This window comes from Budorcas taxicolor, chromosome 2, assembly GCF_023091745.1.
Source record: "Budorcas taxicolor isolate Tak-1 chromosome 2, Takin1.1, whole genome shotgun sequence".
NCBI classification, from domain to species: domain Eukaryota; kingdom Metazoa; phylum Chordata; class Mammalia; order Artiodactyla; family Bovidae; genus Budorcas; species Budorcas taxicolor.
The window spans coordinates 9,837,794-10,099,156 of record NC_068911.1 but is presented as its reverse complement, the minus strand read 5'-3'; the positions used below and the strand labels follow the sequence as shown (position 1 = coordinate 10,099,156).

At 53.7% G+C, this 261,363-nt stretch overlaps 2 protein-coding genes across 3 annotated transcripts; both read right to left on the bottom strand.

Moving 5' to 3' along the window:
• Positions 1 to 33,105: 33,105 nt before the first annotated feature.
• GTF2IRD1 (GTF2I repeat domain containing 1) lies at positions 33,106 to 149,320 on the bottom strand. 2 transcript variants are annotated; one of them, XM_052658718.1, is made up of 27 exons: positions 149,228 to 149,320; positions 109,427 to 109,555; positions 104,762 to 104,903; positions 102,197 to 102,352; positions 99,640 to 99,823; positions 98,606 to 98,916; positions 97,495 to 97,584; positions 94,958 to 95,041; positions 89,591 to 89,774; positions 84,270 to 84,295; positions 83,277 to 83,385; positions 82,424 to 82,461; positions 81,766 to 81,846; positions 80,892 to 80,981; positions 77,127 to 77,174; positions 75,931 to 75,996; positions 74,727 to 74,910; positions 71,226 to 71,275; positions 70,956 to 71,012; positions 69,162 to 69,245; positions 67,490 to 67,673; positions 66,730 to 66,758; positions 43,150 to 43,227; positions 40,612 to 40,804; positions 37,406 to 37,443; positions 34,322 to 34,461; positions 33,106 to 33,251 (listed from the first exon to the last, which is right to left on the bottom strand). In XM_052658718.1, the coding sequence occupies exons 2-27, from the start codon at positions 109,547 to 109,549 to the stop codon at positions 33,183 to 33,185; spliced, it is 2,838 nt and encodes a 945-aa protein (XP_052514678.1). In that variant the 5' UTR covers positions 109,550 to 109,555; positions 149,228 to 149,320; the 3' UTR covers positions 33,106 to 33,182. The 2 variants fall into 2 exon arrangements, with proteins under 2 accessions (XP_052514678.1, XP_052514687.1); XM_052658727.1 differs by lacking the exon at positions 70,956 to 71,012.
• A 33,100-nt stretch (positions 149,321 to 182,420) lies between these two features.
• CLIP2 (CAP-Gly domain containing linker protein 2) lies at positions 182,421 to 235,777 on the bottom strand. The gene is made up of 16 exons (XM_052663698.1): positions 235,654 to 235,777; positions 217,633 to 218,183; positions 213,872 to 213,996; positions 212,190 to 212,403; positions 210,955 to 211,152; positions 209,721 to 209,824; positions 207,460 to 207,520; positions 202,215 to 202,319; positions 199,421 to 200,356; positions 196,784 to 196,841; positions 194,023 to 194,106; positions 192,750 to 192,906; positions 191,086 to 191,245; positions 189,170 to 189,361; positions 188,595 to 188,657; positions 182,421 to 184,333 (listed from the first exon to the last, which is right to left on the bottom strand). Exons 1-16 carry the CDS (start codon positions 235,775 to 235,777, stop codon positions 184,322 to 184,324), a joined length of 3,144 nt encoding a protein of 1,047 aa, XP_052519658.1. The 3' UTR covers positions 182,421 to 184,321.
• Between the last annotated feature and the right edge of the window lie 25,586 nt (positions 235,778 to 261,363).

Sequence of the window (261,363 nt, the reverse complement as noted above, 5' to 3'; positions counted from 1 at the left end):
CTTGGGTGTTCTTTATGGTATCAGTTCAGTTTAGTCGCTCAGTCGAATCTGACTCTTTGCAACCCCACGGACTGAGCATACCAGGCTTCGCTGTCCATCACCAACTCCCGGAGCTTGCTGAAACTCATGTCCATCGAGTCAGTGATGCCACCCAACCATCTAGTACTTTTAGAGAGAATGGGATGAAAAATATATATCTTGATTAAAATAACAGTTTGAGCTTTTAGATCTGGGTTTAGTTAGGAATTGCATGCCTTGTCCAGATCACATGGGTAGGGCCAAAATGACATCTTTAGCTTTTGCCTGGGTATCTGCCCTCTAACAGATAAATCCTTTGTTATTATAAGGATGCTTTTTTAAGGACTGTTTATAAAACACTATTTGTGAACAGCTTTTTGTTTGGACCGTTTGAATATTACAACTGTGGAAACAGTATCTTTGACAGAACTCTTCCAAAGGTGGAAAAATAAATAAACCCGTTATAATTTATTCATAATAATTAATAATGTAGATGTGACCAAATAGACCTAGCTCTTGCTATGCCTTTTTGTGCAAACATCTGGCCTGTGCTGTGAATCTAATATTCATGTAACACCAATTGAAATAAAGTTTTATGTGTTGGTTTGGTGGCTAGGTGGTAAAGAATCTGCCTGCAACACAAGAGACCTGGGTTTGATCCCTGGGTTGAGAAGATATCCTGGAGAAGGGAACAGCAACCTACTCCAGTATTCTGGCCTGGAGAATTCCATGGAGAGAGGAACTTGGCAGGTTACAGTCCATGGGGTTGCACAGAGTCGGACACAACTAAATGCCTTTCCCTTTCACTTACTTAGCTGGATTTAGATGAATGTTGGGTTTCCCTGGTGGCTCAGATGGTAAAGAATCTGTCTACAAAGCAGAAGACTTAAGTTCCAGAAGACCCCCTGGAGGAGGATCCAGAATTCTTCCCTGGAGAATCCTATGGACAGAGGAGCCTGCCAGACTACACTCTATGGGGTCACACAGAGTTGTTCACGACTGAAGCGACTTAGCATGCATGCATGCAGATGAGTGTTATCTTCTATTTAGTTATTATGTGACTTTTGCTGTAATTGTTGTGCAACTTCTTTTTTAAAACATAAAATCACTATATTTTCCCTGCCCCCCTCAAGGATTTGGGGGAATCAGGCAATATGTAAATGAAAATACTTTATAAAATCTTAGTTAAGTGTTCTATAAACACTAAGTGGTATAATTTAGCATTCAAAGCAGTATTTTTAAATATCTTAAGAACAAAATGTCCATGTTTCTTTTGTAACTACTTAAGGATTTTTTTAATGCTTTTTATTTTAAGATTTAGGGAAATATATTGACAGATACTTACACTTATCATTAGATATGATGAACATGAATTTGAGCAACATCTGAGAGATAGCAAAGGACAGGGAAGCCTGGCATGCTGCAGTCCACGGGGTTACAAAGGGTTAGACACAACTGAGTGACTGAACAACAACACTTATTCAATTCAGTGAACCTGTAATCATATCTGACGGATCAGGAGATGCAACTAATGAAATAACCGGTATAAGCAGCACTTCCTATTAGAATATGATCTCTGCCAGGAAGATTGTACTCAGAAACCTGTGAGTAAAAAATCCAATCAAATAAGTTATTTCTAAATAAAATGTATAATTGATAGCCTTGCAACGTATTATTTGTAAAATCAGTGTTGGATTCAATACTGAGAAAAAAATAGCCCCATTCTTTCCTTTTTCTATTTTTGTTTCAAATATCAGCTTCACGTCTGGGTGCTTGATGCTTATCTTTGCATTTACCAGGCCTCTTTTTCTGGTGAATCAAAGCAATCTTTTTAACCCCCTCCTGAACCTGTGTTTATTATAATTAGGGCAAATACAATGGGTAAGTTTTTGTCTAAGAATAACGGGAGTTCTGAGGAAGGAAATGGCAACCTACTCCAGTATTCTTGCCTGGAAAATCCTATGGACAAAGCAGACTAGTGGGCTTCAGTCCATGGGGTCGCGAGAGTCAGACACGACTTAGCGACTAAACCGCCACCAAAGGGAGTTCTTCCCTGATGGACTAGTAGCTAAGACTCCCAACTCAGGGGCCCCAAATTCAATCCTTGGTCAGGGGACTAAGATCCCACAAACCACAGCTGAGAGTTTCCATGCCATGACTAAAGATCCCAGATGGAGCTACTAAGACTGAAGAGCCCATGTGCTGCAATAAGATCCCACACAGCCAAATAAATAAAATAAAAATAAAAAATATTAAAAGAAATTAAGAATCAAAGGAAATTTATTAGCGGGGAAAGAAGCAGCCAAAAATGATACTGTTCAAATATGAAGTTAGCCCATCATCAGTGGGTCAAGTACTGTTTTAAGCTGTTTCCCCAGCAATGGAATGGCACACCAACCATTGTCTCTCTTTCCCCAGAATCTAAGGAGAGAGGTTAGCCAGGCTTTGGGTTGTACCTGGGGTTTTTGACTTCCATTTTTTCCAGCAGACTGTGCAGTTCAATCCCAAATGAACTCGGACCGATCCCAAAGTGAGCAACAGCAAAGAGGCTGAGCACTGATTAAATTCTGGAAAGACTGAGACAAGGTTTCTGTCCTTCGGAAATGTATAATAAGGGGAAATACTTACTGAGTGTCCCCTCCATGTCACATGCTGTGCTCAGCACTTGAGATTACCTCACTACACTGACAACTACCCCCTGGGGTAGGTGCTTAGAACTTCCTCATATGCTAAAAAAGGCTCAGAAAGGTTAAATTACTTGGTTAATGATATACAGATGGCAAAATCCAGATTCTAAGCTAAATCAGCATGTCTCCAAGTCTGGATTCTTCACTATTGATGTCTTTGCAGGCTAGAGTCATCTCAGCTGGGCTGATGTGATAAATGAATCAAATACAAGGTACACTCAGATAAACACAATGAGACAGTACGAGATGGCTGGTGATAAAGCGAGCACCTTTATTTCATTTTTGGCTGCTCCTATAGGCCATGTGGGAGCTTAGTTCCCTGACCGGGGATTGAACCCTGGGCCACTGCAGTGGAAGCTCAGAGTCTTAACCACTGGACTGGCAGGGAAGCCCTGAAAGCAGGCAACTTTAAATGGAAGAGGTAGCGTTTGCAATGATATTAAAAGCTGAGTGGAGAGGGAAATGGCAACCCACTCCAGTATTCTTACCTGGGAAAGTCCATGCACAGAGGAGCCTGACGGGCTGCAGTCCATGGAGTTATATGACTGAGGACGCATGCATGAGGGTGGAGGGAGACAGGTTGGTAGCAATAAACTGGTAGAACTGAAAAAAAAAAAAAAAAATGACTACTTTCCTGGCAGTCCAGTGGCTCCACCCTGCCAATGCAGGGAGTAGGGGGTTCGATCTCTGGTCAGGGAACTAAGATCCCACATGAAGCAACTAAGAGTTCCCGTGCTGCAACTAAAGATTCTGCATGCCACAACAAAGACCTGGTACAGCCAGATAAATAAATACTTAAAAAAAAAACAATAATTAAAATAAACACATATATCTCAAAAAAAGAATTTAAAAAAATAATAACAATTTTTTTTAATTGAGAAGAAACTCTCTTAGATTTCTGTGAAATAAAATCCATGCTTTACGGCAAAACAAGAAAAATGTAAACAGAAAAACTCTTCTCTCCCTTCCTCCTTCTCTGACCTCCTCTCTCTGCCCCCGGGCATCTGCTGGATCTGCATTTTGCATCAACCACACCTCCCGCATCCCCAACATGCTCAACCACAAAAAGCAACCTTCTCTCAGCATCAACAAGACAACTCCTTAAAAGATATCGTTCCTGAGGGATGGGTGGGAGTTTGGCTTAGTAGCTGCAAACTATTACATCAATACATAGGATGGCTAAACACCAAGGTCCTACTGTATAGCACAGGGAACTATATTCAATATCCTGTGATAAACCAGAATGGAAAAGAACATGAAAAAGGATGTACCTAAATGTATAATGAAATCACTCTGCTGTACAGCAGCAATTAACACAACATTACAAATCAACTATGCTTTAATAAAATCAGTTTTAAAAATCACACATCATTTGATGTACATTAATGAAATGTGCCAGAAAACTTACTTAACTGTGCCTTGACTTCTAACAGGCAGACAGATCTCAGAGTTTTCTGAGATGCTCTTCCTGGGTTATAATCCTCAAATTTGGTTCAAATAAGTTTTCCATTTCTTTCTTGGATTGACTGCTTCAGTTTTCATTGACACTTCCCGTACCTCTAATCAGAGGCATCCTGGGGGGTGGGGCAGGCAGGGAAACCTATAGTGGTATATTTGTTGTTGTTATTCAGCTGCTAAGACATGTCCAGCTCTTTTGCGACCCCATGGACTGTAGCCTGCCAGGTTCCTCTGTCCATGGGATTTCCCAGGCAAGAACACCTGAGAGGGTTGCCATTTCCTCCTCCAGGGGATCTTCCTGACCCAGGGATCAAACCTACATCTCCCGTGTCTCCTGCATTCCAGGCAGATTCTTTACCCTCTGAGCCATCAAGGAAGCCCACATGGAATACCATTCATCCTTTAAAAAGGAGAGTCTGCAGCATGCAACAACATGGATGAAACTTGAGGACATTATGCTAAGTGAAATAAGCCAGTCACAGAAAGACAAATTCAGCTCTTTCACTAATGTGAGATATCTAAAATAGTGAGACTCGTAGACTCAAAGAGTAGAATGGTGGTTGTCAGGGGCTGAGGAAAAGGAGAAATGGGCAGATATTAATCAGCAGGGATAAAGTTCATTAAGCAAGGTGAACAGGTTCTAGAATTCTGCTGTAAATTACTGTACCTGTAGTCAACTAGAATATACACTTAAAACTTTAACAGCACAGCTCTCACATCACATATTCTTACCACAATAAAAAATTTAAATGATTTTTTAAATGTAAAAGAAAAATATCCATGCACCTAAAATTTTGATCCATATTGTGTCTTATTGTGTTTACTCCCCAGACAGCACCACTATACATACGCAGTGTGAAAATGCCCATTTCCACCACATCTGCCCACACTCAGTGAAAAGTAAAGATTTTTTAGCGGTTCTAATGTGCACATTGTGAACGAAGTTGGGCATCTTTTCATATTTTTACTATCCATTTGCAATTATGTTTTTGCAAACTAATCATTTGCATTTCACAATTAGGTCCTTTGGTCTCTTTTTTCCCCCTTTATTTCTTGCATGAGTGCTGTTTATTTATTTTTAATTGAGGTACGGTTGATTTACAACCTTGGTTAGTTTCAGGTATACAGCAAAGTGGTTCAAATATAGACATTATATATATATAAATAAAATGTCTATTATTTTTCAAATTCTTTTCCCTTATAGGTTTTACAAAATATAGAGTTCCCTGTGCCATAGGGAATTGTTCCCTGTCCTTGTTAATTATCTATTTTATACACAATATTGTATATATATTCAGTACAAACTCCTAATTTATCCCTCCCCTTCCTTAACTGCTTTTCTAAATGAAAGCAAATTTTGTGTTTAAGAGGTTACAAATATTTCCTCAGTTTGTTTTTGTGACCTTTTTTGTGTGTGTTGCTGTTGTACTGAGAAGTTTCATTTTTACGTGGTCCGAGTTATCCATTTTTCCCCCATGTCTTTGGTGTTAACCAACGGTAAGAAAATTCTCGCCCACACCAAGAGAGAAGAGAGAGAAAGAGGGGTGAGGGGAGGGAGAGAGCTGCCGTATACACAAACACCCACATATTCTCCCCACAGCAAGATTTCTGTATTTCTATCTATCATCTTCATCCTCCTTTGCTTGGCCTGCCTGGGGCTTTCCAGTTCACCGCCCCATTTAAAGCTCTTCCTCTGGGTCCCCGCGGGTCCAGGTGGGGCGCGCGGACCGTCCTCGCCTGGGACCGCCTCCTGGGCTCCGAGACCCCGAAGGCTTCTGCACTTCCCTCGCAGCCCCGGGCCATCGTTTTCCAGGCGCGGCCGAGGAGACCTGCTGTTCCCCTCCGCTAGCACCACCGGCTGACCGGCTTCACCGGCGGCCCGCAGCGCGCTGATTCCGAGCATCGGTGCCAATCCCGGAAGCACGTGGCTGAAGGAACTGTTTCCTAGGGTACTCCAGTCCTGAATGCGGAGGCGGAAGAAAGGGCAGAAGGTACCGCTAAACCGTGCCGCAATCTCTCCGGCCGCTGCCAATCCGCGGGGAAATCCCCAGCCTGGCAGGGATTTCCCTTTCCGTACAGTTTGCAGGCAGAACATAAATAGCTTAGAACAAAAGCGCCTTTGGTCCATCACACGTTTCTGCTTCTCATTATAAACTGTGACTAGGTGAATACGTATTCTGGCTTTTCTAGTTCAGTCTGCGCGAGCTTGTTTAGCGTGGGTTCGCCTCCTTAATCCTCATCCGAATCCTGTTCAGACAAACAGCATCATTACCTAAACAGTGAGAAAGATTTCCCTTTGACATGTCCTTTCAGTCTTTATAAGTAGCTGAAGAGTAAGTTTCAGTTCAATATGGATTTCAGTTTTGTTTTATTGTAGTAAAATAGATATGTATAACATAAAATCTACCATTGAAATCATTTTAAGTGTACAATTCAGTGGTATTACATGCATTCCTCATGTTGTGTAACCATCACCCTATTTCCAGAACTTTTGTCATCATCCCAAAAAGCTCCTAGTAAACTCTATTCTGTCTCTTTGACTTTGCTTATTGTATTTTTCTATATATTTATTTTTACTTATTTATTTGGTGGCACTGGGTCTTAGTTGCAGCTTGTGGGATCGAGTTCCCCATCCAGGGATCAAACCCTGGCTCCCTGCATTGGGAACACAGTATCATAGCCACTGGGCCACCAGAGAAGTCATTGGACTTGCCTACTTTGGATACCTCTTCAGAGTGGAATCATACAACACTTGTCCTTCTGTGACTGGCTTCAATCAACGTATTTTTAAGATTACATGTTATATGCATCAGAAATCCATCCTTTTTATGGCTGAATAATATTCCATTGTATGTATATACTGTGTTTGCTGTATCTATTCATTGGCTAGATCGTTGCCATCTATTGTAATGCTCAAAATTCTCCAAGCCAGGCTTCAACAATACGTGAACCGTGAACTTCCTGATGTTCAAGCTGGATTTAGAAAAGGCAGAAGAACCAGAGATCAAATTGCCAACATCCTTTGGATCATCAAAAAAGCAAGAGAGTTCCAGAAAAACATCTATTTCTGCTTTATTGACTATGCCAAAGCCTTAGACTGTGTGGATCACAATAAACTGTGGAAAATTCTGAAAGAGATGGAAATACCAGACCACCTGAACTGCTTCCTGAGAAACCTATATGCAGGTCAGGAAGCAACAGTTAGAACTGGGCATGGAACAACAGACTGGTTCCAAATAGGAAAAGGAGTACGTCAAGGCTGTATATTGTCACTCTGCTTATTTAACTTCTATGCAGAGTACATCATGAGAAACGCTGGGCTGGAAGAGGTACAAGCTGGAATCAAGATTGCCAGAGAAATATCAATAACCTCAGATATGCAGATGACACCACCCTTATGGCAGAATGTGAAGAGGAACTAAAGAGCCTCTTGATGAAAGTGAAAGAGGAGAGTGAAAAAGTTGGCTTAAAGCTCAACATTCAGCAAACTAAGATCATGGTGTCTGGTCCCATCACTTCATGGCAAATAGATGGGGAAACTGTGGACACAGTGTCAGACTTTATTTTGGGGGCTCCAAAATCACTGCAGATGGTGACTGCAGCCATGAAATTAAAAGACGCTTCCTCCTTGGAATAAAAGTTATGACCAACCTAGATAGCATATTGAAAAGCAGAGACATTACTTTGCCAACAAAGGTCCATCTAGTCAAGGCTATGGTCTTTCCAGTAGTCATGTATGGATGTGAGGGGTGGACTATAAAGAAAGCTGAATGCTGAAGAATTGATGCTTTTGAACTGTGGTGTTGGAGAAGACTCTTGAGAGTCCCTTGGACTGCAAGGAGAGCCAACCAATCCATCCTAAAGGAGATCAGTCCTGAGTGTTCATTGGAAGGACTGATGTTGAAGCTGTAACTCCAATACTTTGGCCACCTGATGCAAAGAGCTAACTCATTTGAAAAGACCCTGATGCTGGGAAAGATTGAAGGTGGAAGGAGAAGGGGACGACAGAGGATGAGATGGTTGAATGGCAAGCTCCAGAAGTTGGTAATGGACAGGGAGGACTGGTGTGATGCAGTCCATGGGGCCGCAAAGAGTCAGACATGACTGAGCGACTGAACTGAACTGAACTGAACTGATTGGCTATGGGCTGCAGTCCATGGGGTTACATGACTGCGCATGCGTGCATGAGGGTGGAGGGAGATGGGTTGGTAGTAATAAACTGGTAGAACTAAAAGAACAATAATAATGCTGCTGTGGACATTCATGTGCAAGTATCTGTTTGAGTCCTTTTTTTCTTTTTTTTTTAGATATAGACCTACAAGAGGAATTGTCCAGTCATATAGTAATTCTGTTTAACTTTATGAGGAATCATCAAACTGTTTTCCACAGGGACTGCCCCATTTTACATTCCCACTTAACAATAATTGGAGGGTTCCAATTTTTCCACATCCACGCTACCACTTGCAATTTTCTTTTTTAATTAGTGTGTGTGTCTGTGTTTGCCAGCTTTTAATACTAGTTATACTAGTGGGTGTGGGGGCTTCTCAGGTGGCACAGTGGTAAAGAATCTGCCAAGCAGGAGACATGGGTTCAATCTCTGAGCTGGGCAGATCCCCTGGAGGAGGAAATGGCAACCCTCTCCAGTATTCCTGCCTAGGAAATCCCATGGACAGAGGAGCCTGGCAGGGTACAGTCCATGGGATCACAAACAGTTGGACACGACTTAGCAACTAAACAATAACAAACAAATACCCTAAGTCACCACCACCACCAGTGATTATGAAGTGGTATCTCGTTGTGCTTGTTTAGATTTGTATTTCCCTAATGATGAATGAAGTTGTGCATCTTTTTAAGTGCTTATTGGCCATTTTTTAATCACTGGAGAAATTGAGTCCTTGCTCGATTTTTTTTTATTATTATTTATTTACTTTTAGCTACACTGGGTCTTCACTGCTGCTTGGGGCTTTCTCTGGTTGTGGTGAATGGGGGCTATTCTTCATTGCAGTACCCAGGCTTCTCATTGTATGGCTTCTCTTGTTGCAGAGCACGGGCTCAAGACTCTTGGGCCTCAGCAGCTGCGGCACATGGGCTCAGCCATGGTGTAGGGCTTGGTTGCTCCATGGCCTGTGGGATCTTCCCGGACCAGGGATCAAAGCGATGTCTCCTGCACTGGCAGGCGGATTCTTATCCACCATACCACCAGGGCAGTCCAGGCCATTTTTCAATGAGGCTGTCTGTTTTGTCCTTGAGGTGTGGTAGTAGTTCTTTATATATTCTGGATATCAGTCTCTCATCAGATTTATTTATGCAAATATTTTCTCCCATTCTGTGTGTTGCCTCTTCACTCTTTTTTTAAAAAAAGTTTTTATTGGGATATAGTTGATTTACAATGTTGTGTTAGTTTCAAGTGCACAGCAAAGTGAATCAGTTATACATATATGTACTCCTTTTTAGATTCTTTTCTCATACAGGTCATTACACTGTATTGAGCAGAGTTCCTTGTGCTGTACAGCAAGTTTTTAATAGTTACCTATTTTATATTGGTTTGGTCAAAAGTTCGTTCAAGTTCCATAACATCTTACTGGAAAACCAAAACGAACTTTTTGGCCAGCACAATATATAGTAGTGTGTATATTCCACTCCCAACATCCCAACTTATTCCTTTGCCCTCTTCAGTGATGAAATAACATGTACTTTGATGCACAAAATTTTAATTTTGATGAAGTCTAATTCACCTACTTATTTATTTGCCAGTGCTTTTGGTATCATATTTAAGAAACCATTGCTAAATCTCAGGCCACGAAGATATTCCCCTGTTTTCTTGGAACAGTTTCATAGTTTTAGCTCTTACATTTAGGTCTGATCCATTGTGAGTTAATTTTTGTATGTGGTTCAGGGTAAAGGTCTAATTTCATTCTTATGCATATGGATATTTAGTTTCCAGTTTCCCAGCACCATTCATTTTTCAAAAAGACTGCCTTTTCCCTATGGAATAGCCTTGGGTTTATTTCTGGGCTTTCTCTTCTATTCTGTTCCATTGGTCTAAATGTCTGTCCTGCCATTGTCACTGCTTTGATTACTGTGGCTTTGTAATAAGTTCTGAAACTCAGAAGTGTGCACCCTTCAACTTTTCTTTGTTGACCAGTTTCTGATTTCCAGAGAAAAGCCGAAACCAGAAATAAATAAAAATCATAAAAAATTAGTGAATGGAGTCATGACGTGCACATACTGCTTTGTATTCTTTTTCTCTCTCAATATTGTGAGATTCATCCACGTTGTTCTAAGCAGCAATTCTTTGTTTCATCATAGCTTGATGATAGGTGTTTTTTGCTGTTTGTTTTGCTTTTCTGGCCATGCCTCATGGCACTTGGGATCTTAGTTCCCTGACCTGGGATCAAACTGGTGCCCCCTGCAGTGGGAGCTCGGAGTCTTAGTCCAGATAGGTTTAATTCTTATAAAAACATAAAGCAAAATATTGGTACTAATTTCTAAATTGCATTGTTTTGGGTGGGACCATGTATTAAGAGTAAAACAGCACAGTTTTTTCTGTTTCACCAATGAATTGGAAAGCAAGAGAAAACAAGTAACACTCAGCCCCAAATTAAAGGTTAACTTTGTTTTCAAGTAAAGTGAAATGATCTCTGAGCTATTTCCTGACATATTGCAGACAGACATAGGAAATGAAAGATATTTTTTTTTCTTTAGAACTCAGACTAAGAAAGTCCACTTTCTCAAAATCAAGTTTCAGCAAATGAAATGGACAAAAACTTCTTCATAATAAATATCTGCACATTTACTATATTTCATTGTTGTCCAAAGCCCCAGAAAAGCCCTTAAATGTATGAACTGATAGGAAAAGTTATGTTTGGCCCTTTACATGTGTGATGGCCACATATTCCAAATTCAGATTCTAGCAAAAATGCAAACAGTGCCGGCATAAACCTAGTTAATAAACCAACCAGATTTTTTTCTAATACAATACAAAACACAGCTGTGACTATAAGCCTACTAAAGAACTGCAAATCCATTAGTCCAAGCTATCCCTCAGATCCATAGCTGGCTGCATTTGAGAGGGGGTGTGCGAAGGTCCTCTGGTTTAGGTTCCTCCAGGGTGGGGGTTGGGAGAGCCCGGAAGAAATGGGGCACAGCTGTATCTATAGGTGCATGCTGGCGCAGAAAGCAAAAGGGGGAAAGGTAGCTTGTATTCATTCACTCACTCAGTGTTTCCATCCAGTATACATTTCCACTCTTCATGAACTTTTCTCCTCTATGACCTTCATTTTTTAAAAATGCCTATTTATTTATTTTTGGCTGCATCAGGTCTTAATTGTGGTGTACAGGATCTTTGATCTTTCACTGTGGCGTGTGGGCTTAGTTGACCTGAGGCATGTGGGATCTAAGTTCCCTGACTAGGAATTGAACTGGTGTCCCCTGTGTTGGAAGGCAGATTGTTAACCACTGGACCACCAGGTAAGTCCCTCTATGAACTTCACTTATTGTCCCACCCTCTGGGCTTCCCTGGTGTCTCAAAATCCACCTGTGATTCAGGAGACCTGGGTTCAATCCCTGGGTTGGTAAGATTCTCTGGGGAAGGGCATGGCAACCCACTCCAGTATTCTTGCCTGAGAAATTCCCATGAACAGTGGAACCTGGTGGGCAATAGTCCATATGGTCACACAGAGTCGGACATGACTGAGCGACTAAGCACAGCTGGGTTTAGGATGACAATGCCTGAGCACACAGTAGGCCTTTGGTGTTTGTTGACTGACTGAATGAAGGTAAAGATCAGGCTCTGAAACCTTAGACTTAACTCCACCACACCTTGCCTCTGAGATATTCAGCATCCTTGCCTAAACTCTCTGAGCTACATGTCCTTATCTGCATGTTGGGGAGAATGCCATCTATTTCTTAGGGAGACTGTGAGAACTTATTTAGGTCTGCCATACTGCCTATATCTTTGCAACCCCATGGACTCTTGCCCACCAGACTCCTCTGTCCATGGAAGTTTCCAGGCAAGCATACTGGAGTGGGTTGCCATTTCCTACTCCAGGGAAATTTTCTAACCCAGGGATCGAAACCGAGTCTCTTGTGTCTCCTGCAGTGACGGGCAGACTCTTTACCATTGTGCCACCTGGGAAGTCCTCCATATTGACTATTGAATGCTTTGGAGGATGCAGGGAGAAATACGGCCTTGTCCTCAGGGAGTCTACAGACTGGTGGGAGCACAGAGTCATAAAGAGGTCATCACACAGTATGACTAACTCACTGTCAGGAGGCCCAGAAGAGGAAGGGAAGGGAAGGGACTCTTGAGTTAGGCTTTGAAGGATGCATGGAAGTTTCTAGCAAAGAAGATGAAGGGTGGAGGATATTAAAGGCAATGTGAAAGTGTTAGTTGCTCGGTTGTGTCCAAATCTTTGCAACCCCGTGGACTGTAGGGGTTCTCTGTCCCCAGGCTTCCTCTCTAGGCAAGAATACTGGAGTGGGTTGCCATGTCCTTCTCCAGGGGATCTCCCCGACCCAGGGATTGAACCCAGGTTTCCCAAATTGCAGGCGGATTCTTTACCACTGAGCCACCTGGGAAGGCAAAGAGAAGAGCGTGTCAAAGGTACTGAAGTGTCAAGATGCACAGCTCACAGAAGGGGTTGCAAACAGTCAGTGCCAGCTGGGACTCGGGGCCAGGAACAGACCAGGCTGCAGAGGGACTCACATCTGATGACAATGGGCCTTCTGTGCCGCCTAAGAAGTGTGTGCTGGACATGCTAGTCAGGATGCCTGTCATTCCAGCTGCTATTTCCAGGCGAAATTGTGCCACCCACTCAGGGAAACCGGACTAAGCCGCTTTAAACAAACAACAAAACCTTCATTCAAGTATTTTATTTACATGGAATAAAATGATTCCTTTTTGTGTGTTTAGTTAAAGGAGTTTTGACAAATGTGTTTACCCTTGTAATCCCCTGCCACCATCAACATAAAGCACGTTTCTATCACCCTAAAATAATCCCCTCCCGCCCCCCTGCATGCATTGATCCTCTCCCCTGAACTCCAGGCCCGGCCTTACCTGATCTGCTTTCTGCCACTAGTGTGCCTCTTCCAGAATTTCATAGAAATTTATATTTATTTTTATTGCAACAGTGGGATCTATTTCCCTGACCAGGGCTCGAACCCGGGGCCCCTTGCATTGGAAGCATGGAGTCTTAGCCACTGGATCAGTAGGGAAGTCCCCGCTACGTAGTTTTTGTGTCAGACTTATTCCCTTCACTCAGTCGAATGTTTTGGAGATGAATTCACGCTATTGTAGGTATTAGTAATCCGTTCCTCTTTACCGCTGGATACTAATCCTTTGTACAAATGTACCACTCACTGTTCATCCATGATGAACCTTTGGATGGTCTCTAGTTTGGGGTTATTATGGACAAAGCTGGATGTTCCTGTGTAAGCCTTTGTGTGGACATATTTTCACTTCTCTTGGATTAATAGCTGGAGGTAGAACTGTTGGGTGTTGAGGAAAATGTGTGTTTTACTTTTAAGAAGCTGCAGAACTGTGAGAGAAGAGGAAGGAAGTGGTGGGGGAGAGGGGCAGAGAGATGAGAGAGAAGAGAGGGACTTTCCTCGTGGCCCAGAGGTTAAGACTCTGCAGGGCACGTGGGTTCGATCCCTGGTTGGGGAACAAAAAGAAAGAGAGAGAGGGAGAAAGAGTGAGCTTCCCTCAGGCCAGTGGGGGAATTAAGTTAGAATGCGATCGTTTGAGGGAGGGAGGCATCTGCAGGGTGGCCCCACAGCACTCATTCACCTACGCTCATCTGTGTCCCGGCCACACCATCGTGGCTGCCGCAGCATCCCAAGGAAGCCAGGCCCCCTCCCAATCCATAAAAACACACGGAATAGTACATGGAACCCTAGGCGCCCCCATGGAAGAGCCCCGGGCAGGTGCAGCCAGGAATCCCTGGAAGCCGGAGGCTGAGTGCAGATTGGGGGCGGAGCCAGTCTAGAGCCCCAGGATCAAGGCCTCAGAAAGCAGGCAAGGTGGGACATGGCGGGAGGTGGGCTGCCTGGAGAGGTGGCGCCCACTCGGCCTTGGCGAGGCCCTGGGCTTGAGGCTGGAGGCTGGGAGGCCCGAGGAGGGGCCTTTCCCATGAACTCACTTGGCAGGCCCGGGGGAGCCGCCTGTTCGGGCCCACTGGAGCGCTGGCAGCCAGCACAGGCGGCCAGTTCCTACAAGCCCTCTGGAAGAACTATCCAGATGGATTCACAGCGGAAAAGGGAGAGGGGAAGAGGAAGAGCACAGAGCCCTCAGTGAAGGCCCCTTCCCACCCACAGGCCTGACATCCCTCCTGTGGGTGCGGGAGGAGCCACAGGCCAGGACCCCCGGACCGGGCCCCTGGCAGCACGGGACACCCAGTCGGACGGCCTCTGTGGGGCCTAATCTGGCCCCGTCACCAACAGAGCAGCCAGCCATGGCTTCCACCCCTGAGCAAACTAGCCAGAACCTTTCCTAAAGGAAGAACACAGTGGCTTTCAGCGTGAAGACAGTAAGAAGTGTTCCCCATGGGGCTTCCTGTTGCCATCCGCAGGGCACCTGCTCTCCCATCTCTCCTGGATCTAGTGTACCTTGATCCTGGGCCAAGTTGGCCTGGGAGATGCAAATCACATTGGGAGGCCTAGGAAGCCAGCCTCAAAGCCAAACCTGCAGAACCAGATGGAGCCCTCTGCGCAATTCCCAGGCCAGAGCTCTGAGCCCCAAGGCCTCTTTGCACAGCTGGCCCTGGGTGTGATCTCGGAGGTGGCTGCTGTTGCCTCTGGCAACTGGTTGCATGTCAGCTTTCAGCTCCAGGTTGTGTCCCAAGAACCTTCTCTGCAGGTCCGTTCTTGTGTGACTTGAAAGACCTTGACCCTTCTCAGCGCCCACAAGCACACCTTTATTTTCTGCTCACTCAGATGAAACACCTGGGGCAGCAGGTTTGCACAACAGCCCTTCGATGGCCCCCACAGACGGACTCTGTCCCAAGCTCAGGGCTGTGGGAAGCGTGTGGTCTGCAGTCTGTGTGTATGTGTGTAAACCTATTTTACATATTTACAAAGTTCAAGTTTTCTGATTGTCTGCCCTCTGGCTGTGAACTGGATGGGACACAATTACAGTTCAAAACATTTGCCTGAAAAAAAAACTAAAAACAAAACCAAACAAACATTTGCTTGCACAAAAAAGACAAATACTGTATGATTCCACTTGTATGCAGTACTTAGAGTAGTGGCATTCACAGAGACAGAACATAGAATGATGGTTGCCAGGGACTGAGAGATGGGGGGAGAAAGAGGGGTTGTTGGATGGGTTTTCAGTTTTGCAAGATGGAAAGAGTTCCGGAACTGGATTGCACAACACCATCAATATACTTAGCACTACTGAACTGTACACTTAAAAATGGTTATGAGGGCATGTCTGATGTTATGTTCACTTGACCACAACTGAAACAGTTTGCGGGGGGTAAGGAAGAGAAGGATTGGGAGTTTGGGATTAGCAGCTACAAGCTATTATATATGGGATGGATAAACCACAAGGTCCTATTGTATATGGCACAGGGAACTGTATTCAACATCCTGTAATAAAGCATAATAGAAAAGAATATGAAAAAATATATTTACATATAACTGAATCACTTTGCTGTACAGAAGAAATTAATTCAACATTGGAAACCAACAATAAAAAATTTTTTTAATTTACTTTCTCTGCAGAAGATCATGACTGTTTTATGGCTTTGTAAGACTCACAGAGGATGACTTTATGTGTGGGGATAGTTGTCAAAAATAAGCACTTTGTAGGCACAGAGTATGAAGAAGTTAGGATGCTGGGGGGAGAGGGAGTAAAACTGGTGAAGGGGATTAAGAGTTATGAGCCTCCAGTTATAAAGTGAATCAGCCACAGGGATGTAAAATAGCATAAGGGATATAGTCGATAATATTGTAATAACCTTGTTATTACAAAGGGGCAGACTTTGTCTGCAGACTAAGTCTGTTACTAGATGTATTGTGGTGATCACTTTATGCTGTATGCAAATGCTGAATTACTGGGAAGTCCACCTGAAACAAGGGCTTCCCAGTGGCTCACCTGCCAAAGCAAGAGACATGCGAGATGCAGGTTCGATTGCTGGGTTAGGAAGACCCCCTGGAAAACGAAATGGCAACCCACTCTAGTATTCTTGCCTGGAGAATTCCCATGGACAGAGGAGCCTGGCGGGCTACAGTCCATGTGGTCTCAAAGAGTTGGACTGAGCAACTGAGGATATACGCACATCTAAAGCATAAAAGAGAGCATCGGCTTAAAGTAAAAAATGAAAGAAGAAGTAGTGAGGCTGGGCCAAGGATGCGGTTAGGACGACATAACAAAGGTGCTACAGACACGCAGTGTGGCTGCACCCCAGTGGATGTGTGGCCTGTAATAGAGAAATACCTGGACCCCAGCAGCCTCAGTTCTGCTTTTGGCCAGAAGTTGCTGCTTTTCCTTGGTTTCCAAGGCTGCAAGACACTGTTGATTCTGAAGAGGGGATGTTCAATGCACATTTATTGTCTACCAGGACATTTCAGGACCACAGTTTACAAGAAGGCCTTGTTTCATTTGCTGTTAGTCCTGGGAAGTTATATGAAGCTTTTTGTTTTATTACAGAATAGTGTTTTTTTTTTTTTTTTAAATTTAGGACTTATTTTGAAAAATAATGAGTTCGATTCAAATGTATGCAGATACCTTCCAGAGAAAGGTAATATAGCAGATTAATCTTGATCAGATAGTGTGGAAAACATTTCTGGAGTTTTTTTGTTTTTTTTTTTTTTGGTCATGCTGAGCAGCATGTAGAATCTTAGTTCCCTGACTATGTGTGGAACCTGGACGCCCTGCATTGGAAGTGTAGAGTCTTAACCATTCACTGGACTGCCAGGGAATTTCCTGGAATATTTATATTTGATGACTCTCTATTAATTAATGCCTCTGACTTAAAACTAACCAAAAACTGCTAATATTTTCACTAGAGGGACTTACTAAACCTGGTCACAATAAAAGAAGTACTTAAAATTAGTTAAAATCTCTGAATCTAAGCATCATTTTGAAGAAGAGATGAGGAATAGAGGAAGGTGTTGAAATCATGTATCGTGGTAGTCATCTAGTGCCTTTGGTTATTTGGACATTAATTTCAGAATTGTCCCTATAATTATATTAAATTAAAGACCTCTCAAATTACAGGCCACAGATATGCACTTTCAATGTTGAATAATTCTATAAAAGTGCTAGTTAAAATGCTGCTCTAAACTAGAATGAAAGGATATCCATTTAACTCAGTGAGGTCAGGCCAGCTTTAGCCCCCAAGGGATCTGTTAGGTTGAATCTGAAGCAGCTGTTTAAGAGATTCATTTAAGCGAAAGCTTTGGTTTCTTGGCTGGCAGTGTCCTCAGCAGGGAAACCATGTGACCACCCGGGGTAAGGCCAAGTCCCTTCAAGGACATTCAGAGGTTTATGAAGTGGCTGCTTCAAGTCCACACCCCACCCCAGAAGGACTGTGTCCATTGCCCCGGGCTGGGGTGAGGGCTCCCAGTGACTCTGATGCGCAGCCAGGGAGGAAAACCAGCCAAGAATTGATTGACAGGAGGGTGATGACTTTGGTTTTACTTCCATTGTCTGTCCTGGATGGGAGTCCCACAGATTAAAAAAAGCCAGTGGGTAAAAATATTTTAGTGACCTGGTAAATGGCTGCTCTAAGTCCAGCAAACGCGTATAGCACATGAAGCATTTAAAGTGTTTTCAAGGATGTTCTCTGCTTTGGAGGCTTCCCTGGTGACCCTGCAGCAAAGAATCTGTTTGCAATGCAGGCGACCCGGGTTTGGTCCCTGGGTCAGGCAGATCCCGTGGAGAAGGAAATGGCAACCCACTCCAGCAGTCTTGCCTGGGAGGATCTCATGGACAGAGGAGCTTAGCGGGCTACAGTCCATGGGGTCGCAAAGAGTCCGACACCACTTAGCGACAAAAAAACAACAACAACAACTCCGCTTTGCTCTCTACAATCCTGTGAATAGATATCGTTGTCATTATGTTTGTGGTTGAATAAAGCTGGTTTAGAGAGATCAGGTGAGGGGCCCAGCTGGCAAGGGGCGGAGCCAGGGCTCAGACTGGCTTAATCCATCTGTCCCTTTGTTCTGAGACTGAAACAATTCTCTTCTGTAAGGGCCCATCCATTCTACCTTTTGTTCTCTGCTGCAATTCAGCCAGCTTGGTTCTTTTCTTATTCTTTCTCTTACGTGTAAATTGAGATCAGTGTAATTGCCGAGAAACTAGGAATTAAGAGGGCAGCCATCCTGAGAGTGAAAAGTAAGGGACACAGTTGGTCGGTCTTGAAGCATGAAACACTTCCAGATGCCAAAATCACTTACCGCCTGCTTCACTTTGTTTGGCAAGGCTAAAATTAAATACTGCTTTCCAGTAGCTGCGGTGGGAATTGAATTTTTGCATCTTTTGTTAGACACTTTGGAAATGACCTTGAGAGAGAAGAGAACCTCAATTCATGGTCCTTGGGAAAAAATACCGTCAAGAGAAGAGCGGTGACACTTGAAAACAGTTTCCATTTTTTAAATCAAAGGACTCGTAAATCACAGATTTTATTTCAAGACAGGCAAGATTCAAACGCAGGAAAGAGAGCACTTCATTGGTAAAAATGTTTTTAAAAATTTCAAGCAAGATTATTTTCTGCAACTACTTGAAGAACTGCTGCCACCTCATGGAAAATTTTGATAAACTTCCAGTTCAGTGGAGAATACACATCTGCTGTCTTCCAGGACCTTCTAGTCACCGCTACTGGGACCGAAACCTCTGGAAATCTTTGATCTGCAAACTGAAACTTTTATTTATTTTTTGTTATTTTTATTTCTTATTATTTTTAAAGAGTTTTTTGATGTGGACCATTTTTAAAGTCTTTGTTGAATTTGTTAAAATATTGTTTCTGTTTTATGTTTTGATCTTTTTTGGCCATGAGGTGTCTGTGGAGGGACCCCACCCCCTCACCCCCCACCCCAACAGGGATAGACCTTTAACCCCTGCATTAGAAGGCATAGTCCTAACCCCTGGATCTCCAAGACTGTTCCTGAAGCTTTTATATCCTTGGAGGTCACTTCAAAAATGGTTAGCATGTCATAGAATCAATGGGATTAGCTATTAAGTAACAACACTTATTTTCAAAACATTTTAAATGAAAAAAGTTTTAAAATTTAAATAGTTACTTTTAAAATAAAGAAACATGATTTAATTGCAATTGAAATGAGCAGAGAGGACCTAATGATGAACTGCGTTCCGTTAAGCCCTTCATCTTTAATATTTTAAGAACACTTCTGGAACAAAGAGACCAATGCTAGCTAAACAGCGTCAACCCCTTCACACCTGCCTGGTCTCGTCCACGCATGAAACAACCTTCCCACCACTGGGTTCAGGTGAATTCTTTTTCCAAAGCTCCACTAAGAGTATGGCTGCTTCCTGGAAATATCCTTCAGCCCATCCAGGCAGAGTGGGTCATGTTTCCTCTTTGTTTCTGCAGGAAACTCTGCCCACTCTTAGGGTCATATTTATTCTTACTGTATTTACTGTTCTGGTGCCTTATTACTATTCCTTTTACTGTAATAGTTTTGTAGAGAGAATGAATAGTGTGAGAGCTGGGAGTTCCCACTCTTGAGTTCAAATGCTGGCTTTGCCTATTACTAGTTTATAGCCTTGAGCAAGTTTTCTCTGACGCATAGGGGAGATAATAATAGTCTTACCTCAAAGGGTTATTATAAGCTTTCAATGAGCTAGTATCTATTGGGTGCTTAGAGCAGGGCCTGGCACAGAGGCAACCCTCTGGAAGTGAGACCTCTCATTGCTACTGTCCGCATTTTTTTAAAATTTATTTTTTAATCAGAGGGAAATCACTTTACAATGTTTGTGTTGGTTTCTGCCATACAACAACACCGATCAGCCATAATCGTACATATATCCCCTTCCTCTTGAACCTCCCTCCCCTCCCCTCATCTCCCCCATCTAGGTCATCACAGAGCACCAGGCTGGGTCCCTGTGTTCTCTAGCAACTTCTCACCCTTCATCTCCCCCATCTAGGTCATCACAGAGCACCAGGCTGGGCTCCCTGTGTTATATAGCAACTTCTTACCAGTGTCCACATTTGTTTTTTGAATTCTGGCTGCACCATGCAGCATGTGGGATCTTAGTTCCCTGACAAGGGATCAAACCCAGGCCCCTGCATTGGAAGCACAGCATCTTAACCGCTGGGCCGCCAGGGATGACCGGACTGTCCACATTCTCATACCCTATGTGCAGGTCTGTCTCTCCCTACGACGAGCCTTTTTCATCTGATTCCTCCATTTAGAACAAAGTGGGTCAACCAGTTGTGTTTAGTGAATGCAGGCATACACAAACCGAGGTGCTTAAAAGCTCATTTTCCACGCGAATACTGTCCCAGTAGTGATCTCTGACAGTGTGTGTGTGCTGGCACCAGAGCCCTCTCGCCCCTGCCCTGGCATGTTCCAGCTCCACACTCCAAGTCCAGTTCTAACGTGTACACGTTACACCAGGCTCCAGGCCGCCCTGGGCACCAAAGTAGACAACAGAAAACATGTAGCCCAGAACCGAACCTGTTACTATGATGGTAACGCATCTGGGCCAGAAGCCCAGCATGGGAACCGAGGTTTCCTTTCCAGATCCTGAGCTACAGACACCCCTGGCTGCCCCAGGGGTCCATTTTCCCCTCTTAGTTTTTTTTTCTTTCTTTTTTAAAAAAATGTTATATATGAATCACTGGTAGCTCAAGACAGTGAAGAAACTGCCTGCAATGCAAGAGTCCCGAGTTTGATCCCTGAGTCAAGGAAGATCCCCTGGAGAAGGGAAGGGCTACCCACTCCAGTACCCTTGCCTGGAAAGTTCCATGGAGCTTGTCGGGCTACAGTCCATAGGGTCGCAAAGAGTCATACACGACTGAGCAACTAACACATTGTTTCACTTTATAAGTGCAATGAAATAGTATATATACATAAATACAAATATATATATTTAATATATAAATATAAATGTTTGGATGTCTATCATTCAGTCTTTATTCAAATTCAATAAAAAAAGATCTTTATTGAGTTTGTTACCATATTGTTTCTGTTTTACGTTTTGGATTTTTGACCACGAGGCATATGGGATCCTAGCTCCCCAACTGTGGATCAAACCCACATCCCCTGCATTGGAAGGTGACGTATTAACCACTGGACCACCAGGGAAGTCCCTCTTAGTTATTGTGTTAACCTCCACGGGCTGCCAGGATAAAGTACCATAAACTAAAAATAAAAACATCAGAAATGTATTGTCTCATAGTTCTGGAGATTAGAAGTCCAAGATCAAGGGACCAGCAGGGGTGGTTCCTTCTAAGGGTGGGAGGGAGCGCCTCCTTCAGGTCTCTCTTCCTTGGCTTCCAGTGGTTTATCAGTGGTCTTTGGAATTCCTTTGCCTTCACGTGGCATTTTCCCTGTGTCTCTTCACACCGTCTTCCCTAGTGCTTGTCAGTTTCTGTGTCCAAATTCCCCCCTTTATTTGTGCATTTAGGGTCTTCATTGCTGCGAGGGGGCTTTCTCTAGTTGTGGTGAGCAGGGGCTACTCTTCATTGCCCTGCATGAGCGTCTCCTTGCAGTGGCTTCTCTTGTTGCAGAGCACAGGCTCTAGGCTCAAGAGTTTCAGTAGCTGCGTCCCGAGGGCTGTAGAGCGCAGGCTCAGTGGTTGTGGCACACAGGCTTAATTGCCCTGAGGGGAAGCTGGGCCAAGGGAAGCTGGGGCCAGGGGATGCAAAGCAGGAGCCTTGACCTGTAACCTAGCAGGGCTGGTGGAATGTAGCGTCGGCCCCGGGCTCCCAAGTGATCCTGGCTTTCAGGAGCAGGGCTCAGTTACCTCGCCTGCTCTGGGGGTGGGGTGGGGCTTGACTTGCAGCTGGATCCCACCATACCTGCAGCTGAGCAGGGCTGCGGCACACAGGATCCACGTGTCCAGACCAAATCACAGACAAAATCATGCCACTGATCTATGGCTTTCCAGTGAGTCTTCAATTTCTGGAGCCTTCACACTCCCCACTCTGTGCCACCGAGGGGTGGGGGTGTGGGCCACAGGGGTTCTGTCCTGGCCCCGCCTCCCCCAGTGCTTCCTCCTGGCTCCAATTTCCTCTCTGTGGCAGCCAGGGGCTTCCTGTCCTCTCTGGCTGTCTGAACAACTTCCTCATCTTGCAGCAGGTGTCTGGATTGCTTCTGAGAAACGCAGACAGGCTGGGAGCAAGCAGAGAGCCTCTGGGATTGTTCAAAGGTGCTCCCTGGAAGGAACAACAGCTCAGCTTGATGGGGGCTTGCTAGGCTCAGCCATGGGTAACGGGGGAGCTGAACTGAGCCTGTCTGCTCTGCTTCTTCCTCCATCTCCCCCAACTCAAAGACCACCTTCTCTTTGCAGATTAACAGAGTCTGGCTGCCAAGGTAAGGTTGCCAGAAAAATACAGGAATTTGAATTTCAGATCAACAACAAATAATTATTTTTAGTATAAGTTCTATCTCAAATGTTGTACAAGACTAAAGAATGATTGGGTGTTGATCTGAAAGTCACATTTAACAGAGCATCACAAATTTTCATTTGCTAAATCTTAGGTTGAGATGCTTCTGGCTTTCAGTGTTCAAATCAGATTTCTCAGAAAGAGAACAAAAGAAGAGAAAAAAAAAAAACCATCTGGTGGAGAGAGTAGTGTCTGACAACAGCTGCCCCTGCTCAGGGTCTGAGGGTGGAGAGACCTCTTCCCGGTGGGGGGCACCCCCGAGATATGGAGAGAGGCCCAGACTGGGAGTGGGCACCCAGGATCAATCGTGACTCAGCCACCAACTTCCTGTGGGTCACCCTGGGCAGGGGGTGGCCCTGCCTGGCTCCCAACATGCTGTCTGTGGCCTCAAGCATCCACTTATTCATCCCACTGGTCCCAAGAAACCTTTCCGTGTGTCAGACTCAGGCTTGGGAGAGGAGCATGCCTCCTGGACCTTTGAGCAGCTGGCCAGCAGTTGGTATGTGTAAGATGGAGAAACAAAAAAGGATCCTGGGACTTCCGTGGTGGTCCAGGGGTTAAGACTTTGCGCTTCCAATGGAGGGAGTGAGAGTTCGATCCCTTTTTGGGAGACTAAGATCCCACATGCTGTAAAGTGTGGCCAAAAAACTAATTTTTTTTAAATGAAAAAGGATCCCCATGATCCAAGGAGATAGAATGTCCTCTTCCCTCCTCCAGACAGAGAGTTATTCAGCTCCCACTGGGCCCTGAACCATTCTTTTACTGGTGCCCGTGGCCTCTCAGTGATCTACAGGGGCTGCATCTTGGTGGCATCACCTACAGTGGCATTTAGAGTGCTTAGCACTGGCACTGCCATCACCAGCAAAAAGTCCTCTCGACAGGTACTTTTTCTTTACAATGAGGGAGTTTCAAGATGCTCTGGAGGGACTTGCAGGATTGGGCTGGATCAACACAAGCTTGAGTCTCCCAGACACCCACCTATAAGTGTCTATGGGCTTCTGATCACCTGGGTTTGGGCCAGGGAATCTTTGATGGCAAGCTGAGGATGGTATGGTCAATATTACATGCTTTTCCCAGCATGGATGGATGGTAGGAAAAATGGTCTTGTGTGTGTCTGTCGCTCAGTCATGCCTGACTCTTTGAGATCCCATGGACTGTAACCCACCAGGCTCCTCTGTCCATGGGATTCTTCAGGCAAGAATACTGGAGTTGGTTGTCATTTCCTCCTCTAGGGGATCTTCTCAACCCAGGGATTGAACCAGCGTCTCTTATGTCTCCTGCATTGGCAGGCGGGTTCTTTACCACTAGTGCCACCTGGGAAGCCCAGATGATGAGGTACAGAGAGCCAGATCCAGAAGGGTCCAGAGCACAGGGACTTCTGTCCCGGTGGAGTTTGAGGTGTGCTAACCTCCTGGCATGTGGAGGCATTCTGGCTCATCCACTTGGAAGCTCTCTGAACCTGTACCGTAGGGATTTTTGTGATGACTCCATTATGTAAGCAAGACTGATGAAATCATTGGCTACTGGTGAATAGTCAAATCCAGTCTAAGGTTTGTTCACCTGTCAACCAGCCCCCTTCCTTAGGGGCGGTCCAAAAGTCACCTCATTAACATAACATAAGATATGTTTCAAGGGCTTGTTATGAACTACAAAAGACATTTTGTTGTTTCATCAGGAAATCCCAAGGATTTTAGGAGCTGATACTGGGAAAACAGATTAAAGCCAAAATATATATTTCTTCTCATATAGCAATATCACACTGGTTGCATGATAATTTTATATTTAACTTTTTGAGAAACCCACAGAACCTTCACCATTTCACATTCCCACCAGCAATGAAGGAAGATTCCAATTTCTCCACATCCTCATCAACCCTTGCTATTTTCTGTTTTATTTTTTATAATAGCCTTCTTTGGCTCACAGGTCAAGAATCTACTTGAAATGCAGGAGACCCGGGTTTGATCCCTAGCTTGGGAAGATCCCCTAGAGAAGGGAATGGCAACCCACTCTGATATTCTTGCCTGGAAAATTCCATGGACAGAGAAGCCTGGAGGGCTACAGTCCATGGGGTTGAAAAGAGTCAAACAGGAGTGAGTGAGGCACACAGCTAGAAGGTGGTACCTCATTGTGGTTTTGACTTGCATTTCCCTAATGATTAATGATGTTGAGTAGCTTTTGATGACTTGATGGGCCATTTGCATATCTTCTTTGGAGAAATAGCCACCCAAGTCTTCTGCCCATTTTTCAGCTGGGTCGTATGTGTTTTCTGTTGAGTTGTTGGAGTTCTTTAGATTCTCCACACAGCAACCAGAGTGAGTTTTTAAAAAGCATCAATGGGATGGTATTGCTCCCCTGACGAAATAAAACTCTTTGGCAGTAGCCAGGCGACTGTGGATGAAGTCTTGCCCCCCCAGCCCCATCTCACGCTCTCTCCCCTTCACCCGTTGCTCACCCCACAGAAAGCAGCCCGCATCCTCCCCACTCCCCTCCCCAGGGCCCCACGCCCTGCTCCCTCTCTCTTGAGGCATTTGCCTGCCTTCTGCTCTTGCTTGGCTGACTCCTACTGACCTTTAAGGGCTCAGTGTCATCCTTGTCTCTTCCCTGGCCAACTTCAGCCTTGGTTCCTTATATCTTGTTCATTTTCTTCACAGCTCTGGTCTTGTAGTTACATGTTGGCTGTTTTTTTTTTTTTTTTTTTTAATCAGAGGTGAGATGGTTAGATGACATCACCGTCTCAATGGACATGAATTTGTGCAAACTCTGGGAGGGAGTGGAGGACAGAGGAACCTGGCATGCTGCAGTCCATGGGGTTGGAAAGAGTCAGACATGACTTAATAACTGAACAACAATTTATTTATTTATTTGGCTCTGCCAGGCCTTAGTTGTGGCACATAGGATCTTTCAGTTGCTGAGCAGGGCAAGCTCTTGGAGAAGGAAAGAGTGTTAGAGACCTCCCTCCCCCTCAAAATGAGGCTTTAACAACCTATCAAATGGGAGAAACTATTTGCAAATCATACAGTTGATAAGGGGTTAATGTGGTGCTAGTGGTAAAGAATCCTCCACCTGCCAGTGCAAGAGACATAAGAGATTCCGATTTGATCCCAGGGTTGGGAAGATCCCCTGGAGGAGGAAGTGGCAACCCACTCCAGGATTCTTCTCTGGAAAATTCCATGGACAGAGGAGCCTGGCAGGCTATACTCTATAAGGCTGTAAAGAATCAGACACAACTGAGCGACTTAACACCTACAACACACATCCAAGACGTATAAAGAACTCAAAAGTTAATAGCAAAAGTAAACGATCTGATTAAAAAATGGGCAGAGGGGGAATTCCTGGTGGTCCAGAGGTTAGAACTCCATGCTGAGGGTCTAGGTTCAGTCTCTGGTTGGGAAATTAAAATCCTATAAGCCAAGAGGGTGCGGGCCAAAAAAAAAAAAAAAGAGGACAGAGGAAGTAAGACAGAGAAAGACAAACATCATATGATATCACTTAAATATAGAATCAAATAAAAATGATACCAATGAACTTCTTTTCTAAAATGGAAACAGAGTCACAGATCTCAAAATCTTTAGAAAATTGGCATTAACATACATACACTACTGGGGACTTGCCTGGCAGTCCAGTGGTCAAGACTTTGCCTTCTAATGCAGGGGGCATAAGTTCAATCCGGACTCCTCATTCTCACTGTGGGGCTTCCCTGGTGGCTCAGATAGTAAAGAATCTGCCTGCAATGCGGAAGACCCAGGTTCAATCCCTGGGTTGGGAAGACCCTGGAGAAGGAAATGGCAGGCTACAATCCATGGGGTCGCCAAGAGTCAGACATGACTGTGCAACTCTCACTTCACTTCACTCTCACTGTGGAGGGCTTGGGTTCAAGCCCTGGTCAGGGAACTGACTCGACAAGCTGTGTAGTATTGCCAAAACACTCCCCAAAAGCAAAACACATATACACAGTACTATATAGAAAACAGATAACTAGCAAGGACCTACTGGATAGCACAGGGAACTCTACTCAATATTCTGTAATAACCTATATGAGAAAATATATAAATATATACACACACACAATGGATTATCAACCACAAAAAAAGAATGAAATCCTAATATTTTCTACAACATGGATGGACTTAGATGGTATTGTTCTTGTTGACAAGTCGTGTCTGACTCTTTGCGACCCTATGGACTGCAGCACTCCAGACTCTTCTGTCCTTCACTGTCTCCTGCAGTTTGCTCAAGTTCGTGTCCATTGAGTCGGTGATGCTATCTAACCATCTCATTCTCCGCTGCTGGACACAGAGTCGGACACGTCTAAAGGGATTGAGCACACATGCACATTTAGGAGATGTTAGGAGCTACTGTTTCAGGCCATGTGTTCAATAAGCTCTTTTTTCTTCCCCCAGGGGACAATAGCACATTGTGCGGTGTCTTCTGAGAGCACCTGCTGGGCCGGGACTGCCTGGGGAGGCTGCACCGGAAGAGGACCTTCCTGCTGGACCGCAGAGCGGGGCAGACCCTTGTCAAGCAAAGCAAAGGGGGCGGGCCAGCCAAGCTGAAAGCTGGGGCAGAGGCGTGGAGGTATGTGAGCCTCTAGAATGTTCTGAGAACAGCGAGGACATGGTTTGGCTGGAGCCCAAGGCACACTGGGAGATACAGAAGGAGCTGTGGGGGGCTGGGCCCCAGATGCCAGAGCCAGGCCGGAGGATTTCCTCCCGGGGCAGCGCGGGCGGGAGTGTTCAGAGCTGTGGTTGAGGAAGGTTCCTCTCTGCGGCACTTTTTCAGATGCCAATCCCAACATCTGTGAGCCAAGGACTCGCTATAATTGGGGATTGTGATAACACGTCTAATTAACAGTTTTAAAAATATGTGTATGAGCCCGCGTGTGAATGTGTAGACGTGTGAGTGTATGTGTTGTGTTTTCTCTAGTCCTTCCAGCTGTGGCCTCCTGTTCATGTCCCTTTCCTGTGGACTGAGAAGAGTGTCTTAGCAACTTTTCTGGGCAAGCCTTGAACTGGCTGGTACCCACTTTTCCCCCCCGGCTCTTTTTAAATGTACCTCTGTTCTTCATCAGACAAGGAGGAAATCAGAAGAGAACCCTCCCAGTTGGAGGCTGCCCACTGCTTTTCTGTCCGGAGTTGGGGAGGGTCAGCTCCATGTAGGACCCACCCTGGGGCAGTGCTTGGTGGCCTGAATTCTCTGAGTCAGCCAGGCTTAGTTTTGAATCCTGGCTCAGTGCTCAATTTTTCCTAGTTGTGTAACCCCAGATAATAGCCCTTGATCTTCTGTGAACCTCAAATTCTTCATCTGGAAGAGGAAGAAGGAATATTTACTTTGCAGGGCTGTGAGGATTAACATTGCACACAAAAGGTCTTACCTAATGGCTCTGACATTGTAGACGGTTAGCACAGAGTGGTTATTTTATTATTATCTGCAAGAGTGTAAGCCAGGTGGAATGTTTTTGGTACCTCTTGTAGCACCGAGTGTTTATCCTGGCTCCCATTTCCTGCATCTTAAGTGGGTGTTTCAGGGACACGGATGTTGAAACAGTGGGCTTCTGGAGTCCAAACACTTGACTAGAATTCAAGCAAGCAGGCTTTCATGGTGGAAAAATGGGCAGAGGCACCTGTCATGGTTCCCCAGAGATGGACTTGGGGGAGGGTGGTGGGGGCACGCTTATTGGATTCACTAGGAAGGAGGATTTAGAGTTACAGGAGAGGAATTTCCTTGCGGTCCAGTGGTTAGGGCTCCATGCTGAGGGCGCAGGTTCGATCCCTGGTGGGGGAACTGAGATCCTGCAAGCAGTGAGGTGCAGCAAAAAAAAAGTTAAGGGAAGAATCACAATACATGTTTTTTGTTTGTTTTCTTTTCTTTCTTTTTTTTTTTTTTTAAAGGAGATGAAATGTAAAACTTATGAAGTAGAGCGTATCTGATTTAGACTAGGTGGTCTGGAGAGGCCCCCAAGGAGGGGACATTTCAGTGATAGGTAAAACGGGAAGGCGCAGTTACGTGAGTTGGGAAGGAAGAGAGAGGTTGCTTTGTGATAGAAAGACGGTGCTGGGGAGACGGCCAGGGAGACAAGATCAAGGGGGCACAGAGGACAAATCAGCCAAAGAGAGTCTTGGGGATGCTGGGGTCTGCTTTAATCCACATCTCAACTACCACCTATCTTTCCACTCCTGCATCCTCCAATCTCGATCACCCAGAAACACCAGCAAGAACCCGCCCCTTCCTGAGACCATCAGCCTCTAGCCTTGCTCCTTCCCTGTCTTCATGCTTCAGTTTCCTCATTGAAAAATCCTGAAGACCATTTCCCCCAAAGAGCACCGACCTCTTATGGAGCCACTAACACAAGGCTTCAAAGAGGTGCTACAGTCCATCTTTTCTTTCTTCTTTGCCGGGGCCAGGTGGGAGGGAGGAGACCTTCTACCTTGGAGGTCAGTAGACAACCCTCAATAAAACTTGGACTTTTTTTTTTTTTTTAATGTATTTTGGCTGCTCAGTAATTGCAGCAGGCAGGCTCTTAGTTCCCTGACCAGGGATCAAACCCAGGCCCCCTGCATTGGGAACCTGAAGTCTTATTCACTGGACCACCAGGGAAGTCCCCTGGCTCCTTATTTAAAGAAGTATCTGGAAGGGCTGTTTCGAAGCCCCTGCCAGCAGAGCTCACCTTCCTCTTTTCAGTAGAAGCGGGGCAGCCGGCCAGGTGAGGGAAGCTCCCTGCAGGGGAGCAGGTGTATGGAACTGCTGCCCTTCCCCCCTCCAGCCTCACCCTCGCTTTGTCCCTGCTCCGATGATGATTGCTTTATTACTGTTTTCAGTCTGATATAATTCTGGCATTTTCCATAATCTTGATCTTTTCATTGATACCAGATTTCTATACAAAGTTTTGTATATAACATGATTATGTACCCACCAGAATACATTCCCCAGCAATTAGAACGTTTAAGATGCAGCTCCTAATGTTGCTTCTGCACATTCCTCATTTATTACTTTTGAAAGTGTTTTGTGATTTTTTTTTTTTTTGGTGCATGTGTTTACACATTCAATAACAATTCTCATTTAGAGTTGCAAAACACGAAGCCAATTTTGAACCCAGACAGATGGCAGCCAAATGAAGTTTAATTAAAGAATGAGTGCTTTGAATCAAATCACTTTAAAAAAGTACAGTACACTGAGATTCTGGGGAGGTTGCATAAACAGCATCTGGGCTCTCTTGCGGAAAGCAGGGCCTGCTGGCAGATCTGGGGGGCGGGGGAAAGGCTGGGTGGGCACATTCTGGACTAAGCAAGCAGGCCGGGTAGCGGGTGGAGGGGAGGCGGCCAGAGGCCCCTAAGCACATCCTCGGTACTCAGCCCGGACACATCTCCTAAAGCCCTGAGCCCCCGGGACGGGAAGGAAAACGGATATAGGCGACCTCTTTGTTCAAAAGCTTTGACTTGGGAAGGGGGATCCCCTTTATTTCTGCAGTGAAGCCTGGCACCAAGGCACGAAGTTTCGCTGCACCAATCCGCCTATTTGCAAGCGTCCGAAGGATGACAAAGGCGGAGAGTCCGGCCTTTCGGGATTTCAGCGGCCTTCCCCTGGGCTCCCCGCCTCTCCGCGCAGCCGCCGGCTGCACCGTCTGGAGCACGCAAAGCCCCGCCCGCTCCGGGCAGGAGCCACTTCCGGCTCTGGCCGCAGATCTGAGCGCGGGGGCGGGGCGGCCTGGACCGGTCTAGACAACCGGGCGGCGCCAGCCCGGCGGCTGGGGCGCCAGGTGGGCCCGAGCCACGGGCAGGCCGGGCTACAGGGACGCAGGCCAGTGGCCAGGCTGGAGGCGCGCTCACTGCCCGGTGGCTGCTGTGGAGAAGAAAAGGGCACAGATCGGTGGGGTGGGAGGCAGAGGAGGGGGACAGAGGGAGGGCCGGGCACTGAATGGTGCAGGGGAGGGAACGCAGTGGGGGCTTTTTAATGCAGGGAGAGACAGGATTAGATGGAGGAAGGCTGAGTGCCAGGAGAGAGGGTCTGACGGCAAGGTGGCAGTTACCATGCGGTCCGGTCCTTGATCTCCTAGGCAGTTGATGCCTTGAGGGCAGTGGGTGGTCAATGGTAGGGGGTCGCCCCTCCCCTGATCCTGGAGATTAAAGGCGGACTGGGCTTAAAGCCAGGGAACTGAAGATGGAGTGGAGGGCCCGGCAGGTCCTGGGGCCACTGGAATGTGGCAGAGAGAGGAAAAGTCTGGGTGGGGGCATGCCAAGCTTGTGGTTCCGGCTTCTTGTGTCTTTCCAGGAGGAAGAGTCTGGAAGGCTGGGACAGGACCTTGCCTCTCGGCTCTGGGCACTGGGCTGACCCAGAGGGCTGGCGGGAGCTCCTGGCCTGTTTGGATTGTGTACTTAGCTGACTCAGGACTCAGTTCCTCCACATCGCAGGCTTCCTGCTGGACCCTGGCTGGACGCCGCAGTCCACCCTGACCCCTCCACGCCCCAGCACTGGCGTCTAACTGACCTCCAAGTCCTGTTGGCTGACCTCCTTGTTATTCTTCACCTGGCCCAAACCCCCACCAGCTCTGGCTAGAACAACAGCAAGAGCCTCCCACGTGGACTCCGGCTTCTCTCTCCTCTGCGGGGGAAGGCATGCCCTTCCAAAATGTGCAGACCTGGTCTTGGTTCTCCCCTGGTACTCCGGGCTGTAGCTCTCCCTAGCGTCCCTCCTCACCTCTGCCCAGCCCTCAAGGTCTTCCACCAGGACCCAGGGGGAAAAGGATACAACGTAGCTGCAGAGCAGCAGGCTGGGCCAGCAGGGCCCACACTGCATTTCTGCCCGGGTTCACCCCTCATCATAGTACCACATGCAGGGCACAACCTGTGGACCACCCCTGCCCACCTTTCCATCTCACTTCCAGCCGCTCTCCTCCCTTCCCCTGCTCCAGCGACTCCTCCTCGTTCAAGAAGGCCCAGGTTTTCAGTCCAGTCTCCCTGCTTTTACACATGTGGCTCTTCCCCACGACAGTGTCCAGCCCCAGCCCTCCCTATTTGTCCTGCCAACTCCTAAGACCCTGATGCTGGAAAAATTGAAGGCAGGAGGAGAAGGGGACGACCGAGGTCGTGGTGGTTGGATGGTATCACTGACTCAATGGACGTGAGTCTGAGCAAGCTCTGGGAGATAGTGAAGGATGGGGAAGCCTGGTGGGCTGCAGTCCGTGGGGTCACAGAGTTGGACATGACTGAGCAACTGAACAACAGCGTGCTTCAAGGACCGTTTCTTGAGTCTGTGCTAGGTAAAGGTGCCCTGCCATGTGCTTCCAGGGCGTCCTGTCCTTCCCCGGCTTCCCCATCAGGACTGAAAGAGTGGCCAGTATGGCAAGCCTGAATGACTGCCAGACCCTCTGGACTTGTTTTCTGAAGTTCAGTCTCATCACTTCCTTCACCTTTCCACCTGTCACCAAACTGGTCTTTCTGACCAGTAGCTGTGACCCACCGTTTGCTTAAATACCCTGAGCTCTAGCAAAAACCTGGGGCTTCCCAGGTGGTTCAGCTGTAAAGAATCTGCCTGCAAATGCAGGAGACATGGGTTCGATCCTTAAGTTGGAGGGTTCCCTTGGGAGAGGAAATGGCAACCCACTCCAGTATTCTTGCTTGTAAGATTCCATAGACAGAGGAGCCTGATGGGCTACAGCCCATGGGGTTGAAAAGAGTCAGACACGACTGAGCGACTGAGCTTGTGCACACAGTAGCCAAAACCCGCCTCAGGGACTTCCCGAGCAGTCTGTGGTTGAGACTCGATGCTTTCAAAGCAAGGGGTGCAGGTTCAATCCCTGGTCTGGGAACTAAGATCCCACGTGCCGCACAGCGTGGCCAAAAAATAAAAAAAACCCAAAAGCCATGTCACCTCTCCCGGCCCAACCCAAAGGCCCCGTCTCCAAGATGTCTTCTGTCTAGCTATGGAGATTCCATGTCTCCTTATCATATCTGACCTTGACTGCACCTGTTATTGGGGCCAGGACAAGATGACCCTCCACCACACTGCACGCTCCATGAGGCCAGGGGCTCGGCCCTGCACTTCACCTTCTTCTGGTACTGCGTCCTGAGGTCATGTGACCCCAGCAGCAGCAAAATGAATGAAGCCTGTGCCCAGGGCCCTGTGGTCAGGGCCGTGGCCTCTGTTCTTGGCAAAGACGGAAGGCCTGGGCAGGCCAGCTGAGCCAAACTTCCTGACCTCATTCCAGGGACGGCAGCTGCAGCCACAAATTCCAAAAGAGAACAAGTAACAGTTAGGAACAGAAGCAATGCTTTTTTTTTTCTTTTTTCTTTTTACTTATTTAAAAAGGCCTTGGCGGCAGGAATATAGTGTAAAAATCATTGGAAAAACTAAAAGGCATCGATACATATCCGAATATACACTTTGTACATAAATTACATTTCCTTTAGTCTTTCTGAGTGAGGTCCTGATTCAGCACTGAGGTCTAGTAATTCAGAGGTCCCGGGAGTTGCACGTTCAGGCCGGCATAGTCCACCATGTACATTGGCCATTGCTAGAGAGAGGGGGGACAGACAGCCTGGGTTAGGACTCCAGGTGGCTCCGAGAGCCCCCCAGGACGACTTCTGAAGGACTTCCTCGGATGCTATTTATTTTGAGGTTGTGGGAGGCCCAGAGAGGGGGGTGTGACCTAAGATCTCACGGTTCACCAGTGACCGTGGGGCCAGGGCTGGAGCTTTCTGACCTGTTCCCACCTGTGTCCCAGGGACCAACTGTGTGGGCAAACGTGGGGAAGAAATTGGGGATCGCTCAGAACAGGTGGCCTGAGCCCCATAAACTTAGCCCCCTCCAGGCCTCAGGCTCCAGAGCAAGCCTTCCTGTCTCTCTGCGTGGCGGGAGGGTTGAAGGACCCTCTGTGAGCACACTGGCAGGGACAGAGGCAAAGCGTGAACTGGTGTGCATTTTGGGAAGGGGTCCGAGCATAAACAAACCCTAAAGTCATTTTCAATTGGCTTCCAATTATTCTCCCCATTTGGACTTGGGATTCCAAAGCTGATATTTTGAAATCAGAAAGAACCCTTGGATTGTGCCTTTAATGAAGCTTTCCCCTCGAGAGGAGCCACGTGACAGAGCAGGTGGTGCTCTGGAGGTGGGGCGTCCATCCACCACTGACCAGCGTGAGGCTGCAGAGTTAATGGGCTTCTGTCCCCGGTTTTCCTCATCTACGTATTGTGGGTAACACCCATGCCTCGCAGCCTTGTGGCTCAGAGCATGTGATGTGAGCACAGAGATTACTCTAGCATCCGACTGCCCTGGGAACCCGGGAATCTGCTCAAGGTCCTATCGAGCGGGAGGAGGTGTCAAGTCCCTTCCCACTCTGAGGCCTCAGCTTGCCCATCTGCATAGTGGGCCTGTGAATTCCTTCCCTGGGGTGCCTGTGAGTGTCTGATGAGAGGAGAGGTGGACTAGCTCACGGGTGGGACAGGCAGTTGAGTCTGCAGACCCTGCTCAGCACCCGGCGTCTCCCCGCACCCTGGACCCACGCCCCAGCGTAGACGACCCTGCCCGAGTGCCGGCTGAAAGCCAGAGGGAAGAGCAGGCAGGTCCTGTTCTGCGCAACTTTACCACGAGTGAGATCTGGTTGGTGGATGCTACCGACTCCGGGTTAGAGGAGGAGGAAGAGGAAGACGAGGAGGAGGAGGAGGAGACGGAGTTTCCTTCGGAGACCCGCTTCCTCTTGCGCTTGGGAATGCTGCTGTCTTTGGCTGGTGGGAGAAAGGGTTGCTGATGCTGGGTGCCAGGGCCACTGTGTCTCACCTTCCTGACTCCTCCTTGGAGAAGGCCTTATTGGCAGGTTTGAAGTCCCCTTCTCAGCACTCAAGGCTCCTGATCCCCCAGCGGCTGAGGCCCATCTCCGCAGCCACCTTCCCTGAGCAGCCCCCATGCCCGACTTGCCCACTCTCCTCCTCCCGCCCACTGTCTGCTTTGCTGACACTATGGCCTCCTCCTCCAGGGAGGCTTCCGCAGCAGGCTCAGCTCAGGCCCAGGGTTTCCTTATACCCTTCTTGGACCAGGTAGAGTCCAAGGTCCCAGGCTCCCCAGAACTCCCAGACTCAGAGCCATACAGCCTTGGGTCTCAGGGAGTCACTTAATGGCCTTGTACCTTCAGTTTTGTCACAGGTAAAATGTGAGTGGGATTCTGCAGGTTTGCTGGGAGCATCTCATGAGATAATGTACCTGGTCCCCAGTAAATACTCAACAACTGAGAACTGCTATCAGTATGGTTGCTACTGTTACCGCCGACGTGTGATGGCCCAGATCTGACAATGCTGTGGCAAACGACAGGTCACAGGCCCTGGTGGACAGGCAGCGTCCCAGTGGAGAGAAAGCCTAGTTTAGAGCCAGAAGCCCGAAGTTCAAACTCCATAGCTGCCACTTACTAGCTGTGTGACCCTGGGAAAATGATGAACCTCTCTGAGCCAAAAGGGGGAAACTGTATGATATGAGACTCAAAGGAGACTAAGAGTTTGAAGGAACCCAGTACTAAGCCCAGCGCAGAGCAGGACCAGCAGGGGTTGTGCTGTTACTGAATCCAATTCATGTGATTATGAAAGATATAGCAAAAAGATTTGCAGTTATGTGTGGGGGACTTCCCTGATGGGCCAGGGGTTAAGAATCCGCCTGACAATGCAGGGGACACGGGTTCGATCCCTGGTCCGAGGAGATTCCACATGCTGAGGGGCAATGAAGCCCGTGTGTCTGCACACTCCAGAGCCTGTGCTCCTCAACAAGAGAAGCCACCGTGATGAGGAGCCCTCGCACGGCAACCAAGAGGAGCCCCTGCTGGCCACAACTAGGGAAAGCCCGCCCAGAGCAATGAAGGCCTAGTGCAGCCAAAAATTTAAAAAATTAAGATTTGCAGCTGTGTATTGGAAACTTCCCTGCTGGTCCAGTGCCAGGACTCCACGCTTTCACTGCAGGAGCTACAAGTTCCACCCCTGGTCAGGGAACTAAGATCTCCCTGCACGGTGTGGCTCCTCCCCAAATATTTGCGGCTGTGTGCTGCGTAAGTGGAGATTTGGGCTTGACTGAGTGGATACAGCTTACTGACACAGCCCACGGAAAGGTCTTAATGACACGGATGAGGGCATGCTGGGCCTGGGTGGGCAACTGTCTAGCTGGTGAAGCAAAGCCAGAGGCTGGGGTCTGGATGCAGTATGAGTGGAGATCCCGGGAAATAGAAGACTGTGGAGGCAGAAGGAACCCAGGCTGTGAGCCAGGGAGGAGGGATTTTTGCAGGAGGCTCCACGTGCAGACAACTCAGAGGTGCTCACCCCGGGCTGTGGCCACCGTGGGGGTCACTGTAAGACCCTAAAGATGGCCATGGTGGGGGGCAGTGGATATGTCTCTGATAAAGTGAAAGTGTTAGTTGCTCAGTCGTGTCTGATTCTTTGCAATCCCATGGACTGCAGTCCACCAGGCTCCTCCATCCATGGGGATTCTCCAGGCAAGAATACTGGAGTGGGTAGCCATTCCCTTCTCCAGGGGATCTTCCAGGCCCAGGGATCAAACCCAGGTCTCCTGCATTGGCGGGCGGAATTTTTTTTACCGTCTGAGCCACCAGGGAAGCCCGTTAAGTCTCTGATAATTTGTCCAAAACTCTCCTCCTGGAGGCCTCCATGGGGCCTTCTGCATGTTTGCCTCTGACTTGGGAGCAGCTCCCAAACCTAGTCACCTCCCTATCCCATACCATGCCCTTGGCATCAGCACATGCTAGGAGGCTGTGGCATTCCAGGGGAACTCTGACCATTTGGAGTTAGGACCTTAAGTCTCAGGCTGGGGTGGGGTAGCTTCGTTGAATCCTGTCACTGTCCCCACTGAACAGCCACGCTGGGGCCTCCAGTCCACGGTGGCCTGTGGTTCCGATGGATGGTCAGCACACCAGGCTCGAGGAGGCCACCAGCTCACTGTGTGGCCTTGCTAAGTCCCTTCTCCTCCCTGGGCCTCAGTTTCCCAGCTGTACCATGAGAGGTGGGACTAGATCAGCGCTATTGTTTTTTGGCCGTGGCATGTGGCCTGTGAGATCTTAGTTGCCCAACCAGGGATTGAACCTGGACCCTCAGTAGTGAGAGTCCAAAGTCCTAACCACTGGACTGCTGGGGAATTCCCTGTAAATCAGTGTTCTTAATCAGAGGTGCACCTTCCAATCCCTGGGCTCCAGCCTCTCGAGTCCTGTGACACACCTGCTTGATCAGAATCCCAGAGCTTCCCAGGTTCCAGGACCCCGAAAGGTTCTAGAAGACTAGGGTCTAGTGCAGGTGTTGCCCTGAAAATGCAGGCAGAGTCCAGGGGCCCAGCCAGTCTTGGGCAGCGCCCACCTGCCTCACCCCTGCAGGGCATAGGTCAGCCCCTCTCCCCACCCCAGGTGGCGTCCCCATCCTACCTGATGCCTCCTCCTGCTTGGCTCCTGCCTGCCACTCCTTCTCTCTAGCTGATCTGCCAGGCTCAGCTCTCCATGGCAGGGCCTCTCTGAAGGGCACCTGCAGGCTTCCTGGGACCTTCTGGGGATACTGGCCTTGCAGAAGGTCTCAGGGTTCCTGGGGAAGTTCCAGGCAGGACAACTACACTTTCCTCTATCATGTGCCCCATGGCCCAGCTGTGTCTGGTCCCCGAGAAGCAGAAGGGTGGCCTCTTTAGCCTCTGACTCACCTGGCACCTTGGCGTCACTGCAGATTTCCGCAAAAGGTCTGAAAAAGAGAGAAATGAGGTGGCAGTCAGAACACCAGGTTGCCCCTCCCCCTCCTCACCTGCTCCCTGAATGTGGGCAACATTGTGAGATGAAGAGGCTACCACCAATGCTGGAACGTTAGCCAGGAAAGACCCAGATGAAAGCGGTCAGCGTCCCCGCCCAGAGCAGGTGGGGTGATGGCAAGGCTGGCACTGTCAGTGCCGAGCCACATAGGTCACCCCTCTGACTGGTTTCCTCTAGAAAATGAGGGTGTCGTCTGACCAAGTGATCTGAAGTGTGTGCCTACATTTATGTAAATGGATATATGAGATAGTACTATGTTTTAAATATATCCTTTTTTCAAAAAGAAGGAACCTGGATTCTTTTTTTTTTCTTTTAATGTTTATTTTTATTTAGTGAGTTTTGGCTGTGCTGGGTCTTCGTTGCTCTCTCTAGTTGCGGCAAGTGGGGGCTACTCTCTAGCTACAGTTCCAGGGCTTCTCACTGTGGTGGCTTCTCTTGTTTCAAAGCATAGGCTCTAGGGCACGCGGGCTTCAGTACTCGTGGCGCCCAGGCTCTAGAGCACAAGCTTAGCAGTTGTGGCACACGGGCTTAGTTGCCACACGGCGTGTGGGATCTTCCTGGATCGGGGACTGAACTCTTGTCTCCTGCATTAGCAGGCGGTTTCTTTACCACTGAGTTATCAGGGAAGCCTTACTATGTCTATAACTTTTTATTTTAATGATTATTTTACCTACAGCGTTATTAGAAGAACCTCCCAAAATTAGCTGTAACCTAATTTACATATATATGAAACTCCAGTACTTTGGCCACCTCATGCGAAGAGTTGACTCATTGGAAAAGACTCTGATGCTGGGAGGGACTGGGAGCAGGAGGAAAAGGGGACGACAGAGGATGAGATGGCTGGATGGCATCACCGACTCGATGGATGTGAGTTTGAGTGAACTCCGGGAGATGGTGATGGACAGGGAGGCCTGGTGTGCTGCAGTTCATGGGGTCATAAAGAGTCGGACACGACTGAGCGACTGAACTGAACTGATATATGGGAAACATGGAAGGAAAACCCCAGAATGTCTTCTCTCTGGGAGGTACACCTACTGGGGGTGGGTGGGCATTTTCTCCTATTTTCCAGAAGTTACTTCAGGGGCTGAACATACATGGGAAGGGAGGGAAACCTCTACTTTTGAGGCTCTGCTGAATAATATGGGGCTTCACTTGTGGCTCAGCTGGTAAAGAATCCGCCTGCAACGCAGGAGACCTGGGTTCCATCCCTGGGTTGGGAAGATCCCCCAGAGAAGGGGAAGGCTACCCACTCCAGTATTCTGGTCTGGAGAATTCCATGGACTATATAGTCCATGGGGTCACAAAGAGTCAGACATGACTGAGTGACTTTCACTTTCACTGAATAATATGATTTCTCCCCACAGATCAATAGATATTTTACTGTATCTTTATCACGAGTCCAAACAATCCTCTGGCATATTGCTATTTCTGTAGCTGGACAACTCAGATCAGTTGAATGATACAATTTTTTTGACACAATTATTTTACTTTATATTATTTTATTAAAAAAAAAGTTTTGGCTGCCCCCTCCCCCCCCAAAAAAAGTTGTATTTTTTAAATAAAAAAGCCACAATACGTGTGGCTTGTGGAATCTTAGCTCCCTGACCAGGGATCAAACCCAGGCCACTGCAGGGAAAACGCTGAATCCTAATCACTGAACCGCCAGAAAGGTTGAGACTCTGCGCTTCCACTGCAGGCAGTGTGGGTTAGATTCCTGGTCAGGGAACTAGATCCCATATGCTGAAACTAAGCACAAGGACTTCAGCTACTGAGCCCGGGAGCTGCAATGAAGACCCAGCATAGCCAAAATAAATGAATGAGTGAATAAATAAATAAAAATTTAAAATAAAAAAACCCTCAAAAACAGGGAGTGTAAAATTGGAAAGAAAATATGGGAATAGAAGAGAAAGTCAAAGAAATGCACCACCAGTGTTAACTCTAAATAGGTGGGTTATGGGGCATCTTCCTTCCTTCTACCTTTTTATATTTTCCAAGTTTGCTGTGTGTATTGTTTTTAAATCTGAAAAATAATCAAATAAACTACTGTATTTAAAAAAGTATATAGGGATATACAATAAAATACAGACAGTGGCTATTTCTAGGGTTGGGGGTACTGAATTACTGTTATTTTCTAAACACAGTAAAACAGGTAAAAATGAGTGGCATAGTAAAAAAAAAAATCAAATTTAATTAAAATTGAAAAAATAAATACCTATGAATGCTGAGGCCATGTGTTTCAATTGAAAGGGGTTAGAATCAGGACATCTGGCACTATAGCCTAAGTGCTTGTGTCCCCGAAGAATTCAAATGTGGAAAAATACCTAATTCCCAGTGTGATGATATTTGTTGGTGGCGCCTTTGAGAAGTGATTAGATATGGAGGGTAGAGCCCTCATGAACAGGATTAGTGCCTTTATATAAGAGGTCTCAGATTGCTCCCTCATCCCTTCCACCCTGTGAGGACAAAGTGAGAAGATGCTCACTCATGAACCAGGAAGAGCCTCGCCAGGGACCAAATCTGCTGACACGTTGATCTTGCCCTTCTCAGCCTCCATAATAGTGAGAAATAAAGTTCTGTTGTTTAAGCCACCTGGTCCGTGGTACGCTGTTACAGCAGCCTGCACAGACTAAGATGTCTGGGTCCGGAGCCCAGCTGACCCACTGTGACTTACACTGTCCTTTTCTCACTCTAGATATCTGTTTCCTCATCTTTTAAGAGGAGACTGCTGGGACTTCCCTGGCAGTCCAGTGGTTAGGACGTGGCCTTCCAGTGCAACAGGTGCGGGTTCAAGCCCTTGTCAAGGGAGTTAAGATCCCAAACACCTCGAGGCCAAAAAACCAAAAAATAAAACAGAAGCGATATTGTAACAAATTCAATAAAGAGTTTAAAAATAGTCCACATCAAAAAAAGAAAAGATGAAAGACAGCTAGGCTGCCTACCTGATTCTGTGCAAGTGAGAGTTTCCTCTCTCTCCTTTTCTCGCTGTTTCTGTTTTGGACTCCTGGCTGGGCCAGCTCTGAGGGTTCCCCTCCCAGATCCAGACAGCACCCTCCCTCCCCCGCGCCCCCCCATACCCCCTGCAGCAGGTGCCGGGGGCACTCACTGGAGCTGGTTGATGATGACCATGCGGACGTGCTCGCGGGCCTTCAGGATCTTCTCCAGCCGGTGGATGTCGTATGTGTTGGGGTTCCGGAAAGGGATGTCGTCAGGCAGGCCCGTGACCTCAACGGCGTCTGGGCTGTCCCGGATCAGTTTGTAAGGGACCAGCACGGGCCGGTTCAGGCCCAGAGCCTCACCTAGAGTGCACAGGGGGTCAGGGTGAGGGAAGATTCCCTGGTCTAAGGCGAGCTCTCTGGGGAAGGGCTGGGACCCAGCATGGCCCACTCGGTAGCCACTGTACCCCAGAGAGTTTGTAAGTCAACACACACACCACTGGTTTGTTTGTTTGAACCCAATTAGCAAAACTAAAAATCCAGGGGTGGGGGATGAGGAGGGAAGGATTGGGAGTTTGGGATTAGCAGGTACAAGCTATTATATATATATAGATAGATAGATAGATAGAATGGATAAACACCAAGGTCCTACTGTATAGCACAGGAAAATGTATTTAATATCCTGTGATAAACCAGAATGGAAAAGAATATGAAAAAGAATATATATATATTTATAAAACTGAGTCACCTCGCTGTACAGCAGAAATTAACACAGCATTGTAAATCAACTATACTTCAATAAGTTAAAAAAAAAATCCAAGGAACTCCCTGGAGGTCCAGTGGTTAGGACTGCTTGCTTCCACTGCAGGGGGCATGGGTTTGATCCCTGCTTGGGGAACTAAGATCCTGCAAGGCCAAAAAAATATATATATAGATATAAAATCTACTCCTGTTGTGTTAGAAAAAATAAAAGACCTTACTTAGGTATTTACGGACAAAATGACGGGATGTCTTAGGTTTGTTTTAAAGGACTAAAGCTATCAAACCATACCTATGGAATTCTGTCCATGGGATTCTCTATGGACAATACTGGAATTCTCTATGGAGAATTCTCTAAGCAAGAATACTGGAGTGGATTGCCATGCCCTCCACCAGAGGATCTTCCCAACCTAGGGACTGAACCTAAGTCTCCTGCGTGGACAGGTGGGTTCTTTACCACTAGTACCAACCCAGGAAGCCCAGTGAACTGGGCTTAGATATAAGATTGGCTAAATGTCGATAAACACAGAAGCCAGGTCTGTGGATTACACGGTGGGTCACTGAGTCATTCTCTCTGCTTTGAAAGCTGATTTCAAAATAAAAAGTGAAAAAGCCACAGCAAACCACACAGCAGAGTCGCTTCTTGTTACTCTCAAAACGAAACCCCAAGTCCTGGCCTGCCCGCCTCTCTGCACTCATCGAGAACCTCTCCCCCGCCGCACCTTCCCACTCCTGGCCCACCAGCCTTCTCACCGCTCCACAGTCACTGAGCTGTTCCCTATGCCTGGCAAGCGTCCCTCTGTTTGTCCCCCGTGACATGCAAGTTCCTGCTCAAAGGTCCCTTCTTCCAAGGAGCTTTCTTGTTCACTGATCCAGCCATGGCTCTGCCCCCATTACCCCTGCCTCCTCATCACGCTTCCAAACTTTCCTGCTTTCCTTCGTCACTCTCTGAAATTCTTAAAAAAAAAAAATCGTCTTCTAACTTTCAACTACAATACAAAGTAGATAATACTGCTAAATTCATCACAAACAAAACATATACAGAGCTGCCCAAGAGGCAAGAGGTGCAAGCAACAGGTGTCTTTCAGTGGATGAGTGGACAGACAAAATCTAATACAGATGCTGCTGCTGCTGCTGCTGCTAAGTCGCTTCAGTCGTGTCCGACTCTGTGCGACCCCACAGAGGGCACATACTAGGGAATCTTATTCAGCCTTTAAGAGGAAGAAAATTCTGACACAAGCTGCAACATGGATGAACCATAAACACTGTATCTTTTCACTTATGTGAGGTCTGAGAGTACTCAAATTCATAGAAACAGAAAGGAGGAGGGGAAAATGGTGAGCTGTTATTTAATGGGTGTGAGTTTCAGTTTTGCAAAATAAAAAAGTGGTGGAAAAAAAAAAGTATACTGAGCACCTAGTGTTGCCTGACACTCAGTAATCTAGAAACTGCTCCGCTGGTGGTGGTTGTATTATCAACTGTGCCATCCTGGGTTCTTCCCTGGCACCTGGATGCCTTCTGCAGGGGACTTGGCACTTTGCATCTATTCCATGGCCAGTTCCCTCCCCACATTGAGCCCTGCTGATGGCGGGATCAGACTCCTTCCTCTAGATTCTCAGGGCTGAGAGTGTGCCGGGCAGACAAGCGTCTGCGTGAAGAGGCGCTTGGCTGTGGCCCACGGCCTCTGCCACACAGCCCAGCCCTAGAGGCGCTTGAGGCTGACCGCTGTCCCAGCTGTGTGTACGGCTAACTGTTTCCTCTCCCCGGCCGCCTTCTTGGTTGGGGGGGAGAATGAGGAGTCAGCTCCCATCAGTCACAATGCAACTATGTCCCCAGGGAGCAGGCAGGCCAGCTGGGGACAACTGGAGGCCAGGCTGGCTGCAGAGGCAGGGGGACCCCAAGGAAGGCTGCCCCACAGCCCTGCCCTCTATCCCTCGCTAGGCACTGACCGTATTTCTCGTTGAAGAGCTCCTTCACCTGCTCCCGGAGGATCACCTTCTCTCCGAGCCTGTTGGCATCATCTTCATCTACGAGAGGAAGGCAAGGGGGCGTGAGGGTCCCCATGGGCTCGGCCCCGGGACCTGACCTGCTCCTTCTCCCACGTGGCGGTCCAGACCCGTGCTGGCTGGCACAGGCTCTCCAGGGCCCGCCCACTCCCCTGCAGCCTGTTGCTGGCCTCAGCCATCTGTCCGCACGTCCATTCACCCATCTGTCCATACATCCATCCACCCATCCCGCATTCTCTGAACAGCTTCCCCAGCGCAGGCCCCGCATCAGGCATGCAGCACCCCGAGGAGAAGGAGGCCAGGAACCTCCTCCCAGGGACTCACAGCCTAGCAAGGTTGACAGCCAGGCTGCATGCCCCCCCAGAAGTGTGATCGGGGACACCCCCGAGGAGATGGGAGAGGGGGCATGTTCAAGGAGGGGGTCTCTTGGAAGGCAGGATGGAGTGCGTGTGGGGAAAGATACCCCAGGTGTAGGATCAGCCCCCTGCACGGGCATCGAAAGGTGAAAGGTCAGTGTGCTGGCTGTGGCTGAAGCACAGGGTGGGGCCAGCGGAAGGGGATGGGGTGGGTTGGGGGGCGGGGAGGTGGGTGGGCTTGTGCCAGCATGACTGAGCTGGGCTTACAGGAAGTCATCACCTGGCTGCCTCGCAGACCCAGAGCCCAAAGCTTGCGACCAGGCAGGTTTGGGGGTTGTAGAGCTGCACACGTTTCCTGGTCAGTGTCCGGGGGGGCCCTTGGTGGGGCACCTTCTGCCCGGACCCTGTGCTCCCCTCCCTCAGCCCTCTCCTTGGCCTGGAAGAGCAGCTGGGGTCAGTGGAGCCCCCAGAGACAGGCCTGGGCTGGGCCAGAGAGAAGCGGGGCATGGACGGTGTAGAGAAGGTCCTGGCAGAGTGGCCGTGGGCATGTGTCCCAGGAGCGGGCGTTCCAGGAAGGGCCCCAGGGCACCCTGGCACAGTTCACCACATGGGCTGGGCCTCAGGGGGTGGGGGCGGGGAGCTGGAAGCCGGCAGGGAGCCAGGGCCTGGGAGGTGAGGGGCAGAGCAGACAGAATGGGTCGGCGAAGAAAAACAACTCCTGTTCTAATCTGGAAAAAACTCACAGAACTCAGTTCCATTTGGGAGGCCCAGGGCTCTGTGCCACTCAGACTGTCTGCTGCCCCCGCCTGCACTTCACACCCCGGGCACGAGGCCCAGCCTTTCCCCGGCTCCACCACCAGGGAGGAGCCTCGCCTGCCCAGCCCTGCAGGGCATACAGCTTCCCACACCGCCTGACACCCCTCCTCCCCTCCTCCGTCACCCGCTGCCCTCCCAGTCCTCCTCCCCGCAACCCACTCCGCCCTGTCTGGTCCAGTTCATGCCCACGCTCCTGATTCTAGCATCCAGATACCCGAATCTCAGAGTTCCGGGATCTCTCTCTCTTCAAGCACGACCAACCAGCCACCCGGGTGCCAGGAGGCACCGCCAGCATCAGACATCCCAGATAACATCTTCCTCCTGCGTCCCCATCTCGGGGAGTGATGGCTGCACCTGGCCACAGAGACCCCGAACTCGGCACCCGGGAGCCCTCCCACCTTCCCACACACCCCATCAGAGACCTTCCCCATGGTTTTCAGGATCCCAGAGGTCGCAGCATCAACCTGACCTTCGTCCATGTCAGCAGACAATTAGGACAGAGTCCTGGGTCCCGGGGCCACCTCGAGACTGCATGGAGGTGGAAGACAGTCTCTATCTAGCTACTCCCCCTGCCACCAGGGACGGCTCCGGGACTCTGCATGGAGCCAGGGAAAGATCAACCTGGATCCACCCAACGTGTACCAGACACTCCGCTGGCAGCTTTCCCAGACACGGTCATGGCCGTTGCTCACCACAGTCGAGGCCACAAAGGTTCAGAGAGGTTAAGTAACCTGCCCAAGGTCACACAGCCGCACAGGGCCAGGAATACCCTATTTGACCCAGAGGTCTTTTGCTCTACCAGGCACACTGGGTTTCCTGAATTTTCAGTTTCCCATCTCTAGAAAGCAGGGTTGATCTTTAAGGCGTTTCCTCTAAATCTCTCGTTCTATCAGCTCATAGTTCCACGCTTCTGTCTCCTCTCAAGCCCAGGGCAGGGATGGGACCCAGTCGGTATATGACAAAGCCTTCTGGATTAAAAGGAAGTAGACAGCGGACTTCCCTGGTGGTCCAGTGGTTAAGAATCCGCCTGCCAGTGGAGGGGACATAGGTTCGATCCCTGGTCGGGGAAGATCCCACATGCTGCAGGGCAGCCAAGCTGGTGCGCCACCACTACTGAAGCCGGAAAGAAGCCACCACAATGAGAAGCCTGGCACTGCAGCTAGGTCGTCCCCGCTCGCTGCAACTAGAGAAAGCCTGTGTGCAGCTACTAAGGCTCAGCGCAGCCATAAATAACAAACTAACAAAAGGAAGTCGACAGCACCTCAAAGACAAGCCCGCAAGCTCAGGTTCTCGTGGTTGCTGGATGTGACTGTCACCTGGGCACGTGGGTGTGTCTGGGAGCGTGGGGCTCACTCACCCACCCCGCCTTCCCCTGCAGACCCCTGCTGCTCCGCTGCCAGTGGGTGGAGAGAGACACAGGGCGGCCCTGAGCATCACACTACCCGCGCCTTGGGGGAGAGGCAACACCAGGCTCCGGGAGGGCAAAGAACTTGGAGTCGAAAACCTAGGCTTGTGTTGGTTCAGTCACAGGTGGGTCGTGTCACCTCTCAGAATTTCTGCTCACTGTCCTGAAACAATATTTGTCTTGGACAAGTATTTCACAAGCACGGTCCCATGGGGATGCAGTGCTGACCTTGCGTCAGAGTACAGAAAACAGTCCGAGATGAGGCAGCGACAGTGAGGAACATGGGGTGACCCTTCAGGCTTGAGAACTGTCAGTGAGAGCCTGGTGGAAGCACGGGGGGCGAGGGGGACCCCCCCACCCAGCCGGGGATCATGGAGGGCTTCTCGGAGGGGGTGACAGCTGTGCCCCCCAAGGCTCTGTGGGACTCAGCCCAATTGGCGCACGTCGGGGCTCCAGACACTCCATGAATGCTCAACAGATGTCTTGCGAGTGTGTGTGTGCGCGTGTGCTCAGTTGTGTCCGACCCTTTGCGACCCCACGGATTGTAGCCTGCCAGGCTCCTTTGTCCTTCATTATCTCCCAGTTCACTCAAACTCATGTCTGTCCATTGAGTTGGTGATGCCATCCAACCATCTCATCCTCTGTCGCCCCTTCTCCTCCTGCCCTCAATCCTTCCCAGCATCAAGGTCTTTTCCAGTGAGTCAGTTCTTCGCATCAGGTGGCCAAAGTATTGGAGCTTCAGCATCAGTCTTTCCAATGAATATTCAGCGTTGATTTCCTTTAGGATGGACTGGTTTGATCTCCTTGCAGGGACTCTCCAAGTCCCTGGTTTGATTTCCTCCAAGGGACTCTGTGTACTTGGAGGAAAAAGGAGGGAAGCCCTCGTGGGATGAGGGCTAAGGAGGGACCCAATATTTGGGAGGCTGAACTTGAACCACAGGTGCCCTCACTTTACCTCCAGCCTTGCAGGGGGAGGGATGAACACACTCGGGTCCGGGCTCAGAGATGCCTAGGACAGAGCTGGTCTGCTGTGACGTGAATTGTGGTCACTGTCCCCAGCTGGCCTCAAGTCCTGGCGAGCCCCGGACATGGGGGAGGAACGCCACGCTCCCTGCTAGCCTGCATGGCTCAGCCCAATGGGCCTCTTGGCAGGCTATGGGTCGGTCACCTCCTTCCTGACACTGCCAGGTTCCTGCCACCACCATCATACGCCCACTGCCTGGAGAGGCGGCAGCCAGCCCGGTGGTCACCAGGGACCTCCCCAAGGACAGCTGTGGGCAGGGCGGGGTGGCCCTGGCAACCATCACCACTGAGTCTGGTCTGCTAATGAGCAAAACGAGGATCAGAGAACATGAGAGAGAGAGTGTGTGTGTGTGTTGGGGGGCATGGTGGTGGTGAGGCACAATTCCTGGGGCCCGTGGGGTCTCGGCCAGAAACCCCATGGTCTTTCGTAGACTGAGGTACAGCCTTGTTGCCGGAATTTAAGACCAATTAAGACCACACTCTCTGAAGTTTGGCTGCCCGGTCTCAAGTCTCGGCTGTTATCAGCTCACGATCTTGGGTCACCACTGCATTTCCTTGTTTGGAAAGTTGCAACAACGACCACACGGAGCTGAGGACGTCCTGCCCGTGCCTGCCGTGGTCTCGGGCTAGTTGTCATTACTCTTCTTCCCCAGGGGGACTTGACAGAGTGTCTGTAAACCTAGGCTGGCTGTAAGGACCCCGATGGTTGCAAACGTTTCAGAATGTTCTCCATTTGGAAACATCACAGGGCTCCATGCGGAGGCTGTGTAGCCTCCAGGTACCTGCTTGAATGCCTATGGACAGTGGGGAGTAAGGGCATCCCCAGGGCCAGTGACAGCAGATTCCAAGGCAATCTTGACTGTACCCCCTAATGCTGTGTGGTGTTTGGAAAAGCACTCAACCTCTCTGAGTCAGTTCTGACATCCCTCCAATGGGAATCCTGACCTGTCAGGGAGGGATTTAATGATACGACATAAAAAAAAAAAGTAAGGTCTTATACCATCAATGTCCAGTCATCACTGACATGATTACCAGACCACTGCCTCAGTTATCTCACGTACTCTCAGGAAATGAAATCTTACCTAGGAAACTCTTCCAGAAAATGGAAGTTTAATTTCTTTTAACTCTCTGGGTTTGCTTGACTCATTTAGGGGAGGACGTTTTCTAAAACTCATCAAGCGGGCTTCCTCGGTGACTCAGTGGTAAAGAATCCGCCTGCCAATGCAGGAGATCTGATTTCGATCCCTGATCCAGGAAGATCCCACGTACTTTGGGGCAACTAAGCCCGTGTGCCACAACTACTGAGCCTGCACCCTGGGGCCCGGAAGCTGCAACAACTGAGCCCGCGTGCCCTAGAGCCCGTGCTCACGACAAGAGAGGCCACCATAACGAGAAGGCCGTGCGCCACAACGAGAGAGCGGCCCCCTCTCGCCACAATAGAGACAGCAACGAAGACCCAGTACAGCCAGCAATGAATAAAAATAAACATTAACAAAAACCCCACACCAAGTACCCCTTTCTAATTAAGCACACAGTTTGGGGGTAGGGAGAGGTCACCCTCATGACCGGAACCCCAGTGCCATCCAGAAAGTGCTGCTGAACTTGCCCAGGCTGCAGTGACCTGTCCCCCACTGCCCTGGGCTGGCATTTCTCCTGCCCAGTTTTGCTTTTTCCAGTTTTCTGGTTTCTCTCTCTATGGTCTGCCCCAGGAGCTCTCATCTTGTCCTTTCTAATCGGCTGTCTGTTAGCCCAAGGATTAACTGAATTTTGCCTGAGGGAAAGCAAGCAACCAAGCTTATTAAATCACAGCCATGCTGGGTACATAGTTTTAAGCCAGGCAGCTCAGGGTGACGCCTGGGGTGGCCCCACAACACTCTCCAGGGGCAAAGTACAAGAGCCCGGAGCAGCCTGGCCTTTCTGCGCCTAGTCTGAGGTGCCCAGCTCAGGTTGATGACTGTGTGCTGGGAATCACATTCCAAAATGACAGAGAGGCAGCCAGCAGCGAGAGAGCGGACAGGCCAATCTCTGGGGGAAAAAATATAATAACTATTTCTCCTCTCTTCTCTCAAAGCAGCCTCTCCTCTCTGCCGGGCTTGGACTGGGCGATCCAGCCATAAACTAGACCCGTGGACTTCCCTGGTGGTCCAGCGCCTGCCAATGGCAGGTGACCCAGGTTCAATCCCTGCTCCAGGAAGATCTAACATGTGACGGGGCAACTAAGCCCATGTGCCCTAAATCCTGAAACAAGAGAAACGACTGCAATGAGAAGCCCGCACACGGCAACTAGAGAAAGCCCATGTGCAGCAACAAAGACCCAAGGCAGTCAAAAATAGATAAATTCACTAAATAATAGCAATTGTTTTTAATTGTTATTTTTGATTGTCACCTGGCTTCCCAGGTGGCACTAGTGGTAAAGAGTCCACCTGCTGATACAGGAGACGCAAGAGATGCGGGTTTGATCCCTGGGTCGGGAAGATCCCCTGGAGAAGGAAATGGCAACCCACTCCAGTATTCTTGCCTGGAGAATCCCATGAACAGAGGAGCCTGATGGGCTACAGTTCATGGGGTTGCAAAGAGCACACACACACACAGAATGATAATAATAATTTAAAGTAAAGGTAGACCCAAGTGTCTACTTGGCCTGGCTCTCAAGAGGCCAGAAGATGGATATCCATAGGCACCCCACCTTGGTGGAATAGCTGCCTTGCGCAGGGAGCAGGGGTCACTCAGATAGGGGACAAGCCACATCCTTCCCTGGGCCCCTGTGACTCGTAGGATACTGCACTTTCCTGGCACCAGGCCTTCGCCAGGATGAAAGGACACACTCAGTTCACCTTAACCCTTTCCAGCATCTGTATGTAGGGGCAGCAGGAGTTCCGTCATCTGTTTTGCAGATGGACTAACTGAGGCTCAGAGAGGGGACAGCCGTCCTTCAGTGGGGTGGAAGCCCTCGCCCTCGCCCGTGATCTCATGTACCCAAGAGAATCTTTCGTACGTGTGCCAAGGGAAACATGCTCAGGTGGGCTAAAGAGCACTCTCAGTAGCAGCAAGTAACAGCAAGGCCCAGACAGCCTAAGACAGGAAAATGAATGAACTGATCGTGGTATAGTCAGTGCAGCGGAATATTACTGAGCCCTGAAAAAAACAGCTATGGCGACACATTTTAATGCTATGTTATGTCTTGTAATGTGACAGAAGCAAGTTCCAAACTTTCTATAATAGGATACCTTGGGGACTTCCCTGGTGGTCCAGAGGTTAAGAATCTGCCTTCCAGTGCAGGGGACACAGGTTTGATCCCTGGTCAGGGAACTAAGATCCCACATGTGACAAGACCCCATATGCCGCTGAGCAACTAAGCTGGCAATGAGGAGTGCAAAAGCCACAACTAAGACCCTACGCAGCCAAAAACAGATAGATATATAAATTTAAAACGAATTCTAAAAAAAAAGTTAAAAAAAAGCAAAATGAAACAATTTTGGTTTAAGCAAGTATTTTATGCAATAGACATTAAAAAAAGAAACTCGTGAGCAGTGATTAAATCACAGGGGATGACACCATCAAAGACATTTCTGGGAATCTGAATACAAACTGTATACTAGATGAGAGGGAGTTAGCAAGTTTCATAAGTGTGACAATGGTATTATGGGTCTGCAAAAAAGAAGAGCATTGTTCTGGAGAGATGTATGTTGAAATATTTAGGCGTGAAGAGTCAAGACGTGCCTGCAAGTTACTTTGATGGAGAAAGAGGCAGAGACAGAAACCAATGGGGATGGGGTCTGTGGGTGGGAGAGAGACAAGGAGGGAGGGAGGGAAGGAATTTGGCAAAATGTTAAGAATTAATGTGCTGTGTTTAGTCGCTCAGTCGTGTCCGACTCTTTGCAACCTCATGGACTGCAGCCTGCCAGGCTCCTCTGTCCATGGGATTCTCCAGGCAAGAATACTGGAGTAGATTGTCATGCCCTCCTCCAGGGGATCTTCCTGACCCAGGGATCGAACCCAGGTCTCCTGCACTGCAGGTGGATTCTATACCGTCTGAACCACCAGCTCCCAATGACTCCAGGAAATTCCCTGGCAGTCTAGTAGTTAGGACTCCACTCTTTCACTGCAGAAGGCCCAGGTTCAACCCCTGGTTTGGGGAACTAAGGTCCTGTAAGACCAGAGTCTTGGCCAAAAAAAAAAAAAATTAGTGAATTTAGCAAAAGAATATACTGACAGGCATTATACTATTCTATTCTTTTTTGCCTGTAGTTTTGCAATTTTGCAAGAAATAAAAACCCCCAAGAGAATGAGACACATAAAATTCAGAATATTTGTTCCCGGGAGAGAGGCAGACAAAATGAAGGACAGCATGTGGGTGGGTATGTTACTGGCACTGTTCTGATTCTTAAATGGGTTGTGGGTTCACAGGTGTTCACTGCAGTATTTATTAACAAGCGCCCAAACAAGTATGTATGCATAGGAACGAAAGAATAAGAATAAATGAATACTCAATGCAGTGTGGTATCCCGCATTGGAGTCTGGAATGTGAAGAGGATATCAATGGAAAAACTGAAGACATCTAGCCTGTAGTTTAGTCCATTGCAGGCACCATCTGACGTTGAATTTTGACAAGTGGACCATGGTTCTACAAGATGTTAGCATCCTACAGGGGTCAGACCGTATTTGGGAATTCTGTACTATCTTTGCAAGTATTTGTAAATTAAAAATTATTTCAAAATAAAAAGTTACAGCCATCAATCAATTGATTGCTTGTTACATGCAGGGATGGATGGCAGGGTGAGTCATGTGCTGGGGACTATGATGGAGCTGATCAGTACATGGGGTTCCCTGGGTCGGGGGAGGGAAGAAGGCATGCCTTCTTTCCCAGGGTTCTCTAGGACTGGGCTCTGAGCCTCCATCAATCCATCTCCCTTCCCCGGGATGGAGGTGGGTGGTGGGTGGACCACAACCTGCCTGGGCAGGTGATCCAGGTTCCTCTTGGAGCCCAGCTTATCTGGCCTCCAGCTGACCCACTGCAACAAGAGCCTGAAACGATGGCCAATGGAGGGCTGTTTGGCCGGGGCCTCCCCTTCTGGGGCTCCTCCAGGCCCTCCCCTCTGCCAAACACTAGGATGCAAGCTCTCCATCGGCTAACGACACATGCCTGGCAGAGACAGAACCTGGCGATTTACAGTGATGCTCTTTACTCCTCACAACAAGCCTGACCTCTAGGTGTTATGATCCCCATTTTACAGATAAGGAACCTGAGGCTCAGAGGAGTCAAGGTGCCTGGCCACAGTCGCCAAGGCCACATGGTTTGTGACGGGTGGCACTAAGGCTCAAACCCAGGTCTCTCTGACCCCTGGGTGCCATTTTCCCACCTGAGAACAGCCCAGTAGCTCGGCAGAGGGCTTCCTCCCAAATTCTCTTGCTGCTGCTGCTGCTGCTAAGTAGCGTCAGTCGTGCCCAACTCTGTGCGACCCCATAGACGGCAGCCCACCAGGCTCCTCTGTCCCTGGGATTCTCCAGGCAAGAACCCTGGAGTGGGTTGCCATTTCCTTCTCCAATGCATGAAAGTGAAAAGTGAAAGTGAAGTCTCTCAGTTGTGTCCGACTCTTAGCGACCCCGTGGACTGCAGCCTACCAGGCTCCTCCGTCTATGGGATTTTCCAGGCAAGAGTACTGGAGTGGGGTGTCATTGCCTTCTCCAAATTCTCTTGCAGCTCCATTTAATTGTAAATTAAAAATTCGCTTGCAGCTTGAACCTGCAAGCCAGGCTGGGCAGAGTAAACATCAGGTTTTCTTGGGGGAGGGGGGGTCTATCCCGGATGGACGGTCCTGGGAGCGGACATACTCATGGCCCTTCCCAAGGGAAGTTACCTCCTTCCCTCTCCCCTCCCTTCCCTCCTCCGCGGTCCTAAGGCCAACAAGGCCTAGGCTGAACTGTGAACTGTGACCACAGCTGACCAGGTGCAGAAGGCCGCCCACTAAGTGTGACTGGCAGGGCATCAGCGCCCAACTTGGGCAAGGTGGGCAGAGGCAGTCAGCTGACCACACAGGCTGGGGCTCCGCTGTGCCAGGGGCCAGGAAGAAAGGAAGTATTCTGAGGCCACGACCCTTACCCTACAACAGCGATGAACTCTGCAGCCAGGGGCCTGAGAACAGATGTTCCCTGTGGGCCGAGCGTGTGGTCTGTCTGCACGTGTTCACAGTTACAGCCCCAGCACCCACAGCAACACCCGACGCATCACAAGCACTCGGCAGATAACTGTCCGAGAAATTAAACTCCCACGTGCCAGGCACTCTTCTTAGACCTCGGCAGGCATTCATTCACTTACTCCTTCCGACAACACTAGGAAGTCGGTCCTAGGAGTATCTCCCTGCTGCAGATGGGGGGACCAAGGCACAGAGAGAAAGCCACCTGCCCGGGTGACACCGGGAATGAGCAGGAGAGTCACGATTCATCCCAGGTCACTGACCAGCTGGCAGTACAGCCTCTCCGCCGAGGCTGCGAGGGCAGGCAGAGGGTCTGAAATCGTACTGAAGGCTCCTCATGACTCAGTTTCTGCACGTGCGGAGGAACCAGATCTTCCTTCTACCCCGTCCAGCTCTCTCTACACCCATAACCCCGAACCCATGTTTCCACCTGCCTCCCGAACACCTTTGTTCTGTACGTCCCCCACCAGTCTCTGCCCAGGCCTCCCTCAAACCTGTCCCTCCTTCATCTCATGGGTCCCCGACCCCACCCGCTCACACGGTTACTCAGGAGGGAAACCTCAGCTGAATAGTGGCCCCCAAAGCTGTCCATCCCCTAATCCCTGGAGCCTGTTTCTTCACATGGCAGAAGGGACTATGCTGCTATGCCTAAGGATCTTGAGACGGGGAGATGATGCAGGATTATTCAAGTGGGCCCCAAATGTAATCACAAGAGTCCCTGGAAGAAGGAGGCAAGGTCAAAAGCAGGAGAGGGGACACCAGAGGTTGGATGGATATGCTCTGAAGATGGAGGAGGGGCCACAAGCCAAGGAAGGTAGGCAGCTTCCAGAAGATGGAAGAGACACGGAAACAGGTTCCCCCGAAGAGCCCTTCGAAGGAGCCCGCCCTGTGCACACCTGGACTACTCCTGTAAGGAAATGAACCTGTGCTGCTTTCAGCCGCTGAGTTCCTGCAGCCACAGGAAACTCCACCCCTCTGCACCCCTTTGCCTCCAGCTACATTCTTTTCAGGTTGTCCCAGGTGGTAAAGAACCCATCTTCCAATACAGGAGACATAAGAGATGTGGGTTCGATCCCTGGGTTGGGAAGATCTCCTGGAGGAAGAAATGGCAACCTGTTCTTGCCTGGAGAATCCCTTGGACAGAGGAGCCTGGCAGGCTACAGTCTATTGGGTTGCAAAGAGTCAGACACAACTGAAATGACTTAGCACACGTGCACGCATGGTTTTTCAAGTAATCATGTACGGATGTGAGAGATGGACCATAAAGAAGGCTGAGGGCCAAAGAATCGATGCTTTCACACTGCGGTGTTGGAGAAGACTCTTGAGAATCCCTTGGACAGCAAGGAGATCAAACCAGTCAATCCTAAAGGAGATCAGTCCTGAATATTCATTGGAAAGACTGATGCTGAAGCGGAAGCTCCAATACTTTGGCCACCTGATGTGAAGAGCTGATTCACTGGAAAAGATCCTGATGTTGGGAAAGACCGAAGGCGAAAGGAGAGGGGGTCGGCGGAGGATGAGATGGTTAGGTAGTGTCACTGACTCAATGGACATGAGTTTGAGCAAACTCCGGAAGATACTGGAGGATGAAGGAGCCTGGCAGGCTACAGTCCATGAGGTTGGGAAGAATCAAACACGACTTAGTGACCAAACAACAAAACCCAGGTACATCCTGTCACCTTTGATGCAGCAAGAACTTCTCGGCTGGCCTCCCTGATTCCACCCTCCGCTCTGCAAGCCACTCAGATTTATCTAAACAGTCTCTCTGACCATGTTCTTCTGTTGCTTTAAACTCGCTGAGGGCCTCTGTTGTTTGTGGGGCAAATCCTCCTCCTTCCCCTGGTGAACAAGACCCTCTGCTGGAGTTTTCACCCAGCCTTGCACTCCCCGGGTCCCCACTTGAGAGGTCATGGGGAACCTGCTGTTTCATGAAACAGACAACGGAAACCCGGGGCTCCTCTACTTTGTGGGGCGGAGAGGAAGCCTCTTCCCGCTCACCTTGTGGGGCATCTATAATCCGAAGCTATGAGGACTGGGGCCTGTTGAGAAGCCATCATCGCTCAGGGCCTGACCTCTGATGTCCTTGCAAGATGCTCAGCTACGTCTCTGGGCCGTGGGAGCCTCAGGGTCACAAGGGGAGAAGGGCCTCCCCCTAGGGAGAAGGGGGTTCTTCCACTCACCCCCAGGACACTACCCCCTCTTGGCTCCTCCCGGTTTTTTCCTGACCTACAAAGACTGAAGGTACCAGGGTCCTGACCCGCTGACTCCACTCATTCCTGATGATCTCATTCTGTTTGGGCTTTATTTATGTATTTTTATTTTTTGGCCTCACTAAGCGGCATGTGGGATCTTCGTTCCCAGACGATGGATGTGCCCCCCTGAATTGGAAGTGCAGAGTCTTAACCACTGGACCACGAGGGAAGTCCCCATTTGGGCTTCAAATATTACCAGCAATGCACTTGTGATTCTCCAAATGACACTTCAAGTCTGGAGCCCCCTGCTTGTACGTCAAACTGCTCTTGGAGATGTGTGCGCATGCTTAGTCATGTCCGACTCTTTGCGACTCCAAGAACTGCAGCCCGCCAGGTCTTCTGTCCTTGGGATTCTCCAGGCAAGATCACTGGAGGGGGTTGCCATTTCCTCCTCCAGGGGATCTTCCTGACCCCAGGATCAAACCTGCATCTCCTGTGTCTCCTGCACTGGCAGGCAGGTTCCTTGCCGCTGAGGCACCTGGGAAGCCCCCAGGCTTAATAAGCCACAAACATGCCTGAGACCTCTCCCACTCCCCACCCCAGCACCTCTTCCTGCATCTTCCGAATCTCAGCTACCTACTGGCACCTCCATCCTTGCAGAAGCTCATTCCAAATCCCTGAGGTCAAGCTCGACTCCCCCCACCAGCAAGCAAACTGTTGGTTTTAGCTCTGGTTTTAACTCTGCCCAGAGTCAAAAACTCACCAGGGCTGCAGCCACCCCGGGGCCTCGCTTGCGTTGCTATGACCACCTCCTTACATCACCCTCCCTCCCCCGCTGCCTCCCTGTGTGTCCTCACCCAGCAGCCTGAAGGGTCCTGTTAGATCCTAAACTGGATTCTGTCTCTCCTCTGTTCCGAAGCCTGCACTGGCTCCCAGCTCCCTTGGAATAAGGGTCAGCATCTTGATCCAGCCCCCACAATCGGCCTTCTCCCCCATTTCCACCCCACCTCCCACCCTGGCAGGGGACCTCAGGGTCTCCGCAGTCTGTACTTGGCCTGCAAGGTTCTTCCCTGCGCACCCCTGGCTCACTACTGCCCTCTTCAGGCCTTTGCTCACGGGCTTTCCCTGGCCACCCCCATATCAACCCACTGCGCCTCCCTAAAAATAAACACAACCTCTCCCATCTGCTTCTCAGCCCTCAACATCCGGTACCCTTGATCCTTCGCACATCGTCTCTTCTCTGCAACCACACCAGAATGTAAATCCCAGGAGGCAGCGTGAAGAAAGTGAAGGCATCAGTCACTCAGTTGTGTCCGACTCTTTGCAGCCCCATGGACTGCAGCCCTCCAGGCTCCTCTGTCCAACGGATTCTCCAGGCAAGAATACTGGAGTGGGCTGCCATTCCCTTCTCTAGGGGATCTTCCCTACCCAGGGATCAAGCCCTGGTCTCCTGCATTGCAGGCAGATTCTTTACCGTCTGAGCCACCAGGCAAGCCTGGTCCAGCAGACACTTCGGGACTGTTCACGGACTAAGTAACTGGCCCTTTTTTCCCAAACTTGAAGGGGTCCCTTCTGCAGGCTGTGTTGTCCTGTCCCCAAGCCTGCAGAGGGACTGCAGAGGGCTAGGGCTGTGTCCCCATTCCCACCTCCCACCACCACGAGGTCTCTTTTGCCACCAGACCCTGGAGGTGGCTCAGACGGCAAAGAATCTGCCTGCAATATAGGAGACCTGGGTTCGATCCCTGGTTCAAGATCTTCTGGAAGAGGAAATGGCAACACACTCCAGTGTTCTTGCGTGGAGAATCCATGGACAGAGGAGCCTGGTGGGCTATAGTCCATGGAATCGCAATGAGTCGGACACGACTGAGGGACTAACACTTTTACTTTCTTTCTTGGAGGTTGGCAAGAGCCAGTCCACCCAGGAAATCACGTGTGCCACAGGCCTCCACTTTCTGTGGCTCAAAGATGCATTTATCAGCCAGAGAGCTTCGGTTGTGCACGAGGTGCCTGGTGACCCCAGAGCTGATCCCATTCCAGCCCAAATAAAGGCATTGATTATTCCCGTCGGCTTGGGTGGTCCCAGCTGGGGAACTAGTTTCTGTGAGGTTTTCTGGAATGCTGCACAAGAGTTTGAAGCCCCTCACTGTTCCCTTCTGGGGCCCGAGCCCCCTGCCTAACAACTGCTGGGGACCTTAGGGTAGCCCTCCCCTCACCTGGCAGAGCTTGGGGAGGACAGGGCTGGGACCACCACCGAGCACCCCAGGGGCAGGGTAGGGGGCAGCCTGCGACCCCCGCTGGGCCCCCACAGGCCAGGAAAGGGTGGGGCCTCCTGACACCACATTGTTCCACGGCCCACGGGGCCGCCTCGCCTGGAAGAAAGGAGGCAGCCAGCCAATTCTGGGCCTGGCAGCCAGTCATCTGCCCACAAAGGCCTCCGGGCCCCACCCAGCAGATGCCAGCTCCTCCCGGGATGGCAGAAGGGAGATCATTACTGGAGCCTAATTAACAAAGAAAAGCAGAGATAATTAAGTGGAGAAACATGTGGCTGGCTCTGGAATTGTGGTATCTTTAGAAACTTGAGAAAGGACGATCTTATTTTGAGCTCTCAAGAGCCTGACGGAGTTGGAAGGGTGGAGAGGGGGTGGGGTAGGGAAGAGAGAAAGGGTGTGTGTGTGTGTGTGTGTGACAAGGCTGGAGGGTGGACCACAGAGGCTGTCCCTGCTCCATGTGACCTCAAGGCCAAGAGATAGCAAGGTTACTTTCCCAGGTTAAAGACAGTACGTTAATTCATCCAAGGTCCCAGACAGGAAATCCAAGGTCACCTAGCTCCTGAGTGGGGCCAGCAGGGGACTTTCCCCTGTTCCTATTCAGTCCCTTCCCCAGTGCCCTCTGCTGAGGTCAGTGTCAGGCCCTTTTCGGGAAAGCCCACCCCTCCCAGCACCCAATGAGTGGCAGGAGAGCTAGAAGAGGCCCCAATGGGGACAATGACAAGAGGTGCCACGTGGGGCTGGGGCCATTCCTTCCTCATGGGAAGTGAAAGTAGTCGCTTGGTCGTGTCTCACTCTTTGCAACCCCCTAGACTGCGGCCCGCCAGGCTCCTCCCTCCATGGGATTCTCCGGGCAAGAATACTGGAGTGGGCTGCCATGCCCTCCTCCAGGGGATCTTCCCCGTGGAGGGATGGGACCTGCATCTCCTGCATTGGCAGGCAGATTCTTTCCCGTCTGAGCCACCAGGGACCCGCTCCGCAAAAGGGATCACAGCCCTCCCCTTGGCAGACCCTTCACCCAGAGCAGAGCTTCTCAAACTGGGCCTCAGGCAACACTGGGGTGGGAAGTAGGTCAAATGGGATGCCAGCAAGTCATATTTTCTCAGCAGAATATAATCTGACAGAGTTCCTTAAATGAAAAGCCAAGTGGAGGGTTTATGGAGCGGGGCCCTTCCGAGGTAAAGCTGGGGCCCAGCAGAGCGTGGACCCTGGCCTGTGGGGATGCTCGGGATCTGGCCGTGGAGATGTCAGCGGAAGGGCTTGCCAAGGCCGGGTCTGCAGGGTCCAGTCCACGCTGCAAAGCCAGGCCTTCCAGGCCCTCCACGCTCCGGCCTAGCTGGCCTCTTGGCCTTGCCTGCCCGCCCAAACACGACAGGCCATTTGTCACTCTTCTTCTTGCCTTGCTGGGGCACCCAGGACAGCCCTGGTTTGGCTGGGGATTTGTCCCACTCTCCAAGTAGGGAAAGGACCCAGAGGTCCAGGGGTGGTGCAGGTCAAGGGCAAAATCGGGCTTGCTAGCCTTACAGAGGAAGTCGGCAGCTCTGCTCTGTCTATGGGGTCCCTAGCCCCTTTTCTCGGGTGGTGAGGGAGTAGGGGGGTGCCTGGCTGCTCACCACTGAGTTCCCTCAAGCCGGCAGGGAGAATGAGCTGCTGGAGACCAAAGAACCCAACCAAAAGAAGAGGAAGCTGGCTGAGGCCTAGGGGAACTGTGTGTTTGGCCAGAAGACAGCCAGGGCAGCCAGCTGTGAGCAGGACAGCAGGGGTGGCAGTGGCTGGGGCGGCCCCTGGGTCTGCACCCTCCCTGGTTCTAAAGGGCTGGGGCTCTGGGCAGATAGGCATGGCATGCACAAGCCAGAGGTGGCTGCAATGGGTAAAGCCTTCCCCCGTCTCCTGCAGCGACCCGAGGTGAGTGGCCGCTTGGATGCCTCCAATGGCAGGGAATTCACTACCTAACAAGACTTTTTTTGTGTTTTTTTTTTTTAACTGCTGTGCTTTAAGATCGGTTCTAGAATATTCACTTCCTTGATCCCTCTGGGGTTGCCTAGGCCTCCGCTGTCATCTGAGATCTGCAAAGAGCTGCCTGACTCAGCTCTTCTGACCTGCAAATCCCTCCACCTCCTTCCCTCAGGCTCCACCTCCTCTGTGCCTTCACAGGCTCCTCACCCTCAAGGTTTCGTGGAGGGCAGTGAGCTCCCGGGCTCTGCCCTGGGACCTCTCTGCCTGCTCCACGCTATCCAGAGTTTGCGGTTCCAGCTGCCACCTTCACCCAGGCTGGGCCCAGCCCCAGTGCCACCCTGCAGGCTCTGGGCACCACTTGGATCCTGCCAACTGCACAGGTGCTCCTGGGTTTCTCATAGCCCTACAGATCCTGCCCTGAAGATGGACACTACCATCACCCTTCTGGAACCTTCTGCCCTCTCTCCCTCCTCACTCCCCACTGCCACCTCTAGATCCTAATTCCACCCACCCCTGGGTCCTGCAGCCCACGCTGCCCCAGTTTTGCCTTCTCCCATCTACCTTGGTGGGTAGAAGAGTGGTTACCATGGTAATGATAAGACAAGACAAATCCAACCCTATCATTTCCTTGACAGAAAAAGCTTCCAGTGCTATGGGAGAAAGCTTGAGTCACCAGCGTTTACGTCAAGGCCGGGTATGATTCCGGCCTCACCCTGGTGCTGCCGTCTACCCCCGCTGCCCAATGCCACTGACCCAGTCTCCAGAATGGAATGGCCCTGAGCACGATTGCAGCCCTGTGTTAACCACCTGACTGCTTCCTTCAGCCTCAGTGTGGTCAGCAGCAAAATGGGAATGAAGAGAGTACCGACGTTGCAGGCTTGCTGTGAAGACACCACAAGCCTCGGGTCAAAGGCCCAGGGCCAGGCATGCTGTGGGGGCTCAGCGAGGCACTGAACTTCCCCGGGGCTCGGGAAACCCAGGCTGCGGCCGTCCTGCTTCCTGGGGATCAACCTGCTGGCAGACACGCCTTCCGAGCCCCTGACCCTCCCTGTCCTGACGACCTCTCCTCCCTCCAGCCACATCTAAACCTCTTGGTCATCAACAGTGGTGGCCTCTCCACAGTGTCCAGGTCATACATTCTTCTGGGACTGGTCCTTCCCGTCTTCCCAGTCCTTCCCCTAAGACCCTGACTCCAATAATCCTTCCGCCCACACCCCTCCGCCCCAAGACACAGTCTTCTGTCCCTATCACCTTTCCCCTGTCCCTCTCTGGGCAGAGGGCTCTGTCTGGCACGTGGTCTCAGCATCCCCCAAACCCCTCCTGTTCTCAGAGGGATGCCCCTCCTCTGGCCAACCTCCCCATCCGCCCTGCCACTAGGTCACTCATTCCTCTAAAAATCACCCCATCACTATTCAATCTCCAAATCCCTCTGCTAAATCCCACTTCACCCTGCAGCTCCTACCCCATTTCTCCCTTGACCCTGCTGAGTTCCACGTCTTTTCTCTCGTTCTCCCCCAGAGCTCACGACTCCAATCAGGTCCCCTGCCCTCCTTGACACTGCTCTTGACCGCGCCGCCCCTGGACCCCTGGGCTGCTCCATCCCACGGCCCATCTCAGGTGTGCACCTGGCCTTGCAGCAGCTCTGGGTCCGGGTGATCTGTTTCCTTCTCCAACGGTTTGTCACTCACACCCTCTGGGCGGGTTCACTTATCTCTCCTCTGCTCTCAAAGGGCCCCAGGGTTCATCCTCAGAGCCCTCGTGACTGCCCATGCCCAATACCACTATGATCCAGCTTCAGGACTGATATACACGTGTCTCCAGTGGGACTCTCTGCAGCTGAATGCTCTGCCCCTGAGTCACACACTCCCCCCAAAAGGGACTCTCTCTTGCTTACAGATCCAACTGCCTTCCCAACCTATCCACTTGGGTGTCAAATCTGCCCACCACGCAGATCCTACCTCCCCTCCTCCTCCAAAGTCTTGACACCATCTTTGATCTTTCTTTCCCACACCCCTCATCCACACTCAGAAATCCTGCTGGGGGACTTCCCTGGTGGTCCAATAATTAAGACTTCGCACTTCCAGGTTCAATCCCTGGTCTAATCCCTGGAACTAAGATCCTGCATACAGTGAGGCTTGGCCAAAAAAAAAAAAAGCAATCCTGTTGACCCTATTTTCAAAATATGTCCAGGGCCCCAGGGCCTTTGCACTGATGGACTCTTCTCCCTGGATGTCTTGACATAGATTTCTACGCGGCTTATACCCTCTCTTCATTCAGGCCTTTCCTCCTGGTAGCCTCTAAAACTGTGCTCTTGAAAGAAAGGCCTATTTTTGCATCTGTCTCCATAGTACTCACCACTACTGAATATATTATTTGTCCTTAGTTATCTGCCTCCCTGACTGGAATATAAGCACCATGATGGCAGAGTTGTTTTTTCCTATTTTGTATTCCCAGATATCACTTGGCATAGAGAAGGCAGACATTCAATAATGTTTTGTTGTTGTGCAAACAAGTGAGCTCAGAGGACTGTGAGCCTAAAGGGCTAGACAGGACTAATGTTATAGATGCTGATAACCAGAAGGGGGCAGCAAAGACCTGCCTAGTGTGGATGGGGGGGGTGGTGCAGTGGGAAGAGCCTGGGAGCGGGCTGTGTGACCTCCCGTGAGCTCCTTAACCTCTCTGAGCCTGTTTCCTCCTGTAGGTTTGGTTATGGGGACAGGGAGGAGGTCAAATGTGTTGGTATGGGAAGGCTTGGTAGCCGGCAGACCATCGGATGAGCGGATGTTAGGTGTCCACGGTGTGAGGAGTTGCCCCATTGTCCACTCTTGGGGGACAGGGCTGTCATTTAACTACAATGCACCTCGATGACAGAGCATTATAAACTGATTTAAAGAGACAGGAAAATACTTACGTTTTAAGCATATGTTTTTGTAAGTTTATAGAAAGCACAAGATATACAATTAATAAGCTTGGGGGGAAATCTGGAAGAAATGTATCATCATAAAAGTGAACAGCCATTTATGGATGTCCCTGGTGGTCCAGTGGTTAAGAATCCGCCTGTCAATGCAGGGGACACGGGTTCTATTCCTGGTCCGGGAAGATTCTACATGCTGCAGGCAACTGAGTCCACGCACCACAAGGTGATTGAGCCCGAGGTGTGGACCCTCGAGCCACAACTACTGAAGCCCGTTCACCTAAAGCCTGTGCTCCACAAGAGAAGCCACCACATCTCAATGAAGAGCAGCCTCTGCTCGCCACAAATAGAGAAAGCCCACACACAGCAAATAAAGATCCAGCACAGCAAAATAAAAGAAGAGAGAGAGAGAACCTCCTCCAGGAAGCCTTCCTGATCCCCTGGAATAACAAAATTGCCTGCCAACCCCACTGGCCGAGCCCTTCCCATCGCAGCTGGTCCAGACCTGGCAGCTTTACAAATATTTCTCTGAATCATCAGCAGGGGGAAACCATCCTCCACGGCTGACCCACCGCTGCCCACCACTCAGCTACCCAGATCACCTGGGGAAGCAGGTATGACCAGCTCCATCTCACTGAAGAGGAAGTAGAGGCTTGGAGATGAGAAATAAGGATCCCAGGGTCACATGGTTAGTAAGAGGGGTCAGGGCTTTCAGCCTGGGTCTGTCTGTGTGCCAGCCTGTGCTCTCCCACGGTCCCCACACCGCCTCGGCCCCCAACCCCAAAACACATTATCTGCCACCCCTCCACGTGCCCAGGGCTCCTGCCTCCGGTACAGCCCCCGTTCCTCCAGGCTCTGGCGCCTGCTGCCGTTCCGCCTTCCCTCGAGACGCGATCTCCTGCTCCCATTCCCCTGGGAACCCCAGGAGCTGGCCCGTATCAGGCTTCCATGACTGTCAGACAGTCTGGGAACAGCTCTTTCTGGGGCAGGAGCGGCACCCAGTGACCTCTGGTGAACCCTTGGAGGCCCCTGGGAGCCTGGACGCCTTCCCAGCCCAGCGTGACAAGTGGCATGAGTAAGCGCAGAGCTGGCCAGCTCTGGCCCCTCCAGGCTGACACCTGGCCCAGGGAGTCAATGCCTGGAAAGGCACTGGCAGTTCCCTCTCTGAGGCCTGGGGCCAGCGCCACATTCCCATCTCCTCTTCCAGGCAGTCTGCCATCCTCTCCTGTACCATGTGGGCAGAGAAAGCATTTCCCAGGGGCTTCCCTGGTGGCTTAGACGGTAAAGAATCTGTCTGCAATGCAGAAGACCCGAGTTTGATCCTGGGTTGAGAAGATACCCTTGGAGAAGGAAATGACAACCCACTCCAGTATTCTCGCCTGGAAAATTCCACGGACAGAGGAGCCTGGCGGGCTACAGTCTATGGCATTGCAAAGAGTTGGACACAACAGAGTGACTAACACTTTCATTTTCTCTACACACGCAGGGGCTGTGGGGAAGGCTGATGGGCAGGTGGGCAGACTGGCACAGAGAAATGGGGGTCAGGTGGCTGCCACGGGATAAAGGCTGGGATTCAAGAAGCTGCTCAAACAGGAAGATGTGCCATCAAAACCCCCTTGCAGGAGGACGAGCCGTGTGTCAGTGGAACAGGTCACCCCCAGAAGGAGGCGAAGGCTGCTGGCTGCCTCTCTGCCCCCAGCGTTTCTCCCCAAAGCCCGACTTGCCACTATTTGGTGGCTGCTCTGAATGACGTGCCACCTGCCTGGCATCAGATGGAGCAGGGAGCCAGGTGTGGGGTCAATGCTTCCTCCCCTAATGGGTTTGGCATCCCCGGAAAGTCACCGAAGTTCCCTCGGCCTATTTCTTCATCCATAAAAAACGGACAGAAGGATTTTCCTGGTGGTACAGTGGATAAAAATCTGCCTGCCAATGCGGCGGACACGGGTTCGATCCCTGGTTGGGGAAAATTCCACACGCCCCGGAGCAACCAAGCCCGCGTGCTACAACTCCCGGGCCTGCACGCCGCAACTACTGAAGCCCACGAGCCCTAGAGGCTGTGCTCCACAAGAGAAGCCACCGCAGTGAGAAGCCTGCGCACCACAGAGGCCCTGTTCGCTGCAACTAGAGAAAGCCCGTGCGCAGCAGTGAAGACCCAGCGCAAAAAAAAAAAAAAGGCGGGGGGCAGGCAAGGGACAGAAAAAGGTAACTGGGCCAAGCGCTGAACTTGTAGTCCAGCACACATCAGGGGTCAGAAATGACGTTTTCTTGCTTCATTTTCAAACTCATTAAAACACATGAATGCTCCTGGAGCTGCTGTATTTTCAGGCCTCTACAGAGCCTGGGTAGGAAGCCCTGGGCAGCACAGGGCGTGCAGCGGGGAGGCCGATGGACTGGCTCGCCGTGTTTCTCCAGCAGAGGGAGGCCTGCCCACTCCCACAGCCGCCGCTCGCAGGAGCAGGACGGACACTGCCCAGCACGGACACCTACTGGGCAGAAACGGAAGTCGGGGCGGGCAGCGGCTTGAAGCTGACTCAGTGGTACAAGTGCTGACAGGGTTGCGGGCCCCTGCTTCGGGGCAGGCGAGTGGACCACAGGCCACCAGCCACGGCCCTGGAGCCAGGCAGGTCCACAGCCAGCCGGGCGGCCTGTCACAGGGCAGGGATGGGCCTGGGAATGTGATGAGAAGGGGATCCACAGGCCTGTGATGTCCTCACGAGCACCTGGGCCCTCCTTTCCGTGTTCTGTCCTGCAGACCCCGGCAGCCACAGGCCCCACCTCCCCATGGGGGCGACCGGCTGCAGATCACAGGCCCAGAGGCCAGCCGGGCCACCTGCTGGCCGTGTGATGCAGGCACTTCGCTGAGATACGAGTCTCAGTTTCCCCCTAAAAGATGGGCTTTCGTGCCAAACTCCCAGATGGAAGGAGTAAACGAGATGCCCCCTGTGTGTGTCCACTGCTGTAACCACGGTACCCAGAACACTGCCTGGCAATGGCAGGAAAGACCTCCAGAAACACGTGTAAAATGGACCCAGGTGAAGCGGTCTGCACTTGGTCTGATGCCCAGAAATGTCTTGGCAAGGTTTCCTCCAGGGCCACTGTCTCTACCTTACTGACATCATCTGATGGCACCTCTGAGAGTTCTAGAAAAACACCTTGGGCGTGGGCCTTGGACCCCTCCTACTCACCCATCCGACCACCTGCTTCTCCTTCCCTCTCCTCCTGGCTCTCCAGTCCGGCTCTCCTGAGGCCCCATCAAAGCCTTCCTCTCCCGAAACCCTCTCCGAGCACTCCTCCCTCTGCTTCTCCTCCTGGGAGTCCCTGCAGCCAATGGCAGCTGCCACATCACTATACGCCTTGGTGAGTCTGACCCCTCCATGTCACCCCCTCCCAGAAGCCCACCAAGCCAGGCCGGGGTGCAGGGAACAGGCCCAGGCGGGAGGGTCAGGGTGCACAGAGACGGGTGGTGAGTGACGTGGCCGGAGCCATAACATCAAATTCCGGTTGTTGTTTAGTCACCAAGTTGTGTCTGACTCTTTTGTGATGCCATGGACTGTAACCCACCAGGTTCCTCTGTCTGCGGAATTCTCCAGGCAAGAATACTGGAGTGGGTAGCCAGTCCCTTTTCCAGGGGATCTTCCTGGCCCAGGAATCGAACCCACATCTCCCACATTGCAGGCAGGTTCTTTACCACTGAGCCAACAGAGAAGCCGTCAGATTCCTGTACTGCAGGCTCTTTATGTTCCCAGCACAGCCTCCCCAAGGGCCTGGGGCTGCCAGTGGCTCTGTGTAGGAGAGGAGAGGCAGCAAGGCTCTGGGCTCAGCACAGGCAGCCACCTCCTTGGAGGCCTGGGCCATCCCTAGGGGCTGATTGGGGGGTGTGTGGGGACAACCTCTGCTTATTCAGGGTTTGGGAGGGCCAGGACATAGCCTGGGGGAGGATGGATGGGAGTGGATACATTTTACAAAGTGGGTAAACGCTTACCCACATCTCACCACCAAGCTCACAGGTTCCCACGCAGACACCCCTCTCTCTGAAGTTAGGAACCCACCTGCCATCAACCTTATCTGCTCAGCAAGGCCCCTCATGGGGGAAGTTGGGGGTCACTGACCCAGCCGGGCCCTTCCCTCCTGAATCCTGGCTGGGTGAAGCTTAAAAGTCACCTGTGTCCCACCACCATCCCCTTTTGCGTCGCAGGAACCGGGTCCCGGTTCTAACTTGACCTTCCTTCCTGCTTCCCCCACCCTGGGGCCAGTTCCCAGGGCAGACATGGCGGGACTCCTGCTCCAGGACCCCAGAAGCTGCGCCCCACAGTGAGCTTCACTCTGGCCTCTGCCCCTAGCACTGTGGCCCGTCCCTGCCCCCTACACCAAGTGGCCCTCCCATAGCCAGCGCCTCTTACCAGGCTTCGGGATGAGTCCTTGGAAAGGCCTGGAAAAGAAATAGAGACAGGAGTGTCAGGGGAGAGCCTGGGAGCTTGCAAGGAATGTGCGGGGCCTGCCCTGGGCCAGCTAAACCAGTATCTGCAATTTTGGGCGGGGAGTGGGCTGCATGGTGTGGCCTGTGGGATCTTAGTTCCCTGACCTGGGATCAAACCCGGGAGCCTGGCAGTGAGAACACCAAGTGCTAATTCCCGGACGGCCAGGGAATTCCCCAGAAACTGCATTTAACAGGATGTCTGGGGCCCTGTGCGCACGGGCCCCTGGGACACTGGGATGGTCAGCAGGGCCGCTGTGCGCCAGGTGAGCAGGGTCTCCCGCTGGCGCCGCCCTGCTGGCTCTGCAGTGCCATGCACATCTCTTGTCTCGGTCTCCTCCCCTCTGACATGGGCCAAAGGTCTCTCTCCCGGAGGAACAGGAGTGCAGCGAGCAGCCACCGAGGCAGGGAGACGGGGCCCATGAAGGCTGCCCCTGCTATGGTGTATGGGGGGGCGGGGGACCTAGTCTCATTTCTTTGGGGCTCTCTGCCACCCAGCTGGCCTGCAGGGCCCCCTCCTCTAACCTCCAGGATCCAGGCATTGCTGGGAAAGGATCCAGGTGGTGCTGGGAAAGCCGCCTTGTCCCACTGGAAGGGCAGGCTCACCCGAGGGCCAGGCCAAGGGTCCGTGACACGAGGCCCCGCCTGGCCCTTGCCTCCTCTCTCTTCCCCCATCTCCTGAGTACCTGGTGACAGTGAACTTGATCTTGTCAGCCACTGCAAGGATCCTCTCCAGGTTCTGGGAGCCAAAGGTGCAGGGCTTTCGGAACGGGATCCCCGGGGGCAGCCCCTCGATGATGACCGAGCCAGGGTTACTCTTGATCCGCTTGTAGGGCACCTGGACTGGGTACTTGATACCCAAGGCCTCCCCTGCGGAGGAGAGGGACGGAGGTGTTGTCGGGAGCCACAGGCAGGGCTGGTGTATTGTCAGCAGCCAGGGGTGCTCCGCATATACGAGTGTGATACACCCCTGCACACGGGGGCATGGGGGGTATCGTGCAGCGCTACAGACAGGCACCATCAGTAGGGGACCAGGAAGTGGGGGGCCTAGGGGGCTGGGGGAGTGGGTCTGTGCCCGAGCCGGGCTGAGGAGCAGGCAGGGGATGTGTCTACGGTTGCTGGAGAGAAGACCGCTCCTAATGTGTCAGCCTCACAGCTCGAGAATCTGAAAGCCATCTTGCAGATGGTACGTTGTGGGCACACCTGGTCCTTCCCTACAATGCCTGACCCTCCTCCCGCAGTGAGGTTCCGCCTCACCCTGGCTCTGGACCGGCCTGGCCCGAGAGGGCAGACCGCATGTAGAAGCAGGGAAGCCAGCCAGGGTGTGGCTCAGACCTCAGGGCCCTCTTTCTGTATCTGGGGCTCAGCCTCACTCCCGCTGCCCACCTTCTGCAGAGGGCAGGGGCATGTCCATCCAAGGGCCTGTACTTTGTCCTACAGCCTGGGGGCTGTCCTGAGCCCACTACTGACCCACGCTGAGCTGCTGTCTGCCGTCAGGCTGACATGAACATCCATGGCTCCCTGGCTAGGCAGGGTGCACCATGGAAGCATCCTCCTGGACCAAGCATTGGACACCCCTCAGTGTCCCAGGTAGACCGCTTATGAAGACAAGCCTGCAGAATCTCCCACGTCTTGGACAAGGAGAAACAGCTGAACTTTTTCTGGGCAATAAACTAATTTTTATCTTGTGGACACTGGGAATGGTATCCAGTTCCAATTCAGTCACTCAGTCATGTCTGACTCTTTGCGACTCCATGAACCGTAGCACGCCAGGCCTCCCTGTCCATCACCAACTCCCAGAGTCTACCCAGATCCATGTCCATTGAGTCAGTGATGCCATTCCCTGTCGTCCCCTTCTCCTCCTGCTCTCAATCTTTCCCAGCATCAGGGTCTTTTCAAACGAGTCAGCTCTTTGCATCAGAATGGTATAACTGGTCTCATTTCCCTTTTTGCTCTGGCTCCTAGGAAACTCAGAGCTCCACATTCATTAAGGATAGAACTGCTGAGTCTTCATGTCACCCCTGGTTTGCGCCACTGCTTCAGCTTGTCTGTTCGGTGTTACTGAGGCACAATTCACATCTCATAACGTTTACCATCTTGAATAATCCAGTGGCTTTATTATTAGCAGTAATAGCAGTAGCAGTGATTTTTGGCCACATCCGTGGCACGGGCGGTCTTAGTTCCCTGACCAGGGATTGAACCTGCGGCCCCTGCATTGGAAGTGTGGCGTCTTAACCACTGGATCGCCAGGGAAGTCCCAGTGCTCAAGAAATGTTTGCATGCGGGTTGAGCGGTCTTCCCAGAGGAGACCAAGGCCCCACCTCTCTTCCTTTCTGGCTGGGGCACCCTGGGGCTCACCATATTTCTTATTGAACAGATCCTGAACTTGCTCCCTCAGCGTGTTGGCAATGTCGATCCGCGAGAGTCTGGCGTCATAATTTTCTGCCAAGTGAAAAACAATTACGGATTTGGGCTGTTAAATGAAAAGGCACTTGATGACTTTCACAGAATATGATTTTCTAATTATGGGGAACTCCTTCTTGGGCAATTATCAGCTCCTTGGAGGGGCCCCTCGGAGAACTCCAGCACTAACGTTTTGACGGGGACGTGTGTTTGCTCCTGAAGGATGCACGCTGTTGCGACAACAGCAATGAGTAGGAAATTAATTGTTGACATTTGAAAACCACACCAATGAGCCAGACCTGGAGGGGCAAGACCCCACGAAGGGGAGCATCCCTGCATTGCGATGAGTGGAATGGGGCCTCGGTTAGGGCCAGCAGGGAGACAGGAGGCTAAGCAGGGACCTGAGGTCACTGACCATGACTCCGTGGAGCCAGGGAGCCAGCCTGGCAGTTCCACGGTCACTCGCTCACTCACCCGGAGGGTATTTGCTAAGAAGCCCATGTGTCCACCTGCCACGAGGCCCCCGGATGTTGGGGAGTTTAGAGCCTGACACTGCCTTGTGGGCAAAGAGAGGTGGGGGGAGGCTGGAGGGAGGGGATGGGTCTCTGGGTAGTTGGACCCCAGTTTGCTAAAAGGGCTGCGTATGAACAGCCATGGGGTGAGGTGAGAGACTCGACTCTCCCATCATAGAAAGTTCTGGCCTGGGGAGGAGAGAGAGGCTTGGTGGTAAGCAGGTGCCGCTCTGGGATTTGGGGCCCAGGTCCCCAGGCTCCTCCACCCCCAGGGGCTGGCCCTTCTTGTCTCTGGTCTGGCTGACCCCACTTTCTCCTTAGGGTCACAAGGCCCCTCTGGGGAACACCCACCCTGGGGGACTTCTAGCCACTCTCCAGAGCTGCTCTGATGTGCACGTGCAAAGCCGCTCTCAGTCACAGCAGCCCCCACTGATGCTACACACACACACGCACACACACACACACATACACACACGCATGATCAGTCATGGTCAACTCTTTGAGACCCTGTGGACTGTACATAGCCCACCAGGCTCCTCTGTGCATGGGACTTCCCAGGCAAGAAAACTGGCGTGGGTTGCCATTTCCTCCTCCAGGGGATCTTCCTGACCTGAGAGCGAACCTGCGTTCACTGCATTGACAGGTGGAGTCCTTACCGCTGAGCCACCTGGGCAGCTCACTGATTTGATCTCAACCCAAAGGCAGAGTAGTCCTACCAGACCCCACCGCTGGGAGGGATGGGACGGAGCCTCCCTGGCCCTCTGTTTCTTACCCAGGGTCCCCTCTTCAGCCCTGAGCTCAGGCTTTGCCCCATCCTCCACCCCTCTCCCTCCACACTCATGTCCTTCCACCCCTCCTCGGCCAGGCCACAATCCTCCCTTTCAGGAGAATCCTCCTTGTCCTCGGCAACTCCTCTCCTCTGATTTCAAAGCACGAAGGGCATGGCCAGCTGCCTAACACGAAGCGAGCAGGTCAGCTGCCTCCCTAGACTGACAGCGAGCGGCTCCTTCACCCCGCACCCCACCGTCCCCTGAATCCCTAGACGCCTGGCGGAGATTCTCCCTAGAGCTGATACACTACAGCCCTGCCTGGCTGCCCTCCCACCTGGCTCAGACCACCCCCCTCGGGGGGCCCTGAGGTTGGTAGCCAGCCCCTCCCACCCCCAGCCTGGCCCTCCAAGGCCAGGTCAAGGTCATGGCACTGGGACAGGGGACCCCATCCTGAGCTGCAACCTTACCTTGAAAGCCCTGTCTCTTCAGGCTCTCGTCCACAAGAGGGTCCCCGGAATCCCTCTCTGGGGGCGTTGGGGGAGGGGAGAGAAGCCAGGGTGAGCGGGTAGCTCCTGGGACCCGGGACAGAGGTGGCATCTGGTGGGGACAAACTTGGTGGGGAGGGTGGTGGGGGAATGCCAGGGGAGACGGAACCAGGAAGGAGGAAGCAGGAGGAGGGGTGGTGGCAGACGCCTGGGCCCCTTCCCAAGCCCAGCCCGTGACCCTGGGCAGGGTACCTTGGCTGTCCGAGAGGGGCTCTTTGACTCCTTCTGTGAGCAGCTCAGGCCTGCAAAACACAAGAGGGGCTATCACTAAGGTCCCTCGAGGCCTCCCCAGCTCTGCCCTCTGGGCCTCAGTCTGCACATCTGTACAATGGGCCCTCTTGATTCTGGACAGTCCAGGTCTGGGGTCCCTGTGCCCAGGCAGGGTCCTGCCGACAGATCTGGGGATGTGAGATCCAGCAGCTGTGCTGGGCTCTGAGGATCCAGCCAGGAGCGAGATCTTAGTTCCCCAACCAGGAATTGAACCCGTGCGCCCTGCATTGGAAGTTCAGAGTCTTAACCAGGGGACACCAGAGAAGTCCCAGGTTTTAGTATATTCACCGAAGTTGTTTATGCAGCCATGCTTGCATGCAGGCTGAGTTTCTTCAGTCGTGTCCGACTGTGACCCCACGGACTGTAGCCCACCAGGCTCCTCTGTCCATGGTTTTTTCCAGGCAAGAATATTGGAGTGGATTGCCATCTCCTTCTCCAGGGGATCTCCCCGACCCAGGGACTGAACCCACATCTCTCACACCTCCTTCATTGGCAGGGGGTTTCTTTACCACAAGCACCAACGGGGAAGCTAATTTCAGAACATTTACATCTCCATCCAAAATGTACCCTTTTTAAAAGTAAGATCACTAAGAAGCGGCTATTTTTTTTTACTAATATTCGCAATAGTATTCTTCGCTAATTTTTTAAAAGGAGGAATACCAAAATAAAATAAATATATTCAAGTGCTCAATCTCTCTCTTCCAATTATCTGCTACAATCACCCCAACTAGTCCTTAATCCTAACATCCCACAGGTTCCACTGGACAAAGTTAATCACTCTTTTCTAATTGAATATTTTTTTCACTTGGCATTCAGGAAACTGGGATTACTTAAATTCATTTAAAAATCTGGTGTGTGTGTATATATATATATATATATATATATATATATATATATATATATATATTTATTTTAAGAAATGAACTCCTGATACTGGCAACCACATGGATGAGTCTCAAAAGCTGAGTGAAAGAAGGCAGACCCAGTGAGATGCACAGTGCATGATGCCATTTATATGACATTCTGGAAAAGGCAAAATGACAGAAAACTGATCAGTGGTTGCCAGGAGCTGTGGTAGCCGGCAAAGGGGCACAAGGGAAGCTTCTGTATCTTTTTAAACATTTTTATTTGATTTTTAAATCTTTTGCTTATGCCACAGAGCATGTGGGATCTTAGTTTCCCAACCAGGGCTCGAACCTGCGCCCTCTGTGTTGGCAGCACGGAGTCTTAACCACTGGACCACTGGGGAAGTCCTGCTTTGTATTTTGAGGGTAGACATGTGACTGTATGAGCTTGCCAAAAATCAAAGAGCTGTACATTGAAAAAGGGTAAAATTAAACTTCAATAAATCTGATACTAAAAAAAAAAACAAACCCCCCAAAACTCCAAACCACCTTAACTGTGACAAGCCCTTTGCTAAGCTTTGACCTTCAGGGCCACCCTATAAACGGTACAGTGTGTCCCACCTGACACCTGAACAACGTGCCCAAGGTCAAGGGGAGGAACAGGAAGAGCCAGACTCAGACCCAGGAGTGTGGGAGCCACCCAAGTGCTTCCGGTTCTCAGTTTGAGGGGATGGATGAGGCAAGTGGCCCCCACGTGTTATGTTCCTCCTGGATCCTGACAGCTTCCCACATTCTGTCTGCCCCCTGACCTCTCCCTTGTGTCTGAGCCCCGTAATCCACCTGCCATCCCTCTCTGCAAGGTTCCCCCACACTGCAAACATAACAGAAGTCAGATCCAACTCTTACATTTTTTTTTTTAATGTTTTGGCCATGCCGTGTGGCATGTGGAATCTTAGCTCCCAGACCAGTGATCAAACCAGTGCCCCCTGCATCAGAAGTGTGGAGTCTCAACCACTGGACTGCAGTTCCCTGCAGTCCCTCAGCTCTTGACTTTTACCTCCAACCTCATCATCGGCATCTTGGACAATGGTATCACCAACATCCTAGCTGCTCAGTCCCCCACCTTCAGTCATTCAGCCCCTCTTCCTCTCACACCCGCATCATATACACTGGCAAATTCTACCAGCTCCACCTTCAAAACATTGCCTGAATCTGATGACTTTTCACCATTGCACCTTTACTGAGTCCAAGATGCCACTGTGTCTTCAGGGCCAGGTACAGCCTCCTTACTGGTCCCACCCTTCTCAAAACCGTCCAATGAGTTCTCATTACATTTGAAATAAAATCCAAACCCTTTACGCCAGCCCAAGACCCTGTATAATCCAGCTCTTTCTACCTCTTGTGCCTCGCCACTCACACTTTTCTCTCGCTCAATCTGCACCAGTCACACCGGCACCTTGCTAGACTTGAAACGCACAAGCATGTCCCTGCCTCAGGCCTTTGCACCTGTCATTCCCACTGCTTCCGTGCTCTTCCACCAGATATCTGCAAGGCTTGCTTCATTAGGTCTCTGCTCTGATGTCCCCTCCACTGACTGGTTCTTCCTGCCCCTCTCTGTCCCTTTAACCTGCATTACAGCATTTATCTCTACCTGATATTATATTGGGATTTTATTTGATGAGGTCAGCCAACTCAACAGCAGGACTCAGTGGCATTCACTGATGAATCACTGCTGGCACATGGTGGGCACTCAAGGTGTATTTGTAGAAGGAAAGAACCACATATCCACTATCTGTACCTGGAGTACCACCCTCCCTGCTTAACCTGGTGCAAGCCAGGCTCCACAAGAGAGCTTCTTGCCCTGCACCCCAATGCCAGCCTGCCACTCTAGGCATGAAGGACACCCTGAGTCTCCCAATTTGGGGGCCATCTACTACCCTGGGCAGAGAAAAGCTTTAAATATCCCCTCTTTCTTGTTACTTTCAACCAAACCAGACCTAAGTTTACAAGACACCCCAGTAACACAGAGAAGGGCAAAACAGGTCACCCCCAGGCCCTCCCTCCTCTTTTAAAAATTCAATAGCTGCCTTCATCTCCTCCAGAGGGACTTTATATCTCAGTTGGGCACACAGGCTGGATACAATGGGGCTCTCTGGGTCCTCGCTGATGAAAACTAGATGCTTGAGGAAAGAGAAGAGACCTGAAATGCCAACGCCTGATTTTCCAATCCAGGAAAAATGGGGCATTGTCAATTCAGATGCCTCCAACCCCCAGAGGATGCTCAGAATGGTCCAGGAGAGCAAGCTAGTAGGCATATCCCTGTCTTACATCCAGGCAAGCTGGGGACTGCTCTCCTGGGGACTGAGAGGGCATCAATCTGGTTGCTTTAGGTCCTTCAGGCCTCAGCTGGGGCTGGGCAAACTTGTACCTGCACAGTTGAGGCCAAACTTCATGTAGCGCCCTATCATCAAAAAAAAAAACCACCTTCCCGAATCTAAAGAGGAAAATAGCTACTTGGCACTTCTCCTTGGTGCTGGGCAAGCCTGAAGCGGCTTCTGTGGACCCTGCCGGGCCTTACCTCTTGATGACAAACTGGATGCTGTTGCTGGCTTCCAGGATCTTCCGGAGCTTGGCGATCCCAAAGCAGTTGGGCCTGCGGAGGGAGATGCCTTCAGGCAGCCCCACCACAAACAGCTCCTCTGGGTACATCAGGAACTTGGAGTAGGGCACCTTGACAGGCTCCGAGATGCCAATGGCCTTGGCTGCAGAGATACGGCTGCTGTAGGGCCATCCAGATCTACGGGGCCACGAGCCTCGATTCCCACCTCCCATGTCTGCATGGGGGGGCTGGAGCCCTTTTGAAACTTAGCTCTCAGCTGAACCTTCCTGACCCTCCTGAGAGGTTAAGTACCATCAGCCTCAGTCTTTTGGGTAAGCATCCCAGAGCCCAGAGGGGATGTGACTTGTCTCAGGTCCCAGGGTCCCTCAGGTCCCGGGGATGGGAATCCAAGTCAGTGGGACCCTCAATCTTACATTCAATCTATGCCCTCATGCCCTGGCAGTGCAGGAGACTGGTATCAGCTCCACCCAAGTCCACTTGCCAGAAAGGCCCTCTGGAAGGTCCCCCTACCACCATAAATAACCCTGCCCCACTGTGTGGTCCAACACTACACCTCAGGAACTGGAGAGATCTGAGGCCCAGGCCAGGCACTACCACTCACTAGTCGTGGGGCCTCAGACAAGCCATGGCACTTCCCCAAGCCTCGATTTTCCACATCTGTAAAACGGGCATTAAGACACAGGGATTTTGTGAGACAGGATGGGAGAAGGTGTGTGAAGCACCTTGCCAGCGCCTGGCCAACCACAGGGGCTGAATGAAGAGCAGGCTTCTCCCCTGCCTTTCTAGCAGGAAAGATCTTGTCATGCATGCATCCTCCTGAGGACCCTGAATGAGGGTGTCTGTGCGGGACAGAGGGGCAGTTACAGCTGACACAGCAGCCTCTCCAAGCTGAGGCTAAGGCAGACCGTGAGTGTGAGTGTGTTGATGGAGGAGACAGCGGTGCTGTGTTTCAGAGGGTGGGGTTCTCCAGCAGTGCCTCAGTCTTCCCAGGCGGGATGTCTGGAGCTGAGGAGGGGGCTGGGCAGCAGCCCCTGCAGTACTGCAGCCCCCGCAGCTCCTCCCTGTTCAGGGAGCAGCTGGGATGAGGGGGTCAGTCCCTCTGATAACAGGGCAGCTGGAGGGAGACCCAGATACCCCCAACCCTGCCTGGCTCCTCGCTCACCGTATCGCGTGTTGAAAAGCAGCTCCACCTGCTTCCGCAGAGGCCGGATCACGTCGCCGTGGCTGTCTGGAAGGCAAAGGGCAGTTTGCTGAGCCTCCCCAGCGGCAGCAGGACCCTGCTTCTCAGCTCGTGTCCCAGCTCTGCTGGCACCAAGGATGCCCTATGCTGAGACCTTGGAAAGGGGAAGGGTGGTGATGGCAGGTAACCTATTTCCTCAGAAGTGGCCTCTCTGCAGACAGGTCCACAATTCCTGGGCTCAAATATCTGCTTGTGAAATCGGGTCTGGGGCATAACCAGGCCTGAGTGGAAGGTTCTGAGGCCTAAGGATGACCATGGGACTTTCTATGCGAATGCCACTCTAGACCAGCACGGTGACTTATGTATGTACGTACGTATGCTCAGTCATGTCCGACTCTTTGTACCCCCTGGGCCGTAGCCCACCAGGTTCCTCTGTCCATGGGATGTTTCAGGCAAGAATACTGAAGTGGGTTACCATTTCCTCTCCAGGGAACCTTCCTGACCCAGGGATTGAACCTGCATCTCCTGCATCGGCAGGTGGATTCTTGACCACTGCACCACCTGGGAAGTCGTCAAGCACAGTGACTTGACCAGTGTGTGTACACTAGGCCTGCAAATTGAGTGTTCTGCCACCAGGTGGCAGTAGATCTCTTAAAATTTTATAGTCACACTCCCCACGTTTCGGATTGGGAAAGACACTCCTCTCCTCTGACACCCAGTCATTCCATCTCAGGGGCAGACACAGCCCCATCCTCACCTTGACCTCCCTGCCTGTCCTACTCCCACTCTTTGCAAGCTGGGAATGAGCCATGTTCCTGAGACTGAACATGTCTATTGGACCCAAAGCCAATTTTGTGCTTTCAGGCCTCAGTTCGACTTGTTCAGGAAGACTAGGCTCAGACAGACCTCTGCCTTAAAAGCTTTCTGGAAAGAAGTAGGGTGTATATAGAACAAAATAAAGTCTTACCGTTTCTCTTACCAGGAACAGCTGCTCCTACCTCTGACCATGTACTTCCTAGTTCTAGAAAACAGGTCTATAAACCTCCCAATTCAAGTGCCTATAGGACACCCACCCCCAAACCTGGTGTCTGGAAGAGACAAAAGGGAGCTGTCGGATGGGGAGGGGAGGAGGCCTGGGTAGGGAGGGAGAGAGAAGTGGGAAGCGGACAGTGCCTCACCCTCCACTGGCCTCTCCTCGGGCCGAGGGTCCTCTCCGGGGCCTTTGTCTGAAAGAGAAGAGGGAGCCGTGCAGCCACATTCATCATCTCTGCACCTCTGAAGTGAGGTCAGACAGGCAGGGAGTGCAGGCCGAGTCCGGAGCATGGCACGGTGACCCCCAGACGGGATCAGGGACCCCAGTTATGTACAAGCACCCACCCTCGCCTCCATGTGAGCTTTCGAGACCGGACACCTTTGGGACGCGTGGCCTGGAGACCAGCCCACGCCACCCCATCCTTCCTTCCACTGCCTCCAGGTTCTGCTCCAGGAACAGAGGAAACGCAGCAATAAGACAACACCTGTCCTCCTGGCACGACGCCAGGCGCAACACGTGATGTCAGACAGCAGTGACGCCATAAAGAAAAACAGAGGCACAGGGCTTCCCTGGGGGTCCAGTGGTTAAGACTTTGCCTTCCAATGCAGGGGTTGTGGGTTCGATCCCTGATCAGGGAGCCCACACGGCTCATGGCCAAAAATCCAAAATATAAAACAGTAGCAATATTATAACAAGTTCAGTAAAGGTTTTAAAATGGTCTGTATAAAAAAAAAAATCTTAAAAATGGAGACGGATAAGGGGATGGGGATGTGAAGCTATCTAAGGTCATAAGGTTCTGGGGCCTCTGACAAGGTGACTTGACCCTGGCAAGGACTCAACCTTGTCCCCAGATGTGGGTCCAACAGGCAGCAAAGACACGGCACAGGGAACAATATGGGAGGTTAGGGCTTAGCCTGTAAGGGGGAGGGGGGAGATTGCCCTTGGGGAGCCGAGGAGAGGAATACGTGGGTCGGATCCAAGTGTCCAGGAAGGAGGGACATAGGCAGGGAGAGGGGAGCTGTGTGTGTGGGAAGGGTGGCTGCAAACTCAGGAGATGACAGATTTTGGCAGGAAGATGAGATACAAGTGCAGACAGGAGTGGGGTGCCGGGGTGGGACCCCCATCAGCAGCGACTCTTTCGTGCCAGCACTGGAGGAAGGCACTGGGGTCTGCAACACTTGAAACAGCCAGAAGGGAACTGCGGCTTAGGAAGCCTTCCCTGTGTTGCCACGTGGCCAACCCTCGGAGGGCCCTTTCCAGCCCACAAGGCTGGGCCAAGGAGGAGGGGTGGAGCAGGTGGATCCTGGGTCTGCTCTTGGCCAGCTGGTGGAGAGGATGCTCGATGAGGAGGGATGCAGGGACTCTCATGACAGGGAGAGCTCCCATGATGTGGTCAATGCCCCACTCTCTTGATGCGGGAAAAAGGGAGCCTGCTTTTCGGATCCAGACGAGCTGGAGCCTTGGGGCTCAACCCCGAAGGTTCTGGAAGGTTTCATCTCTGCTCAGCCCCTGATTTTAAAAGGGCCAGAGCTTTAGGACTAAACTTTTGTCAGGGAAACAGGTACATTGTGGGCAGTGGATGCTGGGCCCACCTGACTCCGCCTAGACAGGCAGTTCCGAGGGCTGACATCAATTCCTGGAAACAGTGATGGAGGGTGACCAGGCGGATCATCAGCCCAGCCCCCAGCTCGACACACACAGCTCCCTGCTTCCTGCCTTCCCCTTGTCCCCTCCCCTGCTTCTGTGCCCAGCCTTACTCAGGTGCTGATCCCAAGGGCAGCCCCTAAAAAACACCCCACACGCTAGGCTCCATCTCAAAGACTGGTCCTCAGTGGACGCAACCCACAACACACATCCTGGGGCTGTGACTTTCTCCTGTGCGTTTCAGCGCAGTGTTCCAGTCTGTCAAGGCCATGGGGAACATCATTCTTGGATGGATGGACCATTCCTCCCCCAGGATCTGCAATTTGCATAGTCTTGCTGCCTAAAGTCTCACTGATACACGTTCAAGGAAGGACCGAGCCCTCCAGGACACTGGGGGAAATCTTCCCCACGTGGACGCTGGGATCCCCCTGGAGCCCCGTTTTCTTGCTTGAAATTCCAATAACTTTTTTTTTGCAGTGCTGAGTAGCATGTGGGATCTCGGGGTCAAACCCCGTGCCCCGTGCACTGGGAGTGGGGAGTCTCAACTACTGAACTGCCGGGGAAGTCCTCAACTACCTTTCACTGACACTGAAAACACTGCTTAAAACTGTGTTTAGAGTCAAAACCCTTTTGTTTATAAAAGTCATAAGGAGCTTCTCCAGCCAGCCCAGGGTCAGTTGGAAATGTTGATGGCATAACGAGTCGACCCACTCCTGTGGCTGGCCCCACAGGGGGCCCTTTCTGAGGGCTCCCAGTCGCCCATGTAGACATCTGCCCTGGAACTGTGCCTGGGACGAAGGCACAGTCCACCTGTCTTCGCTTTGGGCAAAGCGTCATCTCCAAGTCTGCTGTCAGCCCATCTTTGTCCGCCATGACTTCTCACATCCTACAGACAGTGCATCGCGGGTATTACCTGAAGACCCATTCACCCACAGCAGACCTGGGGACCCGCGATGCCTCCTTACTGCTCTGGACTCCCAGGAGTCTGGACTCTTCCCTGTTTCCATCCCGTTCTTCCTGAGAGGGAAGATGGAAGCAGACGAGCAGCAGAGACGCCCTGCCTTTGTTCTGCCACCACCCATCTGGGCCTGTAGGAAACTTCTTATTTGTTTTTCTAGTCATTTGTTTATTTTTGGTAGGGGAAAATTAAAAAGTGCAGTAAGGCATACAGAGCACGGTAACCAACTCTCATGGAGCCACCAGCCGGAATGAAGATATGTGAGCATTTTGTCATATTTGCACATGATTTTTAAAAATATTAATAAAACATTTGCGATACTATTTTTACATTTCAAATTTGGAAAACTGCTGTATTGTCCGTATCTTTCTGCACTTGCATCTCACACTGAACACGATGAGCTTTTTGTCTGCGCTGTTCATTGAAATATGCCTACTATACTTTTGCATGGTGTCCTTAAGTAACATCCCCCTCCACCCCATCCCCCCATCAAGCCCACACTAGACATCACACGCAAGGGTAACATAACAAACTCCAGCCCTCTTCCTAAAGTTTCCTGCCCTGGCCCTATAGCCCTTATTACAGAGTTTTCCAAACTCAAATCATGGAAGGACTAATATAATTTTCCACCCGATCTGCAAACCTTGTATAATTTACTATTTGTCTTTCTAATGACTTACTTTTCAAAAATGTTAACTATGCATCATTCTTTTTTTTTAATTTAAAAAATTTTGGTTATACCGCTTGGCACGTGGGATCTTAGTTCCCTGACCAGGGATTGAGCCCGCAGCCTATGCAATCGGAAGTGTGCAGTTTTAACCACTGCACCACTGAGGAAGTTCAAATTCCTATTTCTTATTACCTGTGATAACATCTGTTGATAATGGCTGGAGCTGAGCGTGTGAGATTCATTAAACTATTCTCAACTTTTTGTGGTTTTGACCATTTTCAAAAAAACAAAACATGGAGAACTCCACCGTCCCCCTGCTAATCTCCACCTGCCCAGTCATTCCTCTTGTCTAACTCATCACAAGTGTCTGTCTTTCTCTCCAGCCCTCTAGCATCTATTCTCAGCTCCCACGGTCAGAGTGGGTGAGTGTGCGTGCTCAGTCATGTCTGGCTTTTCACGACCCCATGGCCTGCAGCCCGACAGTTTCCTCTATGCATGGACTTCTCCAGGCAAGGGAGTGGGTTGCCATTTCCTTCTCCAGGGGATCTTCCTGACCCAGGGATCGAATCTGGGTCTGCCGCACTGCAGGCAGATTCTTTACTGTCTGAGCCACCAGGGGAGCCCAGTCCATCTCTTACCAGTCAGCATCTCCATCCCGTAACCAGAATCTTCCGAGGGCAGATGTCCAGGCATCGAGTCTGTCAGTTCCTCAGAGGCTGGGGAAGGGTCTGGAGGCAGAACTCCACATGTTGACAGCACCTTCTGTCTGTCCCACCCTGCCATGGTCCCCAGGGACCCCCAGCCCTGCACACCCATAGAGCAGGAAGCCTCCCCTTGGACTCTGGGAGGGTAGCTGTGCCAGGGGTCAGCGGGGGCCTGAGGGGCCTGGAGCCCTGGGTTTACCCGATACTGCACCTCCAGAGGCCAAGGACATGCCCCACTTCACAGATGTGGAAACAGGCTCAGAGAGACCCAGGTCTGGAGTCAAACTCAAACCTTCTTATTTCAGTGACCTTCTCTTTTTTCTTTTTTTAAAAATTCTTTCCATTCTATTTACTTTTTGGCTGTGTGGCATATAGGACCTTAGTTTCCTGACCAGGGATTGGGCCTGTGCCCCCTGCACTGGCAGTGTGGCGTTGTAACCACGGGGCCCCAGGGAAGACCCTCTGATGACCTGTGCTTCTCTCCACTCTGCCTCGCAAATCCCAGGGAATCCAGGCCAGAGAGGTGATGGCTGTGGGGACCTTAAGGAAGGTCGGAGCAGAGACCTGACTCCCAGCCCAGAGGGCAGGGATGGCTGCAGAAAGCACCCAGGACGCTGTACTCTTTCACGGTCAGACCAGACCGAGAAACAGCGGCCTGGAGACACCTTCCTGGCCGGGGCAGGTGCTCGGGAGACAGAGTGGGTCAGCCCGGGAGGGGACACGTTGGTTGCGGCGGTTCCAGGGCCCCCGTTTTGAGAGCTGCTCCGTCTCTGAACGTTCAGGTGTGGGCAGCAGGATCAGCCCTTACCTGGGACGGTGACCTGGATGATATCCGGATCCTCTGGCTCAATTTTGATGGGTCTCAGCCCACCCAGCTCCCCGGAGGTTCCTGCGAAACGAGGAGGAGATGAGGGATCCAGTCAGGTGGGGGCATGAACTTGGCCCGGTAAGGTAGGTCACTCCTGAACACTCCCCTGTCTGGGACTTGTTAGTAGCCCCAGAGAAAGTCAAGTCAGCTTTGGTGTCTGATCTACAGACAGAGGCAACGTATAGACCTGGCCACTGAGTCCGGAGCCGCCAAGGATGAGGAGGCCGTGGGAGAACCCTACACAAAGCCACCACATCCCGCGTGCCCCTCCCCGGCCCCCAGCCTGCTCTGCAGCTGAGAAGGGGGGACGGTGGTGAGCAGAGAAAATTCCTTAGTCCCCCGGCAAAGACTGATGGCAGGAGGAGAAGGGGACGACAGGGGATGAGACGGCTGGATGGCATCACCAACTCGATGGACATGAGTCAGTAAACTCCAGGAGTTGGTGTCAGGGAGGCCTGGCGTGCTGCAGTCCAGGCAGGTGCAGAGTCAGACACCACTAAGCGACTGAACTGAACCGAACCGGGCTCACGGTCTGAGCCCGCTTCCTGCCCAAGGCACCCACTGCCCTAGACACACGCAGTGGGTTCCAGCTCCTCACCTGGCCCGCAGTCTTCGGAGAGACCACTCTTGTCTGACCTGTGGGAAGAAGTCGAGAAACGACATGGCATCAGCCCCTGTTCTCGCCCTTCAAGCAGTCAAGGGGCCTTGGCGGCTGCCAATCCAAAACACACCCCTTACTGCACCGGCTCCCACCCCAGCAAGACTCCCAGAGCCCCGTCGCCCAGGACAAGAGTCTCCCGGCTGCCCTGGCCAAGGCCCTGCTCCCTCTCCTGGGGTGACCTTCCAGGTGCCCACCTTGCCCACCAGCTGGCAGCTCTGAGGCCTGGGTCTGGCCAGCCTAGGAGCCCCACAGCTTAGCATGGGGCGGGGGTGTGATCAGGGCTTGCTGGGCGGGACTGAGAGCTGTAGGGACCAGCAGCCTAGAGGGGGTTGGGGGCCCTGGGGAAGGGGAAAGTGAAGCTGGGGAGGGCCCTGGGTTGGATGATTCGGTTCATTCACAGAGCACCGTCAGGGCGGAACCGGACCGGACGGGCGGACTCCGGGACAGATGGCCCATCCCTGGTGCCCAGGAGCCCAGGGCCTCCGTGGGGACATTGGTGAAGGGTGACCAGGCCATGAGTGGAGTGCAGGGCCCTGTGGCCACGCAGGGCAGACGCCGGTCTAGTCTGGGTGGCAGGGAAGGTTTCTTAGATCCCGAGGGGTGACAAGAGTCCTCTGAGTGGAAGAAAATCGGCGGAGTCTCTGTGCTCCTTCTGGGTCCCTGTAGAGTCTCCCGGGCCCGCACACGGTGTCTGTGTGGGACGGCCCCGTGCGGGGTGTCCAGGTGGAGGGAGCCGGCCTGTCTCTGCTCCTCCCCGCAGAGCTGGGGTGGGGACGGCGGATGGCCTTACCGGGCGGTCCCAGCCAGATCCAGGACGGCAGCACGGGCCACCTCCGTAGAGGCGTCCTCTGGCGGGCTGGCCGGCTCCAGCTTTGTGGGGTCTTTGGTAAACTTGTTCCCTGGTGGGGAGAGCCAGGGAGGGGTAGGGCAGTCAGGGAGGAGGCTCACCAGCCTTCTCGGCCTGGGGGGCGCCTGGGGGCAGTTGCTGGGGGGCGCCTCTCACGTGTGGCCTGGCCTCCGCCCCTCCCTGTGGTCTCTGTATCCAGCCGAGCTGGGAAGGGGTCCAGGGAGAGAGACCCCTCCTGGGACGAGGAGCAAGGATGGCAAGGATCTCAGAGGACTGGGCAGGAAGAAGAAGCTGGAAATGACCGCCCTGACTGCACATGTGCTACTGGGGCTCAGGGAGCCCTTGGGAAAGGGGCCAAGTCTCCCCAAGGATGTACCACGGGACCAACCCTCTACATTCAGTTATTCCAGGAACCCAGAACACCAACCCAGAGGATGGACCTCTTACCATTTCACGGATGTGGAAACTGAGGCCCATATGACCTTGCCCAAGGTCACAAAGCTGGGGGGAGGTAGGGACCCTGATACACTGCACCCCAAAATGCAAGCTCCCTTTGCTGTGCCCAGCAGAGCCCACCTCTTCTTCGTGAGAGGCAAGAAGAGGCCCACCTCTTCTGGATGCAAAGACCCTGGAGCTCACTAGCTGGACTTCAGGGAAAAGAACGGAACCCACTTAGGAGACCATTGAAAACTAAAGTTTAAAATGCTAACAGCTGAGCAGAGGACCTCCCACACATTTGCATTTGACAACATCTGGGGCTGGGTGTCCTCATAGTCTGTCTGCACCTGGGAGCTGGGGGCCCCCATGTCTGCCCCAGAATGCAGAAGCCACCACCAGGCTCCGTTCCCACCCCAGGGTCCAGTGTGATGGCAGCTCAGGCACTGAGGGGCATCAACTTGGCGGCTTTAGAACGAACTGGACGGTCCCCACACATACCTGTGAAAATTCGCTCGTCGAACATCCTGGGGAGAGAGGAAAGACGGGCATGAGAGGGGAGCCGGGCTCAGGTCCCTTCCGTGACGGTCACTCTAGTCCCACATGCAGGCTGCAGCTGCAGACCTGGGCACCGGGCTGGCCACATATGGGGGCAGGAGAGGGCACGGTCCAGAAGAGCCAGATACCCGCCAACAGCCAGACACCCCAAACCATTTCTCCACAGTCAGGGGAGGCATTGACTGGCCAGGCCCTGGGGGGTCCCGGAGGGTCCAACCTATTCATCACGACACCCGGGGGTGTGGGGGAGCTTCCTACAGACCCCAGTTCTCCTTGGCCACAGTTGGAGATAACTCACACTTCTTTCCCACCAGCACTCTGCAGCTTTTACCCACCAACACCTGGGTCTCAGTGACAGGAGACCCCGATCCCCCAGCACAGGCCAGGCTACTCCCAGATTGTAGCCTCGTAGGGTGACGCATGGGACTTCTCAGGGGTGTCTCAGAAGCCTAAGGGACCCAAGCAGGGAGGGGGCCGGAAAAGACTTCCTGGAGTTAAGGATGAGGAGCTCAGGTGAGAGGCCTGAGAGGTGGGCCAGAGAGACACGGGGGAGGGCTGGCAGTTCCACCAGAGGTGTCCCGTGGGAGGTGACCAGCCTGCAGCACTGTGCCCCGGCAGGTGACCTCTACCCATGGGCAAAGGGAGCCTCCAGGAGGGCATGGCACCCTTGGATCACTCCATCAGCACACAGAGAGTGGACTGCAGTGGGGATGGCTGATGGCCCAGGGGCCACGCAGGGACTCCTGAGTCATTCTGATAAGACACCTGGAATTCTTATTCCAGGAAACAAGGATGGAATAAAGGTCAGCAAGGCTAGCCGCCTGCCTCCAGGGATGCTGTTCTCTCTGCTTTGCTCCCAGCCCCCACCAGGTGGCCCCCAGCAGGCTGAGGAGCTTCACGCAGCTGGTCGGGGGACAGGGGTGCGGCTGCAGTACAGCCTGGGTGCCCAGGGGCGGCTGGAAAAGGGGCCAGGGCCTGGGTACTAAGCTCAGGCTGCAGAGGTGACTTGGGAAAAATGAAGGGATGTGTGTGTGTGTTAGTGGCTCACTCGTGTCTGACACTTTGCAGCCCCATGGACTGTATAGCCCGCCAGGCTCCTCCGTCCATGTGATTCTCCAGGCAAGAACATTGGAGTAGGTTGCCATGCCCCTCTACAGCGGAATCTTCCCAACCCAGTGGTTGAACCCAGGTCTCCCGCATTGCAGGTGGATTCTTTACCTTCTGAGCCACCAGGGAAGCCCCCAAAAGGAAGGGATGTCTGAGTCGAAATACAACGGGACCCGATAGTGCCCAAGGCAGACCCAGAGGGAAATTCAAACAGAGGCAAAAAGGTTGGTGACACAAGGCAGAGCCTGGGTGACCAGGGCAGTGAGCCTCGAAGCAAGATAGATGCCTTCTCTTATTCTGAGAGGCCTCTGGCTCCTCCGATGCCCCGGAGGCTCATACTTGTCGGGGTCCCCCGAGGCTGAGCAGCAGCTGCAGGGAGGAATTCTGGGGACACCTCCCTTCTTCTCTGAACCGCTTCCTCAGCCCCGCCCAGCAATGGGAGGCCGCCAGCGTTAATGGCAGTTTTATGATCTACGGTCACATTTACTTATCAGGGAGCACAGAGGAGGGGGCTCGAGACCTCGGCCTGCAGTTCCTGGTAGAACTGGAGGCAGCGGGCAGATGACAGGGAGAAGGTCTGACGTGGGAAGCCCCTAGGCCCCTTACTCACGTCTGTTTAGTCTCCAATCAGTGTTATGAGTCTTGAACAATCATCGGCCCCATTTTACAGATGAGGCAAGTGAGGCACGGAGCAGTTCAGTAACTTGCCCAAGGACACACAGCTGGGAAATGGTAGGGCCATTCAAACCTAGGTTGTCGGCACTGATATGCTCAAGTACTCTTCTATGTGGAGGGAGATGAGGTCAGGGGAAAGGCCTTGTGTTTGCTGAGCAGCTACTACAGGCCAGGTATGTTACGTCCACCTCCTCATTTTAGGATGAGAAAAACCTGAAAGGTGGGGCATCATATTTAAAAAAAAATATTTATTTGGCTGGGCCAGAACTTAGTTGCGGCATGTGGGATCTTTAGTCCTGCATGCAAATTCTTACCTGTGGCATGCGGGATCTAGTTCCCTGACCAGGGTTCCCTTGCGTTGGGAACGCAGTGTCTTAGCCACTGGACTATGTCATTGGGGGGTGCGGGCACCATTATCTCTGTTTTTACAAATGAAGACACTGAGGCTTAGAAGAGAAGTGCTATTCAAGGTTATCATACAGAGTGCGATTTCAAGCCCAGTCTGCCTGAGTCCAAGCCTCCTCCTCCGGGAAGTCCCACAGGCTTGCTGCTCTGATGTCACCGAGTCTGCACCTGAAAACATGTTGTTTTGATTCTCCCAGGACTCATCACAGGAGTGACCATCACTCCTGGGGGCAGGTGAGGACTGTGCCTATTGTTTCATGAGGTCCTCAGTAGAGCTCAGTGAAGGGCTCAGCCTTCAGGAGGCGCCTGGCAAATACTAGTGAAGGGTTAAACGAACTACAGTTTGGATAGAGGGAGATGAAGGTGAGTCACAGCAAGGACACAAATACCATGGTCAGGCATGTAAAGGGTCACTGCAATGTCCTTGCTGCTTTCTGCACCCCCTCTCTCGCTACCAGGAGTCAACTGAAGGCAAAGGACCCAGGCAGCAGCAAGAGAGATTTAAGCTAGACAACAGTAGGCACTTCCTGAAGGGTGCTTGATTTCAATTCACCTCCAGAGTGATTTATCAAGTGGGATCCCCGCCCCGGGGAAGGGGTTCAGAGGGCACAAGAGGCGGCTCAGAGGTGGTCCCACTGCCACCGTGTGATGGCAGGCTCGTGGGGGCACTGATGGGGGGAAGAAGCCACCTGCTGCCGGAGGGGTAAATTCTTTCTGAGTGAGGACAGGGGACGGCTTCCAGGCAGGAAAGGGAGCCTTGAAAGACAAGACAGGTGGGAAGGAGGGTGGGGAGCAGTGCCAGGGAGAGGGAAGGGTGGAGACAGGTGAGGCAGCAGTAGCTCAGAGAACCAGGGGAGAAGGTGGAGAGAAAGCGAGGTGTGTATGGAGGTGGCTGACAGATGACGGCCTGGCACCCTGGAAGCAGCCACATGGTGAAGGGTTCTGAGAGGGGGTCCCCCACTGTTAGAGCTGGCTTTCAGATTCACCACCCCCAGTGGTGGCGAGATGCCTGCCCAGCTCTGGGCCATGCTCAGCCTCCTCTGCTGGTGACCCCTCCTCCTCCCGACCCCAGCCTCTAACATGGGATCCCAGGGTCCAATGTGGGCCCTCTTCTCTTCTCACCTCTATTTCTCTCCTCTGCCCTGTGATCCCTTCCTGGACCACACTGCCAACTCTCAAGATTTCTTATAGCTTTTTTTTTTTGGCCATGCTGTGCGGCATGAGGGATCTTAGTTCCCTGATCAGGGATTGAATCCAAGCCCCCTGCACCAGGAGCGTGAAGTCTTAACCACTGGACCTCCAGGGAAGCCTGCAACTCTCAGACTTCTATCTCCAACTCAGACCTGAGCTTCCGACCTCTCAGTGGGGCCTCTGCAAATTTCATCTCCTGAGCATCTCCAGGATGAACTCAAGCAGCCATGTGAGGGTGATCCTTCTTTCCTGCCCCCTACCTCATTTCCACGGTCCACCCACCAGCACACGCCATGGGCATCACCGCTCAGATTCGATCCCCAATCCAGCCACTTCTCTCCCTCCGCGCATCATGCCAACCAGGCCTGAGGCCACAGCCACCAACTCACACCAGTCTCCCCCAGCAGCCAGGCTGGCATCCAGCAACCCTACAGAGGTCCTTCCCAAAGCTCCAGAACAATTCCACGCTCTCAAAGATAATCCCCACCCTCTGGAACCCCGGGCATCTGGGCTGCTCACTGAGGTCAATTCTTTTGCCCAGATACTGCTCAGCTGGGTGCGGGCGGCTCTTCTCAGCCTCCAGGTCTGGCTTAACCGATGGGACCTTCAGAGGCCCCCTGACCACCTTCAACAGGTATTCAGCCCCCCTCCACCACCATTTTTCCTTTCTCCCAAGACCCTGTTTATTTCCTTCGCTCTAAGAAATCAGATGGCACGAGTCCAAATTTGGACAAGCACTTCCATCCATCCATCCATCCATCCATCCATCTGTTCCACAGATAGGTATTGGCATCTCACACATACCAGGAACTGCTGTGGGTGCTGGGCATTCGGCAACGAGCCACAGCCCCAGCTTACAGTCTAGCGCATCAAACATGCAAGCAGGCACGTGAGTCCACGCACACGGTGGGAGCACGTCCCCAGAGAGCTCCTGGAACAGATGCCTGGGAGGGGGCCGATGCAATCAGTGCCGCTGGAGGCAGGGGGCTGGACAGAATGGCCTCTGGCCCCCTCCCTTTCATCTCTAACTATTTAGGAGGAAGCATTCCAGGAAGTCTGGCCTTGCCTGGAGACGCAGGTCGGCAGTGAGTTGAGGCAGTGAGTTGAGCCGGATGTAAGGGCAAGGCCCCCTGCGGGAGTTGGGAGACAAGGTGGGGATTGGGGGTGGAGGGGTGAGAGGCAGGTCTAGGCCTTGGAGGCAGGGGCTGCCATTCTGGAGCCCGTCGGGCCTGCCCTCTCCCACCCACCTGCACCAGGGAAACTGATCACCTGGAAGAGCAGGAAAGGCAGACAAACTTCCAGCAGGCAGGGCCACCCAACGGGAGGCCAGAAGGTGAGAGGCTGGCCCACCCCACCCGAGCTCAGGGGGGCTCCTCTCTGAAGGCAGTTAAGGGCAAAGGCCTCCGCTCTCCTTCACTGTTGCTGTTTAGATACACAGTCGTGTCCACCTCTTCTGTGACCCCACAGACTGTAGCCTGCCAGGCTCCTCTGTCCATGGGATTTCCCAGGCAAGAATACTGGAGTGGGTTGCCCTTTTCTCCTCCAGGGGATCTTCCTGACCCAGGGATGGAACCTGCGTCTCCTGCATTGGCAGTTGGATTCTTCACCACCGCACCACCGTGAAACCCTCGGGTCTTCTTTAGGGGCAGCAAAACACCTCTAAGAACTTAGCAAGGGCCCACTTGGGCCAAGCACTGTGCCTCCATTTTTCCATTTCATCTCAGAAGAGGCCAGAAGGAGGAGGCCACACAACTGTCAGGGAATCCCTTCATTCACCCCAACCCCTTGTCACTGCCCCAGGGCCCCGCCTCATGCCTGTTGTTCCCCCCTGCCCCAGTCTTCCACCCTGGTACCCGAGCCCAGGCTCCGCTGCTCCCCGCCCCTACCTCTTAATGACAAAGTGGATGCTGTGTCGCTCCTCCAGGATCCGCTTCAGCTTGGGGACTCCATAGGTGCAGGGGCGCTTGAAGGGGATCTTGTCTGGGATGCCCACGATCTCCACGGCCTCTGGGTCGCAGGCGATCTTCCTATAGGGGACGGGGACCATGTGGTCCAGGCCCAGGGCTTCCGCTGGAAGGGCAACGGCAAGGCTGAACGCAGGACGGAGGCTGCAGGACATGCGGGGCCCCAGGGCCTGGTCTTCACCACCTCCCACCTCCCAGGTACCAACCACTCTGGCCACACAGCAGCCAGAGGCGATCCTCCTGAAATATGTCACTCTGCCCTTTAAAAAATGCCCATAGTCTCCCATCTCACTCAGCAACAGCCAAAGTCCCACAAAGCCCTCTGTGACCAGAACCTCAGACCTTATCTCCGTCCTTTCACCACTCTCTGCTTGCTCGCCCTAGTCTCCCCTGCTTTCTTTTTTTTTGTCATGTGAGATCTTAGTTCCCCGATCAGGAATTGGAGGGTGAAGTCTTAATCACTGGACCGCCAGGGAAGTCCCTCTCCAGCCTCCCTGTTGCTTCCGTAACATGCCAGGCACACACTCACCCCAGGGCCTTTGCATGTGCGCTTCGGTCTACTCAGACACTCTTCTCCCAGATCACAATAGCCTTCCTTCCCTCCCTCTCTCCATTCAAGCATCCTCTCAGCTGTCACCTTACCAGCCTAAAGCAGCCCCCTCCATACCTCCCTAGCCCACCCTGCTTTTTCATCCCACATTTATCATAACCTGACGTTACAAACATATTTATCTGTGCGTTGGTTCACAGTCTGGGACGGAACTAGGGCAGGACACACAGTAGCTGCTCCCTGTGTATCTGGGAGTCAATGAGCGGCTTCAGGAAGCTTCCAGGCTCATACTGGGCTCTTGGCAAGATGCTTCCGGTCAGACAGGTATGCCCTTTCCTCCAGGGAGGGGCCCAGTAGGCTGCTCACTCGTCAGTGACATAGATGAGACGCCGCTGGAAGCTGACAGCTTTGCCAACAGCAGTGTACATGGAATCTGAGCTTGGGAAGCGCTTCCTTGTTTTTTTCTTCCAGACCATTCGGTGTGGTCCTACCATTTCAGTCGCTCTTACACCCCAGCTTCTCCTTTCTGCTCTTTTTTAGTATTTTAAAAATTTAATTAACTAATTCGTCTGCATCGGGTCTTAGTTGTGGCACGCAGGATCTTTCCTTGTGATGCGTGGGCTCAGTAGTTGAGACGTACGGGCTTAGCTGCACCATGGCACATGGGATCTTAGTTCCCCAACCAGGGATCGAACCCATGTTCCCTGAATTGCAAGGTGGATTCTTAACCACTGGGCCATCAGGGAAGTCCCTTAGCCCCTCCTTTCCATTTATTCTCTCACCCAGTGGTTTTGAATGCCTAGTATGTGCTTGATGGTGCTATCATGGGGCCCCAAAGCCTGGAGACAAAGCTGGGCCGGGTGTCCACTTCACTCGTGCCTTGCCCAAGGGCGTCTCCAGCCTGTCCCAAGGCCCCGCCAGCTCCCCTCTGCCCCTCAAGCCACTCTCCATCCTGGCCTGGCTTCTTGGGTCACGCCAGGCTTCATCTGCATCCAGACAAGTGCCAGCCCAGACCTGGACCGTCTTTCCTGCTGTCAGCCACGCCGGGACCCAGGCAGGGCAGAGTCTCCATCCAGGACGCTCCCTGGGGCGCCGCCAAGACTGTTTCTCTGTTGACGCAGCCCAGGTCTGTGTGGGCGGCTTTGGCAGCCAGATCCCACTGTGAAGATCACACTTGGCTCGCTGTCTAATTAAACCCTCGAAATCTCAGCAGTTGTCAAACCATTTCTTCGCCCCCCCCCAACTGGTTCCCGAGCATCACCAGCCATCCCCCCAGCCTCAGCACTTGAGTGATGGGTTCTTGGGTTTTTCGAGTCCATGTGAATCCAACTCCACTTGGGTTCATCTGACTTACTGGGCCTGTCCTGCCACCAGCCCGGACAGAGATCTGGTTTGCAGAAGCCCCAGCTGCTGACTGCTCGGAAGGGGAGGTTGGAGCCCCCATGTACAATCCTTGGGCCCTTGTGTCATTTCACCCTCTCCTCAGTGGTAGAGACGTTGAGGCTTCCTGAAGGCTGGGGTCCCCTCATTCCTTTTCTGTTGTTTTCTGTTTGAAGCCCCAGCCCCATCACCGCCCACTTCACCTGGAGTTGGGAGCTGAAACGGCCGGGGTGGGGACCAGGAACAAGATCTGCAAGTCCTGGGTCTGAGGGATGCTTCAGGTGTCCAGCCAACGTCCCCACCTACCCAGAGGGTCTCCCAACACTCACAGAGGGGGCAGCTTCTCCCCTGGGGAGCCGAAGGGACAGCTCAGAGGGAGCCCTGGCCTGAAAAGGAACAAAGACTGAACCACTTCAACCCCAACACTCCTCCTTGGATTTGGCCACGGTGGTGGGCCCAGGTGCTGGCCTCGGGGACAGGTGCAACATTCTGGAAACATCCAGCACACACAACAGGCTAAAGACTGGCACCTGCCGTGCCTGCGTGGTGAGGGCAGAACCCACCAACTGCAGATGGAGCCAGCCTTCACCAGCTACCCTCTCCCTGCTCCCCCATCCGGTTCACACCTGCCTGGGGAGGAAGGGGAGAAACTCAGGTGCTGACAGCCCTCTGCAGTACCCGTCCTCGCTCAAACCCACCCCAACCCACCAGCCCATCAAGCCCACGTGACTTAAGTCTCCCCACCCCCAGGGTGGATCAAAGAACACCTCCTCCAGGAAGCCACCCCTGACTCCCCAAGCCTGGCTCTGAGTGATCTTCCCTTTCTAAAGCCCCCCACCCCTGCACCCTACTACACACCAGCACGTACTACCGTATACCACCGTGTACCACTGCAGACACATTGTTAGGCACCTGCTGAAGCACCTTGAGACCAGAGCTGCTCTGAGTGCCTGGCACAAGGTCAGGGGCTCAAAACGCATGACTGAGAAGTAAGCCAACAGATCAATGAGTGAGACAAAAATGAAGGGAAGAAAGGGGGCTTCCCTGAAGGTTCAGTGGTGAAGAATCCACCTGCAATGCAGGAGACATGGGCTCAATCTCTGATATGGGAAGATCCCACACGCCTCGGGGCAACTAAGCCCATGCCCCACAGCTACTGGGTCTGTGCCCTGGAGCCTGTGCTCGCAACAAGAGAAGCCCGCACACCACACCTAGAGAGCAGCCTCCAAGCCTCGCAACTAGAGCAAAGCCTGTGCAGCAGCAAAGACCCCGCACAGACAAACTAAATGAATGAAATTAACTTTTTTAAAAAAAGGGAAGAAGCAAGTGCAGTATGTGATACAGTAAGGACACATGTGATCTTCGACTCTGGTGTATGTGTGCATGCGTGTGTGTGTGCGCGCGCGCACGTATACTTAGTCACTTCAGTTGTGTCCGACTCTCTGAGACCACTGTAGCCCACCAGGCTTCTCTGTGATAATACTGGAGTGGGCTCCCATTTCTCCTCCAGGGGATCTCCCCGAACCCAGGGATCAAACCCGTATCTCCTGCACCTCCTGCACTGGCAGGTGGATGCCTTGCCAGTGAGCCACCTGGGAATCCTTCTGGCAAACTGCCAAATCCCTGGAGGGGGTCGTGGGAACTGCAGATGGGTAGACAAGTTGGACAGAGGTGTGGGGACCCTGGGGACCCATTACTCGCGAATGGCGTCTGAAATAGAGGTGCGGTCTTGGGCGACTGAACCCTTAACCTGGGGGGGCGTCTGTAACTACAGGGAGTTAGGGTCAGAATTCAAACAAGATGTAGGGCCCCCAGCTGGTATTCACAGAGAACTGCAGGGTTGCGTGGCATGGAAAACACTGATTTCCGCTGTCAGAAGTGTTGTGAGCAGAGAAAGAGGGTTTTTTTTCAGCCAAGCAGCGGGGGAGAGGAGCTGGCCAGGTGGCTCAGCGGTCATGAATCCACCTGCCAAGCAGGAGACTCGGGTTTGATCCCTGGGTCGGGAAGATCCCCTGCAGGGGGAAATGGCAACCCACTCCAGTATTCTTGCCTGGAGAATCCCATGGACGGAGGAGCCTGGAGGGCTACAGTCCATGGGGCCACAAAAGAGTCAGACATGACTTAGTGACTGAACAACAGCAAGGAGGGGAGGGAGGGCAGTGGAGCTGTCTTGATTTGGGGCTGGTCTGGTTACGGTGAGAAGGTCAAGGTTAGGGAAGACGGGGCAACTCCAGGGCACCTGGCAGGTGGCTGTGGACTCCCAGGGCAGTGCTCTCCCTGGGCCCACAGGTGCAGCAGTTCCCCCGGCCCCAGACCCTCCTCTCTGTCCCTGTAGCTCTGGGTGGTGCCCCCTCCCCCGGCCCCCTGCTTCGGTCTCCTTATGCAGAGGGACCACTCCCCGGGGGGCTGCACGATGCCGGTGAGTTCAGTGACATCACAGCTGCGAGCCTGCGTCACCTCACCCCACCCTGGCCAGGGCCACACTGCATCTGATCAGAGTGGGGCTCACAGGCAGAGCTCCACAGAGGCTGAGCCAGTCAGTGAGGGTGAGACACGACTGCTGATGGGACAAAGGGGACCAGGTGTGGGAGGGGACTTGGGGATCCCAGGTCTCAGTGTGAGTTTACAGGTCTGGCCCCTGCCTCTGAGCCAACCAGTGGCTGCCCTGCACACTTGGCTGAAGCACCACCATGTGGAAGACCCCCGACCCTGGCCCTGGGTACCACCTGTGTCTGTGTCCTGGAATACCGTGAGCCGACATGTGCTCTGAGCCCGGCTCTGGCCTGGGTGCCGGGGACACCAAGGGGCCAGGGCTGCCTGGGCCCCTCACGGGGACAGATACAGACGTGGTACATCAAGCATGCAGCACGGAACAGAGAGGAAACCATCAGGGTTTTAAGGGCCCAGACTGAGTTTTGAAGAACAAGTAAACAGTCTCGTCTGAAAAACCTGCCAAGGGCTCGCCGGGCAGGGGGCACGGCAGGAAGGGGGCACAAATGAGGTGGCGGGATACGGCACAGTGCGACGGGGAACTTGTGGGCATGTGAGGCCGACAAACATTTTTCTGGATTGTCCCCTAGATGGGCAGTCGCCCCACCAGGCTTCCGGCCCGCCTCCCACAGGTGAGTCAAAGTCTGGGGCTATGCCATCAGTCCCGCCCCCCACTACCTCGGGGAATCTGGAAGGGAAATATTGACACAACCACCCCCTCCCCAGACAGGAGATGACATTCGCGTTGACGGCGCGCGGGTACCAGCATATGGCTCCTGCTGTCATGTTGGGGAACACAAGTGATTGCCACATAATGAGCTGCTCAGCACGCTGCTGGGGCCACCCCGCGGCCCGCGCCGCCCACTCACCATATCTGCTGTTAAACAGGATCTGCACGCACTCCCGCAGGGTGTTGATGTCCTCGGTCTCCTTTATGAAGGCGTCCCATTTCTCTATCAAAACACAGGAGGGACAAGTGAGGCCCGTCCAAGCAGGGACCCCACGGTCTGGAGGCCGCTGGCCTCTGTCCACCCACTGCATGGGTGTGTGCAGTTTCTGGGTTCCTGCCTGACTCTGTGAGGCCCCATGGACTGCAGCACGCCAGGCCCTCCATCCACAGGATTCTCCGGGCAAGAATCTTGGAGTCGGTTACTACGCCCTCCTCCTCCAGGGGATCGTCCCGACCCAGGGATCGTCCCGACCCAGGGATCGTCCCGACCCAGGGATTGAACTCATGTCTCCTGCATTACAGGTGGATTCTTTACCCACTGAGCCACCTGGGAAGCCCCCGGTCTGCCCCATGGGCAGTGCGCATTATGCAGGCACAGCCAGTCCATCCTGGGCCTCTCCTGAGTCCCGACCTTCAAAACCTAACCGTCACGTCTGGTGCATCTGGGTTCTCACCCAGCTTTGGCCTTGTCGCTGTCCCCTCGAACCCGCAGCCCTGCTGGCCTCTCCCACAAAGCCAAAGTCTCTGCCTCCATTTAGCGTGAGTCACTAAAGAGATATTTGGTTCATTAAAATTATAAAAGGAACATCTTTAATTTATTAAGTGGTTATCTGGGCTAAGTACTTTATACATATGTAACATCCTAGTCGGGGCTTCCCAGGTGGTGCTAGTGGTAAAGAACCCTCCTGCCAGTGTGGGAGATGTAGGAGATGCAGGTTCAATCCCTGGGTTGGGAAGATCCCCTGGAGGAGGGCATGGCAACACACTCCAGTATTCTTGCCTGGAGAATCCCACGGACAGAGAAGCCTGGCAGGCTACAGCCCATGGGGTTGCAAACAGCTGGACATGACAGAAGCAATTTAGCACGTAGTATCCTAATTAATCCCTCAGAACAATTTGTAAACATAGATAGCAAACGCAGCATTATTTCCATTTTGTATGTGGGAAAACTGAGTCTCAGAGAGGCTGAGTAACTTGTCTGAGATCACCCCACTAGTACCTGGTTTCTTAACGAACCTCTCACCAAAGTGAGGCTGAGACCTCCACAAGGCAAAGTTGTTGCAAAGGCTTACTTCATCCTTTTTTTTTTTGGTATAAATGAATCCCACATTTTCCTGTCCCCTATACTGCATGTTACTTAAAAAAAAATGTGTTCACAGGACTTCCCTGGTGGTCCAGGGGCTAAGACTCTGGACTCGCAAAGTGGGGGGCCTGGGGTTGATCCCTGGTCGGGGAACCAGATCCCACAAGCCACAACTAAGAGTTCACGAGCCCCAACTGAAGATCCTGCGTGCTGCAATGAAGACTCGCAGAGCCGAACAAACAAATAAATATATTCTTAAGAAGCCTCTCCCTTGCTTGAAAGGGCTGAAATTAAAACAAAAAATACCTATCCATCTGGCCACATATTTCTTGGACACCTGTTCTTTCACGAGGTGGAGTTTATTTCCTCTCTCTCCGTTTTGAGTATGAGCTGGATGAAGTTCTTGGCTTCTTTTTTTTTATGGCCATGACAAGCACCTTTCAGGATCTTAGTTCCCTGACCAGGGACTGAAGCTGCGCCCCCTGCAGTGGAAGCATGGAGTCCTAACCACTGGACCGCCAGGAAAGTCCCAAATTCCTGGCTTCTAATGGGTAGAACCGGAGAAGGCAATGGGACCCCACTCCAGAGTTCTTGCCTGGAGAATCCCAGGGACGGGGGAGCCTGGTGGGCTGCCGTCCATGGGGTCGCACAGAGTCGGACACGACTGAGCGACTTCACTTTCACTTTTCACTTTCATGCATTGGAGAAGGAAACGCCAATCCACTTCAGTGTTCTTGCCTGGAGAATCCCAGGGACGGAGGAGCCTGGGGGGCTGCCATCCATGGGGTCGCACAGAGTCAGACACGACTGAAGCGACTTAGCAGCAGCAATGGGTAGAACATGGCAGAAGTGACAAGTGATTTCTGAGGCTGGGTCATAAAAGATGTGTGGCTCCCTCCTTACTCTCTCAGATCACCAATTCCAGGAAGCCAGCTGCCACATTGTGAGGGTACTCAAGCAGCCTGTAGAGGCCCACGTAGTAAGGAATACGAATCCTGCCAACAGCCACATGGGCGAGCTTGAGGTGGATCCTCCAGCCCCCCTGAGCCTTCAGATGATCACAGCCCCAGCTGACATCTTGATCAACAGCCTCATGAGAGATACCAAAACCATAGGTGCCTGGCTACACTGCTCCTGAATTCCTGACCCACAGAAACCATAAGGCATCAAGGCCTGGCGTTTTAAATTTTGGGGCAATTTGTTACGCAGCACTGTGTAACTATTACATATTGGTTTTATGCACAAGTCCCTTGTGCAGTGCTGGTCCTCCTACCTCTCACAAAGACTCAGGGGACACACATCCATGTCGGGAAGCACCACCCCAGTCCTGGATCCCCACTCTGGACAGGGTGCTGCCACGGGCACTGTCCTACCTGACTTGTCATGGACGATGGAGAAGAGGATCCGCTTAGAGGCATGGACATTCTGAATGAGAGGACCGCCAGGACCAGTGGGCTTCTGTCCTGGACAAGGGAGCGGAAAGGTACAGGTTCAAGGTGGGCCCTAAGAGGGGTTCCCCTAGGTCTGGCCTGGGTGCACAGGTCGGGGCTCTGGGGTAACATTTCCCCCACAAGTGAGAACCCAGAACTGAGCCCCATGACCAAGAACTCAAGGCAGCTTCGCTGACCAGAGGCCTGAGACATTCGGTAGCAGAGTCTGCTCTCTGGATGGCACACAGAGAAAGGCAGAATCCCAGGTCACCTTTTACAGGTGGGGACGCTTGTTTCAGGCATATAAGCCCTGTCCTCCTGCTCAGCCCACATGTCTGTGGAGGGGAGGGTGGACTCCCTTTTTCTCCTTCTCGTAACTTATAAGCACCCACTCAGTGCCAAGCATTGCACTCAGGGCTGTAGCACAGTGGTTCTCAAACTTGAGCACGCACTGGAGCCAGCTGGCACACATGTCAGCTTGCAGGTGGCTGGGCCCCAGCCCTCGCGTGCTGGGTTCAGCAGGCCTGCAGCTGGGCCCGAGAATGCGCACTGCCAGCGTGCTCTACCATTTCCTCACGGCGACAACCCAGCTGGACAGGCACTCTCAGCATCTCCATTTACAGAGGAGGAGGCTGAGGCTCAGAGAGGCAGAGAGATTTGCCCTGGGACACACAGCCACTATGTCGAGGGGCCAAAATAAGGATGCAGGTCTTTCTCATGCCCAGTTCTCCCGTATGTTTCCAGTACCCCTAATTCCACACTGGGTATGCAGTAGGTGCTCATTAAATGCAAGGACGTGATTGGTATGCCTACTCCCCCCCTCCAGAGACTCCCCCGGGGATCCTCTTGGGCATCTCTTGTCCCAAGTCACAGATGACTGGGCGGAGGCTGGGGTCTGACTGAGTCCAAGCCAGCATGCCAGCTGCCCCACCCCAGCCCCTGGCTCTGAAACGCCTCCTGTAGCCCTGAGCACCCCGACCCCCCCTGGGAAGCTGCCCCTGCAGGAGTGACCTCTGTCCCACTCCCAGACTCAGGAGCCCCGGAAGCAGCTTACCACAGCAGTCCGGGAAGTCCTGGGCAGCGGGGGCCTTGGGCTCCGGCCCGGGCCGGCCGAGGCCCAGGTCACTGGGGCCAAGCGGGCAGGCGGGCGCCTCCTGCTTGAGCTCCCGCACGGTGTGGTTGGGGAGGGCCGTGCTGTACAGGAAGCTGGCCACGGACGAGGAGGTGGCGGTGGGGGGCAGGTCCTGAGGTGGCCCCTTGGGGGTCTGGCTGTGCAGGCCACAGTCCCGAGCCCCCTTGGCTAGCAGAGAGACGCCATTCAGCTCCACCAGGGCCTTTGAGTCCCGCCCGCCATCCTCGAGCGGCCTGGGTGAAGCAAAGGACACGTGATGGCTGTGCACCCCCGACCAGCCAGGGCTACGTCTGCCCCCAGCCCTCCCTGCAGAGAGCACGACAGCCTGTGAGGCACACGGGATGGGAGCGAATCCTCATTTACAGGCGGGGGTGCAGGCCTGGGCGGGGGTGTGACATGTGCAGGGCCCCATGCCTGGGCTCTCCCCGAGAACCACCCATCGCATCCTTTCAGCTGCAGCCAATCGGCTTTCATCTCCTAACGCATCCCTCCTTCCTGGCCGCGGTGCCCTAGCCCCGATGGGTGACTCAGGCTGCTTCCCGGCTGACCCGGCGATCGGTACCCTCCCCCGCCCACCAGCCCCTAATGGAACCCTTGCTTGACAACCCCAAGGAGCACCACGATGTGGCTTCCCGCCTCCACAAAGGCTGTTCCTGATACCTGCGGGGCTGCCGCTGCTATTTCTTCCCCAGCTGAGCCTCTCTACACACAGACGTCCCCGGGGAAGACTTCTGTGACCACACCTGGCTCGGAGCATGCTCTGTGCTTGCGTTTCTGCCTCACTCCTGCCATCAGACTGGAAGTTCTTACAAGCAGGGACCCCGGTTGGGAATCTGAAGTCCCCTCCCCTCCAGCCGGGCCAGTGGCCGCAGCACGGAAGCAAGTCATTGTCCGGCCCAGCCCCCACGGTCCGGTCACTGGCTCTCGGCCACTCCCAGGACGGCGGCCTCACTCACCTCTTGAGCTTGAAGCGGATCCGGTGGCTGTGCTCCAGGATGGCCATGAGGGCCTTGGGGTCGTACTCGGTCGGCCTCCGGAAGGCCAGGCCCTCGGGCAGCCCCTGCACGGCCAGCAGCCCCGGCTCCCGGAGCAGCCGCTCGTAGGGCAGCGGCACCACGCTGGCCCTGCCCAGGGCCTCGCCTGTGGGCACGGGGGGTGGAGGAGAGAGGCCTGATGAGAGGGCAGCCAGGACGGGGCGGGGGCCGGGTGCACCCCAGAGCTGGGGCTGTACTGAGCCACTCCCTACGGTGCCGGGCCCCCAGGAGACTGGACCCCACAGGCCCCTTCGCCTGCCAACCTCACACAGACTGACCCCCCTGCAGGTGGAGCAGGCGGGGGCTGTGGACGGCCCCCCTGCGGCCGAGGGCCACGGCTGCCCATCAACAGGGTCTCCTGGCTCCCCTGCCACTCTCTTCTCCGGGCATCTGGGTGGAAGGGAAAGCAGGGCCGGGGGCTCAGGCAGGAGGTGAGGAGGGCGCGGTGAGAGACAGAGAACACACAGAGGAAGGGCAACTGCCGGAGGGAGGAAGGAGAAAGGATGAGAGAGGGGAGGGCAGGGGAGGAAGAGAGGGATGGGGAGGAAGCGAGAGACAGAACAGACAGACAGGCTGAGAAGATGGGGAAGAGCTTCCCTGGTGGGCCCGCGGTTAAGACTCCGCACTCCCTATGCAGGGGCGCAAGTACCCCCCTACCCTGGCTGGGGTACTAAGTAAGATCCCACACTCCACATGCTGTGGCCAAAAAAACAGATGGTGAGCATGAGGGAAGTGGGGAAGGAAGGGGTGGCCAAGGGGCCTGGGCTCATGGGCTTCTGCCACCCCCCACCAGGAGCCAGAGGGCTTCCCAGGTGGCGCTAGTGGTAAAGAACCCGCCTGCCGATGCAGGAGACGTGAGAGGTGCAGGCTCGATCCCTGGGTCGGAAAGACCCCCTGGAGGAGGAAACGGCAGCCCACTCCAGTACTCCTGCCTGGAGGATCCCATGGACAGAGGAGCCTGCTGGGCTACAGTCTGTGTGTGTGTGTGTGTGTGTGTGTGTGTGTGCCGAGTCGCTTCAGTTATGTCCGACTCTTTGCAACCTGTGGACTATGGCCTGCCAGGCTCCTATGTCCTTGGGATTCTCCAGGGAAGAATACTAGAGTGGGCTGCCCTAATCTCCTCCAGGGGAACTTCCCAACTCAGGGATCGAACCCGAATCTCCTATGTCTCTTGCACTGCATGCGGGTTCTTTACCACTGGTGCCACCTGGGCTAAGGTCCATGGGGTTGCAAAGAGTCGGACACAGCTGAAGCGACTGATGCACGCACCAGGAGCCAGAAGGAAGCTCCGCCCCTAGTGTCCACACCTGATTCTGCCTGAAGCAGGCAGGCAGAGTCGGGGTACAGTGAGCAGGGGTGCAGGGGCTCTGGGCATGTGCTCTGTATCTGGCAAGAGTGTCTGCAGTGAACAGCCCTCCACGCGTGACCAGTCCTCCCATCCCAGGGGGCCCGCGTGCCCACCAGGGCCTCCAGACCCTGACTCTTCTTGGTTTCCTTCTACTGACATCTAGAGTCCAGCAGGGTTTCCCCACTCGCCCAGACCTCTGCTCCAGAAAGCCAAAGGCTACAGGAGGGGAAGGAATAACGCAAAGGAGAAATAATGGGGGGGCCCTTAGGGATGGAAGGGACCCGCCTGAGATCACCCAGGGAGCGTGGAGGTCACCACTGGGCCGGATACCTGGCGGCAACCTGACATGTCCTGAGGGAGGCCAGGCCTGCTCATCCCTTCCCCTTCTCCCACTCCAGGGGAACGACTTGGATGGCCAGTTAGCCTTCATTCAGTCATTCAACAAACACCCTCTGGGCTCCTGCTGTTGCTGGGTTCTGAAACTGCAGGCTAAGAACAGCAGAAAGTACAAGCAGGTCCCGGATCCTGGAGAGCAGCTGGGCAAGGACACAAGGCACAGCGGTGCCCACAGGGGACCCTAACCCAGCTCAGAGCTAGGGGCTTCCTGGAGCTGAGCCTCAGAGAGCAATGCTGTGTCCACCAGACAGAGGGGAGGGCCGGCCCGACAGGCGCAGCAGAGCAAAGGTGAGGAGGTGTGAAATGAAGCCGCAGTGAGTGGGAGAAGAGGAAGGGGGTCAGAAGGGCTGGAGCGGGGGTTGGCGGGCTGGGGTGGGGGCTGATGGCACGCCCAGGGTGACGGGGAGCCCAAGAAGGGAGCAGAGGAAAGAGCTCTGTGGTCAGACCTGTGCTTTAGGAAGATGCCTGGCACAGGGCAGGTGGGGGAGCGGTAGGGAGCTGGAGGTTAGATCAGGGCAGGGATGGTGGTTCAAGGAAATGGGGCTGGGCTTGGAGATCCATGCCTGGGGATGCAGAATGGGGGAGAGCTGGGGGGTGAAGGGGAGAAAGCCCCCACGCCTTGAGGTTTTGCCCACGGCCTGCAATGGCGGGAGCGGGGCCTCCTCAGCTGGAGAGGGTGGGGCCAGGGGCTCCCACCCACCTGGGGGCCCCAAATGGAATGAGGAAGGATCTTACTATAAAGAACATCAAACACCTCCTCTACCATCTTCCGCAGAAGGTACACGTCCGAGCCATGTTCCAGGGCAGACCGTGGGACGTTCCGGCCGCCACCCTCACCCCGTGGCACCTTCTTGGGGTGCTCTGCCTCCGGCTCCTTCCACGGGGGCCCTCCTGCAGGACACAGAGCATGTGAGGCCGTGGTGAGTTCTCATCTCACCACCAGCCCAGTGAGCGGGGATGTCCCTGGCTTGGGTTGAGTCCTGCAGCTGGGCACGCAACACGGAGTGCCCACGGAGGAATGAAGGATTAATGAGTGAGTGACGTCTGCCCCAGCCACCCTGCCTAGGGCCAGGCTGGTCATCTGAGTGCCCAGTGCCCAGCACAGGGCCCTCATCCCTGCTTACCTCTAACTCACCGGCTGACCCTGGGTAAGTCCCTTCCCTCTCCAGGCCTCAGTCTGTGAGCTCTCATCCAAGAGACTAGCTGGCCTGGGGCAAAACTGGGGTTCAACGAATGTCCAGTCCAGCACCCCTTTCTGTCTTAACCAGTCGAGGTCCTACCTCTCTGCTCTGCCAAATGGGGAGATGATGGGGACCCCAGCAGGAGGCTGAAGGGGGCTGTGAAGCACTTCATGCCAGGCTGGGCCAGGGTGGGGGCCTGGGAGCGTAGGGAGGGTGCTAGAAACTTCGTTGGAAAGAGAATGAGAGGAGGGCCCGGGGGCCCCCCCTCTCAGCTTGGAGTCTGCTCTCCTTGGGGACCTGTGAAGCTTGAAATAAACCAGCCAAGTTCCTGGCGCTATAAATAGCGGCTCTGCCTGGCTCTGGGAAGCCAGGTGCACCTTCCCCAGGCTCCGCGCTGGCTCCCAGCCTGGCCCACTAGGGCCAGACCCCGCCACTGCCCACCCTGCCCAGGCCCAGGTCTCCCGCCCAAGCCTGGAGAGGGGACAAGTTCTGAGAGCCGGGTGGGAGAGGGGTTTGGCTGGGCAAGCAGCTGGACCCTAGTAAGGATACTATGATGTGTCCCAGCACCGGGGCTCAGCCTTCCCAGAAATGGCTAACCCCAGAGTCCAGGACCTGGGGTGGGGTAATGAAAGGGCTACTGACAGCGAGGAAACCAATGGCTGGCGTTTACTGGGCATGAACTACGTGCCCGGCACTGTTCTAGATGCTTGCCATGTATTATCCGTTTAATCCTCAGCTTGACCCAGGAGAGGGTAGTACCGTGGTCCCCATTCACAGATGAGGAGACTAAGGCCCAGCAGGTGGCAGGGCTGGGACGCGGCCCCAGGCGTCTGGCTCCAGGGCCTGCTCTTAGCCCCAAGAACTCTGAGTCTCCCAAACCATGGGCTTGCATGCCCATGTGGGCTCTAACCTCCCAAGAGGGGAAGCCAACCCCCTCCCTGGGGAGCTCACCACCAAGCTGGGGCACCAGGCGTGCAGATGGAAGTTGTGGGCACAGGAGGAGTGCATGGAGTGGGCTTGGGGCAGCCACAGCCTGGGCGCTAGGTGGAGGGGCATGGATGAGGCCGGGAGGGGTGTGAGTCTGAAGGATGGGGGGCATCTGCCAGGCACAGGGGGGTGGGAGGGCCTGTCAGGAGGGGGGAACAGGAGGGACGGAGGTGGCGGTGAGCAGGGACACGCATGGAGCCGGGGGTGTGTGCTTGGGCGCCAGGGATGCAGGGAGGAGAGAACGCAGAGGCCCGGCCTGCTTCTGAGGAGCCCTGGAGGCCCAGGCGGCACTGAAGAGTTGGGGGCTACAGAGTGACCCCTCTGGATCGAGGCTACTGGCTCACAGCTCGGAGGGCTCATCTCTTCTGGGAGCAACAGGGGCCCTTGGCAGGGGTCCCAGAGGGTGCACAGGCTGCACCCCCCATTTAGAAAGGGCAGACCCCACCTCCATCACCCGTTGGCTGCGTTTCACACCCCCACCACCGTCCCCGGATACGTTCACTGCATCTCATGTTCTCATCTGTAGACTGGGGGCAACTGTCCCCTGGGCCCGCTGGGAACTCCAGAGAGCTCCAGCGCCCAGCACTCTTCATCACTTCATCCCTCACTGCTCCCGTTTCTAGAGCATTCTCTATGTGCAGGACGAGTCCCCAGTCACTTCATCCCCAGGGGCCTCCAGGAGGCGGTTCCAAGATTCTGTTACCGTGACAGCGTCAGCGCCAGCCTCCCAGGGCTGACGTCAGGATGAAGGAGTTAGTGCTTCAAGGGTGTTGCACACAGCAGGCGCTCAATAACTATTAGCCGAGCACGTGGACTCAGTCCCCGCGTCAGGGATGCACAGGATTGGGGCCACAGGGCTGGGCCTCAGTGTCCCCTTCTGTCCCTGAGCGGATGGAGGTGGCCACGTCTGGACCGCCCGGGGCTGGGTCGGCTTGTCTCTCTTGCCCGAGGGACTGCAGTGTGATTCCACCCCGACAATGCCACACTGGGAAGCCTGCACCCACCCTGCTTGCCCTGTGTCTCCCCCGACACAGGACGGTCACCTGGCGTTGTGTCAGGGACCCAGTGAGGTGCCAGCTCTCCCGTCCTCCAGGACGGCGGGCCCCGGCCCTCTGGAGCCCCGAGTACTCACGGCAGAACCTGAGGAAGTCTGACTGCAGCTCCTTGCGTGCGTTCAGGAACATTCTCCCCTTTTCGGTGCCGACCACGAAGGCGCTCTCATCATGCACGGCGACGCAGGCCACCTCGGCATTCAGCTTGGAGAGTGCTGAGCACTGCGTGGGGAGCAGGGATGTGAGCCCGGGAAAGGGCCCCCAACTCCGGACACCCCCAGGGCCAGCTTTGGGGGGATGAGAGCTGAGGCCCCAGCTGCCTGAGATCCCCCCTGCAGCTCAACGTCTTGGGTCTTAGATGCTGCAGTAGGAATTAATGAATGACCCCCATAGAGCTTGGCCAAGGTCAGGGGAAGAGGAGAAGGTTACGGTTTCTGGAGGAGGACAAAGGCACACAAGGTCTGTGTCCCACCCTCAGGCCCTCCTGCTCCGGGTGGGCTTCTGGCCTCAGGCCTGGCCCCAGCCCAGAGGCAATCCTGTCCTGGGCTCTAAGTCCCCGATGAGGAGGTGGGACGGGTCCTAGAAGAATCAAGGCTAGATGTAGGCTTTAATCCTGCACCAGCTTCTTTCTAAAAGACATGCCCTCCTCTGGGCCTCAGTTTCTCAGTCTATAAAATGGAGACAAACCATCCAGCTCCCAGAGGTGCAATGGCTTTGTACTGGGGATTCAGTGGGGCCTGGCTGGTGGGAATGAATCTCTAAATCAGGGCAGCCAGTGCAGGGATGAGGCAAAGAGGTTCTTTCTACAGCCCCAGAGTTGAGACTGGTGGGCCTAGGGCACAGGAAGTCCTAACACGGAGGCCCTGCAACCAAGACCACCAGCATCTCAGGCCTCTGACCCACCTCACTGGGAAAGCCTGCCGGCAAAGCTCATGGCATGCAGTAGTCAGTCAGTCAGTTCAGTCGCTCAGTCGTGTCCGACTCTTTGCGACCCCATGGACTGCGGTGCACCAGGCTTCCCTGTCCGTCATCAACTCCCGCAACTTGCTCAAACTCACGTCCATTGAGTCGGTGATGCCATCCAACCATCTCATCCTTGATCACCCCCTTCTCCTTCTGCCCTCAATCTTTCCCAGCATCAAGGTCTTTTCCGATGAGTCAATTCTTTGCATCAGATGGCCAAAGTCCTGGAGCTTTAGCTTCAGCATCAGTCCCTCCAATGAATATTCAGGACTGATTTCCTAGCGACTTAGCAGCAGCAGCAGCAGCAGCAGCAGCGTCTGATAGTGTCGGTTTTTATCTCAGTTAGCGCTCTGTGGACAGTCAGAAGTCTGGCTTCTAATCACAATTCCGCTGCTATGTGATCTAAGCCAGGTTCTAGATTTAAGAGCCTAGATCTGATAGATAGGGTGCCTGATGAACTATGGAATGAGGTTTATGACACTGTACAGGAGACAGGGATCAAGACCATCCCCATGGAAAAGAAATGCAAAAAAGCAAAATGGCTGTCTGGGGAGGCCTTACAAATAGCTGTGAAAAGAAGAGAGGCAAAAAGCAAAGGAGAAAAGGAAAGATATAAGCACCTGAATGCAGAGTTCCAAAGAATAGCAAGAAGAGTTAAGAAAGCCTTCTTCAGTGATCAACGCAAAGAAATAGAGGAAAAGAACAGAATGGGAAAGACTAGAGATCTCTTCAAGAAAATTAGAGATACCAAGGGAACATTTCATGCAAGGATGGGCTTGATAAAGGACAGAAATGATATGGACCTAACAGAAGCAGAAGATATTAAGAAGAGGTGGCAAGAATACACAGAACTGTACAAAAGATCTTCACGACCAAGATAATCACGATGGTGTGATCACTCACCTAGAGCCAGACATCCTGGAATGTGAAGTCAAGTGGGCCTTAGAAAGCATCACTACGAACAAAGCTAGTGGAGGTGATGGAATTCCAGTGGAGCTGTTTCAAATCCTGGAAGATGATGCTGTGAAAGTGCTGCACTCAATATGCCAGCAAATTTGGAAAACTCAGCAGTGGCCACAGGACTGGAAAAGGTCAGTTTTCATTCCAGTCCCAAAGAAAGGCAATGCCAAAGAATGCTCAAACTACCGCACAATTGCATTCATCTCACATGCTAGTAAGTAATGCTCAAAATTCTCCAAGCCAGGCTTCAGCAATACGTGAACCATGAACTTCCCGATGTTCAAGCTGGTTTTAGAAAAGGCAGGGGAACCAGAGATCAAGTTGCCAACATCCGCTGGATCATGGAAAAAGCAAGAGAGTTCCAGAAAAATATCTATTTCTGCTTTCTTGACTATGCCAAAGCCTTTGACTGTGTGGATCACAATAAACTGTGGAAAATTCTTGAAGAGATGGGAATACCAGACCACCTGACCTGCCTCTTGAGAAATCTGTATGCAGGTCAGGAAGCAACAGTTACAACTGGACATGGAACAACAGACTGGTTCCAAATAGGAAAAGGAGTATGTCAAGGCTGTATATTGTCACCCTGCTTATTTAACTTATATGCAGAGTACATCATGAGAAACGCTGGACTGGAAGAAACACAAGCTGGAATCAAGATTGCTGGGAGAAATATCAATAAACTCAGATATGCAGATGACACCACCCTTATGGCAGAAAGTGAAGAGGAACTAAAAAGCCTCTTGATGAAAGTGAAAGTGGAGAGTGGAAAAGTTGGCTTAAAGCTCAAAATTCAGAAAACGAAGATCATGGCATCTGGTCCCATCACTTCATGGCAAATAGATGGGGAAACAGTGTCAGACTTTATTTTTCTGGGCTCCAAAATCACTGCAGATTGTGACTGCAGCCATGAAATTAAAAGACACTTACTCCTTGGAAGAAAAGTTATGACCAACCTAGACAGTATATTCAAAAGCAGAGACATTACTTCGCCAACTAAGGTCCATCTAGTCAAGGCTCTGGTTTTTCTAGTAGTCATATATGGATGTGAGAGTTGGACTGTGAAGAAGGCTGAGCGCCGAAGAATTGATGCTTTTGAACTGTGGTGTTGGAGAAGACTCTTGAGAGTCCCTTGGACTGCAAGGAGATCCAACCAATCTATTCTGAAGAAGATCAGCCCTGGGATTTCTTTGGAAGGAATGATGCTAAAGCTGAAACTCCAGTACTTTGGCCACCTCACGCGAAGAGTTGACTCATTGGAAAAGACTCTGATGCTGGGAGGGATTGGGGGCAGGAGGAGAAGGGGACGACAGAGGATGAGATGGCTGGATGGCATCACGGACTCGATGGACGTGAGTCTGAGTGAACTCCGGGAGTTGGTGATGGACAGGGAGGCCTGGCATGCTGCAATTCATGGGGTGGCAAACAGTCAGACACGACTGAGCGACTGAACTGAACTGACACCCTCTCTGAGCCATGGTCATGCCTTGAGTGGCAGCTCCGGCCGGGAGTCGCCCTGGTGAGGAAGCTGGAGACATCTCAGGGCCAGCAAGACTGTCCCCTGGGGCAGGGATGGTGTTCATTTCCTCTCTCTAAGATTAAAACCAAACCCTGCCGATCCTTTTCCCCGAGGCAACATGGTAAAACAAACAAACAAACAGATTCAGCTGTCTCCAAGGGGAGGCCACCAGGGCTGGAGGCGAGCCTCTGCTATGTGGTCACTTCACAGCCGAAGAAGCTGAGGTCACCGCGGGGACTGGATTCACCCAGAGGCACAGAGAATGGGGGTCACAAGGAAATTTCTGGAAAAGGGTCACAGACTGGATAGGGGGAGGTGATGAGCAGACAGCACTTTGTCCCCTGACCCCCTGCACTGCAGACTGCCTGAGGACCTGGCTCAAGGGCTGGAGGGTGCCAGCAGAGTTAAGGCACTGTCAATCAAGTGCCACTGCCATCCACGAGGGTCCCTCAGGACACCTGTAAAGGCCTCGTTGCAGGGCGGTGGGGGAGTCTGTCCTGGTCATGGCACGAGGACAGAGGGCCATCAGCTCCTCCAAGGAGCCTCTGAAACACCCTCCACGGCAGCACTGCCAGCCGTACTCCGTCATGTCCGACTCTGCGACCCCTTAGACTGTAGCCCACCAGGCTCCTCTGTCCATGGGATTCTCCAGGCAAGAATACTGGAGCAGGTTGCCATTCCCTTCTCCAGGGGATCTTTCAAACCCAGGTCTCTGGCACTGCAGGCCAATTCTTTGACGCTGAGCCATTGGAGATGGTCCCCTAGAATTTCTGCAGTGACGGAGATGTTCTATTTCTACACTGTCTGATAACATGACCACTAGCCACATGTGGGCCCCCCAAGCTCCAGAAACGATGCTTAGTGTAATGGAGTCACTGAAATAGTTTATCTGGTTATTCATAAACATTTATTTGGCTGCTCCGGATCTTAGCTACGGCACAAGGGATCTATGATCTTGGCTGCAGCATGTGGGATCTTTAGTTCCCTGACCAGGGATTGAACCCGGGCCCCCTGCATTGGGAGCATAGTCCTATCCACTGGACCACCAGGGAGGCACCAGGGAGGGAGACTTGTGACCATCCCAGGGATGGGACTTGAAGCGCGAGAGGTGATGAAATGAAGACAAAGGGTGAGGGGACGAGGGCTGAGGTTTCACAGGTTTGATCTCACTTAAGTCTCCTGCCTGCTTGGAAGGGCAGAGGCCTTGGGGCAGGTGGGGGACACTGAGGCCTAGATCGGCGGGGCTCCTGTGAGCACCCGAGTTACAAAGGCCAGCTGTCCCACTGCCCCCCGGGGCACTCACCATGGAATCTAAGGCAGACACGAGGCTGGTGATGATCTCGTCTTTGCGGGCGAAGGCGGAGGTCCAGCGGTCAGGCCCGCAGCCGTTGGCGGGGATGTCACAGCGCTTTCCCAGCAAGGCCATGGTTGCCTGGATGGATGGAGGGAGGGAGGCGGGGAGCAGGCAGAGGTGGGCGGGGTGGGGCACACATAGCGTCTGTCCCCCCGATAACCAGCTGAGCCCCCGAGACCACCTCCACCTCCCAGGTGGGACGAGTCAAGGACTGGTCTTCTCCTCCCCCAAGGGTCTTCCATGCATGAAGGACTCTGAGCTCTAACAGGCCTGGAGCCGCTGCAGCCTGCACGGTGCGCACAGGTGTGGGAGACAGGCGGCAGAGTAACCGAGGGCTTGTCTCCCCAAGTCTGCACCCCGGAGCCAAGCCCAGTGTCAGGAGTAGTCTGCCTGGCAGGCCCTAAATGCCAGCTCTCCCCCCCCACACTGCTCTGGCGTGGCCCGCCCTTGCTCACACAGCCTCCATAGCTCCCTACTACCCACGCTAGCTCTCGACTCCTCAGCTTGGTATTCCAGGTTCCAGACTTGTCCCTTGCTTCAGCTCCTCCTTATACCCCCATGCTCTGAGTCCTCTAAATGTCACCATCCTCCAGACATATGCCCACCCTTTATGGGTCTTCAGCTGTCACTGGTTCTATTGTCCAAATGCCCTCCCTGGCGCCTTTGGCATCCATTGACTGCTTCCTTAGCTTTAAAAAAAAATTTATTTTTTTTTTTTAGTATTTGGTCACGCTGCACAGCATGGTGGTGGCGGGGGTGGGGGGGCCGGTCTTAGATCTCTCACCAGGGATTGAATCCCTGCCCCCTGAATTGGAAAGTGGAGTTTTAACCACTGGACCCTCAGAGAAATCCCTGCCCCCTTAGCTTTCAATTGTGACCTCTGCTGGGAAGGCTCCCTGGATTGCCCCCTCTCCTACCCCTTCCTTCCCATGATGGGCCAGGCATCACTGGCCTCCCCTCTGTCCCTAAGCGACCCCATCACAGTTCCCAGGGGCAAGGCTGCTGCTGCCCCAAGGCTGTGGAGCTTCAGTCTACTTCCTGGCTGTCAGGACTGAGTCTCAGGGGTGCAGAGAGATACAGCAGGACAGAGGCCCCTTCATCCCAGACGAGGTTTCCCCAAGACAGGACTTTGCCCCTTGTCATGAGACTTCTGGAGAAAAGAGCTGGGGTGCCCTCAGATCAGGGCCCCGTATCGGGGCTGCACCTGGCTGGGACAGGCCTGCTGGTCCTAAATCACCCGGCCAGGCCAGGGCCCCACTAGATAACAAAGGTCAGCCTCCCTTGCCCCCTCCCCACCCCCCATCCACCCTGCCCCTCCCTCTCCTGATCGCAGGAATCGGGTCCGAGGATCCCTCCCCCAGAATGCCGCAGTGCCAGCATCTTCCTATGGGCCACCTGCCCCCTCGTCAGTCCAAGCAAAGGAGAGAGCAGAGAGCAGAGACAGGGACCCTCAATCCCCTGCCCAGGCTCAGGCCTTCTAGTGCTCTGTACAGAGGCCCCAGGTGGCCAGTTCTGGTGAGGGAGGAGGAAGCAGAGCTGCAAGAGTCAGAGGGAGTCTGTGAGTCCTGCCCTGTTGGCTTCCTGGCGGGGCGGGAGTCTGTGCACAAAACTGGGGCCGGGGGTTGGAGAGCCCCAGCAGGTGACAGCTGGGCCTGCTGCCTTGGTGCTAAGTCCAGAACGTCTTCTGCCACCAGAGCTGCCCACCCACCAGGCCATAAACTCTATGAGGGCAAGGACTGGTCAGCCAATTCCTGCTGCACCCCAAGGACCCAGCTCAGTTTGGTCCAAACCACAGACTGTGGCCTTTTAGTGGGTCGTGAAATAGATGACACAGAACAGCAAATGTCAGAGCCTGTCACACGTGACATGGAGAGACGTGTCCAACTTCAATGATGGAAACATTCAAAGGAATCAGGGATGTGCTAGAGCTTTTCTCACGAAATTAAGACGCTTGCTCCTTGGAAGAAAAGCTATGACAAACCTAGACACCATATTAAAAAGCAGAGACATCGCTTTGCCGACAAAGGTCCATACAGTCAAAGCTATGGTTTTTCTAGTAGTCATGTATGGATGTGAGAGCTGGACCATAAAGAAGGCTGAGCGCTGAAGAATGGATGCTTTTGAATTGTGGTGTTGGAAAAGACTCTTGAGAGTCCCTTGGACTGCAAGGAGATCAAACCAGTCAATCCTAAAGGAAAGCAACCCTGAATATTTATTGGAAGGACTGATGCTGAAGCTGAAGCTCCAATACTTTGGCCACCTGATATGAAGAGCTGACTCACTGGAAAAGATCCCGATGCTGGGAAAGACTGAAGGCAGGAAGAGAAAGAGGTGACAGAGGATGAGATGGTTGGATGTCATCAACTCAATGGACTTGAGTTTGAGAAAACTCTGGGAGAAAGTGAAGGACAGGGAAGCCTGGCATGCTGCAGTCCATGGGGGTCACAAAGAGTCGGACACAACTTAGTGACGGAACAACAAGAGCTTGGCTCTGGACACTATCCTGGCCCAAGCTGGCTACTTAGTTGTAGATGAATATTAATAACTGGCCAGGTCAGCAGTTGCCCTAAGTGAGTATGGGTTCACGTCTAAATGTTTATGAAATGTATTTATTCTCCTAGCTTGTCTTACCTAAGGGGGAAAAAAATCCACAATTACAGTCAAATGTTTTAATATCCCATTATCAGTAACTTTGATAACAAGCAGACAGGAAAGCTATGGAACATTTGAAATACACTATTAACCGTCTTTTTTTTTTTTTTTTTTTGGCCACATGGCATGTAGAATCTTAGTTCCCCAAGCAGGGATTGCACTCACACCCCTTGCAGTAGATGTGAGGCATACTAACCACTGCACAAGTTCTTGCCTTATTTTTTAATAAAAGCTTGAAACTGGCAGCATTCAGGGATGCTGAGGGTTATGCCAGGCCCTGGATAGGACATGCTAATGGACCAAACAGCAGCCAGGGGCTTTCTGCGACACGAAGCCTAATCTGGGGGTATTGCGAGCTGAGAGGCTGGCCTGACTGGGGTGCACAGAGCCTTGCCCCCTCCCCTCAGCCACCCCCCTGCCCTCCCCAGTCCCGTCAGCCACATCCAGAAAGGCCTCAGGCTGCCAGCCTCCCAGCTGCTGGGGCGCAAATCAAATCAGGGCAAAGCAGGAGGCACCAGACAGTGCTCCAGGCCTGGCCACCGGGTCGCCCCAGACGGCTGCCGGCTCCTTCCGGCAAAGGTCCTAATCCGTTTAGGAAGGAGCCAGGGACTCAGGGAAGGAGGAGGGGAGTGCGGAGGGGGCTGGGCTGTGGGTCGTCCCCTGATTCCCTGTCCATCATGCTCCCAGGACAGAGAAGATTGTCCTGAGCTCCTGAGAGAGGCAGGTTTCTGTGGCTTGAGCTGCTGCCGGTGGAAGAGGGGTCGCCCAGAGTGCTGGAACAGGCTGGGAGCTATGAGCCTGGAACCATGCATATGTGGTGAGACCTAGCCCTGGGGCTGCCAGAACCACACGGGGGGTGGGGGTGGGGTCAACCATTGAAAGCCCCTATTTCCTCACATGCAAGGTGGAAAAAGTGAAAGTGAGGTCGCTCAGTAGTGTCCCACTCTTTGCGACCCCATGGATTGTAGCCTGCCAGGCTCTTCTGTCCATAGGATTCTCCAGGCAAGAATACTAGAGTGGGTTGACATTCCCTTCTCCAGGGGATCTTCCCGACCCAAGGATTGAACCCAGGTCTCCCGCATTGCAGGCGAGACTCTTTACCATCTGAGACACCAGGGAATCCCAATGTAAGGTATAAGGTGAGAAATGTGTCAGGTGGGGCTACTTCTAATCTGAAAATGAGGGAGAAGAAAACCACCCAATAAGATCAACAGACTGCACAGAACAGAGAGCATGGAGTATGCTAGCTGAGCAGGAGGCAAGTGACTCAGAAAGTACAGGAGACGGTCCCTGGGGGGAACGGATGGGAGGCCAACGTCTGAGCCACGACACAGGTCACATGCCAGCGAGGATGGGGACACGATGAGGTTGGAGCAGCTAAGGGCTGCTCTATGTCACCCAGAGAGGCCATCAGAAGTGACATCCCCAGTGACCGGCTCCCAACCTGGGGCACAAGTAGCAAGGAAGCCCTGAATGACAAGGGACTTCCACTCACGCCCAGGTTCCTTGGGGGACAAGGTCTGCGGGGGCCGAGAGGCAGCAGTGGGGCTGTGATCATCCCACCACAAACATTTCTCCCAGGGTACCAGGGCCACACACCTGGCTTCCCCACCAGAGGCCCTCTCCCCGCCTCTGTCCCATTCCCTCCCTGGCCGGGAGGCAAGTCCATGGAATTCTCCAGGCCAGAATACTGGAGTGGTAGCCTTTCCCTTCTCCAGGGGATCTTCCCAGCCAAGGGATCGAACCCATCTCCCACACTGCAGGCGGATTCTTTACCAGCTAAGTCACCAGGGAAGCCCAAGAATACTGGGGTGGGTAGCCTATCCCTTCTCCAGCAGATCTTCCCAACCCAGGGATTGAACCCGGGTCTCCTGCATTGCAGGCGGATTCTTTACCAGCTGAACTATCAGGGAAGCCCATTCCCTTGTGGCTCAACTGATAAAGAGCTATAATTACAGAAAAGTCGTTCAGTCGTGTCCGACTCTTTGCGACCCCATGGACAGTAGCCTACCAGGCTCCTTCATCCATGGTATTTTCCAGGCAAGAATACTGGAGTGGGTTGCCATTTCCTTCTCCAGGCAACTAGTAAAGAATCCGCCTGCAATGCAGGAGACTTAGGTTCGATCCCCTGAAGAAGGGATAGGCTACCCACTCCAGTATTCTGGCCTAGAGAATTCCATGGACTGTGTAGTCCATGGGGTCGCAAAGAGTGGGCCATGACTGAGCAACTTTCACTTTCTTTCAGCTTACACATCATCTATTCGCTGGTGCTTCTCCACCTCTCTCCCTCCTCTCCTGAGATGCTGTCTCCTCCACGTCAACTGTTCAGTGCCCAACAAGCAATCCAAACACAACACAGCCCACATTCCCCACTCAGATCCTCTCCTCTCCCGCCATCAGCTCAGATGCAGCTGGACACCGAGGGACCTCATCCCCGAGTCCCACCTCTCTCACCCCTGAAACGATCCGGGGTGGGGGGCAAGGAGTCCTGCAAGCTCAGCTGTGGAACGCACCGAGGTCTGCCTGCTTCTCGCCGCCTCCCCGTCCAAGCCGCCCTCCTCGCTCACCCACTCCGTGGCAATGGCCTCTCACGGGTCTCCCTGACCACCTCCTGCCTCCACAGGCCCCCTGCAAACAGCAGCCACATCATCTCACGTGGCTTTCCCGCTAAGAAGCTTCCAGGGGGTTCCCACCACTGGCAGAAGGTCTCCTCCCTGAGCGGTAGGCCCATGGGCCCCAGGCCCGTCTGCCCCTTTCCTCGCCGCTCCAGCCCCACTGTACTGGGCTCCAGCGCCGCCCTCTTTCCGTTGCCCAGACACACCGTGTGCGCCCCTTGGGGGCCTTGGACTCGGCTCCTCCAGAAGAGAAGGTTCTGGCAGGTCCCTATGTTCTCCCGTTGCCCCCTTTGCTCCATCAGCTCCCTGACCCAGCAGCCACATGGCAGCCCACCCCCATCTCTTCATTCATTTCCTTCATAGTGTCTGAAGCAACCTGCTCACGTGCTTCCTGCCAGATTTCCCCAACTGGAACTCGGCTCTGGGAGACCAGAGGGCGTCTGCTTTACTGTATTTACACTGCCTCAAACGTCTGGTTGAGTTTTCAAGGACACTCAACGAATATTAGGGGAGTTAGGGACTTCCCTAGCTCCAGGGTCCAGGGGTTACGACTCTGAGCTCCCACTGTATGAGTTCGATCCCCAACTGGGGAACTAAGATCCAGCAAACTGCATGGGGTAATAACAAATGTGATGGTCAGCCACTTTGGCTGGGAGCCAGGATGTTCAAAAGCTATTGTCCGGCAACGACAGGCTTGCCTGGCTCCCAACAGGTAATCTGGGGGATTGCACCTTTGAATGTATTTGGATCACGGAGGAGGAAAGGTCCAGAAACTGAAAGTGAGGGACCCGACAGGCGTCCTGTACAGGCGCTCCTGCCAGTGTGGTCCCAGGACTGGCAGCATCAGCACCACCTCAATGCTTGTCAGAACGTCCAGGGTGGCTCACCCACCCACGTGAGCATCCTTCCTTGCTACATCAGCCTTCCATCACAGAGACTCGCATAAGGCCCCAGTCAGTGGGTAGTGAGGATGAGGCCTGTACATCTGTCTCTCTGACCCCAAACCTGGTCCTTTCCCCTCGACGTGCGCCGTGAGGACTCTATTGCTCACACCTGCCAGGATGCAGGAAGCAGGAAGATCAGCTGATGGAATCGACAGCTGATGCTCAGCCTGACTGACCAGCTCACCCCGATTTGCCTGGGACTGTCCTGGTTTTAGCACAGAATCCCTTTAGTCCCAGGCAGAGTGGTCTCCCCAGGACACAGGCATCAGGAAGACCAGGAGCCCAGACACCCCTCTTGGCCACTGAGAACAAGGACAGACACCAAATAAGGGAGACAAAGCCACGGACAATAGGTCCTGCCTTTGGGTCCAAAATAACCAATTTCATCTAGAGATGAGAGAGGGTCTGGGGAGCTCCTCAGGGGAGGGGACAAAAGGGGGGTCTCCCAGAGGAGGGGGGGCGCTGCTTCATCCAGGAGATCACAGCAACGGGGAGGAAGCCACTCTCCTGATGCGCGTGAAGGCCACACGGGCAGCAGACAGGACAACCTTTGGGGCTTTCATGAAGCCCCACAGAGCAGATCGGGCTTCCCTGGTGGCTCAGAGGTAAAGAATCCACTTGCTAATGCAGGAGATTCGGGTTCAGTCCCTGGGTGGGGAAAGGAGGACATGGCAGCCCACTCCCGCATTCTTGCCTGGAGAATGTCATGAACAGAGGAGCCTGGCGGGCTAAGGTAGAGCTGGGGGAGGTGGAGGGCAAACCCTGGGTCCCTGGTCTTCAGGGATACTGCTGTGTGACACCGTCCCCGTCACCCGGCTTCCCAGCCTTGCTCTGCCCACCTGTGAGTGAGGAGGGCAGGCAGCCCAGCTGCCACCCACACCTGCCAGTCCAGCTTCCTAGGCCCCGCTCCCAGAAGCCCTGAGGTCTGCCTTAAACTCAGGACACTGTACGTTTCAGTGCCCCGGGGATTCTGACACGCAATCGGGTACTGGCCCTGGATAATCTCCGGGGAAGTTTCCAAGCATCTCTGCTTTTCCTGCCCGCTGCCCGCCTCCCACACTTGCCCAGGATTCCTGGCCCAGACAGTGGCAGCTTTGCTGGCCGCTGACAGCTGGAGGCCTGCCCAGTGTCGGAGCCAAAGCTTAGCTGAGTGCTGTGTCCACGGCTGAGTCACGGCTGCCCTGATTCAAGGCAGACTTGCCCCTGGGAGGGAGGCCCCCACGGGAGCCGGGCCCAGAAAAACCACTCTGTCTGGACCTGGGGCTAGGGCGAGGGCAAGGAGACGGAACTTCGGCAGGGGTTTCCAGTCCTAAACGCCCCACACTGGGCACTCGGGGCCAGCTGGAAGGCTGGGGGTGGGGGGCTGTCCTTGACCTTGTCCTTACTGCTGTGCATCACCTGGGTGCTTGGGAAGACCTCACTCTGGTGGGAACCAGACCTCCAGCAATGGGTGGCCCCTTCGTCCAGGGGTTCAACACCCCAATACTTTGGCCACCTGATGCGAAGAGCAGATTCATTTGAAAAGACCCCGATGCTGGGAAAGATTGAGGACAGGAGGAGAAGGGGACAACAGAGGATGAGATGGTTGGATGGCATCACTGACTCAATGCCCATGAGTTTGGGTAAACTCCGGTGATGATGGACAGGGAGCCCTGGCGTGCTGCAGTTCATGGGGTCACAAAGAGTCGGACACGACTGAGCGACTGAACTGAACTGCACCCTCCTTGCCCTGCTTCCCCCTCCAGCTCCCTCCTCCTCTCTTTGCCCACCTCCCCTGGGAGTGCCCATTTACCAGCAAGCTGACAGCTATGACCTCCATCCCTGGAGTGCAGCAGGGCCCATTCTTTCTTAAATTAGCCACTTTAAAAACATTTTATTTGTTTTGGGCTGTGCTGGGTCTTCATTGCTGTGCGAGCAGGGGTTACTGTCTGATTGTGGCGCCTGGGCTTTTTACTTCAGTGGCTTCTCTTTTTGCAGAGCACGGGCGCTAGGGTGCACGGGCTTCGGTATTTGTGGCATGTGGGCTCCTTAGTTGCGGTTCCCGGGGTTTAGAGTACAGGCTCACTAGCTGTGGCACGTTGGGCTCAGCTGCTCCGAGGCATGTGGGATCTTCCTGGACCAGGGGTTGAACCTGTGTCTCCGGCACTGGCAGGCAGATTCTTTACCACTGAGCCACCAGTTCAGTTCAGTTCAGTTCAGTCGCTCAGTCGTGTCCGACTCTTTGCGACCCCATGAATCACAGCACACCAGGCCTCCCTGTCCATCACCAACTCCCGGAGTTCACTCAAACTCACATCCATCGAGTCAGTGATGCCATCCAGCCATCTCATCCTCTGTCGTCCCCTTCTCCTCCTGCCCCCAATCCCTCCCAGCATCAGAGTCTTTTCCAATGAGTCAACTCTTCGCATGAGGTGGCCAAAGTACTGGAGTTTCAGCTTTAGCATCATTCCTTCCAAAGAACACCCAGGGCTGATGTCCTTCAGAATGGACTGGTTGGATCTCCTTGCAGTCCAAGGGACTCTCAAGAGTCTTCTCCAACACCACCAAAAGCATCAATTCTTCGGCGCTCAGCTTTCTTCACAGTCCAACTCTCACATCCATACATGACCACAGGAAAAACCATAGCCTTGACTAGACGGACCTTTGTTGGCAAAGTAATGTCTCTGCTTTTGAATATGCCATCTAGGTTGGTCATAAATTTCCTTCCAAGGAGTAAGCGTCTTTTAATTTCATGGCTGCAGTCACCATCTGCAGTGATTTTGGAGCCCCCCAAAATAAAGTCTGACACTGTTTCCACTGTTTCCCCATCTATTTCCCATGAAGTGATGGGACCAGATGCCATGATCTTCGTTTTCTGAATGTTGAGCTTTAAGCCAACTTTTCCACTCTCCTCTTCCACCTTCATCAAGAGGCTTTTTAGTTCCTCTTCACTTTCTTTCATAAGGGTGGTGTCATCTGCATATCTGAGGTTATTGATATTTCTCCCGGCAATCTTGATTCCAGCTTGTGCTTCTTCCAGCCCAGCGTTTCTCATGATGTACTCTGCATATAAGTTAAATAAGCAGGGTGACAGTATACAGCCTTGACGTACTCCTTTTCCTATTTGGAACCAGTCTGTTGTTCCATGCCCAGTTCTAACTGTTGCTTCCTGACCTGCATATAGGTTTCTCAAGAGCCACCAGGGAAGCCCTTTAATATTTATTTATTTGGCTGTGCCAGGTCTTGGTTTTGGCATGGCGGGATCTTTAGTTGTGGTGTCTAATTCCCTGACCAGGGATTGAATCCGGGCCCCCTGTATTAGAAGCATGGAGTCTTAGCTACTGGATCACTAGGGAAGTCCCCTGGGCCCATCTTAAAGGTGGAAGAAGCCCCAGAGGGATGACATTCTTTGCTAAAAGCGAGTGGCGAAGTCAGGACGAGATTCGGGACATCTGACACACAGTCTGTTCTCTTGCTGTGCCTCCCTGGGGCAGGACCCTAATTCAGAGGAACCCCAGGAACAGGGACAGCCCAGCTGGGTGGCTGGCTGATGAGACCGGTGGGCTGGCCCTGCTGATGGCTGGAGGCAGGCAGGTGAGAACCAGGTCAGGGCTTATGAACTTGACTGAAGGAGCCCGGGTGCCAGTCCTCCATGCCATGAGGGACCTGGGGCACTGGCAGGGGACACACAGAGGGAGCCAGAGTCAGGGCAGGGGGTGCCCGGCGGGGAGGGGGAGAGCCACAGGGCTGCTTCTCAGGTCCCAGGACTGGGTTAGTCCCCAAAGCACTTAATTCTGATAACCATCCTCATTTTTTCCCCCTTTTCTTTTTTTCCCAGTCCTTACACTATCTTCATCTTTTTTTGGAACTTTTTAGTTTGTATTGGGGTATACGCTACGTCGCTTCAGTTGTGTCTGACTCTTTGCGACGCTATGGACTGAAGCCTACCAGGCTCCTCTGTCCGTGGGGATTCTCCAGGCAAGAATACCAGAGTGAGTAGCCACTCCCCCCTCCAGAGGATCTTTCCGATCTGGGGATTGAACCCCTGTCTCTTACATCTCTTGCCTTGGCAGGCGGGATCTTTACCACTAGCGTCACCTGGGAAGCCCAAACAGCCGATTAATAACGTTGTGATAGTTTCAGGTGAACAGCGAAGGGACTCAGCCATACATACACATGGATCCATTCTCCCCCAAAGGGCCTTCCCTGGTGACGCAGACGGTAAAGAATCCGCCTGCTATGCAGGAGACGTGTGTTCGATCCTTGGGTCAGGAAGATCCCCTGGAAAAGAGAATGGCTACCCACTCCAGTATTCTTGCCTGGAGAATTCCATGGACAGAAGAGCCTGGCAGGCGACAGTCCATGGGGTCGCAGAGTCAGACACGACTGAGCGACTAAGCGGGCACGCACTCATTCTCCCCCAAACCCACCTCCCATCCAGGCTGCCATATAACACCGAGCAGAGTTCCCTGTGCTCTACAGTAGGTCCTTGTTGGTGATCCACTTTAAATATAGCAGTATAACAGTCCTCATTCCACAGAGGAGGATTTCAAGGCTTGAGCGTCCCAAAGCCAGGATGCAGCAAAGCCAGGGCCTGAGTCCAGATCATGCCAGCTAAGCCCAGTTCCTTCCACCCCACGACTGAGCCTTCAACTCACTTCCCCCTGGAGCAGTGACAGATCTGTGGGCTTGGCTGGCTGGCAGAGAGGGGGCCCACCTGGCACCCTGCTTCCTTATCTGTGAGACCCCAGTGCAGGTGCAGGTGAGGAGACCCCTGGGCAGATGGTCTGTTTCTCCTTCCTGGGCTTGCAGGAAGTGAGCTTGTCCCCAAAACTCAGGGCCACTTTGGCGGAGGCCTTCCCTGGCCAGTGGCCCAACTGGGAATCCCCAGACCTTCAAAGTCAACCCAGAGCTTGAAGGGTGTGTCCTTAAAGAGGTGGAGGTGAGTGAGCTTCTGCGTTCAAAAGGGGATGGGTTAAAAAAAGAGAGAGAGAGAGACAGTGTGTACATAACACACACAGGACAAGAGCAGCCCCCAGCCAGAGTGAGACAGAGAGGCTGGACCCCACCAGGCTGGGGACGGTCACCTGTCCCTCTGGCTTAGGAGTGAACCAAGATACAAACGCCACCAGCCCTCCTGCAAACAGCCTGTCCAGGGCAGTGATGAGCGATGAGCCACCCGCGGGCTGGGTGTGCAGTAGCCGAATCCCTCCTCCCACGTGCCTACATGTCCGGGTTCCCCCGTATCAAGGGCACGTGTGGTGGGCGCCCCTCCTTCCCTTCCATACACAGTTGTTGAACTCCAAGGTCTACACTGGGTGCTCGGCGGTCACGCAGTGAAGCCACAGCGGGAGAGAACAGAGAGCATACCCACCCGGCCATCAGTTGGGACACAGTCCCCAGGCGGTGCGCTCTTGGGGGATCGGGGGCAGCCTGCAGCAGCTTGACAGAAGCTGGAGGCCTGGCTACTACTGTGGGGAGGCCCCAGGGGAGATGCTTCCTGGCCCTCCCTTCACCCCCATTCATTTAGTGCACAGCTCCTAGAAACACCTCCCTGCTGGCCCAGACAATAGGGTTTGACAAGAGGAAAAAAGGACTATCTCTCATTTAAATCATTTCTGTTTGTTTAGCCTTAGGGGAGTCAGGGTTTCCAAACAAGGTTTCCCTGAGCTGATGACTGTTGAAAGGATTTTGGAGGGTGAGTAGGAGTTCTCTGAGAACAGGGGTGGATAGATGGTATTGTCATTTCTGTGGAGAGAGGCATAGGCGACAAGCTTGGCTTGGAGATATACAGCCCTCATTCTATGAGTCAAGGGAAGTGTTTGGGATTGGTTGGTTTGTTCATTTATTTGGCTGTGCCAGGTTTTAACTGCAGCACGCAAATCTTTTTAGTTGTGGCATGCAAACTCTCAAGGGTGGCATGTGGGATTTAGTGCTCTGACCAGCAATCGAACCTGGGCCCCCGGCACCGGAAGCACAGAGTCTTAGCACTGGACCACCAGGGAAGTTCCCCCAACTATCTTTTGACCATAATCGCAGGAGAAACCCCAAGCAAGAGCCATCTTGCTGAGTCTCGTCAAAACCCACAGTGTGTGAAACTAACATGAGAAATGACTGTTGTTTGATATTGCTAAGTTTGGGGCTATTTGTTATGCAGTGACAAGTAACTGACACACCCAAGGGCAGAGTATGAAGGTGCAGGTGCATCCCCAGGGGGCAGCTGTTTGGGAGAATGGACAGAACTTGAATATATACTTAGAAGTTCACAGGCATGTGGGCAAGGCCACGCCAGTGTGGGGCAGAGCTGAGCTGGGAAGAGAAGTGGGGTTGCTGGGAATTTCCACCCCCTCCTTCTTCCTGCTGCTGCTGCTAAGTCGCTTCAGTTGTGCCTGACTCTGTACGACCCCATAGACGGCAGCCTACCAGGCTCCCCCATCCCTGGGATTCTCCAGGCAAGAACACTGGAGTGGGTTGCCATTTCCTTCTCCAATGCATGAAAGTGAAAGGTGAAAGTGAAGTCGCTCAGTCGTGTCTGACTCCTTCTTCCTAGTTGGTATATATTACCAGAGAGTCCTTCTATAAGAATGGCTGCTCAAATTTGCCCTTAAGGACCTGTGGTAGGTCCCCCAAACAGTCATGTCTGAAGCCTGAAATATCACCTTATACAGAAAAATCATTTTTGCAGATATGATTAAGTTAATGACCTTGAGATGCAGGGATTATCCTGGATTATCTGGGTGGGCCCTGAATGCCATTACATGTAAACGTTTTTTTAATTAATTTTTAAAATATTTATTTATTTAATTTGGCTACTCTAGAGCTTAGTTGCAGCACGAAGGATCTTTTTGTTTTTAGTTTGGGCATGGAGGATAGTTTATAGTTAAAGTTGCTCAGTCAAGTCCAACTCTTTGTGACCCCCATCGACTATAGCCCACCAGGCTCCTCTGTCCATGGGATTCTCAGAGTAAGAATATTGGAGTGGGTAGCCATTCCCTTCTCCAAGGGATCTTCCCCACCGAGGGATGGAACCTGGGTCTCCTGCATTGTAGGCAGATTCCTCACCATCTGAGCCACCAGGGAAGCCCTGAGATCTTACAGTTTCAGCACTCGCTCTCAGGTGAAGCGTGTGGGATCTAGTTCCCTGACCAGGGATGGAACCCAGGCCCCCTGTGTTGGCAGCATGGAGTCTTAGCCACTGGACCACCAGGGAAGTCCCCATGTATCTCGATACAGCGACATAAGGAGGTGTGACAAACACAGAAGGTCACGTGAAGACAAAGCAGAGAGATGGGAAGACGCTGGCCTTGAGGACCAGAGTGAGGTGGCCGCAGCCATGACACGCCAGCAGCCACCGGAAACCAGAAGGCGAGTAACAGATGTGCCCCGAGAGCCGCTAAAGGGAGCACGGGTTTTGGCTGAGTGGTGCTGATTCAGTTCTGTTCTCCAGATCGGCAAGAGAATAAATTCAGGTTGTCTCAAGGCACCAAGTTTACAGTAATCCATTACAGGAGCCTCCGGAATGAATCCAGGACCCTTCACTCACCATGGAAGTGAAAGTCCCTCAGCTGTGTCTGACTCTTTGCAACGCCATACAGTCCATGGAATTCTCCAGGCCAGAATACCGGAGTGGGTAGCCTTTCCCGTCTCCAGGGGATCTTTCCAACCCAGGGATTGAACCCTGGTCTCTGGCATTGCAGGCAGATTCTTTACCAGCTGAGCCACCAGGGAAGCCCAAGAATACTGGAGTGGGTAGCCTATCCCTTCTCCAACGGATCTTCCCAACCCAGGAATCCAGCCAGGGTCTCCTGCATTGCAGGCAGATTTTTTACCAACTGAGCTATCAGGTAAGTGTACGTTAGTTGCAGAGAGTCAGACGCAACTGAACGACTGACTCTGAGACCGAGTGGGCTGTAGCCTGCCAGGCTCCTCTGTCCATGGGATTCTCCAGGCAAGAATACTGGAGTGGGTTGCCATTCCCTTCTCCAGGGGATCTTCCCGACTAAGGGACTGAACCCAGGTCTCCTGCATTACAGGCAGCTTCTTTACCACTGAGCCACCACATCCCCCCTCACAAATTCTGGGCCCCATCCTCGACCTCCTGGACACACATTCCTCAGCTCAGACCTCTACAAAGCTCAGACCTGGGTTTGCTGGAAACTTCTGCCATCCCTTCCCTATGGGAAATGCCAGAAGCCACTGCTGGGAAAAGCTAAAATTCTTCCAGATGCCGGGGAGCACCTGACTGAAGTCTCACTGTCCGATGTACCAGCTGGGCACTAGAGCCCGTGGGAAAAAAAAAATACTATCACCACGCAAAAGGCAAAGGCAAGAGCAGATACACCACCCAAACACGGCCCCCGCACCATCCGCTGCCATATGCCTGTGTTTCTTGAAAAAGAAGTTTGAGAGAACAAACAAAAAGTATTTTCTCCCTTCCTGGGGCGGGGGGTGGGGTGGGGGGGGCATCCCTTCCCCCACCCCCTCCCCAGCAGCCCTACTCTCCACTGCATATCCTGTCCCAGGGGCTCCCCAGTGGGGAAGGAATTACCTGGGGCCCTGAGTTCTCGCCCCCTCCCCACTGCCCACCCATCGCTGCAGCTGGCAGAGAACAAAAGAGGCCACAGCCCTGACTTCCACTATCGTCTGCCCAGGCTGGCTTGACTCGGGCAGCTGGAGCTGGGGGTCTTACAGTGGCTGCTGTACTATGAAAGGCAGTCCGGATTTTTAAAATTTAATTAACTGTATTTATTTATGGCTGCACCGGGTCTTCGTTGCTACACGCGGGCTTTCTCTAGTTGCAGCAAGTGGGGGCTACTCTTGCTTGCAGTACGCGGGCGTCTCATCACAGTAGCTTCTCTTGTTGCAGAGCACGGGCTTCGGAAGCTGTGGCTCGCAGGCTCTCAAGTTGTGGCGCGCGGGCTTCGTTGCCCTGAGGCACGTGGGATCTTCCCAGAGTAGAGATGGAACCTGTGTCTCCTGCACTGGCAGGCGGATTCCTAACCACTGGGCCGCCAGGGGTGTCCAGCCCAGATTTCTGGTTGGGACACCTGAATCACGATCCCACCTCTGAGCCCTAGTCCCTTCTCTCCTCCCTGCTGAGACAGTGTCCACTGTGTCCTGCCACCTAAGGGTAGGTGCCCAGGGCGGGGAATTTTGGTGATGCTCAGGCTTAGATCAAGGCGATCCCAATCCCTCTCCTGGGACTGGTTTAAAGAGAAGCACAGAACCCACTTCTGGCCACTGAGACATGAAGCACGTAGCAAAGTTTCCCCTGCTCCAGTACTCTTGCCTGGAAAATCCCATGGACGGAGAAGCCTGGGAGGCTGCAGTCCATGGGGTCGCTAAGAGTCGGACACGACTGAGCGTCTTCACTTTCACTTTTCACTTTCATGCCTTGGAGAAGGAAATGGCAACCCACTCCAGTGTTCCTGCCTGGAGAATCCCAGGGACGGGGGAGCCTGGTGGGCTGCCGTCTACGGGGTCGCACGGAGTCAGACGCGACTTAGCAGCAGCAGCAGCTCTTAGAAAGGGACTGAAGTGAAGATGTCTGGATGGTCTGAAAGTGACACCTCCAACCACGACAGCCATCTGAGGACCGCGAGAGGCGCCACCCAGGAGGTGGAGCCATCACGCGGAGGGCGGCAGAGTTCACTGGTAGGGAAACCGGGACCCCCGGGACTCAGGATCCACCACCTCCAGGCTTCGAGCTGGATGATGAAAGTCTGTGTTTTGTAAGCTGCGTTCAACGCAAGTTTCTCCTCCTTGCAGCTAAAAGCATCCTAGTTGAGTCAACCTTTACTTTTTGCTGTTTAGTCCGTAAGTCGTGCCTGACTCTTTCTGACCCTGTGGACTGTAGCCTGCTAGGCTCCCTCCTCTGTCTGTGGGATTGCCCAATCAACCTTTACCAGTTGTTAAAAAAAGAAAAAAACACTCACTGAATTCTCTGGCAGTCCAGTGGTTAGGACTTGGTGCTTTCACTGCCGGGACCCCAGGTTCGAGTCCCAGTCGAGGAACTAAGATCCTACAAGTCACAGCCAAAAAAAAAATGATCCATTCGTTTTTGTCTCCTGGTGTATTATATAACAGACCAACACTCCCTTTCCAACTGAGCACTAGAGAGTGGCCATCCCATTGGTGACTAATGAACAGGAAGAATCTAGGGTTCTGGGGCCACTGGTGCAGCCGGCTCACTCAGCCCTTACCTGATGCTCTTCTCTCCTGCCCACGGAGCAGGCACTGACTGTCCCAGCCGTCCCCCTGCTGCGGGGGGGGACGGCTTTTTTTACAACTGGTAAAGGTTGATTGGGCAATCCCACAGACAGAGGAAGGAGCCTAGCAGGCTACAGGCCCGATGGCCCGCACTCCCTTGAGGCCAGGATGACCAAAGCCACCACCTAGGATGGAAGAGCCAGGGCAGGGAAGGCACTGCTCTCCCTGAAGTCACAGAAGGCTGCCCCAGGGCTGGGCCACCCGCCTCCAGACTCCTCATTACAGGAGAAAACAAACCCCTCATTTCTCAAGCCTCTGTTTATCACATTACCTACAACCGATCCCAATGCTAACAGAAACGGATTCCACGGCATGCATTTTCATCAAATTCAGATTCACTTCTGCTTCCGCGTTAGGATACAGCTCTTGTGTTACTGTCTTCTTTCTACCATCTTCCTATATAGTTTTTATTTCTTTATCAGGTTTTCAAATCACTTCTGAAATAAGGCGGGACATAAAGCAATGAAAATAAATCCATCCATTAATCCTCTTGTTTCTTTGGCTGCGCGAGTTCTTATTGTGATGCATGGACTTTCTCTAGTGGCGTGGGTGGCTTCTCTAGTTGGGATGTGCGGCTTTAGTTGCCCCGAGGCACGTGGGATCTTAGTTCCTGGACAAGGGATCAAGCCAGCGTCCTCTGCACGGCAAGGCGGATTCTCAACCACTGGACCACCAGGGAAGTCCCCCAATAACTTTTAGAAAGCCCTGATCCTGGGCACTGTTCCAGGAGAGAAAAGCCCTGCCTTGCAGGAAGTAAGTTATTTCACCTCCCCAAACCTTGCTCCCAATGCAGCAGGCCCAGGCTCGATCCCTGGTCAGGGAACTAGATCCCACATGCTGCAACTGAGAGTTTGCAAGACACAACTAAAGATCTCACGTGCCACAACTAAGACCTGCTGAAGCCAAAAAAAGAAAAAAAGACCACGCACACGCACACACACACACACACAACAAAAATCTCAACTAAAACAAAAGTAATAACATTAACAGCAGCAGCTACCATTTACCGAGCACTAGCAAGGGAGCCCGTGATGCAAGCCTGGTGATGCCCATCGTCCCCCCAGTCCTTGGTTCCGTGACTGGTTCCTGTAGCCCCACGCTAGTACAGGGGCACTGACATCACTCTGGTGGAGGGTACAGGGACACAGGCTTTGACTCTATACAGGAAGTGCTTCCCCACGGGGAGGGCTGTTCCCAAATGGTGGGCCCGGGGGTTCCCCATCCCTGGGGGTTTTCCAGTGAAAGCTACCCACTTACCAAGGCCTCTTAGAGACTTGGGTCTGTGGATGTTTTTAAAGAACAGATGGGCACCACCTGCGAAGATCCTTCCGTCAAGTCACCTGGCCTGGGGGTAACGAGGGCAGAGATCAAGGACCGTTCACGTCCGCTTTATGTAGAAAGTGAAGCAAGTGGGACTTCCCTGGTGGTCTAGCGGCTAAGACTTCACGCTCCCAATACGGGGGACCCGGGTTTGATCTCTGGTCAGGGAACTAGATCCTGCACAGCCAAATGAAGACTGAAGACCCCCTGTGCAACTAAGACCCGGTGCAGACAAATAAATTTTTTTTTTTTTAAAGGGAAGCAAGCTGGTCAACAGGACCACAGGAGCAAACTTCACCCACTAAGAAAAGCACTCTTAGTGTCTCTAAGTGTATAGAGTCCTAGCATTCAGGGCAGGATGGCCTCTCATCCTGCCACCTCCATGTATCTCCGGGGAAACCAAGATCCAGCGGGCACAGACTGTACCCCGATCCCTGCACACCCGGCGCACGGTCGCCCCAGAGCATGGCATGCTCCCCCATGAGCTTAAGTGCTGCACTGGTTGCAGAGTCCTTCCTACTCATCGGAGCAGGGCCTTTATGGAAACACGCTTTATGTCTTTAAAAACAGTCAATAATTCAGACGGTATCTTGTTTTCAGCGCACTGATCACATGCTTGCCTTCACTGCGTTCTCTCTGGTGCCTGGTCTGTTGAAAAAGACATCAGACGTATGAACTAACCACAGCGACAGGCCACGCCACGGCTGAAATCTCTCCAATATGATGAAGGAATCCAGGCGCGAAAGATCAGGCTGTAGGAGCCCCCTTACGTTCATCTCAAACACAGGCTGACCTCCGATGTTACAGGTCAGGACGGTGGTCGTGTTGGCAGGAAGGCAGGGTGGGGTGATTGATGGAAGGGGGCATGATAGAGGCTTCTGGGGAGCTGGGAATTGCTCTGAGCTTGATCTGGGTGGTAATCTGGGTGACTTGCTTTCTAACATTCATCGAGTTGCTGATTTATATATAGCTTTTATTTTTCCCCTTAATCTCCTGGCCACAGATTTGGGATCCCCAGTTACACAGCAAAGTTGTCTTGGACTTCCCTGGTGGTTCAGTGATTAAGAATCCACCTGTCAATGCAGAGGACACGGGTTCAATCCCTGGTCCGGGAAGAGTCCCCAGGCCAAGAGGTAACTCAGCCCGTGTGCCACAACTACTGAAGCCCACGCTCTGGAGCCTCTGGTCGGCAACAGGAGAAGCTACAGCAGCGAGAGGCCCACGCACCACAACGAGAGTGGCCCTGCTCGCCATGACTAGAGAAAGCCCGCGTGCAGCAACGAGCACCCAGCACCGCCTCAAATAAACATAAATAACTTCTTAAACACCTTAAGAAAAAACCCAGAAAGAAAGAAAGTTGTCTTGATAAGTCTCCAGAGCTTTAACCGAGTTGCCACCCTTTGATCCAACCCTGAATATTCACTGGAAGGACTGATGCTGAGGATGAAGCTCCGATACTCTGGCCACCTGATTCAAAAAGCCGATTCATTGGAGAAGACCCTGATGCTGAGAAAGACTGAGGGCAGGAGAAGCGGACAACAAAGGATGGGATGGTTGGATGGCATCACCGACTCTTTGGACACGAGTTTGAGCAAGCTCTGGGACATGGTGAAGGACAGGGAAGCCTGGTGTGCAGCAGTCCACAGGGTCCCAGAGTCAGACACAATTGAGAGACTGAACAACAACAATCCTTTGACCCAGTCCTTTTCTCAATTTAGACTCTTTTTTCCTGGCCACACCACTTGTAGGATCTTCTCTCCCTGACCAGGGATTGAACCCAGACTCAACAGTGAAAGCTCACAGTTCTAACCCCCTGGACCATCAGGAAATTCCCTATCAGTGTATCCTGAGAAAATTACGCAAAACACGAAGATTTATGTACAAGATGTTTCACCCAAGCAGGTTGGACCTCTGTAAATAAACACACCAGCACACAAGAATGAGAAATGGCAGGCAACCTAAGTGCCCCACGGGGGCTGAAAACCAGCTTCGTACAGACAGGCGATCTCATGGAAAAGCCTAGATGGAGATTCTAGACGTTTTATCTCCAATGGGCGGCATCCACAAATGGCCTTCTCCCCTCTACTGTTCTGCAGTTTTGTGGTCTGCGATGAGGAGTATGACTTTTTGCCATTTGGAAAGAAGTAACAGAAAACATATTCTTAAAAAGTTGTTGTTTCTTTTTTTTAAATAACCAACCCACTTGCCGCCCCATGTCCAGCACAGGAAAGCCGCCCAGGCCAGGGCAAAGCGCAGACTCAGGGACACACGTGCATCACACCACTTCCTGGGAAAACCACAGAGGCCTTCCCCGTTCCTGGAGGAGGAGATGGGGCCTGGCCCAGCAAAGCCCCATCTCCGATGAGCCCTGGGTCCTGGAAGGCAGGGCTTTACCCCTCCCAGGTGGGGAAGGGGACTCATGATGGTGCTCTCTTCTCACATGGGGGCCCCCAGGACCAGGCTAGGGCCATGCCTGCGCTCTGGGCACTAAGACAAGGAAGGGAAACCCTCAAACCCAGGCTGTGCCCCAGAGGAGACGGGGCGGGTGCTGTTGGCAGCATCGAGTGTCTGGGTCACCCTCGGGCCTGCCCCAGCAGGAGGGGAGGCCGGGCTCTCGTGGGCAGACAGCTCCCCAGGGTCAGGTTTCCACTTCGTTATTTAAAGCCCGGCTCCGGCTCCTGGCGGGCAGGCAGGGGCGGCCACCGCCTGCGTGACCAGGATGAGCAATCGCGATCCTGACTCGGGCCCGCGTGCCTATGGCAACTGGCCTTGTGGCCTTGGAGACTAATCTCCAGGCTGCCAGCCGGTAGGGGCCTCTCCGGGCGGGGCAGCGGCTCCCTGCGGAGGCCCTGGGCCGGGGAGCAGGATCAGGCCCTCTCCCAGCCAAGGATGGGGCATCTGGCCTTGCAGCAGGGCCAGGCTCTAAATGCACAGGTTCCCACAGCCACAGCCCCTGCCGTGCTCCACCTCTAAGGCACGATCACGCACGTGGGGACGTGACCACACGCACACACACACACCAGAACCATCACACTTCCTTCCACAGAGCAGAGACAGACAGCAGGCACTCCTGCTCTGGAAGAGAGTCCCAGGCTGAAAGGACAGTTAAAACAGGTTCAGAAAGAAGAGATTAAAACAGGATAACACTTCTTGATTTGAGTGCTGGTTACATGGGGTACTGGAGAAGGGAATGGCAGCCCACTCCAATATTCTTGCCTGGAGAATTCCATGGCCAGAGGAGCCTGGTGGCCTATAGTCCATGTGGTTGAAATGACTTGGACACGACTGAACGACTAACACATACTTGGTGGGGTTATATACATAGGTCAAGGGCTTCCCTGGCGGCTCCGATGGTAAAGAATACACCTGCAACGTGGGAGACTCTGGTTCGATTCTTGAGTTGGGAAGATCCCCTGAAGGAGGGACTGGCTACCTACTCCACTATTCTTGCCTGGAGAATTCCATGGACAGAGGAGCCTGGTGGGCTACCGTCCATGGGGTTGGAACAAGGAGGACATGACCGAGTGACTAACACACATATACAGCTGAAAATTCATCACACTGGATACTTAAGATTTATGCATTTTACTGTAAGTAAATTATACTTTCATCAAAGGTAAAAATGAGTGACATGCAAGAAGCACGGGATGGCAGGAGGCGGAATCAGGGAAGGCTCCTTGAAGGAGGTGACACCCAACCCAAGTGCAGGGTCATGTCACAGGGGAGCAGGGGTTTGCGGGGGAGGGCAGAGCCAGGGGAGCGATACCCAGGCACTGTTCATCAACAAGGGGGACCACTGCCCTGCCCCCTGCTGGGCCCACCTCCTTGGAATCAAATGCTGAGCAAATACGGCAGGACTGTTTGAAGGAGAGCCAAATTACCGGCTGCCCGGGAAACCCAACCAGCCCAAGCAGAGCAGTGGATGGGGTGGGGAACCAGCCAGGCTCCCCACGGCTGGAACATTCAGGACAGGGCAGGAAGCGGTGGGTGAAGATATGGGCACGGCCACTGGGGTCAGGCTAAGGACCTCAGAAGGGCATCATCCTTTAGGGCAGCGGTCCCCAACCTTTTTGGCACGGGGCACTGGTTTCGTGGAAGACAATTTTTCCACGGATGGGGGTGAGGATGGTTTCAGGCGGAAATGCAAGCGATGGGGAACAGCAGACAAAGCTTCACTGGCTCACCTGCTGTGCAGCCCAGTTCTTAAGTTCCCCGGACAGGTACCACAGGTTGGGGATCCAGCTCCAGGGCATGGGAACCACCAGTGGGTTGGGAAGTTCAGGGGGGTCCTGGCAGGTGAACTTTAGGGGGCAGGACCAGAGATGGGGAAGTGGCAGCCATCAAGCTTTTGCAACAGTCCGGGCCTGAGATGGCCACATCTCAGGGCGAGGTGGGGGTGTGGGAGTGGGCGGGTTTGGCGAAGGAGTGGATGGATGTGATTTGACCAGCAAGCAAGGCAGAGTTCCACAATTGAGGGGTTGGGGGTAGCAGTGGGGCTGAGGAAGCCTAAGAAGGAGTTACTGGAGTGACACCTGGGTTTCTAAGCCTGTTGATGGAGTGGATGACATGCCCCCAGCTGAGCAGGGAACAGAAGGAAAAGGCTGGACAGGAGGCCAAGAGGGCGGGCCTGGTGTCCCCAGGGATGACTGCAACCCAGGGTTGATCAGGGCTTGACTGGGAGCCCTGGGCGGGAGGGACAAGATCTGATACGGGGTAGGAAGGGTGGCAGCCAAGGCCGTGCCTGGACTGGCGTGCCTGGGAGAACACAGTGGGAGAAATCAGGGAAACCGGGACTAGAGAGGGTCAGAGAGTCAGGGGAAGGGAGAAGGGCAGAGGTCAGAGGTCAGGGGGCTGGGCAAGGAGCCTAGAGGACCACAAGGTGGGCGGGCAGCAAATGGATGGGCTGAGGGGAGTGGAGGCAAAGAGCTGAGTGGAAGAGGGTGGAGGCTGGTGGGGTCCATGTCAGAAAGGAGGTGCACAAAGTGCTGCTGCTGCTGCTAAGTCGCTTCAGTCGTGTCCGACTCTGTGCGACCCCAGAGACAGCAGCCCACCAGGCTCCCCCGTCCCTGGGATTCTCCAGGCAAGAACACTGGAGTGGGTTGCCATTTCCTTCTCCAATGCATGAAAATGAAAGTGAAGTTGCTCAGTCGTGTCGTGACCCCCATGGACTGCAGCCTACCAGGCTCCTCTGCCCATGGGATTTTCCAGGCAAGAGTACTGGAGTGGGTTGCCATTGCCTTCTCCAATGGAAAGTGAGGTGGGCTCAAAAGGGCTTCGTTCTTTTTTTCTTAATTTATTTGGCTGTGCTGGGTCTTAGTTGAGGCACGCAGGATCGTAAGCTGAGGCACGTGAGATCTTTCAGTCGAAGCACGTGGGATCTTCAGTCGCAGCATGCAGGATCTCAGTTGAGGCATATGGGATCTAGTTCCCTGACCAAGGATCGAACCCCAGCCCCCTGCATTGGGAGAGCAGAGTCTTAGCCACTGGCCCACCAGGGAACTCCCAGGGCTTCTTTCTTCAGGATGAGATAACTCAGAACCAGGTGACCCAAAGGGGAGGAAAGGACTCTCAAGGCTCAGTTAACAGTGAGATAGAGGCTTCCCAGGTGGCTCACTGGTAAAGAATCCACCTGCTAAGCAAGAGACTCGAGACACAGGTTTGATCCCTAGGTCACGAAGATCCCCTGGAGGAGGGCATGGCAACCCACTCCAGTATTCTTGCTTGGAGAATCCCCATGGACAGAGGAGCCTGGCGGGCTACAGTCCACAGGGCTGCAAAGAGTCTGACACGACTGGGCAGCCAGACAGCAGCAGCAACCCAGACAGAACCAGTGCGGCTGGAAGGAAACACAGTCTCCGCTGGGGACCAAGCCTCCCAGGTCCTTCCAGATAGACCCAAACCCTCTAAGTTCTGGAACCAGACGGAAGAACCCTTATACCAAGCCCTCCACCAATCCAGGACAACGGAGCATCCTGATCCCACAGCCGTTTCATTCCATTGGACGGGAAGGTGTGTGTGAGCAGGCGGAGGCTGGATCGGAAGGCCAGCCCGGGAGGCAGAGAAAGTGGTGGTTTCGCCAGTCTCCCAAACAGGACATGCATGCGTGGGGAGGGGATTTTTTTTTTTTTTAATATTTGGCTGCACCAGGTCTTAGTTCTGGCACACGGGATCTTCGCTGAGGCAGGCAGAGTCTGTTTAGTTGCAGCATGTGAGATCTAGTTCCCTGACCAGGGATCAAACCTGGGTCCCCTGCTTGGGAGCATGAAGTCTTAGTCACCGGACTGCCAGGGAAGTCCCGAGGAGGGGATTTTGGTTTGCCCATGGCTGTCCCCCATAACCACAGCAGGCAGTCCATAATACTTGCTGGGTGGATGAATGAGTTGCTAAAAGGAAGCAGAAGTCTGAGAGTGAGGGAAAGGCAAAAACCAGGCTGAGCCAAACTCTGCCACCCTTGGCATCCGAGGCCCTCCCCCGGCACGTCCAACCCCGTCCCCCGTGCATCAGGCCGGCTGGCCTGAGTCCCCGTGCTGTCCTGTCTGTCCCTCTCAGTGTGAGGAGCTGGGGGGAAACGCCTGGGCTTTAGGGTGCACCAAAGCTGGGGTCTGGTATCCCCCCAGCTATCACCGGCCTGTGACTCCCACTGGGCACCCAAACTCTCCATGCCTGTTTCCTCCTGAGCAAAACGGCACCACCAAACCCACTGGGGACCATGTGTGAGCTAAGATGTGAAAAAGTGTCTGCCTCCAGCCTGGAGATGATTCAGGCTCTTTGAAGAAGCGGCTGGGATGGTGGTGACGGCTTCACATTGACGTCACCTGCTGAGTGGCTGTCTCTCCCGACATCACCTGTCTCATCAGCTCCAGGTGAGCTCACCCAGGGCTCCTGACGGGCAGCACAAGGGCCCTTCTGTTCCCCTAAGTGCTGGGCGGAAGGGAAACGAAGGCCTGGCACTCAGCTGCCCTGGGCAGCTCAGGGTGTACCATTTGCACTGGTTCTCGGGCATGTGTAGAGCTGGGGGGCTGGGTGTCTGGAGACGGTGGGGAGAAGCCGGCACTGGGGTGGTGCCAGCCCCCGCGGCGACCGCGTCTCCCAAGAGCCCCCTCGCCAGACGTAAACAGGACTTCTCAGAAGGATGTGGACGAGGAGCCTCAGGCCTTTTCTTGTTAGGAAAAGACTGAGCCAAAAAAACAAAAAAGCTAATCACTTGTGGGTGAGCTAATCCCCCAGGCGCTGGGCTGGCACCCAGGCTCCCAGCCCCCACCGGCAACCTGGCCCCGCCCGCTGGCTCCCTCCTTCCTCCTGTTTATGGCTCACACTCCACCCACCGCCCTGACCTCTGAGCCAGCAGGGGTGGAGGGCTAAGGTCCCAGGGAAGGGACCTGGCTTCTAACTCTTGATGACACCCTGAAGTGGAGCCTGGGCACCACCCCCCCTCCCTGAGCCTCAGTTTCCCCATCGGGAAGGTGAGTCCTTGGGCGTGAAGTTCTCAGGTCCAGATGGAAGGTGCATCACCGCCCCGCCCAGCCACCCGCCCCAGAGCACCCACCAGAGTCACTCGCTCCTCACTGCTGGCCTGTGCACAGGCCTCGAGCCCCCCAACTTGGATGCTCTCCCCGTCACCTCTTGTTCTTGCTCCTTTATTTTACTTATTTTTAAAAAATATTTTATTTGGCTGCGCCACATCTTAGTCGTGGCACGTGGGATCTTCAATCTTCGTTGCAGCGTGTGGCATCTTCAATTGCAGCCTGCTAACTCTTAGATGTGACATGCGGGATCTGAGTTCTCAGTTTGAACTCAGGACCTGTTCATCGGAAGCTTACCACCAGGAAGTCCCTGTTCATGCTTTTTTAAATCCTAACACTACACCCCGCCCCCAGGACCCTTTCTTGTTGACCTCCCCATTGCGGGGGCTCCCCCAGTCCCAGTCCTGTCCACTCTCCTGAGCCTCGCATCCACCAAAAGGATACCGTGGGATTCTGACTGATATGGCTGTTCTCAGTCGTGTCCCACTCTTTGCAACCCTGTGGATTGTAGCCCACCAGGCCCCTCTGTCCGTAGGATTTCTCAGGCAAGAATACTGGAGTGCGTTGCCATTTCCTTCTCCGGGGGATCTTCCCGACCCAGGGATAGAAGCCGCGTCTCCTGCATTGGCAGGCAGGTTCTTTACCACTGAGCCACCAGGAAGCCCCGGGACTCTAACTGCACGGTATCTTCATGGCACCTGCTGTGAGCGGGACCCAGAACTGGGATGGATCAGGCCCAGTTCCCACCCCAGAGCTCCCAGGTGAAGAAAGAGAAGCCAAAGGTTATAAGTGGTGACCCACACATGAGAGGAGGTGACCACCATCCAGATGTCTGTTTAACAGGTAAGTTAACTGCACCTGCCACCTCCCCAGCGTGTATACACACCACCCTCTGTCTACACACGTACACACGTCTTAGCCGACACTTGCCAATGCCCTGAGTCCCATCCATTCCTTTCACAATTATTTAAGTACCACCTGCACACCCACTGTGTGCTCTAGATGAGGAAGGCCACCAAACAAGGAGACACAGGGGTGTCGGTTGCTCACACAGTTGTGTCCCACTCTTTGTGACCCCATGGACTGTAGCCCGCCAGGCTCCTCTGTCCATGAGATTCTCCAGGCAAGACTACTAGAGTGGGTTGCCATCTCCTTCTCCAAGGTATCTTCCCGACACAGAGATCGAATCCACGTCCCTTGTGTCCCCTGTGGACTTTTTTACCACTGAGCCATCTGGGAATAACCAGGTCCATTTTGTGCATTTTGTGGCTGGATGCTCACAGACCCCAACACACCAGTGCCCACCCACCACCCTTCTCCAGCCACGGCTTACACACACCATCACGTCTGAGGGCCCAGCACCATGGGAGGGAGGCAGGATCTAGACCATCATCCGCCCTATGCTGGATGGCTGAGGCCCAGCGTGTAGGTGACCTGCCCTGTATCACACAAGCCAGCGAGACCCAGGGCTCCCAGCCTCCTTCTGGCTCCTCTTCCTGGCCCGCCTCCTGAGTATACTCAGACTCATGCAGACACCACTTCCTTCTCCAAACTCGTCGCCCTCACCTCTACCCTCACTCAGGTAAGGTGAGGTGAGCCTGGCTACCTTGATCCACCAGGGACAACCCAGGTCTCCCCTCAAGCTCTAGCCAGGTGATGTGATCCAATAAAGTGACCCATGTCTGTTCTCGCCCAACCCCAGAGTCAGGGAGAGCCTGGAGGAGCCCAGCCCAGGTCACACCATCCCCTCCTTAGGTCCTGATCACTGCTGATGGGCAGACCCTCATCAGCGATGGTCTCAGGAGCGTGCAGGGGTCCAGCCCCTGGGAGATCTGGGTCCAGCTGAGGCGCCACCACCCACCAGGAAAGTGATGTTGGCAACCTGCTCTCCCCCTCTGGGCCTCAGTCTCCCCCTGCCAGGTAAAGACATCCATGGCACCCTATTCCTTCCCCCCTCAGAGAGCAATGGTGGGAGGTTAAGAGCCAGGCCCCCACAGAGCTGTTCGTCCAAATCCCACCTTGGCGTCGGGTCTGGCTGAACTCCACGAAACCGGAGTCACATCATCAGCAACCCTGTGTGGCCACCCAGTGCCGTGCTGTTAGCATCTCTCTCTCAGTTCCCCACAGCCAGCCTCCAAGCACAAAGCCTCTCCCCATCTGACAGATGAGAACAGGGACACTCAGAAAGGCTGAGTAACTTCCCCGAGGGCACACAGCGGAAGCCTTAGGGACCAACTCAAAGCAAAGCCTGTCAGAGGAGCAAATATGCGCCTGACCACCCCCCCAACCCTTCCCCTGAGCAGCGCCCCCCAGCACGGCCCACTGCCCAGTGACGTGTGTAGATGTTTGCAGAAAGGGCTGAGTGGTTCTCCCAGGGTTCAACATTCCAAACTATCTTTTCTGCCTCCCTTCAGAGAGCAAGGGGCTTTGGGGCAGGGGCTGGGCCTCCTTTCTGGGCTCACAGGGAGGCCCAGGGTGGGCTTCCCGGAGTTGTTGGGGGTCCTGACCACCAGAAGGGACCCCAGAGATACAGAGATGTCTTCCTCTGAGCCAAAAACAGGGCAGAGGGCACTGCCAAGGTCATGGGGCTTCCAGGATGTTTGGGGGTGGGGGGTGGCATGGAGAAAGCAGAGAATTCTGGGAGCTGCCAGCCCTCCAAGTGGTCCCCAGGCTCTGGGTCACCCAGTCTGCACCCTCATGTCTGAAGCAGTACATGCCGAGCCAAGAAAAGAGAGCAAGGAGGCACTGGTTCGTGCTCTAAAAGCAACCTGTCTGGAGCCTGGCATGAGAAAACCACTCCTCTCTGGTCCCAGCAGAGGGGCAGGTCAGCATCCCAGACGGTGCCCCTGGCAACCGTATGTCCCCTCCCGCTGGGCTCCCAGGTCCCACCCCCCCCAGCCAAGGCGTGCAGAGAAGCCTCCTGGTGGGGCTGACATAGCTCTGAACTGGCTCCCCAAGGTGGGCAGCAGGCCCCTGGACGTGAGCCAGCTTGATGCCATGCCTACCTGCCCACCACCCCCAGGGTCTGAGTGGCGCCATGAGGATGAGCATGGCCCACATGGGCAGTGACTCAACATCACACCAGATAAATGCAGGGCCCGTCTCACCGAGACTGGGTCCCCCTCCCCTGGGAGCCTCACCACCCCCAAGAGTCCATCTGCCCGCCCCCCACCCCGGGCTCCAGGGGGCTCTCCTGAAGGTGGTTCTTCCAGTTCGTCAGCCCCACCCTACAGACCCCAAGGACTGCCTCTCCTGGGATATACCTGCGCACGTAACGAGGCTTGAGGGTTCCCCGAGGTGACACCACGGGCTCCCGGGGGGCAGAAACCAGAGCCCCTCTCTCCTGCCTGGTCCCAGGGGCCATCAGCCTACAGTCCATTGCATCAACTTACTGAGCAGCCTCTTGCCTCCAGGCAGAATCCACAGTCACCGAGTCCCACTGGGGACTCTCCTCTCATCTGGGGGTGTTTCCAAAGCCCTGATCGCTCTCACCCCTCTACTGTCCCCCGATTCACCATGGTCTGCTCCCAAACCTCCCACCAGCTGTTCTGCTTCCAAGTGCCCGCCCAGCCTCCTGGATCAGGCAGCCAGGGGAGGCTCCCGGGCACCTGCATTGGGGCAGGGAGCCCCAGACTGAGGGTCATGAGACGTGGTTTCAGATCCTGATTTTTGTAACTCTGGGACCTTAGCCATGTGTCTTCCCAGCTCAGGGTCTCAGCTTCCCCATCTGAAAAGGAAAAGAGGTCAACGTACTCCTAGGTACCCACCCCCACCCAGGAGGCTCAGGAGTGGAGAAGGGTGCCTGAGGGAGGTGGCAGGGGGACCCCCACAGAAGCCCTGGGCCCCAGCCCCAGGCAGAAGTCACATCAGCCATCCTGACAGACAGACCCCAACCAGCTGCCAGGGGATGGGTGTGTGTATATGAGCGTCTCTGTGTGTGCGTCTACTTAATGGGTCGGGACTTCTTTTTGGGTGATGAAATGCTCTGAAATTAGACCATGGTGAACACTGCACAACTTCGGGAAGATACGAAAACACTGAAGTGTACATTCTACTTTTTATCGGCCATGCCAAGTGGCACGTGGGCTCTAGTTCCCCCATCAGGGATCAAACCGGTGCCCCCTGCACTAGAAGCTCAGTCTTACCCACTGGACCACCAAGGAAGTCCTGAAGTGGACGTGTTAAAGGAAATAATTTTCAAATAAACTAAAAGAAAAACCCAACAATGCTAGAGAAGAAAAGAACAAAGTCCCCGAAGGCATGGCTGAGCCCCTACGCAAGGCTCTGAGGACCAACCTACAGGCTTTTTCCTGGGGAGAGTACATAAACTCATTTTTTAAAAAAACTATTTATTTTTATCTATTTATCTGACTGCACCAGATCATAGCTGCGAGACATGAGATCTCCAAACTTCACTGCGGCATGTGGGATCAGGTTCCCTGATCAGGGATCGAACCCAGGCCACCTGCATTGGGAGCGTGGAGTCTTAGCCACTGGACCACCAGGGAAGGCCCAAACCCCTCCTTCGGGGGATTATGCCTCTACACTCGGGTCTTCTATTATGTGGGGCCAAACATGCTCCTGACTGATGTTCTGTGCCACCCGCCAGGACTAGAGGGGGCCCCACACACTTGGCACTCGGTGTCCAAGGCTGGTGGTCAGGATTCAGCCAAACATCAAGTTACTGGGCACCGTCTACCAGACGCAGCCTCTGGATCACCGCACAGCCATGCACCCAGGCACACACACACGTGCACGCACTAAAGCGTGTGTCTAAATAGCCCAGGGGATTAACTGTTCTGAGGCTTCACACTTGTGCGCTCTCCACACACACCACCTGCCCTTCATGGAGGGGGGAACCCCCCCAAACTGGGCTGCACCCGGCCCAGGGAGACAAGGTGCCCCCACCACCATCACCCTCTAGATCCCTCTGAGAATCACAGCCAGGCTGGGAGTGGCAGCAACTGGGATGGTGGAGCGGGCCAGTCAGAGTCGTGATCGAAGGGTGGAAAAGTATCTTGCCCTTCCAAGGCCCTGCTGTGAATGTCCCAGCACTCAGCTTGCTTCTAATTCACTTAACAAGTTGGTCCAGGACACTCGCTGTGTCAAGCAGGGGGAGCTGGGGGCAGAGGTGCGGAGTGACAAGAAGCATGGCCCCAACCCCTTGGAGGGGGACAGACAGGTAAAAGGGCAGCTGGAACACAGCAAGTAAGGAAGGCTGGGCAGTAGGAATGCAGCGCAGGGGCGCCTAACACAGACCTGGGAGGAGGTTATCAGGGAGGGCTTCCAGAGGGAGGAGACATCCAAGCTGAGACCTGCAAGAATGAGCCCAGAGAGATGGACGGGCAGCAGAAAAACCTGTTCCAAGGAGAAGCAACAGCACGCTGGGAAGTAAGCTGGAATGCAGTATGTTCTAGAAAACGATGGAGCTCAGCATGGCCATCACAGAAAGAGTCAGGGCCTGGCAGGGAGGGAGGCAGTTAGATGAAGGTCCTTGCCTGGACCCGAAAGGAGGTCCCACGTGTCCCCATGGAAGGTCTTGCCACATCTGGAGTCCCACTTCCTGGCTCTGGACCCTTTCTTACACTGTTCACTCCCCACCCCTGATGCCCACCCCAGCCTACTCCTGGGTCAGAATCCCACCCACCCTCCAGTCACCTCCTGCAGGCTGCCCTCAGCAAGCTGAGGAGTAGGCGTGTCTCCAAAACCCAACCACAGGGCCCACAGCCCGGCACTGAGGTAGGGCTTGGCATCTGGGAAGCCTGATCACCCACTCCAAGGGGCTGAGGGGTGGACAGGCCATGGGGACTAAGCACTTCGGCCTCTGGGCTTTTCCCAGCTTGCACAAACTCAGGCACCGCACCACCCATGCTCCGTGAGCAGAGTAGCTAAGAGCAGGACAGGACAGTGGTGTCCAGCTCCTCTCGGGGCAGGCCTGGGGCTCTCCAAGGGCCAGCCTCTGGGACCAGTATCTGACCAAGTGGAGAAAACATTCTTCTCTGGGATGAGGACCAGCTTCCCCCAACTGAACATGCAGATCCTCCCAAGAACTCGGCCATGCAGGGGTAATCACACTCCTTTGTTCAGATGAGGCTCAGAGAGGTAAAGTCACTTGCCTGAAGCCACACAGCTGGCTGGTGGTAGAAGTGGGACTCAAACACTTGCCTGTCTGATTTCAAAGGCACCCTGCTGAAAAGCGGGGAAGCTCTGGCATAGCGAAAGGAGCCCACCTCCAAGGAGGGACACTGGTCTCCCACCCAGGGCAACCAAGAGCATCTCTCTCCCGGATAGGCTGAGAACGGAGTGTCTCGGGCAGTGACTGGCCCCAGGCGGGTGGGCGGTGGACCAGGATCAGAGGGAAGATGTGGTTAGCTCACCTGCCCGGAGGGCTGCACCCCCAGCTGGAAGCCAGGTACAGGTGGAGAACAGGGGCAACCAGCTCCCTCCCAAAGGCCCTCCCTCTCCGGAGCTGGGCCTCTCTGCTGAAAGCGGCCACACCTGAAAAACCAGCTCCTGGATCAACATGAAAGCCACCGGCCTCGTCACAAGACCCCCTCGGAGCCCGAAAGGACCACCTTGGAGCTGGCTGGCTGGCTGGGCGGGCAGCGGTCCTGCCTGCTCCAGGGAGCCACCCAGGGGCACCTGAGAGCCCTCCTGCACAGGCCCTCCACCACATACAGCCCAAGGGTGCCTCTGGCCTTTGAGGACACGGGGGAGGGGGCAATGGCGGAAAGGCGGGGGCAGCTCATCAGGAAAAGTCCATGACCTCCTCACAAGAAACGACGTTAAAACCTCCAATCTCATGCTGCTGTCTCCCACGGTGCTCCCTTCCCTTAGGGAGCCATGACCCCTGGGGCACCCCCAAGCGCCTACTGGGTACTTGCTTCACTCAGGCGCTGCCATTCGTGAGCCCACAGGCAGAGCTGTGTCCATTTCCTAGAGGGACAAACTGAGGCTCGGCCGGTTAGGCAGCTGTCCAAGCCACGCACAGTGTGCAGGCAGCAGACCTGGAATCGGCCTGACTAGTCTGTGACCAACCAAAGTCTCAGCGCCGCTGCCCACGCGAGCATTCAGGAGAGCAGCCACAGCCAGCCATGGACCTCAGCTGTTTGTCAATCAAGTTTTATTTAGGGCCCTGACAGGTAACTCTTCTCCTGGGTCAGGAAGATCTCCTGGAGGAGGAAAGAGCAACCCACTCCAGTATTCTTGCCTGGAGAATCCCACGGCCTGGCAGGCAGTCCATGCGGTCGCAAAGAATCGGATGCGACTGAGCAATTTTAATTTTTTGAAACTGAATTTTTCAAACTTTTCAACAGGTAACTAGAACAGAAGTGGCCCCAGTGCAGAGGCGGACACCAGTCACTGGAGGCCCACATGGCCCCACCTCTGTCCCCTGGATGGGGTCCCGTGCCCTCCAGGGCTCTGGGGAAGTCCAGGGGCTAGTGGGACCCCAAGAGTCTCACACTCGCCCTGGAAACTACGCGCTGTTCTCTTGTTCACAGGTGACCACCCCAAAGCACAGAGACACAGTGTAACTCGCTGGAGGTCACACAGCCCGGCTGAAAGTGAAAGTGAAGTGAAAGTGAAAGTCACTCAGTCGTGTCCGACTCTTTGCAACCCCATGGACTATACAGTCTGCGGAATTCTCCAGGCCAGAATACTGGAGTGGGGAGCCTTTCCCTCTTCCAGGGGATCTTCCAACCCAGGGATCAAACCCAGGTCTCCTGCATTGCAGGCGGATTCTTTACCAGCTGACCCACCAGGGAAGCCCAAGAATACTGGAGTGGGTAGCCTATCCCTTCTTCAGGGGATCTTCTCGACCCAGGAACCAGGGCCTCCTGCACAGCCCCATTGTTTGACCCTAAATCATGCTCCCGTTTGCTCTCCTTCCCTACCCCCTTGTTTCAGGAAAACACAGAATATGTATCCCAAACTACACAGCCACAGAAGGGGAGATCAGGGACTCACGGCAGGGACTCCCAGGCTCCCTGGGGAGGGGGGGCACGCGGAGATGGCTGAGACACCTCCAGGCCCGCCCTTGCCCCCACCCAGAGCATCCGCTGTTCCCGGAGCCCACCTGCACTACGGCTGGGTGGAGGACCGTAGCCCTGAGGGCGGCCGCAGGCAGGTGTAATTTCATCAGGAGCCTCCCGTCTGTGCAAGTCACCAGAAACGGAGGATGAAATTCCAGCTCTGCGGACAGAGAGGTGCAGCGATCCTGGCTCAGGGTCGGCTCTCAGTGGGGGTGGGGGCGCGGATGGGGTGCCTCTGTGAACATGATGGAAAAGGCACGCCTTCTGCTGGGCGGCCCCAAGCCAGGTAAGGGCTCAGCAAGCTGGGAGGGCCTGATCTCCATCACGAGAGCAGCAGGGCTCAGTGCTACAGCCGTGCTGTGGAATATTACTCAGTCACCAAAAGGACCAGTTCCGGGTGCCCAGACCAGGCATCATGCAGAGTGAAGAAGCTAGACGCAGGCTGCATCCTGTTGTGATGGCGTGTATGTGATGCACTGTGGATAAAGCAAAGCTGCACACACAGAAATCCAACCAGCGGTTGCCAGGGGCTGGGGGAAAGGAGCGGGCAGCCTGTGTACAGCCTTGAGGGGACTTTTGGGGGGTGATGGAATGTTCCATGTCTTGACAGGGGCTGGGCTGTGTAAATGCAGACAATGGTTGAGCTCCTTGGACGGCACACTTGAGACCTGGGCCTTTCACCAGCTATTCCTCACCCCTCGACAATATATACGGGAACACGTTGGGTGGGCTCTTCCCATGTGCCAGCCTGGGGCTGGATGCCAGGACCTGAGCCATATGCTTTCCCAAGCTTCTCACCAGCCTGCAGAGGGACCGATGAATGGATGGGCAGATACACACACCCCATATGGTAGTAGTTTTGCCAGTTGTCGGAAAACGCACCTTGAGACCCCACCAGCAAACAGGCCTGGCCCCGCCCAAGCCTCCAGGAAAGAAGCAGCCTGGAGGGTCTCTTCCAGCTGCAGTCCAAGAAGGGACATGGCCCCGGCTGTCCCCAGCTCAGAGCTGGCCCTCCTCCCCCAGCCACACAGCCTGGCCAGGCATCTACAAGCTGCCCAGGACCCCAACTCCTCAGACTGGGGCCTCTCATCTCTGGCTTTCCACCCCATCTCCACTTCGGACCTGCACTGGGGTGACCCACCTACCTCACTGGAGAGCCCCCAGCATGTACCACCAAGCTCCCAACTCAACCCACAGGGCCAGCCTGGGGCTTCAGCAGAAGGGGGGGGCATCAATGCCATCTTATGTATGAGCACACAGCCCAGACAGGTGGCGGGGGCCCCCCCCAGAGACAATATCCCCAGCCTCAACAGGGGAGCATCAGAGAAACAGCCTCCCAGTGCTGGGGGTTGGCTCTGTGAATCTTGGGACCACAAATCCTAATTTGGTATCTAATAGGGTGTCCCTAGCAAGTTCCTGCTCCTCCCAACAAACTCTCTTTTTTCAAACTTTTTATATCAGAGTTGTTGTTCAGTCACTAAGGTGTGCCCAACTCTTCACGACCCCATGGACTACAGCATGCCAGGCTTCCCTGTCCTTCACCATCTCCCGGAGTTTGCTCAAACTCGTCCATTGGGTCGATGTTGATTAACAATGCCGTGTTAGCCTCAGTGTACAGCGAAGTGATTCAGCCACACACAGAGGTGCATCCATTCTTTCTCAAACTCCCCTTGCATCTAGGCTGCCATGTAACACTCAGCAGAGTTCCCTGTGCTACACAGGGAACTCCTCTTAATACCCCGTATGGACCACAGTTCTGGAGAAGGAAACAGCAACCCACTCCAGGATTCTTGCCTAGAGAATCCTGGGGACAGAGGAGCCTGGTGGGCTGCCATCTATGCGGTCGCTCAGAGTTGGACACAACTGAAGCAACTTAGCAGCAGCAGCAGCAGCATGGACCACAGTGGCACGGAAGGTTCTGAAACACAAGGCCTCCCAGACTGGGGGTCCCTGAGCTCCCCCTGCCACACCACCCAGGTCTAATAGATCTGGATCCTTGAACCCCAGACTGGAGAACCAAGGAAATCACACACAGCACCACCTGATTCAATCTCACTCTAGACCATCCCCGGAGCCTCAGGGTGAGGCCCCAACCTAGGCCCCAGCCACACCCGAGTCCCCCCGACCCCAATCGTCTCCCAGAGGCCGCAGGGGGAGAGTTACCAGATAAAACACAAGACCGCCAGTTCAGTCTACACTTCAGCTAAACAAGCAAATCCCCACGGGCTTCCCAGGAGGCGCCAATGCAGGAGATGTAAGAGACGCGAGTTCGATCCCTGGGTTGGGAAGATCCCCTGGAGGAGGGCATGGCAACCCACTCCAGTATTCTTGCCTGGAAAATCCCATGGACAAGAGGAGCCTGGCAGGCTCCAGTCCATGGAGTCACAAACACTCAGACATGACTGAAGTGATTTAGTACGGACGCACATAGCCCCCATACTGCATTATCCGTCAGTTAACCAAAATCCAAATTTAACCGGACGTCCCTATTTTAACTGGCTAAATCAGGCCACCCGGAGCAGGTGGTCCTGAAGGAGGGAGACAGGTGGGCACACAAATAGCTCTGGGGCAGCCAGGCCCAGCTCGGGACCAAGAGGAAGGGTGTCTGGAATGAGAGTTTTGTTCCCTGCCTGACACACCCCCAGCGGTCACCCCCAGCCAGCGCCTGGACAAAGCACAGCCTCCCCCGGCTCATTCAGGACACCTAACTCACCCCAAAGTGAAGAAGGGCGGTGCCCTGGATGCCATCCTCCCCCAGGGCTCTGAGCCCCTTTGCTGTCATCGAACATAACCCATGGCCCTGCAGCTGAAATGACAAACTATCAGGGATTCCCTGGAGGTCCAGGGGTTAAGACTCTGGGCTTCCACTGCAAAGAGCAAGGGTCGGCTCCCTGGTCGGGACACTGAGACCCCACACGCAATGTGAGAAAAACCTCAAATGCAAAAAAACACTTGAAATGACAAACTATTGACCCCAGTGAGACGGTCCCAGCCAGACATCCCTGCCCGTGAGGAACCTGGGTGCCCACTGAAGCTGGCTCCCCTTGGGACTCAGCTGGACAACTCAACACTTACGCCCAGAAGTCTCTCTTGTCACCCTGTCACCAACAGGGTGACTCGCCTCTGTTTTCTGACCAGGTTCATCTCCTTCACCTCTCCCACAGAAAACAATCCTTCCACCTTCCAGTCTCCATAAGGGTTTGTATCTCATGGGCCCCCCCCACACCCCTGGGAGATCCTGAGCCCTAGGTCCTCGGCACTCTGCTCGCCAGGACTAGCGAATTAACCCTGCGGGTCCTGTTCCTGGTGCCCCCCAAGGCCTCCACAGACCCCCTGGAGCTGGGCGCACACTGCTGGTCTGTCCCAAGGAACGTGGCTGTGTCCCTGGTTGCCAGGCATCAAAGAGAGAGATGCCCACAAATGGCACAGACCGAGAGAAACTGCATGGACGACACTCGGGGAGCAGAGCCCCAGGCTCAGGTCTGGGGTAATGGGAGGAGGAACGTCCCAGAGGATGTGGGGCAGGAAGCCTGGGGAAAGACCCTCGAGGTCCCACCATTGTGGAGACCTACCCCAGAGATGGAAGCTCAGGAACAACACGAGAGAGCCTGCTTAGCTATTCAGACCCTGGGGCAGGATTTCATTCATTCATTCATTCACTTAGTAAGTATTTGGGGAGCAGCCCTGGAGCTCCAACACTTTGGCCACCTGATGCGAAAAGCCGACTCACTGGAAAACACCCCAATGCTGGGAAAGAGTGAAGGCAAAAAGAGAAGGGAGCGGAAGAGGATGAGATGGGTAGTGTCACTGACTCAAGTGACACTGAGCACTTGAATCTGAGCAAACTCCTGGAGACAGCGGAGGAAAGGCGAGCTTGGCAATGCTGCAGTCCATGGGGTCACAGAGTCTGACACCGACTTAGCAACTGAACAACAACCCGGGGCACCACGGACCGAAAGCAAGCCTCGGTCCCTGTCCTATCCCCAGTATAATTGGGGACGTGTAACTCTTGAGTGAGATCAATACCGGGATGGGGAAGGACAGGATGTCATGCGGACACAGAGGTAGCACCTTGGCCAGTCCGGGGGACGTTCCTGGGCAGGTTTCCAGCCTGAGGACCCGAGAGCCAGCTGAGTCCTGACAGAGGAGGGGAGAAAGGCAAATTCTACAGCCCCTACCCACCTTCATCCTAAGCAAGGAGGGCCATTCAAGGAAGCCCCGCCCCCTCAGGTGGGCAGAAGCCGAGGTTCCGAGGAATAGCAGGAGCAAAGGCCTTTCAGGAAAGGTGCAGTTTTCAAAGAGTGGGCCCAGGAGGCAGTGGGGGGCCAGAGGAGAGCCAGAGGACTCGAACCAGAACCCAGAATGAGGATGGACCGGCAGATCCGGTCTTCGGTTCCAAGGTCAGGCTGAGGACACGAGAGCCTCAAGCTGTCACCCACCACATTACCTGGGGTCTCCAACAACAGGCCGTTACCAAACTGGGGACACCCCAGCTGTCGGGGAGACAGGGAGGCTGCACAAACAGGTGCCTCCCGGACCCCTATCATGATGTCTGCCTTCGCGACTATCTGCAAGCATCAGATGCTGACAACTGGCAGCTCACGGAGGCTGCCTGAAATGAACAAACGAAGCACACTTGCAAATACATGACCCTTCCTCCGGCATCCAGAAAACAGTCCTCCTAAGTAGGTTAAGCCTGCCCCTCCAGTGCTATCTTCCAGACCCAGTTTTGCAAGCTTTCTCCCCAGGTCCTCCCACATTTTGAAAGAGCGGGCACCCTCGTCTCCTCCGCTGGGGTCCTCTGGGACCCTCTGAGTCAGAGCCACAACTTTCTAGGTCACCCTCAGAGCAGGCTACAGGATGGGGTGTGGTCTGAAGCTCCCCATATCCCCAAAGCAGGTTGAGGATTCCGACATCCTGTCCTCTCGCAGCCAGGCCTGTCCCTTGGTCCACAGGTCCCTGTTCAGAAGAAGGCAGAGGGTGACTTCCACCCTCCTGGGCCCCCGCTCCTGACCTGACGGCCCCCATCTTTGCTGCCCTTGTGCCCGGCCCCTCCCTGCCAGCAGCCACCAGCCTTCCTGCCACCACTGCCTCCCTCTCATGCTGAATAAATAATCGATGCTTATGCCCTTTCCCTTTGGGAATGACGCTGCTGAAATAAATGGGTTGCTCCGAGGCACCTCCCCAGTCCCGAGACCTCGAGTCAGTAGCAGGGAGCAGCAGTCCTCCCCACAGGTGCAACCAAACACATGAGGGAGACGAGGGCCAGCGGGGTTGGGGTGGCTTCTGGCCACCCCTTCCTTCTGCTGTGAGCAGGAAGAGGAGCCCCTGCAAATGCCCACTCCTCGAGAAGCTGTCCGGGCCTGCCCACCTCAGCAGCAACATACTCCATTCGTGACCCGGCGAGGGGACCCCTACATGCCAGGTCCCCTCACTCGGGCTGTGACTGGGGCCCGGGAGCCTCCCACCCCAGGTCTAGTCCTGGGAGCCTGGGTCCCAGGGCCGGATGTCCAGGGCTTGAGCCCCCCTCCAGCAAGGCCAGGAGGGCAGAACTCTCAGAGGCACGGTCCCCCTCTGTCCTGGGCCCAGGCCAGAGAACCTTCCCTTTTCCTGGCCACAGGCTGGGGCACCCAGGACCCTTCATTCCCAGAGACTCAGGATGGTGGTGGTGGTGGTGGGAGGCATCTAGCCGGCTCCAGGGGCCTCCCCACCTATCTGTGGGAACTCAGAGACCACCCACAGACAGGGCATCCCCAACTTGCTCCTCGGAAACCTTTGTGATCCCCTACTGCCATCCTCTGAGCCTCCTTCCCTTGCACTGGATCAGGAGCCCAGCGGCCACCACTCAGACCAGCCCCTCCTCCCCAGGGACCCCAGCAGGAACCACTGAGTTGGAGCAGTACTGGCTGTATGGGACTCAGCCTGTGAGTGAGGGGGGGGTGGGGGGTACCGGCCAGGAGATCGGCTCGGCCCTAGCAAGGCGGAGGTAGGGGAGAGTTGGGGGGGCGGGGGCCGCGGCCTGCCCAGCCCCCCCTCGGCTCCCACACTGGCGCCCGCCGCCGCCCGGGTAGCACAACTGACCTCGTTCGCCAACTGCAGCAGCCTGCGGGCGCCCGCTGCCCGTCCGGGGTGGCCCCCCACCTCCGGAAGGGCCCCGAGGTGGTGGGGGGGCGGGGGCGGCGGCGGTGACAGCTCCCGGCTCCCCCTCTCGGCAGGTGGGGGCAGCCGTCCCTCCCCGCCCCCGGCCCGAATTATAATCCCGGTCACGTGCCTCCCGAGGCACCCAAAAGCCGGACCCAGATTCTGGAACACCTGGAGGGGGAGGGGCGGGCCCCCCCCCCGAGGGTGGGAGGAGAAGGGGAGAAGGGCCTCGGCGCCCGCCCTCCCCTCCACCCCCCGCAAAAGTTTCTCCTACCTTGGAGGATCCTCAAGCGCTCCTGCCAGCGGCGCCCCGGCCCCGGCCCGCGGCCAGGACTCAGCCTCCTGCCGCTGCCTCCTTAATTAATCCGGGAGAATGGGGGAAGGAGAGGCGGAGGGAGGCGCGGAGCGGCGGCGGGGGCGGGCGGGAGGCGAGCGGGGCGCGGGGCGGGGAGGGGGCCCGGCGGGGGCTCTCGGGCCGGCCGGGGGGCTGGCGCTCGGCGGCCCCCACCCCCGGCGCGGGCTGCGGCGGAGGGCGGGGCGCGGCGCGGGGAGCCGAGCCGAGAGCGGGAGCGCAGGGAGGCTCTTTGTTCTGTAATCCCAGTAAGATTGCCAGCCATTCGCCCCGGCCCTAATCCCAGCCCCGCGCAACACCACCCTCCATTGGCTGCCATTTACATACGGGATTAGCCCGCCCCGCGCCCCGGCCTGGGCACCGCGGGGGGAGCGCCGCGCCCCCCGCCCCGCGCCGGGCGCCCCGAGCGCGCGCCGCCCCAGCGCCCGCCGCCAGGGGGGCCCGCGGGAGGGGCGGCCCCGGCGCCCCCTGGCTGCCCGCGGCGCCCCTCCGCCTCCCTAGCGCCCCGCCGCCCCGACGGATTAGAAAGCCAGGACTCGTCCCCGGAGACCCCCCCCTCACCCCCGCCCCTGGCGCGGGAGCCGGGCCCAGAGGGTCAAGGTCACTCAGCGGGCGCCGGGAGGATCCCCGGAGACGCCAGGGCCCGCTCGCTGGGGAAACTGAAGTGGGAGCGGCTGGTCACCTCTGCCGTGCCCAGGTTATTTCCCCCCGTGGCGTGGCCCGGGTGCCTCTTTCAGCCTTTGTCCCCTGGGATGGGAAGGAAGGCAGTGACAAGCCCAAGGTCGCAGCTGATCCGATTGGACATGCCAGGTCCCATCTTGTCTGGGCAGCGCTCCTTCCCAGGCTTCTGCCACCCCTTTCCCCTCCATACCAGCCTCCCTACGGAGTCAGCACACCTCCAATCTTCTGCAGAGCATGCATCTTAAATCGTTGGGAGGAGCCTGGAGATTCACCACAGTGTCCTGAGCCCTGTGCTAGACCCTGGCTCTACTGGACACAGTGGGGAGGGACAGGCAGGCCGCCACCCCAGGAAGCACCTGGCCTACAGGGAGAGAGCCAGACTGAGAATCTACGAGGTCCTAGCAAAGCCCACCCGCCCTTCTGGGCACACAACTGACGCTTGGTAAAGGCTAACCTTGGCTGGTCGGGTTTCCCCCTGGCCAGCGCACCAGACAGAGCTTCTCCCTGGCAGGGCCATGTCCACTGTGCCCAACCCAAAGTGAAAGAAAGTGAAGTCACTCAGTTGTGTCCGACTCAGTGACCCCATGGACTAGCCCACCAGGCTCCTCCATCCTTGGGATTTTCCAGGCAAGAATACTGGAGTGGGTTGTCATTTCCTTTTCCAGGAGATTTTCCCAACCCAGGGGTCAAACCCAGGTCTCCTGCATTGTAGGCAGATGCTTTGCCGTCTGAGCCACCAGTGAAGTCCATAAGGGCAAGCCAAGAGGGGCCCTTGTGCCCACCGAACACTTTGCCCACAGAAGGTATTGGCCATAGCAGGGGATTGGGAATGAGGCCACAGATGCCCCTCCATCCCACGCCACCCCTGCCCTCTTGGGGACACCTGCCATCCCCCTTGTCACCCTGACGCCTGGGGACACTTCGAGGCACCCTGTCTTGTGGTCCCCCTCAGATGCACATCCCTACCCACCCTGTGCTGGCCCTGGTGTGGCAGAATGTCCAAGTGGAAGGGCCAGGGTCTGGAGCCTGACTGTGTGGGCTCAAATCCTGGCTCTTCCTCTTAGCACCTGTGCCCTTGGGCAAGGCAGTTCACCCCTCAGAGCCTCGGTTTTCTCCCCTTCCCACAGCCCCTGAGTCAACCACAGAGTTGCCTCGGAGGATAACAGTGATGATGGTGAGAGAGTCATTTCCTAGGCAGGTTGATAAGAAGTCTAGGGGTCCCCAAGGAGAGAGGGGTCTGGAATTCTCAAGGAGGAAGAAAGAACAAACTTTTTTTCTTCTGCATTCCTTAGGGTTATATAACAATAATGTATCCTGCCTGAGGACAGTCTCTGGATTAAACCTTCTGGCTAAACCTGTTATCTTAAAATGTAAATTATGGGAGTAGGTCTGGTGAGGTCTTTACAAGGATTATATAACAATAATGTATCCTGCCTGAGGACAGTCTCTGGATTAAACCTTCTGGCTAATTCTGTTATCTTAAAATGTAAATTATGGGAGTAGGTCTGGTGAGGTCTTTACAACCTCCAGACATTCTTTTGATTCACTGGAGAGTATATAACTCCACTGCTAACACTAGCAAGGGGATACTCTTTCTGCCCCCTTCTGATGCCTATGTCAGAAGCTTTCTCTATGTCCTTTATACTTTAATAAAACTTTATTGCACAAAATCTCTGAGCAATCAAGCCTCATCTCTGGCCTTGGATTAAGTTCCTCTCCTCCGGAGGCCAAGAATCCCAGCATCTTTTCGTGGTTCAGCAACAACCTCTCAAAGGGCATGCTAGTTAAGGGTCTACTAGGCATCTTACCTAGGTGTCTGGTCCTGACCTGAACCCTGCAAGGGCTGTCCTATTGGCCTCATTTCACAATGAGCTGAAGTGATTGTTTCCGGACATACAGCATGTGAGTGCCATTGCTGCGTCTGGCTCCTTAGCCCTTGTTTGTCCCACTGACTAATGCTTCCTCCATTACCAAGAGGATTTGGGGGTTAGGCATGGCTTCAGTGGGCCCAGCCGGGGGAAGCTGGTCCCAGGAAGGAAGGGCTGGCTGGTTGGGCTGTTGGTTTCTGGACAGAACGCTTCCCGGACCTGAAGTCCAGGGACAGAGTGCCAGAAACCTCTGGACCCCAGGGCTTAAAGGAACTGAAGCCAGGTGCGTGCTCAAGCCTGCCCTCTGCAGGCAGAATCAGGAGCGGCGGACATGTAAGTGAAGCGCTGGGAGGGAAAAGTGCCCTCCTGCCTCTGGCCTCTGGGCTGCTCCTCCCAGAGGCAACAGCCTGCCTGCCCCCAAGCTCACCCAGGCCGATACTGGGGGCAGAAGGCCTTGGCCTACCATGTCCAGGTCCCACTCAGTAGGGTATGACTGGGGTATGACCGCTGGCTCCACATTCACTGGCTGTGTGACCTAGGCCCACTTGGTTGGCCTCTCTGGGCCTCAGCTTCCTCACCTGTAAAATGGAGCCAAGGTAGTCCTTTCTTCACATGATTGCTATGAGGATTAAATGACATATTATACAGGAAAACGTTTATCAAAGAGCCTGGTGTGTAGCAGGTGCTTAATAAAGGGCGATTCCCCCTCTTTTTCTTTTCTTGGCAGCACCCTGTGGCTTGCAGGATCTCAGTTCCCTGTCAAGGGATCAAACTGGTACCCCCTGCAGTGGAAGCACAGAGTCTTAACCCCTGGACTGCCAAGAAATTTCCAAAGACAGTTCTCATTTTTAAAATTTGTTGGTTTCATCTAGGGGCAAAGTCAGACTTGGCGTTTTTGCTGAACTGCTCTTCATGAGGAGGTGGGATTCTAAGGACAAGGTTATGGACATTCACATTTCTGTCAAGTTCAATTCCTTCTCCTGGGAAGGGCAGCAACAGCTGTTTAAGCAGAGGGGAGTTTGTTTGAGAAGTCCTTGCCAGTGGCTACCTCCCGCCTACAGGAACGTCTCCTGCTGGCTTTATGAAGCTCATTTGCACTGGCCCTGCCCCATCCTTGCCCTGGCCTGGTCAGGTCCCCCTTCTATGTATGTAGATGTGGAAACCAGGGTTCTTCTCTCCTCCTTCCTCCTAACTCCCTCACAGCCCCAGGGTTGGGACTTTCTTGGTGGTCCAATGGTTAAGACTTCACCTTCCCGTACAGGGGGTGGACGTTCAATCTCTGGTCAAGGAGCTGAGATCCCACATGCCTCCTGGCCAAAAAAGGAAAACAGAAAATGGAAACAATATTGTAACAAATTAAATTGTAAACTGTTAAAATGGTCCACATCAAAAAATCTTTAAAAAGCAACAACAAAAAAACCCCCAAGATTACTCCCATTACAAAGCCCTTTCTACACCTTCTTTCACTTAACCAGGTGGGCCTGCTAGTCCCCTTTCCACAGATGGGAATATAGAATGGTGGATCATGTGTTGAAGTGACAGGGCATCTGGGCGTCCTGTCCCCCCATTAGCCCAGGAGCTCCCAGGCCCAGCATGTGTGGCGCAGGGTCTCTGACCAGCAGACAAGCCACCAGAGTGAACTGCCCTGTGAACTCTGCCCTCTGCTCCCCTGGGGTTTGGGCCCAGCCTGGATCCCTACCTTCTTGCAGTTTCCTTTCCCATCATTCTGGGCCACTTCTGGCTCCTTGTTCCTTGGAATGGAGACTCTCTAGGGTAGGAGGGGATGTGGATAGCCCAGCCATCTCCATCAAAGCATCTCTTCTTTGACCCTGGGGCAAGTCCAGAGGAAGCCAGGGGCTTGGCTGCCCTGGATGTGACCACAGGGACCAAAGCTGAGGAAGGTGAGCCCAATGCCCTCATCTTACAGGTAAGCATCCCTCAGTACCGAGCCGGGCAGCACTGACCCACAGCAGCCCCGCAGTGAGTGATGGGGTGGACTTCAAGGTCTCCCAGTCCCCCACCTGCCATTCTTTTCTGCCATCTCCTTGGCTTTCTTTGGATTTCCAGGATGATGATTTTATCTGATAATTACTATTTAGCCTTTAAAAGTGAGACTTGAATGGTTTCTGGATTTAACTACTCCAATTTCTCTTCAGAGTCACCTATCTCTTATTCCATCTTGGAAACCAAAGGGAAAAGAGATTCAATGTATGGAAATGTGCTTTCGAGGCAGCATGCAGGATCCATGAAACAAGGTCAAGCAAGGTGAGCAGAGAATCTGTAAGTCTAGATGTTAAATGTTATCCCTACCAGCTAGGGGGGCTTCCCCTGTGGCTCAGCAGTAAAAAAAAATCTGCCTGCAGTGCAGGGGACAGAGGAAATGCAGGAGACGTGGGTTTGATCCTTGGGTCAGCAAGATCCCTCAGAGGAAGCCATGGCAACCCACTTCAGTACTCTTGCCTGGAGAATCCCATGGACGGAGGAGACTGGCGGGCTACAGTCCACAGGGTCACAAAGAGTTGGACACGACTGAAGCAACTGAGCACTCACAGAGCTAGGGTGCTCAGATGGTTTGAGGGCTGTGAAGGGACAAAGGGTTGGTGATGGGCTTGCTTGAGGTTCCCAAGTTTGTAACCCAGATTTCCAACCCCCTCCGCCAACAAAGGACCATTCCCCAGGCCTCCGGGCATCTCCTTTCATCCCCTGCCTGGGCCCCATCCTCCCAGATTTTTGCTCCCTGGCTCATCCAAACTGCTCAGGGTAGAAACCATTTCCCTCACTGGGGCATCTGAGCAGAAGAGGAACCTACTAGAATCTTACAGACCCCCAGAAGTGAAGCCCTAGTCCTGGGATTTCAGGGACTCTGGCAAGCTGGGGTGGACACCTGGGATGCAAGGAGTTCTTCTGTTCACAACACAAGCAGGTAGATCTGCAACCCCAGCTCCTAGGCCCCAGGGTTTGGCTCTGGTGTATAGTCTAGGGCAGCCCAGGCCAACAGAAATAGGACGTGAGCCACAAACACACACCCCGGAGGAAATTTTAAATTTCCTAGTAGCCGCATTAAAAGAATAAAAGAACTAGGTGAAATGCATTTTAGTCATTTATTTGATTTAACCCAGTGACCTCCAGTGGCTCAGTGATAAAGAATCTGCCTGCCAATGCAGGAGATGAGGGTTCGATCCCTGGGTCGGGAAGATCCTTGGAAGAAGAAAATGGCAACCCACTCGAGTATTCTTGCCTGGAGAATTTCATGGACAGAGGAGCCTGGTGGGCTACAGTTCATGGGGTCACAAAGAGGCAGACACGACTGAGTGACTAAACAACAAAGACAACCCAAAATGTGTTCATTTCAACATGTAATATTGTTTAAAATTGAGACTTTTTTGGAGACATTTTAAATTCTTTTTCTTGTACTAAAGTCTTTGAAATCAATGTCGATTTCACACTTATACCGGCAATCCAGTGGTTGGGACTTGGTGCTTTCACTGCCATGGGCCTGGGTTCAACCCCTGGTCAGGGAACCAAAATCCTGTAAACCAAAAAAACAAAACCAGAAACCAGTAACTTTCATTTACTGAATGCTTACTGTAAGCCAGTATGTGTGCTAAGTCGCTTCAGTCATGTCTGACCCTTTGCGACCTACACAGCCCTCCAGGCCCCTTCATGGGATTCTCCAGGCAAGAATCCTGGGGTGGGCTGCCATGCCCTCCTCCAGATCTCCTCCCCCGGATTTTCCTGACCCGGGGATCGAACCCGCATCTTTTATAATGCCTACATGGGTAGGCAGGTTCTTTACCACTAGCACCACCTGGGAAGCCCACAGTAAGCCAGGCATGGTGCTAAACATCTTCCATCATGCTCATTCCGTGGAAGACACAGGCTCAGGGAGGTCCCTGAGAAACACGGTCAAGTTCACCATTCCATCTTCCCACCCAGAAGCCAGTCTTTCATGAGCTCAGTTTGAAGGAGCTGGAACAAGGCGGGTGCAAAGCCTTTGCCCCTCGTGTCATCCCCAACACGGGGCCCCTGCTTCTTAGGTCCTGGCGTGCCAGCCTCCCACCACCACCCAGACCCCGGCCCCCAGCAGGAAACAGCAGTACCAGGCCGCTGCTCTGCTAAGCAAATTTAGAGTTATAAATTAGTGAAGATTTTGAACAACTTCAGGGCCAGAAGAGGAAAAAACAAGGGGAAAACACACTTCAAAGCAACTTCCCCAGACACTATAGGAAAAGAGCAAAGTCAGTAGAAAAGCTTCAGGGGACTTCCGCTCTGCACATGTGTCCATGGAGGGTGGTGTGGAGAGGGACTGCTGCTAAGTTGCTGCTGGGCTGTCCACCCCACCCCCACCCCACGCTGCTGGTCTTGATCACAGCAAGATCAGAAACTCAGCTGCTTCATTTGGGTAGCTTCTTTTCTCCAAGCTTCAGTTTTCTCATCTGCAGAAGGGGTTTCTACCACACCCCAAGGCCTTCGGTGAGTTCAGCCCCAGCCCCGTGGTTGACACAAGGGCGGGGCCCAGGTGCGGCAAGTGGACGAGCTGGAACTGGGGGTTGGTGTTGTGGCATCTTCTGTCTGAGCTCGGCTCAGATGGATGGGGGGAGCCTCGGCCTCAATTTCCCCCTCTTGAGTCTTGTTAAAAGCACAGGTCCAGGGGCTTCCCTGGAGGCCTGGTGGTTAAGAATCCACCTTCCAATGCAGGAGACGCAGGTTCCATCCCTGATGGAGCAACCAAGATCCCACAAGCTGTAGGGGCACCTAAGCCAACGCACCACAGCTAGAGAAGATGGCGCGCTGCAGCGAAAGATCCCGCGTGCCACAACTAAGATCCAATGCAGCCAAATGAATAAATAAATATATATTTTTTTAAAGCACAGGCTTAGACCCTTTCCAGAGGTGGGTTGGCTCAGACACTGGAGGGGTCAGAGTTTTTCCCCCAGCTCTTTCTGATACACATTCAAGTTTGAGGAGCATAAGCTTTCATGTTCTCCAAGGGTTGTCTTTTGCTTTGGAGCTGTGGTGTTTGAGAAGACTCTTGAGAATCCCTGGGACAGCAAGGAGATCCAACCAGTCCATCCTAAAGGAAATCAGTCCTGAATATTCATTGGAGGGACTGATGCTGAAGCTGAAACTCTAATACTTTGGCCACCTGATGCAAAGATCTGACTCATTTGAAAAGATCCTGATGCCGGGAAAGATTGAAAGCAGGATAAGGGAACGACAGAGGATGAGATGGTTGGATGGCATCACCGACTCAATGGACGTGAGTTTGAGTAAACTCTGGGAGTTGATGATGGACAGGGAGGCCTGGCGTGTTACAGTCCATGGGGTCGCAAAGAGTCAGACACCGACTGAGCGACTGAACTGAACTGAACTGAACTGAAGGGTCGTCTGGGCTCCGGCATCTGCGGTTTAACCACTCTCAGCCCTGCGGGTCCAGTCCACATCTGCGTCCCTTGTGCCACATGGCACTCCGCGCAGTCTCCTGTGTCGCAGACTGCCAGTGCCCAGCCCAGCAGCCAGGCAGGCCTGACATATCAGGCCTGCGATGGGGGATTCCACACGAAAACACCCTGTGTGTAGCAGGCATCCTGTAGACCCAGTTGCCAGTGGCCCCTGGGAGCTCTGGGCCAGGCATGAGCGCACAGCGTGGGCTGTGAAGCAATGAAGCAGCCCTGGGCACTGGAGCCAGGGGGTCACCCAGCTCAGCCTGAAGAGGAATGGGTTGCTGAGAGGCCGTGTCCTCCGGCCCTATGGGAAATAGTGAACCAAGAGCACAGCCCCTTCTGGCCTCCACTCCATGGGCCCACTGGTCCAGCAGGTGCTAAAACAGTCCTTTTGGCCCCAGGATTTTCTGCTGCATCCCCTCCACTCCAGGAAAAGGCATCACATAGGGTCTCCCTGTCTCACCTACCACCCTTCCATACCACCCCATCCTCTGAGGGGAGGCCTGGTCCAGGCCTTGAAGCCAAGTCTTTGCTTGTGCATCAGCGCTTGCAGGTAGGTCTTTGCACACACAGTCCTTCTAAACCCAGCGCCCTACCTGCCCCACTAAGTCAGCTCGCCCTCCTCCAGATCTCAGTCTTCCTGACTGCACTGACCTGGGCCCCACCCCACCAAGGCTTTCGGAGCCCCTCAGGAAAGAGCAGGGGGAAACTCTGGCTCCAGTTGGAATTGTATGTTGGGTGAGTAATGATTGGAGCCCTGTCTGATTCACCCATTAAACTCATGTGAGGGAGGACGTGGGGAGGGGTCCTGGTGTGCCTCAGGGGTCCCCCTCACCCAAGCTGCCACTGTAGAGCTCTACAAACGTTTGCTGAATGAATGAATGGATGGATGGATGAATGAATGAAAAGGGCCTCATCTGTCTGCTGTTACGTGACTTGCTGGTCTCTTTTCTCTCTTGCTCTCTCAGTTACTCTCCGTCTGTTGCTGTCTTTTTGTGAAGTTCTCTCCAGCAAAATGTGCGTGTGAGTCTGTTTCTATGTCCTTGTGCCTGCCCTGGCCTCAGTCTCTCCTTCTCCCTTCTCATCTCCATCTCTCTCTGCCTCTGTGTCCATCTCTCTGTGCCCATCAGCTCCTTCGTGGGATGCTCCCTGGCCTCTCTGTCCCTCCCTGAGCCTGTGTCTCTCCCAGCTCGCCCAGGGCCTGTCGCTTCCCTCTGTCTCTGCGTCTCTGTGTTTCTGTCTCTCTCTGTCTGTGGGGGTCCTCGCGTCCCTTGCTCTCTGCAGCTCTCCTTGCGCCTCGGTCTCTGCCGTCTCTGCTCTCTGCCTCCTCCTCCGACTCTCCTCCGCTGGAATCTTTCAAGAACAGAGAGAGGCATGTAATTGAGCTGGGGCCGTCTCCATGGTTGCAGCTGCAGAGTAACTGAAAGATCAATTTGGAACGACCGTCTCTGTAATAATTGCACCGTAATAGTTTCTGGGAGACAGAGTGGGGCTTGGAGTGAGGTGGCCAGGATGGTCGGGGACCCTGGGGGGAAAGGGCCACTTGCAGCCACCAGTACCACAGGGCCAGGCTACGGAGGGAATGCTTGGCCTTGGCCAGAAACAAGAGAGGAGTGGGTGAGTGGGGAGGAAGGCCAATCTCAGCTCCCACACACCCTGGCTCAGAGGTGTCCCTGCCTCCCTGCGCCTCCCGCTGGGCCCTGCTCCTGTTTATAATTTATGCTTATGATCGGAATTATCAGCAATAATGATAACATGATTATAATTGCCGAGCTGCCTGGCTCGATTGCAGCACTGTTGGTAAATATTATGCTAGAGAGTAGCATGAGGTCACTGCCTCCCAGAGCGTGAGGATGGGGTGGGGAACAGGGAGTCACAAGGGGTTAGGTGGTCCCCACCCCGCAGCCGCTCCCAGCCAAACCGATCTGCCCCTCCCCAGACAACTTCTGCTCGGCCATTTGCTGATCTCTTTTAACCCCAACGATCCTCCCCATACCTGCCTTGAATCACTCCTGCTTTAGGCTCAGCGGTAAGCATTTAGAAGCCCACAGGGTGTCGCCCCACCAGCAGAGGGCTCTGCAGAGCTCTCACCGGGGAGGTGAGTGTTAAGGGTTAGTTGCTCAGTTGTGTCTGACCCTTTGTGACGCTATGGACTGTAGCCTGCCCGGCTCCTCTGTCCATGGGATTCTCTGGGCAAGCAGATTGGAGGAGGTAGCCATTCCCTTCTCCAGGGGATCTTCCCTACCCAGGGATCCAACTGAGTCTCCTGTGTAGCAGGATGATTCTTTATCCATCTGAGCCTCCGGGGAAGCTCTTGGGAGGTGAGGGGAGACAGGAAGGAAGGTCCTTCCACTCCCAAGTTGGGTTTGGCTGGCGACAGTCCCACAGGACTTGGGGGTGATCTGAGGGGTCTTGGCAGAGGGTTGAGGGGCAGGACAGAGCCACCGCCCCAAGCACAGTCCCTGGGGACAGGGGACATTTCTGGCATCCAGAGGAGAGGACCGCCTTTCTACCCAGGGGAAATGAGGCTGGAGGCTCAGGGTGGGAACAAGAACAGGAACTGCCTCCTGCCTTCGACGTAAGAACAGCCATTTTAAGGAGCCCGCCCGGATCATCCAAGTACAGGGAGGAGATGTGCCCATGCAGCCACCCAGCAGTCCACTCTGAGCTGAGCCCACTTGGTCTTGGTGGGGCCAGGCTCTCCCTAAGCCTACAGCCTCCAGCAGCATGGAATGACCGTCCGTCTCTGATGCTATTAAGCGCATGCTTAGAAAAGACAGGGATTCCCTGGTAGCTCAGCTGTGAAATAATCTGCCTGCAATTCAGACCTGGGTTCGATCCATGGGTTGGGAAGATCCCCTGGAGAAGGGGGAGGCTACTCACTCCAGTATTCTAGCCAGGAGAATTCACGGACACGACTGAGCACCTTTCACTAGGAAAGACAGGTGGGCTCTGAGAGTCAGAGTGAGGCCGTGAGTGAGCACAGCAGAGACCCAGGAGAGGGCCAGGGCGGGGGCAAGGACAGACCACCTACGCACCGCCTTGTGGGTGGCAGGGCGAGGCCCAGCACTCCTGTCTTACAGCTGGGGCCTCGGAGGCTCAGAGACACTTTCCAAATACACAGGGCAGTAAGGGGGCACAGCCAGGAGGTGCCCTGGGCCTGCCATCTGTGGCGACTTGGAGCCTTCCCGGACAGGACGCAGCGGCCCGGCCCCCAGCCCCCGCCCCCCGGGTGCTACATTATTCATGAGTCCCACATTCCCCCAGGGATAAACATTCAGAAGGAGCGTTGCAAATCCACTTTCCTGCTCTGAAAATAAATAAATGAGCAGAGAATGCCAGCGCACACAGAGGCCGTGGGCCGAGACTCCTTTGTGCCCTGGGAAAGCTCACAGATGGCCTATTTCTGTCCCCTCACTCGGGGCCCCTGACCGGCAGGGCCTGAGACCCACATGCTTGGCAAGCTGGGTCGAGCCCAGAGGAGCCTCTGTGGCCAGAGGCCCCTCTCTGCCAGCTTTGCCTGCCCCAGCCGAGGGAGAGTCCATCCCGCCCCCAATCCAGGTAACCCAGGTGACTCTCTGGTCCTTGGCACTTCTTGGGTTCCAGGCAGTTGGCACAATCTTGGGATCCTCCAGGGACTGGAAGCTGGCCCGACCCGGAGGAACGACCTTGGCCTGTTGCCAGGGTCATGCTGAACACACACTTAACTGGTGCTTTTGTGGCCTGAAGAATAAATAAAAGAAGCAGAGCTCTCCTCCTGTCTCCACCGCCTGGAAGGTGCTCCCGCAACCCCCACCCTCCAAGTTTCCTCTGCCCTTCCCCACCATCCCCTCGGGAAAAGAATGTCACCCAGGAGGCCCTGGGCCCAGAACTCAGGGTGGACCCTTCCCAGAAAGTGCATCGAAGATGGAAATGTTAATTCAATTGAACCCACGTCGATGGTAATTAAGAAAAGGAGGTCAGTGCTCTAAGCCAAGGTCCCAGAAAATGGACTTGGCTTCAGGAGCAAGGGGGTAAATGGAGCACTGCCTGTTTGAAGTTCAAGTGGAGACCTTGCATAGTCGGAGACCTGCAGGAGCTGTATCTTCAGGGCTGGGCTGATGGACGAGGGAGGGCAGGGCAAAGCCATCCGGGGAGCAAATTCGAAGGAATACATTCAACAAACTCATCAGCTCTGGCCCCCAAGGAAGGCAGAGCTGTGGGTGAAACGTGTGTTCTTGTTGTTCAGGAGACGAGGGCGATACACAGACCCAGGGAGCCAGGGTCTCACCCTCAGAATCTCCCCTCGCATCCCCATAACCAGGGTCCCACTCCAGGGCTGCTCCCTGCTGCCAGCAAGCTGAGTGCGGGTGAGATCTCAGCCTCCTCCTCCCCCGTCAGCACAAACTGCTCAGTCTTGGAGTCCTCGTCTCCCAGGTCCCAGGAGGCTGAGGGACACTTTGAGATCTCGAAAGGGAAGTATCCTTTGGGTGCCAGCATGGGACTGTTGGCTCTGCTCTGGAGTAGGAAGTCAGGAATTGCTGTGCTACTGCAGGCAAGTTCCTTTCCCTCTCTGAACCTGCTTTCTTTTTTTTCAAAATAGGAGGAGTTATCTAACACTCGAATGGATTCCCCTGGGCTTCATCCAAAATGATCTAAAAAGGGCCATCTAAGCCAGAACCTAAGGGAGCCAAGAGATAAAGAGAAAGAGATTGTTGAGATTGATGGTGAATAGTGCAAATCCTAGCTGCGGCCCTTGCTAGCTGTGTGTCTTTGGGCAAATAACCTCACCTCTCTGTGCATCAATGACCACACTGATCAAATGAGGATGAGGAGCTTGCCCACCTCAAGGCGGTACCGTAGGAAGGAGGGCAATGAGTCAGTGCATCTGAACGATCAGCACTCTGTCTGGCACGTGCAAGCCTCCATGGCGTCATCTACAAGTGCCCCCCACCTCCAGCTCTGAAGGGCCCTCTGGGGGAGGCAGGCCAGGGACCTGGTAGGACAGACACACTGGAGGTCTATACCTACCGAGCCAGGCCTGGGTGGTTGGACAGGGTATGAGCAGGTGACCAGGGCTGATGCCCAGGCCACCCTCAGCTCACCCGGGCTCAGTGGTGTGAGGTTGCTTCCACGGTCAACTCATCACGCTTAGCACCCAGCATAGCATCTGCCCAAAGCAGAGCCATGGTCTCACATGTTTGGAGGCAACCAGTCCCTGCCCTCTGGGCCCTCCTGAGGGGCAACTCTCGACATCTGTGGAATCTGGGTCACCTGCCCAAGCTCCTGGAAAACAACGTCTGGTTCTTCTTATGGTCATGCTATGCGGCATGTGGAATCTTCCTTGACCAGGGATTGAACCTGCATTGGGAGCCTGCGGTCTTAACCACTGGACCATCAGAGAAGTCCCACAGCTTCCTATTCTGAGATCCAGCTCATCCAGCATGGACCTGGAGCTTCCTGTTGCCACCGTTGGCTAAGACCATCTTTCCCTAAGCTCTCTCTCTTTTTAAAAAGTAAATTTATGTATTTATTTATTGGCTATACTCAGTCTTCGCTGCTGTGCACTGGCTTCTCTCTAGTTGTGAGCGGAGTTGCAGTACCTGGGCCTCTTGCTGCGGCCGCTTTTCTTGTGGCTGAGCACTTTAGGGCGGGCGGGCTTCAGTAGTTGCGGTTCTGGGCTCAGTAGTTGTGGCGCCCAGGCTTAGTTGTGGCACCCAGGCTTAGCTGCTCTGTGGCATGTGGGATCTTTCCAGACCAGGGATCGAACCCGGGTCTCCTGCATTGGCGGGCGGATTCTTTAACCACTGAGCCACCGTGGAAGCCCTCCCCAGGCTCTTGATCATTTCCAATCAGCTGTCCCCACGCATCTAGGACCCTAGTCTGTGTCATCTTCTGCTCTGTGTCGTGCGCCCAGAATGCTGCCAGAGCACAGTAGGTGTGCATTCACTGAACGAGGAGTGGGTGAGCCTAGGTAGGGCATGGGCCTGTGGGGCTGGGGCCCCATTCCTGGGACACCGTCTTCCAGCTTGCCTCATGATGGGTCCTCAGGGGTCAGTGCCAGGCTGTTTGCAGCTCCCAATCAGGTGGACACATGTGCCAGAGCCAGGCACTCAGAGACCCCCAAGGCTCCGAGGTGGGTGGCCACTTGGCTTCCTCAAAGCCCCCTGTCTGCCTGCCCACCTTCTGTTCACCTCTCCTGGCTCAGCTGTCATGTCACTGCCTCCAGGAAGGAGTCCCTGATCTCAAGTTGGTCGGCGGCCCCTCTGGGCCCCCATGGACCCACAGCACTCTGACCCTGCTCAGTCAGGTTTGCAGAGACCTGAATAAAGAAAAAGAAAGCCACACAGCACATACCTCTCTTCCTCCCTCACCCAGGTCTGGGGCCAGCGACAGAATTTCAGAATGAAGACAGAGGCGTGGGGTGGCATGTGCTGCTCGACAAGCAGGAAAAAGTGTGTCCTTAAGAGTTCTAACATATGAAACTTTTTCCTTTCTTCCGCACTCTCTCTTTCAACTTATCATGGTGTTTAAAAACATTTGCTGTTTAATGTCATTCTAAGAAAATGTTAAATGATTAGCATTGTGCCACTTCGTTCTTTACCATTCGTCTTTATCTTGTTCAATGCCAGTTTTAAATGCAGCTGAAAGGGAGAATCTCCTGGCAGTCCAGTGGTTAAGACTCTACGCACCCTCTGCGGGGGGCTCGGGTTCGATCCCTGGTTGGGGAACTCAGATGTTGCATGCTGAGAGGCATGGCCAAAAAATTAAAGAGTAAGTAAATAAAACTTTAAGTGTAGCTGTGAGAACATTTAACTCATATGTGGAATCTCCTTGAAGTTACACAGTTTATATCATGCTTTGTACATGCCTGTGTATTTTATTCTGACTCCAATAGTGGAAACACAAGGCCAAACCAACTCAACTCTCTTAATTTTCGATATACACACATTCAACCAACTCCCTTGACCTTTGGCTTTATGATGTGTAAGGAAGGACCAAAAGGAAAAGACACTCTGAGTTGCCCTATCTTTTCTTTTCCTTCCAACTTATGCTAAAAATGTCATGAGTTGTTGGCTCACTCAGGGAAGTAAGAAAGGATATGTTAGGGTTCCCTGGTTCTTTGTGATTCTCGGAACATCATTGCCTTTGGACTTCTCTGATGGTCCAATGGTTAAGAATCTGCCTGCCAGTGCAGGGGACACAGGTTCGATTCCTGGTCCAGGAAGATTTCACATGCCTTGGGGCAACTAAACCTGTGCATAGCAATGAAGATGCGGCAGAGCCATAAATAAATAAGTAACTGGGGAGGAGGGAAAGCCATTGTCTTCTTTTTGCATTTGAAACAAGTTCTGGTTTGAACAGAAGGCAGGCTTCTCCAGGTCATCAGCAGCCCCCTCTGGCATGCTCACCTCGCACTTGCTTCAAGTGGATCCCCTGGAACTTCACGCCCAAGTGGAAGGGGTACCCACTCTGTTCCCACTCATGCTCATTTTCCTATTGGATTTCACTTACAACACACGCACACATCCAAAGATAGAACTATTAAGAATTTCAAGATGGCAACAACAGAGCATTTAACTGAGCGAGGAGCCCTTCTGAGCTCAGGGCCCCGCGTGGCCCAGGATGTGGGTCCCGCCGAAGGGAGCAAGGTTTGGGTCCTATGCCTGCTGACACAGCATCAGTGCCCTCCTGCAGTTCATTTTGGTGTCCAAAGGGAGTCTGCAGAGCCCCGGGGGTTTGCCTGAAGCCCCAACCCCGAGGCTGGTCAAAGGCATCGTCTTTACTGGATCCTGCTCATGGACCCAAACTTTGGTTTCAGGAGCCCGTTTTCTGCTCCCTTCACCCTCCCCACAGCCCCCACCCCCAGGCTGGTCCTCCTTCCCAGAAACCAGAGACCTGCCTCCCTACCTCTGCTTCTCACGAGCTGTGCATCCTTGAGTAGGGTCCCTCCCCTCTCTGGGTCTCATTTTCCCTGGGGTGAGATGAGAGCTGAGAGCTGTGATGACGCGGCTGCTTCCTGGACTTGCCGTCAGCCAGGCTGGCGGGGTCGGGGGAGGTGTCCTTCTCTCTTGCCCACCTCTTTGTCTGACGTGGGGACGCGTTTAAGGAACTGTTGGTGTTGGAGGTCAGTCCGGCGGCCAGGCCCCCTTCCTGGGGTGGGGTTGGGGACGTTCATCCCCAAGGGCATTGGTTTCCTACCAATTGGAGTTTCTGCTGACACCGCTGTATTTTCAGCACTGGCATTGTGCTTGTATTTAGGTCAGGCCTATTTTAATTCCACTGGGACCAGGGCTGGGCTGAGACCGCCTTCCAGGCCTGACCCAGAGAAGTACTGGGCTGGTTCAGCCGGACTGGGCTGCTGAGGGTTCTGGGAGGTGGCGAGGGGAGGAGCCGGGAGGTGTGGAGGAAGATGGGACTCAACAGGTGGCCCTGGCCCCCAGACCCTGGCCCACCTGGAGCCCCTCCATCCTGGTTGGATCCCCCACCACATGCACTTAGCTGTTGAGGAGGAGAGAGACTCCTGGACGGAGCATCCAGGGACAAGGTTTCTATCCCACCAACGTGCAGTATGATTTTGGCAAGTGATGCCCTCTCCTGCCTCAGTTTCCCCATCTGTGCGACCAGGGGCCTTTTGATGACACTAGCCAGCGTTACAGGGGCATGCTAGGTCCTTGTGTCCCCGTGCTTAAGAGTCTTGACTGGCGTCCTCACGCGGCCACTTGCTAGCTGTGTGACCTTGTCAAGTTATGAGACCTCTCTGTGCCCGAATGGCCCCAGCTGAAAAAGGGAGATAAAAATAGAACCAATCTCACGAGGCTGGAGGGAGTGAAATGACAGAAAGCACATAAAAGCGGTCACGTGGGCCCCGCCTAGAACTTGGGAACCTCGGCAGGAGGGAACTGGCAGTGGGGGGTTATTTTCATCACCGACGTCCACCCACGGTGCCCCTCAGCTCCCAGCCCCCCGCCTCAGCTCAGGCCCGAGCCACGGAGGCTGGGCGTTCATTGACATTCTGACCGCCAGCATCCTTACCTGGCCTGAGTCAACCTACCCCACATCTATCACTAGATCAGGTAATTAAATACCCTTGATGGTTTTTTATTGGAACGAGGCAGGACCTACACATGACTTGTTTTTTAATTAATAACCAGCCTCTCTCCTCTCTCCCCTCTCCCCTCACTGCTGTCCTTGAGGACAGGCCAGGGTGAAGGACCCAAAGTCAATCCAGGTCTGTTCGGCCAGCTCTGAAGGGAGGCGTGCAGTCATTTCTGACAACCCTCTACCCACCCCCCAAAACATGCTCTGTGCAGAAGAGCCGCCTCTGGGCGGGGCCAGGTCCAAAGGAGGCCCCTCCGACTTTGGGGAGCATGTAGCGCCCCGGGGTGTTTAGACCCACAGATGCATCCATTCTAAGGCAGACTCTAGAGGAGAAGTCTCTGGAAGAGCGGAGACAGACAGCCAGCCTGGCTGGGCTGGAGGCGCCGAGAAGGTGCCTTTGAGCCGCTAAAGTGAAAGATGACGTAGCTCTCCTGGTGGGAAGGAGGAGACGAGGCTCCCGCAGGAGCAGGAGTGGCCCGTGCGAAGGCTCTGAGTGCAGGCGCAGAGGCTGTTGCTGTGCAGTCGCTCAGTCATGTCCGACTCTTTGTGACCCCGTGGCCTGCAGCACGCCAAGCCTCCCCTGTCCTTCACCGTCTCCCGGCGTTTGCTTGCAGAGGAGATGATCAGGAACGATGGTCCCTGGGCCGGAGCTCCAGGGAGCCCTGAGGATTTGGTGGGAGAAGAGTCTGAGAGAGCAGGCAAGACAGGACTTAAGCGCGGGACTGAGGGTAAGTCTCAGGGCAACAGACAGCCACAGCAGGTTGTATACAGAAGAGCAATGGGGTCAGATCTGATATTTAGAATCATCGCTTGGGTGTCCAGTGTGCAAAAGGGGTTTGTGGGCGGGGACTTCCCTGGTGGTCCAGTGGTTAAGACTCCATGCTGCCAATGCAGGGGGTGCAGCTTTGATTCCTGGTCCAGGAGCTAAGAATCCCACAGGCTATACCATGCTGCCAAACCACTAAAAAACAAAGACTCATGGGAGCCCACCTGCAGTGGGGACCCCAGGCTGTCAGAGCTGGGCCCAGGGTCTGAAGCCTGGATGCCCTACCAGGGACCCAGGAGCCTGGAGCCCCGCAAGGCACAGGGGCCGCTGCCCTCCTCCAACTGCAAAGCTAATTCATCCTGCTATTTTTAACATAGAACCTTGTTGAGGTTCAGATAAGCATCTCTGAGCCGGGCTCCTTTGCATAATGCCCCTCAGTGAACATTTCTAAGGTACCAAAGAAGAAGATAGCTCACACACCCCCAAGTGGGGACCCTCCTGGCTTGGGGAGGAACCCCACTTTGCTGGTTAGGAGCTCATTGCCATCATCCTAAAAACTCAGGCCCAGATGGGGTCTCATTGAGCCTGACGGAGGGCCCTCTGCCTCTCCAGGACTCAGTTTCCCCTTTGTGAAATGAGAAGGCTGGTGGTATGTCCGCTAAAGAGTTTTGCCTTCTCCTGGCTCAGAAACCACAAATTGTCTCCTTCCCTCCCAGCAAACCTTGGGCGATGAGGGTGATGAACCTATTTAACAGATAAGAACACTGAGACCCAGAGAAAGGGAAGGATTTCTTCACCATCACTCAGGGCTTCAACATCCTTGCATCTCATGCTGTAGGGCCTCCTGAGGAGGCTCTGTGAGTCCCCAGGGAATCTGGGGAGACCAGGCCTTCAGAGGAAAATGAGGAAAGGAAAACTGAGGCAAGAAAAGGCCATGGTCCCTGAGGGCTGGGGCAGCCAGAAACCCTTCCTTTTTGTTCTCCATATCTCATCCCCAACTCACCTCCTCCCAGAAGTCTTCCTGGATCTCTCACTTCTCTGAGCTACTTCATCCTCGACTGCCCAGGTTGCCCACTGACACCTGATCCTCCAAGTGGTCCTCTTCTCCCGGGCTGCCCTGGCGTCCTCAATGGACTGCGTCTTCACTGAGGGCAAGGAGGGATGCCTAAGTTTCCAGGCTTCCTGCAACCCAGTCCCACAGGTGGCTGAGCAAACAGGGCTTGGTTTGCTTGCTTGCTCGCTCAGTCATGTCCAGCTCTTTGCAACCCTTTGGACAGTAGCCCACTAAGCTCCTCTATCTATGGGATTTTTCAGGCAAGAATAAGGCAGAGTATTGTCATTTCCTTCTCCAGGGGATCTTCTCAACCCAGGGATCGAAACTGAGTCTTCCGAGTCTCCTGCACTGGCAGGTGGATTCTTTAACCAGCTGAGCCATTGAGGAAAGCTGGTTTGGTCATCCTCAAATGCCTGCATTCCCAACACATGGCAGGACTCCCCAGTGTGCTCTGGACACGTGAATGAGTGCCAGTCCTCAGGCACTGACACGGGTCACTCGTTCCATGGCTGGACTGGACACTCCCGGAGGGCAGGGACAAAGTGGTCACCTCTTTTTGATCAACAAGTCCTACCCTGGGATTTCCATGTACGCAGCTCAGTTTGTGGGCTTCCCATGGCTCAGTGGGTAAAGAACCCACCTGCCAAGGTAGGAGACATAAGAGACGCAGGTTGGATCCCTGGGTTGGGAAGATCCCCTGGAGGAGGGCGTGGCAACCCACTCCAGGATTTTTGCCTGGAGAATCCCCGTGGACCCCGTGGACTGGGGGCTACAGTCCATAGGGTTGCAAAGGGTCGGACACGACTGCAGGACTGAGCAGCACGCACGACTCAGCTTACTGTTGGCGAGTAAGGCTTTTGGGATTTAAGTCGCTTTGCTTCTCAGGTCCGCGTCTCCGTCGGCAAAGTGAGAGTCCTTGAGCATTCCATGCACATCTGCTACGTGCAGAGCCCAGTGACGGACCCTGGGACCCACAGAGGAAGCGGCTCTGACCATCCGTGTCCTCTCGGAGCCCAAGGCTGGCTGGGGAGACAGGACATCCAGGAATAAATATGGGGCAGTTGGATGGACGCTCTCAGGAGGGCAAGTAACAGGCTGTAGGGATGAGAGGTAGATCAAGAGAAGGGGTTGGTGACACACACTAGCTTCTGCTGCTGCTGCTAAGTCGCGTCAGTCGTGTCCGAATCTGTGCGACCCCATAGACGGAAACCCACCAGGCTCCTCTGTCCCTGGGATTCTCCAGGCAAGAACACTGGAGTGGATTTCCATTTCCTTCTCCAATGCATGAAAGTGAAAAGTGAAAGTGAAGTCGCTCAGTCGTGTCCGACTCTGTGCGACCCCATGGACTGCAGCCCACCAGGCTCCCCCGTCCATGGGATCTCCCAGGCAAGAGTACTGGAGAGGGGTGCCATTGCCTTCTCCGCACTAGCTTCTGAGCTGGACCTAAATGATGGGAGAGGAGAGAGGACAGATCAGGAGAAGGAAACGCCTGAGGACAACCCAGGAGGCAGAGACAGTGGAGGAAGCATCAGAAATGGTGAGTTGTCCAGCTTGACCCAAATGTGGGAGAGAAGAGAGGATGTGGCAAGCTTACTGGGAAGAGCCCCGCAGGCGGGGGCAGGGGTGGACCACAGGCCTGCTGTTGGGAGGACACGGTGCTGTTGGTGATGCTTTTGCTGTTGGTGTCCTCCCCATATATGTTCGTTTGGTTTTGGCTGCACTGGGTGTTTGTTGCTGCACTCTGGCTTTTCTCCAGTTGCAGCAAGCAGGGGCTACTCTCAAGTTGCAGCGCAGGGGCTACTCATTGCCGTAGCTTCTCTTGTGGCAGATCACGGGCTCTAGGGTGCTCAAGCTCAGTAGTTGCAGCCAAGGTGTTCGTTGTCCTACAGCATGTGGAATCTTCCCGGACCAGGGATTGAACCCGGGGCCCCTGCGTTGGCAGGTGGATTCTTAACCACTGGACCACGAGGGAAGTCCCTCTCCATATACCCTTGACCCACCTGGCATCAACTGCAAATAGCATCCTGTGACTCCACCTGAAGGTAGTGTCTGGCTCCAGGTACTACCTGGAGGTAGGGGGTCGGGGGGACCGTAAATCATTGAGAGGCACAGTTGGAAGGTGAACGTCCCAGCTGCCCCTGCTTGATGGAACGATCCTGAGGCATGAAGCCAGCCACAGATCTCAGAATGTTCTAAGCCCCAGTAACCCCCAAACTCACCTGCTCACTGACACACTCTTGACTCTTGACTGGCTCTTCTCCCTGTCCCACCCCATCATGGTCACCCTTCCCAATCACTTGTACCCAAATCCTTGGGGAACATGAGCAAAGATGGCCAGAATCTCCTATTTCTCTCAAATTGACTCCTATTTAGGAAGCATCTGAGGAGGGTGGAAATGGCAACCCACTCCAGTATTCTTGCCTGGAGAATCCCATGGACAGAGGAGCCTGGTGGGCTGCAGTCCAGGGGGTTGAAAAGGGTCGGATACAACTGAGTAACTGTCACTGAGAAGGGTGGGGCTACGAAGGCCCAGGGAAGAGGGATGTCTGAAATGATGATGAGACCCCCAGCAGTAAGCATCTGTGGTAAAAGGTTGCATCTTCACCCTTTCATTAATTCAGTTATCTCAACTGTACCTCAGTTCAGAGAAGATTTAAGGCCACTTTCAACAACACGTGTATAACACTTAAGTTAGTTGGGTCACCCCAAGCCTTGTCAAATGACGTCGTGCCTTTGCAGTGGCTTGGACCTTAAGGCATCGCTTCCCCCTCCAGCAGTGTATTCTGGGGCTCAGTGTGAACCTTGCTGGTTTGCCTTGAACACCCCTGCTCAGACAAAACACATCCTTTCTGGTCTTTGTTTGGTACATGAGGGTAAGTTTCATGTACTGGGTTTTAATCTTTTTCTTATTGACTTGTAGGAATTCTTTATATATGATAGATCTCAATGCTTTTGTGTAAAATTTTAAAATGTGTAGCTATATGCACTGCAAATCTTTCCCCAAACTGAGTTGATGTTCACTTCTTTTCAATATTTATTTGCTAAAATAATTTGATTATTTATTAGAAGTTTTATATTTTAATTTAGTCATAGTTGTCAATATTTTCCTTTAACATTTGTACTGTTTACTTTTATTTTTTTTCCAGAAAAAATGTCCTATGGCTGATTGTGTTGGTGGCCCTCCAATATTAATTCTATCCTTCTGCCTTAGTAACAGAATTCCAGTTTTTAGCTGGACATATTGCCACTCAGCCTAAAGACTACATTTCCAGTCCTTTTCCCAGTTGGGTGTGGCCATTAGACTGATGTCTGGCTGATGGTATGAGAGTGAAAGCATTTTGTGGGACTTCTGGGACATTTCCCTTCCCTACTTTCTTCATCCTGCCATCTAGAGTGAAGATGTGATGTCTGGAGCTCCAGAAGCTGTTTTGGACTTTGAGGCAACCTCAGAATGGAAGCAACATACTGAATACGGGAGGGTAAAAGTTAGAAGCCTAATTCTTGGTATCACTGTGAATCAGTCATAACAGTTTTTATGCTCTTGTTTAGTTTTGTTTCATTGCCTACGTCTAGAGTGATTATACCTGAGATATAAATGATATTAAATAAGAGAGAGCTTACTTAAGCCATTATTGCTTTGGGTTTTTCAAGTTGAATACACTTCCCTATCCTACATTTTCTTTTAAAAGTTTCACAACTTTACTTTCCACACATACTTCTTTAACTTGTCTGCAGTTGATTTTTGCTTATGTGGGAGGTGGGAATCTAATTTTATTCTTTTTCCATATGGACAGCTAATTGTCCTAGCATCATTTATTGAGTAGTTCAAAACAAAGTAAAAGGTGTTTTGGAATACATTTAGTAAAAAGTTACTCAAGACCCACATAGATAGCATTGAAAAATTAACTTTGGGACACAAATAAAATAAAAAACACTTAAATACAGGGGCTTCCCTGGTGGTCCAGGGATTAAGAATCCACACCTGCACTGCAGGGGGAAAGGGTTCAATCCCTGATTAGGGAACTAAGATCTCGAAGCCCTTGAAGCTTGGCCAAAACAAACTGACAAAAAACACTTTGATAAATGGAAAGATACACCATGCATACAGAATGGAAGGATGCCCCATGGATTGGATGGTAATTCTCCCCTCAACTAATTTATAAATTCAACGCCACCCCTAATCAAATCCTAATGTAGGTTTTTCAAGTTATATTTGCAAAGATAAACAAAAGCAGGTTAGGAAATTAGGGAAAATAAGAGCAGGAAAAGAAGAAAAAACCAGAGGTGACGGCTCTTGCAGTTGTCAGAGACGGGCCACAATTTCCCTGTGAATTTTTTGGCGTCCGATACACGGAGGGAAACATCTATTTTTATCCAAAAGGTAAAAGCAGACCACTTCCAAGCAGGAGATGCGGATTCAGCGCCTGGCTCAGGAAGATCCCCTGGAGGAGGAAACGGCAGCTGGCTCCAGTATTCTTGCTGGGAGAATCCCACGGACAGAAGAGCCTGGAGGCTACAGCCCATGGGGCTGCAAAGATCTGGACGCGACTGAGTGAGTAAGCAACAGTAATAACAAGGTAAATGCCATTGTTCCTGGGAACAGTGGAGACATTTAGGGGGTGACCGCTCAGCGGCACAGGGTTTCTTTGGGGGGTGATGAAAATGTTCTAAAATTGGTTGTGATGAGTCACACAACTCTGCAACTATATGAAAAACCATAGCACTTTAAATGGATGAACTGTATGGTATATGAAATATATCTCAACAAAGCTGTTAAAAAAAATAAAAAGAGAACAAAGGAAAACACACAGTAAGGTGTCATACATGTGTGGGTGTGAGCCCTGAGGCTTCCAGGCTCTAAATAAGACCCCAAATTCAGTGGGGTGACTTGCAGAAATGGGTCGTTATCTAAAAGCCTTTAAAAACCCAGAGCATCTCCCAGAGTCGTGACCTGGGATGATAGGTCTGAGCCCTCTGACTGCGATAATTAGCGGGCTGGCCGCCAGAACTGGTCTAGGCCCCCGGGAAAGTTACATCCTCTGCCTGCAGGAGAATGCTTCCTTTTTGGCTTTTTTAAAGAAAAAATTTAGGGGCTTCCCTTGTGGTTCAGTGGTTAAGACTTCTCCTTCCAATGCAGAATGTGTGGGTTTGATCCCTGGTTGGGAAGCTAAGATCCCACATGACTCTTGGTCAAAAAAAAAAAACAACAAAACACTAAAAAAAAAAAAAAAAAAGCAATGTTGTAACGAATTCAATAAAGGCTTTACAAATTATTTAGCATTTTTCTGGAGGTATTGCGTACAGAGAAGTACACACGACACAGCGTACAACATATTGGATTTCACAAACTGAATGCGTGCGCGTAACCAGCACGCAGGGGGAGACACAGAACTTTCCAGGCCCCCGGAAGTCCCCCATAGCTCCTGCTAGTCACACCCTGACCTCCAGCAACATCGATTATTGTTGCAGGTTTTATTCTGTATACAAATGGGATTGTACAATATGCGCTGTTTTGCCCGGCGCCTTTTAGCAGATCTGTTCCTTTTTTTTTTAACTGCCCACTGTGCTTCTGTTCTTTGTTGCTGGGGGTGAAGGGTGGGAAGGAGGTGAGGCAAGCCTAAGGAATGAACATTCTAAGGGATCCTGGTGACCAGTGTTGGTCCTGGCAGCAAAGGGCTGGGGATGAGGAGGTAATCGAAGGGTGGCCTAAATCATGAACCCCAAAGATGATCTCTGTTCACAATAAATTCTGAAAGAGTCAGCTGCTCCTTGACCCTTGGCCCACCAGGGGGACCTTCACACAGCATCCCTGCGCAGGACTACATGAATAGCGCCCCCTGGAGCCGTGTAACACAGTGGCTTGGCTTTCAAGCAGCCTTTGAGAGAACAAGACTGGACCATCTGGGAAATGAGTGTGTCGGGGCAGCCTGGCGTAAAGCTGAGCCAGGTTCCTGGTGAAGACACTGTCTTGCCCCCATCACCAGCTACAGGACCCCAGCATCAGTCCCCACTGAAGACCAGGGGGCATGGTCTCCCGCCCAGCATGGCCTCTGGGTCCAGCCATTCTCCTGGCAGAATCTGTCCCGACTCCGATGCTGTGGGCATCAGGGACTGCAGATTCTAAAGTATGCAGGCCCTTAATGAAAGCCTGGGTGGCCTGGCTTGAGATCTGAGGCAACCACGTGCTTCAGTCAATCAAGGTGACATTTGCAAAGAGGCTAGGGAGTCTCTCGAGTCTCTTGGAACCAGGTTTTGGGAAAAAGCAGCAGTGAACGGGGAGGGAGATGCAACGGGCTGCCTGAGGGGGCCTGCAGAACAGTCAGGGGAACGAGACCTCTTGGGGTGAAGCAGAGGCCGGAGCCAGAAGTGGGGGAAGCAGAAAGTGAGAGCCTGGACTCAGCCATGTGGCCCTGGTGGGCCATCCCTCCGCCACTCAGGTCACTCCTATGACCTCCAGCAACCGTTTATTCTCCTTGCATCTCATCTGCTCACCTTTCAAACAGGGTTATGACAAACCTCGAACACCAGTGGCATAGGGTTTAATGAGGACGAATGCCGAGAAGATGAAGAAAACATAATCCCAGAGAAAAATGATGATTTTAAACTGAGACAATCAAAAGCCAATGAAGACGTAGAGAATTTTTTGAAATGAAAAGGAAAATGAAGATGACAGCTTTAAATTGTGTATATATAACACAAAGTTGTAATCAACCAGGAAATCGGGCTTAAAGTTTACCCTTAACGAGAGATGAAAGTTAAGAGGTTTAAAATTATGCTAAAATAAAGTGACAAAATGAATGTGATTTAAGATCGAAGATCAAAGCCTAAAGTCTGAGATTAAAAGATTAAACTTGGGAAAGGTAAAGAGGTAAAGAGTTTCAGAAGATGCAAACGACCGAAACGACCACCCACGAGATAAAGAGAGTTTTTCCAAGGGGACGGGACCCTGGATGAAGTCGTGACTTTGAGAATGAAGACAGTGCTGTTTACCTTCTAAACAAGAAGTAAACTTGAAAGAGCACTAAGAGAAAAACCTTTTTAAAGGGAATTACATCAAAAAGCTTGGAGAAGATTACAGACGTAGAAAATAAACTGAGATTTCAAGTGAGAGAGAACAAATAAAGAGACTTTTAAGTGGCTACATTTTTAATTTTTTTAAACACCTAGTATGCACAATTGTCTGGAGAAGGAAATGGCAACCCACTCCAGTATTCTTGCTTGGAGAACCCCATGGACAGAGGAGCCTGGCAGGCTACAGTCCCATGGGGTTGCAAAGAGTCAGACAAGACTTAGCGACTGAACCATAACAACGCACAATTGTACATTTATTTTTACTTGTTTATTTATAGTTGCCTGAGCGGGATCTCCACTGCTGCATGTAGGCTTTCTCTAGTTGTGGAGTGTGGGGGCTACTCTTCGTTACTGTGCGAGGCCTTCTCACTGCAGGGGCTTCTCGTGTTGTGCAGCGAGGGCTCTAGAATCTGAGGGCTCAGGAGTTGCGGCACTCGGGCTTAGTTGCCCGGCAGCAGGTGGGATCTCGCCAGATCAGGCATCAGGAACCCATGTCCCCTGCATTGGCAGGTGGATTCTTAACCACTGGCCGCCGGGGAAGTCCCAAGGGCTACATGGTTTTAGAACGGAGGGCAAACCTGGGAATGTTTGGAGCTCAAGCAAGACGACCGAGAGGAGGGAGAGGTTAAAGATTTAGGCGTGTGTCTCAGGGTGGGGATAGAGCCACTCGACAACTGTTTACTGAGCGCCTGCTATGTACAGGCACTGGGCTAAAAGTGAGGGAGATGGCTGAGCAACACATGCGGCCTGCCTCTGGGAGAGGCAAGGGACACACAAGTTCAGACTGTGGTCTCTGCCATGAGGGGGTGGGGAGTGTGCAGGGGGAGAAAAACGTGTGTGTGTGTGTGTGCGTGTGTGTGCTTGGAATGGTTTCTCCAAGGCTGTGAGGTTTGAGCCAGGATCTGAGGGCTGAACCCGGATGAGGGTGACGGGTACCAGGGGGAGGGCCCTGCAGGACTGAGGGATGAAGGATAAGAAGGGATGAACCTAATGACGTCTAGGGATGCACACCCGGTTAGAGGGAAGATGAAGATGCCCCTGGTCAGTTTCAGGCTCGAGGCTTCTGGGAAATTGGAGGCAAAGTGGTCTGCGAAGGTCAGGGGCCAGGGTGGTCGATGCAACTGGGAGAGGGAGGCTGTGATGGGCGTCTAGATGGGTGTTGGAGAAGCCCTGGAGGCAGCGGGTCCTTCTCTCTGCTGGGATACCCAAGGGAAAGAGGAGAAAGCTTTGCCCAAGGTTCCATAGAAGATTCTAGAACTAAGTCTCCTGTTATTCGCTCCATGCCATATTGTCTCCTAAATTTACACTGGGCCTCAGACTTCTTAATTAAGGCATTTTTCAGCCCCTCTTGGGGAGTAGGAGGGGGAACAGAAAAAGTACCCCGAGTTGGGGCTGGCCAGGGGGACAGGATGAAAAAGTTGAGGATTCTCGGTCTAGGAGGCACCTCCACGGAGTGGGGTAGGGCCTAGAGTGAGGAGGGGCACATTGAGACCCTAGGTCCTGCAGAGTGGGGAGGCCACAGTGATGCGAGGAGGGGATGGGTTAGCTCCTGGTCTGCAGGGTCCTGGTGATGGAATGAACGTCCACCCCGAGCTGGCCTTGGTTCCACATAGATATCTGCAGAGAGGCCGGAAGCAAGACCGGGAGGCCACAGGGGCAGAGAGCTGTACGGCCACACGCTGGGACGTCTGGGCCCGCATTCGGTTCTGGTTTGTGAGTGTGGCCATGTGCTTCGGTGCTCTGGGCCTCAGTCTTCTCCCCGTTCAGGTAGTGGATTGATAGGCGGCGGTGAGAGGGCCGAGGGCGACACCTGGTGGTGACTGAGAAGCATCGCAGGCTTGGCCGGTAGAATGAGTCCCCAGGCAGTCAGGGGTGTGTGTTTCATCCATAGGTCAGTTTCACCCCCAGTTCCCTCTGGAGGAGACGGCCAAGACCTCCCAAACGACCTCGAGGGTCTGGCTGATGTCTCCCCAGGGCAGGCAGAGTAAAGAGAGAAAGTGGGACAAGAGAAATCCCAGTTCCTGAGACCTGGTTCCTCCAGGAGACAGACCTTGTGTTGGGGGGAGAGGATGTCACATTTGATCGTCACAGCAACCCCATGTGATGTATTCCACCGTCCCTACCAAAGAGAGAGGGAAAACGTGGCTCTGCAAGGTTTAGGGGTATGGCGAAGGTTATAAACCTGGTAAGTGACTGAAATTCAAAACCAGACCATCCAATTCTTTTTGTTTGCTTGGGGATTTTTTTTGGCCATGCTTCACAGTATTCTTGCCTGGAGAATCCCATGGACACAGAAGCCTGACGGGCTACAGTCCCTGGGGTCGCAAAGAGTCAGACACAACTGAGAGACTAATGCATATCGCGGCTTGTGGGATCTTAGTTCCCTGATCAGGGATCGAACCTGGGCCCTCGGCAGTGAAAGCAGAGTCTTAACCACTGGACCGCCAGAGAATTCCCCACGCCGTCCAATTCTTAAGCCTGCTCAGGTTCTTTGCACGTTCCTGGGAGCTACTCTCCAAGGGCCAGTGCTGTGAACATCGGGGCAGAGGTGTCATGGGGACACCCCGCTCCTGTCTGCAGTCCCTAGGGGGCTTAGTCCCACACCCCAGACACTGCTGCTCCAAGTCTTAATCTTCCCAAAGATTAATGGCCCCCAGGAGGAGGGACCCAGAGAAGTGCTCCCCCCACCCCTGCCCAACTCACCATTCCCAGCATTTCCCTTTGTGGCCCTGACTCCTCACACTTGAGGACTGTTCTCCCCATGTACAGATAAGGACACTGAGGCCTTGCCCAGAGCTGCAGGCGAGCTGGGGGGGCCACCAAAAGGCACTCCCAGTGGCAGGGCTAGGACAATGTGAGCAACAAAATAAATAGCAATTGTATTGGATAATAACACAAAGGACAGAATAATTATCTATGAGTCCACGAAGTGAAGTGAAAGTCGCTCAGTTGTGTCCAACTCTTTGCGACCCCATGGACTATACGGTCCGTGGAATTCTCCAGGCCAGAATACTGAAGTGGGTAGCCTTTCCCTTCTCCAGGGAATCTTCCCAACCCAGGGATTGAACCCAGGTCTCCCACACTGCAGGCGGATTCTTTACCAGCTGAGCCACAAGGAAAGCCCAAGGATACTGGAGTGGGTAGCCTATCCCTTCTCCAGCAGATCTTCCTGACCCAGGAATCAAACTGGGGTCTCCTGCATTGCAGATGGATTCTCTACCAACTGAGCTATTAGGGAAGCCCTATGAGTCCATAGCAAAATAAATAAATAGATAAATGGGAGAGGAGAAACAACTCTTTCTTAAGGAAGAATTCTGGTCAATAAGTGGAGACAGAATAAATGGAGAACTAGAAAACCACTACTAGAATAACCACTACTAGTAATAATTACAGCAGTCAAGCTCTGCACACAGATGCAAAAATCAGTGGTGAGGGAATTCCCTGGAGGTTCAGCGGTTCCAACTCCGAGCTTTCACTGCCGAGGGTGCAAGTTTGATTCCTGGTCAGGGAGCTAAAATGCCACAAGCTGTGCAGCATGGCCAAAAAATAAAAAGAAAAGAATCAGAGGTGAAACTTTAAGAAGAAAGGGGGGCATTTGCATAATCTCAAAGCATTTCCTCCAAAACAGTTATGAATTATAAATGGACAAAAGAATAAGTTGATGGTGGAGAATCTTAGCACACATTTCCTTAACCAAGTGATCCAAGCTAACCCTCACTGGTAATAAGACAGATGAAATCAGGTACCCCTGATATGGTGCCCCGACAGGGCACAACACCTTGGGGCTCCATCTAACTCTGAGAAAACACCAAAGTGGGGGACATTGGGCGAGATAACTGTTGAGTGTTCTTCAAATGCGTCAAGGTCGTGAAAGACCAGGAAAGTCTGAGAAACTACAGACTGGATGATGAATCCATGCCCAGTGGGATCCTAGTTGGAATTCCGGAACAGAACAGGGATATTTAGAAGAAAAACCAGTGAAATTCAAATAAAGTCTGTACTTGAGTTCACAGTACCCTACCAATGTCAGTGTTCTACTTGGATCACAGTCCTGTGATCCAACAAGAAGTTAACAGGAGAGGAAGCTGGTGAAGGGCGTGTGGGAACTCTACCTACAATTCTGCACAGCTGACATTATCTTAACACTTCAAAGTTAGGAAAGTCGACCCAGGGGTGGTGTGGAGACACCCTCTGTCTGGAGTGGCAGGCTCCCACCCACTCCCACCGTACCCAAGACCTGGCCCTGGGGAAGCACTCTTGCTGCCTCTAAACTAGACTGTCCAGGGGCCCAGCAAGCCAGGGGTGGGGGCTCCCAGAGGCAGATGGAGAAGGAGCAACTTTTCTGCTTGGATGGGAGAGTACAGGAAACCACTGGGTGTAGCCTTTAACCTAAGGGCTTCTGTGGACTCACTTAGCCTCCACAGTGCACAAAATTGGTTTTATGGTCTCCATTTTACAGATGAAAACACTGAGGCTCACAGAAGTGAAGCAACGCGCCTGGCCCGCAGTCAGAGGGTGGTGGGCTGGGCTGCACCCCAAGGGCATCCAAGGCTTGGTCTCTTCCAGGGTGATGCGGTCAGAGATCATTCCCCCTTCCCCGTGCCCCCGCCCTCCACCAGCTGAAGGGTTGCAGGCTCTCTCTTGGGCTTTGACTTTGTAGCCACCTCTCTGAAGCTGCCCACCCCCGACAGCTGCAGCCCTGGGGCTTCCTACCCACCTGCCCAGGCTCTAAGCACCCTGTGAGAAGGGCTCTGTGTGGCAGACTGTCGTCACCGCTTCACACCTGGTGGAGGGCCCCGTCACCCTGCTTCAGGTGCCCTCCTTCCATCCTCCACCTTCTGGATGCCAAACCCTGGGCAGACAAGGACTCAGGAAGCTCCTTTAGTGAGATTCAAGCCCTTGTTCACCCAGCCTCAGGTCCCATGCACTCTCTGGTACAGTAAGGGCCAGAGACACCAGGCCCCTCTCCCTCCCCATGACAGTCCTTGTCTGTCCCCACTTCCTTCCTCCCTGCCACCCCTCACATCCTTTCTTCATAGCAGTTATCGTGGGGTTCCAATGACTGCTGGCCTGGGACCCATGAGTGGGTGGAGATCTCACTCTTCTTTGACCATGAGCCCCCAGCGTTTCCACCAAAGGATAAACTAGTCCCTGAAATGCTATACCCTGGGGAGGGTGACCCATTCAGTGTAATGGGGACAGGGGACAGGGCCAACCCAGTGCCTTGGGTAAAATGGGGAAAAAACACATAGGTCACAGTGGTGTTTGGTCTCAGAGGAAAGAATCTTTCTGCAGAAGCTCTCTGAATTTCAAAATACTGGGATGATGAGTTCTGGAAAAATAGAGACCATTTCTATTGGAGGCAGCGGAAGCCTAAGAATTGGGTGCTGTTTAAATCCAGCCCCAGGACTTCCCTGGTGGCCCAGCGGTTAGGACTCTGAGCCTCCACTGCAAGGAGCTGGGGTCGGCTCCTTGGTCAGGGATCCCAGGGACATGCAAAGAACCTCAGCAGGTTTAAGAATTGGACGGTCTGGGGAATTCTCTGGTTGTCCAGTGTTTAAGACTCTGTGCTTTCACTGCCGAGGGCCTGAGTTCGATCCCTAGTAGGGGGACTAAGGTCCCACAAGGTGTGAGGCATGGTCAGAGCAAAGAAAACCAAAAAGAAAAAAGAATTGGACGGTCTGGTTTTGAATTTCCGTCACCAAACACCTCATGGTGCTGCACAGCAAAACAAACAAAAAACAACAACAAAGAAACAAAAACAAAACCCAAAGACAACAAAACTCACTCCCAATCTGTCTTTGGTGAACACTGTGTCGACTGCGCGGCTTTAGTCCCCACCTGGCCTCCCAGTCTCCAGCCTGGCTGTGCTTCCAGGGAATGACCTACACAGCCTCCAATAGGCTACCTTGCCTTGGGTTCAGCCAATGGGAGGGGCCGGCAGGGGTTCAGCCAATGGGAGGGGTCGGCAGAAGGCAGGGGCGGGAGTTGAGGGAGAGGCAGCTGCCGTCCTCGAGCTTCCATGATAGCTGTTGGTAAAGAATCCACCTGCGATGCAGGAGACCCTGGTTCGATTCCTGAGTCGAGATGATCCCCTGGAGAAGGGATAGGCTACCCACCCCAATATTCTTGGGCTTCGCTCGTGGCTCAACTGGTAAAGAATCCGCCCGCAGTGCGGGAGACCTGGGTTTGATCCCTGGATTGGGAAGATCCCCTGGAGAAGAGAAAGGCTACCTACTCCAGTGTCCTGGCCTGGAGAGTTCCATGGGGGGGTCACAAAGAGTCGGACACGACTTTCACTTTCTTTTTTTCTCCTTCCCTACCGGCCACACTGCCCGCTGGAGTTCTGTCTGCAGTTGAGTCCCTCGTGGGTCCCCGTCCACACCTGAGCACACAGGCCCTCCTTTTAAACTCTCATTCCCCCACTGCACAGTGTCACTGCTTCCTCCAGGACTCCGCTAACGCAGTGCCCAACAAAGGGCACACAGCTGGACACATTCAGCTGTTAACCTCGAGAGCCTTGTTTGGTCTCTATGGAGAGGGGTGGGGGGGACCCTCAATTGCCAGCCTGCAAAATGAGTATAAAGCTGGCAAAACAGTGACTACGTGATCTAAAGACATTTTACTGCAGGAGGCAGCATTAGCTATCTTAAGCGTTCTCACTGAACTCATCAAATTTGTTAGCTGATCCATCACTATTCTGTACAGGGGAGACTTCGATTTTTCCTTGTGGGCCCACGTACATCTCCAACCGATTCAAATCCAAACCCTCATGCCTCTCTGGCAGCCTTGCCCGGCTTCCACTGCTGCCCCCTTTCTCTGGTTCTCTGCCGCTTTTGTTGAGCTCCCTTTTCTCAGACAAGGCAGCTCAGTTCCACACTTGTTCCACACCAGGCCCCCTGAGGTCTTTATCAGCCATTCACATTTGAGTAAGAATTAGCTATCAGTCCACCAGGAGAACAGGATCAAGTCAGACTCCTAGCACCTGGGTGTTCATGAGCTAGGAGACATTGGGGGGAGGCCAGGAGGCCCACAGAGAGAGAAGCAGAAACTGCAGGGGTCCTGGACCTCAGTCACAAGCTTTATTGTCTCGAGCACGGACTCGCCACACTTCAACAATTCCACTTTGGGGAAGGGAAGGGGAGGGTGCAGGAGGGCTTAAGGAGGGGCACGGCTGAGCACACACTGGGCAGGAGCAGATGTTCATGGGGAAAGCGCTGGCCACCTGCCAGCCCATCCCCGGGGGCTCAGCTCCTCGCAGAGTGGGCTTTTGGCTGTTAGTAGACTAATCAGTGCCTCCAGTGGGCAGGGCAGCTGCCTGATTTTGCTGGAAAGAGTAGTATTTGACTCTGGGTTAAGCCACTACAGCATTGCTTCTAGACTGTTGTTAATGAAACCGCATGCAAGAGCTACCGAAAGCCAACGGGGAGCGAGGAGGGGCCGCGAGGACTAACTGGCTGCCCCCGGGGTGGGCTGCTTTGGGGCAAGGATGTGAAGACCACCCACCTGTACCTGGGAGCACTCAGGGGTGACCTGGGCACCACCTGCATACCTGTCCTGGTACAACTGGGGAACACCATGCTGGCCCATCGGGAATCCCCTCTACCCCTAAGGGGAGAGGCCCGTAAGCTGGGGGAGGGGGGGCAGGCCTCCATGGAGACGCTGCAGTGCAAGGCAACCATCTGTAGGTCTCCCGGCTCTAGAGGTGGGGCTTTGGGCAGACGCTGGCTTTCCCATCACAAACGAGGCTGGAGTAACTTGGCAGGCTTGAGGGGAGGTAGGAGATTTTTCTTCCCCAATCAATCCTTGGCTACAGGAGACAGGACTTAAAATGCCCAGGCAGACGCCTCGTACCACTGAAAGGGGGCTGTTGGGCTGTGTGTTCAGTTGCATGTGCATGGCCACGCCTCCCTGAAGGCTCACCCACGTGTACCTGGCTGATTCCGTGCACGACGAGGCTGCAGGCACGTTTGTAGTGTGTGCAACTGCAGCCCTGCCAGGCCTGGGGCTCCATCCTGGAGCCCGAGGGTGAGCATCCATGTGGTCCGAGCATGACTGACTGCAAAGGTCCCACCCACATGGCATGTGTGCATGCGTGACCCCTCTGAGTGCGCCTGTGCCAAGGTCAGAAGGTGTATACGTCGGGGTCTGCACCAGTAGGAGGCCGGTTCCAGAACATCGAGTCAACCCGGGGACAGCATATGACCTACCAGTCAAAGGGCTGGTTTGGGGCCTCCCTGTGACCTTCCTGCCCCAGCTCCAAGCCAGGTCTCTGGGGATGGGTGGGAGAAGGAAAGGGGCTTCCAGACTTTCCTCATACTGTGGCTCCTGGCCTTGGGGACCACCCTCCAGACAGCAGCAGCTTGGAGCTGCGTGTGCGCTGGGGTCGGAACAAACGGCCTACCTCCCAGCACTTTGAACCTGGGGCCTTGCTGGGCAGACTGGCTGAGGGGAATTTGTACCACTGTTTGCAAGAGGCTCAGTGTGTGGGGACAAGCCCTGGGGACTGCCTTAGTCTGGAAGAGGCTGCAGAAAAGGGGGTCTCCTCTTGCTTCCAAATGACCGGATTTCTCTCCTTCCCCTGAAGGGGAAGCTGGGGCCCTCCTCTGGCCCCTTCCTGGGACAATGGCTCTCGGGGGTCTGAGAGGGACCCCCAGGAGAAGGAGGGGAAGAAAGGGAGTGGGGACATGCCCAGGGGCCAAGACGGTCCTCAGGGCAGCGCCTCCTGGGGAGAGGGGCCTGTTTGGATCACCCCGGCCTTCCCGAGCCAACTCTAGAAACTGCCGAGTGTCCAGGGCGTTCAGGCTGCAGGTCCCGGGGGGCCAGGCCAGGGCTGTACCGCTCTCCGTCGAAGGTCGTGCTTGAGGAAGCCTTCTGGTCTGGCAAGGGGTCCGGGGTGGGGGATTGTCCATGGCCGTGTGTACATCATTGTTACAAACACTGTTCTCGTCTTCAAAGCGACAGTCCTGCCCCCTGCGTGGAGGGGGCACCGCCGGGGCAGGCTGGAGGGGCTCTGGTCCGGACTGGGCTGCTCCACGGTGTCCCTTAGGGTCAGTGCTTGTCCTGCAGAGAGCAAGGGCTTGGTCAGCAAGGGTCTCAGGAGGCCCAGGGGCAAGGGGCAGAGGGGGTGGGGCGGGGCTGGGGGAGGAGAGCTGGCTGGTGCCAGGTGGTGGGAAGAACAGCATGTGCAAAGGCCCTGAGCAGGAGCACTCTGTGCTGAGTGTTTGGGGCACAGCGAGACAGCAAGCAGGGTGGGAACAGTTTATGGGAAGTTGAAGGGAAGAGGCAAGAGTGGCAGGATTTACAAAGAGCTCCGAGGGCCTGTGTGGAGGCTGGATCCGAGGAAAGGAAAACTTGTGCTGAGACTCCAAGCCTCAGTTTTCACATCTGTAAACTGGGATGAACCCCGTGTGCCTCGCAGGACAAAGCCACACAAAGGTCTGGACATCAACTCCCAAGGGGCCCAGTACGGGTGGCTCCTCTGCAGACACAACCCTGACAGGTCCTGCTATAGCTTCCTGCTTCCACCCTGCTCTCAAGTCTGGTGCAGGCTCCCCACCTCCCCACATCCATCTCTCTCTGCTTCTCCCCGCAAGGCCAGGCCCTCGGCAGATGCTGCGGCCAGGGTTCTCTGGTCTCCACGTGAGTGCCTGCAGCCATGGCTTCATCGGCTGAGTTGGAAGGACAAGCCTTTCTTCCAGCCCAAGGTTGCACTGGCGCAAGGTCACACAAGGAGCCAGGGACAGAGCCTAATTGGGCTGGCACCTGGGCCCCAGGTGGGCTCTCCAACACTGCAGGCGAATGACAGGAGCTAACTGTGGGGTGTGGGCCACCAGACACCCCCTTAATACAGAACCCAGCAAAACACATTCCCAGCAAGGGAGTCAGGCCCATGAAAATCCTGGGAAACCAATTTTCCGCCCACAATTTTATAAAACATAGACTTTACAGAGACTGCTTAAGAAAGAGAGAAGATGCTACATTTAAAATATTCCGTTGAAAAAAAACAGGAGGTGAAATTGAATACTAGAGCTTGCTTTGTTGTTGTTCAGCCGCCAAGTTGCATCCGACTCTTGTGACCCCGTGGACTGCAGCGCAACAGGCTTCCGTGTCCTTCACCATCTCCCGGAATTTGCTCAAACACATCCATTGAGTTGGAGCACGCTATCTACTCCATTACATAATTTAGGGACTTTCCTAGCAGTCCAGTGGTTAGGATTCCACCCTTCCACTGCAGGGGGCCAGGTTAGATCCCTGGTTGGAGAACCAAGATCCCACAAGAAGTGTGGTATGGCCAAAAAATTAAAATGAAATAATTTACGTGCTACTTTGCAACCATCACAATAAAGACAGCTCAGGCAAGATTCCCAGATCGATGATGAATCCAGGGGGCATTTGAGTCAGGAACTGAGAATTCACAAGGTCTTCTAGGGTCTCCACTGAATATTCATTCAGAAAGAACCAGTAACCATACAGTAGGGGTCAGACAACACCTTGACCAGGTGATTAAGATTCACACCTGGAATGAAGGGCAGATGGACATCACGTGCCCCAGTCGTGATGCCTGGAGAAGAACATGACCTTGACCGAGTATTTCAGCCTGAATTGCAGAACCCGGCTCTAATCACCCCAAAGGACAGTCAAACCTCAAAGAAGGAATCTTCTATTAAACAAAGAGGGAGGGACTGTGTTTCAAAAATGCCAATGTCATCAAAATCCAAGCGAAATGGAGGAAATGTTCCAGAGGCAAGGAGGCTAAAGAAGACGTAACAAGTAAACGAAACGAGCCTCATTAACCTTAGGTTGGATCGTGGACTGGGGCAGGGAGAGAGCCGTGAAGACACGCCAAGGTCAACTGAAGAAAACTGGTAGGGAGTATGATCGGCTCTATTAACAAATCTCACAACAGCATGACATTTGCTGAGACTGATAACTGTACTGTGTTTATATAAAATTGCACCCTGTTTCTCGGGGAATGCAGACAGAATATGCAATTACTCAAATGGTTCAGAAAAATATTGCATGCATATAACACACATCTACACACAGGGAACAAAACGTAAAGCAGATGGGACAAAATCTTAACCACGTGCTATGGGGGAAAGGAGAGCTGATGCTCTAGGTGCCGTTTACTTTCAGTTTCTATCTGTGTATAGGTATTCATGGGCTTCCCTGCTGGCTCAGCGGTAAAGAATCCGCAGGTAAGGCAGGAGATGCAGATTCGATTCCTGGGTCAGGAAGATCCCTTGGAGGAGGGCATGGCAATCCACTCCAATATTCTTGCCTGGAGAATCCCCATGGACAGAGGAGCCTGGCGGGCTGCAGCCCATGGGGTCGCAAAGAGTCAGACACAACTGAGCAAGTAACACTGTCACTTGCATAGTTATTTATTTATCTGGCTGCACCAGGTCTTAGTTGCAGCACGAGGGACCTAAGTCTTCATTGTAGCCTGTGGGGTTTTCTAACTGTGGCTTGTGGGATCTAGTTCCCCAACCAGGGATCGAACCGGGGCCCGCGGCACTAGGAGCTTGGAGTCTTTGCCACTGGACCACCAGGAAAGTCCTTCTAGGTGTTTTTTTTTAATTCTTGTAACTTTTTTGTCTATTAAAAATTATTTCTAAATAATTATTAAAATTATCTAAATTATAATTTTAAATGATTTCTAAAAGAATGTATAGGGACTTCTCTTTTGCCTTCCAATGCAGGAGGTAACAGGTTCGATTCCTGGTCAGGAAGCTAAGATTCCACATGGTTCAGGGCCAAAAAACCAAAACATAAAACAGAAGCAATATTGTAACAAATTCAATAAAGACTTTACAAATGGTCCACATTAAAAAAAGAATCTTAAAAATACAGTTGTAAAAAAAAGCATGTATATATGTCAGCTATATGTATTAGTCTCTCAGTCATGTCTGACTCTTTGCGCCCCATGGACTGTAGCCCGCCAGGCTCCTCTGTCCACGGAATTCTCCAGGCAAGAAAACTGGAGTGGGTTGCTATTTCCTTCTCCAGGGGATCTTCCCAACTGGGGATCGAACTTGGGTCCCCTGCGTTGGCAGGCAGATTCTTTTTTTTTTTTTTTTTGGCAGGCAGATTCTTTACTGTCTGAGCCACCAGGAATAAAAATTTTTTTTAAAAAAATTAACGTGTACATAGATTTACAGACATATATACACACACATAACAATCTTCGTTATTTACAGGAGTTTTGTTCTATAGAATCAGACTGTCATGGAACCAGCAAAAACTGAACCATTGCTCTCAGTGGAAATAAAGGTTCCTGCAAATCTCTGATCTGACGCTCATCAATCGATCAACAGGTAACCATGTTTCATGCGTGCTTCTGTTTAAAACATTTCACTGAATACGTGTTGTTGACTCATTAATAATGAACTCAAGGCCGGCAGCACTATAACTCATGCCTGAGTGGAGCGTCTCGAAAGTATTTTCTGGAAGGCACTTGCAGCCTTCCTGCACTTAGGAACACTAGACGGCTCTTCTAGAACACAAGATGACGCTTGGGGGCCATTTTAAATAGTGGAAATCACCAAGAAAAAAAGCATGAAAATGTGAGAAACGTGTCACTAAATAGACCGTGAAAAGGACACTTGCTGGCAGAATGTTTGTACAAGCATGCTGCTTTGTACAAGCTCATCTGGGAACATGCCATGTCTCAGGTGATTACACTTTTCTCTACTCTGCATGTGTCCATGAATGACCACAAAAGTGCTGTCAGTGTGGAGTGTGGGGTTACAGATACATGTTACCAAGCAGGTGAGTTTGCAAACGGCATAGTTCGGACTGGCTGTACACGTGGACATACATACACACGCACACACGCATGCTTAGCAAAGTAATGTCAGCTTTGCTCATCTCTGGGTAGAAGAGCTACTGGTGAGGGTTTTTTTCTGGCCATGCTGCACAGCTTGTGGGATTTTAGTTCCCTGACAAGAGATCAAACCTGTACCCCTTGGAGTGGACGTGCAGCCCTAACCACTGGACCACCAGGGGATGTCCAGTGTTTTCTTCCTTATGTATTTTTGAGTTTTTTTCCCCAAAGTTTCCCCGTATTATTTTATAATAAAAGGTTTTTGGAAAGGGGAACAAGGTTAAAAAAGCAGGATGGGAACTGAATCAAGTTTGGCTCTGTGACACCACCCTCCCCCAACCCTGGCTCCCCGCCATGAGTAGCCCAAAGGCTCTTGCAAAATGTGTCTTTGTACTTTTGCTGCCTATTCAAAGTTTCCTCTCCAGAGAAGTCAGCCTGTACTCGAGGGCTGTGGGAGTGACAGAGCAAATCCCCCCGGGGACAGGGTGCCCTTACCTCTTGTTTGTGGGCCTTGTCTTGCTGGTGGATGCCGTTTGCAGAACCGGAATTGCCAACGGCCTGTTAAGAGTCAAGGGCGGGAGGCTGAGCGAGGTGCCCCAGCCAGCATTCCCCGGTTCGTCCACTAGATGGTGCGGTCTTCCCGACGGGACCATCGCAGGCTCTGAATTCTGAGTGTGCGTTTGTGAGGGCTGTCACTTTAGCTGTGTCTGACTCTGTGTGATCCCATGGACCATAGCCCGCCAGGCTCCTCTGTCCACGGGATTTCCCAAGCAAGAATACTGAAGTGGGTTGCCATGCCCTCCTCTAGGGGCTATTCCCTACCCAGGCATCGAACCTGTGTCTCTGGGTCTCCTGCTTTGCAGCTGGGTTCTTTACCACCAGCCCCACGTGGGAAGCCTGGCACTCTGAGCAGACCCCATCAAAATGGGGAAATCTAAGCTCTCGGGGCAAGGCTGCATCTCTGCCCTTTGTCTGAGCTCCTCAGGATAAAGCCATGGACCCCTTGGGCTGGGACTTCCAGGGGGCAAGGCTGAGGCTCTCCCCCCAGACCCAGGGGGGCCCCAGCTCACCTGGGACTTGTCCGGGCAGCTCCTCATGGCCTCCACGAGCCTCTCCACCTGCTGAGCCTGGTCCAGCGCGTCCCTCAGCACGTCCTCCGTGCTTATCAGCTGGTGCTGCAGACGCAGGAGCTCCGGTGCCGAGGATGAGGACGGGTCGATGAGGGAGTATCGCCTCTGATCCGATAGGGACTTCTCTTTGTCCTGGAAGCAGCAGGAGAGAGGACAAGCGTGTGTGTGTGTGTGTGCGTGCGTGTGTAGACAGGAAGAGTATGTGTGTCTGTGCATGCATGCATAAGTGTGTGTGTGCGTGTACATGCTGCGGGAGGGTGACCTCTTCTCTGGCAGGAAACTCATCTGTCCCACGATATCTCTGGGTCAGGCCTGGGCATCACCAGGATGCCCCTCAAGCCTCCTTCCCTCACCTGAAGGTCCCTACAGAAGCATCTTTCCTGTTCCCTGCCCTGGATTCCCAGGTTCTATCAAATGCTCCATGTTTTCCAAGTCTCCAAACCTAGGACCCCTCCCTCTCCTCTTTCCTTCCGGTATCCCCCCAACTCCCTCCACGCTGTCTTACATGGGTCCTTCCTCTTCAGCCCTAGACCATCCACAGCCTCATCCCCTGAACCCCTCCTCAGAACCTCCCGCCCTTCCCTTCCCTTCCAAATGCTCTGCAGCTTTCCCCGCCCACCATGGTACCGGAGATGGGCAGACCACAAACCCTCCCTGCACTGCCCTCCTTGGGCGGGTGCTTCTAGGTCCTTCTGCTCTGCTCTGATCCTCTACCCAAGCCTCCCGCTCCATCTGAACCTCCCTCACTTCAGGAGGTTTCTAACCACCAAGCCCATCCCTAGTTCACTGTGGTGCTGGGGACGGTACAGGGGGGACAGGGGAGAGGCTGGTCACGTGTAAACTTGACCAGCTTGTGGTTCATGGAGAAGCGTGGCTCCGCCCCCTCCATGCAGCTCTGGGAAAGTCTTGGAATCAGAACTCCCAAGGCCTCACCAGCCCCGGGGTCTTTGTTTCCAAGTTATACCCAGGCTCACAGCACCATGAGGACCACAGAGGGGTCTGTAACCACTCTCTGCTGGGCAGACTTGCCAGGACTGAAAGGCTGCAGGGCAGCTGGGCCCAGTGGTCCCCATGCCCACAATCTCGGTGCAGACAGAATAATGGACATCCCCCTCCCTTAACCCTGCAGGTCTAAGGCTGCTCCTGTGGCAGCAGGTGGGTCCTGGGCTCTCCTCCTGCCTGTGAGGCCCCTCTTCTCCCGTCTCCTCCACTGTGGCTGAACTGTGGCTGGGTGGGTGGGCAGTGAGGGGCTTTGGAACAGCTTCCCCTGACAACAAGCCTGTCCTCCTGGACCTAACCTGTCCACATCCTGGAGTTGACCAGGCCTAGGAACCGGCCACAGGCTAGTCTTGAATGCTGACCAGTGGGTGATGGAGTGGGATGATTCTGTCCTGCGCTACGAGCCTACCCCACCAGCACTTCTGGGGACTCCGCTCAGTCAGGCCTCTGTTCCCCTCTCGTCCCTGAGATGGATGCATGAATCGCCACTGCAGGACCCTGAACGAGGAGCTGGCTTCTTGTTGATTACTTCCCTGGATGGGGAGCTCACCACCTGGCGGCAGGCCACCCCCCCCACCTCTGGACTGGTCAGATTCTTAGGGAATCTTCTTTTGTATTGCATCGCCCAGACAGCCACACAACCAGCCATGATGTCTCCAAAAGGGGCCTCCCGTGGCCCTTCCACCAGCCACACTGCTGACCCTGCCAGTGGTTCTAGGGGATTTTGAACCCTCACTGTGACTTGGCAGTCCCTGGGGTGGCTCCAGGAGGTCACCAGTCTCCAAGGCCTGAACAGCAGGTTGCCCCAGCCTCTCCCTGGTGTCCCCTATCCCCAGGCCGCCCCCTTCCCCACGCACCAGCCCGGTCAGCTTTTCCCGCAGGCCTCGGATGTCATCCTTGAGTTTCTGCTCCTTGATCCGCCACTCAGCCTTGTGGACCTCCCGGCTCAGGTCCCTCTCAGGCCCCGGGGAGTGGCGATTGGCCTCCAGCAGCAATACCCGCAGTTCGTTCAGACTCCTGTAGGGGGCGGGGGTGTACAGAACAGCAGTCAGTCTGGGTCCCTCAGCTCTCACGCTCCACAATTAGCCAGGTGCCTGAGACTGGCCATCCCAAGGGGGCTACTGGCTACCAGGACACGGCATCTGTGCCGGGAGGGTCCACAGAGGAAGCACGAGGCTTGAAACCATCGGACCACAGCTGGAACCCGACAGTCAAGAAGGCTCAGCCTTAGAATTTTTTTGAAGTTTTTATTTTTTTAAAGAGAATATAATATTTGTTTAATTAAAAATAGTACAGAAGTAGAAATATAATGTTGTATACACAAAACTTATATAATGTTATAAATAAATGTAACTTCCACAACATACTTTTTATTTACTTATTTTAAAAATATTTATATTTTTATTTGGCTGCATCAGGTCTTAGCTGTGGCCCACAGGCTTAGTGGTGGCAGCACACAGGCTTAGCTGCTGTGTGGTTTATGGGATCTTAGTTCCCCAACTAGGGATTAAACCTGTGTCCCCTGCATTGCAAGGCAGATTCTTAACCACTAGACCACCAGGTAAATCCCAATAAAATATATTTTTAAGATAATAATAAATTAACTTAAATAAAAAATAAAGCATTTTTCCAAGAGAGCTCATGGGGCAAGACATTTTAAATACCTGATATCAAATAAGTTTTATTTCCTACGTCAACTCTTGATTAACTGGCAGTAGCTGCCTGGAATACTGTGGTGAGACTGATTCTGAGGTCACATCTGGACTTTGCAGAAAAAGAGTGCAGTGATCAGTTAGCAATGTCTCCCATGGGCAGAGGCTGGGAGAAAAGGACAAACCCCTTTTAAGTTCTTCCCCTTGCCAGAATCTACTTTAGAGGAGGGGGAAACTCCCTCTCTAGGTGGCCATGGGTAGTTAAAAGAATAAAGTAAAAGTTTGCTGGCACTGATCCTTTCCCTTTCTTCCTGCTCTGAATGATGGCACGTGATGGCTGGAGCTTCAGCAGCCACCCTGCAACCATGAGGAAGACTCTAACAGAACCCAAGAGAGCAAAGGTGTTGGTATTGGTACCTTGAGCCACTGAACCAAATGCCAGCTGTAGCTACCTCCAGATTTCTTGTTATGTGAGGAAAATAAATCTCTACTTGTTTAATCTGCCAATACATTTCTAGCTATCTCCCACTTCCATCCTAAGTACCAAAGAAGCAAGGAGTGGCTCATGGTAGCCTACATCAACCAAGGAGGGCTTCAGGGAAGAGGAAGTGGGAATCCTCAATAATTTTTAAGAGTTTCTAGGGGTCCCCAAGACTAAGATATTTGGGAATCACTAATCTTTCCTATGAGCTCTGCTTGGAGAACTGTGTTAAGAAGGATTCTGAGGCTTCGCTGGAGCTTAGCAGCAGACAGTATGGTGATCTCTGGTGATGCCAGTCACCTGTCTACGCCTCCAAAAAAGACTGGGTACTATTAACTGGGTGGAGTGAGGGTCACGCTGGTCTAATCACCGCCCACGGCTGACTCACCGCTCCTTCCGGAGCAGCTCCTGGCTGATGAGGACCAGCTGGCCCGAGGCATCATGGGTCTTCCGGGACACGGCCTCCAGCTCCGCCTCCAAGCGCCGCTTCTCTTTCTGGAGGGTGTCCACCTTCTTCTCGCCCGACCTGCACTTGCTCTCCAGTGCTGAGGCCAGCCAGCAGGGCAAGAAGGGAGAGGGTTGGGATCGCCACAGGAACCTGTTCCACCCAGGGGCCAAGGCCCGGGCAGGCAGCAGGCTTTCCCGGGGAGAGGCGGGTGTTAACAGGGACACACTCCACTGAACGGACCTCCCTCATCCTGCAGGGCCAGGCAGCGAGGGGCCGAGAAGAGCTACTTAGGAAAAGCAGCCACGGCCCCCACATAGCAGCCGGGCCCTCTGGTGTCAGGAAAGCAGTCCAGCCATCGAGAGACAGGGGCGTTTACAATGTTACCTGGACAAGGGAAATCTACTTCACCTTGGCCCTGGAGGACCCTGAGGTCAACTGACCTTTGCGGGACCCATTAAGCCATGTGAATGTGATGGGGAGTGGAGAGAAGGGGGGGGGTGAGAACCATTTCCCAGGATGGGGGCTGGCTCCCGGGCACCACCACTGGCATTCTGGTGGACAAGAAGCACGGCCAGTTTGTCACCACGTCACAGATTCCTGATCCCCTACCACTCCCCCCGCCCCACCAGGCTACCCTCTGGCTTCATCCCCATTTCCCTTGGGCCTTGGCTTTTGCTGCAGCCAAAGTCCTTCCCCTTCCAATTCTGAAATCCTGGTATTTCTTCTAGGGGCTGGTGCCCAAATACTATACCAAAAGGCAGAGAGATTGAAACCCAGGGGTCTTCAAGCCCAGAAAGAGAGACGTTATGATGCAATTGCAGAACACAGGGAACAGAGGCCTGGCTCTGGGTAGAGAAGGTGGCTGGGGTCCCCCATTTGTTTTTTTGTGTCTGTGCCATTCAGCCTATGGGATCTTAGTTCCCCCACCATGGATCAAACTACTGACGCCTGCATTGGAAGCGCAGAGTCCTAACCACCAAACCACCAGGGAAATCCCTGGGGCCCCCACTTATATTACGGATGAAGCGTGGGCGACCGCTCCCCCCTCACTGCTGCCCAGGTGGAAGTCCAGTGCAGGCCACCTGGGCCAGGCTGACTTCTCGAGGCAGAGTGGGGAAGGGTACCCTGACCAGCGTCCTCTCCCCCTCCCCCGCTGGACTGGCACGTGGCCCAGTGAAAGCCCCCACATCTGCCCGTAAGGAGGGAGACTTACCACTTACTTGGGCCCTGAGCATCTCGGTCTGAGATGTTAAGGCTGTCACCTCTTTGTCCCTCTTGTTCAGCTTGTCCTGCAGGCCTGGGGAGAAGGGAGAGATGAGGGGCCATCAGTACCCCAGAGCCAACACTGCAATCTGGTGGATGAGGGAGGGTGGCCCTCCCATCCAAACCCTAAAATGACATCACATTTGGCCTCCAGAGTCTAAGTTCTTTCTCAAGACAGTCGACCTTCTGGGTGAAGTGAAAGTCGCTCAGTCGTGTCTGACTCTTTGCGACCCCATGGACTATACAGTCCATGGAATTCTCCAGGCCAGAATACTGGAGTGCATAGCCTTTCCCTTCTCCAGGGGATCTTCTCAACCCCAGGATCTAATCCAGGTCTCCTACATTGCAGGCAGATTCTTTACCAGCTGAGCCACAAAGGAAGCCTGGGTAACCCACCCTGAAGAAGAGGTGCCAGAGTTGTATGGTCTTGAGCAACTTAAGTCTCAGACTCTCAACTTCCTCAAGTGAAAAATGGGGCTAATAAAGGTGCTCACGTCACCTGGCCACATGCATTCACTACTGGATAGCCCAGGACAGTCATGAAAAAGATGCAAGGAAAGTTCTGCAAATGTATTAATTTTATGTATGTTAATTCATAAATTCAATGTGATGCCAGTAAAAATGCCAGCCAGACTGTAATTTTTGTGGAACTAGATAAGCTAATTCTAAAATCAATTGGAAAAAAATTTTTTTAATAAGTAAATAAAAATTTTAAAAAAGGAAAAATATTTAAATAAAAGTAAACAAAGTCATTTGGAAAAATAAGCAAGATCAGCCAAGAGAATTTGTCCAAAAAAAAAAAAAGCTTCTTCAAATAATTAAATACACAATTACCACGGGTATGTGTGCTCAGTTGCTGAGTCATGTTTGACTCTTTGTGACCCCATGGACAGTATCCCAGCAGGTTCCTCTGTCCATGCAATTTTCCAGGCAAGAATACTGGAGCGGGTTGCCATTCCCTTCTCCAGGGGATCTTCCCGATCTAAGGATCGAACCTGAGTCTCCTGCATTAGCAGGCGGATTCTTTACCTCTGCACGACCAGGGAAGCCTGCAATTACTATATAATTTAACAATTCCCCTCCCGAGTATACACCCTCAAAGAGTTGAAAACAGGAACTCAAGAAGTATCCCCACATGCACACTTACAGCAGCACTATTCACAACGGCTGAAAGGTGGAAGCAACCCAACTGTCCATTGACAGGTGAATGGATAACAAAATTGGGCGTATGCATACGATGGCCTATTGGTCCCACATGGGAATGAAGCACTGACCTGTGCTATAATGTGGATGAACCTTGAATATATTATGCAAAGTGAAATAAGCCAGACATAAAAGGCCACATGTTATATGACGCTATCTATATGAAACATCCAGAAGAGGCAAATCCATAGAGACAGAAAGCAGATTAGCAGTTGTCAGCAGCTGCAACGAGGGGAAAATAAAGGAATGACTGATAACGCATATGGGGCTTGCTCGTGGAGTGATGAAAAAGTTTTGGAACTAGACAGAAGAGATGATTACACAACACTCTGAATATATCAAAGCCCCTGAATGGTTTGTTTTAAAATGGTTGATTTTACTTAAATTATATCTCAATTAAAAAAGGTGGGAGGGGGGACTTCCCTAGTTGTCCAATGGCCAAGACTCCATGCTCCCAAGGCAGGACACCTGGGTTCGACGCCTGGTCAGGGAATTAGATCCCATATGCTGCAACTAAGACCCAGCAAAGCCAAATAAATTAAAAAAGAATGGCCGAGAGAATTTTGAAAAAAAAAAAAAACCAGAGCGGAAGACCAGCCTTGCCAGTAACTGAAATATAAACGAAGCTTCAAAATACTGTAAAAGTGGTGCATGAACAGACAGATGGGTCACTGGGAAGGAATAAAAAATCTAGAGTCAATTACCTGATGGAATTTAAAGATGGTGAGTTTGGTTCATGCAAATCAGTGGAGACAGGGAGATGAGGTTTTCAAAAATGGTGCTGGGGTAAGTGGGCACTCTTGGGGGAAAAAATAAACATGGATCCTTACCTCACACCTGGAGTAAGAATTCTACATGAATCAGAGATTTACACAGAAAAAGAATAAACCCAAGATCCCAAAAACAAAGATTGATTTTTAAAAATGTGCATGGCAAGGGACTTCCCTGGTGGTCCAATGGTTAAGACTTTGCTTTCCAATGCAGGGTGCGTGGGTTCGATGCCTGGTTGGGGAGCTATATTGTAAAACTTTTTAAATGGTCCACATCAAAAAAATATCTTGAAAAAAAGAAAAATAACAACACCAAACACACAATCAAGTTCTCAATAAACAGCCTTCGCCCTCCTCCTGTTGGGGGTGAGTGGTTGGTGCATGTGGCAGGCAGCTCTTGCATGTGTGTGCTAAGTCACTTCAGCCGTGTCCAACTCTTTGCGATTCTATGACTGGCGCCCGCCAGGCTCCTCTGTCTATGGGATTGTCCAGGTAAGAATACAGGAGTGGGTTGCCATCCCCTCCTCCTGTGGATCTTCCCGACCCGGGGATTGAACCTATGTCTCTTATGTCTCCTGCATTGGATGGTGGATTCTTTACCACTAGTGCCACCCGGGAAGCCCAGGCAGCTGTCACCAAACACCAGATGACGCACAACAAAGTCGAACGAGCTTGGAGGCAAAACCCACCAGCGTTTCCCCAAAGCCCCACATCCCGCCCGGGTCAGTGGCCACTCACCCTCCACAGTCTCCTTCATCCTGATCTTCTCCCCTGAAATGTCGTTGGACTCAATCATCTGAAAGGAGAGCCCTGTAAGGGGGATGCTCGCCTCCCCATCTCAGCCCCCAGCCCCAGCCAGCCCACGTCTCTCCAGTTCAAGGAGACTTTCATGGACTTGCTGTAGCAGGGGGCACAGGTGTTCTAAGTTTCCTTCCCCGACAAGAGGACCCCCTCTCTGCTCCCAGGGGCCCCCAAGGCTACTTACATAGCATCCATGTGATCACTGCCTGTCCTTTCCTGCTTGCAAATGTCTAATATAAACAGCTGTCCCCTTCCTGGGAGACAAAGATTGGTCCTGGGACTCTGTTTCCACCATCATCCAGAGGCAAGACTCCCAGCCTCAGTTTCCCATCCATAAAATAAGAATCGACTGCCACCGGGCAGCGCATGCAGAGCATGCTCAGAGATAGTTCCCAGAGGGACTTCAAGAAATGCTACTTTCTTTCTCTGTGTGTGTGCATGCGTGCTAAGTCATTTCAGTCATGTCTGACTCTGCGCGACCCTATGGACTGTAGCCCGCCAGGCTCCTCCCTCCATGGGATTCTCCAGGCAAGAATACTGGAGTCGGCTGCTATGCCCTCCTCCAGGGGATCTAACACTTCCTTTAAAAAACAAACCCAGAAGCAAAAAATCAACTAAGAAAGAAAAAAACTGTGTGGCAAACATCAACAGGCTCCTCCCTGCTTCTTGACAGAATTTTCTGGCTTCCTGCACAAGCGAAACTGGCCGTCCCCTGAGCCTGCAGTTTGCCAGACCCTAGCACTGCTATCAGGGCAGCGCAGAGTTGAGCAGGCAGTCACCTCCATCCACCTGCCCCTCATACCTCTGCTCACACATCCCTAGCCCTGCTTCAGCCAGTCTGTTGTGATTAACAAAGCCACCTAGGTCTTTATTTATACACATTGCAGGGAAAACGAGGCATACATTAAACTTTTTAAAAAAATTCCCGTACTTACACATGAGAACAAAAATCAAGTTGTCCTTGAACTTAAACCTTTGAATTTTGGAGGGCATGTGGGTCCAGACCAAGGTCCCACATGTGCAGAAATCAGTGGGCTTTTCTAAGGTCACCACCCACTCCCTGGGGTGCAGTCTGTGACAGAGAGGCAGCAGGCCATCCTGTGGAACCACAGCAACCGCCAACCTCCCTGCTAAGGGAGTCCAGGCCCTAGGGCCCCAGGCCTGACCCTCCTGCCCTGAGCAGCCAACCAGGCCATGTGCACACAGCTAACCTGGGGCTCTTCTTCTCCTCTCTGCCCAGCATCCTGGGAGGACATTTGCTAACAGGGGCCCCCGCCTGGGAGAAGGGGGCAGATGGCCGGTGCAGTGGGGCCTCAAGGCATGACACAGGCAGGGCTCCTTTTACAAAAAAGGCGCCCCCGGTATGGAGAACTTCTGAACACTGGTTGCTCAAACACTGAATTCTGGATTAAATGTACAAGGGGCACCAGAAGCTCAAGAACCACTGGGGCTGATAAAAAGGCAACCATCTTGGGATTTCCCTGGTGGTCCAGTAGTTAGGACTCCAAGCGTCTACTGCAGGGCCCCGGAGTTCAATCTCTGGTTGGGTAGCTAAGATCCTACAACCTCGAGGTGGGGGGCAGAGAGTAGGGGGAGGCAACGATTTTGCTGCACATTGTCCCTTCATATAAGACTGTCATTCCGGGTACTTCTCTGGCCCTTAGGCAGCGGGGTTCAACAGGAACTCTGCCACTGATGGGCGAGAACCTCCGGGAAAGCTACTCTGCCTTGCAATCTGGGTTTGCTCATCTATGAAATGGAGCCAGTATGGACCCCAAGGGAGTCCAGGTGAGATGGGGCATCCTAGGGCCTGCACCCAGGTGTGGTGCCCAGAACCGCTCACGAGGCCCTTCCTGGCTGGCGGGAACACCCGTCCGTGACACCTGGGGTCCCAGCCTCCCCAGCATGCTCAGCTGGGACCTCTAGATTTGCAGCAAAGCTGATACGGGGGGCAGCAGTCTCCCCAGGGTCACACCCCTCTGGCCTCGCAGAGCCCACTCCCGGGACCACTCCCCTACTCCACCACTCCACTTGGGAAAGTGGCTGCCAGACTGTTGTTCCGTCTCACTGGGACTGGCAAATAAGGGGCCACCCTCAGGTCCCCTAGGTTGGCACTCTTGTCAGAAATGGGACTCCCTTACCTCTGCCCAGTGGTGGGCAGGATTTGCCTTCCACATCTCTGCCAGCCCAGTGCTGGAGCTCCCAGTACCAACACCCTGAGGAGGCCTGGGAGCCTGCACGGTGGGACGCGCCTGCCAGCTGGGGAGAAGGCTGCTGCCCAGGGGCGCTCCTCTCCAGGCTGGCCTGTGGGGACCCAACCAGGTCTGCTCAGACTGCTTGGGGGCCCCACGGTCACTCAGGCCTGCTGCCCTTCTGAGAGAGGGGCCAGGGGCTCCTCCTCTGAGCCAGGTGCCCTGCGATCTCAGACAGGTATGCTCCAGGTGGGACGGGCAACGGGGACGCTTCCTGGGCTGCAAATAAAAGGTCAGTAGATGCCTGAACCCTCCCCCAGCCAGGCCCTTGAGCCCGGGGCCGCTTGCCGCCCCATGGGCAGGAGGGGCGGCGGCCACCTACATTGGTGTGCTGGGCCGAACACAGGGACTCGACGGCCTGGAGTCTGTTTTCGGTGACCAGGAGCTTCTCCCGCAGCCTCTCAGCCTCCTGCTTGCTCTGGGCTTCGGAGCGCTGCAGCAGCTCATAGTCCAGCATCTTCTTCTCGGCCAGGGAGATCTGCTCCTTGAGGAACTCGATGGCCTGCGCCTGGCCCTGGTACTCCACGTCCAGCTTCTCCAGCTCGCGCACGCGCAGCTCAGCGTCGCGGCATTGGTCCTGGGCCTCCTGTAGCTCCAGCCGGTGCTGGCTGGCCTGCACCTCCAGCTGGGCACACCAGTGCTGCTGCACGGCAGCCAGCTCCTCCTGGGCCTCCTGCAGTTTCTGTCGCAGGCCCTCCTTCTCCTTCACGTGCACGGCTGTCTCGATGTCGTGCTTGGCCCTCAGGTTGCCCAGCTCCAGCTGGTGCTCCATCTTGATGCCCTCCATCACGGCCTTCAGCTCCCCGATCTCCTTCTGCTGGGCGCCAGGGCCCGAGTTCAGGGTGGCCTTGAGATCCTCCAGGGACTTCTGGTGGTCCGAGGCCAGCGAGTCCAGCTTGGACTTCCAGTTGTCCATGAGGCCCATGTTCTCGCTGGTGGCCTGCTGGACCTTGGCCTTCAGGTCCACCACCTCCTGTGCGTACTTCTCGTTGGCCGCCCGCAGCTTGTCCACCTCCGCCTGGTAGGCCCTCAGCGCCTTCTCGTACTTGTCCCTCAGCAGGCCGCTCTCCCGCTGGCGCTCCTTGCTGGCCGACAGCAGCCGCTCCCGCAGCCGCAGGGTCTCGGCGGCCTCGGGGTGGTCGGCGGGCGGTGGGCCGGAGTGGAGCAGGCACTGCTGCAGCTCCTCGATCTCCTCGCGACGCAGGCTGAGTTCCTCTTCCAGCTGCAGCACCCGTGACTTCTCGGCCACCGTGGTCAGCTACCAGGAGAGAGGGAGACCGGGGTCAGCGGGCCGCCAGGTGAGGGGGCAGGGGGCGCGCAGGAGGACGCGACAGGGGAAGGTCATGGGAAGGACACCCCATCCCATCTGAGCACCGCCTCCTGCCTTGGGCCCCAGTGATTCGGGGACTCAATGGTCCCCACTGCCCTAGCCGGCTTGTGACAAATCTGTGGTTAAAAGAAACCATCTGGGGACTTCCCTGGTGGGTCCAGAGGTTAAGACTCCACGCCCCAGTGCTGGAGGTGCGGGTTCAGTCCCTGATGGGGGAGCTAAGATCCGGTGTGCTGCAGCCAAAAATAAATAAATAAAGCAGCCAAGGAAGAAACTGGTTGGATGGCATCCTCGACTCACTGGACGTGAGTCTCAGGGAAGCCTGGCGTGCTGCAGTCCACGGGGTCTCAAAGAGGCAGACACGACTGAGCGACTGAACAACAACAAGAGGGAAAAAAAAAGGAAACCATCTATTTGAGGTTATGGTTTTCTTCAAGTTTAAGTTATTTTTAAAGGGTGGACATGACAGAGGGGATTTTGCACTATCCCGCTCTAGAAAAGTCTCAGCTAGAATGAGTGGACTCACAGAGAGGCTGTTTGGAGGGGGTGGCCAAAGGAGCGTTTGCCATTTTAATGCCTAACGCAGAAAAAAATAAATAAAAAAGGCCCAGACCCACTTTCTAATGGAAAACTCTGAGATCAGAGGCTCCACCTGCCCAAATCCCACTTTGACCAAGTCGGTGGTCAGGGATTCGAAAATAATATATTTGAGAGTTTTAAATCTTTTATAAGCTTAAGGAATTTGCTTCCGAAGGTGACCTCTAGTTCAATAAACATGTTTTTGGTTTTTTAAGTTGGGTTGAATCCTTCCTAGAGGGAGATGCCTCAGTGTAGAGGGCTTCAGCCTGTCAACTGTTTCTGCAAGCAGCCGCTGCGTATACATGTGTGTACTGCACACGCAGTCACCTGGCAACAGCCAGCATGCGGACAGGAACTGTGTGCACCTTCGGACACCCACAGGCACAGGCATACTCACTCGTGTGCAGAGGCCAACCCGCAGAAACCGGTGGTCACCCGCCCCACACCCGCACGCTGTGTACAGTGGTTTGCGTCAATCACTGCCGGCTGTATGTTTAACTCTATCACCAGGGGCCCTGCAGCTGGGCTGGCCAGCTGTTTGGAGGTGGACCTGCATAGGAGGCTGGCCCCTGGCATGCCTGGTGGGCAGGGAGGGGCCAGCAGGGTCTACAGACTGGATTCAGACCGTGCCCTGGGACTCCGGGGCGACTTCACTCCCACACAGAGCTTCCCCTGACGTAGGAACCACTCAGACCCTGGGGCTGATGGAGAATCATACACCCTGGGGACCCCCCACTCCCCCAAAGTCCCACCACTCCGTCGGCCCCAGGTCCTTCAGGCTGGCCCTTCGTGCCACCTTACTCAAGACCTCGGATCCCCAGTCCCCCTACCTCTGCCTTCCCCAGCCTGGGGAGAAGGGAGGGGTGGACAGGTCGTCCACACAAGGGGAGGAATGTTCCCAAGAGCCCCCAATTGCTGAACATGACAGAGCATTGTCTGGGCAAGGCATGGGGCAATAGGACCAGGAGCTGGGGCGCAAAGTCCCGGAGGACCAAGACCTCCCCCTCCTCCAACCAGCATCAGACGGCGGAGGAGCACAGAAGCACGTTGCTAAACCGGCACTGCCCTCCTAGAAGGGATGCAAAAGGGAAAAACAAAAACCCAACAAAACTGGGAGGAGAGCAGCCAGAGAGAGAGAGAAAATAATAAAACGGGGACGCTGACAGGGGTGCTGGTGGGCCGAGGCGCTGGCGGCGGCGGCGGTTACCCGGTTGTCGGCTAGTTCTCGGAGCAGCCGCTCGGCCTGCGCTTTCTCCAGTAGCAGGTTTTGCTCCAGCTCCCCGATGCGCGCGTGCTCCAGCTGCGTCTGGGTCTGTCCACCCGGGGCGGGTGGCGAGGTGGGGACAGGAGAGAGGAGCGCAGGCGAGAGGAAGCCGGAGGAAGAGAGAAAAAAGAGAGAGAGAAGCAGGTCATCTTCTGTGAGCAAGACAGGAGAGCAGGTGGAAGGAAGAGAGGAGGTCTGGGGAGGTGCCCGCCCCTCACTGCCGATCTGTTTAAGGGTGGAGGACAGGCTGCAGCAACCTTGCCCAGCCACTGGATGGGGCGACCACGGGCACCCGGGTCCCTTCTGTCACCCCCACGTGGCCCTTCCTCTCGCAGCTCCTGGGGAAGAGCCCCAGCCTACTCCCCACCTCGTATCACGAAGCCGAGAGCCCGTTTCTCACTTTAGGCACAGAAAGCGGCGCCCAGGAAACCCCCAGGATGGATGGATGAGTAAATGACCCCAGGACTCCCAGTCCCCAGGCCTGTCCTGAAGGTTGAACCAACTGAAAGGAAGTATTTCAAAGACACCCACACCATCATGACTTCCCCGGGGCAGGCTCCTAAATGGAGGCTGGGCTGTGTCTCCCATTGCCCTGCCCCGAACCCAGCCCCAGGGATGCCTACTCCCCGGGGCCCCCCGCCGCGGACGCCTGGTCTCCCGAAAGCACAAGGGTGCTTTTGTCCCAGCTTCACAACACCCGCTTCACACGCCAACAAAGCCCGACATTCTCAGGGCATCCAGGCTGGCATTTCGATTTTACCCCGACAGATCTGCAGGGGCAGCAGGAGGCTCAAGGCTCTGGGCATCCAGAAGGGTCTGGACCCCTCGTTCTCGGCAGGGAGAAGCCAGAGGGTTCGCTGCATCCTTCGGCTCAGCCTGTCATCACCAAGGAGAGACGAGGAGACGAGACAGCAGACCCGAGCGGCAGTCCTGGGGAGGCAGGCTGAGCACCACAGCACTGCTGTGTAAAACCCAAGAATACACAGCCAACACGAGCAAGGGGGACAGTGGCAGAGCAGACTGAGAGAATCGCCTCAGCAACTCTCATGCAGTTCATCAAGAGCTATTGAGACCTTATGGCCTTCGGCTCCCAATCTTACTCCTGTGAATTTTCCTAAAGGAACAAAGGTGTCTCTCTCTCTCTCCCTCAAGAGGGCAGCATGGCGCAGGGCTAAAAGACAGCCATGCCTGGTCTCTTTCGGAAAGTTAAGGGCTAAAGATGGTGACTCAACCCCAGCCTCGCAGGGGCCATGTTCTCCCCTGCTTCTCTCCCCTGATGGTGGGCACGGCAACCCTGCCAGGGACCCACACTAAATTGAAAAAAAAAGTGAAAGTGAAAGTGTTGCTAAGTCGTGTCCGACTCTTTGCGACCCCAGGCACTAGACAGAGCCTGATCACAAATACCATATCGGTGGTCCCAAGGGCAAGATAAAGCTTCACAGTTTCAAGGTCAACTTCATTTGGTACCCCAACCGCCGCAAAAGCCCCCTTCCTGTCACTTTCAGAACTCTCAGCCTCCTGTTCCCTGGGTTGGGGTCTACCTGTCGGCACAGGGGAACTCATGGGAGGTGCTTGGTTAATTTAATTAAGTTCAGTCCTAGGAGTCTGGGGCGGGAGAGCGCCTCTGAAGGCTAGATTTTAGTGAGATGGACAATCTGGCTTTTATTCTGCTCCAAGGACACTGCCCTGGGCGTGAGGAGCAGCAGCCACCACAGTTATCCTCAGGGCAGTGTAAGAGTGGATTTAATTTTTGTCTCACACACCACCTTTAGAACCTACCCCATCCCGCGGTGTCTTGGCTGTCTCTCCAACTCACAGGAGAGCGAGGCCATGCCAGCAGGACAACCTCAGGCTCAGAATCACCCAGCAACCTGGGACAGCGTGAAGCCTAGAACTCAGATGTCTGGATTTCAGAACCGGGGCCCTTCCCCAAACCAAGCTTGCCTGACTCCACAGAGGGGAGACACGGACTTCTGGCAACAACACGGAGCAGTGATGGAGGCTCCAGCAGTGGGGACTCCCTGTGTCCCTGCCCTCATCCAAATCCTGGAAGCTAGGTGAAGCCTGGCCTGAGCCCTTGACCTACCGTTTTTTCTCTTCTCCTTGCATGCACAGTGTCTATCCTACTCCAAAGCACAAAGTCTCTGCCTTGGGACGCCCTTCAGGTAACAGAGGGCTGGTGTTATCAATCAATGGCGGGGAGCCGGCAGGGAGTTACCCCAACTGCACAAGGGGCTCCTGAAGGTCATCGCCCCTTTTCATCTCCCACCAGGCCTCAAGCTGCACAGCCAGTTCCCAAAAAACAGCTGATTCTGAGTTCCGTCCCTTCCCGTTACAGTGAGTGTTCCCAAGCCAATGAAAAATAACAGCGAGATGCTATTTAATCAACAGAACAATAACACAAGCCCCCTGGATGATAAGTCCCCAAATTTCCTGTCTACTTCAGAACCTCAGAAGGTGACCTTGTCTTTGCACATGTAAACAGTTATGATGAAGTCATCCTGGGTTAAGGTGGGCCTGATAACTTCCTTTTAAGGTCACATGAAGAGACACAGGGACACACAGGGAGGAAGGTCACGTGACCACGGAGGCAGGGATGCCGCGACAAGCCGAGGAACACCAGCGGCTGCCAGCAATCCTACCAGAGTTGAGAGAGGCATGGAATTGACCCTGCCCATACCTCGACTTCAGACTTCTGACCTCCAGCACTGAGAGAGCATCGATGTGTGTTGTCTGGAGCCGCTGCTTAATTGTGAGTTTTTCCTTCTGCAGCCCCAGAAAATGCTAGAAATGCCTGTCACTTGCTCCTCCTGGTGGAGATGTCCTGTGGGTGTGCTGGTGCGGAGTTTGGGGGGGGACCAAGGATATCGTGGGCTTATAAAGGGCACTTAATGCCACAGACTGGACGCTCTCAGCAAGAGTGAAGCCCGAGACTGAGCCCCTGGACAGGCCGACAGTCAAGGGCAGAAAGGCGGTGAGAGACATGGGACATCTTGCACAGTTGGGGAAGGAGGACAAGCAGAGAAATGGGGTCACATAGCTGGAGGGGTCCTAGGAGGAGCTCAAGGAGGTGTTCTGGGGGCTTATTTTTGACTTTCATATGGGTGGGGATGAGAGGGACTTGGCTCCATGTGCCTTCCGGTTGCCATGAATATGGTCACAACAGAAACAGCAGCAATGGGACTCCACTGCCCTTGGATTGAACTAACTGTCCGTCACCGTTTGCCCCACCCCCCTCCTCTCTCAGCCAGGGCTGATTGGATCTGGGGTGGGCACCCGATCCAAAGCAAGACAGCCCATTGGCTAGCCTCGGACCAATCAGATTCTCTCAAGAGGACAGCTGGGAGGCAGTAAGTGCTGGAGCCTAGGCGGAGCCGGGCAGGTGGACGTCAGGGCAGAAGGGAGATGTGTCAAGACATCTGCAGACACAGTGAGAGACAGACAGACTGACCAGGAGTCATGAAAAGAGGGAGGCGAGTGAGGGCGGAAGAGACTCCGTTTCTGATGCTGCTCCTCCTTCCAGTTCTCTGAACTGTCTGCCCTCGGTGCTGTGAGATTTCCCTGCAGCCTTTTAGTAACCCGCCCACTCACCCCCCACCCCGTGATGACTGAAGTTAGCAGTTACCAGATGTCTTTGCAATCACGGGTGCTTTTCCCGGGAGCGACCTCCACCCCCAATCCCTTCGGGAGGGCAGCCACCCCACAGAAGAGCTTGCCAAATGTCAACCACATAACTGGCCCCTTGGCTAAGCAACAAACTTATATTGGAACACCAGATGCCAGGCTGGGGTTCCTACACCAGGTTGTGCCCCAGTAGCCATTCTTTAAGCTCAGGCAGCAAAACCCGTCCCAACGGGGGCAGCCATCAGTGACTCTAGATCACACACATCCCTCCCCAGCAAGGGTCATTCAAGGATAGGACAGCCATTTGTACAATTTTGCTGAATGCTGGAAGTCAGAGGGGTTTTAATACAGCTCTTTCACAAAATCAGAAACCGTACTTTCCCGTCGGAGCTCAGAAAAGATCCAGTGCAGTGATTCCCAAAGTGTGGTTCCCAGGTCAGCATCACCTGGCAACTCATTAGAAATGCAAACCCTTGGATCCCACCCAGACCTACTGTATGGCCACTTGGGTCCAGAGTTCTGGGTCTGAACACACCTACTGGGTGACGAATTCTTAAGCTGGGAAATCACTGACCTGGTTCAACCTCCTCATTTAACAGAGGAGCAAATGGAGGTCCAGGGAGAGGAAACGGCTGCCCAAGACCAGTTAGGGTCAGGACTGGAATGTGGAGAGCGACTGAGCTGACTGCCCTCTGCCTCATCTGAGGGCTCGGGAGTCCACGTTTTCTGTCACCTCCCAGGGAGCAGGGAGGGTCATGGCAGAAAGGCATTCGTACCCACCCAACTGTGAGCAGGCCTAGTGAGCCCTGCAGACTCCAGGCGGTTTGGTGAGGAGGGCTGGTGTCTGTCTTGGGTGGCAGGGGTCCTTAGGTGCTTTATTAATTGAGGGAATGTCCTCCATCCCTCAGCTCAGAAAGGGTGGGTGGGATTGAAGAGGGAGAGTGAAATTCCACTAGTGCCCAGACCCCTTAGCCAGGTGGTGGGACTTGAAGAGGTGCTATCACTGGCCATCCTTATGGGCTACACTCGGGAGTCAGGAGTCCTGGGTCCTGGTCCCAGAGGCTGCTGAGGTGTGCCATGACTGGGTGAGTCCCTTCTGCCTTTCTGAGCCTGTTTTCCCATCTATAAATTCTGTGACTCTAGCACAAACTATTCCCAGCCAGTTTTAGCTGGAATTCAAGATGAACGGAGGGCCCAGGGAACACCTCTAGGGCTACTGCCCAAGAAAGAAGGGACAGGGAGCCCAGCCACCATGTCCTCAGGCCCAGCTCTGTGGATTCCCTGGGTCCTTCCCACCCAGCTGCTGACCCAGGAAGCATGGCCCCTCTGGGGCTCCTGGAGCTGAGCCATTAGACTTCTGATGCCCGAGTCTCTCGTGACGGGGCCCTCCCCACGCTCCCAGGGTATGACCTTTGACTCTTCCCCAGTTTGTCTACCTCACGGTCCCCATGGTCCCCTCCCACAGGGCTCAGAGTTGCTGCCTGGACCTCATGACGATTTTCCCTTTGAGGACTGATCCTGGGGTGCAAGCCTAGGGGGAAATTTGAGGGCCTTTGACCATTACCTCCAGGTCTCCCTTGGTGATGGACTCCTCTTCCACTCGGAACTGCAGGTCCTCCACCTTCCTGCGGGGGGGAGAGGGGGCTGAGCAGGCTTCACCCAGAGGGGTCCGTCCATTCTCCTGCTCAGTCGTGTATGACTCTTTGCGACCCCCTGGACTGTAGCCCACCAGGCTCCTCTGTCCATGGGATTCTCCAGGCAAGAATCCTGGGGTGGGTTGTCAATTCCTCCTCCAGGGAATCTTCCTGACTCAGGCATTAAACCCATGTTTCCTGCATTGCAGGTGGATTCTTTACCTGCTGAGCCATCAGGGAAGCCCATAAGTGACCCCTACCCAGAGGGGTGGGCTTTGCCAAGTCAGCAATGGCAGAGAGAGCCAAGGCCACCAGAAGCTGCAAGTCCACATTCAGAGTACCCAGAAGGTACTGTCCCAGAGCCTCATGGCTGATGGGGGCGGAGCCTCCTGGAAACCCCCAGCCCTCCCAACTTCCTGGTCCAAGCTCTACACAGAGAACATGGACTTCTCTAAAATAGGAGTGCAAAGGAGACATTGCTTAAGGAAAAGATCCCCGGTGTTCTCCTTACTTGCTGCAAGTAATAAATCCTTTCTTCTCCTGCAAAATAGTTGTGTTTAATGCAGCACCTTTCTCCTCTAGGGTGGTTGTGGGGATAAATGATAGAATGGATAGTAAATGAAGCAGAATCAGCTCTGTTTTCATCATAGCAGGGAGCAGATAGGCTGTATGAAACAGTCTATGGGGAAGGAGGGAGGGTGGGCTTCTTCCCCTGCTGACCCCATCTTCACTCCCTCCACTCAGAATCAGGGCCCAGAGTTCCAGCCCCCACCACTTGGGCTGCTCCCTGATGTGGAGGGCCCCCAGGGCTCTGCTGCAGGTGTGGGGCCCTCCCTCAAGTACACTCACCCCCCGACCCCACCCCCCCAAGAGAGCAGCGGGGAGAGACACAGGCATGTTACAGCTCACAAAGCGGCTGCTCCTGGGGCCTCGTGACGGCTCTCAGCACACAGGATGAAACTGAGGCCCAGAAAGGGCCAGTGACCTGCCCAAGGTCACACAGCACGTGCCGGGCAATGCTGGCCCTTGTACCCAGGACTTCCTGAACGCAACTCCCACGATGTCTCAGGGATCTGTTTTTGTTTGTTGGCATCAGGCGCGTTGCCATGGGAACCAGTTGTGTGGGCCCTGCCGTCGGTCTCAGGCAGATATAAATAAGCCCTCCTCTCCCAGAGTCAGACAGTAACAACAGCCCCTGGAGCACATGCCTGGGCTGAAAGCCCAAGAGCAGACCCAAGTTGGGGGAGGTGGGGGGCTGGGGCTGGGGGCTGCCTACTGCACAGAAGGAGCAGAAGAAGCTGCAGAAATCTGTATGTCAGCAGCTCAGAGACAAAGAGAGGCTTCTGGACCAAAGGAAACCCTGGCCCTTGTGGGCTCTGAACCCCACCAGCTGTTCCAGGACCAAGTCAGCCCAGAGACCCCACACAGAGGGAACACAAACCCCACTCACCACTATGGCAGGTCACAAACAGCCAGGGGCACCACTAACAAGACTAGTGACCCCAGGTGAGTCCCTTCCCTGCTCTGAGCCTCAGTTTTCTCATCTGTGAGGTGGGGGCAATACCTCCCTGGGTTAATAGTAAGACAGAGGGACGGTGTAGCTAAAGCACCCAGCCCGGGGGCTGACCCCCAGGTGCAAGGTGTTTCCAGGGGCCTTTCCCTGCTGCTTCTGAGCCTCAGTTTCCTGACACATGAAATGGAAATGAAGCTTCAGGACACAGGCTGCACGCTCCACTGGAAGGACCTGCCTGCAGCAGAGGCAGGGATTCCCTGTGCTGAACTGGGTCACGGCGTGGGCACGTGGGGTACACGTCTCCCTAGTGAGAGGTCCCCCGCAACTGCCCTCCCTGGGCGTTCTCATGATGGTGCACAAGCCAGGCAGGGCAGGAATGGTGACCCCCATGTCAGGAAGGAAAGCAGTGACAGACATGGGTGTCTCCCACGTGCTCAGAGCTGTTGTCGGGCGCGTCACTGGGGTTACCTTGCAAGTCCTCCCAACAGCCTGCAGAGGTGGGGGTCATCACCCCACTTTGCAGATGGGAGGACTGAGGCCCGCCCGACTCGTGTCACCAGCCCAGGCGACACAGCCAGTGCACAGCAGGGAGGTGGGGTTTGGGCCTTCTGGTCCCGAGCCATCCTCAGCGAGGCTCTGGGAGTGTCCCCCCAGGACGGGGCCCGGGGCGCCACGCACCGCCTCTCCTCCTCCAGCTGGTTGGACAGGTCCACCTTCTCTTTCCGCACGCTCTCCACCAGGAGCCGGGCCCGCTGCAGCTTTTCTTCTGCTTCTGCAACATACTGGGCCCCAAGCCGAGGGCCCGGACAGGGTCGGCCTCCTCCTGGGGGATGGGGAGCCGGGGTGGGGAGGGATGGGGAGCGGCAGGGGAGACGCGAGGAGGCAGGCCTGGGATCCCAGCCACCCCTACTCCCCCTCCAGCCCAGTCAGGCAGGAACTGTGGGTCTAGATATGAGGGCAGAGGGCCAGCCTCACCCAGCGGGAACCTCAGGCCCACCTGCCCCCAGGACCTGCCCTCTCCCTCCACCCTTGAGAGCCTATAAGACCTTCTGTCTTGTGAATGCCCCCATCACAGCACATATGTGAGCTTGGCCTTAATAATTCCAGAACCCGAGGGAAGATGGAGCCGGGCTCCAAATGGGGACAGGGGCCCAGGAGGGAGCGCCCAGGTAGAGGACAAGCGCCAGGGAAGAAGAGAAGTGACGGCGGCAGAATCGAGGTGATGGGTGACGCCTTCCTTCCCTCAAACCCAGCCCAGGAATCTGCTCAGAAACACGGTCTGAAATGTGGACATCTGTGCCCCCCCCAAAATTTAGTATTAGAAATTATTTAGAAAAAGTGAGGAACTGAAAAACCACGTGAACACCAGCAGGGAACAGGCCACGTGGGTAAGGACACAGCCTGTGATAGATGGCAATGCAGCCGTTCAAAAGGGGAAGAATTTTCCATGACCTAGAAATCATGCTCGGGCTATGTGTATCAGTCGCTTCAGTCAGGTCCGACTCTTTGAGACTCCACGGACTGTAGCCCGCCAGGCTCCTCTGCCCTTGGGATTCTCCAGGCAAGAATACTGGAGTGGGTTGCCATTCCCTTCTCCAGGGGATCTTGCTGAGGCTGGGATCGATCCCTGGTCTCCCACATTGCAGGCGGATTCTTTACCGTCTGAGCCACCAGGAAAGCCCTGCTCACACTATAGGAAGTGGGAAAAAGTAGGATACGAAGTCTGTATCCAGGTTCTGGAGGAATGTGGACCTGCCACTGGAAGGAAAATCACCAGGAGGACGGGGGAGGTTGGTAACCCGCATCTCAGTGTCTTTTGCACACCCCGAGTTCTCCTCTCTGAGCGTGAGGGACGGACAAGACTGGCCCGAGGAGGCCGCTGGGGACCCCGCCGCCCAACCCGCCCGCCCACCTGCTCGTGCTGCGCCTTGAGCAGGGCGATCTCCTTCTCCACCTCGCAGATGTGGCTCGTGGCCTTGGCCACCTCGGCCCGCTCCAGGTCCCGTTCAGCCAGCAGCTGCTCTATGTGCTGCTGCTTCTCCTTCAGCGCCTCCTGCAAGGCCGTGGTGCCCGAGATCTTGCGGGCGTAGCGCGAGGAGGTCTCGGTGAGCTGCGGGGAGGCACCGAGCAGGCGGGACTCAGGGGTGTGGAGCTCCATCCAGACAACCTCCAGTTACCCCACAGGTTGGGGGCCATGGGGCCCAAGTGCCTGGACTCCTAGGGTCCGGCTCCTCCCCTTCCCAGGGCCCTGGACACTCTGCCTACTTACGGGGAGGGAATTGTGACGTTTGAGATCCAGGGAACTCCCCGCTCCCAGGAAAGTTACAGCCCCTGGGGCTCCTCCCTACCTCATGGCAGGGAGGAGGTGCCCCTCGGCTGGGCCACCTTCTCCTGGACTAGGAGGAAGCCCGTGTAGACAGAGCTCTGCACGGCAACCTCACCTTCTCTCCTCACCCCAGGTGAGGTACCAGCTTTTCTAAACTGCTTGCCCTCCACCTGTATTACCTGCTGTGCATTTGTATGACCTTCTTTAATTCCTAGGAAAGGGTTTTAGACTAGTGACACATCAGTAATAGAAAAATAACAATAAATGTAAATGGGTCCATTTCTCTGTTACAGAAGTGTACACTTTCTTTTTAAAAATTATTTATTTGTTGGTGGTGCTGGTTGTGGCACATGGGCGCTTGGTTGCTGCACGCAGGCTTTCTCTAGTTGTGGTGAGTGGGGGGCTACTCTCTAGTTGTGGCCTGTGGGCTCAGTGGTTGTGGCTCACGGATTTAATTGCCCTGTGACCTGTGGGATCTTAGTTCCCGGACCAAGGATTGAACCCATGTCCCCTGCATTGGCAGGCAGATTCTTAACCACTGGTCCACCAGAGAAATCCTTACACTTTCATCTTTGTTCAAAAACTCCAAACTTCTACCTTAGCACCCGAAATGTATATTTTAGTTTAAGAGCCTAAGTTACCAAATTTCCATGTTCTTTCATAGAAACTTCTATTAAATATTTAAAGGGAAAAAAAAAAACCTCAAAACTGACAGATGCCTGGAACCAGAGCAAGTCAGAGGATGCCTGAATCTCTATGGCCCAACCCTCCACATCTCCATATACACACCACGGTAGCCCTCCCTAGTCCCCCATGCTCACCAGGCCACTGCGGCTGGGCCGGCCGCCCACGGAGGAGGCCACGGAGCTGACGGAGCTGATGGAGGAGCTGCTGGGACTGTGGGTAAGTGCTGACACACCCATGGCCATGCGCTTGGTCTTCTTGGCCTTGGCCGGGCTGGTAGACGGGAAGCCGATGCGGATCACCTTGTGGATGGGTGCAAAGAGACCAAACTTGGGTGGGCACTGGAAGTACCTGGAGGGGCAGGAGAGACCACACTGCCATTACCGCCCCACAGCCTGGAGCCTGGCCTGCCTTCCCCACCTTTTCAGAGCCCAGCAAAGAGAGAGAGGTTCCTCCTTGGGGACCCATCACCCGTACCCTAAGACCAATAGACAGGACTCCCAGAAAAGGAAGAGAGGTGAGGAGGGTCGGCTATTCTGCACAGCCACTGGACATTTTTCTGGGGAATGGGGGGATAACAATTGATGAACACCTACTCTATGCCAGTCCCTTTTCATAAATGCTCATTTCAATCCCCCAACCACTCTATTGTAATCCATTTTTCACAAATGAGATGTGGGCTCAGAGAGGTTAAGCAACCTGCCATAGTCACACAGCTGGTTAACTGGCAAAGTTGAGAGTGGATCCAGTGGACTCCAAAGCCCTCAGTGTTTTGGCTCCACTCACACACCAGAGGCCCCCAGCCATATCTGCAGCCCTATTCTCACAGCTGCCCCTGGACCACTCCCAGAGCCAAGGCTCTCTGCCCATGGAGCTCCCTGCATGGAGAAGCAGAAACGGGAAGCAAGCACCTTAGGGGTGGGGTGGGGGATGCTGACCAACCTTCCTCTGAATTCTGAATGCAAGAGTAAGTTGAGAGAAACATTCGCCTTGAAAACAGGAAGGCAATGTTGTCATGGAAACTCTGGAGCATCTTCTCTCAAAACCTCTCTGGCAGCGGATTCCACATGGGACCAGGAACTAGTCCTGCCGTTTCTGGCTCACCATGAAACTGCCACGCCATCCTGCCACTTCCTGCATTCAGGTCTTTGTTCAGGCTGACCCCCAGCCTAGCAGACCTTCCCTTTCAGAGCTGTCCCAGCCTCACTTGGAGCACAGAATCCAGCCCAGGGATAAAAACAGGCTTGTGGGCCACCTCCCCTTAGCCCCACACCCCTGACACTGCTCACTCATCACATCACCCTTCCCATCCCCAATGGGCCCAGGAACAGCCTTAGACCCTCTCGATCGAGAATTCCTGACAGTCAATTCCCTTTAATTAGAGATGCTGAGAAACCTGGGACCTAGCTGTGAGCCTAACCTTGACTGTAGAGCACCAAGCACTGATTATTTCCTGCGTCACCCAGGGCCTCTCCCAGAAGGCAGGGACCACTGCCTCTCCTTTTCTGGTATTCCCACTGCACTTAGCCAAAGTGGCATGGGGAAAGGGACACAGGGACAGATGACTCTCCTAGCACTTGCTCGTGACTCTGCGTGATCTTAAGAAATGCCCTTCTGGCCTTGGTTATCTCATCTGTAAAATGGGAGTGACAGTCCCACCACCTGCTTCCATGAGCTGCTAAGGCAGCACCTATACATGGTATCAGGCACAGCCACCAGATGCTCAACACTGGCATCCTCAGATGCCCAACCCTGTCCCCTGCACCCATCCCAGAAGAGGACGCCCCCCTTCCTCCTGCCCAGGGAAAGCCCACCATACCTGGTACCCGCCACCGCCCCATCGTTCTTCCCAAGAGGCTCGTCCAGCTCCACGCCACACCACTCGCCCTTGGCAAAGTCTGTCTCCCCCACATACCGCACCACGCCAGTCTTCGTCCCGCCAACCTGTTGGCACACAGAGAGACTCGGGTCCAGAGGATGCAGTGGGAAGAGCAGAGATGGCACTGGTACCCAGGCGCCCAGGCTCATCCCAACCCTCCCTTCCAGTATGCAAGGTTTAGGAGAGATGGAGGGAGCTCAAGGACAGCTGGGAGGGATACAGGTATAACCAGTGCTTCCCAAGGCTGTCCTGAGCAAGGGCTCTGGAGTCAGAAAGACAGACTTGTATTCAAACGCTGCCACTTACAAGCTGTGTGAGCTTGGGCCAGTTACCTAACCTCTCTGAGCTTTAGCCCTGCTTCATCTGTCAAAAGGGCTCTGGTGAGGATTAAGTACTATTTGTGCAGTGTCTGGTACATACAAGAGCTCAATAAATGTTATCCTTAAAAAATGGCTTGAATGGGGGTTGCCAGGAGCTGGGTGGAAGGGGAAATGGGGTTATTGTTTAATGGGAATGAGTTTCAGTTTCACAAGATAAAAGAGATCTGTTGTACTACAACAACATGAATCTGTTACTTAACATCACTGAATTGTACTCAGAAATGGTTACGAAGGTAAATGTTATGTATATATATATATATTTTTAAATTAATTTTTACTGGAGTACAGCTGCTTTTCAATGTGGTGTTAATTTTTGCTGTACAGCAAAGTGAGTCAGCCACACACATACATATATCTCCTCTGTTTTGGATTTCCTCCCCATGTAGGTCAGCACAGAGCACGGAGTAGAGTTCCCTGTGCTGGACAGTAGGGTCTCAGTTTTCGATTTTATTCATAGTAGTGTATAGTGTATATGTCAACCTCAATCTCCCAGTTCATCCCACCTGCCTATTATGTGTATTTTATCACAGTTAAAAAAACTCATAGACCAGGCCAGTAATCAGGAATATTACTGTAAAAAATGGTTTAAAAAACTTTTAGTTAAGTTTACATAAATACATAAAGGGGCTTCCCTGGTGGCTCAGAGGGTAAAGAATCTGCCTGCAATGCGAGAGACCTGGGTTCGATCCCTGGGTGGGGAAGATTCCCTGGAGAAGGAAATAGCAACCTACCCCAGTATTCTTGCCTGGGAAATCCCATGAACCGAGGAGCCTGGTAGGCTACAGTTCATGGGGTCACAAAGAGTTGGACATGACTGAGGGACTAACACACACATATACACAGTCAAATACTTTCAAAGCCTTAAAAAGCCCCAGGAATTTCTCTACCTCTCCCAGAAGCACTTTAACTCTGTATGATGAAGTTTTTGGTGTTGACGGCATATTTCTAGTTGACATGCTTACGTTGCTACTTGTCAGTTGTTCAGTTTGGGGTGAAATCCATTGACTTCCCATCAAGGAAGGGGAGGCTGAACCCACCCCTACTGGCTCTCCACTCTTCCCACACATCAACAGCTTCATTTTGATCAGACTCCAGGCTGACAGTGCTGGGACTTAGGTAAACACTAGTCACAGACATGGATGGGTGGATACAGAAACTTTTCCTTCCCATGACCAAGTTTCCCTACAGATAACAACTGTCTTCTATGATTGTTTGTTAGGTTTTCACAGTAGGTTAACCCCAAACTCTCAGTCCTCTAAAATCTCCTGCCAAGACGTGCAGAGGCATTGAGAACTCTATCAGGTTCTTTCTGGAGAAGACTCTCCTGGAGCTGGGAGTCCCTCTGCTGGGTGGCCACCACTCCAAGGCCACCTGTCACCATCGCCCTGAGGAGTCCCTCTTCTTCCCTCCTAGGCTGGATTTCCCATTTCTTGGATGCAATCTCTTCTTTTTTTCTTGGTTTATGCACTTATTTTGGTAGAGCCTTCCACTGCTTTCTAAGAAGAGGTGTAAGAGGAAATAAAATATATGAGCCTTTGCCTATCTGAAAAAAAAAATTTGCAGGACCTTAGTTCCTTGACCAGGGGTTGAAACTGGGCCAAGCCAGTGAAAGCACCAAATCTTACCCATTAGGCCACCAGAGAACTACTGAGTTAAGAAGTTTAGAATTCACATCCTCAGTGTGTCTGGTGCAGAGCTGGTCCTTAAGAAATGGTGCGAATGAAGTGAGTTTTAATCATGGAGCTGGTTCCTTTGAGGGCACACACCTGAGGCATACTTAGTTAGGGGTGTCAGAGAGGGTAACCTTTAGAAAGTCCTGTTTTGGTTCACATAAATATGGTAGGGGCTTCCCTGGTGGCTCAGACGGCAAAGAATCTGCCTGCAACGCAGGAAGTCCCAGGTTTGATCCTCGGGTCAGGAAGATCCCCTGGAGAAGGGAATGCCTACCCACTCCACCATTCTTGCCTGGAGAATTCCATGGACAGAGCAGCCTGGCAAACTACAGTCTGTGGGGCCGCATAACACCCAGACACAACTGGGCGACTAACACAAACGTGGTAGATAAATACACACATTTATTTTCACCCTTCCTTCAATTTGCACTAGAAAGACAGTGAAGGGACTTTTCTTTGAGGTATTAAGCTCCAAAGACAAAGAGAACAGGAGAAAAGATGGTAGCCATAGAGCTGGAAACCCAGGGCAACCAGGTCTACAGGTAGCTGCAGGGAAAGCAGAAAGCAATCAGTGTTTCTCTCAGAAGCCGCCTGAGGCAGATACTTTTATAATTATGGGATGATCTTTATATATATATATATTTCTTTTTGGACCATGTCATGAGGCTTGCAGGATCTTAGTTCTCCAACCAGGGATCAAGCCTGGGCCCTTGGCAGTGAAAGAGTGACGTCCCAATCACTGGATTGCCCGGGAATTCCCAAGAAATATATGACACGTACCCACCATTACAGTATCATACAGAATAGTTTCACTGCCCAGAAATTCTCTGTGTTCCCCAAAGACCTCGAATAGCCAAAGCAATCCTGAGAAAGAAAAACGAAGCTGGAGGAATCAGGTTCCCTGACTTCAGACTATGACAAAGTTACACTAATCTAGACGATACGGTACTGGCACAAAACAGAAATATAGATCAATAGAACAAGATAGAAAGCCCGGAGATAAACCCACGCATCTGTGGTCATCTAATCTATGATAAAGGAAGCAAGAATACACAGTGGAGAGAGGGCAGTCTCTTCAATAAGTGGTGCTGGGAAAACTGAACAGCTACATGTAAAAGAATGAAATTAGAACACTCCCTAACACCATACACAAAGATAAACTCAAATTGGATTACTAATGTATGGTTGGACACTATAAAACTCTTAAAGGAAAACACAGGCAGAACACTTTTTGACATAAATCACAGCAAGATCGTTTTTGATCCACCTTCTAGAACAACAGAAACAAAAACAAAAATAAACAAATGGGATCTAATTAAACTTACAAGCTTTTGCACAGCAAAGGAAACCATAAACAAAATGAAAAGACAATCCACAGAATGTAAATTGTACAACCATTATGGAGAAGAGTATGGAGGCTCCTTAAAAAACTAACTACCGGCCCAGAAAGGTTAAGACACTTGCCCAGGGTCACACAGCAACAGTCTCCAGGGCCCCCCACTTCTCTTGTCTCGCTGGTCCCTCTGTGGTTCTGACCAGGTGTGGGTGCCCCAGCCTGAACCCACCTGAGCCCCGTGGGTCCCCGTCCCTGCCCAGGGTGGGGAATCCAGCTCGCCCACGTGGGGTGGGGGCGGGGGCAGGGACTCACCAGCACGCGGTCTCCCAGGCGCAGGTCCTTGTCGCCGCGTTTCACGGAGCCGCTGTCCGAGAGGTTGGAGCCCGACTCGTTGCCGGTCTTGACCGAGCTGTTGAGGACGCTCTCCCGCAGGGGGATGACGCGGCTGGTGAGCGGCGGCGTGGCGGTGCCCGAGTGCAGCGACAGGTTCTGGGCGGTCAGCGACTCGACCGAGTGGGCGTCGCTGCCCGAGCCCTCGGCGGCGGGCTGCCGCGTGAGCTTGGAGGGCCGCGTGAAGATGCCCTGCAGGGCCGGGCACTCGAAGTAGCGCACGCCGCCCACCGCGCCGTCGTTCTTGCCCACCGGCTCGTCCAGCACCACGCCCGCCCACTGGCCGGGCGCGAACTGCGTCTCCCCCAGGTACTGCACCACGCCCGGCTTCACGCCGTTCACCCACACGCGCTCGCCCACCACGAAGTCCCCGGCGAACTCGTCGCCCACCTCGGCTGCCTTGGCGCCAGGCTTCTCGGGGGCGGCGGGGGCCGCGGCCGGGGGGCCCGAAGCCTGCTTGTGCAGGGGGGAGCCTGTGGGGACAGGACAGAAGTGGCGGTTAGGGCTCGGGTCGGGGAGAGGGTGGTGGGCTGGACCTCGGCGCCCCCACAGAGCGCGGTCTGGCTGGGAGGGGGCCGGTGCCGGCTGATGGATGGGGAAACTGAGGCAGATGGGGCGGGGAGTGGGGCTTAGGACGGGTCTCATGGCTCCTGGGCCATGTGGGTATCCCCTACTCTGCCAACCCCTCTGGAAGATTCTAGGGATGGAATGCTCGGGACAGTGGCTCCTCAGAAAGCTTTCCACCCAAACTAAATAAGTAAATAAATAGAGTTATAGGGAGTTCCCTGGTGTCCCAGTGGTTAGGATTATGGCCTTTCACTGACAGGGCCCAGGTTCAATCTCTGGTGAGGAAATTGAGATCCTGCAAGCCCCATGGTGTGGTCCACCGCCTCACCCCGCCCCCCGCGCCCACCCTGTTCCCCCCAAAAAAGTTACAGAGGACTTCTGGTGGCCCAGTGGTTAAGACTCCGCCTTCCAATGCAGGAGGTGCGGGTTCTGTCTCTGGGCAGAGAGCTAAGGTCTCCTGTGTGCTAAGTCGCTTCAGCTATTTCCAATTCTTTGTGACCCCAAGGACTGTAGCCTGCCAGGCTCCTTGTCCACGGGCTTCTCCAGGCAAAAATACCGGAGTGGGTTGTCCGTGCCCTCCTCCAGGGGATCTACCCGACCGAGTGATCAAACCCACATCTCACATCTCCTGCTTTGGCAGGCAGGTTTTTTACCACTAGGGCCACCTGGGAAGTCCTAAGATCCTATAAGCCCCATGGTCAAAAAACCAAAACATAAAATACAAGAGCAGCAATATTGCCACAAATTCAATAAAGACTTTAAAAATGGCCCACATAAAAAATATTTCAAAAATTTAAAATTTTAGAAAATTCAAAAAAAAAGACTTTTCACTGCTTGGGGGTTAATCACAACTGAGGGCAGAATGAACCCATTATGGAGGGTTACAAGCTGATACTTCCTCACCCTGGTGGGCTCAGGCCCTCAGCTGTTAATCTGAGACCACCCATGGCCCCATGTAGGACTCAGATCTTGTCAGGGGGATCTCTGTGCTCCCCACTTTCCTCCCCAGACAGTTCTGGGCTCCCAACTATTCCTGGGTAGCTAGCCACAGACATCTCAGGACAAGGAAGGAGCCAGTAAACCCTCTTACTCCACTCCTGGTATCTTCCCCTCCTCCCCCACCGCCAAGCTGCAGCCCAAGCCTCAGGGTGCACAGACCAGGAAAAGAGGGGGTGAGGAGTGTGGGAGGTGGAAGTAAGCACTTAACCTCATTCCTGGACTGAACTTCAGGCTCTGTGGCCTGAACTGGGTCCCCTGATTTTGCCCTTCTTTATAGAGAGAATGACCTGAGGCTCAGGCATGGGCCTTGCCCAAGGCCACACAGCAGAAATGGGGACAAAAACCCTCTCTGGGGGGCCTGACTCCCAGGCCTGGGCTCAGATGTGCTGTAAACACAGGAAAATAGAACGGGGATAACCTGCTTGTATATGTGTGCGTGCATGCCAAGTCACTTCAGTTGTGTCCGACTCCTTATGACCCTATGGACTGTAGCCTACCAGGCTTCTCTGACCATGGGATTCTCCAGGCAGGAATACTGGAGTGGGTTGCCATACCCTCCTCCAGGGGATCTTCCCAACCCAGGGATGGAACCTGCATTTCATGTCTCCTGCATTGGCAGGCTTGGTCACTCACAAAAGGACAGAGCAGAGCTCAAACCCACCATGCTTTGTGCATGTCTGGCTCCTGGGTTGCATGCAGGGCCCCGTGTGCAAGTGGGTGTTTGGAAAGTCTGCCCATTTAAACCTCAAGGTTTGGAGGTTGCTCCTCCGTCCTGCCAGACAAAGTATCAGGCCGGGAAGGACTCATCCTTTTTCTCTTCTACTCCAGAGGCTGATGCGCGTGTCAAACAGAGACGGGGACATAAGGCAAGCAGACACTGCCATGTCCCTATCAGAGATGCTTGTGTTTCTGGTTCTCTCCACAGGCAGCCAGTACAGGGGTCACAGGGGCAGCAGCTCCGCCAGCATCCTGCAGGTACCCAAGGTCAAGGAGGCCAGGGCCATAGGCCTGGCTACATGCTATCTCAAGGCTGGAAGGACAGAGCTCCTGGAGGATGAGGAAGTCACAAACTCCGAGGCAGGATGCACATACGAGGCCCAGCAGGCAGGTATCCCTCTGGGGCACTAGTAGTGGTGGGAAAGCATGTGACCACTCGGGGCCTAGACAGCCAGAATGGGGCTCTTAACTGAGGGGCAAGGGGCTCCCTCTCAACTGTGAGCTGGGCTCCTGGGAAATCTGTGAGCTTTGCTACTGAACTTGATTAACAACCACAGTGACTGTACCCATGAACTGATGCTCTGTGCTAAGAGGCAGACGTACAATAGCTCATATGACCCTCACGGTTAACTGTGTGAAGTGATTTTGTGATCCCGTTTTACAGATGAGGAAACTGAGGCTCAGAGACATCAGTTGTTTTATCTAGGGACTCAGGCAAGAGGCAGCAGAGCCAAGCTCCAACCAAAGGCCTCTGGCTCTTGGTGCAGGGCACTTCCATTCATGCAACAAATGTGTACAAAACACTCACCACGCCAAGCCCCAAACTACAACCACCCTAATCTTGGACTTCCCTGCATGGACCCATTTCCTAGATTCTGGCCAAACCCTACAGTTGCCTTCGAACAGGGAACAGTCTCATCTTGTACTCCTTCCTGGAGAGGGATGTGTCCTTTTCTTATGGGACCCTGGGTGGGTGGGTCCCCAAGGTTCTTCTCTCCCAGCCCTGAGATCCCCAGAGGTAGAGGCCGTGATGGCTAAGGAAGCAGACTCTCGAGCCCCACCTCAGTCTCCTCGCCCGGTCCCATCACAGGGCTGCTGAGCCGTGAAGCACAGAAAGCCTTAGGAAGGGTGCCTGGGCCACACCAGTGAACAAGTGCCGACCATTCTTATTGCGATAAGAATGACTAATACTCAAAAGAAAGGATTAGAAAAAAATTAAAATCACAAAAGGCCCAGGGGGCAGAAGAAGGGCTTCCAGGGAGATTCTGGTGACCTTGGACCAAGCGCTCTGCCTCACCCCACCCTCTGGAGCAGCCGACTTCATCCTACTGTTCCCCACGCCTAGGCCGCTCTGGGTCCCCAGTTCTCATCTAGGACCATCCTGTTACCAGGAACTTCTGCTGGGATCACACCCGTATGGGGACTGGGAACCCCGCAAGGTCAGGTGGGTCCCTTCCTTAGGAAAAAAAAAAAAAAGCTGCCTCCCTCAAAAAGCAGTCATAGCGGGAGGAAGCCAGAAATCAGATGGAGCTCCAACCCCAGGTCTGCATAGCACTGCCCAAGTAGCCCATGGGTCATGCTAATGAGAGGTCAAGGTTATCATCATTAAAACAGCAGCTACCATTCATGGAGTGCTGACTGACCCCATGCCCTTGATGGACTGGGTGCTTTTAATATTCTTATCTTGCAGATTAGGAAATGGAGTTTACAAAACTTGCCCAGAGTTACCCAGGCCGGCGTATTAAAAAGCAGAGACATCACTTTGCCGACAAAGGTTCACCTAGTCAAAGCGATGGTTTTTCCAGTAGTCATGTATGGATGTGAGAGCTAGACCGTAAAGAAGGCTGAGCACCAAAGAACTGATGCTTTCAAACTGTGATGCTGGAGAAGACCCTTGAGAGTCCCTTGGACAGCAAGGAGGTCAAACCAGTCCATCCTAAAGGAAATCAACCTTGAACATTCTTTGGAAGGACTGATGCTGAAGCTGAAGGTCCAATATTTTGGCCACCTGATGGGAAGAGCTGACTCACTGGAAAAGACCCTGATGCTGGGAAAAACTGAAGGCAGGAGAAGGAGGTGACAGAAGATGAGATGGTTGGATGACATCATCAACTTACTGGACGTGCGTTTGAACAAACTCTGGGAGAGAGTGAAAGACAGGGAAGCCTGGCGGGCTGCAGTCCTCGGGGTCGCAACGAGTAAGACACGACAGTGATTGAACAGCAACCCAGGCCAGAGCCAGGCCCAGCTGGTCCGGCTCAGAGCCTTCTGGTAAGGCAGGCCCCACAGGGGCTCAGCAAGCATCCGTGCCTTTCCCATCTCCGCTTCCAGAACACTTCCTGGAGCAGAGGGGCTCTGTGATGTCTGCTTAACTGACCAGCCATGGCCCAGGTGAGAGCCTACCTGTCGTCTGTGCTAAGAACACAACAGGGACCCCCGGTCGAGGGGCACCCAGGGTGGCTATTCTTGGCCAGAAGCTGCCTACTCAGCTGTCCTCCCAGCTGTCCCAGCCCACGCAGACCCCCAGGTAATCTCCATTCTTCCTCAACCCCACCCCTTCCAGGGGTCACAGGCCCAGGGACCAGTTGTTTCAACAGCTGCTAAAATCCAGGCCAGGAGCCGGGCAGCCGCACTTGGGTGTTCCGCTGCATTTTTCCTCTTTGGTGGCCCAGGCTGTCAGGCACAAACCTTCATCAAATCCTCCACTCACCCCGGGGCAGCTGGCAGCCGCCTGAGCTGGGGAAGGCATGGCAACCCCAAAGAGCCCCCTTCCCTCCAGGGAGCCATCCGTCACACGCTGGCTGGGCCTGACCAAGCCCCTTCTCAGGTGTGGGCCTTGGTTTCCCCAGGGGACTATGAAGGGTGAGGTCAGAAATTGCTAGGGTTCTGGGAAGCATGGACATTCGAGCCTCACCTCTTCTCCCAGAGGAGCCGGCGTGTCGTCAAAGACCTGCCTGATGGGCTGAGCCTCTGGGGCGGTTCTGGAGGCTCCTTGAAGGCAGGGCCTGGGCCTCCCTGCCCTCTTAATTCCCTCAGGGACCAGCAGCAAAGCCCCAAGAAAGCAAAGAGCAGCGACAGACCTAAACCTCACACTAGCAGCTGATCCTTCCCCAGACAGCAGGCACAAAGGAACTGACTGCTGGTTTCAAGTTCAAAGTAGAACTTTGATGAAAAGGGCTAAAGCATGTGATGTGGAGGGACAGCAGCTGGTGGTCTGGTCCAAGGTGGGGGAGGGGTTGCCCGGATGAGAGTGCATCCTCGCCTTTTTCGGCGAGTCTTTGGTCCCACCTTCCCCAGGCAGCCATTGCTGTTGTCCAGTTGCTCAGTCGTGTCCAACTCTGCAACCCCATGGACTGCAGCACACCAGGCTTTCCTGTCCTTCACTGTCTCCCGGAGCTTGCTCAAACTCATGTCCGTTGAGTTGATGATGCTATCCAACCATCTCATCCTCTGTCACTCCCTTCTCCTCCTGCCCTCAACCTTTCTCAGCACCAGGGTCTTTTCCAATGAGTCGGCTCTTCCCATCAGATGGCCAAAGTATTGGAGCTTCAGCTTCAGCATCAGTCCTTCCAGCGAATTCAAGGTTGATTTCTTTAGGATAGACTGGTTGGATCTCCTTGCTGTCCAAGGGACCCTCAAGAGCCTTCTCCAGCACCACAGTTCGAGAGCACCAACTTTTCAGCACTCAGCCTTCTTTATGGTCCAATGGGCACAGGCATTTTTCACACCTGCTGAATCTCAGCCACCAGGTACCCCATTCGCTGAGCACCCAGTCAAATGCCAGCTCAGCCAGAGGAGTGGGGAACACCAGTACCTCAGCTACAACTCAGGGCCTGGCTCTCAGTGTCTGGCACTGCCAGACCTCCTGCCTGGCAAGAAGGCACGAAGGACATAGGGGCCTGGGGTTGGGGAGAGAGGCTCACTGTGAATGGGGGTGGAAGCACCTCCCTGAACCTCTGCCCCGACAGTCACCTGTTCATTCCCTTACCTCCCCCGATAAGCCTTCCGTGACTGCTTCACCTAAAAGCCCACTTGCCTGCAGCACTCTTTACCTGCTTCATTCTTCTAGAGATCTATCCCATCTTCAGAAAGTGTATGTCTGTCTTCCAGACTTAAATGGAAGCTCATAACGTGCTGTGCTTCCACTCTCACACCCAGGCCAGGATCCTACAGCAGGCCCTGAGTGCCAGCCACTCTGCATAGCCCACACAGAACTGGGATCCACCCGGCTCCGTGCTGGGTGCATGGAATATTCACTTCCTGGGCTGCAGGGAGTCAGTCCAGGAATCTGAGGCTCACTCCAGGCACCTTCTGGTTCACCTGGTCTCCCTCCCGCCTTTGGACTTCCCTGAGCCCTTCCCATTTCCCCTGTGTTTTCAGAGGAAAGCTGAGAACCTCCTTCTCCTTTTAGAAGCAAACCTCCATCCCTCTTTGGTCTTCCCTGGGACCCACCTCCCCGCCACCTCTCTCCTCTCCCCACACCGGCCCTCCGACAGAGGACAGAGCCCACGTGCGGCATGCACAGCCTCCTGGCCCACAAAACACCTTCCTTCAGCTCACCCCCTCCTGCTGTCGCCCGTTCTCCTTCCCAGAACAAGCTTTTCTCTCTCTATGTAAACGTTTATTACATGGATCACTCAGGTACACTGCAGAAAAAATTTTAAACATGTAATAGTTACTGATTTTTAAAAAAGGACCTAGGGTTCCATCATATAAACATAATCACAGTTAACATCGGGGGCTTTGTTTTTCTAGGCTTTGTCCAGTGCACGTACGTGTGTGTGTGTACACACCGTACTTAAAAGTCCAGAACACCAGCCAGGGTGTAGTTAAATACTTATTACTCATAGACAGAGGAGGCTGGCGGGCTACAGTCCTCTGCTCTTGTTGCAGTGTGTGTTTTTCCATCCAGCAGCATCTAGAAGGCAGTGGTTCCATCCCCCGTTAGGACTCTTGCTTCCTCACCCCTCACTGACCCTCAGCTCCTGACCCTCACCCTCACCCCCTGGCTCTGGAAACTTCTGCAAGGATGCCCTATCCTCCTCATTCACTGCAGGAGACCCTTCCCGGCCTTGTGGTGCCCAGCCCCGCTGTCCACGCCACTCTCAAGGCTCCCTGCTCCCATGACAGGACTGGGTCCCCTCTGCCTCCACCACTCTAGCCCGACCCCAGTGGTCCTCTCCAATGGCATGGTCTCCATCTATCTCTTTCCACCGATATTCTGGCCAGTGGTGTGCTGGGAAAGGCTTAACTGACTCTCCAAGAGAAAATAATAGTAATATTGGGTTGGCCAAAAAGTTCATCCTGGTGTTTCCGTAAGATGCTACAGAAAAAAACAAATGAACTTCTTGGCCAGCCCAATAATAATAATAATAACCCTGATTTTTAGCCTATGCCAATTCCCATAGTGTAAATTCTGCCCCCGTGGTCCATCTCAAGATGCCAGCATGATGCCATTGAACAGAGAGTTGGGAAGAGATTATATATAGTACTTCCAATATAGAGTGCTGCTGCTGCTGCTGCTAAGTCGCTTCAGTCGTGTCTGACTCTGTGCGACCCCAGAGACGGCGGCCCACCAGGCTCTCCCGTCCCTGGGATTCTCCAGGCAAGAACACTGGAATGGGTTGCCATTTCCTTCTCCAATGCAAGAAAGTGAAAAGTGAAAGTGAAGATGCTCAGTCGTGTCTGACTCTTAGCAACCCCATGGACTGCAGCCCTATCAGGCTTCTCCGTCCATGGGATTTTCCAGGCAAGAGTACTGGAGTGGGGTGCCATTGCCTTCTCCCCAGTATAGAATAAACAACCTCAAAAACGGGCTTCCCCGCTGGCTCAGCAGTAAACAATTTGCCTACAATACAGGAGATGCAGAAAATGTGAGTTCGATCTCTGGATCAAGAAGATCCCTTGGAGGAGGGCTGGCAACTCACTCTACTATTCTTGCTGGGAAAATACCATAGACAGAGGAGGCTGGCAGGCTACAGTCCATGGGGTGGCAAAAAGTCAGACGTACTGAAGTGACTAAGCATGCATGCAACCTCAAAAACATAGATGCTAAAAATCTTACTAGGAGTAAACAGTAGTATTTTACCAATAAAACAATAGTAGTATTAGTGGTATAAATTAGTGGTATAAATGCTACTAGGAGTACTACTAGAAGTCATAAGTTTTGAATATTTATTGCTGCTAAGTCGCTTCAGTCGTGTCTGACTCTGTGCGACCCCACAGACAGCAGCCCACCAGGCTCCCCCATCCCTGGGATTCTCCAGGCAAGAACACTGGAGTGGGTTGCCATTTCCTTCTCCAATGCATGAAAGTGAAAAGGGAAAGTGAAGTCGCTCAGTCGTGTCCGACTCTTAGCGACACCATGGACTGCGGCCCACCAGGCTCCTCCATCCATGGGATTTTCCAGGCAAGAGTACTGGAGTAGGGTGCCATTGCCTTCTCCGGAATATTTATTACCTTAGTTTTTAATGGAATGTGCTTAATTTTAAGTTCACACACAATCTGATTGTTTAAATAAGGGCTGTGAATCTGGCTTGCAAAATTCCTGACAATTTCACAATTGGTTCTCATGAGCCAGCCTGGGCCAGCGCCAGCAACACCACTGGCCATGTCCCAGCCCACACCCTGGCAAGTGGCCCATCTGAGACCCATCTAAATTCTCTAGCCCCTGTGAATGAGAGACAGGAAGAGGAGCCAGAGAAGGACAAAGCCCCTGGCCTGTCTCCAGTGCTGGGAGCGGGTGGGCAGGACGCGAGAGGCAGGAAAACACTCCTCTTCTGTGGTCGGTACCTGGGAACCCTGCTGGGCATGGTGCTCCCCTGTAATCTAACCCTCTCCTGCGCCTTTAGCTGCTGTTTATATGCTGCCATGTTTCTGCCTGTTTAAAAAAGACTTTAATAAATTCTCCTCGTAAAAGATCCAAGCGATGTGGACACAGCAGGGGAAGGAGAGGTGGGACGAGTTGAGAGAGTCGCACTGAAGCATGCACATTACCACATGTAAAATAGATGACTCATAGGAATTTTCTCCATGACACAGGGAGCTCAAACCTGGTGCTCTGCGACAACCTAGAGGATGGGGTGGGAGGGAGATTCAGGAGGAAGGGAACAAGCGTATGCCTGTGGCTGACTCGTGTTAACGCATGGCAGAGACCAACACAATCAGTCTAGTTCAGTCGCTTAGTCGCGTCCGACTCTTTGTGACCCCATGGACTGCAGCACGCCAACACAATACAGTAAAGCAATTATTTTCCGATTAAAAATAAATAAAATTTTTAAAAAAGATCCAAGCGATATAAAAAGATGGAGAATGGGGAAAAAAAAAGATGGAGAATGAAGTTGGACCTCAGTTGTTCTCCCCTGTCCAGATCCCCTCTCTGGCTGCCAGACATGCCCTTCCAGCAGTTGCCTCCTCCTGGATGTCCTCCAGGACTTCACACTTGACATTCTGAGCCATAGTGACCCCACCTCTGTCCTCCCTATCTCAGGAGTGCCCCCACCCACCCATTTTCTCAGGCCACGAACCCTCATTGCTCCTCCCCTTTCCCCCCACCTCTCCACTCCCAATACAGTTATTCACCAAGACCTGGAAATTTCACAGAAGAAATAACTCCTAAATCCATACCGCCCTCAAAGGTCTCAGAGACCCCTTCTGAGACCTTCAAGTCCTTGAGATTTCACACCTTGCCCAGCAAAGAAGCTTCCAAAAGGGTTTCCCAGCCTCCAGTCTCCAGCCCCTAGCTTCAGGCCCTCTCCCACAGCCATCAGAGCAAGCTCCCTGAAGGCAAACCCACCACATCCTCATTCCCCCTGATTCACTTAACTCTAGATTTGGGGATCACTTTTTATGTTAACCTTTGGCTTTGATGAGAAGCCCACATTACTTGTGTAATAAAGTGAATAATGTGCAATAAAAAATAAAACAGAATATTTGAGAAAGAAAATAATAAAATAGGGAATGTCATCTGTGGCCAATTCCACAAGGAAATCATTTAGAAAGAAAAAAACTGACTCAGTGTCTTGTCATTCACAAAACAAAACCCCCCAAATAGTAAGCAGTTATATAAATTATGATCAAGTCTTGCAGATTATAAAGTCCTCTTTAAAAATAATTTTAAAAAAACTTTTTCTTTCAAGTGACAAGGGGAAGTGTTGATGATGTGATATTTGGTTAAAAGGGTTCAAGAGGGTCCCAAGGCAAAGTACATGGGCATGAATATCTAGGTGTGGGGGAAATGGGAACAGGGAACAGGATAAAAAGAAATCAACTTAAAAAAAATTGAGAGGCCTTGGAGGGACCCACAGTGGCAATATGACATGAACCAAGGGGCATGATGAAACCAGCCCTCTGCCCATGAAGGCCAAAGGGGATAAAGCATGTCTGTGAATGACCCATGGGGCTTCCCAGGTAGTTCTAGTTGTAAAGAGCCCACCTGTCAACACAAGAGACATAGAAAGGATGCAGGTTCGATCCCTGGGTTGGGAAAAACCCCTGGAGGAAGGCATGGCAATTCACTCCAGTATGCTTGCCTGAAGAATCCCACGGACCGAATCCCTAGACAGAATCCCCGGCAGGCTATGGTCCATGGGGTCCCAAAGAGTCAGACATGACTAAAGCAACTTAACACATACATAAATATTCCATAGAACGTAGTTCCACACAGTGTTTATAGGTCTCATGAAAACAAAACCTTAATCTCAAAATCAAACAAACTTGAGAAGCAGGGGCTAAAGCAAAGTTAAGGTGACTCTGCTGCAGGACTTGTCAGAGCCTTCAATGTGCAAATGAGCAGTGTGATGACTTAGGAGGGGCAGTGGTAAGGTGACTACATGATTTATCATCCAAAGCCAGACACTGTGGAGAGAAAGCCAGCGCTATGCATGCAGTATCATGCCGAGACTGCAAGCATAAGCCAGGGCTGTCCCAGGCAGTACCTGGTCACTCTGACCTAAAATTACAGCCTTTTTCCTCTCTGTGTCACTTAAGGAAACCCTGCCTGCCCATCAGACCAGCTCCGGCACAGCTCATGGGTGCTGCCACGGAGCTCCATTCTGCCTCGGTCTACACAGCCTGCCAGCCAAACTGCCAGGGTACACGTCTGCACTGCTCCACCCACAACACAAGTCCTGGAAGCAGGGGCCACACAGACCGCTTCTCCAGCCCAAGCCCCAGGACGGGGCTCAAATGCAGCCTGGCCAAGACCCTGACCTCCGCTCCGCGGTGAACCTGAAGCAACACACACAAATGCCCCACAAACCCCACAGCAGCTTCCTGCTCCAAGACCCCTGCTCTCCCAGCAGGCACTCAGCACAAAGGTCGAAAGGAAGGGATGGGGTCTCCAGAGCATTCCACAACGGCGCCAACTTTTCCCTTGCCCGCTCCACCTCCCATCAGCTCCTTGACAGCACCCGCCCATATCGTCTCTGGAGAGACCCCTCCCAACCCACCCTGCCCAAGGCAGGGCCCACCCTCTGTGGCCACCAAAAAGGCCCGGCATCTCCCCGGCTATGCTGTCCCCAGCCATCCATCCCCTGAAGAAGGGACCCTCTACCAGCCCGCTAGGGGCGGGTCCCAGCCCTAGGGATCACTCGGCATCCTTCCTGAGCCCAAGGGAACTCAGCAGCCCCCCTTCCATTCCCCTTACTCCCAAACCAGGTGGACAGAGCACCCACCCAGCAGACTCGTCTGGGCCCCCAGGGAGACAAAGACATGGGAGGCTTACCCTGGAAAGAGCAGAGCCAGGTCCCCATGGAGAAGCCCTGCTATGGCCACGCCAGCCAGGCGGGCGGGCACTGGCAGCTGGGCCCCTGCCCGCCCCTCCCTGCTCTCACCACCCCCCCCCTCCACCATTCCCGATCGATTCTGGGAGCATTAGGAGGCTGCCCTGCCCCCCGCCCGTCCGCAGTCCAGCCACAGAAAAGCTCAGCTTGGCTTTCCCTATCTAGAGGGCATAAAAAAAGTTTAGGATGTGGTTAGGGGAGGAGAGCAAGAGCGTTGACCTTGAAGGCAGTGCGTGCCGCCTGGGGCAGTGCACTAGCAAGGGCTGGAAGCTCCTGGTTCCGCCCAGGCTTGCACAGCATCTGGGACAAGTCAGTTAAAATGGGCATGATGCCACCTACCCTCCTAGGGGGGACATCTCAGGTGGCGCTAGTGATCAAGAATCTGCCCGCAGTGGAGGAGATGCAGGAGACTTGGGTTCGATCCTTGGGTCAGGCAGATCCCCTGGAGGAGGGCATGGCAACCCACTCCCGTATTCTTGACGGGAGAATCCCTGGACAGAGGAGCCTGGCGGGCTATTGTCCATGGGCTCACAGAATGGGACACGACTGAAGTAACTGAGCACACACGCACGCACGCAAGCACACACACACACACAAACACACACAAACACACACACCCTTCTCAGGAACATGGGGACCGAGCTGAGAGACACAGACTTCCAGGGTGGAGTGGAGGGGGTCGGTGTCTAGGACTAGAGGCCAGCTGTGAAGCTGTGTGAATGCCCCATCCCAGGCATGGCTGGTGCTCACGTCTGGAGCACCCACAGGGTGTGGGGGCACCCGGGCCCCAGCTCAATAAGCCAGACCTGAAAAGCTCTGTGCCGCTTGGGGGAGATCACAGAATAAGAGGTATACCCTGTCCCGAGTGGGCACTCCTTGTGTGAAGGGAAAGGCCATGCACACCCGTCCTTGGTCTCCTGTCCCCGACGCTCCAAATGTGGAAAGGCCCCAGGCCCACAGGTCACACAGATCTCATCCTAATGCAGAGAGATGGCTCCTCCCACCCTGCCCACCAGCCCCAGGTCTGAGCAGAGCGTGGGACTGGACGCAGCACTCCACCCAGCCCAGCCGCCTTACCCCTGGTAGGGGGCAGTGGGTGCCGGCAGCCTGAACCAGCTTTTTTTTAAAATTTCTTTCTTTATATTTTTTTAGCTGCACTGGATCGTCGTTGCTGCGCTCAGGCTTTCTCTAGTTGCAGTGTACAGGCTTCTCATTGCAGTGGCTTCTCTTGTTGCGGAGCACGGGCTCTAGAGAGCTCGGGCTTCAGCAGTTGTGGTGCATGGGCCCAGCCGTTCCACAGCATGTGGGATCTTCTGGACCAGGAATCGAACCCGTGTGCCTTGCATTGGCAGTTGGACTCTCAACCACAAGTCCACCAGGGAGGTCTCCTGAGCTGGCTTTAGATGTGTCTCACAACCCCAGTCCTGCCACTCTCTGGCCCTGTAACTCGGGGCAACTCAGCTGAGAGCTCAAAGCCTCAGTTTTGTCACCTTTAAAATGGACAGAAGAGCAGTTCTTCTCACTGGCTAAAGAGGCGTGAAAAGCCACCTGCTGCTGGGCTGGCTTGTAACAAAGCAAGTGTCAAACGCTAGATGGGACATCTCTGGGGCTGGACCACAGTGTGAGGGATGCAAGAGGGGAGAGACCCTCCAAGGACCCACCTGCCCCAGTTGGGGGCAAGGGCAGAAGACCTCAATGGTGGTTTGTGGTCTGTCCCTTTGCTCAGCCGCCCTTGAGTCTCCTCCAGGTCCCCACGGCCAGTCCTTCTTGTTCCAGAGGGACACCCACGGCCTGGCCTGGCCTGCCCCCGACCTGAGGCTCAGAGGCGGACCCAGAAGGCCAAAGGGTCCCGTGCAAGCCCACTGTGGTCCCATCTTTCCCATGATGGCCCAGCAGTGTTGGACCAACCAGGGCTGCTCCTGACCCACAGTGAGGACCGTCACCAGCAGCATCTGGGGGCCTGAAGGCCTGAAATCCCCCCGTGTCTTCCTCAGGCCCAGGATAGAGCCCCAACCCCCAGGGAAGCTGGGTCTCAGCACCCCATCTCCCTTCCAGTCCTGCTCCTACCCTGGCCCATTCACAACCCTCCAAGGACCCCTCAAGCTGCTCTCCCTCCGTTCTAGTCCTCAGAGACTTCAAGACACAGAATCTTTCCATGATGCCCTTCCCCTGACCTCAGCTGGGCAGCTTCCTGCTCGTCAGCTCAGATCTTCGCAGCCAGTGTCACCTCCTGAGCGAGGATCCCCCCCTCGGCCCCCCCCGATCTGAAGCAGCCTCCAGGGGTTCCATCCCATCTGGCTGGGCTCCCCTGACCTCGAGGCCCATCCAGGTCTTGGTCCACTGGTGGGCCCCAGACTGCCATCCTGTGCACCTGCCCTGACCACCTCTGGGCCACCTCCTGGTATGGGAGACCCCCTCCCACGTTCCCCTCCACCCAAGGCCATCCTCTCCCTGTGTGTCACCACTCTGGGAACCGACACAGGCTGGGGTGGGCTGGGGCATCAGTCCAGGCCTGGCCCTTGGCAGACCCTCTGCCCAGAGGCTGAGCTCATACTTTGGGAGGCTGCCACTGCCCTGATTCCCAGAGCAACTGCCCCCTCCAACCACTGCCAGGCTCCAGCTTCTGCCAGACCCTCTCTTGGCGCCCCAGTGCCTACCCCCAGAGTCCCAGTGTCCCCTTGGGGACGGGCACCTTCAGCACCTTGGAGAGCCGATGGCCAGCTCCATCGCATGGGTGAGGGAGCCCATGGGCCAATAGGAGTTGGGGGCAGGTACCGTCCTCCCCTGCTGCGGCCCCCAATCCCAGCTCTGCGGGGACTCTTGTTATGAGACCTGGAGCTATGCCAAAAACGCCTCCCTCCCCCTCTCACAGGGTCCTCGCCCTGGCCAACAACTCCCTCCCCCAGCCCGGGGTCTGTGTCTCTCTGACCTGCAAAGGCACCAGCTGCCAGAGCAGGAAGGAGGGCGGCACACAGCACAGCTGCCCCCTTTGGCCACCAGTGTGTCCCTTGGCAGGGGGCGTGGCTCCTGATCGATCGAGCATTCACGGAGTAGCACCCCCTCTCCCCAGAACAAACCCCCCTGCAGAGCTGGGGTCCAGGAAGACCACCCAGGCCCCACCTTCAGGGGCTCCCACACCAGGGAGACCAGGAGGCAACCAGCTGGCCCCACAGTGTGGTCCGATCCCCTTGCCTCCAGGGACCACAACGATGGAGCCGTTCAAGACGAGACGGCAAAGATGACACTGCCTTGGCAGGGGGCACGTGCCACAGAAGGCAATGAAATGCCCAGCGGTCAGATGCAGGTTTGGATACAAACCATGCCTCGACTGCTTGAAACACCACGTGCAATAGGAAAGAAGACCAGAAGGAAATAGAGGAGGACGGGTGTGCGGGGGTGTGATTAGGTTAAATGGAGGAGTAATGGGAGTTTCTTCTTTTATGACTCAGATCTTTCCGTAATGAGATTATGGATGGTTGAAAGGAAAAGAAATGACTCTCTAATGAGCCTTGTGCCTGCAGGCACTTCACTTTTATTAACTCAGTTGATTCCATGAGAGAAATGTTATTATCCCATTTGCGGCTCTGAGAGGTCAAGTAACTCTTTCAAGGTCACACAGCAGGGGCAGAGCTAGGAGGGATGTGAGAGCTGGATCACAGCCAGAACTCAGGCCTCTCTAGATCAGAGCGGGGGCAAGGAGGAAAGAATATAGAATGTGCCGTGGGCTCTCTTGAAGAAGGAAGAGGGTCAGCAAGGGGCCTCTCTTGAGCCCTTCTCCAATCAGTGTGTGTGTGTGTGTGTGTGTGTGTGTGTGTGTGTGGACGTGCGAGCACACTCAGTTGTGTCCGACTCTTTGCGACCCCATGAACTGCAGCCCACCAGGCTTCTCCGCCCATGGAATTTTCCAGGCAAGAGTACTGGAGTGGGCTGCCATTTCCTTCTCTAGGGGATTTTCCTGACCCAGGGATGGAACCCACATCTCTTGTGCCTCCTGCACTGGCAGGCGGGTTCTTCACCTGCTGAGCCATCATGGAAACCCCCTCCAATCAAGGGGCTACACAACTCCCACCCACACTGGACCGAGCTCAGCCCACTTGGTGCCTCTGTCCAGGCTCTTCCTCCAGGTCCCACGTCACCCGCCTTCACATTTACATTCCTCCAGCCTCCAGGCTCCAGGAAGTCTTCCCTGCAGCCCACTCATGGTGGTCAGTCCCTTGACCTCTCACAGCCCTGGCAGTGAGTGCAAACATCCTCACCTGGGTGACCACATGCCTCCTCGCCCATCTCCTCCATCCCGTTCTTAACCCCTGCAACCCTCTCTCCTAGCTTGAAGGATGCTTGGCAACACCCAGATGTTCTCTGCTATAATAACATCTTCCAACAGGTCCAATCACAGTTAAAACAAACCCAGTCCCCCTGCCCTTCATCACCTGCCTCTGCCGCCCTCCCCAACCTCATACTCCTCATTTCCCAATTCCCTCTATCATACTCCTTTCGATTGAAAATTTCCCAGCAGCTTCCCACCGTCAGGATGGAAGTGAAACTCCCTGTATAACCCCAACTTGTCCCCCACAATCAGTCTACCCCTATCTCACTGGCACACCTCCCACTGGTCATATTGTAGCCACACTCACTTTTTTCGCCTCCCTTATACTCACCACGCTCTCTTCTGCCACTGGGCCTTTGCACGTCCTATTCCCTCTGCCTGGAATGCCTTCCCCTCCTCTTCTAGTAAACCGTCACCCTCAGACCTCAGCTCACACGTGCCCTCCTCAGGGAAGGTTTTGACCTTTGGGACCATGTCAGGCCCTGGTTAGAGGACCTCATGATACTTAGCACCCCGCCCCCAACCAGGCCGGCAGTCCCCTAAGGGCTGGGACCACATCCAGTTTTGCTCAAAATGAGAGTCCAGTGGTTAGGACTGCATCCACAGAGCAGGCCCTTGATTTATATTTGTTGAGTGAACAGGGTATCTACAGCCATTTATAAATGATGGACATGCGAGATTTTTAGTGACATGAACAAATCCACTTGATCATGTTAAAAGGGAAAAGCACATTTTCAGGTTGTATTTGCAACGTGATTGCAAACAGCTAAGAGAAACGTGAAAAGGTAAAAACCAAAGTAATAATACCAGGCTGGCCAAAAAGTTTGTTTGGGTTTTACTGTTATATCGTAAGGAAAAACCTGAATGAACTCTCTGGCCAACCCAACAGTTTCCTCTAGAGACGATGACTGGCAATTTTACCATCAAACTTTAACTAGTACACAGTGGACTATCTTACTTTTGTCACCAGAAAAAGGCAACAGCTAACAGCTGTCCTCAACCCATTTGCCTTCAGAGCTGGTGCCTCCAGCCAGAGCACTCGGCCTTAGTCCTGCCCTGCGGGCACCCTGTGCCCACCCACAGGAAGTTACATAAGCAAAGCAAGGTCAAGGGCATGGGTCTGAGTGGCACACAAGAACGCTGGTGGGAAGATGGGGACCATCTCAGACCCCAGAAGGGGAATGAGTGGGCGCAGAGAGGTTGGCAGAGGTTGGAGCATGAATAGGGCTGTGTCTTCCAGGCTGAGTGATGTGGGCAAGGTGCCATGCCTCCCCGGGCTTCCACTGTCTCGTCCCTAAGGGAAGGCAACAGTGGTACCTGCCTCCTGGAGCTGGAAGAGTGTCAAAAGGAACAACGAACCCAAAGCCTGTGTCGCTGCCCATCACTAGTTAATTTTCAGAGGGATGTGGGCAGACATCAAGAAGAACTTCCCAGAACCACTGGCCTCCAGGCTGGTCAGGAAGTGGCTCAAGTCCTTTCAGCTCTTCCAGAAGAACCACTACCCGCCACCCCCGTCCAGCCCCTCACCCCTCTACCCTCGGCCCTACGCACCTTCCTTAGAGCCAGTGGGCGCCACGGTGGTAGAGGCCGAGGCTGACCCAGTGGACGTCCGCCCCATGGGGCTTGAGTGCTTCCCCCCACGGCCGGGGGGCTTCAGGCCGCTGGGCTTCTGCATGGTGGTGCCACTGGGTGGGCACAGAAGGTCCGCGCGGGTCACGTGCTCTCCTCCATGGCCACTCACCTGTGGGCAGACAACAGGAGGGACGACATCACGTCACCAGATGACATCACATCCCTGGCCCCGCGAAGCAGAGACCACGGTCAACCCCATTTTCCAGATGGGGAAGCTGAGGCACAGAGAAGTGGTCACAGGCGGGGGCTGTGCATGGGCAGATGTAGGCACTTGCGTCCTGGTCTGCAGGGCTCTCAGTCCGGCTCGCTCTCTCTGCCCAGGTCCTGGGCCCAGGAGGTGAGAATCGAGAGTGAGCTGGCGCGGGGGTCTGCGGCACTGGCTGTATTAACCCCAGACGCCCCAGAGCAGGACCACGTGGGTCATCACAGCCACCGACAGCTGAATGCGGCTCTCACCACCAGAGCACAGGCCGGCAGGTTCTGACATGCAGGGCAAGCCGGTGGGTCACTCCCCAGTGGACCCCAGACCCTCTAGGACTAGCCAACAGCTCACATCCTTCTCGATGTGGGTGGACAAAGCAAGATCTAATTTAATCAACCTGCTTCACCACGCAGGCCACATGCCAGCTATTGAGTCCAGCACCCACCCACCCCATCCCTAGTGCAGGGACACACCCACACCCAGAGAAGCTTATACCTGCCCCAACCTCGCATGAGGACGGACTCAGCATGCCCTCTGCCCGCCCTCCCACCGTTACAGACCCTGCTTTTATGACTAAGCAGAGAAGAGTGCGATGCACACAGCTTGCAGGGCACTAGAGTCTGACAAAGGGGACTCCTGAGAGGGGAAGTCCCCGTATCCATGGTGATCAGTTCAGGGTACCAGGTGACAGCAAGATGGGCCTGGCTGCAGTGGGGGTTGGGGGAGCAGAAAGGACGGGCCCACTACTCTACCCTCACTGCACTGTGCGTGCTCCCTCTCTTTTATGAGGTGTCCGTGGAGGACTCACCACCCGCTGGGCCCTGTCCTGCCCCCAGAGCCGCAGGCAGGATGTGCCCTCTGCCTTGGGGGGCACACTGTCCAGTGGGGAGAGGGAATACAGAGCACCACGGACGGATAGAGGATTTGGGAAGAAAGCATCAACCCCCCAGGGGTGCCGTATCTCATCCCAATCTTGGACATAGAACGCTATTCCTTTTTAGAGAACGTTTTTCTCCATTCTTTTTTTTCCCCCCAATTTAAAAATTTTATGATTTAGTTTTTATTTTTGGCTGCACTGGGTCTTCATTACTGCACTCGGGCTTTTCTCTAGTTGTGGCGAGGGGGGGGCCTTCTCTCCAGTTGCAACGTTCAGGCTTCTCTTGTCGTGGAGCACAGGCTCTAGGGCACATGGGCTCGGCAGTGGCAGCTCCCGGGCTCGGCAGTGGCAGCTCCTGGGCTCTGGAGCACAGGCTCAATAGTTGTGGCGCACGGGCTTAGTTGGTCCAAAGCCTGTGGGATCTTCCCAGACCAGGAATCAAATCGGTGTCCCTGCACTGCCAGGTGGATTCTTTGCCACAGAGCCGCCGGGGCGATCCCCTTCTCTCCATTCTTGACGCATTATGATCTATGTGTGCACACTAAGTCGTGCCGACACAACTGGCTCTGTACAACCCCATGGACTGCAGCCTACCAGGCTCCTCTGTCCACGGGATTCTCCAGACGAGAGTACTGGAGTAGGCTGCCATGCCCTCCTGCAGGGAAATCTTCCTGAACCAGGGATCAAACCTGCATCTCTTATGTCTCCTGCTTGGCAGGTGCGTTCTTTACCACTAGTGCCACCTGGGAAGCCCCATATGCCTTATGTGAGCTGACCCCAAACCCCCACACCTAGAGTCGACACATGACCCAGGCCTGGCCAGAGCCCTGTGGTTAGCTGAAGGAAGGTGGTGTGACCCAAGGAGCATCAGGGCCCGGACTCTGGTTGGAAGCTTTGGGAAGAGGTGCTGTTCTTGTTCTGGGGCTGCCTGGCTGTGGGATGAAAGCCAGGAGCTGCAGGGATACCACATGGCAGAGCCTGCCAGGGAGCAGCGCCAGCACAGAGAAAGCAGAGCCGAGTCCCAGGATTCGGAGGGCCTGGATCCAGCTGAACCTGAAGGTGGTCCCTTGAGCCCTTCACTCACATCAGCCAACAAATCCTCACACACACACAGGCACTGTTATATCTTTTTGCCTAATTCTCTTTGAGGGACACCTGCAATTGACTTCCCAGGTGAGGCAGTGGTAAAGAATCTACCTGCCAATGCAAGTGACGTGGGTACGATCCCTGGGTCTAGAAGATCCCCTGGAGGTGGGCATGGTAACCCACTCCAGTATTCTTGTCTGCATGGACAGACAAGCCTGGCAGGCTACAGTCCATGGGGTTGGAAAGAGTCAGACACAACTTAGCCACTGAGCATACATGCACATCACTCACAATCAAATAAATTCTGACTAATACAGAAGCCAACCCACAGTGCTCCCAGCAGGAATATGCAAAGTGTTCCCAGAACGGCTCTCGGGCCAGCAAGATGAGCCAGCAACGCTATTACCCACCCTGGCACAGCCATGGGAAGAGTCAGCTCCTCACACAGGGCGGCTAGACATCAGAGCAGAGGAAAATGACCTCCCCTAAGCCACAAAATGGTGGCACCTACACGCCTAAGTGGGCTGATGGGAGCAAGGCATATGTGCTAGCCTTGACCTGCCCGCCCCCCCCAGAATCCACCAAATTCAGCATTCTAACCACCTGCTGCTGCTGCTAAGTCGCTTTAGTCGTGTCCGACTCTGTGCGACCCCATAGATGGGAGCCCACCAGGCTCCCCCGTCCCTGGGATTCTCCAGGCAAGAACACTGGAGTGGGTTGCCATTTCCTTCTCCAATGCATGAAAGTGAAAAGGGAAAGTGGAGTCGCTCATTCGTGTCCAACTCTTAGCGACCCCATGGACTGCGGCCCACCAGGCTCCTCTGTCCATGGGATTTTTCAGGCAAGAGTACAGGAGTGGGGTGCCATTGCCTTCTCCGTCTAACCGCCTGACCAACTACCTAATACCCCAGGAATTCTGGGGCCCAGGAGTCACTTGCTGTTAGGCATGGGTCAAGCTACAAATCATGTATCTAATAAATGTCACCCATCACCAACATATAAAGAATGTTTGGACTCCTGGTGGTTTAGTGGTTGAGGATCCACTGCCAATGCAGGGGACACTGGTTCGATCCCTAGTCCAAGAAGATTCCACCCACAACTAGTGGAGCCTGCGTGCCCTAGAGCCTGTGCTCCGCAACAAGAGAAGCCACCGCAATGCGAAGCCCTCGCACCACAACTAGAGAAAAGCCCCACGTGCAGCAACAGACCCAGGGCAACCACAAATAATTAATAGATGACTTTTGACAGCTTACTAACAAGACCTAATAAACAAAATGAACAAAAGAGCTGAATACCCACTTCACCAACGAAGATGTGCAAACAGCAACAAGCACGTGGAAAGATGGCCAACATCCTCAGTCACGAGCGTAATACGGATCAAAACCACAATGCGATACCACTTCACGCCGACTGGAGCGGCTAACATCAGAAAAACCGGCAATATCCAGTGCTGATGACGATGTGGAATAATCAGAACAGATTGTTGGGAAAGATGAAAAGTGGTGCAGACCGCACCTGCCTCTGACTGCAGATGCAGAACCCAACTGTACTTTTTTTGGGCCATGCCATACGGCATGGCCACCAGGGCTTCCCCGGTGGCTCAAAACAGTAAAGCTTCTGCCTGCAATGCGGCAGACCTGAGTTTGACCCCTGGGTTGGGAAGATCCCTTGGAGAAGGGAATGGCAACCCACTCCAGTGTTCTTGCCTGGAGAATACCATGGACAGAGGAGCCTGGCAGGCTACAGCCCATAGGGTTGCAGAATCGGACACAACTGAGCGACTGACATTTCCACTTTCCTGCAGCATGTAGGACCTTATTTCCCCAATCAGGGATTGAACACACACCCCCTGCATTGGAAGGCAGAGTCTTCACCACTGAACCACCAGGGAAGTCCTTGACTACAGATATAGGCAACAATATTGAATGAGCCTCCAAAAACACTATGCCAAGTGAAAGAAACCAGACACAAAAGACTACATATTGTTTGAAATCTGAAAACTATAGACACAGAAAGATCAGCAGTTGCTGGACGTTGGGCAGGGACTGACTCCAAATAGGCACAAGAGAACATTCTGGGTGGTAGAAATATTCTAACCCTGAACTGTGGTGATGGCTGCCCACCCATATGTTTATACTAAAAGTCATCAAACTACATTTAAAATGGATAGATTTAATGGTAGGTAAATTAGATCTCAACTTTTAAAATCCATTAAAAAAAAAAATTCCTGAAGACTCCCCACAGAAATTAGTGCAAATAGCCCTCAAGGTCCTCCTCACACCCTACACGGCCCTCCCTTGCCCACTCCACTCCAGCCACACTTGCTCACACTAAGCATGTCCTGGCCTCAGGGCCTTTGCACATGCTGTTGTCTCTGCCTGGAGTGCTTTTCCCTCAGATATGCAGAGTGCTGCTCATCTCCTTCAAGCACCTGCTCCAGCGTCCCCTTGTAAGAGGACAAGCCCACCCCAGGCCTCCCCTGCTTTGTATTTCTCTACTGCCTGAGGATAGGACTTGAGTCCATTTTGTTTCCTGTGGTATCCTTGGTCCTGATGCAGGCCTGGTGCCTACAGGTGCTCGGTGAATCACTTGAGTGGTTAATGACACCGGCTTATAGCAATGAAAGGCCCAGGAGGCTCCCCTCACCTCCCCAGCGCCCAGCTTTCAGGACTGAGTGGCTTGTAATGATCAACCCAGCTGGCCGTCTGACACCGCAGCTTTTCAGGCAGCTGGTCCACTCACTAGCTTGCCTGCCCTCTGAGACAAGGACCAGGCGTTAAAACTCTGTCTGGCATTCCAGCCTCCCCAGCCAGCCTCACTGACGATGACCCTGCATTTCCTCACCACTCGCCTGACACTCCCGCACGTCCCAGACTCTTCCTGTGCCTTTTTCTCCCACCTGCTTCACTTCGCACATTCCAGCCACATATGAAACACTTGGCCCAATGCCTCCTCCTCCAGGAAGTCCCCCAGGACCTTTGACCCACAGAGGCTTGAGGATCACACACTGAGCCAAGAAGAGAGGATACTGTTCTCCTATTTTCATCTGCCTCCTGGGAGCCCTCCTGTGGCCCAGGTGGGGCCACAGTCTCCTCTCTGGGAATCCCAGCTTCAGCACGGTACCTGGCACAGAGCTCGTGATTCAGAAACCCCATAGGACAGCACATTTGCTGTGGCTCAGAGAACAAATCTCCAGGGATATTGCTCTCAGGGGAGGCTTCCAGAGGCTCCTCTGCCTTCCTGCCCTCCCAGGCCCTGATGGACCCAGGAGCATCCAGTATGAGGAACCTACTATGTGCCAGACCATACACCCTGGTGAGGCAGTGGGCATCCTACAAGTGAATATCTGATGTGCAGGAAGGTCCGAAGAGGCACCTAAAGCCACAGACCACTCAGCAGCCCAGCGGGAGTCAGACCCAGGTCCGCCCCGCCTCCCCGCGCTGCCTGGACCAGGCCTGGAATAACATTTGTGAGACCCCTGGCCTCTGGGGAGGGCGCCCACGTGCCTCACTGACAAAGGAGACCGGAAGAGAGCAGAACCCAGGCGGTGTAACCCAGTCCCGGGAGGGCTGGGGCCAGGGGAGGAGAGGCCCGCCGCCCACCCCCAGCAGCACCCCAGCCCCCGTGCAGGGCTCCAGCGCTGGGGGAGCATGGCGAGGGGGAAATGGAACAGGAAGAGGGGGAGGAGGGCCCTTTATGACTCAGGCCCGCTCGTGGGATACAGGAAGAGAGGGGTTTCTTGGAAAAAGCTGGGCCGTGGGGACACACTGGCCTCTGACCACGCTGCAGCCGATGGGGGAGGCCTGGGAGGAAGTATTGCTTTCAGTCTCACGGAGCCCAAACTCTAGACCCATCACGAATAGCTGTAGGGCCCTGGCTGGGTGTCAGCCTCAGCGTCATCACCTGTAAAATGGGAGGGAACACTGCTGCCACGTGGGGAGCACGGACGTGCAAGGCCGCGGAGGCAGCCCCACGAGGCTGCCTCTGTGCCCAGCACACAGGCTGTGCAGAAGGGGCAGCGTCTCTACGATCCGGTCTGTTATGTTCTCCGCAGGCCTGGAACACACACGCCGCCTCCCCCTGCGACCCGGGGCCACAAGAAGGCAGGCATCGCAGAGGCGGGCGAGGGTGGGCGGCATTCAGACTAACAGGCCCCCTTTGTGGCGCCTTCAATCGCCATTGACCGAAGACAAACCGGGCTGCATTTCAGGGTTTCCATTTCAGCTGTCCCCTGGGGTGGCGGGCAGCAGTTTGCGGGGCAGGGGTTGGGGTGGGGGGGATGGGGCCCAAGAACTTTCTGCCAAGCGGAGGCCCAGGGTGCAGCCCGGCAGATGGGGGAAAGGTGCCAAATAGGACAGTGGAAAGCCCATGCCCTCGTGCCAGCATTGCCCAAAGGGCGCGGGAGGCGGCACCAGGAAGTGGGCTCCCAGGACCAGACCTCAGCTCAGCCATCAGCTGCACCCTGGGCTCTCCTGCTGGAGGGCAGCCCTCCCCTCCACCCAACAGAGGCGGCTCTTGGGGTGGGGTGGGGGAACGGGGGAGGGGCTGCGCCACCTCCCCACCCCCACGGATCCCCGCGGCCGGGTGCCCAAGCTCCCCCTGCTCCTCTGAGCCACGTGGCAGCCAGAGATGTACTCAGCGTGGCCCCCTGCCAAAGGCTGGGGACCACAACAGTGCCACGGGTGGGGTGGGGGAGGGGAGGAAGAGTGCGGTAACCGGGAGAACGGGGTGGGGGCTGCCAGACCCCACCCTGCCAAGTCGACCAAACAGCTGAGGATTTAGAGTGCTTACAATGGGGCGGGGGTGGGGGCGGGTATCCAGGGACTGAAAGGGACGCTTGGCTGGCGGGGGTGGGGTGGGGTGAGAGTCTCCCAGTGGTGGGGATAAAGCGCCAGGGAAGACATCGAGCAAAGAATCCAACAGTTTGCATGGGCCTTTTTTTTCTCTTGGAAAACACAAAGAAATCAGCTTTATTATGTCAAGTATGTATATATGTTGTAGAGAATTTCTAATCAAATCCTTTCAAGTTTTTTGCTGTTTCATTTTTCTACACCTCTGAAGAATATTTAATGTTTTAAAAAACTGTATTATTGGAGTATAACTGCTTGATGATGTGCTAGTTTCTGCTGTACAACAAAGTAAAGGATACACACAGGCTCTCCCTCCTGAGCCCCCCGCCCCCTGCCAATCCCACCCCTCTAGGCCGGCGCAGACCCCGGGCGGTGTTCCCTGTACTACACAGCAGCTTCCCACCAGCTGTTCATTTTTACTTTTTGATTTTATTTGGAGACAATTACTTTACAATATTGCGATGGTTTCTGCCATCCATCGATATGAGTTGGTCACAGGTATACCTGTGTCCCCTCCATCCTGAAGCCCCCTCCCCAGCTGTCTTACACACGGCAGGGTGTACGCGTCAGTGCTACAGTCCCAATCTGCCCGACTCCCCTGCCCCCCTTGGCCACATGTCCACTCTCCAGGTCTGCGTTTCTATTCCTACCCTAAAGATAGGTTCGTCTGTACCATTTTTCTAGATTCCATATATATGTGCGTTAATATACGATATTTTTTTTTCTTTTTGACTCACTTCCCTGTGTGTCCAGATGAGCATTTTAGCGAAACCTCCAGGACCCGCTGAGGATGAGGGGGATGGGGGCTGCTGCGACAGACAGGGACTCCAGGAGGCCTGAACTGAGACAGAGGCAGGGGCTGCAGGGGACAGAGAGGGGACAGACGCTGAGCAGGTGGCAAACAGTGGTGGGGGGGGTGGGAGGAGGCGGGGTAGGGAGGGCTAAGGAAAGGATGGCGGGAGAGTCAATGCCAGGAGGGACCTGGGAGAAGGGAGGGGCTGGGGCGGCGGGGGGGCTCATTTAGGTGGGAAGTGACGGGGGTCTGGGGCGCCCACCCGGTGTGCAGGGTCAGGGGCTGGAGGGGAAGAAGAAAGGGACCCCGGGCACCAAGCTGAGGGCACCCAATGACAGCAGGGCGTGAGCAGGCCAGCTTTTGAGGAGACAGGTGGGGCCTCCCAGTCGCAGGGAAATGCAAATCCAAGCCGCCAGGAGATCCTGTTTCCCACCCAATCAGATGGGCGCAAAGGCAAAGAGCCAGGTGATACCAAGTTGCTGGAAAGGCCTCAGGGTAGAGGTCACCAGTGGGCACCGGGAAGGGAGGGGGGGCAGGGAGCCATGCGGGTGCAGAGGACACCCAACCACGGACCTTGGCAGAGTGTCCAGGAGGCACCTCCGTGGTGCTAATCCACAGCACCCCCAGCAAATGTGGCTTGAGGGATGGGGCTGGGGCGGGGCACGTGGGGGCTTAATTTCTATGTTTTTTAATGCAGGAGGCCTGGGCACGATCCTTGGGTTGGGAAGATCTCCTGGAGAAGGGAATGGCTACCCACTCCAGTATTCTTGCCTGGAGAATCCCCATGAACAGAGGAGCCTGGTGGGCTACAGTCCGTAGCGTCGCAAAGAGCCTGACATGCCTGAGCAAGTAACACTTTCACTTTTCATTATTTATTTGGCTGAGCTGGGTCTTTGATGCAGCACTCTCAATCTTCAATTTTCCTTGTGGCATGCGGGATCTCTTTAGCTGGGCATGTGGGACCTAGTTCCCTGACCAGGGATCAAACTTGGGCCCCCCTGCATTGGGAGCGCAGAGTCTTAGCCACTGGACTGCCACACACAAGCCCTGCTTCATTAGTAAGAGTTGCTTCTTTCAGTCCTGCATGCTCTACATGGGAGTTCACTGTGCCCTGTCTATTCTTCTGAATGCCTAAAATATTTCAAAACATTAACATTTTATTTTTATTTATTTTTAGGCTGCCTGGTGAGGCATGCAGAATTTCGTTCCCCGGTCCGGGATCGAACCCGTGCCCCCTCCAATAAAAGTGTGGATTCTTAACCACTGGTCTGCTAGAGAAGTCCCTCAAAATACTTTTTAAATTAAAAAAACATTTTTTTTAAAGATAGACATAAGGAGAGAGGGAAAGAAAAGTTTCCCCCTCCCATGCACACTCACCAAGAGGAATGGGGGGCAGGCCCCAGAGTGAACCCCGGGTGCTGACCCTAGGCTCCATATGGTGGGCCCTTATACAAGCATAGTATGGGTGCCCCCAGCCCTGGCCCACTGGGCACCCCAATACTCACACCTGCACTAGAACCCCAGTGCTACCCAACCCCCAAATCCAGTGTGTCCACCGCCCCCATGAGCCTCCACCCAGCCGGTACCCACTGCCTGTCCCATCCTGCTGGGGAAGGAGGCCATTTGTTTGCATGTGACTGAGGCTCGGGAAATTTCAGCCAGTGGTGAAGCTGGAATCCCCACGGGCAAGTGGAGAGTGGGGTACCCTCCCTGTGAGCCCTGCCAGCTCAGAGCAGCCGCCCCTGAGGCCTGGGAGGGCTAGGGCGGTGGGGCCTGTCTGCCTGTGCCCCCAGCCCCACACCCGCCCCTGCTCTCACCCAGTGGGGAGACCACAGGGCAGAATGTGTCAGCCCAACATTCACACAGCCACCGGCTAGCAGCAGGACACTCCAGGAAGCATGGGGCAGCAGTGGGCCCCGTCTGGAGTCCGAGTTGCCCTGGGGACGCCTGGCAACCATTCAAAACCTGTGGAAGGGACCCAGCCCAAGCCTCACAGCTGCGCTAGGGCGGGAACCCAGGCTCCACCAGCTGATGTGGCTTCCAGGAGCGGGGAGAGAGGATGAAGCTGGGGAGATGACAGGGCAGGCGCGCCCACAGGACTGAGAAGGGAAGGACAGGCGGACCCAAGAACCCTGGTCGACTCCGCATCTCCCCAGCACCTGCAGGGGAACCCACGAGCAGGGCTGAGTCCGGAAGGCTGGCATGTAGTCCCGCCTGCTTGCCATCCTGCCATCCTCACAGCCCCTGTGCTTGGGGCTGCGGTTCTTAACTTGTAAGTCAGTATCTTCCTTGTCCTGCTCACTGCCAGGGCGACTGCAGAGCTCTAGGAACAGCCAGCCTGTCAGTCCTCCCTGAGCTGGACAGCCTGGGGTGTGGCCATCCTCCCTTGGGCTGGGAGTTCAGATCCTGTCTCCCAGCAAAGGGGATCAGGGCTTCCCCTCCCTGCCCTGCCAGTCCAGTGAGGGGAAGGGATGTGGATAGACTTCTGTGCATTACACACACACACACACAGCTGGCATGCTCAGAACCAGGGCACAGCCATGGCCCCAGAGCCCCCGCCCTAGCTGTGTGGCCACGCTCCAGACTCAGTGACTGGACAGCTGGGATCCTCCCACCACTGGTCCAGGACACTGGCCAGGCATCAGCCTGACTCTGCTGGATGGGGTCCCCCATTAGGCCTAAAGAGAAGGGCTAGTTGCCCCTGACCCACCTTTATTCCCATTTCATGGGATGGGAAAACTGAGGCCGAGGGCAGAAATGTGAAGCGAACAGAACAGTAAGAGACCACTGCCCAGATGAAGAAGAGCTGGGCTGGGCAAGAAGGTCCTTGCGACCAGACAGAATTGGAGTCACAGGGAACGGCGGGGCTGCTGAGATCACCCAGCCATCAGGGCAACAGGAAGGAACAGGCTCTGGTATCCTGCCTCCCTGGCCAGGATGCTGAGCCAGTCGTCTTTCACTACTGCCTCCCTCCTTCTGGTTTCCATGGCAGCTCCATCTAACCCGTCCAGGCCAGCGCAGCTGCAGGAGGGTCACCCATCTCCTGGGTTCTCCTCCCCAACCCAGCATGCTGGGCCTCCTCCCTAGGGTTGGGATTTGCACAAGCAACTCAAAAAGACCCTTGAGCAAAAGGAGAGTCTTTACAATAAGTGGTGCTGGATCAAATGGATAGCCAAGAGGGGGAAAAAAAAAACAAAAAAACCCCATGATCTTTTCTGCGACTGGCAGAATAATGGCTTCCTCCTGGTCCTTGTGAATTTATCAGTTTATGTGGCAAAAGGGAATTAAGGCTGCAGATAGAACTAAGCTGCTAATCAGCTGACCTGAGAGGAGAAGATTATTCTGAATGATCCAGGCAGACTCAATGTAATTACGAGGGTCCTTATAGGTGGAAAAGGGTGGAAAAGGGAGGCAGGAGAGACAGAGGCAGAGAGACAACTGCCTGCAAAGGACCCGGTCTGACATTGCTGGCTTTGAGGATGGAGGCAGGGGCTGACAGCCAAAGAATGCAAGTGGCCTCTAAGAAGCTGGAAAAGGTTTCCAGGAACAGATTTTCCCTTAGAATTCCTAGAAGGAACGTAGCCCTGCTGACATCTTGATTTCAGCCTGCTGAGATCCATGTCAGACTTCTGACCTCCAGAAGTGTAAGATAATACATCTGTGTTGTTTTAAACCACTAAGTTTGTGGTCATTTGTTATAAGAGCTACAGGAAACTAACACGCTTGCTTCACGTCATACACGACAATCAGCTGCAGACAGAGGGCAGGATCTAGACGTGAAAGGTAAAACAATACAGCTTTTAGAAGACAGGAAAGAGGATCTGCCTAACGCTGGAGTGAGGCAGAGACTTCAACACAGGAGTGCTGAAAGGGAAGAGATGGACAAACTGGACCATATGCTTCTGTGACCCAAATGATTCCACTGGGGCTGGGGGGAAGGAGAGACAGACAGAATGAATTTGTAATTCCTGTATCCTGCAAAGGATTCCTATTCAGAATACGGGAAAAAACTCAACACATCAAGTGAGAAAAAACACAGCAAGACTTGAACAAGCACTTCACCCCAGAAAAGGGTAGTCAAACGACCCATAAACAGATGAAAAGAAGTTCATCTTCATTAGTCACCATAACAACACTACGTCCACTGGAATGTATAAAAGGAAGCATGGACCCCAGGTGTGGGTGAGGATGTGGAATATCCAGAACACTCACACACTGCTAGTACGAGTGGCAAGTGTAAGCAACGTGGAAAACAGTCTGGCGTTGCACACTGCAGCTGAGCGTGACCCTGCAGTCCCACTCCTAGCCACGTGTGCATGGTGCTCAGTCACTTCAGTCGTGTCCCACTCTTTGTGACCCCCATGGACTGTGGCCCGCCAGGCCCCTCTGTCCATGGGGATTCTCCAGGCAAGAATACTGGAGTGGGCTGCCATGCCCTCCTGCCGGGGATCTTCCCGACCCAGGGATTGAACCCGCATCTCTTATGTCCCCTGTATTGGCTCTTTACCACTAGAGCCACCCGAAGAGCCCCTCCTGAGCTATGTCGCCACAGAAAAGTGCACATACGTGCACCGGGAGACATGGGCTATTCCTAATATCCTCGAACCGCAAGTAACCCCAATATCCAGCACCCTCAGGGTAAGTGGTGGTTTATTCACACAATGATGAGAATGGGCAAACTACAACCACATGCAACAATACGTGTGAATCTCGAGTGAAAGAAGGCAGCTGTGAAACTGCTTAAAGTTTGATTGTATGCTTCCGTTTAAAAAGAAGGTCAGGGATTTTCCTGGTGGTCCAGTGGTTAAGAATCCCCCTTGCAATGCAGGAGGCACCAGTTGGAACTCTGGTCCGGGAAGATCCCACGTACTGCATGGCAACTGAGCTTGTGAGCTGCAGCTACCGAAGGCTGCATGCGCTAGGGCCCGTGCTCTGCAAAAGAGGCCACGGCAAAGAGAAGTCTGCGCACCACGACTCAAGCGTAGCCCCGCTCGCCGCCACAACTAGAGAAGAAAGCCAGCACACAGCAACGAAGACCCAGTGCAGCCAAAAATAAATAAACAAAGTTTTTAAAAATAAAAAGAAGCTCAAAGGCAGGCGAAAATTTATTGATGGTGCCAGAAATCAGGGAAGGGGTCACCCTTGGGTCAGGGGTGTAGACTGGAAGGAAAAACAAGAGGGGCTCTGGGGGAGCTAGCGGGTTCCGATTCTGGATTTGAGTGCCACACAGATATTTCAGTTTGAGAAAAGTCGACAAAATACTACACTCATGATACACACACTTGTCCGTATGGATGCTATACTTCAACAAAAAGGCTTTTTGTTGTTGTTTTTCTAATTCCCTGGGCTTGGGGGCAGTGGCAGCAGGAGTAGAGGCAGGGCAGGCCCAGATCATTGCACCAGGCGTGGTCCCTGCTGCTCTGGGGCCTCCCCTACCCTGCAGATGACCCCAGCCAGCACCTAGCCACGTGGACCCACTGATGCATCCGACTCCCCCAAGGGTCTGTGGACTGCCCACGGGCAGGCTCAAGCCCCACGGGGCTCCAGCTCCCAGGACCTGGCACAGAGGGTTCTGTGCTCACCGAACAGCCTTCCAGCCCCAGCTTTCCTCCCTAAAGAAGGCATGCTGACTCCCACCCCAGCGTCCTCTCACTCCCACGGCTTCCCCTGCAGGCAGCGGGTAGGGGGAGGCTGAGCCCGCTGAGGTCAGAGCCTGGCTCCTCACCCACACGAGAGGAGGGGACACCAATCAGGGCCCACGATGAATGGCCAGGATGTGGGTGGTGTGGAGAAGGGATGAACCAGCCAGGGTCCATGGGTACCACCTACACCTCTGAAGGGCCAGCCAGGACGGCTGGCGGGGCACGGAGGGTGGTGCAAAGGAACAGGGGAGGCAGGGCAGAATTTAGTGGCCCCAGGGCTGAGGTCAGTGACTAACAAGCCCTCAAAGTCTGTATTTTCTTTTATTGCTTCCAGGAAGGCACTCCCCATCAATGCCCCCCAGTCACCAAATTCTGGCCGAATATCGCCAACGCCCAGGCACAGCCACGCACAGTCTGTCACATCTCCAGGCCTTTGCACACTCTGTCCCTTCTGCTAGAACCCCTTCCTCTCATCCACTGGCAGGACCCCTGGCCTCTCTCACTGAGAACAGCTTCAAAGGACAGGTTCTTAGAGTATCTTGTTCGTCGCAGGGCTCTTGGTACCTAGGACAGCGCCCAACCCACAGGCGAGCACAAAAGGTGTTTAAGGAATACATGAATGAATAAAACACCCTCCTCTCCCTTCATCAGCTTCCCAGGTGGCACTAGTGGTAAACAACCCGCCTGCCACTGCAAGAGACATAAGAGATGCAGGTTCGATCCCTGGGTCGGGAAGCTCTGGATGAGGGCATGCAACCCACTGCAGTATTCTTGCCTGGAGAACGCCATGGACAGAGGAGCCCGGCGGGCTACGGTCCATACGGCTGCGAAGAGTTGGACACGACTGAAGTGACCTAGCATGCACACATGCATGCCTCCAACATCCTTCTCATGTCGAGTTGGAGGCCCATGGCAGCTTGTCACACCCCATGGGCACACTCACTGGCCAGCTTGGCATGATCTCTGGAAAGGAGAGAGAGGAGTAACTCAACATTCCAACTAACTCACATTCTTCTAGAATCCCAGTGCCAAGCACACCTGGCACAGAGCCACTGCTCACCAGCTAGTCCAACAAGCAAAGAATCAGGTAGTGAGCCCCCTGTCACTGGGGGTAATCAAAGACTGAAGCCTACTCTCAGAATGGGTTCTTGCCTCAGTTCCTGCTGCCCTGAGAGGCTCTTGTAAGCTGGCAAGGCTATTATCACTGTCAATAACAACATGAAGCAGAACTTGCTGAGCATCTCCCCCAGTCCAGGGCTGGGCCACCACAGCTGTGCTCTGCACTGAGCCTGACTGAACCTGGGTGGTGTACCAGGTGCAGGAGTCTGGGCTGGGATGGCACTGTATCCCCCACCAAGCTGTTTCAACACAAGGAATCACAGACCTGTAACACTCATTCTGCTGCAGACATGTCTAAGCCCTTCATAGATATTAACCTGTCCAGTGTGCACAGCAACCCTGTGAAGATGCTGTCATGAGCTCCACTTACTAACCAGGAAACTGAGGCCCAGAGCCAGCAGGTCGCTTGCTGGGGATGACACAACTGAGCAGTGGCAGGTGGGATTCCCGCTCAGGTCCGCTGGCCATGGAGTTCACATTCTTAAACTCTGCTCTTCTTAAAAACTTACTTATTTGAGGCCATGCTGCACAGCATGTGGGATCTTGGTTCCCCAACCAGGGGTTGAACTTGTGCCCCCTGCACTAGAAGCATGGGGTCTTAACCACTGGACCACCAGGAAAGTCAGCCTTAACCACTGCTCTTTACTTCCTCAGAACTGAGAGCAGCGCTCCTCCAGGCACCAGGCTAGGAGAACAAGGGCAGAGTTTAAAGCAAGAGGTCAGGAGGGCACCCCGCGGCCCTGGGTGCCGAGACCACAGTCCATAGCGTGTCTGCCAGCTCCCTCCTGCTTCTGGCCTGTTTCCTGGGCCCCTTCCACCCAGTGCCCTGAGCTCCAACTTCCCTGAGCTTCTCCCTGCTCCTGAAGACAGCCCAGCCAGTTGCCTGCTATGCCGGAATGCCTTCACCCCTCTCCTGTGTGCGTGCTAAGTCGCTTTAGTCATATCCGACTCTGTGCAGCCCTATAGACTACAGCCCGCCAGGCTCCTCTGTCCAGAGGATTCTCCAGGCAAGAATACTGGAGTGGGTTGCCATGCCCTCCTCCAGGGGATCTTCTAGACCCAGGGATCGAACCGCATCTCATGTCTCCTGCACCGGAGGTGAATTCTTTACCACTAGCGCCACCTGGGAAGCCCTTCACCCCTCTTCTATCCTTTAGCCAAGTCCTGGGGCCCAGTGGGTGTGTCTGGAGCTCTCTGCACACCCCTGTATCACAGACCCCCCAGCATCCTTGCAGGATGGGGATTCTCCGGCAGGGACCAGTTGGGCTCCTAGTTCCCGGGGTCTCACCCTTTCCCCTAGAGCCCATCAGGCCCTCGTGGAGGGGACTGGCTGTGAGATCCAGCCCCAGCTCTCGGCTCCCCTGCAGCTGCTGCTAAGAAGCCTCCAGGAGGAGGGTTATTAAGATCACAAGGCGGCCGCAGTCCTCCCTTCCCTCTGCCAGGGACCCCCTCCCAGGACCTGCTGCCCCTCACTCAGACTTTCATGTTATATATAGCAGGGGCTTACACAGACAGCGTGACAATGAGAAGCCACTCCAAACTCCTCACGCCCCCTGGATCTGGCTGCTGGAAAGCTGGGTCAAATCACCACCAACAGAAGGTGCTGCAGCCCCTCCGGCTTCATCTGCTGTTTGCTACCCTGGCTCCCCCTGCCCCGACTGTCTCAAGTCTTTCCCATCTCCTTAGACTGCGTTTATCTTTGTGAATCACCTCGAGTCCTTTCTGGAATTGGACAAAAAACACAGGAGACCCTTCTGGGCATCTTCTCTCCTCTGCTCTGCGTTCCCAGTGCCCAGCGCAGCCCTCGGTCAGAGAGAAGCTGAATGCGGGCTGAGTGGAGTGAACCTACAAGCAGATGAACTCAGGCAGGGAAGTCGACAGCAGAAGAGGCAACAGCAGCAGCGAGATCAGGATATGGGCCACGCGTGCGTGTGCGTGCCAAGCCTTCAGCCGTGTCTGACTCTGTGATCCTACGGACTATAGCCTGCCAGGCTCCTCTGTCCATGGGATTCTCCAGGCAAGAATGCTGGAGTGGGTGGTCATGACCTCCTCCAGGAGATCTTCCCGACCCTGGGATCAAACCTGCATCTCTTATGTCTCCTGCATCGGCAGGCGGATTCTCTACCAATAGTGCCACCTAGGAAGTCCCCAAAATCAGGATACAAGGTAGCAAAAAAAAATCAGAAAAACACCTCATGTCATTTCCTCCTTCATCGCAGGGAGGGGCCTACAACCAGATGCCCGACCTCACAGCGGGCCTAGAAGAATGGTGGGCTCCATGCTGAGCGCCACTGCCCCCAAACTTCACTTTTCTCTGTGACCCTCAGGAGGGCACGCCTTATCGACCTCGAGTCCGCCCATCCTCAGGACACAGCGCAGTCCTGTTTCCCCCCGAGAGCCCTCTCGGCCATCCCACCCACGCCGTGCCCTGCCTGAGTCTTCCTCGGGGACTTGAACCATTGTCGGGGGCAGTGACCCCACTGGGCATGGAGGCTCTTCTACTCTGGCCTTAAGAATGCTCCTCGAAGATACTGATGTCATTTATACTTTCAAGAAGGGGGGCTTATGTCTTCCTGATTCAGCAAATGCCTCTTGAAGGTGGGGTCTGAAACTAAGGTATCCACTGCTCTGTCCACGCCGAAGGGCTCAGCCATCACCCACTCCCACGCTGGATGCTGGAGAGTGAGGCTGGGGCACCCCAGGTGGAGCCGAGGCCAGGCTGGGGGCGAGGAGGAGCAGATCGGCCCTGCATCACCTCCTTTAGGGATGAGAGATTGGAAAACCAGGCCCTCATCATGAGCCCCAAATTTCCCCTCTCCCGGTGAAGAGACCAAAAAGGGGAAGATGGAAGTGAATGAGGGGCAGGCGTCTCCCTGGGCTATGGCTGGAGTCAGAGGCACGATCCAGGGTCGGGCCAGGGTGCTCCGTGAGGCCGGAAGCCGGTAAGTGGGCGTGGCCCCAAACTCATGCCTCCTTAATCAAAACCGCCTGCTACGCTCTACTTTCTATTCAGAGGGGAAATGTTTCATTAGCGTTCCGAAGCATTTCCTCTGAAAACATGAGCTCTGTGTTACCGGTTCTGTACGCCTGGCAAGGAAAGGAGAGGTGGGATGGGGTGGGTCCCCTGCTGGCACCGCCCCTCCCCGACCCCAGTGCCTTGGTGCTGAAGGGGAGCCCGTCCTGGGCCCCAAGCCTGGTGGGGAGGCCTGCAGTGGGCTCCCAGAGATGCCGAGCCCCAACTCCCCTGTCCAGCCCGCAGCCCACACACTCCACATCATAACCCCATACCAGCTGTGCCCAGCCCTGTCCCCCACCTGCAGACCGAGAGATGGTGTGGCCTGCCCTCCACCAGCCCAGCAGATGGGGTGGGCGCCCTCACTCAAGCTGGGCCCATCCGGCTGTCCAGCACCCAGAGACTGAGGGGAGTGCCCCTGGGTGGTCCTGTGGCCTCCAGCTGAAGCCACCCTTCGGGGTGGCCATGCAAGAGAGAGGAGCCGCGACAGAGGCTCCAGGAGAGGACAGCAGATGAAGCCGGAGTCCAGAGAGAGGAAGGCCGGAGGAGGGGCTGCCTGCTGGCTTCCCGGGTCCTGGGGGAGCCAGGCCGCCTGCAACCGTTTGCTGCAAAGTTCCTTTCCTCTCAACTCCCCTTTCACTTAACCTAATTGGAGGCAGTCCCTGTTCGCAGCCAACAGAATAAACCAAAGAGAGGTGTCGGGGGGCCCTCCCCCTTCTCCCATCAAGCCTTCCCCTCAAGGCTTGCCCGTCAAGCCTAGGTCACTAGACAGTTTATAAAAGGTGAGGCCCTGGGTATATAAAAGGCAGGGCCCTGCCAGCTGGGAGCGGCCCCTGAGAGCCAAAGAGGGTCTGGACTTTGACCTTGAGCCGGCGGGATGGAGGCGTCTGAGGAAGGAATGGCCAAAACCTTGCTTTCTGGAAGTGAACCAGATGGGCAAGTGGGATGGTGGAAGGAACTTATGTTGTCCAGGCACACAGTAGGTGCTCAATAAATGCATGGAGGGACTTCCCTGGTGGTCCAGTGGCTAAGACTCCAAGCTGACAATGCAGAGGGGTCGGGCTTGATCCCTGGTCAGGGAACTAAAGAGCTCGCTTGCTGAAACTAAGACCCAGAGCAGCCAAAATAAACAAATAAATGTAAATGTTTGGGGGGCAAACAGGGAAACCTCTCCACGCCTTGAATTCCTCATCCATAAAATGTAAGCAGCGTTACCAAGACATCCACAAACTAAGACATGCGTTCAAAGAGCTTAAAACAGATCCTGGCAGAGTAAGCACTCAGTAGGCATTGTTGTTGCTGCTTTTTAAACAAAAGCTGACATTCTCCCCAAAGACCACTGGGCAGGGGCTTTGGTCTGAAGGTGCCCTCCCTCCTCCAGCTTCATAAGTTGAAATCCTACCCCCCAGGGAGACAGTATGAGGAGGTGGGGCCTTTGGGGTGATTAGGTCAGGAGGGTGGCGTGCTCATGAATGGGATTAGTGCCCTTGTAAAAGAGACCCCACAGAGCTCCAAGCCCCTCTACAGCTTGAGAACACACAAATAAGTGTGACTCGGAAAAGGGTCCTCACCCAACCATGCTGACACGTGGATCTCAGCTTTCCAGCCTCCAGAGATGTGAGGAGTAAATGGGCTGTTTAAAGCCACCCAGTCTGCAGTCATTTGTTAGAACCGCTCAGACTAAGGTAACAGGGAACCGGGAGGGTCAAGAATACAGCTTCTCTCCTCTGGGTGCTGAAGCACAGGTCGGGGGAGATGGCATCAAGACGGTAGGATCAATCTTTAAGGTGGCAGCTCTAGGGACAGAAAGGTCAAGAGGAAACTGTCCCCCACCTCGTGGGCCAGAGCAGAGGGAGCCAGAATGGCATCACCAAGGGAGGCTGGACCAGGAAAGAGAAGAGCCCAGGGAGGAGGCTGCACTGAGGCAGAGAACAGCAGGGCCTCGGGCGAGGCTAACCGACAGGACTGCCTGACAGGGGACAAACAGCTCGGGAGGGGACAGGACGGGCCACTCGTGGGTGTAGATGGAGGCTGAAGGGCCACAAACCTACAGGGCACTCTCTCCATTGCAGTACACACGCTTCGCACACATTTATCTATTCATTCAGTTCTCTCAACAACCCTAAAAGGCGACACCTTGAGTATTCTCACGTTACAGATGGGAAAACCGAAGCGGAGAGAGGTATCATGACTTGTCTGAGGTCACACAACTAGTAAGTGGCAGGGCTGGGCTTTGAACCCAGGCTGTCAGGCTCCAGCAGTCAAACTTAATTGCCAGAGGGGAGAGCAGATGCTGAAAAAGGATTGCTGCCTCTGCGAGTGGGTTCCTCGCTTGGGACTTCAGGCTCTGGGTACGGAATTCCAGGCACCTCCTTCCCAGCCTTCTGGCTGCACCTGGGGACCCACAGGTGCACAGTCCTGCTTGCTAAGGCTCCCCCCAGGTCTCCTCTGCCAGACTCTTCTGCCTTTGAAACTCCCCTCCAGCCCATCCCCCTTCACCAGTCCCACCATCCCTCCCAGGCCAGGACTGCAGATGCCAACACATTCTGGGCTTATGGAGAAGGGCATCATGCCCCAGTCACCCAAATCCTTTGCTGGCCTTCTGACCCACCAGCCACCCGGTCTCTTGCCTCTTTTTCTGACTCCCACCCCTTGCCCACGCTATGTCCTCTCCCTCCAGCCCCTCTTTTGGGATCCTGGCAGCAAACTTCTACGCTCAGGCTCTGTCAAGCTTCCTGCTCCACCCCATCCTCCAGGTGTGCTCCCAGCTCCCGCATCACTGTGCTCCACTGATGCTGCTGGGCTGTGCTCCATGGGGGCAGTGAAGCACCAGTCCTGCGTACCTGCCGGCCCCTGGCAGTGCTGGGCCAGGTGACAGCAGCTGGATGAATGAAGGGCTCATTGTTTACGTTACAACTGGTGCAGAGTCTTGCCCCCACGTGGTCCTCCCAGCACCCTCCCCCTCCTCTGCCTGCTATCCCTAGACCAGCACCATCCCCCACAAGCCTCCCTCCGGCATCTCACAGCAGCGAGAGCAGCCCCCCCAAACTGGACCTCCCACTTCTCACCCAAAACGGAAGAGGCGGCAAATCAGAGGTTGGGGGATTCGCAGCTGGGTAGGTGACTTCCCCCCAGGTGCCCCCTCTTATCCAGGGTAGGGCTGGGGCTTGCGTGGCAGTGCCCAGTGGGCACCCTGCCCCGCCCAGGCCCCGCCTAAAGGACCCAAACGGGCGGGCCCTGGAGGCCCAGCTGTAGCATCCTCGGGGCGGCCAGGGCCCCTCCCCGTAGGGAGGGCAGAAAATGTGCTGCCTCACCAGCCACCAGCGCCAGCCTGAGGTGGGGGGGGGGGGGGCACCGCTGCGGGAAGACGCCCCACCTCATCCGTCTATTCCCCCTGAGCCATGCACTTTAACCAAGTTTTGCAAAGGGCATTGGCCAAGCGACCACAGCCCGGGGCGGGGGCTCCGCGTCCTCCCAGACCCCAGGTCTGGAGGAGGGCTGTGTGGCCGCGCCCACCAGGCTCAGCTCCCCCCATCCCCCGCGCGGGGCCTGGGAGCCCAGAGCCCTGCGGCGCGTCCAGCCGCCCAGCGCTGCCCTTGGAAGGAGCGACGGGAGGCTCCCTAGCATCTGTGCCGAACCCCCGTTAGGGGCACCGAGGGCGCTGGGGATGCCTCCACCGAGGGGACCCGCAGCTCTGGAAGCGTTCCCCAAAGCCGGCAGCAGCCCCTCCTCGCCTGCAGGCGACGGGGAAGTTGGGGCGGGGGTGCACCCAGAACGAGCTCCCGCTCACGCCCACCCGCCGGGCCCCGACCCCTTCGGCCTCCCCTCACTCCCCGACAATGCCTCCGGGTCGGCCGCCCGGCTCCGGACCAGGCCCGGGACTGCCGCCGCCTCCCGCAATCCCTCGGTCCTTTGTTGCCCGGCGAGCCCCCTCCCTCGGGGTTCGTCCGGCTGTTCCTACCTTCGCCCCTCCAGCAGCAGGCGGAGCGGCGGGCGGCGGGGGCGCCCGACCCCCGTGCTCTCCCGGCGCCGGGGCACCGGCGGGGGCAGAGGATGCTGCGGGCCCCCTCCCCGCGCGCCGCTGCCCACAGCCTGCAGCCCCTCCCGGCGCCGGGGTTCCGCGTTCGCGCTCCGGGTCCGGGCCTCGCGCGCCGCGTGTGCGGCCGGCTGGGCGGCGGCAGGAAAGCGGGTAGGCGCTGAGCCGGGCAGCCCTAGCCGCCGCCTGCGCTCCCGGCGGCAGAGCCCGAGCCGAGCTGAGCCGGAGCGGAGCGAGCGGCCCGGCTCCGGGAGGGAACAAAAGGGGCCGGCGCTGGGGCGGGCGCGGGAGGGCGGGGCCTGGCGCGGCGGGGGTCAGGCGGGCGCTCGCGCGGCCTCGCGTTTCTCAGGCTGCGGCGCTGCGCCGCAAGGGGGCGGGCGGGCGGAAAACGCCCCGGCACCTCGTCCACCAGCTCCTAGAGGCGGTCAGTGGCTGGGCGTCCGAAGCGTGCCAGCCCCCCACCTCGGCGCCGGGCACCTATCGGCGCTTCCACCGCGTGTGACAGAAGAGAGCATCCTTCAGCCTTGCTCGGCTCACAAGGATGTCCCAGACCCCTGAGAGAGGTGGAAGCTGCAGAGAGGGCTGGGGAGGTTCCTGGAGTTTCCGGGAAGGCTTCACTGGGGAGGTGACGTTTGAACTGGACGGGATGAGGAGGCGACAGTGTAGCGGAGCTGCAAACTCCAGGTCTTCCTGGACGGTCTTGAGGCCAAAACGGATGGGGACAGACGGCACGGGAGTCTTGGTGACTTGCTCCCAACGCTTGTTTGGAAAAAGTGGTCCCCAAGATAGTTTGAACTCTGCACCATCCTCCCAAGGCAGGAGCTGTCTCCCGGAATATCAGAGGACTGAATCGGCTATCCGCCTACCCCTCCTCCCCGGGGGAAGTCGAGGGCAGAGGCTAAGTGGCAGCCGAGGGGTGAGAAGGACCTGGGTCCCAGCACCCATAGGTGCCTGGCTGTGGTTGGTGGCTGTGCTTTTGTTCTCCTTTTCTTTTCCCCTCGGTGAGCTAACCTCAGTGCCTTTGCCCCTTGCTGGTTCCTCCCCACTTGCTCCGTCTGACAAGTCATCTTTCCCCTTGAAACCCACCTTTAGTTCACCTCCCCCTTACTATATGGGAGTGTGGGTGTTGGGGGAGGTGTGGTCAGTACCGTAGGGCTCTGGGGAGGGCAGGTACCAGGCCCAGGCTTGTTTATATGCCCTAAGGCACCCAGTGCGGAGCTTGGCCAAGCAAGCCTTTTAGGGCACATAATGACACCTGTTGAGCTGGGCTTCCCCCGTGGCTCAGCAGTAAAGAATTCGCCTGCAGTGCCGGAGATGAAGGTTTGATCTATGGTGGCTCAGATGGTAAGCTGCTGCTGCTAAGTCGCTTCAGTCATGTCCGACTCTGTGCGACCCCATAGAGGGATGGTAAGGAGTCTGTCCAAACGCAGAAGACCCAGGAAGACCCCTTGGAGAAGGGAATGGCTACCCACTTCAGAATTCTTGCCTGGAGAATTCCATGGACAGAGGAGCCTGGTTCCCTACAGTCCACAGGGTCCCAAAGAGTTGGACATGACTGAGCACACACATACACACACTCCCTCCACTGGAATCCATAATCTTGGAGAAATGAGTTAATTTCTTTAAATATATAGGCCACCTGGAACTTCCTGGTGGTCCAGTGGCTAAGACTCTAAGCTTCCAATGCAGGGGGCCAGGGTTTGATCCCTGATCAGGGAACTAGATCCCTCATGCCGCAAGGAAGGTGGGAGATTCTGTACACCGTCACTAAGACCCAGCGTAGCCTAAATAAATACATATATTTTTAATTTTCAGCTGTGCCACATGGCATGCAGGATCTTAGTTACCCAATCAAGAATTGAACCCATGTCCCCTGCAGTAGAGTCTTTACCACTGGACCAGCAAGGAAGTCCTCTTAACCTCTTAAACTCAGTTTGCTGCTGCTGCTGCTAAGTCGCTTCAGTCATGTCCGACTCTGTGCGACCCCATAGACGGCAGCCCACCAGGCTCCGCCCATCCCTGGGATTCTCCAGGCAAGAACATTGGAGTGGGTTGCCATTTCCTTCTCCAGTGCAGGAAAGTAAAAAGGGAAAGTGAAGTCGCTCAGTTGTGTCAGACTCTTTGTGACCCCGTGGACGACAGCCTACCAGCCTCCTCTGTCCATGGGATTTTCCAGGCAAGAGTACTGGAGTGGGGTGCCATTGCCTTCTCCTAAACTCAGTTTACCCACTAATAAATTGGGAATAGTGTTTCCCTTCACCTCAGCAAACTGGTCATGGTATTGATGATGAAGGCTGGATCACTGGACCAGCCTTGAGAAGGTCCTCGGCTGGTTGGGAGAGCCAGACCTGGAGACCAGACCAGAGCCCAGTGGACCGCAAGCTTCTGGAGGACATCTCCGCATGATGGGAAGGACATGGAGAGGGCTGTGCTCGGGAAACATGGAGTGAATTTTTCCACGTGGCTGGGACGAACGGTCTTGCTACTAAGAAATAAGACCCGGGGCAAAGTGCAGTGATAAGAATCCAGCTCCATCACCTACCAGCTAGTGGGCAGTCTTTTCTGGGCCTTAGTTTCCTCCGTCTGTAAAATGGTCTAGCGACGCACTTATCTGCGAGGGCTGGCCATTATCAAGCTTGAATACATTAATCTAGGTGAAGTGCTAAGAATGAATAGTGCCTACATTCATGAAATGTGACCCTTTTTTTCCAAAGGGCAAGGTTAGAAAAGGACTTGAGTGCTTATTGTGAGCAGTGCCCTCCCACAGCTACCCAGTAGTCGATGCCATCCTTAAACTTGGGCTTCCCTGGTGTCTCAGATGGTAAAGAATCTGCCTGCAATGCAGGAGACCTGGATTGGGAAGATTCCCCTGGAGAAGGGAATGTCTACCTACTCCAGTATGCTTGCCTGGAGAATCCCGTGGACAGAGGAGCCTGGCGTGCTCCCGTCCACTGGGTTACAAAGAGTCAGACGCAAGTTAGTGACTAACCAACAACAACAACAGCAACAGGAAGGGAGCCCAGGATGATCACGGAGGCCAGGGGGCTCCTGATGCCGGACAGTAGGTAGGACCCAATCAGAAGCAACTCAGAAAGTTCTCCGGGCAGCTCGTGGGGGCAGACTGAAGCCCTGAGAGACCAGCTGGAAGGCTGTGGGGCTCCAGGCTAGAGCTGGGGGGCTGGGAAGCTGTGGGGGAGGAGGACAGCACAGGAAACAAAGGGACGGGCCAACCAGGGGTTCTTACACGTCTTTAGGGTCACACATGCCTTGGAACTCTGAAATCCATGGAGACTCTCCCCAGAAACACGCAATATGCTTACCCGCCTACATGTGTTCACACATACGCGCACACACACACACACACAGAGTCTTGCAGGCAGGTTCAGGCCATTCACAGGCTGGAAGCCCACCTGGTCTGTGCACCCAGGTTCTAGGGTGGTAGAGAGAGCTCAGAACAAATGGGTCAGTAGGATGTAACAGAAAGTGTGATTTGTCCAAATTAGGGCGGTGGGGGTATGGGGGAAGGAAGTGACCCAGATCAAAGGACACCTGGGCCCTGGGGGAACCTCTCCCTTCTGTGATATCCAAGGCTTCCGGCACCAGAAAATTGGCCAAAGTTCCCAGGACCTCAGCCCATAAGGGATGGACTAAGAAGTTTAAGTTTCCTTGCTGGAAATGAAACCACCATTTAGTCCTGGCCCCTCTATGCACAGGTGGGGAAACCAAGGTCTAAAGAGAGGCAAGGGTTCTTCCCTGGGGGTTCAGCGTTTAAGACTCTGCGCTCCCAGTGCTGAAGGCATGGGTTCGATCCCTAGTCGGGGAATTAAGATCCCACATGGCAAAAAATAAAAAAGAGAGGCAAGGGTTTACCCAAGTGCCACCGCAGTACACCTGAGCTCACCTGTGCCGCCCCAGCAGGTTCAGTCACCGCCTCCTTCCACCTCAGCCCCCACCGGCCCCCTCCTCACTAACAGCCCCACCCCCAGTTATTCAGAGCAGCAAGACACACCC

Coding starts and splice junctions, on each gene's coding strand:
- GTF2IRD1 (XM_052658718.1), bottom strand. CDS start 109,549: ATGGCCTTGCTGGGAAAGCGCTGTGACATCCCCGCCAACGGCTGCGGG. Junction 104,904..109,426: donor TGTCTGCCTTAGATTCCATG/GTGAGTGCCCCG, acceptor CTCCCCACGCAG/TGCTCAGCACTCTCCAAGCT. Junction 82,462..83,276: donor GATCTGGCTGGGACCGCCCG/GTAAGGCCATCC, acceptor TTCTTCCCACAG/GTCAGACAAGAGTGGTCTCT.
- CLIP2 (XM_052663698.1), bottom strand. CDS start 235,777: ATGCAGAAGCCCAGCGGCCTGAAGCCCCCCGGCCGTGGGGGGAAGCAC. Junction 218,184..235,653: donor GCCCACTGGCTCTAAGGAAG/GTGCGTAGGGCC, acceptor CTGTCCCCACAG/GCTCCCCCCTGCACAAGCAG. Junction 200,357..202,214: donor GAGAACTAGCCGACAACCGG/GTAACCGCCGCC, acceptor CTCTCCTGGTAG/CTGACCACGGTGGCCGAGAA.